The sequence below is a fragment of the Carcharhinus amblyrhynchos genome, chromosome 1 (assembly GCF_965287045.1).
Source record: "Carcharhinus amblyrhynchos chromosome 1, sCarAmb.v2.hapA, whole genome shotgun sequence".
Classification (NCBI taxonomy): Eukaryota; Metazoa; Chordata; class Chondrichthyes; order Carcharhiniformes; family Carcharhinidae; genus Carcharhinus; species Carcharhinus amblyrhynchos.
Window position 1 is genome coordinate 60,978,272 of NC_137324.1, and position 253,250 is coordinate 61,231,521.

General features: G+C 41.7%; 3 protein-coding genes across 4 annotated transcripts; 1 reads left to right on the forward strand and 2 right to left on the reverse strand.

Annotated features, from left to right (window-relative positions):
• The first annotated feature begins 295 nt into the window (after window positions 1-295).
• itga2.2 (integrin, alpha 2 (CD49B, alpha 2 subunit of VLA-2 receptor), tandem duplicate 2) lies at window positions 296-132,144 on the forward strand. The gene is made up of 30 exons (XM_080185564.1): window positions 296-427; window positions 45,445-45,571; window positions 68,419-68,528; window positions 73,122-73,213; window positions 74,801-74,915; window positions 78,124-78,251; window positions 81,111-81,259; window positions 82,298-82,448; window positions 85,425-85,590; window positions 86,086-86,165; window positions 87,408-87,546; window positions 89,374-89,519; window positions 91,997-92,140; window positions 92,671-92,877; window positions 93,253-93,383; window positions 97,129-97,292; window positions 100,130-100,281; window positions 100,516-100,626; window positions 100,713-100,798; window positions 105,444-105,567; window positions 107,638-107,721; window positions 108,793-108,869; window positions 108,968-109,057; window positions 116,004-116,100; window positions 116,573-116,677; window positions 120,433-120,537; window positions 123,639-123,752; window positions 126,116-126,202; window positions 128,422-128,538; window positions 129,671-132,144. The coding sequence occupies exons 1-30, from the start codon at window positions 379-381 to the stop codon at window positions 129,758-129,760; spliced, it is 3,537 nt and encodes a 1,178-aa protein (XP_080041690.1). The 5' UTR covers window positions 296-378; the 3' UTR covers window positions 129,761-132,144.
• A 6,471-nt stretch (window positions 132,145-138,615) lies between these two features.
• LOC145340960 (molybdopterin synthase catalytic subunit) lies at window positions 138,616-181,952 on the reverse strand. Its single transcript, XM_080185576.1, has 4 exons — window positions 181,832-181,952; window positions 149,081-149,234; window positions 142,811-142,934; window positions 138,616-140,076 (listed from the first exon to the last, which is right to left on the reverse strand). Exons 1-4 carry the CDS (start codon window positions 181,950-181,952, stop codon window positions 140,011-140,013), a joined length of 465 nt encoding a protein of 154 aa, XP_080041702.1. The 3' UTR covers window positions 138,616-140,010.
• Window positions 181,953-186,257: 4,305 nt separating this feature from the next.
• Window positions 186,258-192,744, reverse strand: mocs2 (molybdenum cofactor synthesis 2). 2 transcript variants are annotated; one of them, XM_080185598.1, is made up of 3 exons: window positions 192,694-192,744; window positions 190,569-190,690; window positions 186,258-186,384 (listed from the first exon to the last, which is right to left on the reverse strand). In XM_080185598.1, the coding sequence occupies exons 1-3, from the start codon at window positions 192,703-192,705 to the stop codon at window positions 186,258-186,260; spliced, it is 261 nt and encodes an 86-aa protein (XP_080041724.1). In that variant the 5' UTR covers window positions 192,706-192,744. The 2 variants fall into 2 exon arrangements, with proteins under 2 accessions (XP_080041724.1, XP_080041716.1); XM_080185590.1 differs by lacking the exon at window positions 192,694-192,744 and adding an exon at window positions 191,627-192,251.
• Between the last annotated feature and the right edge of the window lie 60,506 nt (window positions 192,745-253,250).

The following is a 253,250-nucleotide window of genomic DNA, read 5'->3' on the forward strand; positions in this document are numbered from 1 at the left end:
GTGTTTGTCAACTGAAAGAACTGAAGGCGTGACCCAAACAGAACCTTAACCAAGCTGTGGTTTGCATAAATTTATACTTATCTTCAAAGGACACTACCAGCAACAGAGCAGGTAATTCTGAGTGGGAGAGTAATGTTTATTTCTCTAGTTTAATAAATGGAAACATTTCCTATGTTTGCAGGAGACTTTAAAAGTTTAACAAACTTTATTTTTTGAAGGTGTGGAAATAACGTCACAGTCTGATAATAAGTACTGACTTAATCAGAGCAGAGCTATTTGACGTCGACAGACAGAGGGGGAGAGTAGCTGGGAACTGCAATTAGAGAGAGTGCTGGAGCCAGAGAAGCTGTTTGAATTTGAGTGAACTCACATCCAGCTATGGGTTCCAGCAGACAAGGGCTTATTTCTTTTTTACTCCTTGTCCAAGGTAGGAACATCATGAGCCTTTGTCTGTGATGACTTTTCTCAAAGGTTTGGATTGTGCAAATGACTGAGAAAGTATTTTGAGCCTTGCTTCATTGTTTTAACGAAAGTATTTGTGTATATTCTGTACAAAAATTAATAATTGTGGTTGTTAAAATCTATTCCTGTTAATGTGTTCACTTTATCTCAGTCCAAACTTCTGCCAGGCATTTTTTTTCACTTTTAAGCAGAAGGTGTTCTTCATTATCACAATGTTTGTTGAGAACATTATGTCTGCCTTTGCTATTAATTGTGAGTCAACTTCAGTGATTGCTGATAGCTCCAGTGCTGCATTGGTAAAAGTGACTAAAATTATTAAAAGCACATGGCTACAATTCAGGCTGTTTAAACTACCTTTAATCCTGTGGAAGTTAAGGTTCTGTTGCTCCAGGCTGATAGTCTAAGTAGTTTTAGCTAAAATAAAAGGTCTGTAGACCGGAGAATGAAGTGTTCTGAAAAGCTAATATCAATTCTTTTGGTAGCATGTGAACTATCTTGTAAATTCCAGCAGAATGAACTGATAGTTCAGAGCTCCAAAACAGATACATGTTTTACTTTGACTCCTTTGTTGATTTCTTTCAAGGTCCACCAATGATAAGTGCAGCACGTGGAAGCAAAAAAGACAACTATCCTGTTGTTTTTTGTGGAATTGTTTCTCAGCGTGCAATTATCCACAAGCTTTGAACATAGATTATCATTTTGAAATACTCTTTTATTAAAATTACCTGATGCTGCATGTGCACCATTGTAGAGTCCTGCACTGCAAGCTAATCCTGCAAGTTTACCAACGAACAGTCCTTTTGCATTTGTTAACCCAACCTGAATTAATAGGAGGCACACAGGGTATGACAAAGTCACTGGTTTGTAGCTCAAAGTCATGTTTGTTCATGTTTCAAATAGGCGTGATACTAGAAATTTCAGCGATTGTTTGCCTTCAGGCAACATGAATATATTTTTTAATGATAAGATGTTTGGCACAGTTATACTTTGAGTTTGAAACTGTACTGTCGTGCAGTGATTATTGTACATGAATCTGTAGTAATCCATATAGCTGGACTAATAACTCAGAGAGCATGGCCAGGACTTTACCAGCCCCATGGTAGCTGGAAGGGTCTCAGAAGGTGTTGGGAGGGAGGCCCAACTTCTTTCTGCTGCTACCTGGTATTCCCAAAAGCAGAATGGCAGTTGTGCAGGCACCTACCAATTGGAGGCAAATGGAAGATTAGCCGAATTAATTGACCAATTAACTACCATTTTATAACCTGGTTGACTTTTTATTGGCAGTTGAATGGTCTCATGTCTTGTGGGGAGATCAGAGAATACAACAAAGCTACCCAGTAGCTCCCCACAGTGGAGGAACTTCCTTTCTGGAGGCTCCATGTCCCATGGAGGAGCCCATCTCCATCCCCACCCCCAGCAACTCCAACACCACAGTTCACCCCCTCCGATTACCAGGGCCCACTTGCCAGCTGGCCCTTACATACTGAAAATATTTCTTATCCACCCTTTGAGCATGCTTCAACATGGCGGCACCCTTCCTTTCACCCTGCAAACTCAACAGTAGCTACCTCTAAATGTGACACTGATGAGATTACCGAGCTGCCCGCTAATTCCAGACAGAGACCGAACAAATTCTGGCCAGTTCTGAGTCTGAGCCAGACCAATCTTCTAGGAGAGTGGAATGGTGGAGGGGAGCAAACCTGGACCAGCAGTATTTCCCTGTACTTTCATGGAGTCAACAAGAACACTTCTAGCATGGATCCATTCAAATATAATTCATAAAAGGGTTTATTGGCCCTTTCTTGAGTGGCTTCCAGCTGTCACTCTGCTGGAGAAGCTGCTCAACATAAGAACATAAGAACATAAGAAATAGGAGCAGGAGTAGGCCATCTAGCCCTTCGAGCCTGCCCTGCCATTCAATAAGATCATGGCTGATCTGAAGTGGATCAGTTCCACTTTCCCGCTTTCTCCCCATAACCCTTAATTCCCTTGTCTGTCAAAAACCTATCTACACGTGACTTAAATATATTTAGCGAAGTAGCCTCCACCACTTCAGTGGGCAGAGAATTCCAGAGATTCACCACCCTTTGAGTGAAGAAGTTCCTCTTCAACTCCATTCTAAACTGCGTCCCCCCCCCTTATCTTGAGGCTGTGCCCTCTAGTCCTGCTATCCTTTCTAAGTGGGAAGAATCTCTCTACCTCTACCCTATCCAACCCTTTCATTATCTTATATGTCTCAATAAGATCCCCCCTCATCCTTCTAAACTCCAACGAATACAGACCCAGTCTATTTAGTCTCTCTTCATAGTCCAACCCCCTCATCTCCGGTATCAGCCTAGTGAACCTCCTCTGCACTCCCTCCAAGGCCAATATATCCTTGCACAAGTACGGCGACCAAAACTGCACACAGTACTCCAGCTGCAGCCTCACCAGTGCCCTGTACAGTTGCAGCAAGACCTCCCTACTTTTATATTCTATCCCCCTCGCTATAAAGGCCAGCATCCCATTCGCCTTCTTGATCATCTGCTGCACCTGCAGACTGGGTTTTTGCAACTCATGCACAAGGACCCCCAGGTCCCTCTGCACCGTAGCATGCTGCAGCTTTTCGCCCTTTAAATAGTAATCCCTCCTACTACTATTCCTGCCAAAGTGGATAACCTCACACTTGCTAACATACTCCATCTGCCAGGTCCTCGCCCACTCGCTCAGCCTATCCAGATCCCTCTGCAGACTTTCCACACCCTCCGCACAATTTGCTTTTCCACTCATCTTTGTGTCATCAGCAAATTTCGTCACCCTACACTCAGCCCCCTCCTCCAGATCATCTATATAAATGGTAAATAGTTGAGGCCCCAGCACCGATCCCTGCGGCACTCCACTAGTCACCAACCGCCAAACAGAATAGCACCCATTGATACCAACTCTCTGCCTCCTATTAGACAACCAATCCTCTATCCACGCTAACACCCTACCCCCAACACCATGCACCCTAACCTTCTGAAGCAACCTTTTGTGCGGCACCTTATCAAACGCCTTTTGAAAATCGAGAAACACCACATCCACCGGTTCCCCTCTGTCTACCGCACTAGTCACATCCTCATAGAAATCCAATAAATTCGTCAAACATCTGACACAACAGAGCTTGCAGATCACAAACTCCACCCAGCTGTATACAACCCTGAACAGGAGTCCTGGCCTCAGGACCCTGACTTGTATGCACCAATAGGATTTCCTGGACACCAAAGAGGAACTCAATCCCGATGTGGGTACAGTTTTATTGCAGGGCAGCTCAAGTGCCAGAAACTAAAATTTGCACAACTGGGTAAAGCTAAAATCAAATCTCCCCTTCATTTGTTCACATTTTTCAGGAAACATGCCCTTTCACATAACCTCATTTCTTCCACTCCACACCAGCCTCACCACTATCCCATCTCTGTGGCCTCACATAGACTGTAACGCCATAAGGTATAGCAGCAGAATTAGGCCGTTCAGCCCATTGAGTCTACTCTGCTATTTGATCATGTCTGATATGTTTCTCAACCCCACTCTTCTGCCTTTTCTTTGTAACCTTTGATCCCCTTATCAATCATGAACCTATCTGTCTCTGTTTTCAATATACTCAATGACTTACCTCCACAGCCTTCCGTGGCAATGATTGCTCTTGGTTCACCATCCTCTGGCTGAAGAAATTTTTCCTCATCTCGGTTCTAAAGGATCATCCCTTTAATCTATAGCTGTGCCCTTGGATCCTAGTCTCTCCTACTAATGGAAACATCTTATCCATGTCCACTCTATCCAGATCTTTCAGTATTCTGTAAATTTCAATGAGACGCCCCCTCATACTTCTAAACTCCATTGTGTACAGAGCCAGAGTCCTCAAACGCTCCTCATACATCAAGCTTTTCATTCCAGGATCATTCTTGTGAACCTCCTCTGGACCCTCTCCAAGGCCAGCACAACCTTCCTTAGATACAGTGACGAAAATTGCTCACAATATTCCAAACGTGGTCTGACCAGAGCCTTAGAAAGCCTCAGCAGTACATCCCTGCTTTTGTACTCTAGTCCTCTCAAAGTGAATGCTAACATTGCATTTGCCTTCCTTACTACCAACTCAAACTGCAAGTTAATCTTACAAGAATCCTGAACTTGGGTGCAAACTTGTAGTGCATTGACATTTACTTCCTGCGGTGCCCTGCTTCTGTGTAAAATGCTTCATCGTAAATTTTCTGGTACAAAACCCAATGATAGTTTATCTTGTCTGCTAGGAATAGTGCTGCCGGAACTTTATAAGTGTATGCTTTGAAAGATAAGCAGCATGTATTCAAGATTGGTGTGTGAGTTTTTAAGTTTTTAATGCTTATTGCACTGTTCATGGAAACAAAGAATTTTTTGTGCTGTCATTTCTGAGCTTCCCCATTCATACCGGCAAGCATATAAATGTCTGTAAATGCACAATAGTCATTTATCAATGTCCCCTGTCTGTCAGGATAAAGTTTCCTTTGTCACCCTTGAGTTACCATCTTGAATGTGGATGATTACAGACTCACTGTCTTACAGGAATAGTCTAAAGAAAGTGACATTAGAAAAGGGAATCAAACAAAGAAGGTTTATTGTTTGCTGTTCCACTGCAAAAAAAAGGCTTTCTTTCCTGTAGTCATTAATGATTGATCAAGAACAGAGTGCCCGTGCAGTGGTATCGTAAAACAAATTTGAGCACTGCTTTCTTTACACTTAATTCATTGCAACAATCCAAATCATTTGGAGCTTGAAGGCTGTATTTTTTTCCTCCTGTGGACTAATCATTTGTATTTAGTAATTGTGTTTGCAGAATAATGTTCAATGACTTCATCCCACCCATTGCTGACTCTCAATGGAGTACACCGTCCATGTAGGAGGATTCCAGTTAATTGTTGGCTGGATTGCTCAATGGAATGTCTGATGGAGGCACAATGTCTCAAGGGAAAATCCAAAATCTCTCATCAGACTTTTGCCGTATCATATCTTTACTGTTCAAATGCGTAAGAGCAGTGACCTGATCATCACAGTGAAACCCTTGATTTTCTCTCTCATCTGTCAGAGTAAAGGAAAAAGAGTCATAAAAGGATAAGTAGAATGATTCAAATTTAAAGAAACATTGGGAGAAAATGTATCTAGATTTAAATAGACTGACAGAAATGAATTGAATTTATGCAACGACTTTCACAACCTCAAAACATCCCATAGCATTATACAACCAATTAAGTGTTTTTGAAGTATAGTTACTCTTGTAATTACTGGAAAGACTGAAGCCATTGTATTTGCTCCCTGTCACAAGCTGAGTTCCCTAGGCAATGTCTAACGCCAAACTAGGCTGTTTGCAAGCTTGGCATTCTAGCTGAGCCAAGATGACTTACTGACCTTATGTCTGTTCCATCATGAAGCCTGCCTACCTTTATCTCCGTAATATAACCTTCCTCCTTCAGTCCTACAATTCTCCAAGTTCTTTGTGTTCCTCCAATTCTGGCCTTTTGTACATGCAGAATTTTAATTATGCCACATTGGTAGACATGCTTTCAATTACCTGTGCCGTATGCTGTGGCATTCCCTCCATAAACCACTCTTCACCTCCTTTTCCTGTTCTATTATCTCCTTCTATGGCCCGGTGTCATAGAATCATAGAATCTCTTCGGTGAAGAAAAGGCCATTCAACACATTGGGAGGGATTTTATAGCTGCCCTCATCACAAAACCGTAAAATCCCAGCTGAGGTCAATGGAACTTTCCATACCCCACCCCTCACCTACCCCGATTCTTGTGGTGAGTGGAACGGTAAAATTGTGGCCATTGAAACTGCACTGAATTTCTGAAAGAACATCTTACCCAGGTCCTCTTCCCACCTTACCTCTGTAATTCCACACATTTACCATGACAAATCCAACTAACTCACAGCCTTAGGACACTAAGGCCGGAATTTTACCAGCACACCTGCCCCGATTCGGGGGGAGAGTGAGGCTCGGAGAACAGCATTCTCCGTTGACCTCGGGCAGAATTGTACAAACCTCAGACAGGCCTGCTGGTAACATTCCACTTTAAGGGGCAATTTAGCATAGACCAATCCATCGAACCTGCACATCTTTGGACTGTGAGAGGAAACCGGAGCACCCAGAGAAAATCCACACTGACATGGGGAGAATATATAAACTCCACACAGTCACCCAAGGCCAGAATTAAACCCAGGTCCCTGGTGTAGTGAGGCAGCAGTCTAACCACTGTGCTACTGTGTCGCCCTGTCTACAGGCAGAAATTTGTCTTCAACTGTATTGCTAAGCAAGTGGTATCACATCAAGATTCTCCAATGAAAAGCCACTCTTAAACTCAGTAGAATTAAATATTAGGCTGGCCACTTAATGGGCCACAGTCTCCAATTATTTGTTTTACATACCTTCCCGCAGTTTTGGCAGTTACGTGGAGAACTCCCCTGCATTTCTTCAAAATAATACCATGGATTCTTTAATGCCCACCTGAGGGGCTGGCACAGTGGTTAGCACTGCTGCCTCACAGCGCTAGGGACCCCAATTCAATTCCCAGCTTGGGTCACTGTCTGTGCGGAGTCTGCGCCTTCTCCTCATGTCTACATGCATTTCCTCCAGCTGCTCCAGTTTCCCCCCACAGTCTGAAAGACATACTGCTTAGGTGCATTGGCCATACTAAATTTTCCCTCTATTCCTGAACAGGCACCAGACTGTGGTGACTAGGGGATTTTCACAGTATTCATTGTCGTGTTAATGTAAGCCTACTTGTGACTGATAAATAAAACTTACTCTAAAGAATACAGAGACTCAGTGTGACACCTCATCTGACAGACAGCGCTTCTAACAGCACACCCCGAGTAATCCTCTTAAGGGTCATTATGAGCAAGTCTTTTGGTCTCTGGATCATTGGAGATCAGACATACGCCTTTAGTCCTTTAGTGAACCTACATTGATACTGTCCAGGAAGTTCCAACTTCCAATGGGCAATTCCCCTGCTCCCTTGGACCCTCTGCAAATGTCTCTGACTCTAAGTAACAGTCGGAGACTTCAGACAGTTCTGATTTACTTATCTGGATAATTACCCAAAAAATACTACACAGATTAAAACTTGGGTCTAACAGCTGAGTAACAATTGACCGCACCTATCACCCACTCCTGATCCTCCAACTACCCCCCTCAACCACCCAACCACTCTCAGGAATGCTATCCAACCACCCACCTAGCTCTTACCCATATATCCGCCACCTACCTATCCATATAACCATCTCACCCACATACTTACCCTACCCATTTATTCCTTACCCCTTTCACCCACTTACCCATGATATCCATTGGCCTACCTCACTTACTCATCCATTCATAAATATTAAAATTGGGCCTTTAAATTTACTGTATAGCAGCTATTGCCACTAAAAGTGCTGTGTGTCTTCTGCGCTGATACTCTTCAAAGACCTCTACATGTGTTGCTATGCTGAATGAGTTCTTCAAGATGCTGCATGGGAAGTCAGATCCTTTTAAATGTAACCAGCTAAGTGCCTAGTTTGCTGACTGATCAGAAGGTCTGATACTGATTGGAAGATTTGGGCCCACGTGTCCATGTGTCTAGAGTGGGATTTGGATTCATGATTTTCTGAATCTGAAACAAGGATATTCACAACTGAGCCACTGCTGACAGATGTTACCTAGTAAGTAACTATTGAATTGTTTTAGCATTGCAGTTTTAGTTAAAGGAGCTGAATGCTCTATTATTTTAAGCTTAATCCCATAACATTTCTGAGATTTCTTTAATCTCTATAATAGGCTGGGAATTATATATTACTGTTTCATTGAAGGAACAAGTTTGAAATTAACTTGGTATGGTGATGGGAACCAGAATGTAACATTAAAAAGGGAAAACAAAAGGCATAATGGACTAGGAGCTCTAGAGTAAGAAATTGCAGGGTGTTAAGTGAGTAGAGTAAGAGGGAATGCAGTAAGGTATAATTTAGGCTTCCATTGCAATGTGAGCACACAAAGTGTGGTAATAGTAGTGAGCCGCAGCACAGATGGACATGGAGGACAATGATATTGTGACAATAAGGGAGATTTGGCTCAAAGATATTCCTGATACAGAATCCTAAGGAAAGGTGATGGGCGGCAGTATGAGTAATCAGATAATTTTTAATATTGCCCTTAGAATGTGAGCATTATTAGCAAGACCAGCATTGATTGTCCATCCCTAATTGCGCCTTGAGGAGGTGATAGTGGGCTATTTTCTTGAACCACTGCAGTCCAAGTGATGTCGATACACTCAAAGTGCTTTTTTCTGTAGCCGTTTTGATACAACATGTGGCTTCCTAGGCCCTTTCAGAGGATGGTTAAAAGTAAACCACATTGCTGTGGATCTGTAGTTGCATGTAAACCAGAGCAAGTAAGGATGGTTCACCAAGGCTCCGAAGAAAATCCAGTAGTTTAATAACATAAGATGTTCATTCCAGATTTATCAGTTAATTAAACACAAATTCCTGACCTATCAAGTGGGCACAACTTTCCCATCTTGCCTACCATGAGAATCGTAGTGAACAGGACAGAAAATTCGACAGACCACTTAGAGGTCCATTAACCTTGGGCTGGAATTTAGAGTCTTGGGGCATGCGCAGTCAGAAAATCCAGCCCAATGTTTAGACTCAGGTCTCCTGATTATTAATCCAGGCTTCAGGATTACTATTCTAGTTAAATTGCCACAGTGCCACCATTCTGCTAAGGGAGCAAATATGTCAAACAACAAAGAAAATTACAGCACAAGAACAGGCCCTTCAACCCTCTAAACCTGCACCGACCGTGCTACCCAACTTATCAAAAACTCCTAACCTTCTAGGCGCCATATCCCTCTATTCCCATTCTATTCATGTATTTGTCAAGATGCCCTTTAAAAGTCACTACCATATCCGCTTCTACTATCGCCCCCGGCAACGAGTTCCAGACACCCACCACTCTCTGTGTAAAAAATTTGCCCCGTACATCTCCTTTAAATCTTGCTCTCGTATCTTAACCTTACGCCCCCTTGTGGTTGACACTTCCATCCTGGGAGAAACCTTCTAACTATCCACTCTATCCATGCCTCTCATAATCTTGTAGACTTCTATCAGGTCACCCCTCAACCTCCATCATTCCAGTGAGAATAAACCAAGTTTCTCCAACCTCTCTTCATAGCTAATGCCCTCCATATTAGACAATACCCTGGTAAATCTTTTCTGTACCCTCTCCAAAGCCTCCACATCCTTCTGGTGGTGTGGCGACCAGAATTGAATATTATGTTCCGAATGCGGCCTAACTAAGGTTCTTTAAGCTGCAACATGACTTGCAAATTTTTAAACTTAATGCCCCAGCCAATGAAGGCAAGCAGGCTATATGCCTTCTTGATATCTTCTCCACTGCATTGCCACTTTCAGTGACCTGTGTACCTGTACACCCAGATCCCTTTGCCTATCAATACTCTTAAAGGTTCTGCCATTTACTGTATATTTCCTATCTGTATTAGATCTTCCAAAATGCATTACCTCACATTTGTCCAAATTAAACTCCATCTGCCATCTCTCCACCCAAGTCTCCAACTGATCTATATCTTGCTGTATCCTCTGATCCTCATTGCTAAGGGCAAATCCACCAACCTTTGTGTCGTCTGCAAACCTACTAATCAATCCAGTTACATTTTCGTCCAAACCATTTATATATATTACAAACAGCAAATGTCCCAGCACTGATCCCTGAGGAACGCCACTTGTTACAGCCCTCCATTCAGAAATACGCTCTTCCACTGCTACCCTCTGTCTTCTTTGACCGTGCCAGATTTGTATCCACCTTGCCAGTTCACCTCTGATCCCATGTGACTTCACCTTCTGCACCAGTCTGTCATGAGGGACCTTGGATCAATCATCTTTGTCACTTCCTCAAAAATCTCAATCAAGTTCACGACCTCCCCTTCACAAAACCATGTTGCCTCCCTGTAATATGTCCACTTATTTCCAAGCAGGAGTAAATTCTGTCTCGAAGGATCCTCTCCAAGAATTTCCCTACCATGATGTAAGGCTCACCGGCCTGTAATTACTTGGATCATTCTTGCTATCCTTCTGAAACAAAGGAATAACATTGGCTATTCTCCAATCCTCTGGGACCTCCCCTGATTGGAGATGCCTGCATTGAACTGGGGTAAACATAACAACAGGTTAAAGTCCACAGGTTTATTTGGTAGCACAAGACACAAGCTTTCGGAGCACTGCCTCTTCATCCTATTGAAAGATGTTCCACTATCCTGATGAAGTGCTGCTCTTTCATCCTGGATGGAGGAGCAGCGCTCTGAAAGCGAGTGGCTTGTACTGCCAAATAAACCTGTTCAACTTTAACCTGGTGTTGTGAGACTTTTTACTGTGTATAAATCCCCTGTAGCCAGTGAGGATACAAAGATTTCTCTCAAGGTCCCAGCAATTTTCTCCCTTGCCTCTCTCAGTATCCTGAGGTATATCCCATCAGGCCCTGGGGACTTGTCTACTTTAATATTTCTCAAGAACCCCAATACCTCTTCCTGTTTGATCTCAACATGACTCAAACTATCTACATGCTCTTTGCCAGATTCATCATGCACTAAGTCCTTTTCCTTGGTGAATACTCATGCAAAGTATTCATTTAATACCTCGCCCATTTCCTCTGGCTCCATGCATAGATTCCCTCCCTTGTCCTTGAGTGGGCCAAATCTCTCCCTGGCTATCCTCTTGCTCTTTATATTTGTATAAAAAGCCTTGGGAATTTTCTTAATCCTGCTGGCCAATGCTTTTTCGTGACCCCATTTGGCTCTCCTTACTCCTTGCTTTAGTAAATTTCTACTTTCCTTATATTCCACACTTGCTTCGTGTGTTCCCAGCCTCCTAACTTTGATAAATGCTTCCTTTTTCTCTTTGACTAAGTTCACAATATCTCTCGTTATCCAAAGTTCCCAAAACTTGCCATACATTCCCTTCATCCTTACAGGAATGTGCTCGTCCTGAATCCTTATCAACTCACACTTGAAAGCCTCCCACATACCAGATGCTGATTTGCCCTCAAACACCTGCCCTCAATCTAAATTCTTCAGTTCCTCCCTAATATTGTTGTAATTGAAAAGTTAGCACCTTAACTTGAGGATTAGACTTATCTTTCTCAATCAGTACCTTAAAACATACTGAATTGTGGTCACTGTTTCTGAACAGCTTCCCTACTGAAACATCGACCACCTGTCTCATTCCCCAATACCAGATCCAGTGTTGTCCCTTCCCTTGTTGGACTATCTACATATTGTTTCAAGAAGCCCTCCTGGATGCTCCTTACAAACTCTGCCCCATCCACACCCCTGTCATTAAGTGAGTCCAAGTCAATATAAAGGAAGTTAAAATCTCCGACCACAACAACTCAGTTACTTTTACAGCTTGTCAAAATCTGCCTACATGTCTGTTCCTCTATTTCCCAATAGCAACTGTGTGGCCTTTGGTAAACCCCCAACACTGTGACCACAGCCTTCCTATTCCTGAGCTCGATCCATGTTGTCTCATTGTATGAGCCCTCCGAGGTGTCCTCCCACAGTACAGCTGTGATATTGTCCTTAGTAGGAAGTCTCACAACACCAGGTTTAAACCCAACAGGTTTATTTGATAGTAAATGCCACTAGCTTTCGGAGTGCTGCTCCTTTGTCAGGTGAGTGGAGAGTTCTGATCACAAACAGGGCATATAAAGGCACATACAGTTTACAGAATACTGATTAGAATGTAAGTCTTTACAGCTAATCTGCTATTCAAGTCTTAAAGGTGCAGACAATGTGAGTGCAGATAGCATTAAGCATAGGTTAAAGAGATGTGTATTGTCTCCAGACAGGACAGTAAATGAGATGTTGCAAGTTCAGGCAAGTCATGGGAGTCATAGATAGTGTGACATGAACCCAAGATCCGTCCTCATGTGTGTAGAACTTGGCTATCAGTTTCTGCTCAGCAGCTCTGCTCTGTCGTATGCTGTGAAGGCCGCCTTGGAGAACGTTTACCCGAAGATCAGAGGCCGAATGCCCGCGATCGCTGAAGTGTTCACCAACAGGGAGGGAACAGTCTTGTCTGGTGATTATCGAGCGGTGTTCATTCATCCATTGTCGTAGTGTTTGCATGGTCTCCCCAATGTACCATGCCTTGGGACATCCTTTTCTGCAGCGTATCAGATAGATAACATTGGTCGAGTTGCAAGAGTATGTACCGTGTACCTGGTGGATGGTGTTCTCACTTGAGATGATGGCATCTGTGTCGATGATCTGGCATGTCACGCAGAGGTAGCTGTGGCAGGGTTGTGTGGTGTCGTGGTCACTGTTCTCCTGAAGGCTGGGTAGTTTCTCCCACCCCTTTTACATCCACCTCTATCCCACCTAAAACACCTGCATCCTGGAAAGTTAAGCAGCCAATCCTGTCCTTCCCTTAACCAGGTCTCTGTAATGACAACATCATAGTTCCTAGTACTAATCCAAGCTCTAAGTTCATCTGCCTTACTTGTTATACTTCTCGCATTGAAACAAATGCACTTCAGTCCACCAGACCTTTTCTGATTAGCAATCCTATCTGCCTGCTGCTTCTCTGAGTCTTACTGTCTCTAATCTCTGGTTCCCCTTCAGCTAATTCATCTTTGCTTTGGCTCCCACACCCCCTAAACTAGGGAGGACTAGTTTAAACCCTCCCATGTGACACTAGCAAACCTCCCAGCCAGAATATTTATGCCCTTCCAGTTTAGATGCAACCCATCCTCCTTGTACAGGTCTCACCTGCCCATGGAAGAGACCTTAATGATCCAGACATCTGAAACCTTCCATCCTACAGCAGCTGTTTAGCCACGTGTGGGGCTGCACTATCTTCCTATTCCTAGCCTCACTACCATGTGGCACAGGGAGTAATCGGAAATTACAACCTTAGAGGTCCTGCTTTTTAACTTTCTACCTAACTCCCTAAACTCTGCTACAGAACCTCATCACTCTTCCTGCCTATGTCATCAGTACCAATACATACCACAACCTTTGGCTGTTCACCCTCTCTCTTCAGAATGCTTTCTGTCCATTCAGAGACATCCTGGACCCTGGCACCAGGGAGGCAACATGCCATCCTGGAATCTCTTTCACGTCCACAGAAGCGTCTATCTGCACCCCTAACAATAGAGTCCCCTATAACTATTGCTCTGGCCCTCTTTGTCCCTCCCTGCTTAATAACAGAGCCAGCTGTGGTGCCACTGCTTTGGCTGCTGCTGCTGTTATCCCGTGATAGGCCATCTCCCCCAACAGTATCCAAAATGGTATACTTGTTAGAGAGGAGGATGACCACAGGGGATTCCTGAATTGACTGTCTGCTCCTCTTAGCGGTCACCCATCTATCTGCCTACACTTTGGGTGTGACCACGTCTCTAAAGCTTCTATCGATACTTTCCGCCTCCTTCATGCTCCTAAGTGCATCCAACTGCTGCTCCAACCTATCCATGTGTTTTGTAAGTCCATGCAATTGGGTGCACTTCCTACAGACATAGTTGTCCAAGATACTGGAAGCATCATGGATCTCCCACATCTCACGCGTGCAGCACTTAACTCTGATATTTCAGGCACCAAATAGATTATTTGAGGAAATGTATAAAACTCTTACCTTCACTTTTACCTTCTCACAGTGGCCTTTTTTTTCGGTCAGAGGAGGAGGGAGGGAGGGAAACACTAGAGGATAAGTGCAGAATTTTGGTTAAAGGTAAGAAACAATAGAGGAACTATACTGACTATACCCTACAGGCTGCCAACTAATGCAGAAAAAACAGAGGAACAAATTTGTCAAGAAATTACAGAGCTGCAAGAAGCATAGATTAGTAAGAATGGAGGATTTTAATTGTCCTAACTTAGACTTGGATAATAATGGTGTAAAGGATGGAGATGTGAGACAGGTTTTTGAAGTGCATTCAGGGGAATTTTCTTGGTCAAAATGCCTACATCCCAATTAGGAAGTAGGTATTGTTGGATCTAGGACTAGGGAATGAAGTAGTTCAAGTGGGTAAAGTGTCAGTAGAGAAACATTTAAGACACAGTGATCATTGTATCATGAGGTTTAGGTTAGCTTTGGAAAGGACAAGAAGTATTAATTGTGGGAGGGACGAGTTTAATGGGGTGCGAACAGATCTAGCCCAGATAAATTAGAATCAAAGATTTATAGGCAGAGCTTCATGGAACAATGACTGCCTTTAAAGAAGAGATATTTTGAGTGTCATCATGTTCAAAAGGAGAAAAGCAGGACAAAGAAAAGCCAGAGCTTGCTGAGTGACAAAAGAGATAGAATTTAACATGAAGAAGACAACTGATGCTTGTTGCAAATGTCAGGCAGATAATACAAAACCAGGCTAAACATACAGAGTTCAGAGGAAAGGTGAAAAAATTAATAGGAGAAACAAAGAGAGAGCATAAGAAGACACTGGCAGCTAATGCAGAAGGAAATCCAAGTTTCCTCTTAGTATATAAATAGTAAAAGGATAACGTAGGGAGGGATGATACCGATTAGGGACCAAAAGACAATTTATGTATGGAGGCAAAGGGCATGGACGAGGTACTTAATGAATACATACATTTATCTTTACCAAGGAAGAAGATGCTGTTAAAGTCTTGCTGAAAAGAGGAAGTAGTTTGGATGGGCTAAAAATTAATGATGAAGAGGTTGCTTAAAGTTAATATGTCACCAAGGCCAGATGATTTGCATCCAAAAATACTGAAAGAAGTTTGAGTGGAAATTGCAGAGATATTGACCATTTTAACCCTCCTTAATTGCACGGGAAAGTAGAACATAGAACATTACAGTGCAGAACAGGCCCTTCGGCCCACGATGTTGCGCCGACCAATTAAAAAAGCAATGACCGTCTAACCTTAAACCAATCCCTTTCCATCCATAAACCTATCCACGGATCTCTTAAACGCCCCTAAACTAGGGAAGGTGCAAGAGAATTGGAGAACTACCTCACAAGAGGTTATTGCAGAAGGTCAAGGGACATGGAGTTGGGGGTAGGGTGTTAGCGTGGATAGAGGATTGGTTGTCAAATAGGAGGCAGAGAGTGGGGGTCAACGGGTGCTATTCGGATTGGCGGATGGTGACTAGTGGAGTGCCCCAGGGGTCGGTGCTGGGGCCTCAGCTTTTTACCATTTATATAGATGATCTGGAGGAGGGAACCGAGTGTAGGGTGTCGAAATTTGCTGATGACACCAAGATAGGGGGAACGGCAAATTGTGCGGAGGGTGTGGAGAGTCTGCAGAAGGATCTAGATAGGCTGGGCGAATGGGCCAGGAAATGGCAAATGGAATTTAATGTTGGCAAGTGTGAGGTGGTCCACTTTGGTAGGAATAATGGTAGGAAGGACTATTACTTACGGGGCGAAAAACTGCAGCAGGCAACGGTGCAGAGGGACCTCGGGGTCCTTGTGCATGAGTCGCAAAAACCCAGCCTGCAGGTGCAGCATGTGGTCAGGAAGGCGAATGGGATGCTGGCCTTCATAGCGAGGGGGATTGAACATAAAAGTAGGGAGGTCTTGCTGCGGCTGTATAGGGCATTGGTGAGGCCGCAGCTGGAGTACTGTGTGCAGTTTTGAGCATCGCACCTGCGCAAAGATATTTTGGCCTTGGAGGGAGTGCAGAGGAGGTTTACTGGGCTGATACCGGAGTTGAGGGGGTTGGGCTATGAGGAGAGGCTGAATAAACTGGGCTTGTACTCGTTGGAGTTTAGAAGAATGAGGGGAGATCTCATTGAGACATATAAGATGATGAATGGGATGGATAGGATAGAGGTGGAGAGACTCTTCCCGCTCAAAAAAGACAGTAGAACTAGGGGGCACAGCCTCAAGATAAAAGGGGGGCGGTTTCGAACGGAGTTGAGGAGGAACTTCTTCACTCAAAGGGTGGTGAATCTCTGGAATTCTCTGCCCGTTGAAGTGGTGGAGGCTGCCTCGCTAAATATTTTTAAGACGCGGGTTGATGGGTTTTTGATAAGAGAGGGGATTAAGGGTTATGGGGAGAAAGCGGGAAAGTGGAACTGAGCAGCGACAGATCAGCCATGATCTTATTGAATGGCGGGGCAGGCTCGAAGGGCTGGATGGCCTACTCCTGCTCCTATTTCTTATGTTCTTATGTTCTTATGTAACTGCAAATATTACACCCTTGTTCAAAAGAAAAACTGAATGAATAAACCCAGTAACTACAAGCCAACCAATTTAATCCTTGGTGATGGGAAGACTTCTAGAAATAATAATCTGGGACAAAAATTAATAGTCACTTGGATGAAAGTTGATTAATTCAGGAAAGCCAGCACTGATTTGTTAAAAAGAAACTATGTTTAGCTAACATGGTTGAGTTTTTTTGAAAAGGTAACAGACAAGATTGATGAGGGCAATAGGGTTGAGGTGCTGTACATATATTTCAAAGGCGTTTGATACAGTGACACTTAACAGACTTATCAACAAAGTAAAGACCATGGAATAAAATGGGCAGTGGCAGCATGGTTACAAGGTTCCTGAGTGACAGGGAACTAAGTGTTAGTGAACTGATGCTTTTCAGCCAAGAAAAATATAGACCGGAATTTTACTGTCCCATCCTCCATGGGAATCAGAGTGGGCAACGGGTGAATCACGGAAAGTCTGTTGTCCTTGGGGGAGATTTTACATTTTCGGGATGAGTGAAGCTATAAAATCCCACCCATACAGTGAAGTTCCTCAGGAACTGGTAATCAGATCACTGCTTTTCATGATAAATGATTATGAATATTACAGAACTGTCATAAGAATCCAACATTTCACTAATATTTAGGGAAGTCACCAGCATCTCTACCCAGTCTGGTCTATACATGGTTCTAATTCCACAAATTTTCAAACATTCTCTGAGCACACCCCTTCCCCATCTCCGCCACCTCCAATGCTGCCTCACTTGGCTTGATAAAATTTCACCCAATATTTCGGGTTGGTGGTGTTCCATCAGATAGCCTATCACCAAAGAGCTTGCTGGGATTTTACAGCATTATTTTTCATTTCCGTTTTCTAGCATATGCAGTAGTTCACTTCTGTTGAACATGTGAAATTGTCCATTTTCTCAAGAAGAATAAAAGAGTTTATTAACTAAATGGTGAGAGATTGCAAAGCCCTGAGGTGCCAAGGGATCTGTGTGCCTCACTGCATAATATCAAGTCACTAATATGCAGTACAGCAAGTAATTAGGAAAGCTAATCAAATGTTTTGTCTCTTGTGAGGGGAATTCAATGCAAAAGTAGGCTCTGCTTCAGTTATACAGGACACCAGTAAGACCACAACATACATTATTTAAGAAAAAATGTAAATGAATTGAAAGTTGCTCAGAGAGGCTTACCAGTCTAATAGCTGATTTGTCTTATGAGTAAGCATTGGATAGCCTCGGCTTATATTTGCTGGAGATTTGAAGACTAAGAGGAGGCTTGATTGAAACATAAAGGATACTGAGGGGTCTTGATAGGGTGTATGTGGAGCGGATGCTTCCTATTGTGGGAGAATAGAACATAGAACAGTACAGCACAGTACAGGCCCATCAGCCCTCAATGTTGTGCCGAGCTGTGTCCAAACCCAAGATCAAGCTATCCCACTCCCTATCATTGTGGTGTGCTCTATGCGCCTATCCAATAACCACTTGAAAGTTCCTAAAGTGTCCGACTCCACTATCACAGCAGGCAGTGCATTCCACACCCCTACCACTCTGAGTAAAGAATCTACCTCAGACATCCCTCCTATATCTCCCACCATGAACCTTATAGTTATGCCCCCTAGTAACAGCTACATCCACCCGAGGAAATAGTCTCTGCACGTCCACTCTATCTATCCCCCTCATCATCTTATAAACCTCTATTAAGTCACTTCTCATCCTCCTCCATTCTAAAGAGCAAAGCCCCAGCTCCCTCAACCTTTCCTCATAAGTCGTACCCTCCAAACCAGGCAGCATCCTGGTAAATCTCCTCTGCACTCTCTCCAGTGCCTCCACATCCCTCTTATAATGAGGTAACCAGAACTGAACACAATATTCCAAATGTGGTCTCACTAATGTCTGGTATAGTTGCAGCATAACCCCACGACTCTTAAACTCAAACCCTCTGTTAATAAACGCTAACACATTATAAGCCTTCTTTGAGGCTCTATCCACTTGAGTGGTGGATATGAACCCCACATTCCTCAGAACCCTGCCGTTGACCCTGTAATCCACATTTAAGTTTGTCCGATCAAAATGAATCACCTCACGCTTATCAGGGTTAAACTCCATCTGCCACTTTTTGGCCCAACTCTGCATCCTATCAATGTCTCTTTGCAGCCTGCAAGAGCCTTCCACCTCATCCACTACTCCACCAATCTTGGTGTCATCAGCAAATTTACTAACCCACCCTTCAGCTCCCTCTTCCAAGTCATTGATAAAAATCACAAATAGCAGAAGACCCAACACTGACTCATAAGAACATAAGAACATAAGAAATAGGAGCAGGAGTAGGCCATCTAGCCCTTCGAGCCTGCCCCGCCATTCAATAAGATCATGGCTGATCTGTCGTGGCTCAGTTCCACTTTCCCGCCCTCTCCCCATAACCCTTAATCCCTTCTCTTATCAAAAACCCATCAACCCGCTTCTTAAAAATATTTAGCGAGGCAGCCTCCACCACTTCAACGGGCAGAGAATTCCAGAGATTCACCACCGTTTGAGTGAAGAAGTTCCTCCTCAACTCCGTTCTAAACCGTCTCCCCTTTATCTTGAGGCTGTGCCCCCTAGTCCTACTGTCTTTTTTGAGCGGGAAGAGTCTCTCCACCTCTATCCTATCCATCCCATTCATCATCTTATACGTCTCAATGAGATCTCCCCTCATTCTTCTAAACTCTAACGAGTACAAGCCTAGTTTATTCAGCCTCTCCTCATAGCTCAATCCCCTCAACTCCGGTATCAGCCTAGTAAACCTCCTCTGCACTCCCTCCAGGGCCAAAATATCCTTACCACTCCTGTGGTACACTGCTGGTAACTAGCCTCCAATCTGAAAATTTTCCTTCCACCACCACCCCCTGTCTTCTATGAGACAACCAGTTAATTATCCAATCAGCCAAATCTCCTTATCTTCTTCATGAGCCTACCATGGGGAACCTTATCAAATGCCATACTAAAATCCATGTATACAACATCAACTGCTCTACCTTCATCCAAACACTTAGTTACCTCCTCAAAGAATTCAATCAAATTTGTGAGGCGGGACTGACCCCTCACGAAACTGTGCTGACTATCCCGGATTAAACTGAATCTTTCCAAATGGTCATGAATCCTATCTCTCAGGACCCTTTCCACTGACTTACCGACCACCGAAGTAAGACTAACTGGCCTCTAATTACCAGGGTCATTCCTATTTCCTTTCTTGAAGAGAGGAACAACATTCACCACTCTCCAGCCCTCTGGCACAATCCCCATGGATAGAGAGGACCCAAAGATCAAAGCTAAAGGCTCCGCAATCTCATCCCTTGCCTCCCAAAGTATCCTAGGATGTATCCCATCTGGCCCAGGGGACTTATCAACCCTCAGGTTTTTCAAAATTGCTAATACATCTTCCCTCAGAACGTCTACCTCCTCCATCCTATCAGCCTGTATCACACACTCATCCTCAAAAACATGGCCCCTCTCCTTAGTGAACACTGAAGGAAAGTATTCATTCAACGCCTCACCTATCTCTTCTGACTCCATGCACAAGTTCCCACTACTATCCTTGACTGGCCCTAACCTCACCCTGATCATTCTTTTATTTCTCACGTAAGAGTAAAAAGCCTTGGGGTTTTCCTTTATCCGACCTGCCAAGGACCTCTCATGCCCCCTCCTAGCTCTCCTAAGTCCTTTCTTTAACTCATTCCTAGCTACCTTGTAACACCCAAATGACCCAACTGAACATTGTTTTTTCCTCTTAACAAGACATTCAACCTCCTTTGTGAACCATGGTTCCCTCACTCGGCCACTTCCTCCCTGCCTGCCAGGGACATACCTATCAAGGACACGCAGTATTTGTTCCTTGAAAAAGCTCCACTTTTCGTTTGTGCCCATACCTGACAGTTTCTGCTCCCATCTTATACTCCCTAATTCTTGCCTAATCACATCATAAATACCCCTGCCCCAATTATAAGCCTTGCCCTGCCGTGTGACCCTTTCACTCTCCATTGCAATAATGAAGGACACTGAACTGTGGTCACTATCTCCAAAGTGCTCTCCCAACAAATCTAACACTTTGCCCGGTTCATTATCCAGCACCTCCTGTCGGCTTATCCACGTATTGTGTCAGGAAACTCCCCTGCACACGCTGTACAAAAAGTGTCCCATCCAAACTATTCAACCTATAAAGGTTCCAATCAATATTTGGAAAGTTAAAGTCGCCCATGATAACTACCCTGTGACCTCTACACCTATCCATAATCCACTTTGCCATTTCCTCCTCCACATCTCTATTACTATTTGAGGGCCTATAGAAAACTCCTAACAACGTGACTGATCCTCTCCTAATTCTAACTTCAGCCCATATTACCTCAGTAGGCAGACTGCCCTCGAAATGCCTTTCAGCAGCCGTTAAACTATCCTTGATTAACAATGCTACTCCTCCACCTCTTTTAATTGCCTTCCCTACTCTTACTGAAACATCTATACCCCGGAACTGCCGACAACCATTCTTGTCCCTGTTCTAACCATATCTCCGTAATGGCCACAACATCATAGTCCCAAGTACCAATCCACGCTCCAAGTTCACCTACCTTATTCCTGATGCTCCTTGCATTGAAGTAGATACACTTCAACCCACCAACCTGTCTACCTCTACACTCCTGTGACCTTGGTACTTTCCTCAGTACCTCACGACCCTCAACACTGGCTTTTGGACTACATCTCATTTTCCCATCCCCCTGACAAATTAGTTTAAACCCACCCCTGCCAAAGACCCGACGCAAATTTCCTTCCCAGGATATTAGTGACCCTCTGGTTCGGGTGCAAACTGTCCTGTCTGTACAGGTCTCACCTTCCCCAGAATGTGCTCCAATTATCCAAGTAAATGAAATCCCCTCTCTTACACCATCCCTGTAGCCACATGTTAATCTGCACTCTCTCCCTGTTCCTCAACTCACTAGCACGTGGCACCGGCAATAAACCGGAGACGACAATACGCTTTGTCCTAGCTTTCAGCTTCCAGCCTAGCTCCCTAAATTCCTGTTTTAAATCCCCATCCCTCTTTCTACCTATATCGTTGGTACCAATGTGCACCACGACCTGCTGATCCTCCTCCCCCTTAAGGATCTTGAAAACACGGTCCGAGACATCATGGACTCTTGCACCCGGGAGGCAACATACCATCCGTGAGTCTCTTTTGCTGCCACAGAACCTCCTATCTGTCCCTCTAACCATCGTGTCCCCAATTACTATTGCTCTCCTCCCTTCCCTTCTGAGGCACAGGGACAGACTCAGTGCTCGAAGTCCAGTCACTCTGGCTTACCACTGGTAGGTCATCCTCCTCAACAGAATCCAACACAGAATACTTGTTGCTGAGGGGAACAACCACAGGGGATGTCCGCACTGGCTACTTCCTCCAAGCCCCTCTCACTGTCACCCATCTATTTTCATTTTTTGGAGTCTCCAAATCCCTGAAGCTCTTATCTATGATCACCTCTGCCTCCTGAATGATCTGAAGTTCATCCAGCTCCAGTTCCCGAACGTGGTTTTTGAGGAGCTGGAGATGGGTGCACTTCCCGTTGGTGAAATCAGCAAGGACACTAACGGCATCCCTCACCTCAAACATCCTGCAGGAGGAACATTGCACTGCTTTCACTGCCATTCCCTCCAGATAAAAAGAAAGATCTTGCCTGATATTCCCTCAGTCCTTAGGTTTGAGGAATAAACGAAAAAAAAGAAAAAAGAAGAAAGCTTACCTGCTCTCACTCCAAGTCTTTTTTTTTGGTTAGAGGAGGGGGGAGAATGGGAGACTCTATAAGAGTAGAGTCTCAGGCTTCCTCCCCATTCAAATTTATTGTGGGGGGGGAACCTTCCCACGTCTCACTAGGGCCTACTTCCAGTTTTACACTCATGGTTTAGAAAAAAGAACTCCGAAAAAAGTAAGGTAAAAATCCCCCTTAACTACAAGCTCTCTTTACTGAATCACCACTCCAACTGCTCCTGTGGAAACAATGAGGTTGAACCCTGTAAGGTAAGTATCTTTTAAAGGTAAAAAAAGAACCTTCCCAGGTCTCACTGGAATCTAGACCAGGGAGTCATTGTTAAAAAATAAGGCGTTGCATATTAAAACAGAGGTGAGGTGAAATATTTTCTCTCAGAGTCGAGAGTCTTTAGAATTCAAAGCAGTCTTTGAATATTTTTAGGTCAGAGATGGATAGATTCTTGGTAAGCAAGGGGGTACTCGGGGGTAGGAGGGATGCAGATTTGATGTTACTATCAAATCAGCCATTCACATATTAAATGGCGGAGCAGGTTCAAGGGGCTAAATGGCCTACTCCTATTCCTTATTCATACATTTGTAAGACGGAGGAAGGGGATCTGACTGAAAAAATTGATCACTTTTGCTAAATATCAGTTGTTAGTTTCAACTGATAAAACTGATAACTCTGTTTTCACCTAGCAAATTATTTGTTTTAACTGTGTGTCCAAAGTTTTGCTCCACACCCATTGTTAATGATTACTGGAGAATTGTGTTCTGCAGCTCCCACCATTTCAATTAAGTTTTGTCTTTGTTGGACTTACCATTAACTCTGACTGGAATTCACATTTCCATGGTTACCATAACCAGCCTGCAAACCAAGCACAAGCTGAATTCCAAGTAGTATGTTGCCTGCAGTTACGTTCCAGCATGTGTGAGAGGGTGATCTCTATAAATAAAACAACAATTCAACAGCAAACAGTTTCATTGTCTAATAAATCAAATCCTACTCAAAAAGCAACTTTTAATTCAATTTAACTAAAGAGATCCAGATGCTTTAAGCATTGTAATTATCACTGAACTAGTTATAGTAACATGCCTTAAATTTTGTTTAACGTTAAATAATTGAAGCTATAAAATTTAAGTAATGGTCACTTTTGGGTACATTTTGATTCCATGACTTTTGGAGGTTTTAAAACCATTTCTGAAAGACTATACACTTTTCTCCAAGAAGTTTGTAATAAAGACAAATATATCAACATGATATCCATATTAGAAATAAATTATTAGTCGTACAAGCTATGAATTTTAGAGCTAACGTTATCTCACTGGTAGCACTATCGCCTCAATTAATTGATTACAGAATCAAACTGAACTTCAGGATTTGAGTAAATGATCTCGGCTGATACTTCACTGGAATGACTGAGAGACACTGCTGCAGAGTGCTGTTCTGCAGAGAAGACGTTAAACTGAGATCCCATTTTCCAATTCTGACTAATGCACAACTTGATCAGGGAAGATATCCCATTGTTCTCGATATCAGCATATTCCTCCAGAACCAGCCTGATAAACAAATAGACTTGCTGGTCCATCCATTTGCTGCTTGTAGATTCTTCTGTATACACTAAAATATATTTATTAGTGTCACAAATAGGCTTACCTTACCACTGCAAAGAGGTTACTGTGAAAATCACCGTGTTGCCATATTCCAGCGTCTGTTCAGATACACTGAGGGAGAATTTAGCATGGCCAATGTACCTAACCAGCACATTTTTCAGAATGTGGGAGGAAACCCGTTCAGCCTGCAAACAGACAGTGACCCAAGCCGGGAATCTAACTGGGGTCCCTGGCTCTGTGCTGTGGCAGTGCTAACCACTGTGCCATCTCTAGCTGCTGTGTTTGCTTTTAAATGCAGTGAGGAACTTCCAAAAAAAATTGCAAAGCATGTTAAGCTTTGCTGAATATGTGAAATACATGTTCATAATATGTCTGAACTTTTGGAATAATCATCAATCGCGTATAAATTTAGTACCTGAGAAATCTAGTTTTTTTTTCAGAAATGAAAATCAGGAGCACATAGATTAATTTGGATTAATTTGAAGCGTTGGGATAAGTTATTCTTCCTTACAATTCATTATATTATGTACAAATGGCTGCCCTATTTTAGATCTGTTATTTACCGAGCATGTCACTTCATGACTGGCAGACATGTTGCAGCTTAGCTTTCAAGAATTACAGTAGATTCAAAGACAAGCTTATTCATTCCAGAGGGACTTAAAGAAAGCTTGAAGAGGTAGCCAACCTTAGCCTAATCTCTGATTCTTTCAGCTGTTCATCAGCTTAGATAAGATTTTTTTTAAACTCATAAAATTGAGTTATAAGATCATTTACAGCACAGAGTAAGGCCATTTGACCCATCAAACCTATCCCAGCTCTCCATAGAGCAACCCAGTTAGTTCCATTATCTCCAATTGCCCACAAAATTCTCTTTGTAATCAATGGTTGGCTCCTCTCTCACCACCCGTTAGGCAGTGATTTGTAGATCATTAACATTGCTGCATAAAAAATGTTCTTCCTCAATTTTGTGCTCCCCCTCACCCACCCAATCTTTGTACCATCAACCATGGAAATAAGTTTTCCTTGGCTTCCTTATCCAAACCTGTCAGAATCTTGTACACCTTTACAAAATCACGCCCCCCTCCCCGCCGCCCCACCCAATCTCCTTTGCTCCTGATTTATCAGGCCAATGCCAGGACTATTAAATTATAGGCGTGAAGAGAGCCTAAGGGCATGCTACAGCTATTTCCAATGGAGCTGAGAGCAAAGGGAGAATTAACATTAAACAATGCTTTTCACTGTTTGCTAATACATCTGACAATAATAAATCAAATCAAACTTTATGAAGGATTTTGCTAGAATGGATAGGAAAAGACTACACCCAGAATTTTACACATCCTCCCCAAACAGATTCTGAGGCTGTGGAGAGAGCGTAAAAATGCCTGGATGGAATTCCCTCTGGGATCTTGTCTGCCCCAAACTGTTCTTAATTTACTACATTGAGGTGTGCAGGGTCTCAGAGAGGAAGCTCACCCTTACCCTAATTTAGGTCATTAAATGGCCGGCTAATGACTACTAATGGCCTCTTCCCAGTTTTTAGGCTGGCAGGCAGATGATGGATCACAGAGGAAAACCCAAAATTGGGCAGGAAATGAAGGGGGCTGCCTCTAAAGTCCCCTTCTGACCGGGGTTACCCTCCCCTTTGGGCCTGGTGATCTCCAGACATCCCACCCTCATCCCAACCTATCCGCCAAGTCCCCAGTTTCCCCTTTCCCAACCCCCTAGGTCTTCTCTATCCAGCATTACTGCTTTATCTCTGCCATATTGAGTTCCCAACACTTAGTTCCAGACAGCTAGCTGCAGTGCCTCTTCTGGCCACTGCAGTGCTGTTTCTGGAATGACTGGAAAACTGCTGGCCAATCAGACTGGCTGGCAGCTTTACAAGGCAGGTGGATTCCCAACCCCAGTGACAGGTGTAGGTCCCACATTCTGTCAGTCAATGCTTATGAGTGTGTGAAATGGCATTGGGCCAGCCAAAATTATTGGTGATGCATTCTCCATTGATTCTTCTGGGGGGAGGAGGGGGGCTCATCTGAAAAACTTGGCTTTTATCTTCTGACTGGGGAGTCCCAAATTTCCCTGATATGATTTCTGCTGCTGCTGATCTGTAAAACAAGTATTGTGTTCACTGCTGGCCTTGGGAGAGATACAGTTTCTTGTGTGTCATTTATGTATACATTTGTACAAAACAATAGTGCAATAATGCTATAATCAGCTAAACCAGCGGAAAACTTTACTGCAGCTTTTCATTAGTAATTTTTTTAACACACTTAGACTGAATTATGAATGTCCAAGTGCCATCTGTGCCCAGAATGCAGTGGAAAATGTCATCAAGCCCAATGATGCACTGGGGAATCCCTTTGGTAGATTCCCAGGTGAGGGTTTACTCAAAAGTTGTCCAGAAGCACTAACTTTCCCTGGAGAACCTCATTGGGCTGGGAACTATCCGACTAAGTGATTTCAAAACCTTAATTCAACTGATTCATCCAATTTTACACTCATAGTTACTCTGAAAGAGTTAGACGGAAAAGGGGTCTTCTATATTCAGCATAACTATTTTAAACATCCTTTCCGAGCTCTGCACGGAGCACCCCGAACACATCTAACCCTTCACATGCCCCCTGGACCTGCCACAGGACCCCTCTACCCGACCCTAGTCAGTCACCCCAACCCCCAGCCCACCACCAGCCCCACCCCATTACCACCCAACCCCCAACTCCTCCACCCAACCTGGCACCTGGCCCAACCAGTCTCAACCCCACACCAGCCAGAATAGTACCCACCCTGATTCAATCAATACTCCCCTTCCTCCTCCCCAGCTGCCTTCCTACCCCACCCACCCTCGCCATTCCGGACCTGACTAGCTCCCAAACCCCTCACCCTACCCCCTGCATTTTCCACCCTGACACCCCGCCGCCCAGACCTAAAATGCTCCTTTGGACCCAACACACCGCACCTCCTGGGAGAGCGGATACCATCCCATCCCCCAAAGGCCGACATCCAGATCCACCCAGCTTATGCCTGGACCACTCCACTCCCTCTGGCGGATGTTGGGATCTCCCCCATAATTGATGGGTGAAATCCATGCCCTCTTCGGTCAGTGAATAGACCACCTCCTCCCCTCCACCTCCCTGCACTCCCCCCCTCCCCCCCCCCCCCCAATACGTCCCTCTGTTTAGTGGTTAGTGCCACAAAAGGGTGGCTGTGGTTGGGGGCAGGGAGGGGGGTGTTGTGTCCTCCTTTGTTTTGCTCCCTTTGCACTTCACCGCTGGAACCATTGACCTGCTTCACTTCTGAAGTCTCACGCGGCCTGAGTCTGGATGGTCAGGCAAGACAGGCGAATTCAAGCATGGGTGAGTCAGTACGGAGTGGCTCTCTGCCACTGATTGCCACTCCAAGGAGATTATGGGCCAGAGAAAACAGACCAGGTCGGGCTAGATGGGTCCAATGGCCCGTTTCTGTCCTGTATTCACTGTATTAGTATATGTAATATACAAGAGCAATACCACTGAGTGAAGGAGGCATTCTGTCAGCCATGCTGCATTTATATCACAGTTTCACCCCCTCCATTAGTCCCATCGTGCACAGAGTATCAAGACCAGCACAGAACAGTTGGGCTGAATGGCCTGTTTTTGTGTGACACGCTCAGCAGAATTTTGTGTCACTTTGGCTGCAGTGCGAAAATGCAATTTGGACAGTGCCACAAGCTGACAGCTATAAATCTTTCCCCATTGTTTTCCCTTGGCGAATCTCCACCAGCAGCAAACATAAACTGTTACAGCTGTGGGGGGGTGATCAACGCAGCAAGGCTGCATTTGTTTTCCTAGACTCAAGCTGGGTCAACGGCAGGGCTCTGAGGAATGTGGAGGAGCAGAGAGATCTTGGGGTTCATATCCACAGATCTCTGATGGTTGCCACTCAAGCGGATAGAGCAGTGAAGAAGGCTTACAGTGTGTTAGCGTTTATTAACAGGGGGAAGAGCCGTGGGGTTATGCTGCAACTACACCTGACGTTGGTGAGACCACATTTGGAATATTGTGTTCAGTTCCGGCCGCCTCATTATAAGAGGGATGTGGAAGCATTGGAGACAGTGCAGAGGAGATTTACCAGGATGCTGCCTGGTTTGGAGGGTCCATCTTATGAGGAAAGGTTGAGGGAGCTGGGGCTCCTCTCTTTAGAGTGGAGGAGGATGAGAGGCGACTTAATAGAAGTTCATAAGATGATGAGGGGGATAGATAGAGTGGGTGTGCAGAGACTATTTCCTCGGATGGATGTAACTGTTACTAGGGGGCATAACTATAAGGTTCATGGTGGGAGATATAGGAGGGATGTCCGGTGTAGATTCTTTACTCAGAGAGTGGTTGGGGTGTGGAATAGACTGCCGCTGTGATAGTGGAGTGGGACATTTTAGGAATTTTCAAGCGGTTATTGGATAGGCACATGGAGCACACCAGAATTATAGGGAATGGGATAGCTTGATCTTGGGTTTGGACATAGCTCGGCGCAACATTGAGGGCCAAAGGGCCTTTACTGTGCTGTACTGTTCTATGGATTAGCAGTGCATCCAGATTTTCATAACCCTCATTCTCGCTGTCATCAGAAAAGTATTGTGTGAAGATGAACAGTGATGATTGCAGCTTCCACAGCCGACTATATATGCACAGTTGTTTTGTGTTGCTTCTTGCCCTCTGGAATATGGAGAGCATTTCAAGGAACCAAAAGCCAAGATAAACAAATACTTGCTTCTGAAATGACTTTCTGTACTATAACTGATAGCGGGCATTAGCCAACATCTATATTCATGACCAATCTGTTTTGCTGTCAACCTCGCTGAACATGCAAAACTGGTTTTGCGCTATAAATGTAATAGAATAGAAAAAAGTACTAAATAGAGGGTGATATCAGTGTGAGGGAGTACCGAGTACGAATGTCGCAGGACTCCTTCTGCTGAGTCACAGGCTAATATCTGTAGTCTGCTAACACTAATATGGGTCACACTAGTTAAAGAAACGCATGGCCTGCTGAGATAATAGCTGGAATTCTCCCAAAAAAGTTCTTAAGTGTTGAAGTCGCATGAAAATTGGAGTAATTCACGCTGTTATTTTCAGTGGGAGCTCAGATTCGAATCTCCCACACTATACACTGCAGAGGCCACCAGTGTGAATACCATTACATTTCAGGAGGTAAAGCCCATTCTTGCTGGAGAGGCTGAAATCAGCTCGCTGAGCGGGCTATTGCGCGTACGCCAATCTGTCAGTGCCTAGATCGGTGCATGTACAGTTGCCCCGCACTGCCAGCCTCCCGATTGCTTGCCAGCTCGATGGCTGGCCAGGCCCACGAGTCCCACAATGTCAGCTCTCTGCAACCCCGCGCAGCCCAATCGTCGGCCCTGACCATTGCCAGGCCTGCCCCCTCCCAGCCTGCCACAATCTCCAGTCCCTTCTCCCCCCCATCCCACAGTAACACCGCCCCCCAGCCAGCTGATTTCCTAACCAGCCCCCCACCAATCGCCCCTAGGCCCTGCATCATCAGGCCCTCTCCCCCCACCACCCCGCACCATGTGCCTCAACCCCTGGGCACAGCCCCATGCCTGGTGGGCAGTGTCAAGTGCCCCCTGGGCATTGGCACTTTGCCTCTTGGGTAGCGCCAGGAGGCCTAGGCTGGCAGGGCTTTCTCTCTCTGTGTCTCTCTCCCTTTCTCAGAAATGGCTCCATCTATAGCTCTCTATATATATCAGCTTTTTAAAGTATTGTCTTTTTTCAAAAAAAAACAGTTAATGTATTATATGAGAAAACCCAGGGTGCCAATGGCCAAGAAGTACCCCCTGTGCCCGACTCTGTGGAGAGCTCCAATTGCCCCACCTTCACTTCAGTGAGGTTGGGCTGCTAGCTCCTCAAAAGTGGTGAACTACTGTAAACCCCGTTGTAGTGAAATACTCCTGGTGTGGAAGGACGGCGGGGGAGAGGCTAACAGGCCTGGAGAATTCAGTCCTGGGCCCGCTAATGTATTTAAAATATATTTAAATGACTGTGCGCATGCATTATGCACCAGAAATAGGCATGGAGCAAACGGCGCTGGAAATCCAACGTTGGGAGATGTGCTCGGGGCCGGACGCCCAGCACGGATCCCATGAATCGGGCGCCACCTAAATCTCCTGACCCATTGTGCTAAACAATCAGCACAGCGGGATGGGAGAATTGCCCCGGTAACCCTGGCATTGAAAACTTTTAAATAGAAATCATCTCTAGATGGTTCTTGAAGATTTCCAGTGATATGGCTTTGACTATTTCCTTTGGCAGCTTTGCTCCGCTGTGGGATTGTCTTTGGGATGAAAGGTTGTTGATACCTATTGGGGTTACTGTTATTTTTAAATTGCATAAATGATTTGGATTTCTTAACTCAGTGCAAAGGGGAACATTTGCAGGTGATAGTAAAAGTGCATGGCTGGTGTGGTTGGAAGGTACAGCTCAGAAATGATAGGATGAGTCGAACAAAGTAAGTGAGGTGGCTGAATAATTTATGTGCGGAAATATTAAGTATTGCAGATAGGAAGAGAAAGAAAGCACAAATACACTAGTAGTGCTAAAATAGCTGAGGACAAAGATGAAAAAGATCTAGGAATCTTAGTTGACTCAATACTTAGTAGGCTATTTTGCCGAGAAAAACAAATACAGCCTCGCTGCACCCATCACCAACAACTGTAACACAAAGTCATAGAATTTTACAACATAGAAAGAGGCCCTTCAACCCATCATGTCTGTGCCAGCCAGCAAGTACCTATTTATTTCTAATCCCATTTTACAGCACTTGATTGGTAGCCATGTGTGCTGTGGCATTTCAAGTGCTCATCTAAATGCTTATTAAATGTTGTGAGGGTGCCCGCCTCCACCACCTTCCAAGCAGTGAGTTCCCGATTCCTACCACTCTCTGGGTGAACAAATTTTTCCTCAAATTCCTTCTAATTTTTCTACTATTAGCCATAAATCTATGCCCCCTGGTCATTAACCCCTCTACTAAGGAAATTATTTTCCTCAGTGCCATATCTATGTCCTTCATAATTTTGTACATCTCAATTGAGATTCCCTCCTCTGTCTTCTCTACTCTAAGAAAAACAACCCCAACCTGTCTTCATAGCTGAAATACTCCAGCCCAGGCAACATATTGGTGAATCTCATCTGCACCTTTCATCCTCCCTATAATGTGGTGACTAGAACTGCACACAACACTTTAGTTGTGGCCTAATGAGTGTTTTATACATGTCCATCAAAACCACCCTGTCTTATATTCTATGCCTCAGTTAATGAAGGTAAGTATTCTATATGTCTTCTTGAGCACCTTGTCTGCCTGTCCTGCTGCCTTCAAGGATCTATGGACATGCACCCCAAGGTCCCTCTGCTCTTCTGTACTTCCCAGCGTCCTATCATTCATTGTGTAAACCTTTGCCTTGTTAATCTTCCCAACATGCGTCACCTCAGACTTTTCAGGGTTAATTCCCATTTGCCACTGTCCTTCTAATCTGACCAGCCCATCTATATTGCTCTGTAATCTAAGATTTTTCTTCTTGCTAGTTACAACGCCAACAATTTTAGTCTCAGGTTATCTGTGTTCAGTTTATCTTTGCTGTGGTGGGGAAAGAAGTGAGGTGCAGAATATGACACTGTTCTTGTTGTCCTACAAGTGTAGCACAGCAATAAAAAGAAGTAGAATATTGAACGAAATAGTGAATTATACGTCAGACTAATTCACGATCAAACTTTACAGTGCTCTGGCTAGACTACAGCTCAAACAATGCATTCAGTTCTGGTCAAGACATGAGTAAGGTATTCAAGCACTGGGGGCAGGGAGAGAAAAGATATGAAGGCTGATCCCTGTGTCAGGTTAATGATACATTTCTTTGGAATGTGCAAGAGCCAAGTTATAAAGCATTTCTCTGACGGCAATCTAGTTGTAACTTGCTCCTCATGCAGTGAAACCATCAACAAATTTACTTTACCAAACTCACTCAGCAAGCTTCCTGTACAAATAAGGTTCAAAAATCTCCATCTGCAATTTTATATACAAAGTCTTTTCATCTACAATTAGAAAAAAAAAACTGTTCTATACTCATTATCATGACTATTCAATGCTATGTATCATGATTAAATTGATAGCCAAACTAACATTTAATAAGGGCAATAATTCTAACTCAACTCAGTTCTATTATTGTTGTTGCTTTCTTCCTGTTATAAACCTTATCCTTCAACAATTATCTATGCCCTCAGCTATAGATCTTTTTATTCTTCAATCATTTTATGTCTGTCTCTGCCTTAGGCAGTCCCTCGGAGTCAGGGATGACTTGCTCTAAACTAAAAATGACTTCTCAGGTGACAGAGGAGTCTAATGCATGATGTACAGTCTCTGTCAGAGGTGGGGCAGATGGTTGTTGGAGTGCCTGTATTGCCACAAGCTCTTTTTGGTTCAAAGCTTAGTTTCTGCTTGCTCTCAGTGAAACTTGAGGTGTTCAGCTCCTTCCCAAATGCTTTTCCTTCACTATTGGTAGTGTTGGGCCCAGAATCCCCATGCGCCATTGGGAATGTTTCACTTTTTCGAGGAGGCTTTGAGGGTGCCCGTGAAGTGTTTCCTCTGCCCTGCTGTACTCGCTTGCCATGTTGAAGCTCTGGGCAGAGCACTTGCTTTGTTCTATGTTCCCCTTAGTGGGTGGAATCTGCATTGCATCCCTGAGGTGAACTCTTCAGCCACAGGGAGAAGCCAATTAAGGAGGACTCTTGCAATGGCCTTCCCTATGTGCTGACACAATTTGTTTTTGTGACTTTCCCTGGTAATTTATTTGCATTCCATTGGTAATGGGTTTGCCAGAAACAATTTAGTAACCCTCCTCCAGAATTTCATATATTTTAAAAATGTCACCTTTATGGGTTTTTCCAAAGGAATGGATACCCAATATCCTTAATTCATTCTGATAAGATCTCCAAATGTGGATAATAATTATTGGTTATTCTGAACTTGCACAATCAGTTGAGAAGGTTCATAGCCAGCAAATAAAAGCCACTTACGCAACCCAAACAAACAGGCGGGTTCCAGAGCACTTGACAAGAGTAAGACAAAATAATGGCTCCAAACTGCAATAGTTTTGTTAAATAGCAACCAGCAACTAGAGGACCTGTGAAAGAAAACAGAGATTGATTTCCATATTAATATAATAGCATTACTCATAATTATGTTCAATAAATTAATTATTAGCAGGAGTATTGAATCGTTAATGAAATTCCTGAATAATATTTGGATTTTTGATGGAGTTGATACAGTGAAAAGTTTTGGAAAAATTACATTAAACAGTTATTCAAAGTTATCAGTATTTTTATGCTATTTTCATACCAAGATTATGATTTTGAAAAAAGAATCAGACTTTTTGTTATGTCTATGACTTTTTTTTTAAATTGACAACATTGTACTTAGTCTACGAAGAAAATATCAAATGAAAATATACCATTGAGGAATATTGACATAATTTATTGTTCTTTTCTAACACAAAATATCACTGCACCATCTGTGTACGAAACAATAATGTGAGCAGGGCGTTGTAGGAATGGGCAAAAATCCAGAGCCACATTTCAGGCCCGTCATAGCTCAGCTGACTCTTTTACCTTCAGCTGACAGCAAAGCAAATGTTGCCCATGGGCACATGGAAACATAATGACTTAGCCTCACCTCATTTTACTGTCTGTGGTGTTTGGTTTAAATGCTGTTTTTGAATCTTAATTTTTACATGGTTTTGGTATTTCTAGTTTGGATGCTAGTTAGAAAATGAGATCTATCTCTAGAACGTAGCTGAGGATATGTGGTGAGAGGGGCTTTAAGCTGGGTTGGGAAGGTGAACAAATAACACTTCTAGTTCTGATTCATGGAAAAACAAAGGGTACAGATTTTTCAATAGATACCACCATGAATGCTCAAAAGAAGAACAAAAAAGAAATACTGGAAACCCACAGCAGGCTAGGCAGAAATGAAAAGATGAAAACTCTTGCTATAGAAGAGGCTCAAGCCCCAAAAACATAACAAGTATGTTTGGTCCATCTATCATTTGATAAAACTATTGTGCATTCTCTTGTTGAATGAGGTGAAGTGGACATCAGTACTACTATTATTTTCTTATCACATGTAGAATAGTCCATCAAGTCAAATCAGAGAGCATAGAAAGACCTCAAGTCCATATGACATTGCTAGACGTTATGATGTTCATTGCAAGAACATTATTACATAGAAATTAGAACATGGAAACAGACCATTCAGCCCACCTGGTCCATTTTAGTGTTTATCCACAGTAGGAGGAGTAATCGTAATTGTATATGCCTTTCCCGATCCCATATCAACTTATCCTGTTTGTTTACAAACCTAATAGTCAATTGAAGAATTAAAATGTTTACTCTCTTTGCATTTTTGGTCCCATACTGAGTTTGAATTCTGCATTTTCTAAGATGGTTTCAAAAAAAATTCTATATTTCTACTGCTGTTGCATGTCTCCTGGTTACTGCATATAGTGCGTACTGTGTGAGTGCCTATGGAGGATGCATGGAGTCATCAAGGTGGCATGTGTATGGGATGGCAATGGAAATGTGAGAGGAGATGGAGTCGCATTAGGCGGGCAGAGTGTTTAGGAGCTTTTTAAACGATATTTAGAGCTGGGCTGTTGTGCTGGAGCACCTACCCGACTGCTTTCCTCACAAATTCCTTTGTAACCCGCAAAATGCACTGCAAAACTGGCTCCTGTGTGAAAAGACCAAAATCCCTCAAAGTCACATGGATCAAGTGGACATTTTGTAAGCTGCAAAAGTCATAGGCCAGGCTTTCCCTAGCCCAGAGGAAAGTTCTAGGTATATATGATAATTCACTACTACTAACTGGACACTAATTGGCTTTCTTCATAGGAATAAGCAGTTTGTAGTTGTAATGTGCCAAGATATTGGCAGGGATTCTCTGGTCTCACATGTCCCGCTACTGCTGCTAGTGAGAACAGAGAATATGGTGCTCAGCCAAATTCCCATTCATAGCAATGGGACTGGAGAATCCCAGCCACAGGCCAGGTTTGAGAATTCTAGTCATTGTCCTTGTTATTCTTCGATGGAAGCTTCTAGGGGGAAAGGGGTGGGTCAGAAAATAGAAGCAGTGACTTACTAAGGGACTAACAGTGTTTATTTACACCAAATGGCAAAGGGTACGATGGGAAAAACATTATAAAAAAGATTAAACGTGCAGTATTTTTGTTCCATGTCACCTGAAATGCTTTCTATCAGATCTACAAATTCAGAAAATTGAGAAGTGGTGGAGCTGGAGTGCAAATGTAAAAAGATTTTGTTTGTTACTTGAAGCAAATTAACTTGCAACAGAAGCGCAAAAGGGAGCAATTATGCTCACCATCTGTTAATCTGCAATAAATATTTTGATTGAGATTCTGATTCCTCCTGTCCAGCTTAAAGACAGAATCTAAGAGGCATTAATCCAAATGGTGAAAGAATATCTGAGCCTGAATACACTCATTATTGTGGAACAGTTTGAGATTAACCATGAAAGACAAAAGGAGATGAAAATGTTTCCCAGTCTATGGCAAAACTGGGGAACTACAGAAACATTCGCCAGCTATGGCTTTCTTGAGAAGACAGTACTTTGAAGAAAACATTAACACAGAAAAAAATCTTGGTAGAAAGCAGACTCATGTCTCAAAATAGCAATTACTAGTATGAATCATAAAGTTCAACAGCTGTGGATTGAATAGAGTTGCGAAACCATTCTGGAGAAGCGGTAATTATCATTACATTAAACTAAGCGAGGTAGCTGAGTAGTTGCTCTGAACGAGTAGGTGCTCCTGGATTGACAGGAAGGAACAAAAATAAGTCAACAAATCATTTTGCAGTACTGTGAGGAGAAGACAAAAATCCGGCCTTCATTATGGCAATTCTAACAAGGAACCTGAGGAAGAAACTGGTAGAACAGGGTTGGAGGAATGAAGAGAGAAATTTCCCATCTGGTCCGTTACAGGAAATAATGCAATGTGAGGTTGTGGTTTCAAATCAGGTTTTGATGAAACTGAATTGGACACTACAGTTCCAGTGTCCATTATGTTTGCATAAGCATACCATGAAAACTTTCAGAAAGTTGTCCGACAAAAGTCATTTGATTCAAAAGTTATTGTGAGCACTTTTTCCTGATCCTTGGGAAAATTAAACATAAAAATCAAAACAAACAATTGTCTTTAATTGCAGTAAATTGCAGAAGTCCCTCATTAATGAACCAAGATTAGTTTTATTGTCTGAAGCTAAACTCAACCAGTATCATAAAAATCACTACTCAAAAATTGTCAGCCTATTCATGGATGAAGCCCAATCTCAGCCCAAACCTTTTTACAGAAAAGGACATCCTGGTAAATCTTAATGGCCCAGAAATTTATTGAGCAGTGTACCTCATTGTCAATGGCCTCAATTAGACATTTTTCTTCAGCTTTCAAATTGTCCTAGCTTTTCATGCAAATTGATGAAACTGTAAAACAATAATAGAGCAAAGATGTGATCTGTCGGCCTCGTGAATGTTGTGCCTGTTGATCAACCTACTGAACTGAAATTGAAGAACAGAAAAAGAAACAGTTCATGGTGGAGATGGAAACAGGAAGGCTTGGAGTCTCTAGACATAAAGAGAGGGATAGCAAGAGAATAGATTAAGAAAAAAGCGTTACAGCCATATGAGGAGGCCTAAAGATGATTCCGACATACTATCACTCTAAGTCTGACTGGGTTTTTTCATGAAGTTAGCAATGATGCACTTTGTCAACATGGCAGAAGTCCTACTATGTACACCTCCTGATTATAAAGAGTTAGTCAGGCGGGTTTCAAAGTTTAAACATAGAACAAGATATATTTATTGACCTTATTTAAAATAAGACTAGGTAAATCACAGTCGCCAATCATACATCACATATTCCCTGGGCACACTGGTGCAGATGGTAGGATAAGTGAATAGCTTAAGGGTTTCTTTCACAGTTCACAAAGAAAATAAACAAAGAAAGGTGTGGTTAACTGTCCTTGTCTGGTCTCGATGAAGTGATTCCATTCCATGGTGCAGCCACTTTATTCCATTGTCTTCCTGGGTGTAGTTGCTTGGAGCAGATTTCCATGTTACATTCCCAAAAGTTCTTGGTTTTCAGTAGATTTCTCTTCGGTTTTGTTTTGTAAATCCTGATGCAATATTTTTGAGAGAAAAAGAGAGAGAGAGAGAAATAGCATCCTTGCGGCTTTTCAATGTAGCATTCTGTTCTGTCTGGCTTGGTAAAATAGGCTATATCTCCAGAGAAATTTGATTTTCACTTATGTGGTTGTCATTATTTAGTAGAACGAATAATTGCATTTTCATGTCTCACTCAGACATTTTTGCAAAGATTCAAAATAAAATGAAATCCAACAGGAGATGTGGTATTTCACACTCCTCTGGGAGATACCTGTTCCCTTTTCATCCCACATGGGAGGAATGAAAGTTGCATATTCCGATTGGTTAGCAAACCTCCATTGTCTTAATAGAATTATAGTTCATTGTTTGTTTTTTTAAATTCAGGAGAATTAGAAATTGCCAGCCCGATTCTCCAACCTCTTCAGATGGCTGGTGGGAATCCTAATGCCCTGGTGAATGGGGCATCAGCCACAAATCAACATTCCCAACCAGCATGAGGGCTCTCAGGATTCACCCCCTCTACCTCCCTCAGATCCCTACTCAGCCTCCCTTCAGGTCACATGCCTCGGCAGTACCAACATGGAGCTACTCCCAGGCCCCCTGGCACTAACACTCTGGCCTGGCATCTTGTGCCCCAAGGTGGCTCAAGGAGTTAGGTCCAGAGCCATTTGCCCCATTGCCCCTTTGCGGCTGCCAAGCGGCAGAAAATGAGCCCTTCAAGAGTTCTTGGGGTTGGGTGGGCTCGGCCTGGGACGCTGCCATTCTCGGCCAGGACAGGATGTCATGCTTGACTGCCCCTTCCAGCCCTGGCAGACACCTGGCATGCTGATTTCAGGCAGCTCTGTGACCAATATCTGCATTTCTGCCTGACAGCTGTGAGATTTAGAATGCATAGATGTGGAAAGAAACTGCAGGGGATGGGCATAATTAAAATATGGAGCTTGTTCAAGGAACAGCTACTGTGTATTCTTGATAAGTATGTACCTGTCGGGCAGGGAGGAGGTGATCAAGCGAGGGAACCATGGTTTACTAAAGAAGTTGAATCTCTTGTGAAGAGGAAGAAGGAGACTTATGTAAAGATGAGACGTGAAGGCTCAGTTAGGGCACTTGAGAGTTACAAATTAGCCAGAAAGGACCTAAAGAGAGAGCCAAGAAGAGCCAGGAGGGGACATGAAAAGTCTTTGGCAGGTAGGATCAAGGAAAACCCTAAAGCTTTCTACACGTATGCCAGGAATAAAAGAATGACTAGGGTAAGATTAGGGCCAGTCAAAGACAGTAATGGGAAGTTGTGTGTGGAGTCCAAGGAGATAGGAGCAGTGCTAAATGAATATTTTTTGTCAGTATTCACGCAGGAAAAAGACAATGTTGTTGAGAAGAATACTGAGATAAAGGCTATTAGACTAGATGGGATTGACGTTCATAAGGAGGAGGTGTTAGCAGTGAAAATAGATAAGCCCCTGGGCTGGATGGGATTTATCCTAGGATTCTCTAGGAAGCTAGGGAGGAGATTGCAGAGCCTTTGGCTTTGATCATTTTGTCGTCATTGTCTACAGGAATAGTGCCAAAAGACTGGAGGATAGCAAATGTTGTCCCCCTGTTCAAGAAGGAGAGTGGAGACAACCCTGGTAATTATAGACCAGTGAGCCTTACTTCTGCTGTGGGCAAATTTTGGAAAGGATTATAAGAGATAGGATTTATAATCATCTAGAAAGGAATATTGTGATTAGGGATAGTCAACACGGTTTTGTGAAGGGCAGGTCGTGTCTCACAAACCTTATTGAGTTCTTTGAGAAGGTGACCAAAGAGGTGGATGAGGGTAAAGCGTCGATGTGGTGTGCATGGATTTCAGTAAAGCGTTTGATAAGGTTCCCCGTGGTAGGCTATTGCAGAAAATTTGGAGGCATGGGATTGAGGGTGATTAAGCAGTTTGGATCAGAAATTGGCTAGCTGTAAGAAGACAGAGGGTGGTGGTTAATGGGAAATGTTCATCCTGGAATTCAGTTAGTAGTCGTGTACCGCAAGGGTCTGTTTTGGGGCCACTGCTGTTTGTCATTTTTATAAATGACCTAGGTGAGGACATAGAAGGGTGGGTTAGTAAATTTGCAGATGACACTAAAGTCAGAGGAGTTGTCGACAGTGCGGAAGGATGTTGGAGGTTACAGAGGGACATAGATAAGCTGCAGAGCTGGGCTGAGAGGTCGCAAATGGAGTTTAATGCAAAGAAGTGTGAGGTGATTCACTTTTGAAGGCGTAACAGGAATACAGAGTACTGGGCTAGCGGTAAGTTACTTGGTAGTATGGATGAGCAGAGAGATCTCAGTATCCATGTGCATAGACCCCTGAATGTTGGCACCCAGGTTGATAAGGTTGTTAAGAAGGCATATGGTGTGTTAGCTTTTATTGGTAGAGGGATTGAGTTTCAGAACCATGAGGTCATGTTGCAATTGTATAAAATTCTGACACAGCCGCATTTGGAGTATTGCATACAGTTCTGGTTGCCACATTTTAGGAAGGATTGGAAAGGGTGCAGAGGAGATTTACCAGGATGTTGCCTGGTATGGTGGGCAGGTCTTATGAGGAAAGGTGAGGGACTTGAGGCTGTTTTCATTGGAATGAACATAAGAACATAAGAAATAGGAGCAGGAGTAGGCCATCTAGCCCCTCGAGCCTTCCCCGCCATTCAATAAGATCATGGCTGATCTGTCGTGGCTCAGTTCCACATTCCCACCCTCTCCCCATAACCCTTAATCCCCTTGCCTATCAAAAACCTATCAACCCGCGTCTTAAAAATATTGAGCGAGGCAGCCTCCACCACTTCAACGGGCAGAGAATTCCAGAGATTCACCACCCTTTGAGTGAAGAAGTTACTCCTCAACTCCGTTCTAAACCACCCCCCCTTTATCCTGAGGCTGTGCCCTCTAGTCCTACTGTCCTTTCTGAGCGGGAAGAGCCTCTCCACCTCTATCCTATCCATCCCATTCAACATCTTATACGTCTCAATGAGATCTCCCCTCATTCTTCTAAACTCTAACGAGTACAAGCCTAGTTTGTTCAGCCTCTCCTCATAGTTCAACCCCCTCAACTCCAGAATCAGCCTAGTAAACCTCCTCTGCACTCCCTCCAAGGCCAAAATATCCTTGCGTAAGTGCGGCGACCAAAACTGCACACAGTACTCCAGTTGCGGCCTCACCAGTGCCCTATACAGCTGCAGCAAGACCTCCCTACTTTTATATTCAATCCCCTTCGCTATGAAGGCCAGCATCCCATTAGCCTTCCTGACCACCTGCTGCACCTGCAAGCTGGGTTTTTGCGACTCATGCACAAGGACCCCGAGGTCCCTCTGCACCGTCGCATGCTGCAGTTTTTCGCCCCGTGAGCAATAGTCCTTCCTACTATTATTCCTACCAAAGTGGACAACCTCACATTTGCCAACATTAAATTCCATTTGCCAGTTCCTGGCCCATTCGCCCAGCCTATCTAGATCCTTCTGCAGACTCTCCACACCCTCTGCACAATTTGCCGTTCCACCAATCTTGGTGTCATCAGCAAATTTCGACACCATACGCTCGGTTCTCACCTCCAGATCATCTATATAAATGGTAAATAGCTGAGGCCCCAGCACCGACCCCTGGGGCACTCCACTAGTCACCAACCGCCAATCCGAATAGCACCCATTGACCCCCACTCTCTGCCTCCTATTTGACAGCCAATCCTCTATCCACGCTAACACCCTACCCCCAACTCCATGCCCCCTGACCTTCTGCAATAAAGTGGCTTAATAGAGACATACAAGATGATCAGAGGATTAGATAGGATGGACAGTGAGAGCTTTTTTCCTCGGATGGTGATGGCTAGCATGAGGGGACATAGCTTTAAATTGAGGGGTGATAGATATAGGACAGATATCAGAGGTAGGTTGTTTACTCAGAGTAGTAAGGACAGCGTGGAATGCCCTGCCTACATTAGAAGTGGACTTGCCATCATTAAGGGCATTTAAATGGTCATTGGATAAACATATAGATGATATTGGAATAGTGTAGGTTAGGTGGGCTTTAGATTGGTTTCACAGGTCGGCACAACATCTAAGGCCGAAGAGCCTGTACTGTGCTATAATGTTCTATATTCTAAGTGTTAACATCAGAAGCCTTGATGATGAAGTAATGTGATGATGCATGCCTCAGTAACAGAGATCAGGAGGGAAGTGATGTTCCAACCTTAAGCAAAATTCCTAAAACGTAAATAGAAGATGTAAATAAACAATCGTAATTTTAACAAACTACAATCTTAAGCAGCTTGCTTTGGGAAATTGGCCAAGCCCCAAAATACATCATCTAGCTTCTAGCACGCAAAGAAACACTAACCAATATTCTCTCTATGTTGTGCAGCCTCACAGCAACCTGAAAGTTCTTACGCAGGCTGCGTGCAAATCGAAGCCATCAAGCCAGCATGCAAAAGGCTCTAAAGGAGCCATGCACGTAAGAGGCCATGTAGTACCCATGCACTCCAATTGAAAAAATCAGAGGACATGTTAGATCTAACACTTCCTTATTGATCTCAGAATTTCTTACTGTTTTAATTGTTTATTTAAGTAACTCTTTAACGGGGGAACATTTAGAATGGCTTGGAGGAGTTGAGGTTAACAACAATGATGAATTTAATAGAAAGCCAGATAAGTAAATGAGGAGGAAAGGAAATAGAAGGATGCAGTTAGATAAAGTAGGGTGGTAGGAGGCTCATATGGAACATAAACATTGATGTGGACATGTTGATAAGAATGGATTGTTTCTTTGGGGTAAATGCAATGTATTTTGATGTAATTTCAGAATATTTATTATTATTTGGAAAAGTGATTTGACCTGGAAAAAATGCTTGTGGGGTTATTTTCCTTGCAGCTTGAGAGTGGAGAGACTTATTGTAACATTTGCTTATACAGCTGGCATGCGTGCAAATTCATCCTGCTCATCTGCACTACTTGGAATAAATACTTGAATGAAGGTCATGGTCGGGACAGCTAAGCATCATCTTTTCCTGAAATTTTCCTCACTCCTTTATAAGTTGAAGGAGACACAACCTGATCAATTTTCCACATATTACTGATGAAGATTGAATTGCTGGCAAAGCGGCATAGAGGAAACTGTGCTGAAATTAGCACAGTTCTTCATAATATATTGGCCAGCGTTTCCTCAGGTGTTGCAACCAGCCATTTGCACCAGAATTTCTTTATGAATATCGTTACTATTCCCCAAAACGGAAAGGCAGGTGTATAATAACCAGAAATCCGCGTAAACAATCAGGACCTGAAAAAGCACAGATCTTAACACTGTATTCTTTTTTGCGTATCTGGCAGACATGTTTCAGAAAATGCAAGTGTTGAGGCATTATAACTTTTAATTTAACCAAGTAATACCAGAAAAATCCATTCAAAGATCCAGAACATGCAATACAAGTTGCAGTGAATCATAGATCCATCGACTCCTTAGAGTGCAGGAGGAGGCCATTTGGATCATCGTGTCTGCACTGATCACAATCCACCCAGGCCCTATCCCCGAACTCCATGTGTTTGAAAACCTTCCTCACTGTCCACTACACCTCCAATGTATCATCAGCAAATTTGCTGATCCAATTTACCACACTATCATCCAGATCATTGATATAGATGATAAACAACAATGGACCCAACACTGATCCCTGTGGCACACCACTAGTCATGATGTGGGTATGCCGGCGTTGGACTGGCGTAAACACAGTAAAAAGTCTGACAACACCAGGTTTTAGTCCAACAGATTTATTTGATAATAGACTCACAAGCTTTCGAGGTTTCCCTCTTCGTCAGGTGAATGGAGAGTTCTGGCCTCAGACAGAGCATATAAAGCACAGACAGTTTAGAGATTACTGATTAGAATGCGAATCCTTACACCTAACCTGCTGTTCAAGTCCTGAAGTGGCTGACAATGTGAGTGGAAGGAGCACTGATCACAGGTTACAGAGATGTGTATTGTCTCCAGACAGTACAGTAAGTGAGGTTTTGCAAACCCAGGCAAGTCACGGGGGTTACAGATAGTGCGACATGAACCCAAGATCCCTGTTGAGACCGTCCTCACGGACGGTCAGTAATCTCTAAACTGTCTGTGCTTTATATGCTCTGTCTGAGGCCAGAACTCTCCATTCACCTGACGAAGAGGGAAACCTCGAAAACTTGTGAGTCTATTATCAAATAAATCGGTTGGACTAAAACCTGGTGTTGTCAGACTTTTTACTGTGCACACCACTAGTCACAGGCCCCCACTCAGAGAAGCAATCCTCCACAACCACTCTCTGGCTTCTTCCATTGAAAAGTCTGACAACACCAGGTTTTAGTCCAACCTATTTATTTGATAATATACTCGCAAGCTTTCGGGTTAGCCCCTTCACCTGACGAAGGGGCTAACCCGAAAGCTTGCGAGTATATTATCAAATAAATAGGTTGGACTAAAACCTGGTGTTGTCAGACTTTTTACTGTGTTTACGCCAGTCCAACGCCGGCATACCCACATCATTCTTCCATTGAACCAGTGTCTAGTCCAATTTACTATCTCCCCATGTATACCTAGCGGCTGAATCTTCCTAACTAACCTCCCATGAGGGACCTTATCAAAGGCCTTGCTAAAATCCAACTAGGCAACATCCACCGCCTTCCCTTCATCCACTTCCATGGTGACCTTCTCGAAAAACTCTGATAGGTTGGTCAAATATGACCTACAACGCACAAAGCCATGTTGACTGTCCCTAATAAGTCCCTATCTATCCAACTATTTGTAGATCCTATCCCTTATCATATCTTCAAATAACTTGCCCACCACCGACGTCAAACTTACTGGCCTATAATTTCCCAGATTTCTTTTGGAACCTTTTTTAAACAACAGAACAACATGATCACCCTCCAATTATCCGGCACCTCCCCCGTGAATTTTAACACATTTTACATATGTCTGCTGGGGCCCCTGCAAGTTCAACACTAGCCTCCCTCAAGGTCCGTGGGAATACCATGTCAGGTCCTGGGGATTTATCCACTCTGATTTGCCTCAAGACAGCCAGCACCTCCTCCCCTGTAATCTATAAATGTTCCATGACCTCCCTACCTATTTGCCCTAAACTTAAACCTTTTCAGAATTACTGTCAACGCAGGAAGCCCGCTGGTCTGTGCATTTGGGAACTGAACTCTGTCGATGAGTGGCTGAGAGTTTCAGTGGAAGTTTCGCCAACAGAGAAAATTGAGATATTGAGGCATAGTATAAAAATGGTTCTATTTCACTCCCATGTGGATTCCCGCAATTTGCTATGTTTTAAAACTGCCGGAGGCTGCCGACCTTCCTCCAAAGACTTTAGGGATGCTTCCAACGGTCTATCCAGTTGAAATGGAAGAGCATCAGAGTTGGATAGCTGTTGTGAACTTACCACTCTGTTCTCATTTCATTGCCATATTTACTCAGCCTTCCATTGGGTGACCCAGGAGGCCACCAAAAGCAGGCAAGCATCTTACTACTGTGGGTAAACCTGGTTGAAATGTCATATAAAGAAGTCAATGCAATTTTTAGAGGCAACTGTGGAAGATGTGCTTGCACACTCTGCCTATTTATAGCAGATGACATAAAGGAAGAGAACAGAAAAAGGTTAGTGAGCTCTAATTTTGTGAGGCTAGGAGGAGCAGTGATGTTAGCTTCAGGGTCAGCACTGTTTCTCTGGGATCTCCTCTTCCGCAAACACATCCCTTCCTCCTCCACTCGTCAGGCCTCCCATCATTCTGGCCAAGCATGCTTGACGACCAGAGTAGAATACACTCATTTGGGACAGCTGGCTTTCTAAAGGCATGGTTATAAAGTATGGTTCTCTTAAACAATTGGACCTCTCAATTGGACCTAGTAGTAGGCTCACATGCTCCGCCAGCTGTTCACCCAGGACAAAAACAACTAACATAAAAAGAACTCTCCAACGTTGCAATTGTTCATCAGCACTCACGTTTCTGAAGTAAAAACACTGAAAGTTAAAATAATTTATAAAATGTATGGAATATCAGTACTCAATTAGGCTTGAAAAATTAAATGCAAAGCTAGTTAACATTATAACAATCATTCTGAAATATTAACTTCCTTCTGATTCATTAATTGATTTTGTTTCTGTCCTTTAATTCAGGTGGTCTTCTTCTGCAACCATCCCAAGCTTTTAATGTTGACGTGTTGGGAGCCAAAACATTGTCAGGCCCTCCAAATATTCAGTTTGGAACCACCATTCAGCAGTTTTCAAATGCTGATGGACAATGGTAAGGTAGACTTTATTCGGACTTTCATTTTGGGAGCATCATAATGGAGCATGGTCCACCTATAATTATGTTTACTGCATGTTATCGAGTGATGAAGTAAATTAAAAGAAAAGACAGATACAATGGTCAATTTGGGTACTGTAAAAAGAGCAGAAGAATGAGTGACTTCTTCAGCACTTTTTCAAAGAGAATGGACAGCTAAGTATCTGAAATGTAACTCAGAAATGGCAATTTTCTGTGTTATTGCTGTTGTACTTGCTGTCTCTTCTTTAAGGAAAATTGAGCTTCAGTTTTCACGTCCATAGTAATGTGTGACGTCTTGAGCAAACACGTTGATAAAGACAGGTTTAGGAAAAGCGTTTCTGAAGAAGATCCACAATGGACAGAGAATGAAAAACAACCTGACCTACCTGAAAAAGATAATGATGGGAGCTGAAGGGTAAAGAAAAATTGCAGTGATTGAATGGTTACTTCCTATCTATCTTTGTCTAGGAATCGGAAGGGAAGTTATTTAAATCAGGCATTTAAACAATTAATCTATAATACATTGAAAGTCACACTCATCTATAATACATTGAAATTCTTAAATGTGCACACACCTAGGGCAGGGTTTTCTAGTCACGTTTGCCCCAAAACGGAAAATCCCACCCGAGGTCAGCGACCTTGGCAAGGTCTGTTCCCTGCCCACTATGATTCCCGTAGTGGGCGGAATGGGAAAATTCCATCCCTACAGTATAATCTGTACTTCTTGTAACAATCATACACTTCTGCCAGTCATATTTATCACACACAATTCCATCAAATATGCCCCGCCTGCTTTTCTGTCAAACATCCCACTGTTTCTGTTGACATTGCTTAATATTTTCCCAATGGCAACAGTTATTTTTAATTTACTCATTGGTGAGATGGTGGCTTTGCTGGCTGGACAGAATTTATTGCCCTTGAGAAGGTGGTGGTGAGTTACCTCCTTGAACTGCTACAGTCCATGTGGTGTAGGTACACCCACAGTGCTGTTAGGAATTAAGTTCCAGGATTTTGACCCAATGATAGTGAAAGAGCAGTGATATAGTTCCAAGACAGGATGGTAAGTGGCTTGGAGAGCAACTTACAGGTAGTTGTGCTCCCATGCATCTCCTATCCTTGTCTTCCTAGCGGCTAAAGGCCCTGGGTTTGGAAGGTGCTGTCGAAGGAGCTTTGATGAGTTTCTGCCGTGCATCTTGTAGATGGTGCACACTGTTGCCACTGCACATCGGTGATGCTTGGACTGAATGTTTAAGCTGCTTCATCCTGAATAATGTCAAACTTCTTGAATGTTATTGGAGCAGCTCTCATCAGGGCAAATGGAAAGTATTCCATCACAGTCCTGACTTGTTTCCTATAGATGGTTTAAAGGAATCAGAAGGTGGGTTACTCTCCACAGAATTCCCAGCTTCTAACCATGTTTTGTAGCCATCACATTTATATGGCTAATCCAGTTCAGTTTCTGGTTAATGGCAACCTCCATGATGTTGATAGTGGGGGATTCAGTGATAGTAATGCTATCTAAGTTTGATTCTCTGTCATTGAAGATGGTCATAGCCTGGCATTCCTGTGGCATGAATGTGGCCACTTATCAGCCCAAACTTGGAAGCTGACCACGTCTTGCTGCATATGGATACAGACTTCTTCATAGAACATAGAACACTACAGCACAAACAGGCCCTTCGGCCCACAAGTTGCGCCGATCACATCATCACCTACCAACCTACAGACCTATCTATAACCCTCAATCTCATTAAACCCCATATACTCATCCAGAAGTCTTTTAAAAGACCCCAGCGAGTTCGCCTCCACCACCACTGACGGCAGCCGATTCCATTCACTCACCACCCTCTGAGTGAAAAACTTACCCCTAACATCACTTCTGAACCTCCCTCCCCGCACCTTAAATCTGTGTCCTCTCGTAGCGACCATTTCAAACCGGGGAAATAGCCTCTGAGAGTCCACCCTATCTATTCCTCTCAACATTTTGTAAACTTCTATCAGGTCGCCTCTCAACCTTCGTCTCTCCAGGGAAAAGAGTCCCAGCTCCCTCAACCTAACTTCATAAGGCATGCCTCCCAGTCCAGGCAACATCCTTGTAAATCTCCTCTGCACCCTTTCAATAGCTTCTACATCCTTCCTATAGTGAGGCGACCAGAACTGCGCACAGTACTCCAAATGAGGCCTGACAAGGGTCTTATAAAGTTCCAGCATTACCTCCCGACTCCTAAACTCAATCCCTCGATTTATGAAGGCCAGTACACCATACGCCTTCTTGACCACATCCTCCACCTGCGAGGCCGATTTAAGAGTCTGAAGAGTATCTTAAGAGTATCTGAAGAGTCACAAATTGTGCCGAATGTTGTGCAGTCATCAGCAAATATCCCTACTTCTGACTTTGTGACGGAGAGGAAGTCATCGATGAAACAGCTGAAGATAGTTGGGCCTCGGACACTCCCCAGGAGGGACTCCTGCAGTGGTGTCCCTGAACTGAAATGATTGATCTCCAGCAACCACAGCCATCTTTCTTTGTGCCAAGCATGACTCCCAACTAGCAGATCATTGTTCCTCTGATTTCCATTGACTCTAGTTTTGCTAGGGCTCCTTGATGCCATATTTGGTCAAGTACCACCTTGACATCAAGGGCAGTCACTCTGACTTCACCCCTCGAGTTCTTCTACAATAACAAAAATCACAGAAGAGGCCTTTCAGCCCATCGAGTCTGCACCAATGCATGAAAAGCCCTGATCTGCCCACTTGAGCCCATAGCCTTGAATGTTATGGTGTGCCAAGTACTCATTCAGGTACTATTTTTATCCATTACATTTCAAATTACTTCACTGACTCGAAAACATTTTGCGATAATCTGACGTTATGAAAGAAAGAAAGCAAGATTTACATTTATATAACATTGTGTACAGCCTCAGGCTGGCTCAAAGTGTGTTATAGGCATGGAAGTACTTTTCAATTATAGCCACTTGTGTAATATAGGAAACACAGCAGCCAATCTGTATTCAGCAAGCATCCACAAACAATATTGTAATAGTGATCAACTAATCTATTTCTGTGATGTTGATTGAGGAATAAATATTGGCCAAAACATTGAGAATAATTGCCATGCTCCTATTTGAAATATGTAACGGGAGGGTTTGAACCTGCCCCAGAGGGCAGACCTGTCCTCTAAAAGATGATAGCTCCAGTAGTGTAGCACCCCTTCAGAATGTCAGCTGAGAATTTTGCACCTAAGCCTTCAGTTCAATACTTTGATTCAGAAGTGAACATTTTTCCTGCTCTGTTTAATGTTTTGATTGATCTGTGTTTGATTGTGTTAATCTGTTCTTATTTATGTCAGTGTATCTGATTTGTTAAATTTGTGGATATAGTCAGAGCGATAATTAAAAAGAGAAGGCCTGCATCCTGGATGGTGTCATGGGTGGAATCTTACCAATTGTTTTCAAAGTGTCAGGCTCAGACTGAAAATTGGCATGAAGCTGTCCAGCTATGCAGACCAGTTTTCACTCCAGTTCCTGAGCCTCTCTGAGAGAAAATAGATGAGTGGCTGGGACTTACTCTGTCACTCTGGTGGGGTAGGGCTTCATAGAATGAGACAGACCAAGAACACAGATATCAGGGTGCCACCTTTAAAGAGTGCATTGATCAGAATTAAAAATAAACTCCCCCCCCCCCCCCAACCCACCATTGCCATGATGGTACTGGGGGCTCCGCCCCCTCCCTCCATAGACAATCATCTGGGGTTGTCCCCAACCTCTCCCCCAGACAATTATCCAATCATCAGGGTTCTCCTCTGACCTGTTCAGAAGCCACCGAGCACACTGGGAGAGGAGGAAGTGCTGGAGCAGAGCCTGGGGCTATCCAACAGGGAGTACCTGGCAAACTCCCACCCCACTCCTGACACCAAAGAAAGTGAAAGACAAACAAAGTGATACAGTGTCACCAGGGACACCCAAAAGTCAGCTGGCCCCTCCAGGTTAAGGCCCTCCAGAGGCTGCCAGCCAAGGGCATAGGGCATGAAATGCTGTTGGAGTAAGATTCAGAAGCCCCACCACCTTCTGGCACTAACATTTGTGGATTCCCACCAGTGCCTGCACCAAGCAGTCAAACCTTGCACCATGAAGCTCATATGCTGAGTTATGGTGTGAACATCTGCCACGTCCAGTGCAGACGTCAACCTCTCAATGCCCTGCAGTGACAGCACTGTAGATTTCTATGATCTATGATCTATGAACTTAAGATCCAAACCTAGTAGGCCTTAATTTAAGAGGATCCCCTTTGAAATGAATTACAGTTTATGGGTCAGTTGGTTTTCAGTTGAATTGTTGTTTGGCCAAATTTACTTATAAAAATAAAATTGAATAAATCTCAACATCCCTAGCTGTTTGTTCAGTGTTTGTAATGTAACCAGATGTGCATGCCTTCTGCTGATCCCGCCAGAAGTTATTAATGTTTCCATGGAATTTTAAATTTTTTTTATTGTTTTTTGTTTGGGTTCCTTAGTTAAGTTTTCAGTCACGCTCTCAAGTAGTTTTTTGATCCAGAACTACAATAGTTGCTTTTTACATAGCCCCTATTAAGTTATGCCATATCATACATTTAACTCCTCATTTACTTATTGATAAGACACACTCTCTTCAATACAAGAAGACACGCTGAAGTAAAACTGCTGAGTATTTTAATGATGTTAAAGAGTGGAATAGATATACAAAATAAAGACAGAGGGACAGATGTTCGCAGGTAACCTTCATCAGGAAATTTACTGATGTTCTAGGCCTGCCTCCGTAAAAAGGGGTATGGGAGAGAGAAAGACTCATGCCCATCAACTCTATAACCGAAGCCACAGGAGTGAACAAGTGCCAATTTTGACTGGTTAGAAGTCCCACCTCAGTTCTCTGGGACTTCACCCCAGTTATTTTACAAGCTTCTAGACTCTCTGGCACTCATCCTTCAGACCTCTTAAATCCTTACCACCCTTACCTGGTCTCCCATACCTTCCATGACAATTCAATGCCAACTCATTACCCCTAACTACCTCTATGTTGTTTCATAGTCCCATGCCAAGTCAATGCCAGTGAAACCCCCACGCTACCTCATAGCTCCCTTCAAAATTCAATGCCAATTCTTGCTCTCCCATACGTATGCCCCCTACATGCCAATTCAATGGCAACTCATTCTTTACACCACCATGCTTGCTGATAGCCCCCAAGCAATTTCCACAGACACTTAAGCAGTATCTAACATGGACAAATATGAAGGAGTGGATGTGGAGTGAAATAAAAACTTCTAACAATCCAATACACATTTCATTCATACACATTTGTTGGTGAATCAGTGGCAGGATTGGACAGAGTCAGCATGGATTTATGAAATGGAAATCATGCTTGATAAATCTACAGAATTCTTTGAGAATGTAACTAGTAAAGTTGATGAGGGAGAGTCAGTGGATGTGGTTTATTTCGACTTTCAGAAGGCTTTAGACAAAGTCCCAAAGAAGAGATTAATGTGTAAAATTAAAGCACATCGAATTGGGGGTAGTGCATTGAGATGGATGGAAAACTGGCTAGCAGACGAAATGCAAAGAGTTGGAATAAACAGGTCTTTTTTCCAAATGGCAAGCAGTGACTATATTGCAGTGCTGGAACTATTCACTATCCAGCTATTCACAAATGTATATTAATGATTTATATGACGGAATTAGATGTAATATCTCAAAATTTGCAGATGACCCAAAGTTGGGTGGGATAGTGAGTGTGAGGAGGATGCAGAGATGTTTCAGTGTGAGATGGACAAGCTGGATGAGTGGGCAAATAATTGGCTATTGCAGTGTAATATGGATAAATGTGAGATTATCCATTTTAGCAGAAAAACAGGAAACATAGAAACAGAGAAAATAGGTGCAGGAATAGGCCATTTGGCCCTTCGAGTCTGCACCACCATTCAATGTGATCATGGTCGATCATGCATTTTCAGTATCCTACCCCCTCTTTCTCTCCATACCTCTTGAACCATATAGCCACAGGAAAAGCAGATTACAATATGAATGACCATAAATTAAGGAAGGAGACATGCAATGAAACCTGAGTGTCCTCGTACACCAGTTGCTGAAGGTAAACATGCAGCAGGCAGTAAAAAAGGCAAATGGCATATTGGCTTTCATAGTGAGAAGATACAAGTGCAACAGTGGAGGTTCTTTGCTGCATTATGCAGGGCCTTGATGAGACCATACCTGAAATATTGTGAGCAGTTTTGGTCTCCTTATCTGAGGAAGGATGCTCTTGCTCTAGAGGGAATGCAGAAAAGGTTTACGGACTGATTTCTGGGATGGCAGGACTGGCATGTAAGAAGAGATTAAATTGTTTAGGATTGTATTCACTGGAGTTCAGAATAAAAAATTAAAGTTTATTTATTAGTTACAAGTAAGGCTTACATTAACACTGCAATGAAGTTACTGTGAAATTCCCCGAGTTGCCACACTCTAGCGCCTGTTCGGGTCAGTGTACCTAACCAGGTACAGGAATGAGGAGGGATCTCATAGAAACTTATAAAATTCTAAGAGGGTGGATGAAATAAGGATGTTCCTGATGGTTGGGGTGTCCAGAACCAGAGGGGTTCACAGTCTGAAGATACCGGGTAGATGGTTTAGGGCAGAGCTGAGGAGAAACTTCTTCACCCAGAGAGTAGTCAGCTTATGGAATTCATTACCACAGAGAGAAGTTGAGACCAAAATGGGCAGTATGGTAACACAGTGGTTAGCACTGCTGCCGCAGAGCACCAGGGATCCGGGTTCAATTCTGACCTCAAGTCGCTGTCTGTGTGGGGTTTGCACATTCTCTCTGTGTCTGCACCGGTTCCTCTAGGTGCTTCAGTTTCCTCCCACACTCCAAAGATCTCCGATTAGATTGATTGGCCATGTAAGCTGCCCCTTAGTGTCAGGGGGTTAGCAGGGTAAACACATGGGGTTGCAGGGACAGGGTCTGGGTGTGATTTTGGTATCGATGATCAAATGGCCTCCTCCTACACTATAGAGATTCTATGATTCTAATGTTGAATGTTTTCAAGATGTATTTAGATAGCACTTGAGGCAAAGATAATCAAAGGATATGGGAAAGGCAGGATCAGACTATTGAATTGGATGATCAGCCATGATCATAATGAATGGTGAAGCAGGCTTGAAAGGCCAAATAGCCACCCTCCTGCTCCTACTCATGTTTCTATGCTTAAAATTCCAATTCATGAAATTCATTCAAAGCTTTCAAACCTCTTCAAATGGTGAATCTTTTATAAAAACAAACAAACTGAAGACCCTTTATTAAAGACAGTTATAATTTAATAGACTCTTCAAACTGTCAATCAAACTGTGAATTGGGAACCTCTCATCAGATGATTGTAGCATTAGAAACTCAGCCAAGCATTCATCGCAACATAATACTAGCCCTTGGGAAAATGTCAAAAAACACTATTGAAACTGTATGACTGGATATTATTTTCTTTCTAACCTGATGGCCTATCAGTCAAAGGATTTCAACAGATTTTTTTTGAACTCCCAGTGACAGCTTTGCCCCTTTTTTTATTTAAAGAGCAGAAATTTTAAAACCTAAGATAAGCATATGTTATCCACCCTTTGAGTGTTAGCACCTAGTCCCACAATTTATAATTCACATATTACAGGGTAAGGCCCTTGCAATAGCCAAAATGAGGTCTGTTTGAACTTAGCACTAAGAGAAAATATTTTCCTCCTGCAAGAATTATGTCCTCACCCAAAACTGCTCCCCTCCTTCCCACTTTTCCCTACTAGCAAAAATTGAACCTTTCATTATTAGTGAGAATTCTGCATTAAAAAATGTGAAAATAAGGAAATAGGTCACTTCTTTACACAGTCCCCAATGTCATTTTTGAAACTTTATAGACCTGATGGATTCTCTCTTAGTTTATTTAAGACAACGAACATTGAAAATTGCTGATTTTTAAAAATCAAAGATGTAGGTTGACCCTCTGTAGTCAAGAAATATAATTCTGCAGGTAAAATGATTAAGTCCCAATTCTCTGTCTACGCTGACTTTTAAGGCTGGGTGAGAGATGTTTTTGTTCTAGTCTGTATACCCAGATCAACCTGCAGAGGTTGAGCCTTGTTGATGAATCAGGTATTGACCATCTGCAGCCAATTTCAGTCATGAAACAGCAGTATTAATGTATTTATTTGTCCACACATGTTGATGGTGGATGTAATTGATGCAGAATAGGGAGTGAATGATATCTTATCAAAGTTCGAGCTATGCTGAAATGTCTTCATTTGAAATTCCATCTTCACATGGCAGGTCAGTCCATTAGCTATTGTAAGTTTCTTCTATTGAAATGGTGAGGGGGTAGTCGATCAGCACCTGCAAAGACCACTGGCATTCTAACAATTTGCCAGAGATCTGTGCAGACATGTCAGTATAGCAATCATAAAATAAGTCACCTGATCCTTTAGAGTTCATTCTGTGAAGTAGAGTGTCCATATCCCACATTCCTTTTTAAAAGTAACGAGTACACCTCCCAATATGCTTTCTGGCATAGGATATGACTGCAACACTGATTTAAACCCAAATTGGGAAGGGCCATATTGGGTCCCCAACCTGTGCCACTTTTTGGAGATTAAACGCTATGCACCAATTCTACTCCCTTAACCTGCATCAAACTGAATCCACCACCCTTTGGCAGCTGAAGGTTTGCCCTTGGGGTGTGAACAGTCACTAATATATAATGGGTATATTTCTATCTATATTTAAGAAGGTTATTTAGTGTATTATCTCACACCAATGGGAGTTCAGCAGTGCTCATTCTACTTCCATCCTGGACTATTATCATGATACGATACCCTGGCAATGCTAATGCTCATGTTGAGCTAAGCCACAAGCCTCTCCACAACCCAAATTGCTATTCAAACTAACGTTATGAAATCATGATTATTTTGGAGTAGTGAGCAGCTTTGTTGTTAGAGAAACTGAGCTCTTCTTACTCTGGAAGATGATCAACAACATTCTAATGGAGTGTCTGGTAAATGGTGAACAGTAGTTCAAATATTAGCCAAGCTAAGTGCTGTGTTATTTTCATTATGCTTGTCCAAATATAAAAATCTTTTCAAAGCAACAAAATACCTTTGTGATGTGATACACGTTCTCGCCTTCAGTTTCATGTGGTAGAGACTTTCACATCATTAAATAAATATTACCCTGAGGAAAAGAAAATTGCTCTTGAAATCAATTCAGCTGAATTATATCCCACTTCCAAACACCAAACAAACTCAAACCTTGGTCAGTTTCACCCTAAATGTAACCCTCGGCTCAATGCTAAACCAAACTCTAAATCTAATCTCAATGCTAATAGTAAACCCAAATCTAGCTCCAAAATCAAGGTTTAATTTTCAGTGATGTCCAAGGATGTACATCTTCTCAGGAGTGACAGGAAATTACAATAGTTTCATACTTTGTGGAGTAGGCTTCAAAATTTGGGTTCAAATCCATGGCAGATGACTTGGAAAGTAAATGGGCCATTGCGTACATAGCAAATCCCAAGATTAAAGCATGAATTGCATAAAGTTCGTGTGACTTGGTGACATGCTGAGGCCACAGCCTTTGGTTAGCAATCCAAAGAATTCGTAACTATTTCCTGCCTCGTTGTTTTCACAATGACAAAGATTAATGTATTTTTTTTAATCACCCTGGCATTATCAGCCTTCCCCTCCTAAACCTCTCCTTATTGTGGTACATCCTGTTCTCCCATTAAGTACTGCTGGCAGCTTTTCACTTGCAATCAATGGAAAGCAAATGTCAAATGGCAGCTTCTACAAGGAAGCCTCTTCCTACTGTGTAATATGTGCACGATGCACAATCCATATACCAAAGTTTATTTGCATTTAATGCTTCCTGTATTCCCATTTTCTGTAAAGTGTACAGTATTCAGGTGTATGTATAAACTATATACTGTATATAAATATAATGCACTCTTTTTGGAACATCATACACAACATTGTAAATTAAAATAAAAGCAAAATACTGTAGGTGCTGGAAATGTGAAATAACAACAGAAATGTTGAAAAAGATCAGCAGGTGTGATATCTTGTGTGGCGAGATAAACCGAGTTAATATTTAATATTAACTCTATTTCCCTCACTGTAGATGCTGCCAGACTTGTTGAGTTTTTCCAGCATCTTCTGTTGTTATTATTGTAAATTAACAATCGGCAGAATAGAACCAAATTCATCAAATCACTCAAGTTATATTATTTGTTGCTATTGTCTGTCAGCTGTATTAGAAACTAGAAATACCACAATATGAATTCACTAATAAGAAATGACAGCTCAGGGTTTATTGCTTTGCAGAACAGTCATTCATTAGTACAAAAACCAAGGAACTTTCATTGTTATATTGGAACAACACAATTCCATTTCCATTAGAATATTAAACTGTGAAATCCTCTAACAAGGATCCTGCAGAACTTTCACCATTGAATTCAAAGTCTGATTTAGCGTCATCTGTGCATCTCTAATGCTTGCTGCATTCCCCAATCCCTTGATCCAGACTGCAGTCCCCATACATTGTGAGCTTTTTAACTCTACAATTTTGGAAAGTATTCAAGTCTTGAGCCATGTAGATTTTCCCCATTATCTTAACAACTTTGTATGGTCTATTATCTGGTATTTCTATTATCTGAAGAAGCTTAGTTAGGTTGCAAAGTATTGTAGTTTGTATTAAATATTTTTTTGATGTATAAGTCTTCTAAAAGTATTTGGTGCACCCAAGGGAATTTGAGAGCAAATCTCCCTCCTTGGTACTAACACAAGACTTTATCATAGAACCACAGAATCTCACAGCACAGAACGAGGCGATTTGGCCTATAGTGCTTGTACCACCCATTTGAAAGAACTATCCAATTCATCCCTGTTCTTTTCCCATAGTCCTGGGAGTTCACCCAATTCCCTTTGGAAAGTTATTCTTGAATCTGCTTCATCACCCCTGCAGGCAATTAATTCTAGATCATTATAACTCAATGCATAAAAAAAATTCTCCCTTTTTCCCCCTATTGGTCTTTAGCTAATTACTTTAAATGTATATCCTTGGTTAATGACTCTTCTGCCAGTGTGAACAATTTCTCTTTTATTCATTCTATAAAACACTTCATAATTTTCAACAGCTCTATTAAATTTCTCCTCAACCTTCTAAGAAAAACCAACCAAACTTTGGCCTTTCCATTTAACTGAAGTTTTTTTTATCCCTGGTACTATTCTGTCAAATTTCTTCAGTACCAAGGCTTCTATTGACTCCAGAATAAGATCCTCACACATTTGTCCTGATCAATGTTGGAGAACAATTTTATCATAATGAAGTCTTCCACTTAACAACAATAATTTTCATGTGTTTAACACTTCAAACAGAGAAAGGACAACATTTTCCCATCCTGCTCGCCATGGGGATTGTAGTGGGCAGGACAGGACCAATGCAAAGCACCATTGACCTTGGGCAAGATTTTCCGGTCTTGGAGCAGGTGCGGCTGGAAAATCCCACCAAAATGTCTCAAAGTGCTTCTCAGATGTGTAATCAAAAGAATTGGCTAACTCAGGAGGGAATTTTAGAAAAGTTAACTAGGATTAGTGAAGCTTACATCCACAGCCTCAGCAGCAAGAGTGACATTAATGACATTTTGTGCCAACTAGAGAGCTGTCACAAATAAAGAGGTTTGATCTTGTCTCAATACAATCACAGTTTAAATCATTTTATTACCAACTGTTTAAAATGCAACTTTCATTCTTATCGATTTCACGTCATAAGCAGAAGAAAGACAATCAATCAATCAATTACTTTGAAGAAGGGATCTCACCACATTTTAAAAATATATTATCAGATTTCCACTATCCACTGAATATATCTTTCCAACGAGAAAATGAAAGAGAGAACTAACAAAATTACAGCTATCTGAATCTATGGGTTGTTGAATGTCTTTATGTCTAATTTAGCAAAAGGACTGTGATTTATTTATGTGGGAATTTCCATTTATTACTTAGATCAATTTTATTTTGGTCAATCAGTCAATGGAGGGGCAATTTCACCCTCTAATTCCCTAAAAGATCCAATTGAAAACAACATTTCTTGGCTGACCCTGTATTTATTGTTAACTTCACTTAACACATTCAGCCATTGAAGGAGCTGTTAGTGCAGATTAATTGGTTGATTATGAAACCTGAAGGCTTATTTCCTCTTGCCATGCTTTTAACAAAGACATAAGAAATTTATTGAGAAACAAAAGAGCCACATTCCAGTAGATAATGCGGACTGAAATGTTACATTCAAGTCTAAATTTAGAATGCCCTTTGATCTCTTTTCTCAAATATTCTTATGTGCCTGCATTCTGGAGATTTGGAAGTGGTTTTCACAAGAAAAACTCTGATCATGATGGTATTTTCATCCTCAGGAGACTGGACTGTTTGATCTCCTGGAGACTGTTCAAAGTTAAACTTTACAAACCCAACAACCAAAATTTCAGATCCTGAATCACCTACGAGAAAACATGCCTGGACCTGTTGAGTTTTGTCTCATTTCACAGATCCATGACTATTAGGCCATCAAATATAAATTTTCTGTAACAATAGTTTTCAAATCTAATAATCTGACAAGTCAATTTCCCACTAAAACTGAGCATTCCTATAGAACAAACTGTTCCCTCCATGCAAACATGTTACTGCACTGCAATGAAAAGGTCATTCCAAAGTGACCTGGCTGTTGTACTGCTGTGATTACATTAAGGAAAAAAACACTCAGGTATGGATCACTAGATGACACTCACCATCCAGAGAAACACAGGGCAAGTAGTCTCGGATGAGGTCCATTTGCCTAACCTCATCCTTCTACTTGCTTGGGGAAAACGTGCCCACTTTCAATTCTTTATGAAGGGTAACATCCCAGATTACTAAACTTCTTCCTTTACCCAGAGAAAATGGTTACAGCACAGAAGGCTGCTACTGTCAAGGTACAATGCACCAACTGCCACTCCTTTGCCGTTTCACCATGGCCCTACAAATTTTCAGAGAATGACTCCATTCTCTTTTGAAAGCCTCAATGGAATCTGCCTCCATCACACTCTCAGATGATGCATTTCAGATCTTAACCCTGGCGGGGCTGGTGAGCCATTGAAACTTCCTTTCACATCGGTGGGCTCAAAAAATCCTGCTTAAGTGCAGGGCTGGAAAACTTTGTGAAGAAGTTTTTTTCTCGAGTACCCGTCACTTCCCTAAACAAACTTCACACTTTTTCATTCCATGCTACTTTTTTGTTCGTCTCTGTAAACAAGTTTTTGGTACCTCACTAAACGCCCAGGGGAAATGTCTTTGAAGCAGCTCAGATCCAGAGAAGTGTCATAACATTTATTATGTTATTCAGGATGCAGGAAGAGGAAATGATTAACATCAGCGGTGAGCTGTTGCTGACGGGTTTGTCAGCTCACCTCCTTCGTGCCTTGCAGTGCAAACTCTTACGCAATTGTGAGTCACAGCTAGTGGGTTTCGTTCACTTTTTGAAACTCAGCCTGTTTCAGCTTTTCAAGGCCCCATCATTAGGTCCTGGATTTTTTTTGTCTATAATGAAATTGGTTAATCACCTGTCATTGTAATGCAGGAAAGAGCACACTGACTACATGTATTTCTGCATCTTCTTCAAGTGCTGGTATAGGTCTCATTGCCCTAGGTTCACCCTCTATATTCAGGGTACACAGATTGTCCCAGGTTTCATAGAACATTACAGCGCGGAACAGGCCCTTCGGCCCACAATGTTGCGCTGACCAGTCTTATTTTTAAAAAAAAACATTGACCCACTAATCTAAACCAATCCCTTTTCGTCCATAAACCTATCCACCAATCTCTTAAACGCCCCCAAACTAGGCGCATTTACAACTGCAGCAGGCAGGGCATTCCAGTCCCTCACCACCCTCTGGGTAAAGAACCTGCCCCTGACATCCGTCCTATAACTACCCCCCCTTAATTTAAAGCCATGCCCCCTCGTGCTAGCTTTCTCCATCCGAGGAAACAGGCTATCACCATCCACCCTATCTAAACCTCTAATCATCTTATATGTTTCTATAAGATCCCCTCTTAGCCGCCTTCTTTCCAGTGAAAACAACCCCAAATCCCTCAGTCTCTCCTCATAGGACCTCCCCTGCATACCAGGCAACATCCTGGTAAACCTCCTCTGCACCCTCTCCAAAGCCTCCACATCCTTCCTGTAATGTGGGGACCAGAACTGCACACAGTACTCCAAGTGCGGCCGCACCAGAGTTGTGTACAGTTGCAACATGACGCTGCGACTCCTAAATTCAATCCCCCTACCAATAAACGCCAAGACACCGTACGCCTTCTTAACAACCTTATCTACTTGATTCCCAACTTTCAGGGATCTATGTACACATACACCTAGATCCCTCTGCTCCTCCACTCTATTCAAAGTCCTCCCGTTAGCCCTATACTCAACACATCTGTTATTCCTACCGAAATGGATTACCTCACACTTCTCCGCATTAAACTCCGCCACCTCGCGGCCCAGCTCTGCAACCTGTCCAAGTCACCCTGCAAACTTCGACACCCTTCCTCACAATCTACCACACCTCCGACTTTGGTGTCATCAGCAAACTTACTAATCCACCCAACTATACCCTCATCCAGATCATTAATAAAGATTACAAACAGCAGGTTTCAGTGTCACTGTCTGATTCTTTATCACTTGAGTCACTGCCAGCTGGCTTTCAGGTTTGGTGACATCATTGAGGGTGTTGCTTGTTCTAGTCCACGATTGGGTTGTTCATTTTGCTGTTCCCTGTAGAATACACATCGACCAAGAATGCTACTTTGAGAGCAAGATCATTTTATTTGTTTATTAATTATTCATTCTTTGGTTGTGGACATTGCTGGCTAGGCCAGTATTTAGTGCCCATCCCTAACTGCCCTTGAGAACGATGATGATGAGCCAGGGGAGTTTGCAGCGTATGGTATTGTCAAGAGTCACTTTACCCGCTACCATGCATGGGGTAATGGACATGGAAAATAATACAACCAGATCCTTTTTTACAGATGTGTCCCCTACATGCTGAGGGCAAACAAAAGTGGCTTGAGTATCTTACAGAACTAGATTCTGCTGATAACAGAACGTCACATTGTTCAGCAGAATTCATCGTTCTCAAGGGCAGTTAGGGATGGGCACTAAATACTGGCCTAGTCAGCAATGTCCACATCCAAAGAATGAATAATTAATAAATAAATAAAATTATCTTGCTCTCAGAGTAGCATCCTTGGTCAATGTGTGTTCTACAGGAAACAGCAAAATGAACAACCCAGTTGCCCATTAGAACACAAGCTGCAAGTTGAGGCCCTCTGATGATATCTGGGACTTGTTGGTGAAGATACCTGTTTGTCTGAGAAGGTGCTTTCTCCCATTGTTGCTGGCATCAACAATTGTGGTATCCATAGCGAGGACTTCTAATGTCCCAGGAAAAGCTAGGGAAACTGGGGTGAAGCTGCTTCCTCCATTGGCCCAAGTATACCTCTCACAGTTCTGACAGTCAGTGGTAATATTGACAGCTATCCCTGGTCAGTAACACTGCCTTCTTGTCAGGGCAGTTGTGTTTTCTGATGGTTAGCATCCTGCTTGATTATGAACTACCTTCAACACTTGAACCTTCAGACTGCCATGGAGGATGAGTTGCTTCATTGCCTCCCATTGTAATGATAGAGAACATGATTTTCCCCCTTGTCCTTCTCCAACACCTCAACAGTTTACATGCCATTTTGGATTCCTTCATAAGGTAGAGTAAAGCAGGTGGATATCTTGTTTTCCAGTAGAACTGAAGACTAATTGTGTCTTCGTCAAGAGGCTGAAGCTGCCTGACATCTTCCTTTGAGATAGATGGCAAAAGTGAGAGTGCACATGGCTCAACCCTGCTGGATTTGGTTTGGATTTCATTAAAAGCACATTGGTGACATTTGACAAATTCCTGTCCATATTTCACGAGGGATTGGTATGAAAGCTGTCCTTTGCTTGAAGCATGGACATAGCACCAGCTGTTTTCTCCTTTTCACTTGGCAGTGGTGGATTCCATTGCATGGTCAGTCTTCTTGATGTAAGCATCAGCATTTCCATTACTTATGCTGGACCTCTATCTTATCTGACATCTGACAGAGACAGATCAGTTGTCCATCTGGTTTCTGCTTCTCTGAACCTGGTGGATGTCTGGAAGCAGCTGAGCAGCTCGCTCTCGGTAAACACTTCAAAATGATTTATAATGTCTCTGGACCTTTGAGAAATAGCCCACCTCAAAACTAACAGTTTGAGTTTTATGCTAGAATAATTCTGCTCATCTGACCTGAGACTCTGATTGGCGTAGGAGATAAACACTTTTCCCTGTCTCTGAATCTGTGATGGTACAGCTCCTAGGCTAAGAAAATTGGCATCAGTTTCCAGTATGACAGGGAGGTGGAAATCAGGTAACCAAGGGTGAGGAAAGGGAGGAGCTTCTGCTTGAGCGTGCAAAAGGAGGCTTCACATGTTTGAATCCAGCCTCCTGTGACCCTCTGAGAGGTATCACACTTCTTTTGCCCTTTTTCACCAGCTCCTTTAATACTTTCTGTTTGCCTTAGTAACACTGGTGAGGGGCACAGCCTTACACAAACCTCCTCCCGTGGCCAGCTAGATCCAGGAAACCATATAGTCCTCTTTCAGTGTTAGGCTACGACCATTCTCACATAGAGTGGATCTTTTCATTGGGAATAATGTAGGAAAATGGTTTTGAGGTGGAAGACCAGCCATGATCCAGTTGAATGTCAGAGCAGGCTCGAAGGGCAAATGGCCAAGTTCTGCTCTTATTTTCTATGTTCTTATGTTTGTATGTAGGTGTGCTGCTGCGGACTCTGCGGCACTACTGTGAGCCATGTTTGACCTCCTCCTGCTGCACTCTTACAAGGCAGTTAGCTGGGGGTCACTGCTGGCTAGACAAATGACCTATTATTAGTTTTTGGAAACAGACGAGCTGGAGCAGGCACCAGAAACTCACCATTGTTTTTGCATTTTGGTAGATTGAACCAAGGCAGGACTTACTCAGTTCATGGTAGGGCATTGGAGAGAGTTACAGAACAAAGAGATCAAGGGGTACATGTTTATAGCTCATTGAAAGTAGAGTCTCAGGTGGACAGAGTGGTGAAGAAGGCATTCAGCATGCTTTATTTCATTGGTCAGAACATTGAAAACAGGAGCTGGGACATCTTGTCCAGCTCTGACAAAGGGTCATCCTGACTCAAAACACAGCTCTATTCTCTCTCCTCAGATCCTTTTAAGTTTAGTTATTAGTGTCACAAGTAGACTTACATTGACACTGCAATGAGGTTACTGTGAAATTCTCCTAGTCGCCAGACTCCAGCGCCTGTTCGGATACACTGATGGACAATTTAGCATGGCCAGTGCACATAAACAGTGGGTCTTTAGGACTGTGGGAGGAAACAGGAGCACCTGGAGGAAATGCACGCAGACACGGGGTGAATGTGCAGATTCCACACGGTCAGTGACCTAAGCTGGGAATCAAATCCGGGGCCCTGGCGCTATGAGGTAGCAGTGCTAACCACTGTGCCACCATGCTGCCCATTGTCAGATCTGCCGAGTTTCTCCAGCATTTTCTGTTTTTGTCCCTTCTTTTAAATTGCGTATTGCTGTTATGCCCTGAATAGTTTTTCCAAGCTTGGCCGAATTTCTTCCTCGAGAGCAAAGGCTGGGCAAATTTCTGTTCCGTGGTCAAATTTTCTGAATTCTTTCAATTCTTCCTGCCAAGCATGAGAGGGGATGATTGATTGGCACTTTTCCGTTCTGCTCTGGTACATTCAGCTCACTGGTCTGGTTGGCACGGTGTTTTACTTGCTTTACGGGAACAGTAACAAAGCAGTTAGGCAGTGAAAACTCCCAGGCTAGTTTCTATTTGTTTTCTGCTCATTGTCAGCACAGACATTTGTATGTTGACTTTCCTCACAGCTGCTCTTACAAAGCACTGCTGTATGGGTCATTGTTTTGATTAGAGATTTATACTCTTGAGAAAACTTGACTATTCATTCACAATTCCTGGACACTACCAGGAACTGTCTCTTATGGACAGGATTTTTTCAAAACCGCATTCATTTATGGTTGCTGACATCAGTTAATAAGATTTTCTGTAGGTTATCTCTTAACTAATAAAGATCCGAGCCATTATTTTCATTGTTGTATATGGGATCGCCCTATACAATATATACAGGTTGGCTGCTGTATTCCCTACATTACCACAGTGAAAATATATCAAAAGTATTTCATTGATTAGGAAGTGCTTTTGCTTTTCCTGGGTGTCTGTATAAATAAATATAATACAAGTCTTCTTTCAACATCTGCCATTCTCCAAGAAAAGGATTTGTCTGGCACCACCCAATGGACAAAGCTGGATATCACATCACCACTTGACAATAAAAGTGAGTTGTGTTGACTATCGCTCACTGAAGGGGACAATTATCCAACCTCGCCTCACCTAGTGCAGATCGCGCTAATCCCAGAAAATAGCATGCGGGCCTAAAAATTGGTTTCACCCCTGGCACCACTATCATTCTGCTATCTTTCTAATACCGCAAACTGGACCACACCCAGAAAAGGGTAACGCCTTTACACCCCAACCTCCAAGATTATTTAGCCACAGGATTGGTTTGCTTCTGAATTACATACATTCTAGGACACAAATACGGAGGAAATCCAAGGCTTCGATATTCAAATCATTACAAGAGCACAGTTATCCATTTAGTCCTTGTGTCCTGTCTGCTATTACTGGGTTAAATGGTCAAAATGACATTATTCAGCACTAATTTGTGGCAATTTCATGTCTAGATTTAAAAAGGAACTACATTAAGTGCCTGGCAAAATTTAGAAGGCAAAATCCACGTACTGTGACTAGATTCAGTACAGGAGTGAGAAGAATCAAGCTGCAGAGAGATACATTCTAACATGCTAACATTTCTTAAAGAAAATCATCATTAGAAGGAAGTGCTTTCAGATAAAAGGACTCATGCTTAAGTTGTGGGAGACTGTTGCTCCAAACCGCTGACTGCAAACAGCTAGACAGACTGCTGTTACATAGTGAGCAGAGAGCTTCCTAAGAGTGGATGAACTCAGCTGTCGCCACTCTAGTCCTGTCAGGATCATCTCTATGAGAAACAATGAAACTCAGCTGTTCTCCAGCAGTGATGGTCTTGTTCAAGGTATATAAGGCAATATGCCAGGGGCAGCTGTCTGGAACATGATTGTCATTCACAGCCTCCACTGTGGAAAAAATGTTTGTCGGAGATGTAAGGGATTAAGGACTTCAAACTGAGAACATCTCTGCAACCTTCCTCATAGTGAAAAGCCTGCTCATAATAATTCATCAAAACCAATTACCATGTCCTGCCCAGTAGGCCAATTTGATCTATAGCAATATAATGTGACAGAAATCAACATTAGTTTCCTGACAGTTTGTTAAATGTTGTCAATTTGCTTTTGTTAATGCTGAAGCCCATTCAATATTTACTGCAATTTTCCTTCCGGAATATGATAACTCAGTTGAATTACTTCTTTTCATTAGAAGATTCCTGTTTGAAATAGGTCCTCTCAAAATGTTTCCACTCGTGCTATGATTTCTGATGATAATTTTGCATCACATCTGCTTGAATCTGATAAAGAATTGACAACAAAAGGTTCAAGCCTTAATCTACGCAGCATTTGCCCTCCTATGCAAAGCACTTTGGGGTATCTTTCTAAAGTCACAATAAAAGTAAAGTTGTTGTTTTTAAACTCTTACATCACAAAAACAGGTTTTTCTGAAGAAAAAGGATTTAATCTTCCTTCCTTCCAGTGCTCTGAAGGGCCAGCATGGTGACACAGTGGTTAGCACTGCTGCCTTACAGCACCGGAGATCCAGGTTTGAATCTGGCCTCAGGTGACTGTGTGGAGTTTGCACATTCTCCCTGTGTCTACATGGGTTGCCTCTGGGTGCTTTGGTTTCCTCCCACACTCCAAATATATGGTTACATGGATTAGCCATGTTAAATTGCCCCTTAGCACATCAGTGTGAGTGTGGCTATACTTGATGTGGTATGTCCCTAGAGCTATAAGCCCCTAGGGACAGAATTGCAACCTGTTCCAGGAATAATTAGCTACAGAAACGGACAGAAGTCTGATCTTTGCACCATCAGGGTGTTGGAAGTTTGAGAGAAAGAGTGATTACAGATGATCAAGAGGCCCAATTTTAGCCCCCAAACATATGAGACAGGATGGCATAGGGTTAAAGTTCAAGCAGCACACAGACGGTGATCTGAGGCTACAATTGAACCTAGCTCCCTGGTACTGAAAGGCAGCAGTGCTAACCATTTATTATTAAATGCTGATGTCATTTAGGTCATCTTCTCCCATCATCAGCAACCAATGAGGTCTTTGTCTCAGGTAAGCCAGGAACTCAGTGACATTCAAAAATTGAAGTTCAGTGATATAATTCAGATCCTGAGAATGTTCAGTGAGCAGCTAAGTTCAAAGGTGGCTCAAGGTTTTGAATGAATTGCTGAGTTTAGATCTTTGAACTCTTATTCTTTGTATGCCTGTTGGGTCCATTCATACATTTGAACAGATGAGGGGACAGCACTGATAAGAGATTTAAAATGGTTTTCTTTTATTGATGTGGAGATGCCGCCGTTGAACTGGGGTAAACACGGTAAGAAGTCTCACAATACCAGGTTAAAGTCCAACAAGTTTATTTGATAGTGAACCCACAAATCTTAATTAGCTTTGATGTTCCTGGTCAGTAGTTGGTAAAACTTATTCAGGATTCCTACCCTTGATCATTCTCTATAGATTAAGAATGCACGCATCTGTGTATAGATGTTTGTGTGTGCATTCGCGTGTTTGTGCATTTGATTGTATTTTTGTGCATGCATGTGCATTTGTGCATGTTTAGATGTGTGTGCTCTGTGACAGCAAGTTCCACATCATTGATTAGCCATGATAAATCAGAAAAAATTATCTAGATAAGTAAACACATACTGTGTCCAGATATTTACTTGTGTTAACATCTGCATTAAAAAAGGAATGAATGAGTTTTTTTAAATTTTTTTTTATTCATTTGTGGGACATTGGTATTGCTGACTGGCCAGCATTTAGTGCCTATCCCTAGCTGTCCTTGAGAAAGTAATAGTGAGCTGCCTTCTTGAATCATTGCAGGTCACTGCGAATGAAGAATCTAGATTTGGGAGCTGCAATGAGGTAGAATCATATGACTTTGACAGACATGGAGTTGGAGGCTGGAGCAGAAGGCATATCAGAAAGGTTCACATTGGATTGGCAGGTCGACATATGCCTGCCTCTGGGTGACCTTGCCTGAGGGGAGTGGACAATGGAAGTGGCTACCAGCATAGAAGCAGTGGCTAGTCAATAATGATCAATGAAGAGTATATTTAGAGGGATGGGGCATTTACATCAGGATCTCCCTGGCAACAGAGTTGCCCCCTGCTGAATGGCAACCTGAGCAGCTCACTGAAGGGGCCCCAAAGACCTTGGGCAGGAAAGGCCACCATCCAGAGCCAGAGAAATTTAGCCAGGGGTGCTTCTCTTCTGCTTTGAGAAGTCTACTGGCTTCAGGCTTGATCAGTGTTAACTTTGTTGGACTCCTCTAAGTGGGCCTGCATTCTCAGGAGTCCACTCACCGTGCTTAATTGGCCAGACTACCTGGAGGCTGCTAATTAATTGGCATCACTATTCCAGATTTCCAGCATTTGCAGTTTTTGCTTTCATTTGGGTGTTAAATTCACTGCCATTTCTCTTCTAGGAATGCCTACCTTGAAGAACGATACCACCGCTGGGTGGCACAGTGGTTAACACTGTTGCTTCACAGTGCCAGGGACCCAGCTTCAATTTCGGCCTTGGGTCACTATCTGTGTAGAGTTTGCACTTCCTCCCCTGTCTGTGTGGGTTTTCTCTGGGTGCTCTGGTTTCCTCCCACAGTCCAAAGCTGTGTAGGTTACATTGATTGGCCATGCTAAATAGACCCTAGTGTCAGGGGGATTAGCAGGATAAATGGGTTACGGGAATAGGGCCTGGGTGGGATGTGGCTGGTACAGAATCAATAGGCTGAACGGCTTCCTTCTGTACTGTAGGAATTCTATGGTTCTATGAAATACTGCCCTTCTCTCCAGCAGGATTTTCATCTGTCTCTTTTACCAGGTTTATCTTCATTGTTTTCTCTCACCTATCACTGACTCCCTACTCTGCTCTAATTGCTCTGCCCCTTCTTGAAGCAGAGTGAAAAGTCTGACAACACCAGGTTTTAGTCCAACCTATTTATTTGACAATATACTCACAAGCTTTCGGGGTTAGCCCCTTCGTCAGGTGAATGGAGAGTTCTGGCCTCAGACAGAGCATATAAAGCACAGACAGTTTAGAGATTACTGATTACTAAACTGTATATTATCAAATAAATAGGTTGGACTAAAACCTGGTGTTGTCAGACTTTTCACTCTGTTTACGCCAGTCCAACGCCGGCATACCCACATCATGCCTTCTTGAAGCAGCATAATAGAATCCACCCATAGGGAGCTGTCAGCACAAGTGGAACTCTGTAATCACCTTGGGATCGGGCCCAGGGAGGGCAGGGTAAAAATGTGTTAAGTTCTGCTTGTGTTGATTCAAATGAAGAAGTGATGCTGTGTAACTATGTTCTGAATCTCATGCTATATTCAATTCAGTCACATTGTGGATTCCATACTACAGGTTGCTGGTCGGATCACCATGGAGTGATTTTCCAAAAAATCGCATGGGAGATGTGTACAAATGTCGTGTGCCAGACAACACTGGAAATTGTGAGAAACTCAATGTAGCAGGTAAGCACATGTGTAATATGTCCAATTTAATGGTGACATATCCAAAAATTATGGGCTAAGTCCTCTTGCTGTCCCCAGCACAGTTCTGTGCTACATAGGAGCAAGGTTTCATTGAATGCTGCCCATATCACCTCTCTCTCAATCTGTTTCTCAGTGCTTCCAGCAGTAGATAGTATTAAGGCCCATAGCACTTTCCAAATATATGCCAATTAGAGAACTACCTCCTCTGAAATCCTTTCAAAGATTTAGGTTCTTTTAACAGTGGACACACAGGTGCTGCTTGCTAGATCCTAAAGTCCAAGGCACTCCTGATGGTGCTAAAAGTCCTTAGTTTGTTTTTTTCCTGGACCTTTGGAAATGCTCTAAGACTGTGGCCTTTCACTGGTTGGTGAGGAGGCACCATTATTTACCAAACAATTTAGCTTTGCTGTTGCTGCTTCCCATCACCCAAAGTCTCAGTTTTGTTGCAGTTAAGCTATATCCCCAGGCAAACATTAAGTATTCCATTTCAGTTTTCTGGTCCCACCTGAGCTCAACAGACCTTTCAATTGTCAGCCAAGTTGTCCACCCTGCCCCTAACAATTTCTACGGTCAGCGGGATCGGAAGTCTTGGAGAATACATTTTTAGTTTCCATGAGACTTACAGAATTAAATAAGGAATCAGAAGAGGTACAATTTGTTATTCATCTTTGGTTCATTTGTGGGTGAATTACTCCATAGTCAGGCTATAGATCAACATTCAACTACTTTTAATGAGATATTTGAAGATATTAACATATATTTTAAACTCTTAAGTTGTGGAAAGTACAGGCCATGGAATAAAATCTAGCAAAACATCTAAAAAGTGCTTTGATAGCACAAAAGGCACCAGAGAAGACAATGGAATATTCAAGAGTGACAGAGACAGAAGACTCCCGAAGAAGGGAGGCATTACTCAAGTAAACCACAAGATTGCTGCCAACCATGTCAATGCAATGAAATCCAAAAGCCAAAGACTTTAGTGCAAAATAAATGTTTGAATAGCTTAAAAATAAATGTTCTTGAAAATGCTGACATGGTACCCAAACTGCAAAGCGGATGGCAGTGTGAGTGAGCAGAGAGTTATGAATGATGGAAAGCTACCCAAGGAAACTCAAAGAAAAAAAATGTGAAAAAAGGAAATTAAACGGTTCTGCAAGAAAATGTTCACATCAGAGCTGAACTGGAAGATTTGAAGAGCAAGATTCAAGCTGAGTATATACCCCTGAAAATTCACGATAAACTGAAGACTTCAATGAACCAAGCTGTTTGAGGCCTGAACAAACCAATTTCAGAGACAACACAAAGGTATCAGCAGGAGGGAGATTCCCGTCAATTCCATAGTTGGTTAATGAAAGCAAGAGTTGGGAAAACACAACCAGCCGTACAGACAGACAAAACAGCAAGTGGAAAAGGCACGCAAAAAAGTTGTAACTCTAAAAGCCCCTTTGAAGAATCAATATGTAGCTATGTAAAAAAGATGTTGAATATTATTTCTGGAAAATCTGCATTGGAACATCAGTGGCAATGAAATGACGCACTGAAGATCAGAGTAGGTTGCAAGAAGTCAACAAGAAAATCAACAATTGAAAGAATGGTTGATTGTCCTTTAAGATCAACCTGAAGGAATATTTTAAACTGTCCTTTACTTTAAAAGGAAGAACAATAGAAAAAATGCAAGGACTGAATTATAGGAAAGTTCAAGATGAAGTGAGAAACTTTGCAAAGGAAAAGAAAACCTGCTGACGAATCTTCATTCCAACAAGAATCCCTCAGGACAAGGTTTGTTTGTCTGGAACATTTCAAAGATAAGCAAAATTAATTTAACATCACTATGAACAAGGTGAAGAACTATTTGGCAGAGAAGATTCAACGATGTTCCATATTTTAGAAGGACTGAAGAGCTAAAGACACAATTGAATTAAAATGAGAAGGCATTGAAAAGAAAAGCCACAGAACTTTCCAAGCTGCAAGAGGATAATGAAGTCATGCATAGCACAATTATAGAACTGAAACAAGTTCAGACCTCCTTGGAAACAGAGTTGGCCAACCGTGAAACCAAAGTGAAAGACAAACTCAAATCTGTAGCAAACAGTAAGAAAATACAGAAATTAGATCAGAAATTATAAATCCAACATCCAATTATAAATCCTCGTTGAATATATTTAAGTCATGGGTAGATAAGTTTATGATAGACAAGGGAATTAAGGGTTATGGGGAGAAAGCGGGAAAGTAGAACTGATCCACTTCAGATCAGTCATGATCTTATTGAATGGCGGGGCAGGCTCGAAGGGCGAGATGGCCTACTCCTGCTCCTATTTCTTATGTTCTTATGTAACACTGAAGTGCAAGGAACTAGGTGAAGAGGGAGCACTGGATGTCACAGACATTCGGATAACCATTGAGCTATTGAAATGATAGAAATTGTGAAAGAAGTGGAACTGAAGATTCCATTTGCAAACTGTCCAAGTCTAGCAAGAGCATGGCAGACACAATGGGAAAAGAAAATTTAGGTCCACTCTAGGAATGAATGAAATGCATGTTTCCTTTGAAAATCCAAAACAACAAGCAAATTTTTAACTAAGAAAACCACAACTCAAAGGAATAATCAAAAGCATTTATTTTTAAACAGCCAGATCTACAAATCCAATTAAATCAGTGAACAGGAACATGGCATTTTTTCACATTTTTAATAAATAGAATATTTTCTCCATTGGGAAAGTACTGTAATGCATGTGAAAAATTGAACATAAGAACATAAGAACATAAGAAATAGGAGCAGGAGTAGGCCATCTAGCCCTTCGAGCCTGCCCCGCCATTCAATAAGATCATGGCTGATCTGTCGTGGCTCAGTTCCACTTTCCCGCCCTCTCCCCATAACCCTTAATCCCCTCTCTTATCAAGAACCCATCAACCTGCTTCTTAAAAATATTTAGCGAGGCAGCCTCCACCACTTCAACGGGCAGAGAATTCCAGAGATTCACCACCCTTTGAGTGAAGAAGTTCCTCCTCAACTCCGTTCTAAACCGCCTCCCCTTTATCTTGAGGCTGTGCCCCCTAGTCCTACTGTCTTTTTTGAGCGGGAAGAGTCTCTCCACCTCTATCCTATCCATCCCATTCATCATCTTATACGTCTCAATGAGATCTCCCCTCATTCTTCTAAACTCTAACGAGTACAAGCCTAGTTTATTCAGCCTCTCCTCATAGCTCAATCCCCTCAACTCCGGTATCAGCCTAGTAAACCTCCTTTGCACTCCCTCCAGGGCCAAAATATCCTTGCGTAAGTACGGCGCCCAAAACTGCACACAGTACTCCAGCTGCGGCCTCACCAATGCCCTATACAGCTGCAGCAAGACCTCCCTACTTTTATATTCAATCCCCCTCGCTATGAAGGCCAGCATCCCATTCGCCTTCCTGACCACCTGCTGCACCTGCAAGCTGGGTTTTTGCGACTCATGCACAAGGACCCCGAGGTCCCTCTGCACCGTCGCCTGCTGCAGTTTTTCGCCACGTAAGTAATAGTCCTTCCTACCATTCTTCCTACCAAAGTGGACCACCTCACACTTGCCAACATTAAATTCCATTTGCCATTTCCTGGCCCATTCGCCCAGCCTATCTAGATCCTTCTGCAGACTCTCCACACCCTCCGCACAATTTGCCTTTCCCCCAATCTTGGTGTCATCAGCAAATTTCGACACCCTGCACTCGGTTCCCTCCTCCAGATCATCTATATAAATGGTAAATAGCTGAGGCCCCAGCACCGACCCCTGGGGCACCCCACTAGTCACCAACCGCCAATCCGAATAGCACCCATTGACCCCCACTCTCTGCCTCCTATTTGACAACCAATCCTCTATCCACGCTAACACCCTACCCCCAACTCCATGTCCCCTGACCTTCTGCAATAACCTCTTGTGAGGTACCTTGTCAAACGCCTTCTGAAAATGAACCGTGCTGATCAATATAAAAGTCAACTTACCTTTGCAAGACAGTTCCCTCTAATGAATCATTGCATTAAAAACACATCTCCATTACAGTACAGCACCTAAGAGTGACAAGCAACTCTCAAACCTGGCAAAATTCTAATGAAATTCGAAAACCCCTCACCGACTTATGAAAATGGTGTTCGGGAGCAAATATGAATCTTTTAAAGTGGGAAAGCCAGCCTCAGTGGGGATGGATGTGCCTTTTGCACATTTGATATTCCCAACCCATAAAAAGGCCAGAACAAAAATGGCACTGGGCCAAGGATGCAGAGCAAAATTGAATTTCTTGCAAAGGAAATTGGAAAGTGTGGCCATTGGGGTACTGAAACACATCCCTACATTCAGATGGAAATTCGACACAAACAGTTCTAAAATAATCAGCATAACTTTTCATTGTTAAATGTATTGTTGATAAAGGTATTTAATACATTCAGCAATTCAAGTACGGTTCTATCAAGCATCATTTAATTAACTGAACAGAAAAGATTTGTGTTGGCTCTCAAACTGAATTATCACTTTAGTTATGCCAATTGAACTCGGCATTGAATACCTAAATCTGGTATTTCATTAGTTCTGGTTGATCTTTCAGATATAATGACTTTTCCAAATGTGACAGATGTGAAGCAGAACATGAGTGCTGGTGCAACACTTATCAGGAATGATAAAACTGGTGGATTTTTGGTAAATATGACTTTTCAAACAAAATATTTCTTTAAAGAAGGTTACAGTTGTGATATTGAACCCAGGAGCACTCAACTTTAAATCTTTATGCAATTTCCTCTGAGTGTGAGTACTCTTGATTAATAGTAACAAGTAGACAAGATCATTTTTCAAACACAGGTTAAAAAAAACAGATTGAATAAAACTGTTTTAATTCAGTTAATTTCATGGTAAGTTTATAAGATGATTAGCTTTTTAAATGCTATTTGTTTCTCTGGGTATATTACTAATAATATCTTTAATTACCTTTCTATACAGTGGGATGATTTCCTTTGGGTACTATGTAGTGAAGTAGTTGACTTATCTTTGAAGCACAATTTTACTGTCTGCTAAAATAATGGACAGAGTTTCCTGCAGTTGCTGGTTCTTAATCCAAAAGGTTGCTAATCATAAATGTTGCACACTGTCAGTCCATTTTCCTTTAAATACATTTGGAATTAGAAAGTATACTTTATGATTTAACAGTTGGGTTAATCATTTTTATTAAATAAGAAAATCTCTTTCCTTTGATTTGTGTCCTGCACTATTCTCTTTCTGGGGTTTAGGCAGGCAGTCTGTTAAAACTGCTCTGCTAATGTAACCTTTAAACTTAGCTAAAAGGACCAGTTTCTTCACTCCCAAAATGAGTAGCACAATTTGGGAAATTTACAGATTCAACAGACTCACCTGACAACAACTGTCCCATCATTCTGGATTACATCTGACTGGGATGGAATCAGGTGCACTGCCCCATGAAGCAGATTAGGCAGCTGCAGTGGTGGCTCAGTGTCGAGGAGAACTGGTGAAAAGGTCCACCTCAGTTCTCTGGGAATTTGACAAGCAGGCTTGAAGGGCTAGATGGCCTACTCCTGCTCCTATTTCTTATGTTCTTATGTTTGCTTATATTTCAGGCCTTCTAGCCCTCAACCCCTTCCAGTTCCCATCTCCCCTCCATGTCAATTCCTTCCTCCCACACACCCTCACAGTCTAAAAACAGTTTATTTGCCCGCATGCTAACTCAATTCCAATTCATGCCTCTACACCCGAATGGCCCTACGTACCCTTCGTGACAATTTATAACCCCCCATTCCCATTAACCCAATACATACTCTATACAGAACCAATAAATCCTATTGTAAAACTGGCATGTGTTAAACTGCTTAAAAAGCACCCGTTCACAATGTTCAGAAAAAAACTGTTGCTGCTTTCATCTGATCCGAAGATTTGGAAAGCTTGAAAAATATGAAGAATGGCAATCAATTAGAAGCTTTTGGAATACAAAAACCAGACAAAAGTTGCCAAGCTGATTGTTAAATTGCAGCAATTTGTGCATTTATTCTTATATTCATCCAGTCCTGGGGAATGATTTTGTTCTTGTATTGTCACATATCTACCAGGAATCTCTTCAGTTAAATGCTGAGGGAATTCCTTTAGGAAATGAACCTAGGAATTTTTTCAAACTTCACTTTAAATAATATTATTACTTAATTATTTTAAGCTTGCAAATTACTTCCTATATATTTCACAATATTGCTATCAATAGAATTCATGAATTTTGCTTCTTTTCAGACATGTGCTCCATTGTGGGCACAGAAGTGTGGCCAGCAGTATTTCCCAAGAGGATTGTGTGCTGATATGGATTCAAACTTCCAATTATCAAATATCTTTTCACCAGCTGTTGACAGTAAGCTATTTACATAGAACATTGAACATAGAACATTACAGCACAGTGCAGGCCCTTTGGCCCTCAATGTTGTACCGAGCTATGTCCAATCCCAAGATCAAGCTATTCCAGTCCCTATCATTCTGGTGTGCTCCATATACCTATCCAATAACCGCTTGAAAGTTCCTAAAGTGTCCGACTCCACTATCACAGCAGGCAGTCCATTCCACACCCCAACCACTCTCTGAGTAAAGAATCTACCTCGGACATCACTCCTATATCTCCCACCATGAACCTTATAGTTACGCCTATTTCATTGCCGATGTTATGGACATAATATTAGAAAATGTCAGAAGTTCAAAAAAGAACACTGTTATATTCTCAGAGCTTTTCAAGACACACTTTTTCCACAATTTCCCCTAGCGAGACCTCGATGCTTCCATATCCCTTCCTGATTCTCCTTTGCTAATTCTCACTCGGGCGAGTTTATGGGTCAGTCTCAATGTAATGATGGACTTTTCCTTTTAGCTTCCACGTACTCCTCTTTTCCCTTTTATCACCTCTGCCAGGGTTATCAATGGAAGACACTTTCTAAAAGTGATCAGAAAAAGACACTTGAGTCAACCAGCCCAGCTACACTACAGCCAATTACCTAAGGCAAGGGCCTCCCAATTTATGTGCTGCTCCCCAGGTTTCTACAGACTTTCAAGACTTCTAGTTTCAAGTTTCTATACTTGCAGGCTGGACCATTAATCCTCAGCACTTCACACAGAAGGTGCACTAGAGAACTTCAATAGCTGTTAAATTAAACTGCCCCAGCTATAAATGATGGGGTTTGTTCTATAGAGGATCAGTGGATACAAGTCCCAGGACACAGATGCAAAACTGACCCACTTTAAAATATCATTATCTTTTACTACGCATTCAGTAGCACTTTCTTTCTCATCTGTCTCAGTCTTTCCTTTTGCTAAAATGTCAACTTTATGTAGCTCACTCTTATTATTATCCCTGTCGACTCTGAGTGTCTCATTGCTATTTCATATTTGAATGAGCATTAAGTTGCTGCAGGTAGGATGTCCATCTATCACACAGGAGTCTGTCCTGCCTTAGAGAGCCAATCAGATTTTCTGGCAGTTCTCCAATGTAAGTGAGAAGAGCTGTAGTGGACTGAACCTGGGCACCAGAGGTGAAGTAAAATACAATTGGTCCCAGGGTAGGGAGGGTAGAGAAGGCCTTGTTGGGGGATGCAAAAGGGGTGATAGATGTCTTGGGGGAGAGGCCGGGAAGGAGGGATGTCTGCAGGCCACCAGACCTTAAAGGCAGGAGAGGCGCCTAACTTCAGAAGGGGGCTTTTGTTGGAGTCACCAACCCCCCTCCCCACCACCTCTCACCCCTTATCCTTTCCTGCCCAAGGTCTAAGTTTGTTGATTTTTGGGCTTCCTCTGCAAGGCCAGTTTTTCTACCAGCCCAAACATTGGGGCTGAGTGGGAAATGGTGTCTTACGTTCCTCAATTGTGGCAAGGATGAGCTTCCTGTCTAAGGCCTTGCCCACCCCAGCATAAAATCTCTGCATGGCTAGGGTGAGCAGGAACCCTGAGGGAATCGCTTTCCTTCAATTACACACTCCCCTGCCTGAACACGCACCAGTTTGCGGTGTTAATGGTAGTCATGATGTGGAGATGCTGGCGTTGGACTGGGGTAAACATAGTAAGAAGTCTCACAACACAGGTTAAAGTCCAACAGATTTATTTGGTAGCAAACGCCACTAGATTTCGGAGCACTGCTCCTTCATCAGGTGAGTCTGGCCATGAATTCTTTTATTCTCCCTCCTAGCTTCCCTCTGCTGGTATATGGGTTTGGCAGCAATAAGTTCTGATAGACAAGGGAATTAAGGGTTATGGGGAGAAAACGGGAAAGTGGAACTGATTCACTTCAGATCAGTCATGATCTTATTGAATGGTGGGGCAGGCTTGAAGGGCTAGATGGCCTACTCCTGCTCCTATTTCTTATGTTCTTACGTTCTTATGTTCTTAAGTGGACCAAGTGCACAATGCAATTTTCAATGCAGTTCATCCCTCCCTTTCTAAGTAAATGAGAGGTATTCTGTGTTCTAATGAGAGGTATACCGTGTTCCAGTGAGAGGTGTATCACGTTCCAGTGAGAGATATACCATGTTCCAATGAGAGGTATATCATGTTCCAATGAGATTTATACATTGTTCCAGTGAGAGGTATACCGTATTCCAATGAGAGGTATACCTTGTTCCAATGAGAGGTATACCTTGTTCCAATGAGAGGTATACCTTGTTCCAATGAGAGGTATACCTTGTTCCAATGAGAGGTATACCTTGTTCCAATGAGAGGTATACCTTGTTCCAATGAGAGGTATATCTTGCTCCAATGAGAGGTATATCTTGTTCCAATGAAAGATATGCCATGTTCCAGTGGTTTGTTTCCAAAAGTGTAAATGATAACTTGAAAATTCAACTTTATCAGTAACGTTACTGTATACTCTAACTTGTATATTAATTTAACAATGCACTCAGTCATGTGCAATGAGATAAGCATTTGCTAACTGACAATCAGTTGTTTTATAACGTCATCACTTACGTATGGCTAATATTGATGCAATTTAGCACAATCAATGCACCTAACCTGCACATCTTTGGACTATCTTCTTCACAGTTCGTAAGACTTTGAAGCTGCACATCTTCCACTTATTTTGAAACTGTGCTCTGTACACTGTGGTCTGTGCCATTTATATTTAACAAAAGCAAGGGTTCAAAAACACTGACCCCTAGGAAACCCCATTATAAATCTTTCTCCAGTACTGTTTATTGCTGCTGTGTTTCCTGTCACTCAGACAATTTTGGCTCCATGTTGCTGCTATCCCTTCTATGCCAAGAAGCAAGTCTAACTTTGCTGACTAATTTGTTATGCAGCACTTTATCAAATGTCTTTTGGAAGTTCATATGCACCACATTAACTGAATTGCCCTCTGTTACTCTCTCCAGTACCTCATCAAAAAGCTATGCACACATCTCTTATCAGCTCCCACTCCCTCCACACAACCTCCATCCTTATACCTTAATTTTTTCAGATACTCAAGGACTGGTCATGCTTTGGAAGAGTAGGGTTATGATATTTAGCCACCACAGTTCTACTGAGTGGGTGCTGCACAGTAATAGGACATCATATAATTAGAACTATTATGTTTATTCTGCTTACAGAATGTGGAACCTACATGGATCTTGTGATAGTGCTGGATGGATCCAATAGTATCTGGCCTTGGGAGCCAGTCCAAAATTTCCTGAAAAAACTAACAGGAAGTTTAGACATTGGCCCTCATGAAACTCAGGTAACTATATTTTTTTTTAATTTCTGGCATTTCTTTGATTTTCTGAAGTGTTCTTTTATGGATATGGATTTCTTTTCAATTATATTTGTTGTTTGTGACAGTATTTATCATATTAAAATAAGGACACAAAGTATACAATGTTACAAAAGGGACTTGATGATATCTACCTGCCTTTTATCACCCCCGCTCCTGGATACTTCACTAAAACTGCTTGAACTTGGTTTTCTGTGTATAATGGCCCAGGTGACAGTGGATGTTTTGTGTTGTTGTGCAAGTTAAGTTGTAGAAATGTCCTCACTTTCATCCATTCCATAGATGTCATGTTTCTCTCTTTTCCTTTGAACTGTTGTCCATAATTTCCATTTTCTCTTGCGTGGGAGGCCAAGTAATAGAGCGCAGAAAGGAGTTACCTAACTAGAAGTTACATTTCTGTTGAAGGCAGTGGAGAAACTGTGGCCTTATTGATTGCATTCCTCTTATCCTTCACCCTGCTACTTCACGTCCTTTTTGGAACCTGGGTTTGAATCTCTGCTCAACAGATGGTGAAATTTGAATTCAATACGTTAAAAAAATCCTAGAATTAAAAGTCTGACCATAAAACCTCTGGCAATTGTTGGGACAACCCATCTGGTTCGCTGGTGTCCTTTAGGGAAGGAAATCTGTCAATCCTCATGTGATCAGGCCTAGATTTCAGTCCAGATCCACAACAATGTCTTAAATGCCCCGAACAAGGCCAATTAGAGGTGGGCAATAAATGCGAGCCTAATCATGAACAAATATAAAAAAATTGTTTTCTCAGTAACGCCCTCCACTTCCTACCACTGCTCACTCACCTTACTGCCCCTATCACTCTGATGGCTACCCTTAGCTTTTTCCCTTTGAACTACCTGATTCAGCTCTTTATCTTTCTTTTCTCACCCAGCTTCTTGGCACTGCTACACACTGCCTCCCTCCCTGCACTGGTATTCACTGCCTCCTTCCTGTACTGGTATTCACTGCCTCCTCCTCCCCATACTGCTATTCACTTCCTACTCCCTGCCGCCGGCCGCGGAGTCGCAGTCGGCCACCGGCCGTGGAGTCGCAGTCGGCCACCGGCCGCGGAGTCGCAGTCTGCTACCTCCTGCAGTCCTGCCTTAGCACAAATCGCAAGCGCCCCCATTGCATAACAGAGATGAGCACCCATACCATTTCCAGCGCCATTAGATTATCCATCCTGCACAGACACAGAAGTTTGCAGAGGCATCTAACCTCTTTGTGCTGAAGCAACAGACCAATGCAGCTTAAGATCTTCAGGCTGATGTGTTTTGTTATTTTGTCATTTTTGTGTCTTATGGATAAGATTCTCTGGCCTCCCCTCAGCCTTTTTCTTGGTAGTGGGAGGCGGCACACCATTTGCTGGCAGCAGGATCCTCTGATCCCCATAGGAGTTCCCATTGAAGCCGGAAAACCCACCAGAGTCGGAGCGCCACCAGTGAGGCTAGAGAATCCCACCAGTGTGAGCAGTGGGAGAATTTGGCCTACATCTTTGCTCATGGCCAGTCATCTGTCCGAGACTAATTGTAATTTGGGCTCTCACTTGCAGTCTTTGTATGGCAAGTAGTTCTGCCTTATCAGGACACAAATACTGTTGTCTGGTGCACATGATGAATGGGTGAGATTCCCTGTGGAGCCCAGTGCTCCGTTAGTCCTGCCATCTACTGCTAAAATAAGAGGCAGGATGAAAAGGCAACTTCAATGTAACCATCGTCATTCGCTTTATCACTTAAAATGGATGTCAATTCTACGCTATCATAGTAATTGTATCCCTTTGTTCCTTTCCTTGTCCTTGCTGAAACACTAGGGCATCTCTAACTTTTTCCAGTTTTTACCAAAGATAGTCAAGTTGAAACATTAATGGGCAGAAGTTTACCAGCACATCCACCCAGGGTTGATACAATCCTGCCCAAGGCCAACGGAGGATGCCGTTCTCTGATCCTCACCCACTCCCAGAATTGAGCTGGACATGCCAGTAAAATTCCAGCCGTTAACTCTGTTTCTCTTTCCACAGTTGCTACCAGACACGCTCAGCATTTCCTGCATTTTCTGTTTTTACTTTCGACGCGACCATTTTATGCAGAACGCAGTGAATGTATGGAATGGACTGCCGAAGGGGGCACCAGGGGCAGATTGGATCAGTAAATTCAAGAAAGGGTTAGAAAAGTTGGTGAAAATTTGTCAGAAGGATATAAGGAACATTTTGGGGTATAAAACGGCAGAACATCCTGTCTGCCCCACTACCAATATACATCCTACTTCAGTTGACTCGGACACCCCTGTGCTTTTAGTAATAATTCTACCCACTCCAATATGCCCCCTGGCAAAATGTTAGCCAAAGCTAAGAGCCAGTAGTGCTGTCATTTTATTAAAAAAAAAATGTCTTTATGTACTGCTGTGAAATGTGATAATTTTTTTAAATTATTGCAATGGATGTGTGCATCACTGACAAGGCCAGTATTTGTTGCCCTTGAACTGAGTGGCTTGCTGGACCATCTTGCAGATCAGTTATAAGTCAAAAGCAGTGTTGAGGTTCTGGAGTTACATGTAGGCCAGAGCAGGTAGGGTTGGCAGATTTCCTTCCCGAAAGGATATTAATGAATGGTTTAATGTTAGTTGTCATAGTTACCACTGATAAAAATGTTATGTTCCAGATTTATTAAGTGAATTTAAATTCCACCAGCTTTCTTATTGGGATTTGAAAATATGTCCCCAGAGCATTAGCCTGGGACCTCACCTTCCCAGCCTTAGCCTGGGAATCACTAGCTCAGTGAGATTATCACAGCATTACCATCTCCCCTAATCTCACCTATTTGATCCAAATAGGTGTCTATTATACAGTATGGTGAAGATGCAAAATTTCAATTCAAGCTGAACTCTTACAATTCAACAGCCGAAGTTGAGAAGATTGCAGCAAGCCTCGAACAAAAGATGGGAACATCAACAAACACAGCTGATGCGATTGACTTTGCAAGGTAATTTGTGCTTTAAAATAGCTAATTGTAATCGTTTATAAAAAATATTGCTGGAGTAACTGCTTGGAATATTTCTTCTTCCTAATAAAAATCATTTATGCAGGAAATTCAGAACAAGTCAGCCCATACCTAAAAAGAGAAAGGACAAATTCAGAACAGAGATGGGAACATTGATTTACTATCCTCATTCAGATGTGACTATGATGAAGTATGAGAGGCTACTACAGTGCACATATTGTCCCTTGTGCCCAGATTGAACATCTCCCTCATTGTCTTCACAGAATCATAACATCTCTACTATGGAGAGGGAGGCCATTTGGCCAATTGAGTCTGCACCAACCACAATCCCACCCAGGCTCTATCCCCATAACCCCACCTATTTATCTTGTTAATTTCTCTGATATTAAGGGTCAGTTTATCGTGGCCCTTCAGCCTAACCCGCACATCTTTGGACGGTGGGAGGAAATCGGAGCACCCAGAGGAAACCTGCGCAGACATGGAGAGAACGTGCAACCTCCACACAGACAGTGACCCAAGCCAGGAATTGAACCCAGATCTCTGGTGCTGTGAGGCAACAGTGCTAACCACTGTGCTACCGTGCAACTCATGTTTGCAAGAAATGCTTTGGTTTAAATTTCATAACTGACCTCTTGTCAAATCCATGATCATTTATTTGTTTTCATTTGTAATTTTATTTCTTTGACTGGGATTTTATATAAAGAATCATAGAATCCCAACAGTGCAAAAGAGGCCATTCAGCCCATCAAGTCTGACAGAGTAGCTTACACAGGCTCCTGCTCCATATATTTACCCCACCAATCCATCTAACCTACACATTTTGAGACACTCGGGGGCAATTTAGCATGGCCAGTACATTAACATGGCCAAACTAATTAACATGATGTTTCAAATGTATGAAAGACTTTAAGTTGTCTTACTAATTTATAGAATTCACTGAGGAAAGTGACTTTCACTAAGATGGCAGCTGTTTGCTGAATCAGGTTCTGTGATGTGCTATGCCGTTTTGTCATGTTTCAGAAAAAATGCCTTCTTACCTGACAATGGTGGAAGACCAAAAGCAACAAAGGTAATGGTTGTTGTAACTGATGGTGAATCTCACGACAAACAGAGGTTACCAGGTGTGATAGAGGATTGTAAACAACAAAACATAATCCGATTTGGAATTGCTGTAAGTAAATGTCAACATATTTGTCAGAAAATTAGATACCTCTTGTTTAACAGATGTTGCAAAATATTTAACCATGTTATACACTGAGAAATAGAATCTTTTCAAAGTACACTCTTTTAGAATTTTGTAGTTTGTTGCACCAATCAAAGGAAAACATTAGCTGAGAAATTACTGCTGCCTCTGTCTACAAACAAATGTTTGTCATGTGTTGGGTGTGCCACTGTATGAGTTGAGAGTGATTGGAGGAGTGACTTACCCTAGCAGAACAGAAGAGATTATTCACCCTTTTGTGATACTGGATGCTTCCCATATTGGTTTAGTGTCCCTGTTGGTCTCCTTCCTCTGCCAGGGTACAGAATGTCATGTCACTTCTCCACGCCATCTAGCAGTCTGGCAAGGGAAGCTTGTAAGAGCCTGGGAGCGGACTTGAATATCTGTGGATGAAGAGGTGACTGGGGAGCGCTGGGGTAGCCTTTAAATAGAGTTCCCCATGATTAAGGTACCTGGTTTCACCCAATATGGAGCCAGTGTGAATCCATGGAGAATTCTTTTTTCCTAACTGGCAAACAATACGGCTTGAAAATTAGCCATTGCCACCTGTCATCGCACTATGCCAAATGTAGGGGAAGTCCCATCCACCTTGAAGTATTTTCTGGCATTGTTCTCACATTTTCCTTAGATCTATCTGGCAACAAAGACCAGGTTCCTCTGAAATGGCTGAAGTCATGCTCTATCTCTGTCCCTGGGAGGATTTCCTCAGCCACAGGAAGATTCAAGAAAATGCATATCCAGAGTTTCCCTGCTATGGATGAAAGGAAAAAACTGCAATAGTTTCCACAGCATGATTTATCTCCCTTCTTGAAGATAGCTACAATTGTTACATTCCTGAAGTTGGGTTGTGGAGAGGGGTTGGGGGGGTGGGTTCTTTTTCCTCCTGAACCCATTGGATGAAGACATAGTACCTCGATGTGAGCAAAAGCTTCTGAATATCTCAGCTGGGATACCATCGGGACTGTAGTCCTTTTTGTCATTCATCTGTCTGATTGTTTCATAGAATCATAGAAACTGTACAGTGCAGAAAGAGGCCACTTGGCCCATCAGGTCTGCACTGACCACAATCCCATCCAGACCTTACCCCCATATCCCCACATATTTACCTGCTAATCCCTCCAACCTACGCATCTCAGAGGCAATCTTTAGCATGGCCAATCAACCTGACCTGCACATCTTTGGACTGTGGGAGGAAACTGGAGCACCCAGAGGAAACCCACACAGACATGAGGAGAATGTGCACACAGACAGTGACCCAAGCCAGGAATCAAACCCAGGTCCCTGGAGCTGTGAAGCAGCAGTGCTAACCACTGTGCTACCATGCCGCAGCTCTCCTATCACTGGTGGTTTGACAAAATCCTAGAGAATCAGCCTCCACTTGGAGTCACAGTTGAGGAATTGTAGAAATGTTCTTTCCAGCATTGATGGAAGGGATTGTCATCCTTAAGAAGAGAGACACCATCCTGTGAATGAAGGGAATTTTGTCCATCTGATCTTAGTCCATAGATGGTCCTGGTGCCTTCAAAACAGCTCTACCTGTCATGACAGTAGTTATATTCCTGGATCTCTCAGGCTTTCTCCTCCCATCTCTTGTTCTTTATCTTGTGGATTTGTCTCAGTGCATCAGCATTGATTTATTGGAATGCCGCCCTATTGACCTACAACCTTGAGTTGTTTTACCAGGCAATGAAGGCTGATTCAGCTCTCTATGTCTAATACAATGAACAAGCTACAAATATGCAGTGCTCATTGGGGGCTATACTGAAGTGTCAGCCAACATATGCCTGGTGATTCACCACATTCAGGTGTGAGGTTGGTTGTGAAGCAGCTTTGTACATTATATCAGATTGCGGGATAAGGGTGAAGTGGGATTTCGTCAAGTTCATAAGGTAGGAACATATCAAAATCCTGGATGGCTTCAGTGATTGGTCTCAGTGATGGCTGTACCAACAATGCCAAACACTAACACCTCTGATAGAGTGAGGAGATGTAGCAAAGTTGCTGCTTTGCTGCTCAGACCTATTATGTGCCACTTTGTCCTGAAAGAGGAAGGAAAGAATGCCAATCAGTGTGTTGCAATTTTTTTTGGTTATGGGCCTTGCTGAAGAGTTGTGGATGAGAAATTTACATCAGTGAGGTAGAGCATCTGAATGTTAAGCATAAATTCAGGTTGCTAAATACTATTTATGGGTGAGTGATGCAGATATATTGCATTGAACAGTACACTGATGTTGGCTGCGTAGTTGGCAGGTGGTGGCATTTGAAGATTAATTCACTGACATTGACCAATTGTGTGAGATCATTGAGTTCTTGCAGGACTACATTCAGGCTCAAATTCCTGGCATGGACCCTTGTAGCTATCTGCTCCCAGTGCCTTTGCAGTGTCTGTCTGAAGGACTTCCAGGCCTCCTGCAGATAGGACACCTCTCTCTGCCCCTCTCTCCCTCTTCTTCTGTGTTCAGTCTCCAGGGCTGCTTTGAAGTACCTAGGAACTCTCTCTCTGGCCGTTTGAGCCTCTATCAAATGTTTTCCTGTTCAACAAAGGTTTCCATCCAGGTGAATGAGCTTCCAGAGCCAGAATGCACCTCACTTTTAAGGATCATGGATTAGTTTTAACTGGTTCCAGTGTTACACAAATACAGGCTCCTAGCTGCGAGCATAGACAATGACAGTGCCTGCTACTTGGGATATTTTCAATGGGCATGGTTCAATTGCACATCACAATCCCTGCACCCATTAATAGGACTGATCCAATTTATAGCCCATCTCTTAACTCAGATATGAGGGCATTAGCAGTGAATCCAATTCCAGACACATTGAATTTGTGAATGTAACAATTAAAAAATCTACTAAAAATTGGAACAGCTGACAAAGGTGTCCAGTCTACTTCCATGTAATAGAACTCAATTTTGTTTTATTCCATAGGTTCTTGGATATTACGTAAGAAACAACATAAACCCAGACAATTTAATCAATGAAATCAAATCCATTGCAAGTGACCCAACAGAGAAGCATTTTTTCAATGTATCTTCAGAGGCTGCTTTGATAGAAATAGCTAGTGCTCTCAGGGAACGTATCTTTAGCATTGAAGGTAAAGCTTTCTCTCTGTTTTCTTCAAAGTATTCTGCCTCCTTATATTTTGATTTCACCTATTTAAAGTCACTTACTGGTGAATTTCAATTAATCTGTCTAAAGGGCTGCTCTAATGATATGTGGTGTTTTGAAACTATAGGAAGGCAGTTGAGACAGTGCAGATTCTACAAGATACTGCCTGCTGTGAGGAAATAACTATGAAAAAGGCTTGTAAATTTGGATATTTTTGCGTGGTGTGTGGGCCAAAATTGGGGTTGTTTTCACTGAAACAGAAAACGTTGTGGTCTGTTACCTTAAGCACAAATCCACATTTTCTATGCGTCATCTATGATTTCATCCTCAGGCAATATTATGGTCCCAGTATTATTTCAAGGGCCAGGGAATCGGTCTAGTTGGCTTCTAGCTGATCAAATTACTTAAAGATGTGATAGAAATAACATATTAGATTTCCATAAAATAAAATATTTTTTCGTTGTATATCTGATCCTTCCAGGGACAAGCAATAAAAATGAAGATACTTTCTTATTGGAAATGGCAGAAGTTGGATTCAGTGCACACTTTGTACCCAGCCAGGTATTAACTTTCTCTGTGTGATGGTAATGGAATTTCTTGTAGTGATTTCTAGCCATTTACAATGTAGATCATAAACAGCAAGCAAAAACATTGATACCTACAGACTACTTGCATTCCTCCAAAAATATCCACAAGGAGATCATGCCTTGTTTTGTTGACCGTGGGGTTAATTGTCGAGATGTAGGACAGTGGAAGGGATTTTATGGCCCCGCTCACCCTGAAAGCAGAATATCCCGCCCGAAGTCAGCGGACCTTTCCATGCTCCGACGCTCACCTGCTCCGATTCCCGTGGCAGGTGGAACAGTAAAATTCCGGCCATGGTTTGACAGACTTTCCACTGAGGTTATGTACTATACCTTTTTATCTCTGTTAGACAGTGGGACAATTTTTATAGGACAGGTCACCTGATCTTCGATGGCCACCTTTGCAGCACATTGCTCACTTCTCAGAGGAGTCTGAATTCAATTACATTGTTACGATTTTCATAAATCCGCGAATGACTAGAGAGACTGGCATGTGTGCTGGCTTGGAACAGTGATTTTCATTTTATTTGGACTGAATTTAACTCAAATACCAGACTGAAGTTGAGCAGTGAAATGCGTTTCAACAGTCTCAATAGCATGTATATATGTATGTATATGCAATATGTACATACATATACACATGGACTGCAGCGTTTCAAGAAGGCAGATCCTCAAGGACAACTTAGGAATGGGCAATAAATGCTGGCAATGCCCATGCCGCATGAATAAATAAAAACTACTAATTAAAAATCTTTGGCATTAACTGCCAATCCCACTCAGAAAGGTGAAAGTTTGGTTAAAGACTGGAAAACATTGGTGCAGTGAGAGGTCTTCTTCTGAAGTTGGCTCTGCAGTACCTATCCTGGGAGAGTCAGGTGAAATCACCAGAAGTACAAAATGGAACAGTGCTCTATTTTGCAGCTGTAATATCCCACAGCTCGATTAGAACAAAACTTTAAAATTAAATAAATCCAATAGAACATTTTTAGAAAAATGATGTGGAGATGCTGGCATTGAACTGGGGTAGGCATAGTGATTAAGAAACAGCGCTCCAAAAGTTCATGATACTAACTAAACCTGATGGGACTTTAACCTAGTATTGTGAAATTTCTTACTTTCTTTAGAAGAGTGTTGTGATAATGTATTGCCACCCAGTGTTCAATGCATCAAATAGTTCTCAAGCATGCATTTTATTCAAGATATAACTCCTTTTTTTCAGGACTTGTTGATGTTGGGAGCTGTAGGAGCTTATGACTGGACAGGCACAACTGTCCACAAATCATCTAACAAGGTCACTATTTTTCCCAAGAAAACCTTTCAAGATATTTTGCAAGATAGAAATGACAGTTCATATCTGGGTAAGCTTTAACTTTATTCCCACTCATTATAACAACACAGTTGTACATTTACCTTCTGAATCATTAATTTGACTTTAGGGCAAATAAAGTGGTATGGACAATTTCCATACTATTACAAACAATGAGCAAAGTTTCCTATCAAGTCTTAGAAGTAGCAGAGGCACTGCCAGACATAAATAGGGTGATATTAAACATCAACGTACTGCACTGTAAGCTGAAATATTACACTTGCAAAATCATAGATACTGGCCAGAATTCTCCAGCCATTCATGCCAGCAGAATTATCCAATCCCACTGCAATGAACAGAGATGTGGCTGAGCACCAAGTTCTTCATCCTCACTTGTGACAGTGGGGCATGAACGGACAGAGAGTTCTAGCCACTGATTTTTTTTCTCTCAAACAAGATGCCATGATTGTTGTTATGCTAAATCCAGATACTTCCCAGAGAAAGTGGGGAGAGGCAGTTTGTTTTATTGCACCTTCATTTGGTTTGATTTGAAATTACAGTGACCCACACTTCGTTCATTTGAGTAATTGCTTAGAACTTAACTCTTTTTACATAATGGAGCAATATCTTTCTCCGGTGAACCAGGAGAATGGTTGGTTCCAGTGCACAGAAGAAAAGTGGGCAGATAGCCTGATTCTCCTATGAATTTCTGGGGTTACCTCCGAGGTCTGGAGTGTTTGAGGTTGTATATTAATGAGAAAAGCGGGGGCTATCAGCCCTTCTGCTAACTTCACTGGCCACCCATGTTATCAGCTCATCTGAGAATGTTTATTTTGTACAGTTTCCAGAACAATCTTTGATTCAGAATCTTGAATCAGAGAGGTTGCATGAATTATATTGAGATACACTCATATGGCTCACAGACTCAGAAAGTAAAGACGAGAGAGGATAAGTCTTTCTTTTCACACTGAGACAGTAGGACAGAAGCTCTGTGCTACAGTCTTCCAGAAGGCTGGTTTTTGTACAGCAGCCAGAAGATCTTTTGGCAAACAACTACTATTATCTATCCAGGCCTCTCAGGCTTCAGCCACTTTACATCCATGCCCATTTCCATGTGCAAAGTCCTGACAAGACTCATAATGTAAGTCCACAATTATAGGTGAATTCTGACCAGGGCAGATTAAGCAAGTTTCCAGTAAACATATTCTAACCAGTATCAAAGTTCAGAGAGGCAAATGAAGGAAATCTTAATAAATTACAAGTACCCACCTCCCAACTTCCAATTTTGCTTACTGGCTACCCTCTTATGGGCAATTAGGGATGGGCAATGAATGCTGGCCTGACTCATAGAAACATATAAATCTCTTAGAAACTTATAAAATTCTACAGGATTAGACAGGGTAGACTCAGAAAGAATGTTCCCAATGGTGGGGAAATCCAGAACTGGGATCATAGTTTCAGGACTGAGGCCTTTAGAACTGAGGCTTTAGAACAGAGGGTGGTGAATGTGTGGAACTCACTACCACAGAAAGTAGTTGAGGCCAAAACGTTGTCTGATTTCAAAAATAAGTTAGATATATCTCTTGGGGCTAAAGAGGTCAAGGATATGGGAGGAAGAAGGAATGAGGACATTGAATCTGATGATCAGCCATGATCAAAATGAAGCACAGAGCAGGCTTGAAGGGCCTGCTTCTATTTTCTATGTTAGACAGTGAGGCCCACATCCTTAAATGAATAGTATAAAAAGGTTTTATAATGATGGATAAATTAAACAATTAAAGCTCAATTAAAAAATAATGTACAGATATATACTTTAGAAATTTTTGACTCTGCAACAATATTTTCACTAACGATGTATGACTTGTATTTTCTTTCCAAGGTTACTCTGTGACATCCTTGGTTACACCAAATTCTGTGCTCTATGTTGCCGGTGCACCACGCTTCCACCACACTGGCCAGATAGTCATTTACACTGTTGGGTTAAATGATGAAGTGACAATTAAGCAGACGGAAAAAGGAGAACAGGCATGTACTGTGCTAACCCATCTTTTTCTTTAGCTGCTACACAATTGCATTGCTTTCTGCTTCAGTTGGAAAGAACAAGGGCAATGATACTGCAACATGATTGGGGGAAGGATATTAAACTAATTTATTGGAAAGCCGAGCACTGTGCTGTGTTACATTTAATGGGAAGTATTGCTTTAATTTGATCTGCAGTCTGTGACGCCATAGCTATCAATTCTAACCAGCAAAAGCAACATTGCCGCAGAGGTGGAGTGGGAACCTGGTCTTGGCTTAGAGTTATTCCCTTGGCTGAAGAAGAGCAGGTCTATTGGACTTTTGCCAGGTTCCATCTATTTTCCTTTCTCCAGACCATTTACAAACACTGGACAAAGTTCAGACACCTAACTTCCCTCCTGACTGGGCTGTTTGCTTGAAGAAAATAAGGAAAAATGAGATGCTGTCTGACATCCTGTGCATTTCTATCATTTACTATGTTTAAAGCACAATCAGATCCCTGGGGAGGAAAAATCAAATAACAATTCTTTTTATGCCCATGACACGTATAAGATGATGAATGGGATGGATAGAATAGAGGTGGAGAGGCTCTTCCCGCTCAGAAAGGACAGTAGGACTAGGGGGCACAGCCTCAAGATAAAGGGGGGGTGGTTTAGAACGGAGTTGAGGAGGAACTTCTTCACTCAAAGGGTGGTGAATCTCTGGAATTCTCTGCCCGTTGAGGTGGTGGAGGCTGCCTCGCTAAATATTTTTAAGACGCGGGTTGATGGGTTTTTGATAAGCGAGGGGATTAAGGGTTATGGGGAAAGGGCGGGAATGTGGAACTGAGACGCGGCGGATCAGCCATGATCTTGTTGGGTGGCGGGGCAGGCTCAAGGGGCTGGATGGCCTACGCCTGCTCCTATTCCTTATGTTCTTATGTTATGTCTTTTTCTGCCCATGTGGAAAATCCAGTCAGTCAGAATCCGCAACAAATCAGAGTATCAATTTTTGGCTGGTGCCACTTCATTGAGTTGCCCAATAAGCAGATTCAGAATAAAATAAGTCAGGAAATGTACCTCGCAATTAAAAATAATTCAGAGGGAAATGGCCTCCTCTGTAATAGAGGATGTCTCTTCACCCACTCTTCCCATACCCACCCTCGTCTCCCCCCCATCCCTCACACCTTATTACAATGCAGTCAAGAAATGCACCTCTCACATCATTATGGTACATGCATTGGGCCTGCTCCTATTATCATGAAAATACCTCAGGAAGTGTAAGAATAGCATAACGATTGTGGTTACTTGATCCCAACAGTCTATGCTCCTTTCTGCTCTGCGCTGTAATCAGTGCAAGGCAGAAGAAAATGTAATGTAGTCAACATTTGCTGAAAAGAAAGACATGTTTCCAAAGTCTTTCATTAGGACAAATAGAAGAATGCCAAATTTCAAATGATCACAACAATTTGAAAAGATGCTGATTGATTGACAAGTCAACTCTGATTGGGCAAGGCACTGCCATGGCATAAAGGTAAAGCCACCATAGTCCCAGGTGACAATAGCCCCTGGGGAATCAGTGCAAGTTTGGCAGCACTCTCCTCTATAACCTAATTGTGTATGATTAGAGTTTTAAAATGAATGACCACTCTGCTTTCCCTTTGAATGGGAGAGTAGGCTGGTGGTGATTTTAAACTGAACCTTCTGGATAATTCAAAAAGGTGCAAGGCTTTTGATTGCAGAGAAAATATCCTTTCATATGTCATTTCTAGCCAGAGTAAATGAACTTTGTGATGAACATGACTGGTTGTTAGTGTAGTTGTTAGCACACTCTGGATTGTTTGGCAAGTGCTAGTCTGTTATAGAGTTACATCTAACAGTCTGTTTGGTTTTGTCAGTGTGAGCTGGCTGAGTATTCTGCCTATTATGAGCAACCAAAAGGGACAAGCTGTTTGAATCAATCAGTCAATCCCTGGGATAGACAACCTATGCAGCTGCTATAATATCAGCACTGCTTTCTCAATGGCAATGCCTCGGCCAATCAGAGTCAATTTTCAAACCAGTCAACCTTTTCTCCTGTAGTATAAATTGTGATTGTTTGAAATTTGGCATTCTTGTGTTAGTCCTGATGAAGGTGAGATGAAAGCTTGGGCACCATGACTACCTTTGCAGCAATATTCAAGTTCTATAAGTGACTATAGAGAGTCCCAACTATTGAGTTAATGGAGAAAATTGTGGACAAGCGGAAATGTGCCAAATGCACAATAGGAATCTAGTAAGTCAAAACTAAAATATTTAAGGGAGAGATTAGTTTGCTTGGCACTACTTCTAGCAATGGAGACTTTTCTTGATTCAGTGGGGGCAGGCAACACCACTCTTCAGTTGTGATAATGAAGAAGTCCCTGTGGATGTCTGCCCCTAGGGAGTCAGTGCAAGTTTGGCTCTGTAATCTAGTTGAATATGATTGGAGTTTTAAAATGAATGACCACTCTGTTGTCTTTTCAGCTTGGATCCTATTTTGGCGGTGTTTTGTGTGCTATAGATGTTAACCAAGATTCACTAACGGACGTACTATTGGTTGGGTCACCTATGTTTATGGGTCAAAACAAGAATGAGGAAGGAAGAGTGTATGTGTTCTCTGTCAATAAGGTAAAAAGATTTTTTCTACAAAAGATTAACTTGACCAGTTGAGCAGAAGCTTCATCGCAGAAACATGTTTTGTGTCAACAAAACTCCTTAACCCAATTTCTCTTAATAAAAAAAAATTTTGAGCTCATAAATACTGCCCAAATCTTTACACAAATTTTTCATTTGTACTTGCATGTCTCAAGCATAGTGGCAAAATATTAGTTGATAATGGTGGAGAACCACTTCTACTTAGTGAATAAATATACAACAGTTCAATATATGTTATTCAAAATCTCTGAGTACTAGAAGTAATATTACCTGAGTGCTTATTTAGCCCACGCTGTATTGACAGAGTAAAGGGCATTAATTCAAACTGAAATATAAAATCTGGATTAAATGATGTGTATACTGTAATGGAAATCCCTACTGGTGCAGTTTGTTTCAGCTGAAGCAATGAAATGGAATAGATACTGGACTAATATTTTGCAGCTAACATTATCCTTGAAAAGTGCATCAACATCAATCTAACAGTTAATAATTGTGTTATGCAGCAGGGTAGCCTAGAAGAGCAGGGCATGTTAGAAGGACCGGCTAATGGCAAGAACACTCGATTTGGAGCTGCTATTGCTGCTATCTCTGACATCAACCTGGATGGTTATAACGATGTTGCAGTTGGAGCCCCCATAGAAGATGAACAACATGGAGTAGTATACATTTATAATGGATATCAGACAACAATCCAACCAAAACCTACACAAGTAAGAACTTCCTGAGAATTCTAAAAGGGTTGCATGCTAGACATTTAAGCTGACGATTTGGCAGCAAAATTCAGTGCCATAGTAGGAAATATTGAAAATGGCAAGTGCACCAGTTGCACTACTTCCTGTTGATGCACCATGTTTGTGAACACACAGGCACATGGGGTCAAACAGCCTCACCGGGTGATTTGTTGAGTGTTCCATCAGTTTGGATCATGGGACCCAGTTAACATCCTCACTTGGGCTGTTCTTCACCCCATTCTCTGTGTTATTTAAAAGGCCAGCCATCCAATTTACAAGGGGGGTGCTTTTGACCTGTTTTTATTCTTGCAAGAACGGAATGAATATTCGAAGCATAATTGATCTGCTTTCCAGAAAATACAAGCTTCAAAGATCAACTCGCAACTGCAATATTTTGGACTGTCCATTGATGGGCAGAAGGACTTAAATGGTGATACTATCACAGATCTGTCAGTTGGATCCATTGGGAGTGTTGTGCAACTCTGGTAGGAGACTTTATGCTTCTTTTCCATTTCTAATATATTACTCTTAGAGCTTCCATAGCATTGCCCATGGGTAGTCAAGGATTGGGCGTGTAGTTTCTGATGTTTCTAGAGCTACAGCTACCCAAATGGCAAAATGGTTTTTATAGTACTGAATGATTTAAAGAGGCGGTTATGTAATTTGAGCATGTTCTCTCTCTCTTCTCAGGCCCCAGAATTCATCAAACTCCTTCAACCTTGTCCTCCACAATCTTCCCCTGATCTCCATGATCTCCCCCTCAAGCTACTTCTGAAGAGTCCAACCCCAATCTCATCTCTGCCCCTTAAGATTTCCTTCCATCTTCCCTACTCTCCATTCCCTCAATGCACCTTTGTACCACAGACTTTCCCTCCCACCAGGAGAGTCAGTTTATCAATCACTGGAAGATAGAAACCAGTGATCCTTGAGTGCGTACCACCATTCAATGGAATCACATTGATCTGTGACCCAACTCTTTGTCCCTGATCCATTAATACCCATTAAAAATCAATGAATTTCAGTTTTAAATCAAATGGTTTTAAAATGAAATGGAGTACAGTGGAGTAGTGGAATTGTCACTGAATTAGTTATCCAAAGACCCAGGGTAATGCTGTGGGAACCTGGGTTTGAATCCCACCACGACAGATGATGAAATTTGAATTCAGTAAACATTTGGAATTCAAAGCTTAATGATGGTTATGAAACCATTGTGAATTGTTTTAAAATCCCATCCGGTTCACTAGTGTCCATTTGGGAAGGAAATCTGCCATCCTTACCTGTTCTGACCCACATCCAGACCCACAGCAATGTGGTTGCCTCTTAATTGTCCCTTCAAGCGCATTTAGAGATGGACAGTAAATGTTGGCCCACTGGCAATAGCCATGTCCCATAAAAGAATAATAAAAAAAATGTTCTTACATCAATTGCCGAAGTGGTAGTGAATTCCTGAATTCTGCTACTATTTGTGTGCATAAGTGTTTCTAAATTTTACTCCTGAATTGTCCAGCTTCAATTGCCACCTGCCCTTAGAGGGCTAGCACAATACCTGCTGAAGAATAAAATATCTATTCTGCTCATAATTTCAGCTCATAGAATCATAGAATCCCTACAGTGCAGAGGGAGGCCATTTGGCCCATCGAGCCTGCACCAACCACAATCCCATCCAGGTCCTATTCTCGTAACCTCACATATTTGCTCTAATCCCCCTGACACTAAGGGGTAATTTAGCATGGCCAATCAGCCTAACCTGCACATCTTTGCAATGTGGGAGGAAACCAGAGCACCCAAAGGAAACCCATGCAGACCCAGGGAGGATATGCAAACTCCACACAGTCACCTGAGGCCATAGTTGAACCCAGTTCCCTGGCTCTGTGAGGCAGCAGTGCTAACCACTGTGCCACCGTGCCCCCCCTTAGTTGGATAGCTAGGAAAGCCCTACTTGAGAATTTTTGATCTACTCATTTCATGGCCAGGAGTAAGTAACAGAGCCAAATTTTCAGTGAGTGGGCGGTCATTCTACGTATCAGCCTTCCTATAGGTGAAAGTGGATAGTATTGATTGATTGATTCAAATGCAAATTACAAAGATCCCTATATGAAAATAACATGGAGGGGGCGAATATATGCCCATGTTAGCCATGAGTGCAAATGATGAAAAAAGACAAAGGATACAAATCTGGCTCGGTCAAAGAAGACAGAGGGTAGCAATGGAAGGGTGCGTTTTGTGAATGGAGGGCTGTGAAAGTGGTGTTCATGATGTGGGTATGCTGGCGTTGGACTGGCGTAAACACAGTGAAAAGTCTGACAACACCAGGTTTTAGTCCAACCTATTTATTTGATAATATACTCGCAAGCTTTCGGGGTTAGCCCCTTCATCAGGTGAATGGAGAGTTCTGGCCAGAACTGGCCATTCACCTGACGAAGGGGCTAACCCCGAAAGCTTGTGAGTATATTATCAAATAAATAGGTTGGACTAAAACCTGGTGTTGTCAGACTTTTCAAAGTGGTGTTCCTCAGGGATCAGTGCTGGGACCTTTCCTGTTTATAATATGTATAAATGATTCAGAAGAAAATGTAACTGGATTGATTAGTAAATTTGCGGATGGCAGAAAGATTGGTGGATTTGCAGATAGCGATGAGAACCATCAGTGGATAAAGCAGGATATAGATCAGTCGGAGACTTGGGCGGAGAGATGGCAGGTGGAATTTAATCCAGACAAATGTGAGGTAATGCATTTTGGAAGGTCTAATACAGATAGGAAATATACAGTAAATGGCAGAACGCTTAAGAGTATTGATAGGCGAAGGGATCTGGGTGTACAGTACACAGGTCATTGAAAGTGGCATTGCAGATGGAGAAGGTAGTCAAGAAGGCATACGGCATGCTTGCCTTCCTCGGCCAGGATATTGAGTTTAAAAATTTGGCAAGTCATGTTGCAGACTTATAGAGCCTTAGTTAGGCCACACTTGGAATATAGTGTTCAATTCTGGTCGCCACGCTATCAGAAGGATGTGGAGGCTTTGGTGAGGGTACAGAAAAGATTTACTAGGATGTTGCCTGGTATGGAGGGCATTAGCTGTGAGGAGAGGTTGGAGAAACTTGGTTTGTTCTCACTGGAGTGACGGAGGTTGAGGAGAGACCTGATAGAAGTCTACAAGATTATGAGAGGCATGGACAGAATGAATAGTCAGAAGCTTTTTCCCAGGGTGGATGAGTCAATTACTAGGGGGCACAGGTTTAAGATGTGAGGGGCAAGGTTTAAAGGAGATGTACAAGGCAGATTTTTCACACAGAGAAGTGGGCGCCCGGAACTCATTGCCAGGGGAGGTAATGGAAGAGGATACGGTAGTGACGTTTAAGGGGCATCTTGCCAAGTACATGAATAGAATGGGAATAGAGGGATATGGTCCCCAGAAGGGTAGGGGGTTTTAGTTAAGTCAGGCAGAATGGTCAATGCAGGCTTGGATGGCCGAAGGAATTGTTCCTGTGCTGTAATTTTCTTCGTTCTTTGTTCTTTGGTAGTGAGGGAACCAACACAAGGAAAGGATGTACTTGATCTCATTCTTGCCAACTGAGCTGGCTGGATATGTCTGCCTGCAATAGCATTATTGGAAGTGCCCCTTATGCAATCCTTGTGAAGGCAAACTTAGGTTTACAGGATGCGCTGTGGCAACTGATGAAGTTTATTTTGACACTTCTTTCTCATGCATCTTGGGAAGTAAAAGAGTGAATAAGTCATGGGAAACCATCACCTATAAGTTTCTGAACAAGTCACATAATATTCTGATGCTGATATATGTTGCAACTCTTTCATTGTCAGTGGATCAATATTTTGATAGTTCCCACATAACATCATTGTGCATGCAGCATTGTTACATGGCCTTCAGCTTTTCAAGGAGAAAGCCTACTATCTCCATTTAAAGCAACTAAGAATGAGCAATAATTCTGACCTTGTCGATGCTGCCCAAAATAAGAAAATGAATTTGTACATGGCACAGAGACAAAATCTCATTACCCTTCAACCATCATGTATTGTTGTAGCTTTTGAGTATGATTACATTTAATGCTATGGTACATGGACTATAAATTCAGTTTCTGAGGAAACCCATCCACTTGGTTGATTCTTAAACTTTCTTCATGCTGCACTTTTGGTTACTCTAATTTAATTAGAACTTCATAATCATTTTAAGTCTCAATAAACACAGTGTGAAACAGAGGTTCTTTTTTCAGGTCACGAAGCATTGCAAATGTAAGTCTTACAGTGAACTTTGTGCCAACCAAACTGTCCATTATGAACAAAACTTGTCTGGTCAATGGAAATATGCTAACCTGTGGTCAAGTTAAAATATGTTTCCAAGCTAAAATTCTACCTGAAAAGCATGGATCATCAATCAGTAAGAATCATTACATTTTGTTTTTCTTTTATTAGATAAAATGTCACATGCTAGGTGAACATCAGTTATTTTGCTTTATATGACTATCAGACAAAAGCAATTTGGCTCTGAAATTCTACTCGGGTTGTCGCCATGTCACATCATAACTCCAGTTGGTTTTCTACTATTTTTTGCAGGGTTGTTCCAGTTTCCTGCCAGAGCTTTTGTGAGAACCTGGAACAACACTGGTGGAATTTCAACATTTCTACATTTATTGATTTTTTTTGTTTTTGTTTCATTCTTACTTATATACAAATTTTAGTTCAGCAAGAACTCACAATGTTTCTGGATGCACAATGAAAGGCTGGGGATGGTTTCAATGCCAGCTTTTTTTCATATTATGCTTTTCTCCCCAGTGCCACTCTCTATCCAATTCTCACATTTTTCTTTCAAATAGTGCTTCTGGACAATCGCTGAGTAAACCCTTACCTGGAACTTCCAAAAGGGATAACCCAGTGCATCTTTGCGGACTCCCCCCACACCCCCTTCCCAAATCCAATGCTGGGGAACCAGCGAGTTATGGCCCAACTTTTTAAGACACTGACCTTTCCTCTGAACTGAAAGAAGTTCAGTTTTAAAGGCAGGGAATATGGGGGGAGGGGGCAAAAGAACAAAAGGGAAGGTCTGCAGAAGGCAGAAGTATTGATAGGACAAGGAAAAGGGGGGAGGGGATGTTAATGAAACAAATACAGAAACAAAAGAATTGAAAATGGTAATAAACGGAATCAATACCAACTATTTCCATCCAGGCAAATGATAGAACTAGTAATGATTTGAATTATGAATTGAATTGAATTATGGACTTTATATTAGACCAATGGACCAGGGTGACACACCGTTAGCACTGCTGCCTCACAGCATCAGAACCTGAGTTCAATTCCAGCCTTGGGGACTCTCTCTGTGAAATATTTACATTCTCCCTGTGTCTGCATGGGTTTCTATCCACAGTCCAAGGATGTACTGGTTAGGTGGATTGGTCATGCTAAGTTGTCCCCTGGTATCACAAGATGTGTAAGTTAGGAGGGTTAGTGGGCTCAATGCGTGGGGTTAAGAAAGTGGAGAAGGGGGTGAGCTTGGGTACGATGCTCTGTCAGAGAGTTGGTGCAGGCTCAATGGGCCAAATGGCCTCCTGCGCTGTAGGGATTCTGTGATAAACCCTCTCATAGTTCTAGGAGGAAGGAAAAGAGGTGAGAGCAGAATTGTGAGAAATGAGATAAGCAAGGGCCCTATGAACAAAGGTGATGGAGAACTCTTGCTCAAGAAAAAAGAAAAACATGTCAGAAGCAAGGCGAAGTAAAACAGATGTGACTTTCAACTATAAAGAATCATTCTGCACCATTTCTTGCCACCTCCATTATGCCACCAACAATAAACACATCTGCCCTCCACTTTTCTGAAGTGTTCCAAAAGCACCATTTTCACTACTATGTCCTGGTCCATTGCTGATCCAATACCTCTTCCTCTTCCTGTGCCAGCTCCTATGCAGGCACAGGAAATGCAACATCTGTCCTGTTAAATGTTCATTCCAAACAACAGGTAGAGAAATCTGACCATATTTCATTGATTGAACCTACTAGCCCACTTATTCAATACAGCTTTTGTTGAGAAACAAAATATCCTAATTTATATTTGATAAAATCAACACATTTTTTTCCATGCATTTGTTAGTGTTGAGGCTCCCTTATTGCTCAATCCTAAGCACTCCAAGCATTTCAGGGATGGTTTCCCTCAAAATGTTATGTTGTCTTTAATTCTCCTTTCTCACCATTTAGGGCCACAAACATTCCTTCCAGGTGAAACTGTGATTTAATTGTCGAGGTGATGATCTGCACACACCCCCCCCCCCCCCCCCAATTGGTGGCTGCTTTTACTCCATACCTTGGGATCTTGCACTTTCCTTTTCCATTGTTCATAAGAGCATCCCATTCTCAGCTTCAGTGAGCAATATGGCTGGGGAAAAGAATACATGAGGTGGTTTCCAGTGGCTTTCCTTTACAGGGAAGACCAATCCTCTTCCTGCCGTTAAGCAGCTGTTGTCCTTCAAGGTTCTAGCTTTCCTGCCATCAGCACCAAAAATTCCCTGGTTCTACCTTTGGCCTTGGCTTGTAATTCTGAGCATGGAACCCTGGCCTGGGCCTTGTACTTCTTTCAATTCAGTATACTGTGTTTGCTGTTCACAAAACAGCCTCCTCTGCATTGGGGAGGCCGACAACAGATTGCATGACCACTTTGCCAAATGTCTCTATTAAGTCCACAGACATTTCTGATGGCTTGTCATATTAGTACTCTCCTCAACTCCCACTCACCTCTCCTGCTTTCCACCCTAGCATATACCTTCCATTTTGTTCTTTCCTGTCTTCCCCACTTTTCCCACCTCTGTACATGTTTAAAACTGGTTATATCTCTAATATCTTACTCAGTTTCTCTCCCTACTGCTGAGCAACCAATGGAGTATTTCCATCTTTTTCTATTTTTATTACATATTTTTACTGTTCATTTTATTAAAATTTCCTGTGCCATTGGGCAAACCAGCAAGAAGTAGAGCTAGCCAACCAAAGTTTAATTTCTCTATCACACAATACAGTCATAATAATTAATCGTGTTTAGTCTTTTTCAATCAATTAGGATAATATCAATTCATTCAATATCGATGTGAAGTATCAATTCCTAATGATCTACAATTTTTACTAGCTATTCTCTCATTAGATTACCTTTTATTAGATTATATGTGTCACAGAGAAATGTCTTTTTAAAATCCTTATTCTTAGCTCTCACCTCATCCTTTTCAAATTCTACAGACATTAAGTACAATGCAACATTCGATATGAGCCTCAAGTCATCTCATGCTACTTCACGGGCATTGTTTCAAACAAACCATATGCGAGAAATGCAAAAGGATATTAAAGTTGATAGCACACTAAATTGCAATGAATTTACCTTTTATGTCAATGTAAGTATGATGCCAGGTTAGTTGTTTTTAATTGGAGAATATTTCATATTATTATCATTGGCTTGATAGTTTACACAAAGTTTAAGTAATATCTTCAAACAACTTTAATGTAATGTACTTTTTTGTAATTATAATTCCATGTGAATCAAGCATGTATATTTCCACAATTTCACATTCTCCATCTAATTCTAGATGTTGGTGTTCTAATGACAATTGTGATTCTTTCCTAATCAGGACAAAACAGATATTGTCAGCCCACTTAGTCTACGTTTAGACTTTGCTCCAAAAGATACTGAAGCTGGTCCTAGTCTCAATAGCCAGACAGTGACATCCAGGGAGTTTTTTGTAAGTTCAAGGAAATGCCACAGATATGTTCTATTCACAACTGAATTCCTTATGTGCAATTTAATTTTCCATTTCAACTCTTTTAGATTCCATTCTCCAAAGACTGTGGTGATGATGAACAATGCATAACAGATCTTGCTATTAAAGTTCAATCAAATATTCCAAGCAACAGGTGGGAAAATTTAACTATTTTTGATTAGTTGAACTTATTAAGGAATAAAATATCCTAATTTTCATTTGAAAGAAGAATCGACACATTCTTTTTCACTATCAATGTTGAGTCTCCCTTATTGCTCTTAAATTACTCAATGCTAAGTATTTCACGGATAATTTTCTTTTAGATGCTAGTCAGGCACAATGTACCTGAAGGGCATCAAGACTGTGTAACTTGAATCTTTTTGCATTTGGAGATTGCATGGCCTATATGTACTTGCAAAGCACAGGATTAATACTGCCCAATTACCCTTCATTGTTTCTGTCTGATGCACCCACAGTAGCAACAGTGACATTCTCTAACATGGAAGACGATGGAAGAGAATGTGTCCAGGGTGCATGGGATCCTTGCTTATGCTGGCTGATTTTCCAAGAGAGCAGGAAGTGTAGACTGAGTCAATGGGTGGGAGGCTGGTTTGTGTGATGCACTGGGCTTCATTCACGACTCTATGTAGTTTTTTTTGTGGTCTTCGTCAGAGCAGGAGCCATACCAAGCTGCGAAACATTCAGAAAGAATGCTTTCTATAGTGCATCGGTAAAAGTTGGTGAGAGTCATAGAAATATAGAAACTAGAAGCAGGTGTAGGCCATTCAGCCTTGTCATAGCTGACATGCCAAATTTCCTCAGCCCTCCTGAGAAAGTAGAGGTGTTAGTAGGTTTTCTTAACTATAGCATTGGCGTGGAGGGATCAGGACAGGTTGTCGGTGACCTGGGCACCTAGAAACCTGACGTTCTCAACCATTTCTACTTCATCCCCATTGATGTCGACAGGGGCGTGTCCTCCACTATGCTCGCTGAAGTCGATGACTATCTCCTTCGTCTTTACTGATATTGAGGGAGAGATTATTGTTATCGCATCAATTCACCAATTCAATAATATCATCCCTCATTATCCTGAACTCCAAAGAGTGTAGACTCATCTTTTCCTCATCAGACAGCCTTCATCACAGGAATCAACATAGACAACATCCTTTGAACTGCTTCCAATGCAAGTCAATCCCTCATTAAATAACAAGTCCAAAACTGTACACAGTATCCAAGGCTCAGTCTGACCGATGTCTTGTGCACTTTTCAGAAAGTTTTCCAACTTTTTTATCCATCCTCTTGCCATAAAGGCCGACATTCCACTTGCCTTCCTTGTTATTAGCTATACCTGTTTGCTAACTTTTTGTAATTCATGTATATGGATAGCCAGGTCACTCTGTACTGAAGTATTTCTGAAGTCCGATGTATCTCATGGCAACATCATCTATTTGGGCATACATGGTGTCTTTAAAGCTGAACTCAATTGTGCAAGTTGCTAACTTCATAAGTTCAGTGAATACAGCTTCAAACAATAACAGCATGTCTAAATTGCTAAGATATAGTGACAGGACGCAAGTATCTATGACTTTCTAGAGCAGCACATTAGTGAATAGGTTAGTGATGTTGAATGAGCACACGGACTGAAATTGCTACTGATGTGCAGAACATACACCAATGGTGTTCCCGTGGACCAGCTTTCACTAACATTTTCGACAAGAAACACATTTTCGATAAAATGACTCCTACCCTTGCTTATTTCCAATACGTAGATGATACATTTTCTATATTTGAATCTGCAGCTGCATGTAAGTATTTCCTTGCTCACATTGCTGGGCTCCATTCTGCACTCAAATTCATCTCTGAAATAGAGCACTCTAATGAATGCCCTTCCCACAATGTGCTAGACGAGAAACCCACTAATAGGCTCCCAACCGCGATTTAACACAAGACTACCTTTACAGGTCAATATATGCATTGGGTGTTCCATAGTTTCTTATCAGCAACCCTGTAAAAGGGGCCCAAGCTATTCTACTTACACACTTTACTAGCCACTTTATAAGTGAGCATTTAAAACAAAATGACTTCTGAGGAAGTGTTAACAGATTTGAGAAAAGTATCTTTATTTATAAAATAATGTTTGATACATATAGAGTGAGGCTCTAGCCTAAGCTTCTCAGTTCTGCTCAAGTTTGCTGTAGAAATGGAGTGCAGCAAAGCTATCCTGAGTGGTAATGGCTACACCGATCAGATCATTGCTCATTTGATATGGCGCCAATTCATAAAAGGACCTAAAGCTGACACTTTCAGCACTGAAAAGTGCCCAGTCTAGCTCAGATTACCCTGGAAGGATAAGCTGTCTCAAACGTTTGAGCAACCAGTGAAGCTAGCTAGCTGTTTCACACTGCTGCTCCTACGCAGTAGCAACAGGATTCTCAACTACTGTCAAACCAAAAACATTCTATCACGCAAATGAGTAGTGTGATATATGAATCTCAGTGCTGGTTTGATGCCAATTATGTTGCCCATAAATCCTGACAACTGGTGGAGCATATCAAACAGCATGTCCCTTCACAACAGGCAAAGTTTGTGCAGCATTTACTGAACAATACCAAAATTGCACTAACATATAGTAGTACCTCAATAGTAGTATCTCAACTACGCTTCTAGAATTAGAAACTACATAAATACATATGAAGGGCCTGGCCCTCTGCAGGCATAAGAAATTTGTCTGGCAACTTGAACAATCAGAGTCCATTTGCCAACCAGTCAGCACTCTATTTCTCATGCAGTATAAATTGTTCTTGCCTTTGGAACTTGATATCTGTCCATTCTGATGAGTGCAAAATTAAAAGCTTCAGTAACATGTCTCCTCTTTCAGCAATCATCAAATTTTGTAATACCAAATGACTGTTACATTTATGGTTTCCCAATCCCCTGGTATCTTTCCAGAATTCCCGAAGATTACAACCAATGCATCTGCTATCACTGACACCACTTCCTTTTAAGAACCAAGGATGCAGGCCATTAGGTCCAACGATTGCATAGCCTTTAGTCCCATTAATTTTTGCTTGTATATTTTCTCCAATTCCCCCCTCCCTTTTGCCTCTTGATTTTCTGTTATTCTTGGGATACATATTGTGTTTTTTACTATGAGAGCAAAGAAAAAATACTTGCTCTAAGTCTCTGCCATGTTTTTCATTATTAGTTCCCCAGTCTCAATCTCTCAGACCAGAAGACATCGGAGCAGAATTAGGCCACTTGATCCATCGAGTCTGCTCCGCCATTCAATCATGTCTGATTTTTTTCTCATGCCCATTCTCCTGCCTTTTCCCCGTAACCCCAATCCCCTTATTAATCAAGAAGGGGCCAACACTCACATTAGCTACTCTCTGTTTTTATTTACTTGTTTTATATGCTGTCTGTTTTTTATTTCTTTCTAGTTTTCTCTCATATTCCAATTTCTTCCTCTTTATTTTTTAATCATCCTTTGCTGATTTCTAACATTTTCCCATTCTGTGGAACTACTCCTACTCATTGCAGTGTTATACACCTTTTCTATCAATCTCATACTATCTTTAACCTCCGCTGGGTAGGGGCATTTGGCCATGCCGAATTCTCCCTCAGGGTATCCGTTCAAGCACCAGAGTGTGGCGACTCGGGGATTTTCACAGTAACTTCATTGCAGTGTTAACGTATGCCTACTTGTGACAATAATAAATTAATTAAACTGCAGCCAGCTATAGATGGTGCATCTTTTTCATAGACTCTTTCTTTCTTAAACTAATAACACCTATTCAAAAGTGAACAGGGTGCAACATTATCCAGGTAATGGACACGTATTTTCTTTACATATAAAGGGTGGGATTTTCCAGCAGGCTCCGCCAGTGCAGTGCTGACCCCCACCATGGGTTCCCCCGGAGTGTGAACAATGGGAAAGTTCGTTGCCAGCAATGGAATTGGAAGATCCTACTGCTGACCAATGGCGCTGCAAAACACGCCAGGAGTGGGTGGGGGGGCAAAAAAACCCACCACAATTGCATTTCAGTCTTTGAAAAGATTTGGTGCAAGGCATTCAGATACAAGGTTAAAAAAAATCTAACCACTTTCAGTGAACAGGGGCTAATGTGACGGTCGTAGCTCAGTTGATGCCACTCTCACATCCAAGTCATAGGGTGGGATTTTCTGGCCATGCTTGCTCCAAGACCGGGAAATCCCATCCAAGTCAATGGACCTTTTGCATGGTCCTGACCAACCCGCTACAATTCCCGTGGGACAGGAAAATTCCACCCATAAGATTCCAGGTTCAAGTCCAAATTAATAGCACAAAAATCAATACTAACACCCCAGTTCTGTACTGAGGAAGTGCTGCCTGTCTTTCAGCTAACATCTTAAACCGAGATCCCCCCGTCTGCTCAGGTGAATGTAGGAGATGGCATGGGGATATTTCAAAGAAGATCATAGGTGTTATTCTTGGTCCTGGCCAATGTTTATTCCTCAATTATCATCAGCAGTACAGATTGTCTGGACAACAATATATTGCGGTTTGTGTGAGTTTATTTTATGCAGATTGGCTGCCAGATTCCCCACTTTCCAACAGTCCCTACATTTCAAAAGTGCTCCACTGGCTGTAAAGTGCACTAAAATGCCAGACGGTTATGAAATGCATTATTTAAAATTCAAGTCCTTCTACAATAGTAATTCTCCTTTGTGTATTTACTTGCCTACAATTTATCACACTTCACTAATTTTTTTCAAATGTATATCTTAAATTAATCAATTTCTCTTATTTCTATCAACAGTAACTATATTGTTAGTAGCAAGCAAAAGCAAATAACCATTCACGTCGAGACAGAGAACAAGAGAGAAAATGCATTTAATGCTAAAGTCATGGTCCAGTTTTCTGATAACATCTTTTTTGCATCAGTAAGTAGAACATTTTACTTACATGTTATTTTACAGGATAACAAAAATATAGGGCAAAATATTATGACACACCCATTTTGTGGCGGGAAAATGTCGTAAAATCAGACATGATGTGACTCGCAGGAATGGAGCCCATTTTTGTGCCCATTCCCATTTCAGCAATAAAAGAAATCGTCAAAATCGGCAGCCTGCCCAAAAAGGGCAATACATCAATTTGCATTTCTTTGCGTTCATCACAATGTAATTAGTGGGTTTCACTCCCAATCGTCCCAGCTCACCTACCTTAACCACCTCGTTTGTTGCAGCCAGGTCAGTCAGGAAAACACCTCATGTGTAAAAGTTGCATTCAGGCTCTTGATCAGTGAGGGTGAGGGAGGAAGTAAATCTTCATGTTCAAACTGCTCCGTCCTGCTCAGAGGTGGGGTTTGTACGTGGTGGCCATGTTGTGTTTCAGGTCGGCGGGATGTGGGGATGTGGGGGGGGGGGGGGGGGTCCCGTGAGCGTATGGGGGGGGAGGGGTAGAGGGGCTGTTGTTGCTCACGGGGTCCAACCTCAGCATGGACCCAGGTCAGAATACTGGCCTTGGATCTTAACACTGATTCTGGTCCTAGTGCTGGCAGCAACAGGTGGGGGATGGGCTGGAAACTCTTTGAAATGGCAGTGCTGCAGCCTCAGGACTTGTCAAGCAGCACTGTCTGTGGCCACTATTACACAGGTTTGGGGTATGTGTTTGTGCATGGAGTGTGGGGTGGGACCTGTGGGGAAAGGTATGGGGAGTGTGCATTGCTGGGGGCCTGCGGGAGGGTATGGGGTGCAGGTGTTGCTGAGCTGTGGTGAGCAGAATTCTTTGACCTTTCCATCTGTCTCCCCCCTTCCCCAAATTCCCACCTGTTCAGATTAATCATATGGCATTTGCAATGCGATCCATTGATCTTTCTGTTCTTTTATTTGCTACTGGAGCTGAGGAGGATGAATTGGGGGAGAAGAGGCCCAGACCCTGCCACTTGCATGGGTAGAGGCAGGACGTGGCCACCATTTGTCCTGGGCGGGGAGTGGGGGGGGGAGGCAGGAGAAGGAGGGAGCAGAGACCCCAGCAGTGCAAGTGTCACATGCAAGTGTCCTTCGAGCAATTGTCGGGCATCACGTGTCGCGCAATGGCTCTGGCTCTGAAAGGTGACAGAACAGTGCCTGTCCATTTATTGCAGGACTTGGCACCATGGGGGCACAGGGGTCACCCACTCTCAGTGGCTATGAAAATGATAGCCACCTTAAACTTTTATGCCACCAGCTTCTTCCAGTGGAGACCTTTATGGCATTTCCCAAATATCTGTCCACAAGTGTGTTAAAAAGGTCACGGATCCCCTGTATGCCCGGACTGGCCAGTATATTAAACTTGACCTGGACTAGGCCCAGCAGGAAGCCCAGGCTGTAGGATTTGTGGCCAGGGAGGAAGAGCCCAGTGTGCGGGGATGGTTGTGAAGGATATGGGGTACCCGCTTCAGGCTTGACTGATGACGCCTGTGAGGGGGCCTGAGACTGAGGCGGAGACCCGATATAAGGGGGCCTGAGACTAAGGCGGAGACCCGATATAATGAGGCCCACGTTGCCAACCGTTCAATAGACCTCCAACCCTTCAATATAAAAAGGAAATGGTTCCCACATGCCTCTATTGTGCCACGTGGACTCTTATGCCAGCACCATAAATTATGCTTCCATTGTGAGCTGAAGCCCTTTGAGAGACATTACCTGACCAGACGTTCTGCTCCCCAGCCACATGCGCATCAGGTCTAGTTGACTGGACCAGCTGGTAATATGTTGGTGGACAATTCATATCATAGCAAGAGACTCCAATTGCAAAATGTAACACAGCCCCAGTTTTTTCCAGAGTATTAAAATTGTGTAGTAATCTCTTTAAGTCATTGTGCAAGAAAATTATTAATGTAAACAAATGAATAGATTATAGATATTACACATATATCAATATTTTATCCTATTATAAAGTTTTTGGAGAGGGAGAGATATCTGTATATTTAAATTCTCTGATGGGTGTTTATCCTTGTATTTTAACAGGTTAAGGACACCGACTGTAGTGAAGAAAATGCAAACTTGGTGTCCTGTGAAATTGGGTTACCATTTTTAAAAGCAGGAGCTAAGGTGATTTTTTTATAGCTTTTGTTAAGAACACTTCGGTGAATTTGTTAGTAATACATAATTGGAATAGCGATGCCAGCAAATTATTGATGGAGGGTAAGAGGGTTGAATTACCAAGCTTATACTGAAATCAATGGATACAAGGCTGGTCACAAGGGACAAAAAACACTCAGTGGAGAATGCCTACACTGGAATCCCTTTCTTCCATTCTTAACTTTCAAAATCCCTTACTGAGGTACCAAAAATGGTCAATATTCATCATGAAGATCATCAAGGAAACAGAAAACAGTGAGCGATAAGGCAAGGTAGATAAGGAAGTAATCACCAGATGATCGTAAGTGAGATGGATGGTCCCTGAGAGATCTGGCTTATCTAATACAATCCTGGCTACAAATATCTCCATAGTCCTCAAACTCCTAGCTGAATCAACTATAATTGGCTACCCAGGAAGATGATGAAAATCAATTTAGTCCAGAAAGAGTTTTTAAAATATGAAGAGGTATGACGTGCTCCATATTTGCCCCAGAAATGGGCAAAATGGTCTCCCAGCCACATGCTTCCCTCCGGTGGCAAGTGGCATGTTGTTTGCTAGCAGTGGGATTCTCTGGTCCTACCACTGTCAATGGGAATTCACACTGACGTCATCCCATGCCAGCGGGAAACCTTCGGGCAGGGGTACATTGCCAGCAGGACTAGAAAAACCCATGGGCATGAACGGCTGGAGAACTCCAGTCGAGATTTAAACTTGAAACAGGAAGAGTATCAGAATGAACAGCAGGGTGAGGAAGCATGAGGTAACAGTCACTTAAGCAGCCAGAGTCCTTGGAGATACAGTAGGAAGGGCTCTGGTTGGAAGCATTTTCAATAACGACCATAATGTAGAATAAGGAATGAATGTACATTTATTCATGGTTTTTTCTGAAGTCTAAAGTTAGAATAATCCTGGTGTTCTCTTGCAGTTATTTTCTTCAATATAGATTTAGAAATTGCTCACCTTATGACTAAATGCTTAAGTCAGGACAAAGCTAGAAGTTAAATAAACTAAATTCAAATTTTATTTTTGTACATTGATAGAGCTCGTTTGACATCAACTTTGATTTTAATTTCAACAAACCACAGCGGGATACATATGTGAACTTCCATGCTAAAAGGTAGATACCAAGCATAATGATCAAGATAACTTATCTTAAATGTTTTTCCAATTTCTATTTGGAAGTTTGAGTTGTACCATAGCTGTTTTCTTTTACAGTGAGAGTCATGAAGATCCAAACACTCTTTTAGACAACAAAGCAAGCATCAGTTTTACCGTACAGTATGATACTGAAATTCTCTTCTCAAGGTATGGAGGAAATTGCCAATTCAACAGTATTCTCTTGTACTTTATTATTGAATTAACATTTGAGTGATCTGTGGTCATCAAAATGAAGGATGTCAGTGATCAGAACAGAATTTTTTTTGCTGTTAACTCCTTCATCCTTTGTAAACTACAATCCTGTCCCCGAACCTCCTGTCCATTTCCAATATCAGGGTGGCATTGCGGCACACTGGTTAGCACTGCTGCCTCACAGCGCCAGGGACCCAGGTTTGATTCCCAGCTTGGGTCATTGTCTGTGTGGAGTTTGCATGTTCTCCCCGTGTTGTGGGAATTTCCTCCAGTTTCCTCCCACAACCTGAAGGACATGCTAATTAGGTGCATTAACCCGAACAGGCACCAGAGTGTGGCGACTAGGGGAATTTCACAGTAACTTCATTGCAGTGTTAATGTAAGCCTTACTTGTGACTAATAAATAAACTTTTAAAAAATCCTTGAGCGCAGGGTCTGGGAGAGGGAGGCCCAAAACACCAGGGCCCATACTCTAGGTGGGCCCATGCTCTTTGGTCCAACAGCCTGTCAATTGAGATGATCTATTCACCAGAATGGCTGCTTTGCAAATATAGAAATGTAGAGCCATTGGAAAAAGGAGCAGGAGGAGACCAATTGGCCCTTCGAGCCTGCTCCGCCATTCATTATGATCATGGCTGATCATTCAACTCAATAGCCTGATCCCATAGAAACATAGAAAACTCTGGCCTGTGATTGCTGTCGTTTTAATAACAACAATCATTGGCCAAGGTGGACACTATGATTCCCCAGTCTTTCCTTTTTTTGCTTACCTCATGAATGCTTTTTTTTTGGGGCATTGGTGGGTGCTTCAGTCTTCACTTTAGACCTGGCTGGAGGCTGCTATTGCGTGAGATAAGATAAAGCACCTAATGTATGGGTGCCCAGACGTTTGTGACTTGAAATCTTTTTTGACAGTCTTTCTATCACAACCTCCTAGTGCAGTTTGCCCAACCTCCCTGACAGGGATATTCAACATATAGTGCAATATAGGCTTTATACTGCCTGACAATGGATAAAATGAAGAAAAATACATCATGAACATTCTCACATGCTATCATGTAGAGAGTTTCTCTGCTTAAGGGCATTTGTAAAGCAGGTGTTTTTCTTACAACAATCTAGTACTTTACACAGAATCGTAGAATTGTTACAGTGCAGGAGGAGGCCATTTGGCCCATCTTGTCAACACCGACTCTCCAAACGAGCATCATGACTTAGTGCCATTCCCTTGCCTTTTCCCTGTCCCCCTGCGCATTATTCCCATTCAAATAATCATCTAATATCTCCTCAAATGCCTCCCTTGAACCTGCCTCCACCATACATCCAGCCAGTGCATTCCAGACCCAAAGCATTCATTGTGTGGAAAGTTTTATCTCACATCACATCTTAGATCATTCCTGCTCTCCTCCCCATTCATGGTGAGCAGGACTTGGAGTCTATAATCTGTCTCTCTTTCACTCTGCTTCTTAAGCAAAAAAGGCAATAAGGTTTTATTAGCTACTTCTGCTGCTTGGCATTTTTTTAATGGTCATTTTTATCAATCGCTAATCTTTAAAATTATCAACTTATTGCTCCGATTTTGTTTTCGCTCAGTGAGTTTTGTCTTTTCTTCATGCCTTAACTTTTTTGCTTGAAGTTATGCCAGATTGCTTTTTGGAGGATTGGCTAAAGCAGGTTATCTTTGCTCCAGTAGAAATGGGAAGTGTTGGAAATGCTCAGCACATCTGGCAGCAGCTGTGCAGAGGGAAACAGAGTTCAGTGACCCTTCATCAGAACTAATACAGAGCATGAACATGAAACATTGCTGAGTGTTTCTAGTATTTTCTGTTTACATTTCAGATTTTGAGCATCTGCAATATTTTGCTCTCGATGATGAGCATTTGTAACTGTTGTTAATCTCAAATTAAAGTGGGACAACATTTATTATTCATGCAAAGTATGTTTCCTATTAACTAAGCCCACTTGTATAATTAGAAATAACTCATTATTACAGGTGAATTGCCATTTTTAAACCCAGAAATTAGGTGTCATGGGCAAATTGAGTATTTCTCTGTTAGATTAAGATACTCCCATTTGGATTTGGGATTATTGTTGGTGGTGCTTGTGAGGTTCAGGTCTTGGATGCATCAACCATCCGATGGCTTTGAATGTATTAATGAGCAGTTCCTTTGATTTAATCCCAAGATTTGGGAAAACATGCCTCAGCCTATTTCAAAAATTAAAACATCTCCTTATTACGGACCAATGGTGCGAAAGTTTGTCTCTCTCCCCAGCTCTGACAAACAGTGGTTTAGTGTTTGAATGCAATAAGTTGAAATAAGTGTTCAAAAGGAAATTGGATAAATGCTTGGAGAAGAAAGGGCAGGCGGGGGATGTGATTTCTGTTTGAAAGAACTGGCACAGGTTCAACGGGTTCAATGGTCTCCTTCTGGGTTGCAGTATTTCCATAGGAGCCAAAGTACATTGCAAAGGTGGGGTGGTGAGAGTGGAGAATAAGGGGGCTGGAAACAAGGGAAGTCATGATTTCTCTCCCTGACCCGGCTTGAGCATGTTGATAATTTCTAAATCTGTACCCATCTTTTTGTTTATATCTCCCTAACTGAATTTCTGCTGCTAACATACCACCAGAGTGGCCCTAACCAGCTGACATATCTAAAGCTGTGACTGCAACACAATATCCACCACACTATCCTCCTCAAGCACTTCTACTCTGTTGTCCAGTTCAGGTGGACTGTCCTCATCCAATCCCACTCCTTTTTACCTGATTGCATTCAGAACTTCTGTACTGATAGCTTGTTTTCCGAACTCCAAACCAGTACTCTGAGAATCCAACTATCTGTCTTTAGTCATGCCCTGTTCCTAATTTACATCTTGTCCTTGGCAGTATTATCCACAGACATGAGAAAAGCTTCTTTGTGTATGTTGCTGACACCCAGCTTTCTTTCTGCATCACCTCTCTCAAGTCTGCCACAAACTATGTGCACTCACACTTAAAAATGAGCTCAAACTTTCTCTGGCCATGCATAGGGAACAACAAATTCATCATCTCCTGCTCTTCCTGCAAACTCCAAACATCAGCATTATCCCAGGGATAAAGGTGCTCTGTGGTCTTGTTCATGTAAACCTGGCTGACTCTCTAAACACATCATGCCTAATTAACTTGACTACAGTAGGATCATAAGATTCCTACAGTGCAGAAAGAGGCCATTCGGCCCATCGAGTCAACACCGACCACAATCCCACCCAGGCCCTATTCCCGTAACCCCACACATTTACCCTGCTAATCGCCCTGACAATAGTGTCAATTTTAGCATAGCCAATCAACCTAACATGCACATGTTGGCAGCACAGTGGTTAGCCCTGACCATGCAAAGGTTTGTTGATCTCAGGTGGGATTTTCTGGCTGGTGAGCAAGAAAATGCAATAGATCTTTCATATATCAACCTTCAGAAGGAATTCAACAAGGTGTCACACAAGAGGTTGGTTGAGAAAATGGAAGCATGTGGAATTAAGGGGAAAGTGACTGTATCGGTATGGAATTGTGTCAGTGACAGGAAGCCAAAGATGATGCTGATTGAATGTTTTTCCAGGCAGAGAGGTGGTTTGCAGGGCTGTTCCCTGAGAATCAGTTTTCGGAAATTTAGACTCTAACGTTTTGACCCACTGGGCTGACCATATCTATACCGGTGAAGGGTGCAGGTGATGCCATAATGATACGTCCTCTGTGGATTCTGAGGTATCATCCTTAGAGTTGGGTTTGGGACTGTGGCTCTGGCTGTTTGGGATTGCTGGCTTCCTCCCGTTTCCTGTTGGTACCTGGGATAGAGAGCAAAAAAATAGTGACTGATTAAGTAGGTTCCTTAAATAAATACATCTCTCACCCAGTGCAACTGCCAACTGGAGGCTTCATCATATGCTTGCTGAAGGAGTTCCACTTTTATTGCCCATCCCTAATCACTCTTGAGAAGGCAGTGGTGAGCCTTCTTGGACTGCTGCAGTCAATGTGGTCTAAATACACCCATAGTGCTGTTAGGAAGAGAGTTCCAGGGTTTTGGCCCAGTAAAGTGAAGGAACGTGATATATTTCCAAGAAAGGATGGCGTGTGGCTTGGAGGGAAATTTGAAGGTGGTGGTGTTTTCATCCATCCAATGCCCTTGTCCTTCTGGATGTAGTGGTCATGGATTTAGAAGGTGCTGCCAAAAGAGCTTTGGTGAATTGCTGCAGAGCATCTTGTAGATGGTACACACTGTTGCCACAGTTCGTTGAAGGTGGAGAGAATTGAAGTCTGAGGAAAGGGAGCAATCAAGTGGGCTGCTTTGGCCTGGATGGTGTTGAGCTTCTTGAATGTTGTCAGAGGTGCACTCACCCAGGCAAGGAATCACACTCCTGAATTGTACCTTGTAGGTTGTGGACAGACTTTGGGGAGTCAGAAGGTGAGCTACTCACCACAGAATTCCCAGCCTCTGATGTGGATGAAATTCCTATTATGTCTATGACAGCTGTTGAGCATTCCCCAGTAAATTATTCAAAAACCATTTGTCTTGCAAAGGATATGTGATTGAGAGCAAGAAGTAGCTGGCAGATGTCCCATTCGCTGGTGAGTTCAGCAACCCAAACATCAGTCTGACATTCTGTGTATCCATGCACTTAAAAGTGCCTGATATCCTCTCAGAATAATAGAATCATAGAATTACTGTGCAGAAGAGGCCCTTTGGCCCATCTAGTCCACACTGACACATTAGAAACACTGAATTCCCACCTAATCCCATCTGCCAGCGCTTGGCCCATAGCCCTGAATGTAATGTCGTGCCAAATGCTCATCCAGATACTTTTTAAAGAATGTGAGGCAACCCGCCTCCACCACCCTCCCAAGCAGCACATTCCAGGCCATTTCTGAGTAAAAAAGTTTTTCTTCACATCACCCCCAAACCTCTTGCCCCTCACTTTGAACAACTGTCCCCTCGAGACTGACCCTTCAACTAGGGGGAGTAGTTGTTCCTTATCCATTCTGTCCATGCCTCTCATAATCTTGTACACTGCGATCAAGTTGGCCCTCAGTCTTCTCTACTCCAGCAAAAACAACCCAATCCTACCCCACCTCTCTTCATAATCTAAATGTTCCATCCCAGGGAGCATCCTGGTGAACTTACCCTCCAGTGCAACCACATCATTCCAATAATGTGGCGACCAGAACTGCACACAGTGCTCCAGCTGTGGCCCCATCAAAGTTCCATACAGCTTCAGCATGACTTTCCTGCTTTTGTAATCAATTCCTCAATTGGTAAAGACAAGTGTCCTATATGCCTTTTTCACTACCCCACTAACATGCCCTGCTGCTTTCAGAGATCTGTGGACAAACACACACAAGGTTCCATTGTTCCACAGAATGTCCTAGTATCATGCCACTCATTGAATACTTTCTTGTCAAATTACTCCTTCCAAAGTGTACCACTTCACACTTTTCAGGGTTAAATTCCACCTGCCCATTTGACCATTCTGTCTCTATCTTCTTGCAGCTCAAGACATTCTGCTTAACTGTTAACCACCTGCCCAATCTTTGTGTCATCCACAAACTTACTAATCCTACCTCCCAGTCAACAATGTCATTTATATAAATGATGAATAATAAGGGGCCCAACACAGATCCCTGTGGTACACCACTGGACATTGGCTTCCAGTCACTAAAACAGCCTTTTGTCATTACCCTCTGTCTCCTACACCTGAGCCAATTTTGAATTCACTTTATCAAATTACCCTGTATCCCATGTGAATTTACCTTCTTTACAAGTTTCCCATGTGGGATCTTTTCAAAGGATTTGCTGAAATCCATATAAACTTCATCAACTGCACTTCCCTCATCTACACAGCTGGTCACCTCCTCAAAAAATTCAATCAAATCTTGAGTGTTGGTTTACATTTAATAAACAAGGCATTAACCCTGAGGGGAGAGCAACTTCTCATTATTTCTGCAGCATTCACTACCTCTGCATCCTTCACTATCTCTGCAATATCCACTATTTCTGCAATATCCACTATCTCTACAGCATTCAGTATCCATCGAAAGCTTTAACATGTCAGTTTTATCAGCACTACTCCCATTTTGTACCACCAAATAATGACAAGAATTTATCATTAATCAATAGCTCAGTCTCAGGTGGTGTATCATAACCTATTCTGAGCACCACAACTTTGAAAAGATGTGAAAGTATTTAAAAAGTTGCCCAAAGATTGAGAAATATGGATCCAAAAATGAGGGACTTCAGCCATGTGAATGGGATTGTGCTTCATTGAGGAGATTTAATAGTGACATTCAAAATCATGCGGAATCCAGACAGAGAAGAATAAAATAAAGTTTCTTTTGGCAGAATGAATACTAGGCAATATAGATTTAAGGCAATTGGCAAAGGAACCAAAGCTGGCATGAGGAAAAATGTTTTATGTAGCAAGTTGTTATGAGCAGGGATGCGCTGCCAGACAGGGTGGTGGAAGTGGATTCAATCTTGTCTTTGAAAAGGTTATTGGTTAAACACCTGGAGCAGAAAACATTGTATAATGACAGAAAATATGGAGATAGAAAAACTAGCCAAATTCCTTCTACAGGGATCCGCATGATCTTGAAAGGACAAATAGCCTCATTTTTTGCTGGAGCTATTTTGTGGCCCTTTACCTCCTTTATCTTCGGAGCGTAATAAAATATTGGTCCTAATACCATTCTGTTGAAAAATTTTAGATAAATAATTGATAAGGGATTCCACATATGTTATATGATGCTCTATAAAATAATGGCTAACACAACAAACTACAAATTTAAATAATGAAGTTGTGAAATGTTATATTTTGTATTTGTGATTGTTTATTCCAATTCTTAGCCACAGCTTTGATTCTTCTTTCTTCGATGTTACAGAGTTACGAACATAAATTACTATGAAATTTCTCCTGACAAACTGGTTCCTAAAATAGTACAGAAATTGGATGATCCAGAATACATTATTACACTCAGAGTACGTATGTTTTGTTGTTGCAGCCAAGTGCACACTATTGGGCATTTCCTCTATCATCTTTCATAAAGGACAACAAACCAGGTGAAATTATCCAATGTGATGTTAGTGTTTGTATGAAAAACATTAATGTGAAATTAAAACATAGAACAGTACAGCACAGAAACAGTCCCTTTGGCCCATGATGTTGTGCTGAATATGATGCCAAATTAAAGCAATCCCTTCTGCCTGCCCTTGGTCCATATCACTCTGTTCCTCGAATATTCATGTGCTTATCTAAAAATCCCTTAAACACCCCTATTGTATCTGCCTGCATCACCACCACCACTGGCAGTGTACTCCAGATACCTATCACTTTCTGTGCAGTAATTTGCTATCATAGTAATGTTGCAACCCTTTTATTAATTTTGTTTTGTTTTTTGTAGGAAATAATAGCTACAGGGTACAACTAATTCATGTATATTATATTTTAAAGGTCAATACTGGGCATTTCCCTGTACAGACGGCCTATATTACTGTTAAAATACCAGTAGCCACAAAAAAGGACAATCAACTTCTGTACCTTACTGGAGTAAAGCAGGTATGTTGTGTTTATAATTAAGTAATAAGTAATTATCGCTTAGCAGTATTGCAACAGCAGTGAAGTTCACCTTGCGACAACTGCAACTTTTGTACAAAAAGCAATGTAAATCAGTTGCTTTGCACAATCACTCAAGGCCAAAGTTCCTCCCAGCTGGTTGATGCTGGATCATATGCACTCAGTAAAATAACCTTGTTGAAATACAATACATTCAAAATGCAGTATCCAGGAGCAAAATTTTGGCTTTCTTCTTCTGTCATTCCAGTATCTCTTGCTATAGGTAAACCTACATTTTATATTACGCCCAATCAACAACGTATGTCCTAGAGTAGACGCAAACAAAACTGACTGGCCCGAATCGCCAACCTCCTCAGAACCTGGCAAGAATCTCGATGCCCTAGTAAATGGCCAAAATACCCACTTCCCAACAGGTGTGAGGACTCTCAGGATTCACCCAAATCACCCTACCCGCCCTGTAATTATGCAAACCTGTTAATTTGAATGTCATTATCAGTTTGACAACCCATTCATCAGTATCTCACCATTCACCTAGCCTTGTAGCGGGAACGTCACCAGGCAGGCTTTACATGTGCTAGCCACAAGCAGAGAGATAGAACATAGAACATAGAAAAACTACAGCACAAACAGGCCCTTCAGCCCGTAAGTTGCGCCGAACATATCTCTACACACTAGGCTTACCTATAACCCTCAATCCTACTAAGTTCCATGTACTCATCCAGAAGTCTCTTAAAAGACCCTATCGAATCCGCCTCCACCGCCACCGCCGGCAGCCGATTCTACGCACCCACCACCCTCTGAGTGAAAAACTTACCCCTGACATCTCCTCTGTACCTACTCCCCAGCACCCTCAACCTGTGTCCTCTTGTGGCATCCATTTCAGCTCTGGGGAGAAGCCTCTGAGAATCCACTCGATCAATACCTCTCAACATTTTATACACCTCTATCAGGTCACCCCTCATCCTTCATCTCTCCAATGGGAAAAGACCGAGCTCTCTCAACCTATCCTCATAAGGCATGCCACCCAATCCAGGCAACATCCTTGTAAATCTCCTCTGCACCCTTTCAATGGCTTCCACATCCTTCCTGTGATGAGGTGACCAGAACTGAGCACAGTACTCCAAGTGGGTGCTGACCAGGGTCTTATAAAGCTGCAGCATTATCTCCCAACTCCTAAACTCAATTCCTTGATCGATGAAGGCCAGTACACCAGACGCCTTCTTAACCACATCCTCTACCTGTGAAGCTGATTTGAGAGTTACAAAGAACAAAGAACAAAGAACAACCCAGCACGGGAAACAGGCCCTTCGGCCCAACAAGCCCGCGCCGCCGCATCACCCTACACCTATTCTACCCTGCGTGTCTACGAATAGAACCACTGACTTAGCCAGATTCAGGGGAGAATTCTATGAACCCGGACCCCAAGATCCTTCTGATCTTCCACATGGCTAAGAGTTTTACCCTTAATACTATATTCCTTCATCCCATTGGACCTGCCAAAATGAACCACCAAGATGGTGTGCTGGATCCTGAGGGTCCAGGGGAGCACCACCAATCCTTCAGAAAAGAGGTCATGCTTTCCCCTACCAATCATGGGTCAATCCCCACCCCCCAACACACACACCACATGAGTATGAAGGTGACCCAACAAGAGCCCCTTCCCCTTCAGACTCACTACTCAGCACTCCTTCCCCCCTCAGAATCCTCTCAGCCCCATCCCCACTCAGACCCCCACTCAGTCTCCCTTTCTGCACCCCTGGCATTGACACCCTGGCTTGGCACCTTGGACCTCTAGGGGACTTGAGGAGTTGGGTCCAGTGGTCATTTGCTCCTCCGCTGCTGTCAGGTTGCAGAGGAATGTTCCCTCAAGGACCTGGGGGTGTTGGATGGGCTCAGGCTGGCAGAAAGGGATTGACCTCGCCACTCTCCACTGGGATGAGGGTCTCAAGGCTGGACTGCCCCTTCTAGTCTGGTATATCTGAAGATCACCCCTGGCATGGTGATTTTGGGCAGCTATATGATCAACATCTGCATTCCTGCCGTCAGCTGTGAAAATTGTTAAGTGGCCAGGTGGCTTTAATCTCCATGCTCCATGATTTACTCAGAATGATTGTGGTTTGCAAGAGAGCAAGTGAAACCACAGGCTGTCAATTAGGCTTTGACTCTGCCAACATTGCAGTCAGGAGCAATGGGGTGCTTAAGATCCATTCAAGTATGAAGGGAAATGAGAATAAACACATGTGGCTGGAGGATGGTAGAAATCCATTAAGCTGTCAATAGAAGTTTTTTTCAAGGCATTGCACATTGAATTTGTTAGAATTCCAAGATTTCCATTGGAATGGAGAGAGTTTCAAAGAGTTCAGTTTGCTAGAAGTTTCAGAAAATTGAAATCAAAGTTGTGTGCAGACACGGGGGCTGAGTGCACAGCTGTGCAGACTAGAACCACCTCGTGCCCCCCACCTCAGGTGAAATTGACATCTCTTTATCAGAAGACTACAAAGGGATCTGCTCACACATGCAGCTTCTGACAGGAAGAAAGAAAAATCTCTGCTGCAAAATGGAGTTCTGCAGTAATTTAAAATGATGCCAGCTGTCCAGTGGCCTGCCAGCACCACGAACCCCTCTCCAAAGAGTCATCCAATGGAATCCTTAGAATTCGAACAAATTCAATGTGCAGCACGTTAAGCAGAGTCATAAAGGTTTACAGCATGGAAACAGGCCCTTCGGCCCCACTGGAGCAAGATTCCATTGACAGCTCAATGGATTTATATCATCCTCCAGCCACCTCAGGTTCAAGAGGGAGGGGTGTGGCTGACTGCGGGCCCTGAGGAAAGGGCAGGCTGAGGGAGGGGAGCTGAGGCGGGGGGGGCCTGAGTGGGGACAGGGGTCAGGTCAGGTCGGGTCACCCTCAGGAGGGTGGTTACAATTTATTTGTGGGTGGGGCAAAGATGCCTCTTTTCAGTTAAGGGTTTTGGTAGCCCTTCCCTGGTGGGAGCTGGTGGGGGGACCATTTCATTTTATGGGAGGGGGGTCTGTCTGAGTGTGGAGATAGGAATGCCCTTCAAAATTGGCAGCTGCAGTCCCGGAACAGCCAGGCTGGCTAGTGGGTTGCTCGAAATGAGCTTATTAACATCTCTCAGGTGGATGAATCCTAACACTAGTGGAAAACTCTCCCATTTTCCCAACAGCATGGGCACTTTGCCTCAAAAGGGGAAAAGCAGGCCCAATATAAACACAATTATTGTTTTTATTCATGAGATTTTCATGAATAGAGTGCAGTATACCTACTGCACTTGGTGGTTTCTGTCATTCAAGCCATGTATTTCTAATCCTGTATTTGAGCTTGTGGTGGTCACCTGTATCAATTCTGTGGTCAAAAGCAATTTCCCTGATTGGTATGCTGATTGTTCTAAGGAAGGTCGGAATGATCCTTGAATCTCTTTTATTGAGCAGGATCAGGTAAGGAGATGTACTTCTAACAGGAACGGCTCTAAGCTGTGGGTAGAAATTCATAAGTTTACCTCTTCAGAAAGTTTAACAATCAATAGTGCCATTACTGCAGCAAAGAAGAAACTGGCCTATGCGCATCAATCATAATCCATCACTGCTTCTTTATTCAATGGGCTACCTTCAACATTTGGGACTGATATTCAGGAGCAGTGGAGTAATGAAGGACAATTTATATTTTGTACTTGGTCATTTGATACAGTGATTCTGTTTTTCTAAAATAATTGCAGGAAAACAACATAATTTGTGACGCAAAACTTAATACTCAGAATATTGAACAGAAGAAACGTTCCACAGCTTTTAACAAGGAGAGTCTCCGGGATGTAAATGATTTGGTAAGGCAGAATGTTATTACTTAATATTTTAGTACTTGGACCTGGCATTTACTTAGAGTTTAGTCACTTAAAATAATGTTTGGCAATTTATGTAAATAACTTAACCTATTTTCACTACACAACCATCCAGTATGTCCCTGCATCTGATTGCCATGGCAGCCAACTATATGTCACCAAAGCCAACTGATCAGATATCTTGGTCGGTGTTGGGTATTTTGGCACTTAGGCAGTAATGTAAAGAGAACCTGGCCACGTGTTGGAAAGTTGTGTTAATGCTCAGGATTCAACTGGGAAATTGTTCTCGAATCAGCTACTAATTATCAGCTACAAATAGCTGGACCATTGCAGATTCCTTCATTTGATTGGAATCCACCCTTACAAAAATGACAGCCTTCCTCCAATGCTGGCTCCCTGTCAAGTGCTTGCAGCATGAGCTCCCAAACTGCATTTCATGTGTGACTGACAGGGCCAGCATTTACCTATGTAAAGCACAGGACTAGTATTCTTTGTCTCTCTCAGATTCTTACAGACTGACCATATTAATGATATTTTAGAGAAACCTGCAACCTGATCCGACAATGGCTTCCAATGAACACCTCCTCTCTCAAAATCCATCTCCACAGCAATGTATATCATCACATGGACCTTGTATCCAGATAAAAGTGTGAATTAGCTATCCTTCTGGTTATCCTAATCTGTTACTATCTTGGAAGTAAATAGTTTATAGTGTAACAGTTTACAAACCTGACATTATCCTGACATTAATGATACCTCCCTGCGACTTGGAGACTGACAGTCTATCCACTGTCAGCACCTCTGCCCTGGTCATTGTTTACAGATGCAAGTACCTTATACCTTCTTCCCAGTGAAAGAACCTAGGCTCCCCTTTGACAGTTAACAACTAAGTCATCAAAGTGAGCAAAGTTCCGAACAGGTCACATTTCACCATTCATTCCTCAATTTTATCATAATTTAAAGCCTCCGTTCCAAAGCATACTTATCTAACAGACTTCGTGGGGGTAGTTTTCCCATCTATGGGAATCATAGCAGGTGGGGAAGGCAGACCATGCAAAGGTCCATTAACCTCAGGGGGGATTTTCTGGTGTTGGCGGGAGCACAGCCAGAGAATCCCATCCCTTATTTGTTACACCATTGACCAACAACCTGAACTAGACTAGCCATATAAATACTACAACCACAAAAATAGATTGGAGGCTGGGAATTTGTCAGTGATTGTCAGTAATTTATCTCCTGGCTCCCCAGAGCCTGTCTACCACCTCTAGGCCTAGTCAGGAGTGTGATGGAATACTTTGCATTTGCCTGTTTGAGTGCAGTTCCAATAACTCAAAAAGCTTGATACAATCCAGGACAGAGCAGTCCACTTGATCGGCACCCTATCAATCACTGCAAACATTCACTCTCTCCACCACCAAAGCACAGTGGTAACAGGGTGTACCACATACGTGATGCACTACAGCAACTCACCAATGCTCCAAGTAAAACTTGAGACCTCTTCCACCTAAAAGGACAAAGGTAGCAGATGAATGGGACCACCACCACCTACAAATATCCCACCAACCCACACACCATCCTGACTTGGAACTATATCACTGTCCTTTCAATATCATTGGATCAAAATCCTGGAATTCCCTCCCTAACAACACCGTGAGTGTCCCTTCATTATGGACTGCAGCAGTTTAAAAAAGGTGGCTCACCATAACTGTCTCAAGGGCAATAAGTATGGATAACAGATACTACCAACAATGCTCATATCCCATAAAAGAATGAAAAGAAACATATATACTTATCTCACTGATATTAACTGTGACAGCCTGGAAAATGCCAATGGCAAAACCATTTAGCTCTGCTGTGATGCTAACTGCAGAGCAGTATTTCCCCTATTAACATGTAGAGGTCAATTTGAAGCATGCAGTACAATGTCCTCACTGGACAAGGACAAAGATAGAGCCCTCCGAACATTGCTATGTGCTCCTTGGGCCAGTTAATTTACTTAGTCCAGAAGGTTGTCCGAGAACAGGCTTCCTTCTTTGTGTTAGCTTCCAGCAGATTTTTTTTCCCTTTCCTTGTCTTCCTCGCGTGCCACAGAAATTGAATGTTCAAGAGGAACCTGGGTCCTTTTTTTTTCAAGATTGCATAGATGATTGAAAAAGTCTCATATAATCACCTTCACAGACAAAGGATGCACTATATAAAACAGTTGCAATAAGTAAAATAATATTAATTTAAATTTGTCACTGGGATCAGCTATTGGTCCCTTTCAGTTTAGACTGACTCACAGAACAACCAGAAAATGCTGGGTACAGAAAGAACAAAAGAGGCTGTCAGCATTGCAATGAAAACATTTAGGTTTGATTTATATATATTAAGGACATTTCTACCTACAGTAAAAGTTTTAAAGTTTATTTATTACTGTCACAAATAGGCTTACATTAACACTGCAAAGAAGTTACTGTGAAAATCCCCTAGTCCCCACACTCCAGTGTCTGTTCGGATACACTGAGGGAGAATTTAGCGTGGCCAATGCACTTAACCAGCACGTCCTTCAGACTGTGGGAGGAAAACGGAACACCCGGAGGAAACAGACACAAGGAGAATGCGCAGACCCTACACAGACAGTGACCCAAGTCAAGAATCAGACCCAGGTCTCTGGTGCTGTCCGGCAGCAGTACTAACCACTGTGTCACCATACGTCCCCATCTACCATATCAGGGTCCTCAATTCACTCCCATTTATTTGTACTCAACACAACGTCAGCAAAAATCTGGGTGATTCTAAAATTTGGGCAGAAGGGAAGTAAAATAGAACAAATCCTGCTTGTTTTTCTGGCTGCTACTATTCTATATACTTCAATTAAATAAGATTATTTTTAAGTAACTTTAAACCTGTTAATACATTTATGTAGTGTGAAATCAGTGACACTTTTAAAACCATTTATTAAGTTTTACTCGTATTAGGCAAACAAAGCAGCAAACAGACCAATATTAGTTCTGTAAAGGCTAGACATTTTTTGGAAATTATTTTTACTGATTGAAGAGTCCCATTGTCAATAATATGTTTCACAATTTTATCCGTTTTTGCAGAACTGTAAAAATGCAAAGTGTGAAAGCTTTGTGTGCACTATTAACAACATTGACATGAACAAGCAATACTTGATCAACATTACTACAAGAATCTGGCTGGACACATTTATAAAAGTATGTATCAACCTTCAGATCATTCATTAAGTTGAGTGTTTCTTCAAGTTTTTTAAGTTACACTTCCCTTACTCTTTCAAAATATTATGAATAAAACTACAATGCTACCCTCAGTAAAAATCCTAAAAATGGCCATTTTAACATTTTTAGCAAAAATTATAATATCAGAAAATGTTGACAATTCATTTTATCTCATGCTTGAAGATTTTAGAAATCTGCATCTAATTTTATGATCTGTATCTATTAATTTTCCCACAAATAGATTATAATTAACAACATTGTGGTACATAAAGCTAAATTTTATATTTCATTATTTGTTCATTGTAAAATCAAATTTACAAATGTTTTATTCCTTCCTGATCTTCTTGAACTGATCATCACCTTTGGAGGTGGACAGTTCCTGTTATCTGCACTGATGCCATTAGGCACACATGAATGACATTGGGTACTGCATTGTTTTCATTCTTCACCTGCTTGCCGCAGTTGAATGCGTTTCTATCCATTGCAATCAGCGAAGGGGGTGTTGACTGGTTTTCTCCTTCCTATCCCTTGGCACTGACACCAAAAGCAGCAATATTATGACTGCCCCAGCTAAGATGATCACCACAGAATCGTTAGAGCACAGGAGTCCACTCAGCCCATTGTGACTGTGGCAGTTCTCCAAATGAGCAAATCACCCAGTGCCATTCTCTCTCCTTCTGTCAGTAACCCTGCACGTTCTTCATTTTCAGCTAATTATTCAATTCCCTCTTGAATGCCTCAATTGAATGTGCCTCCACCACACTCTCAGGCAGTGTATTCCAGACCCCAACCACTCACTGTGTGAAGAAGTCCATCATGCCCCATTGCTTCTTCTCCCAATTACCTTAAATCTGTGCCTTCTGGTCCTGGATCTTTCACCAATGGGTCTTCATGATATTGAGTATGTCTAACAAATCTCCTCATAACCTTCTCTTCTCCAACGAATACAGTCCCAACTTCTCCAAATGATTTACATCACTTAAATTCCTCATCCTTGGAATCATTCTGTGAATCTTTTCTGCACTTCTGCAATGCCTTCCAAAAGTCTGGCACCCATAACTGGATGTAATACTACAGTTAAGGCCAAATCAGTGTTTTATACAAGTTTAATATAACCTCTTTGCCGTTGTATGCTATGCTCCTATTTATAAAGCTGAAGTTACAGTTGGTTTATTAACTGTGTTCTTAACTAATCCTGCCACCTTCAATGACTTATTTACACTCAGATCCTTCTGCTCCAGTACTCTTTTTAGAATTGTACCCTACACTTTATATTGTTGTCTGCACATTCAAGTGATTAATAAAGATTCTTGTTCAAATTCATGGGAGGGAAGGGGATGACCTTAGTGGTATTATTGCTAGACTATTAATCCAGAAACTCAGCTAGGGTTCTGGGGACCTGGGTTCAAATCCCGCTATGGAAGGTGGTAGAATTTGAATTCAATAAAAAATCTGCTTGTAACAATGTCCTGATGACCATAAAAGCATTGTTGATTGTCGAAAAAACCCACTAATGTCCTTTAAACCTGCTGTCTTTACCTGGTCTGGTCTACATGTGATTCCAGAGCCATAGCGATGTGGTTGACTTTCAACTCCCCTCCGAACAAGGGAACTAGGGAAGGACAATAAATGCTGGCCAGTCAGCGATGCCCATGTCCCATGAATGAATAAAAAAATTAATGTCACCTTCATACTGCCTTTATTGTGTGTGCAAGGCTTTATGAGACATGAAGTCTAACTAGATTTTTAATAATGTTATAAATTCATAATTCCAGTTGAACAATCTCTGGAATCCTTACTCGTTTTATGTTTATGCCCATTATCATAAAAAATCAAACAATCTTAAAGTTATAAAAGAGTTAAAGTTTATTTCTTATCTTTCAATTTCTACATTCCCATGTGTATGTTCCGATCATTATTTTACTGTCAGTAAAATGAATGAAGTGAATGATAGTCAGTGGTTTTTAACTTCATGACTCCTGTCTGTGAGAATTGTTCAGTATGATTGGTTACTGTTTGACATCACGAATGCTGGTTGCTGGAGAACACTTAAGCTGCTGTGGGGACCAAAGCAAAATGGGAAATGCATGCCACAGAGATTGCTAGTGTGGACCTATGTCCATTAAAATGAAGCCTCTACACTGGAGCTGGATAAGACCCGTCATTTTATAGATAGTCAACGTAGCACTGTATATGCCAATGTCAATTAATTTACCTATGTTTATGTCTATACTTTGATTAAATAGCACAATTTTAAGTGACCTTGAACTTCTTCACATGTTTGTTTCATGTGTAAGTAGTGAAATTTTAAAAACTTGAACTAAGTTTCACTTTATTTTAAGGCTGATTTCCAAAGCGTAGCATTGACTCCATCTGCAGAGATTGATACAAGGAACCCATTACTGGTCATCAAAAGCAATATCTTAACAGTAAGTGATCTCAGAACTATCATAAAATTGTATTGCAAAGTTTCTTGTTATGTTGATACAATCGCTCAGACAGTTAAGACTTGAAATATAGTTAAATAGAGCATGGAACAAAGAGGAGAATAACTAAAGTAGAAGGTGCAGTCAGAAAATGTAATTACAAATACCTTGAAATGACATGCGACTACTATTATTTGAGCACACAATATCTTTGTATGAATGTTCTTTGCTGTTTAAACTTGGGATGTTAATTGTTTTACTTTAATGCATTAAACATTTGCATATTAATATTCATGCGGCATAATTTCAAAAACAAAAAGACTGGATAGCCTGGAGAAAAGTAAAAACTGCATTAATATTTCAGTGCAGAAACACTCAGAATGCAGTGACATTACAAAATGGGCAACAATGGTTTGCACTCTGCATGAGGAATGTGGGACATAGTGTAAAATGGGCTAACAGTTCACTGCTGCTCAATTTGTGCTACTGTCCAAGGGGAGATTCACACTCAGAAGCTCCCAGAAGCTCATAGAATATCTACAGTGCAGAAGGAGGCCATTTGACCCATCGAGTCTGCACCAACCACAATCCCACCCGCCCCATTCCCGTAAGCCCTCGTATTTACCCTGCTAATGTCCCCTGCACTAGGGTCATTTTACCATGGCCAATCACTCTAACCTGCACATCTTTGGACTGTGGGGGGAAACCTCAGCACCCAGAGGAAACCCATGCAGACATGGGGAGAACGTGCAAACTGCACACAGACAGTCACCCGGGGCTGGAATTGAACCCGGGTTCTTGGCACTGTGAGGCAGCAGTGCTACCCACTGTGCCACCCTGCAGAAACATAATTTATTTCAGTAGATTCGAAAGAATTTACGGGCAAAGATATATCACAGAATATTGAAGAAATGAGAAAACTGGAGATAAAGAGGGCATTTTAGAAATTGAAGAAGATAAATGGGTATTAAAACAGAAAAATACTGGAAAATCACAGCAGCTGAACATCTGTGGAGAGAGAACTGAGCCAACATTTTGAGTTGAGATGACCTTTCATCAGAGCTCTGACAAAGCATCAGCTAGACTCGAAACGTTGGCTCTGTTCTCTCTCCACAGATGCTGTCATACAGACATGCTGAGATTTGCAGCATTTTTCTGTTTATGTTTCAGGTTCCAGCATCTGCAATATTTTGCATTTATCTTAAGATAAATGGGTAACCCTGGAAAGAAAATGAAACACAGTGCCAAACTGACTGTCCCTTCCAGTCCTGTCAGCCCCACACCTTCACCTTTTGTTCTCCACTGAAGGCACAAGGGATGTACCAGTTAGCTGAATCCTATAGAATCCTATAAAGTCCTTCCAAATCTCTGGTTTCCCCTCCAATGCTTGAGCTAATATAGGCTTTCTCTTTGGTTCTAACCAAAGGATTCGGCCATAATACCAAACCTCAGAAGTCCACTGACAAACTTTATGACTCGAATTCCAGTTCTGCACAAGTTTATACCCTAATGCCACCAGCTTAAGGCCACCTTGTGCATTACTAAAACCTGAACTAGTTCCCATACAGCTAAACGTCACTCCTCTCATTTAGTGCTGTGAAGTGTTAATTAGTACATACTGCAAATCATCCTGCTATTTAGTCTTAGCTGTAAAACTTGTACATAAAGATTATAAGTATAAAGACCACTTATTTAATGTTGCATAAAATAATTGATTAAGCTGTGGAAATCAATCCCCAAGCCACTGATAAAAATCCCAGAATAACATTTAATGAAAATGGAAATTCCTGTGCCTGTTGAAATACCTGTATGGCATAAATACTGCTTTTGTTGCAAAACAGCATTGTGAGACAAGTAATGGCATGAGAGATTCATTAGTATTGCATAATATATTGTAATTTAAACACTTTACTGTTCTTTTATGGAACTGTATATCTACCATGAGCACTGCTATGGGAGATCCATTTATTTTATATCAAATTCACTGATCCCATGCTCCTGACAGGGAACAGTATCTTGAGGGAGCATAACTCAGAGGATGAACATCACTCTGTCACGCGTTCTCCAACCCAGTTTCCTTCAAGCATAACTCCTTGCTAGGACCAGAAGATTGGTCAATTTAGACGCAAATCTGCACTTTCCATTTTTTGTTCCAAGTTAAAAAGTTTTAGAAATTTTTGAACAGTGTTACGGTATAACAGTTTTTTCGCTTTAACTTTTAGATCCCAATTAGAATAACAAAACCAATGGAAAAGAAAGTCGTTCCTGTAGGAGTGATTGTGGGGAGTGTAATAGGTGGAATACTTGTACTTCTCGCGTTGACAGGTGCCCTGTGGAAAGTAAGTATCTTCTAAATTTTGTAAACTTAAACATTTGGTTCTGAGGGTCAGATGCCAATGAACATCACAATCTATTTCTGCTAGCTATTTGATCATCATGACATTCACAGCATTTCCCATTACCAGACAATTCTGTAATTAGCTATTCTAATCTGTAGCATGCAGTAGAAAGTTGCATGTAAATTGATAATCTATGTGACACATAATGGTCAGATGATTCCACTGATAGCATTGTAAGATTAGGGGGACACAGTAACTTTGTGGTAACTACTGGACAAGTATTGCAGAGACCCAGGGAACCTGGGTTCAAATCCCAACATGACAGCTGATGGAATTTGAAATCAGTTAATAAACCTGGAATTGAAAGCAAGTCTCACTAATGGTGACCATGAAACTAGCATCAATAGTTGTCACAAAAACCCTTCTAGTTCACTAACGTCCTTTAGAGAAGTGAATTTGTCATCCTTACCTGGTCTGGCTGACTCCAGATCCACAGCAATGTTGTTGACTCTAAACTGCCTTCTGAAATGACTAAGTGTGCCATGGTGTGGGGCCTCTCAGGAACACCATTGGGGTGGGTGGGTTGGGGGGAATCCCATTATGTGCAATGGGGAGAGGTGTGTTGGGAAGCCTGTCACCTTACTTTGAGAGATCGGGACACACTTTAAACAGGGTGCCCTATCTCAGTGGACCCAGCTTTGTCAGCTGTATCAGGCACTGCCCTGCCAGAGTGATAGTGTAAAACACACCACTTCCTTTTTTTTTAACAAAATGTCAGAAGATCTGGAGAGATCTGGGGAGAAACACACCGGTTTTCAATCAGAACCTGATCCTTTGCAATTTTTCTTGGAAAATTCCATCCAATATGTTTTGAATGAAGCACAAAATGTTACAGTTCAGAAGGAGAACATTTGGTCCATAAAGCTTGTTCCAGCGCTCTGCAGGCAGCATCTGTACATTAGTGAGTGTGGAATTTCCCTTGCACTCTTCCCAGAGCAGAAGGTCACCCAATTCTTAAGATGTAACCCTAAAATAGCAATTTGCAATTGAATAGTTCCATTAGTTTTACACAAGAGACATCATAATCTTTAAAGGCTTTTGCAATTCTCTGAATTAAATCTGTTTTTTCCAGCTGGGATTCTTTAAAAGAAAATACAACAAACTGGAAAAAGATGAAGAGGACAATGAAAACAGTGGCGACAATGATGCTGAAGAAGAATAATGAAAGATGTTTAATTTCACTGTGAATTTTATTCGTTCTGTTAACACTACTCTTTAGAGTGAACAGCCAGGTATGCTTACTCACAAATGACGTGGAACATCAACTCACTATCAAGTGAATTTAGAGAGATAGTCCAGAAAAAATATGAATGTTTGGTGTATTCAATGTTTACATCTCATGAGAATGAAATTACACTTTTAAAGAAAAGGAACGATGCTTACATTTCATTGTAATTGGCTCACTGAAAATCGTAGAAACGCATGGCTTTATAACGTGTTGTTTCTAAGAATGCAATTGAATTTGTGTTGTCAATTATGAAGAAAAACAGACTATCTTCCATATTAATTTTAAGGAATTTCATCCTTAATCATTTGGATTTCAGAATAGTTAACATCAATGACGTACATCAGACATAAAATTGGCAAATATATCAGTGCTCCAGATTTTACAATATTTTCTTGATATTTTAAAATACGCGGTGAGCAAAATTACATTGATAGTGGCTGAATTTTATTATATGGTGTCCTTACTGTAAAAGATAAAACTAAGTAACATTTACACTTCAGGATGTTTTAATTTCTACCTGCATCAACAAGCAAAAGTCAAATTTTGCTGTTATGCTATCTGATATCTTACCAATTGTCACTGAGGCACTGAGTACAAATCTCTGCACATGTGGCGTTGGCATGAAACCTTGCTCACTGGGAACAATTCTCAGAGAATTGTATGTAAGCACTTTCCAAGTTTCCAAAGTGAACCGCTGATGGACCAGGTTCACTGTTGGCGGCACATCAAAGGTTATTCCCCTTGTCTTCATATGCATAATGACCAAGAGAAACTATCGGTTCTGATCTAAAACATGATGTAATACATATCCAAAACATCATAGGGAATATTAACTCCACACTTAAAGTTGCAATGCAATTCTTAATATGCATTTTAGCATTTAATATTTTCCTATGTTGTAAACCAGGCCACCATAAAATTGTATCATGTTTTGCTTGAAGAGATGCCAATTTTACTCACTTCATACTGGGTGAGATTTTGCGCCCTCACTCATCCTGAAACTGTAAAACCCTGTCCAAGGTCAACCGATCTTCCCGTAGTCCATCCTTCGCCTGCTCTGATTCCCGTGGCACAGTAAAAAGTCTGACAACACCAGGTTTTAGTCAGGCCAGTAAAATGCCGGCCACTGTGTCTCACTATTTCAATTTTGATCAAAGCTAGAATTCATCAGCAAGTGATTTGTGTTATATTCTAAACACTGAGTGGCATTCTAACCACAGTCACAATGACAACTACCATATAATGGGTTTAACTTACATTCACCATGGTTTCAGTTTTGTAAGCTTTGGCTCAGTGGTACTTTATTATGTGAATAAAACTTTACTTTCTTCTGCATATTTGTTAAGAAATCAGGATGTTAATGTACAATTAATCTTGGGGATTAGATTAAAAGTGAAACAATTCTTTTAAGTCTGGTACTGTTTTAAATAATGTGATTATGTTTCGTTCTGCCTCCAGCATTTGAGTTTGTATTTTTATTTTTCAAGCAGTGTAAAAAGAATACTGCCAAAAAGCTGTTGTTAAAACAAGCGTGCTGAGCACACTGGTAGTTTATTTGAATCTTATGTAAAAGTCAGCTATGGTGCACTGGTTGGGACTTTGCTATTTGCACTGGTATGTTCTATATATATATATATATATACAATTGAGTTTTCCTGCATTATGTTTTAATTAATATTTATTAGGTGGTTTCTTGCCCAAACTTTACACACTGGTTTTTATGGTGAAATGAAAATGTAAAGTGTTTTCCCATTTTGCATTAACTCCTTTTTATATGAAATGCCTGTAACTTCTGTAATTCACAGACTTTATTAAAAAAATATATATAATATTGTGCTGAATCTGTATTTTATTTTACTGCCAACACTATCTTTACCATTGTAGAGCAGTTTATGAACATAGATTTCCTGGTTGTTGTTTCCACAGGGACTCTATACATCTGTTACCACGCATTTCTGGATGGGGCATGATAGAACCTTGTAAATTAATGGAGAAATTCTGTAATTTCAGTCATTCAGAAAGTAACTCTAACTTGGGAAGCATTGAAAGATGTCCTGGTATATGTGTTTGTGAGTGAGAGAGTTTGTGAACACTGCACTGGAAGTGCAGAGCAAGTTTATTGATTTTTGGTAGTGAGAATAGGAAAGTAAAGATCTGACTTTCCTAAGTGTTGATGTTCAGAGAGCCTTACTCACACAAGGAGTGCAGAAAGCATGCAGGAGTGCCTTGCAGTTAGGAAAGTCATGAGGTGTGTTGGCCTTTATTGCAAGAGGATTTGAATACAAGAATAAGGAAGGTTTTGCTGGTATTGTATAGGGCAATGTGAGATGATGGGGGCAATTTTCAGACCACGCTATGCCTGGTGCAGATTGAACCATTCCTGGAAAATAGTGCACAGACCTAAAAATTGTTTCAGGCCCAATGCCAAACAGTTTGCAATCGATTGTTGGAATTCTTTTGAAGATGTAACTAGAAGAGTTGACAAGGGGGAGCCGGTCAATGTGATATATTTGAACTTTCAGAACGCTTTTGACAAAATGCCGCGTAAGAGATTATCGTGCAATATTAAAGATTGGGGGAAGTGTATTGAGATGGATAAACCACTGGTTGGCAGAGAGGAAACAAAGAGTAGGAACTATTGGATGCTTTTCAAATTGGCAGGTAGTAACTCGTGGGGCGATTGGTGCTGGGACCCCAGCTATTCACAATATAAATGATTTGAATGAGGGAACAAAATGTAACATCTCAAAGTTTACAGATGATACCAAGTAGGGTGGGAGAGTGAACTCTGTCAAGGATGCAGAGATCCTTCAGAATGATCTGGAAAGACTGGATGTGTGGGCAAATCAGTGGCAAATGTAGTATAATTTGGATAAATGTGAGGTTATTCACTTTGGAAGCAAAAACAAGAAGGCAGATTACTATCTGAATGGATGTAAACTGGAAGAGAGAACTGTGCAGTGGGATCTGGGTGGCTTTGTGCACCAATCACTGAAGGTAAGCATGCAGGTGCAGCAGGCAATAAAGAAGACAAATGGTATGTTGGCTTCCATTGCGAGAAGTTGCGCGTACAGGAGCAGGAATGTGTTGTTCCAATTATACAGGGCCTTGGTGAGGCCACACTGAGTGTGCAGTTTTGGTCTCCTTTTATGAGGAAGATGTTCTTGCTCTCAAGGGAGTGCAGCGAAGGTTTACCAAGTTGATTCTGGGAATGGTGGGACTGATGTATGAGGAGAGATTGACTAGGTTAGGACTGTTTTCGCTGGAGTTCAGACAAATGAGGGGAATCTCATACAGACTTATAAAATTCCAACAGGCTAGACAGGGTAGATGCAGGGAGGATGTTCCTGATGTTCAGGGAATCCAGAACCATGGTCACAGTCTGAGAATTCAGGATAGACCATTTAGGATGGAGGTGAGGAGACATTTCTTCACCCAGAGAGTGGTGAGCCTGTGGAATTCATTACCACAGGAAGTAGTTGATGCCAAAACATTGATCTCATTTGCCTCGTGCTTTATCTAGCTGCTTCTTGAATACATTCAAAGGTTATGGGGAAAAAGCAGGATTAGGCTATTGAGTTGGATGATCAGTCATGATTCCAATGAATGGCGGAACAGGCACAGAGGCCAAATGGCCTCCTCCTGCTCCTATCTTCTAAGTTTCTATGCTGGTCCCTTTCCAATGGCTCAAACCGAATCGTGTCCAGAAAGGGAGCGAGGCCAACTAGCATATTTAAAGTAATACTTAATTATGCTTAACCCATTCAACAACGGATTCTCCCAGCTACCGGGAGATTGTGTCCTTCCAGCAAGGCGCAAGACTGGCCAAAATCATGACTGGTCTCCACTAGTGGAGCCAAGGTGCAAAGGCCATACCGGGGGGCTTGGAGGCCATAGATGTCCCCAAGTGGTCAGGGACATGGCTCACCTGGCAAACTGGCAATGTCCATTGGGAAGTGCCAGTGGCAGTGATAAAATGGTGGGGTCTGATTGGGGTGGGTCTCAGGTGGGGTTATGACATTGGTTCTGCAAGTGGGGTTGGGCAGAGGTGGAGCATGAAAGGAGACAGGTCAGAGGTTACGCTACAAGGGCATGTTGAGATCATGAAAGGAGACCCATTGGGAGGGCTCCAATACCAGCAATTCATGTCAGGGAGGGCGTGAGGAAATGTGCCGCAGATGAAGGATGGGGTCTCCCAGTACACTGAGATTAGGCACGCATCCAAATGCGCCTGATCACTTTGCAGCTGGGCTTACCGGTGTGTTGAGGTCCCATCCCTTCCAGAACCAGCACAAAACTCACCACTCTTCCAGAAAGAACTATATGTGGGATGATCGCAGTCCAGATCGCACCTGAGGGTCCGGCGTGGATTATTCCAATATTCTCCTCAAATAATGCTTAGTGTTTTCTAGGGGGGAAAGGCTGCTTCCTGGGTAGTGTGTGCAACCTAGGCCTCCATATTAAGGAACAATATCTCAAATTAAAATTCAATGAGATAAAGAGAGAAAAAGCCAGGATAATGTGAAAGAAAATTGACACAAAAATAAAAAATACTGGAAAATCTCAGCATGTCTAACAGCATCTGTGGGGAGAGAATAGAGCCAATATTTCAAGTCTCCATGACTTTTCATCAGAGTTGGAAAAGAAAATTGACAGCTGAGATAAAGACAAACATCAGAACAGAAAATTATTATGGGACAAACTAAATGTATTCCATTAAGAAATAAAGGCTGTTTAATTCAATACGGATTCAGGCAGAGATAATAACTATTCTTCTGGATGTGTGAAAATCTTGGTGCTCATCAGTCTTCCCACACTGATTCAAAGGTGAACAAATAAAAGATGAAAATCAAAAAGGTGTCCGGAATGCTGCATTTAAAATCTAGAGTATTAAACGTTATGATACAACTATATAAAGCCTAATCAACTACTTTTTTATTTATGGGACATGGATGTCGCTAGCTGGCCAGCACTTACTGCCTATCCCATTCTTAGCTAGATTGTTTCCTTTATGAGAAAAATCAGGATTCAATTTGCAAAACCAGTTTAACTTAGGAAATGTTACTGTGTTTAATATTAACAAACAGGATAGTATCCTGGGGCTGAAGAATTTGCAACACACCGACGATAGAGAAGATGGACTGGAAGTTGAAGAAGATGAGACATGTGAGAAGGTGCCTGCTACAACTTGCTCTGTTCCAGTTGGTTACTGCTTATAACACAAGTTTTGATCATTCCAAGACTACTTCAGACATCTGTTGCAATGTTATGAGAAAATTTCTTAGAAGACATTTCCGAAGCATTTGCAGAAGTTACAAATTAGATGATCTGCAGCTTTAAAGAATGGCTTGCTAGGACATTTCAGAGAGCAGTTGAGAGAGATTACCATGGCTCTGGAGTCACAAATAGGCCAGACCAGGTAAGGGTGGCAGAATTCTTTCCCTAAAGATCATGTATAAACCAGATAGGTTTCTCCAACAATTGTTTCATGGTTATCAGTAGATTCTTAATTCCAGATGTTTTTACTGAATTCAAATTCCACCAGCTGCCATGGCAGGATTCGAACCCAAGTCCCCAGAACATTAGTTTCTAGATTATTGGTTCTAGCAATAATACCACTAGGCCACCGCCTCCCCTCCCATTTGAAGTACACTGTTCATATCTGTGTACCAGTTTAGAAGGATACATTGGCCTTGGAGGGAGTGCAGAGTAGGCTTACAAGGAAGGCTCCAAGGGCTAAATTACTAGGGAAGAATCTGTCAGGTAGATTGAGTTTCGAAGAATATTTGGAATATTGAGCCTGTTTTTCTCTCTCAAATGCTGCTAATCCTGTTGAGTATTTCCAGCACTTTGTTTTATTGTATCAACCAGGAATTAATTCTCTGGAATGGAGCAGATCAAAACAAAATTGTTAATATAAATGGGAACCCTTAAGGTAGATAGAAATGATTTCCACTGATTGAGAATCTAGGAATGAGGCACAAAGGTCCAGATCTTCCTGTCACTAGATAATCAGAGATGGAATGCACATTGGAAGATGTATGTCAGGACCCTGCAGAAGTCCTGATGCATGGATATGCTTAGGAATTGCCCAGGAAGTTTAAACTGAGGCATGGACAGAATGGATGTCCAGGCATGGACAGAGTGGATAGTCAGAAACTTTTTCCCAAGGTGAAAGAATCAATTACTAGGGGGCACAGGTTTAAGGTGCGAGGGACAAGGTTTAAAGGAGATGTACAAGGCAGATTTTGTACACAGAGGGAGGTGGATGCCTGCAACTCATCGCCAGGGGAGGTACTGGAAGCGGATACAGTAGTGAATTTTAACAGGCACCTTGACAAGTACATGAATAGGATGGGAATAGAGGGATATGGTCCCCAAAAGGGTAGGGGGTTTTAGTTAAGTCTGGAAGCATGGTCGGTGCAGGCTTGGAGGGCCGAAGGGCCTGTTCCTGTGCTGTAATTTTCTTTGTTCTTTCTTAGTTCTAGACCGATTCCCTGCTACTTAGGACCCTCTGTGAATGTCTCAGATCCTGAGCTCAAGATGGAAACTTGGCTAGATATATAGTACTTATCTGGATATCCAACAAATGTTAGATAGTTCACCAGGGTGACACAGTGGTTAGCACTGCTGCTTCACAGCGCCAGGATCTGGGTTCAATTTCCGGCTTGGATCACTGTCTATGCACGCTCTCCCTGTATCTGTGTGGGTTCCCTCCTGATGCTCCAGTTTCCTCCCACACTCCAGAGATTAGATTAGATACATTGGCTATGCTAAATTCTGCCTCAGTGTATCCAAACAGGCGCTGAAGGGTGGCGACTAGTAATTTTCACAGTAACTTCATTGCAGTGTTAATGTAAGCCTAATTGTGACACGAATGAATAAACTTTAAATGCAGCTGAATAACTGAGCACAACACTTCCCTCCCCAGCCCAATCACCCCACCAATTCAACATGATGACCACCTGATCTGATCCACTACTCCCAGAACTAATTACCAGCCTTCCTGACCTGGCCACCCACCAACCTGACCAATCGGAATATCTCCTCATTCTCCAACTAGCCCCTGACCCAAGTACCCATATGCCATTAATGGATTTAGACCTATAAAAGCCTACCTGAATACAACAGCTACTGTTGTTACAAGGGACACGTCCTCCCCTTCCCCCAGTTCTACTGTGCTCAATGAACTTAACCTTGGAGATGCAACATTGCCAATTCCTGCATCTGCTGCGATCTGATCATCCCAGAAGAAATGGGCAGTATTGTCACGTTGGCAAAAACTTTGAGGTAGTGGCAACATGCCCAGCATTGTCACTGAACACAAGAATTCAGCCACTGACTAAAAAGTATAGATAGGGTGTTAAGGAGTGAAATGCTAAGGGTGATAAAGGTTTCTTAGACAAATGGTAATTGAAATTTGGTGTTATGACAGTTCCCATGTCTTTATAGGTGATGGATGGTGCAGGTTTGAAAGGTGCTGTCAAAGGAGCCTTGCTGATTTGCTGCAGTACATCTTGTGGGCAGAGGGAATTATGTTTAAGTAGATACGTCCTAGATGTTATCGAGCTTCCTGAGTGTTGTTGGAGCTGCACTCATCCAGGCAAGTGTGCAGCATTCAATCACACTTGCGCCTTGTAATGATGAACACATTTTGGGGAGTCAAAAAGTGAGTTACCAATCACAGAATATCCCACCGGCCTCTGACCTGCTTACATAGCCATAGCTGGTCCTGTTCAGTTTCTGGTTAATGGTAACGCCCAGGATGCGAATAGTTGGGAATTCAGCAATGGTAATGCCATTGATCATGATGGGGAGATGGTTATGGATGTTTGTGTCACATTTATGCCACCGTTTTTTAAATTCATTCGTGGGACATGGACATCGCTGGCTGGCCAGTAAGCATTTATTGCCCATCCCTAGTTGCCCTTGTACAACTGAGTGGCTTGCTAGCCATTTCAGAGGGCAGTTGAGAGTCAATGGCATTGCTGTGACTCTGCAGTCACATTTAGGCCAGACCAGGTAAGGATGATAGATTTCCTTCCCTAAAGGCCATTAGTGAACCAGATGGGTTTTTCCAGCAGATTCCCAAATCCACATTTTTTTTTTATTGAATTCAAATTCCATGATGGGATTCAAACCTAGGTCCCCACAACATTAGCTGAGTTTCTGGATTAGTGGTCTAGTGATAATACCACTAGGCCATTGCCACTTACCAGCCCAAGACTAAATGTTGCCCAGGTGTAGCTGTATTTGAAGACGATCTGTTTCAGTTTCTAAGTGATCGCTAATGGTGCTGAACATTGCAGATTGATACCCACTTCTGACCTGATGATTGGGGGGCGGGGGGGGGGGAAGAGAGGAGTTCATGAAACAGCAGTATAGAATCAATACAGTACAGGAGACCATTTGGCCCATCAAGCTTGCACTAACAACAATTCTATCCATGCCCTAGCCCCGTGACATTAACGGGCAATTTATCATGGTCAATCAACCTAACCCGCACACTGTATTAATCATGGCACCACAGAGTCAGTACATCTGACTGTATCCCTCCCATTTACCACTGTTCATCATCATTTGTTTTATCTGAATACAGAACAACTGTCAGTACATGCAATACTCAGAAGTATAGATAATACATGCAATATTGATATTAACTGATGTTACTGATTGGTGTTAATGATGATGTTAATTGCTGCATACTTTAATCAGTGCAGTGAACAAATTACGACAATTTGTAATACTGGTCTATGACAAAATCCACCAATGAGGGGAGTTAAATAAACTCTGATTAAAATTCAGTTCAAATTTATTGTAGAAAGTATTTTGAAAATTATTACTACAAAACCTGGATCAAAATAATCTCTGTTCCATTTGCAAAATAAATAATTCAATGCTTTCTTCAAGTATGCACTTGGGAACTGTACATATTGAATACAGCCACTAGAGGTCACAATTTAGCCACTTTATTAGTAGAGCCTAAATATTGGTGAGGAACTATTTTACATTAATTGCAAAAACAATAATAAGTGATCACTGAAAATAACTGGATTTCTAGCCAATTGGCATTGACTGGTGTGAACTTCAGTGAGGCTGTTGCCATTTTTCAAGGGCTTCTGCAGCTGTTCCACCAGTTACACTAGGTGCATCCCCGTTGAAATTCTTCCCCACTTACAACAAATTTCTATTTTCTCCCCACCACGAGGAGGGTTTTCCAATAGAAGCCAGAATCCTCTGAGAAGTCCACTAATATTTAAATGGTCTTTTACTTCAGAAAATCAGCCCCTTTAAAAAAGTGCACCAGAATTCTGCCTAACCCATATGTTCTGATTTAAAAGCCGTTTCAAGTAACGTTAAATTCATCATTATTTAAATGTACAACTCAAAATTTGAAGTTGATTCTCACTTCAACTTTAAAAAAGTTGTGATCCTTCTTTCATGTAATATTTTAGCTCTACATGTGTGTGTCAAATTGTTGCCCATTCAAAACAATTTCAAGCAAGTGATTGTAAATTTCATTGTTATTATGAATAGCAATGATTTTGGATGCTGGCTAGCATTATTATATACTTTCAAATCTACTTTCTATTACTGCCAGGTGATGCAGGGCATATCAGTGTAATTCATGTAGACAAACATGACTGAAAAGATCAAGCAAATGTTTCTCACCTGGGATACTGCCATATTTTCAAAAATTAATTTTCTTGCAATTCTTGACATGCACTAAGAACCCAGTATTATGCTTCTAATTCTCAAAACTGATTTCACCTTCAGAATTATCTAAACTGAGGGAGTACACAACAGCTTTCACATGTTAAAATTTAAACAAGTGTTCCCTTTGATCTGAATATGATTATTTTCAGAATTTAGCTTTAACTAACTTATTGGATATACTTGTTCAAAAATATATATTTTGACCCGCAGTATGAAATTAACTTGCATTAGCAAGAAGATTGACAAGTTCATAACATGGAAAGATTATACATATTTTCAAGTAGTGTAGAATTACAGAGTTTGTGTCATGTGCCATACTTGTTATATACTAGTAAAGTGCAAAAGCAAATCACCAATTACAATTAATACATCAATTACTTAATTTCAACTCAAAAGATTAAATGCTTTAGCAACAGACAGTGTGACAAGGCTTCTTCACGATTACATTGAGATCAAGTTATTTTGGTTTATTTTTGTGCCCATTGACATTCTTTATTTTCCTTCCAGGCATATTCTTCTGTGTCATAAATCTCCTAAATCAAGAAATATAAAATGAATTTTTAAAAATGAAAATATCCTACAGTTAACATACATATTCATGATGATCATGGCTGATCATCCAAATCAGTAACCTTTTCCCACTTTTCCATTACATCCTTTGATTACAATTTTCCCCAAGGGCTATATCTAACTCGATCTTGAAAACATACAGACAAGTATGAGGTTGTCCATTTTAGCAGTAAAACATAGAAAGGCAAATTATTACCTAAATGGAAAGCAGATTCAAAATGCATCTCAGCAGAGGGATTTGGGTGTCTATGTTCGTGATTCAAAGAAATTTGTTACGCAGGTGCAACATGTAATAAAAAAGGCAAATAGGATGTTGGCATTTATTGCAAAGGGACTGGAGTATAAAAGTAGAGAAATGTTATTGCAATTGTATAAGGTGTTGGTAAGACTTTGTCCAGTTTTGGTCTCCTTATTTGAGGAAGGATGTGGTGGCATTGGAAACAGTTCAGAGGGATGTAGAGAGAAATTTGAATTATAGACCAGTCAGCCTGAAATTGATAGTTTGTATGCTACCCTCCAACCCATAGGAACTATTCCAGAGTCCATAGAATTTTGGAAGACCACCAGTGCATTTCTAGGGCCATTTCCCTAAGTACTAGATTATTAGGCCTTGGGGATTTATTGGTCTTTAATCCCATTAATTTCCTCAACGCTATTTCCCTACTAATACTGATTTCCTTCGGTTCCTCCCTCTCATTAACCTGCGTCCGCCAATATTTCTTGTACATTATTTGTGTCCTTTGTGAAGACAGAACCAAAGTATATATTTAGCAGGTCAGTCATTTCTTTCATCCCCACTATAAATTCCCCTATTTCAGCAATTCTCTTCACATACCTTCGTAAGTTTTTACAGTCAGTTTTGGTGTTCCCTCCAAGCTTGCCGCCATACTCTATTTTCGCCTTCTTAATCAATCCCTTGGCCCTCCTTTGTTGAATTGCAAACTGCTCCCTATTCTCAGGTCCACTGCTTTTCTGGCCAATTTGCAAGCCTCTTCCTTGAATCTAATATTATTTTTAATTTCCCTTGTAAGCAATGGTTTGGCCACCTTTCCTGTTTAATTTTTGCACCAAACAGGAATAAACAATTATTGTAGTTCATCCATGCGCTCTTTGAATGCATTGTCTTCCCTTCAAGTAACTGTTATACATTTAAGTGATTGCATGATTGCTTTAACAGCCGATCACAATTTGATAGCGATGCCATTGGGGTGTTTCACAGACTCCTGCCTACATTCACCTTCTGGTCTGTACAGGCAACAGCTCTGACAATAAATTTGTTGCTGTTATTTTGAATTTACATGTGCAAACCACATTTTTCTTTTTATTTAAAACCCACAAACACTAACATAGTTATTATATTACAATAATGTTCCCCAAATAATCACAGTCAACTCATGCCTCGTACCATCATAGTTTCCTGTATTTAGATTCAGGACTGCAGTCTCAGAAACAATTATGTCACTCCCATCTTGATGAAGAACTCTATCCCGTTGTGGTTGATCATCCCCAAGGGCGTGCAAATTATTCTTTTCTCAATACTTGCTACCTAGTCTAGGATCTAGCTAGTTCATCAACATATTGGTCCAGAAAACCATGACATATACACTCCAGGAATTGTTCCACGACCATATTGTTACTAATTTGATTTGTTCAATCTATATGCAGAATAAAATCACTCATAATTACAGATGTTCCTTTATCACATACACCTTTGATCTCCTGTTAAATGTCACACCATCACCACTACAGTCTATATATAGTCCTCACTAATGTTTTTTGCCCCTTTTGCGTTTCTTAATTCTACCCATACAGATTCCAAATGGTCAGAGCTAATATCCTCCCCACCATTCCATTAAGTTTCTCTTTAACCAGCAATACAACGCCACCACCTTTTCTTTTTTGTCCATCTTAAATACTGAATACCTCTGGATGTTCAGTTCCCATCCCTGGTCACCCTGCAGCATGTCTCTGTAACCCCAACTATGTAATACCCATTTACATCTATTTGTATGATTAATTTATCCATTTTATTGTGAATGCTTCGCACTTTAAGGCACAAAGCCATAAGATTAGTATTTTTAACATTCTTAGTCCCATTCCCATAAGTTTTCATTGTTTCATTGATTCTGACCCTTGATTATTCTCCTTCTGTCTTTGTTCTTGTTTCCCTCTCCTCTGACTCCTTGCATAGGCTCCCATACCTCATGAATGACACCTGCAGCCTTCTTCACTCAGAGGGTAGTAAGGGCGTGGAATGCCCTGCCTGCAGCAGTTGTGGACTCGCCAACTTTAAGGGCGTTCGAATGGTCAGTGGATAGGCATATGGATAACATTGCAATAGTTTAGGTTAGAGGGTCATTAGATTGGTTCCACTGGTCGGCGCAACATCGAAGGCCGAAGGGCCTGTAATGTTCTATGTTCTGCCTACCCCAACCTCCAAGACAATTGGTGACAAAATTTGGAAAAATATTATGTAATGGATTATGCATTCATGGTTAGTCATACAACAGAAACAAAGTCAAATGATAAAATAAATGAAAATGAAATTCAGAAAATAACATTTAAGATGTGAGCTGAGTGAAATCGACTTTGACCCAATGTTTTTTTTTAATCCAGGACCTCTCAATTTGCTAATATCCAGTGTGCACTATCGCTATAACAAAAATATCCCCTGCCCCCAGATGCCAAAGCTCATACCTTCTTCCATATTGGTACTGTTGCTTTCAAAGTAGTAATGCAATATTTCACTGCATCAAGAGACTCATTTCTGTGTGGAGAGGAGATCGCTATGATCACACTTGCCTCAGTTATATCAACGACTCTGCAGAAAGACAAAGTGAAAAATGGAATCTGAAGCAATTTTATGGAAAATATATTAACAAATTTAAGTCCTAAAATAAATGTTAGAGACACATAAATATAACAGCTAAATCCAACAAGTCACAGGCACAACTTTTTAAGCGGCTATTTAGATGAAGATATAAATTTTCTTCATCATTCTTATTTTTCCACCAGGAGTCTTGTTTTATGCTGTATAGGACCAGAAACTCTGATGTACAGTTTTGGTCTCCTTACTTAAGGAAGGATATAACTGCATTAGAAGCAATTCACACAACATTCACTCAACTGATTTATACGACGAAGTGAGGAAAGGTTGGACAGGTTAGACTTATATTTATTAGAATTTAGAAGAACGAGAGGTGATCTTATTGAAATATACAAGATCTTGAGGAGAATGGATAGGGTAGATGCTGAGGGGATGTTTATTTCTCATGAATGAAAGACTAGAATGAGTGACATAGTTTAAAAAATAAAGGGTCTTCCATTTAAGGCAGAAATTAGGAGTTTTTTTTAACTTGAGAATCTCTATCCATGGAATTCTCTTCCCCAGGGAGCAGTGAAGGTTGGGTCAGTGAGTGTTTCTAAGACTGAGTTAGACAGATTTATAATTGTCAATGAGTATTAGGGGAAGAAAGGAAGGAAAGTGGAGTTGAAGCCACAATCAGATCACCCATGATCTTATTGATTTTTGGAGAAGTTTTGAGGGCAAACAATCTACCTTTTAAACATTCATTCATGGAGTGTGGGCATCTCTGCAAGACCAGCATTTTTTACTGCCCATCCCCAATTGCCCTCAAGAAAGTGGTGGGGAGCTGACGTCTTGAACTGCTACAGTCCATATGGTGTAGGTATACCCATAGTGCTGCTAGGGAGAGAGTTCCAGGATTTTGACCCAGTGACAGCAAAGGAACGTGATATGGTTCCAAATCAGGAATGTCCACGTGGTTTCAAATCAGGATGATGAGTGGTTTCGAGGGAAGCTTCCAGGTGGTGTGTTCCCATGTGTCTGTTGACCTTGTTGTTCTAGATGCTAGGGATTAGGGGTTTGGAAGGTGCTGTCTAAACAGCCTTGCTGGGTTTCTGCAATGCATCTTCCTGATGATACATTATGCTGCCTCTGTGCATTACTGGTGGAGGGAGTGACTGTTTGTGGATGGGGTGCCAACCAAGCTGTCTGTTTTGTCCTGGATGGCATCGAGCTTCATGAGTGTTGTTGGAACTGCATTCATCCAGTCATGTGGAGAGTATTCCATTATGCTCCTGACTTGTGCCTTGCACTGTGGTAGACTGAGGCTTTGGGGTTACTCGCCACAGAAGTCCTAGCCTACAAATTTTTATTGCTCCTAATTGCGATAATATAGTTGTAGCAGATCCAATGGAAGAACAGATAGCATCCTTTGTAAGCATGACTGAGAATCCAACATGGTATGTTGTCTACCTGGTTACAAGGTGAGGGGTATCTCAAACTAGCTTGAAAGGTTGTTGGACATGGAGAGAGAAAATCTAGTCGACAAGAACAATGTCGGGATCATTAATATTGGGAAGAGTGGACATCAGCTGTTGGGAGCACATCAGGAACTACTAGGTAAATTAGAGAGCAGAACCTCAAGCAATAATGCAAAGTCGTACCCTTGAGCCATATACAAATCTGTGTAGGGATTAAGGAGGAAACAGGTAGCTGAAGGAGTGGTGTGGGAAAGAGGGGTACTATTTCTTGGGACAATGCACCGGATACTTTCCTCTCCACAGCCTTTGACTCCTTTGTTAATCAAGAATGTGTGGAACAGGAAGGAACCTTATCGTTGGGACAGGCGCCATCTGAACTGGGCTGTGGCCAAAGCCTAAGGGAAAATGATTAATCGGGCACTCATGGGAACTTTGAACTCATAAACATAGAGGGAAGGATCGAGTATAAAAGATAGAAATAATAGTCCAAACACAACTGAAAGAGAACGGAGAGAAAAAAAACAGATACTGTGCTTTAGGCAAAGGGAAAACTAGAAATTGTAAAATAATTAATCCAGAGAGAAAGTAATAAACATACAAGTAAAACATTAGAGCTTAAGGAAAGATTAGGTGAGCCACTTAAGTGTTCTTTACACAAAGACATTTAAGATAATAAACAAACAATGTCTTGCAGATGCAAATTCATAAACGGAGTTGAGGAGGAACATCTTCACTCAAAGAACATAAGAACATAAGAAATAGGAGCAGGAGTAGGCCATCTAGCCCTTCGAGCCTGCCCCGCCATTCAATAAGATCATGGCTGATCTGTCGTGGCTCAGTTCCACATTCCCGCCCTCTCCCCATAACCCTTAATCCCCTTGCCTATCAAAAACCTATCAACCTGCATCTTAAATATATTTAGCGAGGCAGCCTCCACCACTTCAACGGGCAGAGAATTCCAGAGATTCACCACCCTTTGAGTGAAGAAGTTCCTCCTCAACTCCATTCTAAACCGCCCCCCCTTTATCTTAAGGCTGTGCCCTCTAGTCCTACTGTCCTTTCTGAGCAGGAAGAGCCTCTCCACCTCTATCCTATCCATCCCATTCATCATCTTATATGTCTCAATGAGATCTCCCCTCATTCTTCTAAACTCTAACGAGTACAAGCCTAGTTTATTCAGCCTCTCCTCATAGTTCAACCCCCTCAACTCCGGAATCAGCCTAGTAAACCTCCTCTGCACTCCCTCCAAGGCCAAAATATACTTGCGTAAGTGCGGCGACCAAAACTGCACACAGTACTCCAGCTGCGGCCTCACCAGTGCCCTGTACAGTTGCAGCAAGACCTCCCTACTTTTATATTCAATCCCCCTCGCTATGAAGGCCAGCATCCCATTCGCCTTCCTGACCACCTGCTGCACCTGCAGGCTGGGTTTTTGCGACTCATGCACAAGGACCCCGAGGTCCCTCTGCACCGTTGCATGCTGCAGTTTTTCACCATGTAAGTAATAGTCCTTCCTACCATTATTCCTACCAAAGTGGACAACCTCACATTTGCCAACATTAAATTCCATTTGCCAGTTCCTGGCCCATTCGCCCAGCCTATCTAGATCCTTCTGCAGACTTTCCACACTCTCCGCACAATTTGCCATTCCACCAATCTTGGTGTCATCAGCAAATTTCGACACCATACACTCGGTTCCCTCCTCCAGATCATCTATATAAATGGTAAATAGCTGAGGCCCTAGCACCGACCCCTGCGGCACTCCACTAATCACCAACCGCCAATCCGAATAGCACCCATTGACCCCCACTCTCTGCCTCCTATTTGACAGCCAATCCCCTATCCACGCTAACACCCTACCCCCAACTCCGTGCCCCCGACCTTCTGCAATAACCTCTTGTGCGGCACCTTATCAAACGCCTTCTGAAAATCAAGAAACACCACATCCACCGGCTCTCCTCTATCCACTGCCCTAGACACATCCTCATAGAACTCCAATAAATACGTCAGACACGACTTCCCCTTAACGAAACCGTGCTGCGTCTGCTCTATCAAACAATTCTCCTCAAGATGCCTCGCTATTTTCTCCTTGATCACGGATTCTAACATTTTACCTCCAACAGACGTTAAACTAACCGGCCTATAATTCCCTGCCTTTTGCCTGCTACCCTTCTTAAACAACAGTGTAACATTAGCCGTTTTCCAATCTTCTGGCACTTCCCCGGAATCCAGCGACGTTTGGAAAATAATCACCAAGGCATCCACTACCACCTCCACCATTTCTTTCAGAACCCTTGGATGCATTCCATCCAGTCCTGGGGACTTGTCCACAATCAGTCCCTCCAGTCTGTCGAGCACTGCCTCTCTAATAACAATAATGTCATTCAGGCCCTCCACTCCTACCATCTTTCCATCGCTAACACCCGGCAAATTATTCACGTCCTCCTCCGTGAAGACCGAAACAAAAAAGTTACTCAAGGCCTCAGCCATTTCCCCATCCCCTACCACTAAGTCCCCCCTCTCATCCTCTAAGGGTCCAACGTTCACCCTAGTCAGCCTCTTCATTTTTATATATTTATAAAAACTCTTGCTATCCTTTTTTATATTAAGCGCTAGCCCAGCTTCATAGTTTATCCTACCCTTAGAACAGAGTTGAGGAGGAACTTCTTCACTCAAAGGGTGGTGAATCTCTGGAATTCTCTACCCGTTGAAGTGGTGGAGGCTACCTCGCTAGATATTTTTAAGATGCGGGTTGATGGGTTTTTGATAAGAGAGGGGATTAAGGGTTATGCGGAGAGGGCGGGAATGTGGAACTGAGCCACGACAGATCAGCCATGATCTTATTGAATGGCGGGGCAGGCTCGAAGGGCTAGATGGCCTACTCCTGCTCCTATTTCTTATGTTCTTATGTTCTTATCAACTTCTTTGTCATTCTCTGTTGATATTTAAACCTCTCCCAATCCTCTTCTTGCCCACTACTCTTACCTACTCTAAACGCATCCGCTTTCAATTTAACACTTCCCTTTACCTCCTTCGTTATCCACGGCTGATTATCTCTCCTCCTACGATCCTTTTTAACCATCGGAATAAATTTCTGCTGAGCACCAAGAAAGATCTCCTTAAAGATCCTCCACTGTTCCTCAGCAGACCTACCTTCCAATGCGCTCCCCCAATCAACATTCGCCAATTCCTCTCTCATCCTATCGTACTCCCCTCTGTTCAAACAAAGGACACATGTTCAGGAACCCACTTTCTCCTCCTCCATCTGCATCAGAAACTCCACCATACAATGATCACTCTTCCCAAGAGGATCCTTCACCACAAGGTCCCTAATTCTACCTGCCTCATTACATAACACCAGATCCAAGATAGCTCGCTCCCTCGTCGGCTCCAACACACACTGTTCAAGGAAACTATCCCGGCAGCATTCCAAGAACTCTTCCTCAAGTCCACCGCGTCCAACATGGGTCGACCAATCAATATGTAGATTGAAATCCCCCACAATTATCGCCGTTCCATTCCTGCACGCTGCATTTATTTGCAAGTTAACAGCCCGCCCCACCTCCAGATCATTATTTGGGGGCCTATAGACGACACCCACCAGCGTCTTCCTCCCTTTGCTGTTCCTAATCTCCACCCACAACGATTCCACTTTCTGCTCTTTGGCTCCTATATCATCCCTTACTACCACCCTGATGCTACCCTTAATCAGCAGAGCTACGCCCCCCCCTTTTTCCTCCCGCCTATCCTTCCTAAACACTTGATACCCCTGTACATTCAGCTCCCAGTCCCTGTCACCTTGCAGCCACGTCTCTGTAATGGCCACCAGATCATATCCATTTGTGGTGAATCTCTGGAATTCTCTGCCCATTGAAGTGGTGGAGGCTACCTTGCTAAATATATTTAAGACACAGGTAGATAAGTTTTTGGTAGGCAAGGGAATTAAGGGTTATGGGGAGAAAGCGGGAAAGTGGAACTGAGCCACTTCGGATCAGCCATGATCTTATTGAATGGCGGGGCAGGCTCGAAGGGCTAGATGGCCTACTCCTGCTCCTATTTCTTATGTACTTATGTTCTTAAATTGGAGGTTATGATGTGGTACCACTGCTGAGACATAGATGCAAGGCAATCAGGACCCAGACAGGGGGGTGGGGGGGTGGCGGGGCGGGGGGGTTGAGTGAGGCGGGGGGGGCGGTGAGTGAGGGAGGGGGTGAGTGAGGTTGGGTGGGGTTGGAAATGGACATGGGAGGAAGCTGAAGGGAAGAAAGAAGATGGTTTTCAACAGCAATTTCTCCACCCCTTCTCAATGGTGGTCCCGCGAGTCAGCAAGCACCAAGTACATTTTAATAGAGCAAGTACACAAAATGAGACATGAAACGGCACAAGTTTTGCGCATTAGTTGCAGAACCTCAAATATTATTTTCTCATCATTCACTTTATTGAACAAATGTCTGCACAAAACGCGAAATAAACAACATATTCTCGTATTTGCTCTGCTAACTGCAAAAGTAAACAATGTTATTGAAAATCCAAATTTATCTGCTTTACACAGGATAGTACAGAAATACAACACAGCTTAATCCTTTCATATTAGGTAACCCTTTTCCTTTTACTGTCCTATGGTATTCCTCAATACCATATGCAATCTAGTGCACTACATATTCAATATCAGTATCTTACCCAAGTCTGTGATGGACACTGATGTGCTGAATCATTGGCCATTTATTCCTTATATCTCTGCAAATCTTTTTTATTTCAGCTTCAGCCATTGAAATATAAGCTTCATATTCAAGTCGAACAACTTTCTTTCCTTCAAAATTGTTCCTGGTTGTACCTAACAAGTGAGGCATATAAAGATTTGTTAAAGGAACGCACAAATGATTTGTTGAACAGTTCTGAGCATGTACGACTTGTAACAAACCCATTTTGGCTCTAAACCTACATCTCTCTCTAGTTCCTTTCGCATTAACTATTACATTATTCTAAAATAATCTCGTCCGGGAGACCTACCATGTTTCATCAAACCCATTCACACTAAACTGTTAACATCTAACTTCCCTTTCCAAATCCCATGCCAGCTGACGTTAAAAAATGATCCATTTAGAGCCATAGAGGTTTACATCATAGAAACAGGCCCTTTGGCCCAACTTATTCAATGTTCTGACCAATGAAACCAAGCATGCCAAATGCCTTCATCACCACCCTATCCACTTCTGACTCCACTTTCAAGGAGCTATGAACTTGTACCCCTAGATCTCTTTGTTCTACAATTCTCCCCACTGCCCTCCAATTAACTGAGTAAGCCCTGCTCTGGTTCACTCTACCAAAATGCATCACCTTTCTTCAAGCAATGTCCACACATTTCAAAACTGCCAACTCCCTCTCCCTCTGATTAGCGTACGGTCGCTTTCTTTCCTTGCATCCACGTCAGTGACCCTTTTCCTTGGTTCCTTCATTCCACAATCCTCTACCAAGCACAACCCCTTTTCACTGAACAATGACTACTTTTTCTTTCCCATGTACCAGTAAAATCTACCCTTCTCTTCCTACACCATCTTCTCCAGTGTCCTTTCAGGCATGGGAGACCAATAGTACCTATTACATATTTAAACTATTCATTCTTGATGCTACTGTGTATCTGTAAAAACAAAGTTGCATATTGTTGCATCTACTTACATAGCACAGAAGAACCTTATTATATTCACTATGTTCATCGTAGCAGGTCCCTACATGTGAATTGCTTTGTATCACCAGGATACAAGCTTCTGAACTAACCTAATCCCACATAAATCAAAATCGATATGTGCTCATACTTGTGTTTGGAAAATACAATATCATCTGCTTACACGCACCAGACTACAAGGACTTGTTTATTAATTTTATCTATATGTGTATACACACATTCACACACACTGCAATTAGACTATGAAGGTTATACTCTCTAGTTTTAACAATAACCTAATATATACAGTTAAACATTTAAATTTGCATTATGATCATAAAAATGCCAATTTCAATGCAAAGGTTGCACATTTTTCCTCATTGCATGATACAAAAAAGAATTCCATTCAAAAACATGAGGAGGTTTTCAGTTACAAATTTTAAAAAAGTAGTATGAATTACGTTTGTTTGATAGCTGCATGTTGGAGCCAACGTATTTAAATCAATTTATCTACCTGACTTAAGAACATAAGAAACATAAGAAATAGGAGCAGGAGTAGGCCATCTGGCCCTTCGAGCCTGCCCCGCCATTCAATAAGATCATGGCTGATCTGACTTAAAATTCACTTAAATAAAAACACAAATAAAAAGCTGGTAAAATTGAGCAAGTCAATCTGAAACGTTAACTTGGGTTCTCTCTCCACAGATGCTGTTTTACCTGTGAGTATTTGCAACAACATCTGTCTTTATTTCAGACTTCTAACATCTACATCTCTGAACTAAGAATGTTTGAAACAGAATGATCATTTAAAAATGTTTTTACACATTGTTGAAGTGCTGATAAATATGGGGATTAAATTAGAGACATTTTATTGCATAGATTATGTCCAGTCAGTGGTAGAGATCATTGATCATTAATATTAAACTGGCATTGCTGTGGTAACTGCTTAGTGTAATCAGGACAAACCCTATAGAAAGCTAATTCTGATTAGCCCCAATAATTTTGCTTTAGTGTCATTTTTAACATTCTGCGCAGAAGCTTGTGTTAAGACTAAATCTTTTAATAAGCTATATGCTCTTTATGAAATAAATATGCAATTACTCTGCTATGCACCATTTTCAGCTGTAATTATATTCCTTTCAAATAAATTGTTGACTGTGGTTACTAATTCACACCTCCTGCATGCATTAGGAAAATCAACATTTTGAAGTCTTAACACTACAAGCAAAGCAAGAGAAGGATTTCTGCTGATCAAAGTTATGACATTCAATTGGTTCTTTGGAAGCAACGCAATCTACTTGCAAGCAGCAAGTTATCCAATATTCATAATAAAATATTCATAAACAGCAACTGCTCACAATGTTGTACGGCAAACTGTTCTGTAATGCGTTCCAATAGCAAGATTTTAAGCAAATACCACTAGATCCAAAGTTTGGGCATTATTTTCATGTTGAAGAATAATTGTTAAGGTAAGAATAATTATACTGTGCTTTATAATGACAGTAGTTATACTTGTTCTTACATAATAAATTCTTTTCTTGCTAGCAACAAAAATCATTTGGTATATTAACTATATGGAATTCTTAAGCTCTTGCAGTCATTTTTTAAAGTCAAATGTTAATTTTAGGATATTCACAGCAAGGTACAATGCACATGAAGAATTAGATATCTCTAAGATTACCATTTGTAAATATACATGCAAGCTGTTGACAGTGTAAATGAAAAAGCATTTTTTGAAAACAGCCTAATAAGTAACGGACTTGAATTTAGTAGGTCTTTCTAAATTATCTTAGACTATCTTGAAGAAACAATCGGTGCTTTTGTTTGTTCACGAACTATGAAGGCTCTGACAAGGCTATAGTTACTTTCCAGCCCTAGATACCTTAAACGGGCCACATTTCTGAATTGACACAGTTCTGGTTGTTGGTGTCCCACAACAGTGTTCAGTAGGAAATTCCAGGACTTTGATCTCATGATGCTGAAAGAACAACACAATGTCAGGAGCAACTAGACTACATTGGGGATACATGGGGCAGCTATTGAATCTAGTGCTGAGACACTGATCATGTTCAAAGACCGAATCAGTCTTAGAACATGTCAGCTTTCTTAAATGCTATTGCAGTTTTACCCATCCAAATGATGGGTAAATGTATTTTATCACATTGCCGAATTGAGTCTTGAATTGAGATTGCAGAGATTTTGAGATCAAGAAGCAAATCACACATGGGATTACACAGAAGTTACAACATGGAAGCAGGATCTTTAGTGCAATTGTTTATGGAAGAAATAGCAGGTTCATCTGAATAACATCAGGTTCTAGCTTACAAGGGCAGGTTGTACCTTTTATCCCTTTGAGTTTAGAAGATTGAGGTTTTATTTAATAAAGGTGCCTAAAATAGGAAAGGGTAGATAAAGATAAAATATTTCCACTGGTAGTGTAACCTGGAACAAGGTGATATAACCTGAAAATCAGAGCTGGACTATACAGGAGTGAAATCTGGAAGCACCTTTTTTTTTAAACACAATTAGTATTAGAAATCTGGAACACTCTTTCGAATAACGTTGTGGATGCAGAGTCAATTGAAATTTTCAATACAGAATTAACGGATTTTTGTTCGGCAAGGGCGTAAAGGGTCATGAAGCAAATGCAGGTAAATCAAGTTTAAGGTACAGATCCGCCACATTCTAATTGGCAGTGCAGTGCCCCACATATCTCCAAGTAGTTTTCGCCCAGTCTCTGAATCTAAGTTTGAATGTATGGCCGTTCTTTCTTGGATCATCCCTCAATTATTACATTTCAGAAAACTCAGCCTCTGTGCTGATCTTAAACCAGTGCTAGCATAGATGAACAGCAACTCATCTCTCCTACGCAATTCAGCTAGTCATATTTGAATAATGACTATAATAATCTCTGTAGCTGACTGGTTCTGACAGAATTCAAACAATGTCAAGGAGTAGCTTATTTGTGAACAGATGTAACTTGTCACATCAGATAAGTGCAGCATGGTGGCACAGTGGTTAGCACTACTGCCTCACAGTGCTAGGAACTCAGGTTCAATTCCAGCCTGAGTGACTGTGTGGAGTTTGCACATTCTCCCTGTGTCTGTATGGGTTTGCTCCAGGTGCTCCAGTTTCCTCCCACACTCTAAAGATGTGTGGGTTAGGTTGATTGGTATGCTAAAATTGCCCTTTAGTATTAGGGGGATTAACAGGGTAAATCCCTGGGATTCAGGGAATAGGGCCTGGGTGGAATTGTTGTTGGTGCATGCTTGATGGGACGAATGGTCTCTTTCTGCACCGTAGGGATTCTATAACTCATTCCATAACGCTGTACGAAACTGGACTGGCCAGGTAATTTTGTCCTTTTTTGGAAGTAGAACATACCCAGGTAATTTACATCATTGTTGCCAGTTTTATCCTTATTAAATCAAAGAATCATAGCATTACAGCAAAGAATAATGCCATTCTGCAGAACTAGTTTAGCTAGTCTCCAACGCTTTCCCTGCAACCCTGCAATTTTCCTTTCCCATTCAGATGCTTATTCAATTGCCTTTTGAAAAGCCATATCTAAATCTGCTCCACTACCCAGATTATAACCACTCATTACAAAAACTAAAACACAAACTTGACTGAAATAAAAACTTGGTTGAAACCACTTGACTGCAGGAGGGAGTTAGTTCTTCTGCAAAGTCCTTCAGCACTACAGCAGGAATGTATCAGGACAGATCATCTAGCTGTGTGCAGTGAATTCAGATACTGTTTGATGTCACATGGAGTTGGCATTGGTGCTGGAAAAATCCATGTTACATTGTATGGCTCGACTTCAAGAAGGTCTTTCAAGATTGCTATACAAACTAAGGTCAACAAATGTCAAGGGTAAGACATAGATATGAAATTTGTAACTAATTAAAGGGATAGAAGCAGAGATGTCGTAAGGGGAGCTAGATTGCAAAGGGGCAGGTAAAATATTGAAAGGGCATCATTCATGCTGGTACAAAACCAAATGGAGATAATCACTAGCTTATTTTCCTACTGCATATCAATCCTTCTTTCACCAGTACCTTCTCTATGGCAATTAGGAATGGGCAATAAATGCCAGTGATGCCTAGATCTCATAAATTAGTTTTTAAAAAAATCCTCCATCCCTACCTCCAATAATAAGTGCAAGCAGCTGATCCTTAGTTTAAGACCATCTGATCTGTTGGTTCCGACATATCACTCCTACCTCAACCCACAAGACCAATCTTCTTCTGAAGTTATCTCCTGTCCTAGCCCAAACTTTTCTAGCTTTACTCCTATGCACCTTATGCCCTTTCAGAGTTCATCTTGTTCATGCCACCCATCTCCTGCTCCCTTGACTCAATTCTCAATAAACTGATGACTACCCAACATCCCTTCCTGACCCCCATTACAAATAAAATGCTAGGTGACTGTGATGTTAACCATACCTCCTCAACATGCCTGCAGCCTTTGGCATGGTTGACCACATTACCTTCTTCCAATGCCACTCCACCAGTGTTCAGCTAAGTAGGAGTATTCTCACCTGGTTCCATTTTGAACTAGCTAATCATAGGCAAGAGCGACCTGGAATGACTTCTTTTTCTGGTCCCACAGTTACCTCTATGTACTCCCAAGGATCATTCCTTTGCCCTCTCTTATTTCTTAACTATATGCTACTCCTCAGTGATAATCACCTGAAAATACAGCATCGGTTCTCACATGTTCACTGACAAAACTGTACCTTTTTAAAAAAATATATTTGTTCAGGGATGTAGACATTGCTGACAAAGCCTGCATTCTTGCCCACCTTTAATTACCTTCAAGAAAGAGAGTACCTTCTAGAATCGCTGCAGTACATTTGATGTAGATGCATGCACAATGTTATCAGGAAGGGAGTTCCAGGACGTTGACCCAGGGAGCATGAAGGAAAAGAGTTTTGGTCCCAATTCAGAATCATGTACAACTTGGAGTGGGGCCTGCAGGTGTGGCTTTCCCACCTGTCTATTACCTTTGTCCGTCTGGATGTAGATGTTGCAGGTTTGGAAAGTGCTACTGAAGAAGGTTTTGATGATTAGTTGGGCTCCCTAGCCATCTGTTCATGGCAGAACAAAACCACTCACAACTGTGTGGTCATATCAGGTGCTGTTTTGCGCTTCCTACTGCATATCCACACCAATACAAGGACTGCCAAGTTCCACTTCTGTAACATCACCCTGCCACAGCTCACCTGTTGTTGAAACCTTCATCATGCCTTCATTATCTGTTGGCAGTCACTTCATTCCACTACATTCCTGGTCAGTCTCCTACATTCAGTCTTCTGTAAATGAGTTGATCCAAACTCTGCTGTCCCGGTCTTAACTCACAACAAATACCCATTCACCCAACACCCCTGAGCTTCTCATTTTGCTCCCACTTAAGGAACTTCTTGATTTTAAAATTCTCATCCTTGTTTTCAAATTCCTTCATGGCCTTGTACCCACTTCAGCTGCATTCAGTTAATTTTGATGCCACCGTTGGTGGCCATGCTTCACTTTCACTGTCTGGGCCCTAAGCTTGGAAATTCCCTCCTTGAACTTCTCCACTCTCCACTTGTCTTTCCTCCTTTATGGCACTTATTAAAACCTACCTCTTTGACCAAACTTTTGGCCACCTGCCCTAAGATCACCTGACGTGATTCAGTGTCAAATTCTTATTTATAATGTTCCTGTTTAGCGTCCTGGGGTGTTTTGTTATATTTAAGGTCATATATAAACACACATTTACGATGTTGGGATCCTCCAAGGATTAGTGCCATGATTTCTCTAATTCTGGAATTAGAATCTCATTTCAATGCAATTAAATTATAGATTTTACCAAGTTAAAGAACAATGTGGATTCCAAGTAATCAGGAAAATCTTATAAAAAGACCCCAGAGCTTGCAGCTGGGCTCACAAAGGAAGGAAGTTTCAACTTAAGATTAGTTATTAAATATTTCCATGACACCTATATCATGTTATCGTACTGAATAATGGAGAAAAAATAAGAGGTACAGATATCTAATTATTGGATAGAATTTACATTCCATCAGTAAGAGAAAAGTTGCTGAGGGATAACATAGAACACTACAGCACAAACAGGCCCTTCGGCCCACAAGTTGCACCGATCACATCTATACCCACCAAGCCATAGAACTATCTGTAACCCCCAATCCCATTATATTCCATATACTCATCCAGGAGTCTTTTAAAAGACCCCAGCGAGTTTGCCTCTACCACCACCAACAGCAGCCGATTCCACTTACTCACCACCCTCTGAGTGAAAAACTTACCCCTAACATCTCCTCTGTACTTGCTCCCCAGCACCTTAAACCTGTGTCCTCTCGTAGCAACCATTTCAGCCCTGGGAAATAGCCTCTGAGAATCCACCCTATCTATTCCTCTCAACATTTTATAAATCTCTATCAGGTCGCCTCTCAACCTTCGTCTCTCCAGGGAGAAGAGCCTAGCTCCCTCAACCTATCTTCATAAGGCATGCCTCCCAATCCAGGCAACATCCTTGTAAATCTCCTCTGCACCCTCTCAATAGGTTCCATATCCTTCCTGTAGTGAGGCGACCAGAACTGCACACAGTACTCCAAGTGGAGTCTGACAAGGGTCTTATAAAGTTGCAGCATTACCTCCTGACACCTAAACTCAATCCCCCGATTAATGAAGGCCAGTACACCATAGGCCTTCTTGACCACATCCTCCACCTAATTTGAAAGATTGCAAAAATATTAGCTAATTTGCCACCAAATCAACATGCACATCTCTCTCCGGCATAACATTTGGCAACCTTCCAGCCCCTAATTGGAATGCAGATAATGAGCCTTAATACCAGGAATCAGAGGAATAACTCAATAAATTGGGGATTTTCAGCCCCGAAAAGATGCATCTCAGGAGGTAAGCAAGGAACAAAACAGAATAGTGAAGGTAAACATCAAACAATATACTCAGATATAATGATATGCAGTTCACCATCCTGAATAACAAGTTTAAGAAAAATATCAGGCAGTATTTCTTAAAAAGACCTAGATTCTCTGATCAGCTTTAACGCTCATGTTAATGCAGAGTTTTGCAAGTTTTCAAATTTAATCAGTGAAAATATACAACTACAGTATAATCAATAGCTGGAATAGGTACCAGGACACCAATACTTTGTACTTGTTTCAAGAAAGAACTGAATGCTGTAATGGGAATACTGCAGTGGCAGCATTGTGTACCATCCACAAGATGCATTGCAGTGCAGATTTGACAGCACCTTCTGAATTTGCAAACTCAACCATCTAAAAGGATAAAGGCAGCAGACACATGGCAACACCACCATTTGCAAATTCTCCTCAAAGTCACACACCATCCTAATCTGGAATTATTTTGCTGTTCCTTCACTGTTACTGGATTAAAAACCTGGAATTCCCTTCTTACCAGCACCCTTGAGTGTACCTACCCACACTGACTGCAGTTGTTCAAGGTGACAGCTTACTGCCATCTTCCCAAGCAAGATTGAAAAACACAGAGATGATGGACACATTCACCCGCAAACCTCACAAATCAAAGATCTGGGTAAAGAAATTCAAAATATTGTAAGACATATTATCCCTGTGCATTTTGATTAGAGCAGGAGGCATAGGAGAGGCAGAATCTGTAAGAAGCTGCTCCTCCAATCACAGATTCTGTCTCTCCCACGCTAACTGCTCTAGTTGCTCCAATCAGTTTTGCTCCCTTCCATTCTTGCTTCTCCTCCACGACAGAAGCCAGCAGCAAAGGCAGGAGGAAGCGAGCCTGTGTGTGGAGGTCCAGTAGCAATTATTCTGGCTGGTTTCACTGCTACTCTGCAGGAGATTTTCAGCTGCACCATGACCAATAGCTTTGAGCAGCTGCTGGGCAATGAGAGGGATGAAGCAACAACTAGTGGCCCAGTAATGAGTACACCAAAGCAGATCAGGTCAGGTTACATTTTCAGACCTGTGGGTCATGACCCATCGATCGAAAGCTCCTTGGAAAATGCAATGCTTACTCTCCATCTCCACTGAGCAACTAAAGCTTCCAACGATTGACTTTGCAATTATTAGCTGAAGAGCAATTTCCCAAAGAAAATTTCTAATTCTGTTCAATGTAAGTGGACAGTGTTGTGGGAATGACACCTTTTCTCATTTCAGGCTGGCATCCAAGCCAGGTGTGTAATAGACAGTTAAACACCATTCACCTTGTCCCAAGTGATGATTATAATGACTTTTCCATTTTGCGCATCAGCCATGTGCATGGCCCGTCAGATCCAAGTTGGAAATCTGGGGCTGCATTTGCAGGCTTGGTCAGTGCCAAGCCCAAAAAGAACTTGTTTAAGGCTATACAAATATTGTTCCCATGCAGTATCCTTCAAGCCAGCAGAGAAAAATGTAAGGATCTCTTCAATAAACCAAGGCTAGGTTTAAACACAGGTCATGAGGTAAAAGCACAATGGCATCACCAGGTGTGCCCCCCCACCCAGCATTCCACACACATGCACACACATTTGCTCCCCTTTTCCATCTCCTATTCATTATCCTAATTGGTGGCACAACATCCCAAAAACAGAATGCTTCATCAATTTTCTATTTCTGAGAGCTTACTATGTCTAAGTTGGTTGCTGTGTTACAACAGTGATTGCAATTCAAACGTAGTGTGTGGCTTTAAAGTACTTTGTGACTTCCTAAAGTTGTGACATGACAGGTGCTTTATAAATGCAGGTTTTTGCTTATTTTAGCATTTCCTTTGCTCTGCGCTGAAAATTGCTTTTTTGAGCAACATTTGCATGTGATCATTTTATACACAGAATCTTTCCTTTTAGTATTTATAATATCTACCTAAAGAAGAAAGCCCTAACAATCATTCACAAATACAGAAGGCAATGTCACTATGTCACCTAATTAAGGAGTTTCTGAAAATGAAAAAAGCAATGAAAATGTGAGAATAGTGGGAATGAAGAAGCCCTATAAAACAGGCCCCAAAAATCAAAACAAAGTCCTCAAAATAAATAAAGCTAGCAGTTTATTTTCTAAAATTAGCTCTCAAAAATATATTTTTACTACTGTTCAAGAAATATTAGGGATGGGCAACAAATGCTGATCTTGCCAGTGATATTCAGATTCAATGAAACAATAAAACAGTTAAACACCATTCACTTTGTCCCAAGTGATGATTATAATGACTTTTCCATTTTGCGCATCAGCCATGTGCATGGCCCGTCGGATCCAAGTTGGAAATCTGGGGCAATAATATCCTTGAGAAGTTATTCAGCCATATTGTATTTAATTTTTATTCAAGTCCAATCAACCTTTCTATTGTATCCAAATCAGATGCATTTTGTAAAGTAATATCTGCAAATACAAATTTCCTTGGTTATTGGAGGGGGTCATTTTTGAAGATACCAGTCCATCTCCTATTGCATTATTTAAAGATTGCCGTAAAGGGAAATTGTCAAGCTTGCATGCACTGAAGGTGGTCAGGGCCCACTGTAAGGCAAATTCATGTGGGATAAAGTTTGGGGCGGAAACCAATCCGCAGGCAAGGAACATGTGTGAGTGCCAAAAAGACCAACAATAAGATACTGTAATCTCATAGAGCTAGAGATATAGTTTTCATAATATTAGGTCAAAATTATACATATTTTAAGGATGTGTTATATTCTTTTTCAGCTACATTTCAGAAATAAAGATGGCAGCTTGCACGATATTGAAAAATAAACACAACAGCACAACCAATTGAAATGGAAGCCTTTGAAATGGAAGCACTTGCTTTTCAGTGGGACCTTTGATGATCTTTGACCTTTCAGTGATCTGGTATGTTTAATTTGCTTATTTGAGCTACTGAGAAAAGCATAAGTCTTTTTGACTGCAAAATGGATTGCGTGTGTAAGATGTCACGTAGCTTTTTATGGTAAAGGTTATGTGCAAATGGATATTTTTAGAAGGCTTCCATAGATTAAAAAAGATGTAATCATTTTCTTCTCTTTATACTTTTTTTTAAAAACATCCTCACCTAAGGCAACAAACCCAAATTAATACTTTGAAGTTTGTTGGATACACCAATTCCACAAAACCTATTTGCATAACAATACTTTTGTTTTTGGATAAAGCTTCTCTCACACAAAGTAATCTGCATGACGTGGAAGACACAAAGTCTGCAGAGAGATCTGGATAGGCTAAGTGAGTGGGCAAGGATCTGGCAGATGGAGTATAATGTTGGCAAGTGTGAGACTATCCACTTTGGAAGGAATAATAGTAAAATGGACTATTATTTAAATGGTGAAAAATTACAACATGCTACTGTGCAGAGGGACCTGGGGGTCCTTGTGCATGAATCACAAAAACTCAGTTTTCAGGTACAGCAGGTGATCAAGGAGGCAAATGGAATGTTGGCCTTTATCGCAAGAGGGATGGAGTATAAAAGCAGGGAGGTCGTGCTGCAATTATTCAAGGTACTGGTGAGGCCGCACCTAGGGTACTGTGTTCAATTTTGGTCCCCTTATTTAAAAAAGGATATATTAACTTTGGAGGGGGTGCAGAGAAGATTCACCAGGTTGATTCTGGGGATGAGGGGGTTAGCTTATGAGGAGAGATTGAGTAGACTGGGCCTGTACTCACTGGAGTTTAGAAGGCTGAGGGGAGATCTTATAGAGATACATAAGATAATGAAGGGGCTAGATAGGGTAGAAACAGCAAGATCATTTTCACTTAGAATGGAAACAAGAACGAGACGGCACAGCTTCAAAATACGAGGGAGTCAATTTAGAACAGAGTTGAGAAGGAACTTCTTCTCCCAGAGGGTAGTGAATCTTTGGAACTCTCTGCCCATTGAAGCAGTGGAGGCTACCTTGTTAAATGTGTTAAGTCACAGATAGATTTCTGACCAATAAGGGAATTAAGGGTTATGGGGAACAGGCAGGTAAGTGGAACTGAACCTCTACCAGATCAGCCATGATCTTATTGAATGATGGGACAGGCTTGAGGGGTTAGATGGCCTACTCCTGCTCCTATTTCTTATGTTCTTTTACCTGTGTATCAGCAGTCGTGTGTCTATTTCCTTTTTAGGAAGGTGATGTTAGGAAGTCTGTGACAACAATAGGATTATGTTTAGTTGTATAAAATATATTCACATGTTCCTCAGAACATGCCTCAGAAAGAATTAATAAGTGATTGGTATGCAGCTTGGTCAGACAAACACTAAGTAAGATCAATGGCCAGTTAATTTATTTTTCATAGTTCAGGTTGAGGAACGATTATTGGCCAGGAAACTGTAGAAGTTGCCCACTTTTATAATAAGGAATCATTTACATCCACCTGAACAAGCTGATGCAGCTCAGTTCAATGTCCTATCTTTGGTAATGTGGCACCACATTAGTACTATACTAAAACAGAAACCTAGTCATCTGCTCAAGTCTAAGAATTGGACTCAAATCCATAAAGCCTTCGCCCAATTGAACCAAACTGACCACTCCAAAGATCCATGCACCTGGAAATCAAAATTTATGCTGAATTCTAAGAAGCTACGTCCTAAGAAAATTATACCATGTTAGCTACTATAAAATGTAAATACCTGTTCTTCACGAGTTCTCCGCCTGAAGACAGGTCTTTGTCCATTATTTATGGCACTACAACAAAATTTTCACAGGACATTACTGTCAATGGCTAGGGCCAGCAATGTTATTACCTATCTCTAATTGCTCTTGAGAAAGTGGTAACGAACTACCTTCTTTTCTTGCACTTATAGTTAGGGTGAGCAAGCAGGCCCCATGTGTACCTCAACAAGAACAAGGATTGAACATAACGTTGTTGCCAATAATCATATCCACACACTAACCTTCTAGCCAACTGAGCTAAAAGGCACTCCATAAATATAAAAACAAAAATAATTAAAGATCAATTCTCCCCAGAGATTGCAAACATAAGAACAGCAGAGTTTAATTTGCTTATTTGAGCTAATGAGAACAAAGAACAGTACAACACAGGAACAGTCCTTCGGCCCTCCAAGCCTGCGCCGATCACGTTTACCTAACCAACCGCTTACACCCTCTGCTCCCTATTTGTTCATATGCCTATCAAGATAAGTCTTAAGCATGGCTAATATAACTGCCTCAACCACCTCACTTGGCAGTGCATTCCAGGTACCCACCATTCTCGCGTAAAGACTTACCCTGCACATCTCTACTGAGCCTCTTCCCCTTTATCTTGAACTTGTGCTCCCTTGTAATTGTCATTTCTGCCCTGGGAAAAAGCTTCTATCTGTTCACCCTATCTATACCTCTATATCCATCTTCCCAGGGAGAACAATCCCAGTTTATTCTATCTCTCCTCATAGCTAATTACCCTCCATACCAGGCAACATCCTAGTAAACCTTTTCTGCACTCTCTCCAAAGCCTCCACGTCCTTCTGGTAGTGTGGTGACCAGAATTGGACACAGTATTCCAAATGTGGCCTACCCAACGTTTTATACAACTGTAACATAATTTGCCAACTTTTATACTCGATGCCATATTCGATGAAGGCAAGCAAGCTTTCTTCACACCTTTTCCACCTGTGCTGCCACTTTTAAGGGTCTGTGGACCTGTACTCCCAGATCTCTCTGTGTGTCTACACTCCTGATTGTTCTGCCATTTATTTTATTGCTCCCACCTAAATTGAATCTATTAAAATGCATGGCCCCACATTTGTCCGGATTAAATTCCATGTCATTTCTCCGTTCAATTTTCGAATCTATCCATATTCTGCTGTATTTTCTGACAATCTACATCACTATCCACAACTTTGCCAATCTTAGTATCATCTAAAATTTGGTAATCAGACCAGCTACCTTTCCTTCCAAGTAATTTCTTTATATTACAAACAGCAGAGGTGCTAGCACTGATCCCTGCGGAACACCAGTAGTTACAGACCTCCATTTAGTTAAACACCCTACGACCGCTACCCTCTGTCTTCAATGGCTGGTTCACCCTGATCCCGTGGGATTTAATTTTTTGCACCAGCCTGCCATGTCAAATGATTTATTAACGTCCATGCAGACAACATCCACAGCCCTTCTCTCATCAATTCTTTTTTATCACCTCCTCAAAAAACTCAATTCAACTCAAAACTGTAAGACTTTTATGAATGCAAAATGGATTGTGTGTGTAAGATGTCAGTTATTTGCGGCAAATAGATATTTCGATATATGCTTTTCATATATTTAAAAAAATCATGTAATCACTTTACTCTCTATCATTTTTTAAAAACTTGCTTAATTAAGGTATCAAATCCGAATTAATACTCCAATGACTGCAGAAAACCACTTCCACAGAACTTGTTTGCATAAACAAGTAGGAGAGGGCCATTTGTCCTCTCGGACCTGCTCTGCCAATCACAGCTGTTCTGATTGGACCTCAACTCCACAATCCTGTCTGGCCCCTATAACCCTGGTCGACCTTGAATACACAACAATGCACCCTCCATTGCTCCAAGGAAGAGAATTCCACAGCGTAACAACCCTCTGAGAGACTATAAGACATAGAAGCAGAAGTAGCCCATTCAGTCCATCAAGTCTGCTCCATCATTTAATGAGATCATGACTGATCTGATATGATAATGCACAACCTCACTTTCCTGTCTTATCAACATAATCTTTGATTCCCTTACTGATTAAGAATCTCTCTCTCTCAGCTTGGACATACTTAACAACGCAGCCTCTACAGCTCTCTGCAATAAAGAAATTATCCAATTTTATCCCAATTTTAAATGGTAGATCTCTAGTTTTTAAACTGTGTCCTCCAGTTCTAGACTGCCCCACAAAGGGAGACATTCTTTCAGCGTTCATCCAATCAAGTCCTCTCCAGATCTTATATGTATCAATAAGATCACCTCTCATTCTTCTAAACTCCAATGAGTCAGTCCAGTCTAATCAATCTTTCCTCTAAGCCAACACCTTCATCCCATTAACATTCTTTTAATAGTTTCTAATACAATTTTATCTCTCTTAAGCAAGGAGACCAAACCAAAAGTGGCAGTACATGTTTATAGAAACATTTCAAAAAGCATGGATGTACAAAATATGTCAGATGCAAAGAACTCAGTTGAACATTCTTGTTACTGTTATTTTTATTCCAGACAGAAGAAATCCACTTCGGTGTACTTTGAAAGCATTTAGTTAAAATAAATGAGCTACCATTCATCCCGGCACCAATTTTAATCTCCTGAGTGCTAGACTGATATGTTCCCAAAGGAAAGTTAAAGGATGGCCACTCTATTTAGTACAAGTAGCATTAAAAATAAGGATAGATACACTTTCCAGCCCTGCTGTGAGGTTTTACATGCCCAAATAAGCATGGCAATTTGTTACACTGGTTACTGTAAAGAACTGGGAACTCAGCATATGTCTGCTCTCCGATCCACAGACAATCAAGGCAGATGCCAAGAAAGGGGATTATTACGTGTGCCAATCCTGTTGTTCATCATGCACACAATCAGTTTTTTGGCTAACTTTGTGCCCTTTCCAAGTAATCAAGCACTGTCAGCTTCTATGAGATTATCTTCTCTAATGTGTTGCCAGGCTTTTGTTGGCCTTTCAACACTTTCCTATTCTACTGGGTTTTCATTTCAGTGCTTAGCTTGATATTCTGGAATTTGCGTTCAGAGCACATAATCCAGTTAACTGACGTGGCTTTGCTTCACATGTTGGCTTACTGGCAGCTGCTTTGTTCTTAACTCCAATTATCTTGTTCCTCAATTTATCTGTTCAGTTAATACTGAATATCTTGGAAAGACATTTGAGTGCTGAAATTATGTCCGCTATTTTCAGTCTACTGGTAACAAATTTGCATTGAATTTCTACATGCAGTATTTTGCTGGTCATTAACCCATTGCTATTGGGCATCAAGTATCAGCTCAGTGTCAGCCTCACCATCTCTGAAGTTTGAGTTCAAGTCACACATCAAGCACTTGAGTACATAATCAAGGCTGACATTTCAGTAGAATATTGAGAGAGTGCTGACTTCAGATGAGAAGGCTTGCTGATCTTTCAATTGACGTAAATGATCCTGTGGCCCTACTTGTCATCCAATAATTTTGCTTCAACCAAAACAAATAAAAACAGATTGGGACTTTGCTATTTACAATATTACAACAGCAACTGCACTACAAAAGTACTCCTTTGACTGTTGGAAGTGTTTTGGGACATCTTGAAATCATAAAAAGCCCCATGCAGTTAGTCAAGTATATTTTCTATTTAATTTCAGATTTTCAGCAATTGCATATTATTTTATTCCCATCTGACTTATCTTTGATCACATGCATCATCAACTCTACTACTTGTTCATCTATCTTTATTTTGAGTCATCCCACCGAATTAGCCTCCACTTTAACATAACAAATCATCCATCCTGATGTTATGATCAGCAATTTCCCCCAAGCTGCCACCAATACTGCAACAGATGTGCAGCATTAACTACATTTATGGGCATAAGAGCATATCAATCAACCTTAGACAAATTGGAAGAAAAATCCAAGGAAATTCCTAGCTTAAATATTGGAGGATGATAAAATTGCACAATTTTAGAATTAAAATTGATCGAAGCTGGCAAAATACCTTTCCAAACTTCTTGAAGTTTAAAGGTGCAACTGCCATTTATAACTTTCTCTACAATTTTGCCAACTGCAAATGTCTGTTTTTAACCTGTGGCTGCTTACCACACTTTCTTGGCATTAGTAATCCATAATGTTAAATATATTTCCCAAGGTGGATTACAAAGTCACCCTGAATTTTTGTTATTACAATTATATCTTCCAAGTTTGACAATTTTATGTCTTCCTTTCACTCCATGGGATTCTTTTCTTATACCAATATCAAGTTTCATAGATGCACCCTTTCAGATATTATTCACCACCATTGAATCACTTTTGTGATTCAGCTGGCTTTCCAGGTTCCAGCTTGTTTAATTCATTTTTGACTTTGAATTCAAATGTTCTTATTTTTAATTTCAAAACTCTTTAGATCTTCTGTTCATTAATTCTTGGAATTGTTCAAGTTAATTGTTTAATTTTGCCATCTTCTGTAGCCAAATTCAAAGCTTTTATTTTGCCTTTTTCTTCCCAATGAAGACTTTATCTCAAGTCTTCGTTATTGGCTGCCTACACTGCTTAATTTACTAGCTATCCTTTCCTCCAAGTACTCTGAACACACTTGTTTGAGTACCTTATTCTTCATTTTTTTTCCTTTCTACAAATCTTCATCTTTAGTATTTCATTCTGCACTACCAGATACTTAAACTTGACAACCTTTGCAGATAGATTCACAAAGTTCAGCCTCAAGTCTGATTGTTAAGTATTTCCATTGCAAAACTAATGTTGTGTACTTTGATTTGATTTATTGTCACATGCATTAGCATACAGTGAAAAATATTGTTTCTTGTGCCCTGTACAGACACAGCATGCCATTCATAGAAAAGATAACGAGAAAGTGCAGAATGCAGTAAAAGAGTTAGAATGAAGTTTCAGGACAATAGAATGAGAGTAAAAGATAGAATTAGAAGATATGCTCAGCACAGTCTGCAAGAAGTCGCCTCAGTCTAGCGCCATCTTGGAAAATGAGACTTTAAATCTCTTATTAGCAAATTTCCATCTATTTATTCAATTCAAATTTAATTCCATTTTGCAAATTACTAGGTAGCAGTTCGTTCTTCTATCTGCAACCCTGTATGATGCAATCACAATTCTCACTCATTCCACATTTTTCCAATACGTTCAATCTGTTCTTGATGGTACCATTGTGGATCTCCACATTTCTCCCCAGTTTTGATGTAGAACTGTGAAAAGTGCATTTTATTTTCATTCACGGTAAAATGTTCATGTGTATTGATTTGATATATAAACAAAAGTAAATAGTCTGAAAATTGCATAATTCATATTTGCAGATTCACTCAAAGGGTGGTGAATCTCTGGAATTCTCTGCCCGTTGAAGTGGTGGAGGCTGCCTCGCTAAATATTTTTAAGAAGCGGGTTGATGGGTTCTTGATAAGAGAGGGGATTAAGGGTTATGGGGAGAGGGCGGGAAAGTGGAACTGAGCCACAACAGATCAGCCATGATCTTATTGAATGGCGGGGCAGGCTCGAAGGGCTAGATGGCCTACTCCTGCTCCTATTTCTTATGTTCTTATGTTCTTATGTTCTTATGAAACAATCCAAGAGACACAAGTATAGACCACTACATAGCTTCCCAATAACTCTTCCCCAAACTTTCTAAAATTGCACATAAAGCGAAAAGGACATATATTTAAAGTTTATTTTTTTATTAGTCACAAGTAAAGTTTACATTAACACTGCAATGAAGTTACCGTGAAAGGCATTTATAAATGCCTTTCATGACTTTGAGATCTTCCAAAAGGCTAGAAAGTCAATAAAGGACTTCTGAAGTGTCATATGTGTAATGCAGGAAATATGGCAGCCAATTTCTGCACAAGATCCCACAAAAAGCAATGTGACAATAATCAAAAAATCTGTTTTCATAATTTCTGAGGGGTATATACTGGACAGCTCCTGAAGAATGCCACTGTTAAGTGCTGAGAAATCTTATACATCCACCAAAAAGGGGAGATGGCACGTTAGTTTAATGCTTCATCCAAAAGTGGTATCTCCAACAACGCAGCATTCCCTCAATATTGAATTGAAGTCGTCAGATTAGGTTATGTGGTTAAACCTCTGAATTTAGACTGAAATCCACAATCTTTTGACTCTGAGGTAAGAGTGCTACTACTAAGCCACTGCTGACACCCATTTTGATAAAATCAATTCAGACAAAATGAGAGCCCACACAAATGTTGAATTATGCAAAAATATTTGATAAAATCCCAAGCAAAAACTACACGAGCTTAAGGTAGTAGGCATCCTTCATAAAATTTGGAAGGTAGTAAGGATTTTGCTTAAGGAGAGGGTGCAGCAGAAACTGGTAACATTAGGCTGGACAGATGTACTGGAATTAAATGCCCCAAGGACCAGTTCTGGATCTGGTAATGTTTCTAGTTAATCGTGTGAAATTCAATAAAATTAACAGGTAATACTAAGGTGAAGAAAGGGAGGTGGTTGGGTAAATGAATAATATTTTAATCAAGAAACTGCCTTATACAAGTGGAATGAAGTGTGGCAAATTAAAATTTCATATGAATAAAATAAATCATAGAATAGAACATAAAAAGTATCAATGGCATTGAATTAGTTCAGCGACATCTGTAGTTTTGAAAAGGAGGTGAACTAGTGAGGACTTTAGAGATAGATGGAGGTTCTAATATACTAAGTGATGCAGCAAATGGTTAATTCAAACAAAATCCTGACTGTTTAGTCTTGTGCCACCCTAGGCTAACTACTCTTCTTTCCTTTCTGTTCAATCTCCTCCATGAGGCATCTCCCTGACCACCAACCCCCCAACATCTAACTCGACAGATTACCTTTGTGTGCTCAATGTTAAACACTTCTTCAACTTCCATGCACAGGCCTGTTCCCCTCTGCTGGAAAACCACCATCACCCAACTCCTTCAAGTTCAACATCAGTGATTACTGGCCATTCAACAAGGAGCATTCATAACACAGTTCAATGGAGTGATAATTAGCTTGGGAATTCATCCACCACGTCTCCACTATTCCCCAAAGGGAAAAAAAATGCTTTTAAGAAATGCTTAAAAAATGCAACTCCTTAAAAAGCTCACTCACAACTCACCTGCCTTTCCAACTATTGCCCTATTGTCATATTTATTTTTTCTCACCATGATGAGGATCAACATGGCACCTGGCTACTTTTGCATCAAATCCCGACAGTCTGATGTCTATCCCATCAATAAACATGGAGATCTCTTGGGTCAAAGTTGTCATCATCCTTCATAACTGAAGTCATGTCAGACTTTCCCCCCTTAACTCTGACACACCATTCAAACACTTGTTATTCGCTTTGTGATCCATATCAGAGGGACTGACTGCCCTTGCCCATTTCTACTCTTTCTGGCTGTGTTGGGGCAGAAAGATCTATAATTCCCTTGCAGTTGCTTCTGTAGTGGCCATGATTTCATCTTTGCTCTCTTCTTTTCCGCATTTACATATTACAACATTATCTGAAGCCATGAGTTTCCACTCTGATGATTTCTAGCAGAATTTCTATACCATCTTCGGTGACTCAAAATGACATCTTTCATTTGGAAAATCAAAACCATTTTATTCATTTCTGCCCTAAACTCCATAACCCTTGAAATTAAATTCATTCAATTTCCCCATTGTGGACTGAATCAGGTAATGCAGTGCCTCCTTTGCGTTCTTCATTAGTTCTAACGATACTGGTTTGCTGGCAAGATCATCTTTTTATTCTTCTTGCTTAGTTGAGTAAAAAAAGTGGCAGTGGGCCATATTCTTCAGCCATTTAGTCCTTGTAATGAAGGTGCTCCCATAATGCTATTTGGTCAATAGCTCCTGAATATTGACCTAGTAATAATGAGGGGACAGTCCTATATTGCCAAGTCAGGATGGTGGTGAACTTGGAGCTGATGATGTTCTTGGGCACATACTGCTCATCCCTCTAGGTGCTGGAGGTCACAGATTTGGAAATATTGCCAAGGTGTGTTCCTTCAATGCATCTGATAGATAGAAAACATGGTAACCATAGTATGTCACTGGTGGAGACAGTGGATATTTAGGCTGGTGGATAAAGTGGACTTCTTTAGGGCTGTTGCAGCTGCATGCTTCCAGGATAGTGGCAATTATTTCAGCAGAGTGCTGACTTGCATGTTGTGCAGAGTTTTAAGTGGTCAGGAGGTGAACAGGTCATGAAGTCACAACGGAGAAAAAGATCATTCAGCTCAATCTATCCATATTGGTGTTTATCCTACAAAAGGTAAAGGCACCATAGGCCCAGGTAACCAAAGGCTGATCTCCCCTTTGAGAGGAGGCAAGTAGATGGGTGGTAATTTAACCTGATGATCACCACACCTCTGGCGAAGGGCAAGGTTGAATAATTACAGTGGGGACAGCAATTAAACCCACATTGTTGGCATCATTTTGCATCACTAACCAGCTGTCCAGCCAATTTTTACATGAACGTTGTAGCCCAGAGCTATGGAGCCCCTGTCATCACTATTCAATGTTCTTTCCATCGTATAGCTGACTAGGAATCTCTCCCACTCTTATCAGTTGCCTGGCATATTTTAGAAACAGGTTTATTTGGCAGCACTAACTTTCGGAGACCCAAGCTCCTGCTTTGACGTCTGTGTCAATATGCGCTATCTTCTTGGAGATCCTCTCCATTTGGAGCCGGCAGTTTGCAGTGTCGATGGTAGCCATGACGTGGTGATGCCATCTTGAGGTTCTGAAAGCTAGTGCTGCCAAATAAACCTGTTGGACTTTAACCAGGTGTTGTGAGACTTCTTATTATGCTTACCCCAATCCAACGCTGGCATCTCCACATCATATTTTAGAAAGATTCACAAGTTGACATTCACCCTGTTTGTTCACATTATGAATGCACCTTCTTCGGCCATCACGTTCTGGAGTGTGAATTGAACCAGGAGCTTCTGGCTTGGATGTAGAGGTGCTGCTAATGCCACAGACTCCCAGGACTACCATATAACCTTGTTACATAGATTAATAACTGGTTGCAAGGTAGGAGACAGAAAGCAAAGATGAAGGGTTAACCCTGATTTGCAGGATACAATACGTAGCATTTCCCACCATGATGGGCATTCCATTACACTCCTGACTTGTGCTTTATAGATGGTGGGTAGATGAGCCACAAGCTGCAGCATACTATGCATGTCCTCCTTTCTTTTCCATTATCCTCTCCCCTGTGTTCTATTCTACTTTAAATGCTGCTCATTTGTAATATTTTCTAATCCTTAAGAAAGGTCTGAGACTTTGTTTCCCACAGATGCTGCCTTATTGGTCAAACATCTGTGCTTTTTCTGTTGTTGTTGTAATATAGTTCCAATATCTATTTTATTGAAAAACCGTATTCAAGAAACAGTCTTTTCTTATTTTATGTATAATATTTATCTTTAGAAACACAATTCTTTTGGACTGCAACCAAATAAAAGAGATTCTAATAAACAAATTTATTTTGTAAATTCATCCAAACTAGTGGCTCTTTCAGCATTGAAATACACTATTCTCTTGTGCAGCACTGATTTTCATGATTCCACCTTCAGCTATCTAGGCGTGAAGTTCTCTCCCTAAATCTCACTAACCCTCTCTTCCCCAAGACACTCCTTAGAGCCGACCTCTGACCAAGTTTCTTCTCACAAAGAATCATACAGTGCATAAGAGGCCCTTCAGCCTATTGAGTCTAATGTGTCACCGACATATTAGAAACACCTGAACTCCCACCTTATCCTATCTACCAGCACTTTGCCCATAGTCTTGAATATTATGATGTGCCAAGTGCTCATCCAGGTAATTTTTACAGGATGTGAGGTAACTTGTCCTAATATTACCTTGAGCAGCTTGGTGCCAAATTTCATTTGATACCAAATTTTATTTGATACCATTCCTCTAAATGCCTTGAGATGGTTTACCATGCCCAGGATGCTATTTAAATGCACCTTAAACTTAAATCCTATGTAAGGCAACTGTGCTTCTTTAACATCAATTTTCTCTCAAGTAATTTTATCAGTTTCATTTACTGCTGTCACTCAAATGGTGGCTACAATTCATATATCAAGGTATGGCTGCCATGTTTGCCTATTAGGTTTTGATCTGACTAGCTTTAAAGGGCGGCCTCACATGACAGGAAGAGAAGATGAGGTCATTCTTTTGAAGCACATATCACATACCAGTAGAAATGTCCTACTTTTCCAGTATATCACAGTGATAATTTGGAAGTCCTCTCCAGTTATACTGCATATAAATCTACATTTAAAATTACCATATGAATTTGCATTGCACTGAAACTAAAATTAGAATGACTTAAAGGCTTGCTTGATATGTGAACATAAACAAAAATTAGCTACACGTGTCATCTTGTTAATAATTCAAACCCGGTCCAAACTGTGAATGAAATTTTATATTTTGGAGCAGAAACATGACCTGAGAAAGCATTCAGTGGAAATTTGTAAATTATTAATGGATACTGTACTAGCACATTCTGAAAAGAAAGCCAATTGTTACAAGACCGGATTTAAACAATAATTAAACATTAAGGTTCAAAGCACAAGTTTTCAATTACTACTGTAGTTACTATTGGTAAATTGTCTTTGTTAGCATACAATACTCAGAGGGGACACTAACTAGCTAAATCATGTTACTTTTTATCTTGGACAGACTGGAAAGCAAAAACAATTTCTTAACTATTAAGTAGCGATTTGTTTCCTAATATTTCACTGGAGACCCCATTTTTACTAAAACCTACAAATAAATAGGTAGTGTAGATTTAGTTCAATCTGTTTTGAAGTCATGAATACTTGAGAATCCACAATTATGATTGTGCTTAATTTGATGTTCAAGATTCAAAAGTTCCTTCCAATTTCTCAGAGAAAGATGTTCACAAAAGTACTGAATTCACAAAGCCAACTATTAGATACAGAGAATGACTCAAAAAGACTATTCGCTCCAATTCTGTAAATGTATGAGTGGGATAATTACATCAAGCAATCTAGGATAACAGCCAGCCTTACAAAAAATACCTTGGTGAACATTTCTACAGCATGTCTTTCCAATCTCATTTATATTTAATAGGACCCACCAAGCTTGAGACAAATATCAAAGTGACCTAGTTCTATTTATGTTCTATTTATTCGCAATCAGACTCATGGTTTTACCTTAAAAAATTTCAAGCTGGTCAAGTCCGAAAGGTCATGAAAGTCAGGTCAGGCCTGGAGTTGATCATGAGAACACCAAGAAGGGAAAAATCTACCTAACCTCATCCTCACCAATTTACCTGTCACAGATGCATCCATCCATAGGCAGTGATTGTGCAAAAATGAACATTTTTTTCTAATACAGTATCACTATGGTATACTGTGAAGTAGGCTTGTGGAGGGGGGTGTGTGTGTATGCATGCCTGCGTGTGAATGACTAATTTAGTTAAACTGAAGGCAGTTTAAATTATATTAAACTGCAAGGTTTAAACCATCAAACGGCCAGGTATAAAAGCAGGTGTTCGGAAGTGAAGATAAGCAAAGCTGAGATGGGCTAGAAATAAAAACATGGATGGAAATTTGCATGCAGAGATAAAGTTGTGTTTGTGTTTACTTGTTGAATTTCAAAGAGAAATAAAGGGAAGGTTTAAAACCAGCGAAGATCATAAATGATTAAAGCAATGTTAAGTTTATTTTCTCTAAAGTAGGGACCATAAAAACATGAAAGGATTTTTATATTCTGGGAAAGATAACTTCTAAAGAAAGTTCAGATCAATTGGTATAAAGATGAAAGAATAAAAACATATTTAAGACTGAAATTGCATGAGGAGAGACCATGTGATACCCTGAAAAAAGTGCTACATGAGGACAGACCTGTGAAGTAAGCAGCTTTCACCACCTTGGAGAAGCATCTGCTTGTTCCAAAAAAGCAAGGTTTTGTAACAAGCCTGTGATTTCTCTCGTTGAGTGAGAGGGAGAGAGAGAAACCTTGTGAAGCACCTCCCCAAAGCAACATGGATACCTGTGATAATATTACTGGAACTTATAAAGATTAAGATTGTATAGAGACTGTTGTCTGGAAAAGGGTGTTATTTGTGAGTCCAGCTAGGAGAAATGTTTTGGGATGTGTTGCAAGACTACCTGTAATCTTGTGTGTTTAAGGTTTCTTTTGTTAATAAATGCTTTAATTTAATATTAAAATCTTCAGAAGTGATATTCACTTCTGGTTTCAGTACATATATCTTCTCATAATAAAATACAAATTGCAAATCACTGTGGTAGCTTGATCAAGTATCCCTTTGGGATTTGGTCAGTCCAGCAATTACCAGCTGCCATATCATAACAGACTAAAATACAGCCTTGTGGAGATTAAGTCCCATCTTCACAGCAAGGATGCACTCCATTATGTTGTGTGGCCTGATCGTTGTGCTAAACAAATTAGATTCAGGATGGATCTATCAGCTCAAAGATGTACATACATGAGGCACTGTAGGCCATTAGCAGCAGAACTATATTCCATCACAATATGTCATCTCATGGTCCAAAGCATCCGGCACTCTATTGTTATCGTCAAGCAGAGGGAGAAACCCTGATTCAAAGGAGTGCATAGAAGATATGTCAGGAGCCAAACCAGACATATCTACAAATGACGTGCTGACCTGGTGAAGTCAGGACTACATGCATTCTAAAAAGTGAACCCAGCATGGTAATGACAGGGGTAAGCAATCCCACAACCAGTGGATCAGATCAAAATTTCGCAACCCTGCACACCCAGTCATGAATGGTGCTAGGCAATTAAACAATTAAATGGGAAGAAGAAGAGGTGGTTCCATGAACATCCCCAGCCTCAAAGATGGTGGATTCAGCACATGAATATAAAAAACATGGCTGAAACATTTATAGTCATCTTCATCCAGAACTGCTGAGTGGATGACCCACCCTGGTCTTCTTTTGGGGCCCCCAGCAGATCAGAAGCCAGCATTTAATCAATTTGTTTCCCACCACGTGATAAGCAAAACAGCTGAGCGCCTTGTTAACAGCAAAGTCTGTGGGTCCTGGCAAAGTAAAAAGTCTGACAACACCAGGTTTTAGTCCAACCGATTTATTTGATAATAGACTCACGAGCTTTTGGGGTTAGCCCCTTCGTCAGGTGAATGGAGAGTTCTGGCCTCAGACAGAGCATATAAAGCTCTGTCTGAGGCCAGAACTCTCCATTCACCTGACGAAGGGGCTAACCCCGAAAGCTTGTGAGTCTATTATCAAATAAATCGGTTGGACTAAAACCTGGTGTTGTCAGACTTTTTACTGTGTTTACGCCAGTCCAACGCCGGCATACCCACATCACGGTCCTGGCAAATCCAGTGCTGAAGACCAGTTTTCCAGAACTAACTATGATTCTAGATAGCCGTTCTAGTAAGAACAAACAAAGAACAAACAAAGAACAACGCAGCACGGGAAACAGGCCCTTCGGCCCAACGAGCCCGCACCACCGCATCCTCCTTTACCTACCCTGCCCTGCGTGTATGCGAGTGAAACCCCTAACTTAGCCAGATTCGGGGAGAATAGTGTCAATTTGGTATACCAATCAGCCTAAGAGCACATCTTTGGGGTGTGGGAGGAAACCGGAGCGCCCGGAGGAAACCCACGCAACCACAGGGAGAATGCGCAAACTCCCACAGACACAGGCCCAAATCCATGTATCTGCACAGCTAGCAGTGCTAGTCACTGAGCTGTTGCGGCACCCATCTACCGGTCCAGGATCAAGCACACACACCGACACGAAGTACTAGGCCACTCCTGGAACCTCCAAGAGCAGCCCACGCACGACCCACCGTGTGCATGCCCCTTGTTTGACAACAAGGTGGACCTCCACCTGCGGAATAAAAAGATAAAAACGTTAACATATAAGTCTGCATTTCCGGTGTCTCCCGAGGCTCTGACCCTATTTAATACCCCCTACTATAACCCTCCATCCTTGTTTCGCTCATGTGTCTAAGTAAACCTTAAACAAGTCCAAAGTGCCTGCCTCCACCACCCTACTCGGTAGTGCGTTCCATACCCCCACGACCCTCTGCGTGAAGAACCTTCCTCTCACATCCAAATTATACTTCTCCCCCCTCACCCTTAGATCATGACCTCTCGTAATTGTACCCAATCTAGGGAGCAGCCTATCACTATTGACTCTATCTATTCCCTTCAGTATCTTATATACCTCTATCATGTCTCCCCTTAATCTCCGTCTTTCCAAGGAGAAAAGTCCCAGTTTCTCCAACCTTTCCTCATAACTCAGTCCTTCCATGCCAGGCAACATCCTGGTAAACCTCCTCTGCACCCTCTCCAGAGTCTCCACGTCCTTCCGGTAGTAAGGTGACCAGAACTGGACGCAGTATTCCAAATGCGGTCTAACCAACGTTCTGTACAACTGAAGCATTAGACGGCAGCTCCTGTACTCTATACCCCTTCCTATAAAGGCTAGCATTCCATAAGCTTTCCTCACAACCTTCTCCACTTGTGTCGCAACCTTCATAGACTTGTGAACCTGCACTCCCAGGTCCCTCTGTATTTCTATACTCCTAATCGGTCTACCTTTTATCATGTAGCTCCTCTCTGCATTATTCCTTCCAAAATGCATCACCTCACATTTGTCAGGATTAAATTCCATCTGCCACCTATCTGCCCAATATACCAACCTATCTATATCCTGCTGTATCACCTGACATTCCACCTCAGTATCCGCCAATCCTGCCATCTTGGTGTCATCCGCAAACTTGCTGATCACACCACGTACGCTCTCTTCCAAGTCGTTTATGTATACTACAAAGAGGAGAGGTCCCAGTACTGAGCCCTGCGGCACACCACTGGTCACTGGCCTCCAGCCCGAAAAGGTCCCCTCAACGACTACCCTCTGCCTTAACCTTAACAACATTTCTACTCACCTAACAAAATTCCCCAGGTATGTCCTATCCTCAAAGCATTACAAACCCAATCCAACCAATTAACAATCCATCAGTAGTCGACACTTAAATCAAAAGTAAAGTGATGAAAGGTATCATAAGTGGCATTTATGAACCAATAATCTGGCTATCAATGCTCAGTTTGGGTTCTGAGAAACATTTGATTCTAGACCTCATCACAGCCTTAGTCTAAACACAAAAAAAAGGGAGCTTAAGTCCAGACATGTGGTGAGAGTGGCTGCCCTTGTTATGAAGGCAGCATTTGACTAAGTGCGGCATCAGAAAACCCAAGTAAAATTGGAGTTAATGGGAACGGTGGTAAGACAATCCACTGATGGGAGTCATGCCGAGCATAAAGTAAGATGGTTGTGGTGTTGGAGACTGAGCCTTTCAGCCTCAGAACATCACTGCAGGTGTTCCCCTCAAGGCAATATCCTAGGCCCAAACATCTTCAGTTGCCTCATCAATTACTTTCCCTCCATTATAAGAAAGGACGTAGTGATGTTTACTGAAGATTGCAGTGTGTTCAGTTCCATTTGCAACTTTTTGCATAAATCCCATGCCCACACAGAGCAAGACTGGACAACATTCTAGTTTGGGTTGCTAAGTGGCAACTAATATTCATTCCACACATGACCCCATCTCAAATAAAGAGAAATTGTAACCAGCCCATCTTGACTTTCCATTATTATTGTTGAATGCCCCAACATCAACATCCTGTGGTTATCAGAACACTGAACTCGATCAACCACATAAAAATACCGTACAAGAGCAGGTCAGAGACCGGGTATTGTGTGGCAGGTCACCCACACCATCTGCAAAGCCTATGAGGCAAGTCAGAAGTCTGATAGAATATTCTCCACTTGCCTGAATGCAGTGGCAATAAGACTCAAGGAGCTCAAGATAATTCAGGGAAAAACAGCCAGCTTGATTTTCAACCTATCCTTCACCTGAACCATTCTTCACTAGTTCATTGTGTATCATCCACAAGACACACTGCAGCAACATGCCAACGTTGCTTTGACAACACATCCCAAACTTGTGACCTCTTGTCACCTAGATAAACAATGACATCAAACACCACCTGCTAGTTCCTCTCCAAGTCACACATCATTCTAACTTAAAAGGATATTGGCTTTCCTTTGCTATTGCTGATTCAAAATCATGGAGTGCCCTCCCAAACAACACTGTGGGATGATGCTCTACACATTACTTATAGAGCTTCAAGATGGTGGCTCATCATCAGTTTCTCAAGGATAATACAACAATTGGCCTTGCCAGCCATACCTAAATTCTGTAACTGAAAAGAAAAACATGTAAAATAGTAGGGCAAAGTTAGAGTGGCCAAGTGTATAGATCTTAGCCTTGGTATTATCAACATCTTGTGTAGGGGGCATGCACTTTACAAAAAAATGGAGGGAAATAAAGTAACTATCCAATTATATCTTAGAAGTGGCAGAAGCCAGAGCTGGGCCACAGGTTACTAGCCATTGTCTAAACTACAGATTGTACCAGATGTGAAAATATCAAGAAGGTGTAATGGGAGAAGATCAAAGAATAGGATGATTGCCAATTCTCACTTATAACAAAAGCAGAAAATGCTGGAAACACTCAACATCTTAGGCAACATATGTGGAGTGTGAAGGCAGAGTTAATGTCTCAGATCTATAAAATTGGTTTGTTATAAAGAAATCAAAAGTATTGAAAGTAAAATGGATCCTAGAACCCAAAAGACTAAAGACTAAATCTCTTATTAATTTGAATTACTGTTCAGATTTATTACAAATAGAAATGATTTACAGAAGCAAAAAAAAGCACGAGTAAAATACTAAATACAAAAATAAAGCAATACCTCAAATCAAAAACTGGAAGTTGTCTGCATTTAGTATTTTAAAGTTACAAAAGAATGGAACAGTTTCTTTGATGAACTCATGTCCCCTTTCTAGGGAAAGATAAAGGAAGTGGAATGAATTGGAGCTCTTTCAGCTGATAGGCATAATGGGCCAAAGACCTCTTCATATACTGTGTCATTCTATGATTCCAGAAAACAAGAGTGGTCTTTGTTTTTATTGTTGATCAAAAGAGATTGGGATATTTCTGGCCATGAGATTCTGATCCCAAACAATTTTGATACTGCTGCGAATGGCCCACACTATCTCACAGTTGTCCACTTTTGGGATACTAAATCTGTCACTAGTCTGCCACACATAATAAGAGTGCCACACTACTTTGAATGGAAATGCCATTGTGGAGAGAAAGCGTTATCCTAATATGAATTTACAGTAACTCCTACTAATTATGATAGATATAGTAATGCCAGGTAGGCTGTTAAGATAAGATCATACAAGTTACTTCTTTATATTAGTTCCTCACTACCTGACACAGACTAAGTTTAGCAGCTACTCAGGAGTCAACCAGCTCTATTAATGGTACCGCTGAACAACCAGGGGGTTTGCTGATTGATCAGCTTGTGAAAAGATTTTCTGCATTTGGTGCTAAAATCTAGGTCTGGTAAGAACTTGCCATGATTTTGAAGCAATACTTGAAGATTGTAGACCTGGATCAATCTGATGTCTTTGGTAATGGTTTTTTACAACTTACTGGTTTTCTACAATTTCAAGAGTCACATGACAGAAGACAAAAGGTGGTCATGGAGAGTTGTTTTCAAACTGGAGGCCTGTGACCAGCATGTGTCTCAGGGATTGGTGCTGGGTCCACTGTTATTTGTCATTTATGATAATGATTTGAATGAGGATTTAGGAGGCATGGTTAATAAGTTTACAGTTGGCACATAGTGATGGTGGACAATGAAGGTTATCAAGGATTGCAACAGGATCGTGGAGAGTGAAGAAAGTTATCTAGGATTGCAGTGGGATCTTGATCAATTGGGCCATAGGGCAGATGGAGTTTTAGATGAATGCAAGTTGATACATTTTAGTACATCAAACCAGGCCAAGATTTACTTGTTAATGGTAGGACGCTGGGAAGAGTTATTGAACAAGGAGATCAAGGGATACAGGTTCATAGCTTCTTGAAAGTAGACAGGTGGATAGAGTGGTGAAGGCAGCATTCAGGATGCTTGGTTTCATTGGTCAAAAAATTGAATACAGGAGTTGGGACGTCTTGTTGAAGTTGTACAAGACATTGGAAGGCCACACTTGCAAAACTCTGTTTAGTTTTGGTCACCCTATCATAGGAAGATGAATATTCAACTAGAAAGAGTGCAGAAAAGACACTACAGGGACTTATAGTTTGAGTTATAAGGAGACGCTGGATAGACTGGGACTTCTTTCCCTGGAGCATATGAGACTTAGAAGTGGTCTTACAGAGGTCTACAAAATAATAAGGGGGAATAGATAAGGTAGACAGTCAACATCTTTTTCCAAAGATAGGGAGTCTAATTACTGGAGGGCATAGGTTTTAGCTGAGAGGGGAGAGATACAAAAGGGTCCAGAGAGGCAATTTTTTCATTCAGAGGGTGGTGAGTGTCTGGAACAAGCTGCCAGAGGAAGTAATAGAGGTGGGTACAATTCTGTCTTTTAAAAGGTATTTAAACAGTTTCATAGATAAGAATGGTATAGAAGGAAATGGGCCAAACGGGAGTAATTGGGACTAGCTTAATGGTAAAAATTAGGCGGCGTGGACAAGTTGGGCCAAAGGGCCTGTTTCCATGCAGTAAACCTCTGACTCTATGTAGGTGAGCTCCATCTCTGCCGGGTATTACAACTATCTGGCAGTTTTTGCAATTATTTTTCTCATACCAACCCACAAATCATATTAATTCAATTCAATTTCACAACTTAATACACTGGGGTTTGAAATTGTCTCTTGTTTTCTGGTTCAATATTATAACCAGTAGGTTACTTTACTCAGGTATGTTATGAACTAAAATACTGACTGAAAATTTAAGCCTTCAATCCAGCATCTCCATTCAGTAAAAATTTTTAATTATGGATTTCAACTGGTGCCTAGAAAAAGTGTCTGCCCTTTACTATATTGGGGGCAAATCTCCCAGCCTGCTGCACTATTCTAGCAATGCCGTGGGCCTACAGACATAAGTGGAGGCCGTGTAAAAGACTTCCCGTTGGATGCCATGACCTCCATGCGTCTCTGGCCGCTGTATTTCCAGCATCGTCAGCTCTGCACCAGAATTCAGCGCAGAGCTGATTAAAATATTAAAATCAACATTTGAATATGATTAGCTGGCCTGGAAGTGAAGCCTCTGGGCCCACTAGCCTCTCTCTCTCTCCCCCTCCCCCCCCCCACTGGCCCTCGAGCAAGGTTTACAACAGCTCCCCACTAACATGGAGCTGGCAGCCCAACCCCACTGGAGTGAAGGGAGGCCATGGAAGCCTACAAGGAAGTCAGGGGAAAAGGGGGGTTGCCCTCTGGGCATTGACATCCTGGCATTGCCAACGTGAACCCCTGACACTGCCCAAGGGACAAAGAGGCAATGCCAGAGGACACCTTGGCACTGACGATCAGTCATCAGGCAGTGCCAATGGGTTGGCTGGGTCCCACTGCCACTCTGCGTTTGGGATCAGTGACAGGAGGAAACTGGACTGTTTATCCAGCAGAAGGAATTCTTCAGTTGCAAGCAATAAAATGAGGTTACTTCAGAAAGTAAATAAAGAATAAAGAAATTTCATTACTCATTTGAAGCTGCACCCTGGGCTACACAAGCTCCCCACAATTCTCAAACTGCTTATTTATACTGGGTCAGCTGACCATCACATTATTTTGTCATTCGTTAATTGTCTACTAGGATCAGCTGACCCTCACGGCATGTTACCATTGGTTATATTACAACAGATCCAACTTGTCACGTCCAGGAGCCCAGCAATCAGGGCTTTGGTTGTGTTGGGGGTCGCGGGTTGGGGGTTGCAGGTTGGGGGGCAGGGTCGGCCAGCAAACGAAGTGGTCAGCCATCAGGAAACCAGCAGTGTGGTTACTGCACATGCGCTGATCTCAGCGCTGACAGGTCGGTGCATGCACAATGGCCCCGCCCCCAGCTTTTCACCAACTCATGCTAAAGCACTCTGTGATACAGAGCGTGGAAGATTCATTTTAAAAACGCCATTGAAAGAAAAGCAGGATTTACTCCAGTATTTACACAAATGTGGCACTTAGAATTTTTAAGGAGAATTCCATCCATTTTGTTTGAATGCTAGTTTGACAATTTAACAGCTTACCAATAAACAAAGACACTGCTCCACAAGATGGAGATTTTACTGATTCTGCAACTTCATCTGTAGAAAGCTTCTCATATGTCACTTTTATCAAATCCTTTGGTGTGTCTTCCAATTCATTCATGGTAACTGGAGAAAGGAAGCCAGAAGTATTTACCAGTGATAAATATCTGTCAGACCACTGGGTGGTCTCTATAAATCTACTGCTTTCTTTTGCGACATTTTTGAACCAGACTATTTCAGCAAATCAAAATAATCCAAAAGGTTCTCTTTTTATGTTATTTTGGCATCTAACTTGTTGTGAAAGAAGGAAAAAACACACAAGAAATAATTAGAGGATACATTAAATATAAATGGAAAATACTTTCCTACGTAAATTATATCCTATATCTAAGTTAAAAGAGGGAATTCCAGAACTTAGGCCTTGACAACTAAAGGCACAGCCAGCAGAAGTGGGCAGATGATAATTAGGGGTGTGCAAGATGCCACAATTGGGGAAACATTGAAATCTTGAAGACTGTAGAGCTGCAGGAAGTTACAAAAATGAGAGAGGGCAAAGATATGGAATGTTTCAAAAGCAAGGATGAAAACTTTCAAACTGAGATGCTGCAGATTGGGAACAAATGCATTAGGTCAATAAGCATGAGGGAGATAGATGAATGGAATTTGGTAAGAGTTAGGATATGGATGGATGGCAGAGCTTTAGAGGCCACAACTTGGCAGGCCTGTGAGGAAAGCACTGGAATTTTCAAACCCAAGTAATTTTCAGAAGGTAGCAGTGACCTTAAAGTATTCAGATATAAAAGCCTTATCTTGCCTTCACCAACTGCATGAGTAAGCAATTCTTAGTTTTATGAGACAGAAGTTAGCTCTTCACATTCTCTACTTTTCAAAGAGGAAGGAAACTGTGCTACAATTATATAGAAGAGAGAAGACTTACCTTGTAATCCATAAGAAATAGGAACACGAGAGGCTGTTCTGCCCCTCAAGCCTGCTCTGCCATTCAATACAATCATGGCTGATCTGATATTCCTCACGCCCATTTGCCTGACTTTTCTGCTAACATTTGATTCCTGACCAATCTCAGCCTTAAATATACATAAGGACCAGAATTTTTCTGTTCTGCCCACCACAGGAATTGTAGCAGGCAGAGGGTGGACCATGCAAAGGTCCGTTGATCTTGGGTGGAACTTTTCGGTTTTGGGGCAAGCACAATCAGAAGATCCTGCCCATGGACTCTGCCCCCACAGTTCTCTAAGGCAAGGAATTCCAAAGACTCTCAACCCTCAGAACAAATTCTTCCTCATCTCAGTCTTAAATTGGTGTCCCTTTTTCTGACACTATGCCCTCTGATCCTAGACTCACCCATGAGGGCAAACATCCTCTCAGCATTTACCCTATCAAGCCCCTAAGAATCCTACAAGTTTCAAAGAGATCACCTCACATTCTTCGAAGTTCCGATGAGGAGAGTCCAACCTGTTTAATCTTTCCTCGTAAGACAATCGCTCCATACTGGGGTATCATCCTACTGAATCTTCACTGAACTGCCTCCAATGAAATAAGGTATTTCCTTTAATAAGGGGACCAAAACTGCTCACAATGCTCCAGATGTGGTCTCACCAGTACCTTGTACAATTGCAGCAAGACTTCCCTACTTTTATACTCCATCCCCTTGAAATAAGGGCCAACGTTATACTAGCCTTCCTGATTATCTGCTGCATCTTTTTTAAGCTTATTTATTAGCGTCAGAAGTAGGCTGCAATGAAGTTATTGTGAAAATCTGCCAATCACCACATTCTGCCGCTGCCTGTTCGGGTACACTGAGGGAGAATTTAGCATGGCCAATGCACCTAACTACCATGTCTTTCAGAGTACCCGGAAGAAACCCACGCAGATGGGGAGAGCATGCAGACTCCACACAGACAGGAGCCCAAGATGAGAATCAAACCTAGGTCCTGGCACTATGAGGCAGCATTGCTAACCACTGTGCCGCTAGCTTTCAGTATTTCATGCACAAGTACCCCAAAGTCCCTTTGAGTTGCAGTATTGAATAAAATTCTATTCTTATGTTCTCCCTCCCAAAATTAACTTCATATTTTCCCAAATTATGTTCATTTGCCAATTTTTTGTCCTCTTACTTAACCTATAATATCCCTTTGTAAACAGTTTATATCCCTCTCACAACTTGCCTTTCCATTTATGTTTGTGGCATCTGCAAATTTAGCTACAGTACATTTGTTTCCTTCCTCCACAACATTAATATTTACTATAAACTATGGTTCCAGCATTGATCCCTGTGAAACTCCACTGGTTACAGGTTGCCAACCTGTAAAATGATCTCTTATCCCCAGTCACTGTTTCTGCCCATTAGCCAATTCTCCATCCTTGCCAATATAGTACCTCCAACACCACGGGTTCTTTTCTTAAGACTTAACTTTTTGTGAGATACCAGTATAGGTCAGAAAACCTGTGTGCCAAGAAAAAGAATTAACAATTCAAATTCAATGCCTAATCTGATGTATAATTTTTCAGAAATTACATTTATAACCATTTCTTACACCTCACTCAGTAACAAGAGTGCACAAATGTGAATTAATCTAAGGAAGTGGGATATTTGTCTCTCCATTCTTAAAAAAATCTAGAGAGCTTTACTGTGTAACCAACACAGTAGCTATAATCTTACAGCATTTAATATAAGGAGTGAAAAACATGAGAAAATGCTCCCTGTATAACTCCCCCCACTCCACCCTGCCCCCTCCTTTCCTGTAGTCACTGTATCACTTGGTCCAACTTAGTTTCTAAGTTTCTTATAACGTTCATTCTTGGAATAAATCCTAATAGTCACAGAATCAGTATTGGTCAGTCAAAAGCAGAGGAAAAGGGTTTTTATAAAATGCTTGGAGGCTTCAAAGATTTCAATTCAATACTTATGCACATGAACAAAAGGATTAAATGATGCAGAAATACTATAAATTTCAAATACATCCAATGAAGTTACTTAAACTGAATTATTAATTTGCTTCATGTTGAACTTAGAGGTTTAAGCTAATTAGAGCCGAGAGTCTCTCAGAAATAACAATGGCTTTATAGGATGTTGGCATGCAAATTCATTATTTTACTTACCTTAACAAACCATTGTGAGTTTTGAAGCTTGCAAAAGAAAAAAGGTTTCTTACAACTATAGTATTAAAATAGTGAAAAGTCACAATTCAAAGGCAACATTCCACAGTGAACAATTTGGGAGCACACTCAAGTAATACCACATTTCCACTTATAATGCCAAAGGATATCCAGCAAGTCTCTTTTGCTGATGCCACATCACTAAACTGAGTATGATTAAGCACCAGATTTGGAATCACAGCATTAAAGTCATTTCAATTTCATTGGAAGCAATTATCTGCAAGATTCTAGTGTCTCTCAGTTGGTCACACTGCTAGACTGGCACAGTCTCCAGAACGAAAGTAATGGCCACGGTTCATGTACCTCTGTAAATTTTGAATGAGCAATTAAATGTTTCAACGGCGTACATTAAGCCCCAAAGTAACCAGGCATGAAGAGTATCTAACAAACAGCCACCAACATGCTTCCTTTGCTAACTCCTTCAAGGCGGCAGCTCACCACCTTCTCAAGGGCAATTACGGATGGGCAATAGACCATACAACATAGGAGCAGAATTAGGCCACTTGGCCCATCGAGTCTGCTCCACCATTCAATCGTGACTGATTTTTTTTCTCATCCCCATTCTCCTGCCTTTTCCCCATAACCCCTTATTAATCAAGAACCCATCTATCTCTGTCTTAAAGACACTCAATGATCCAGCCTAATAAATGCTGGCCTAACCAGCAACATCTACATCTCATGAATGGACTCTTTTTAAAAGACTAGAGGGAAACTTTACCAAGTATCAAGTCACAAAAGCCAGCAGCCTTTGGCTATTAATACTAAAACAGTGTTGAATTATGACTGGAGAAGCACGCCTAGGTCATTGACAAAACTTTACAGGTTTTTAGTTATAATCATTATTGTAATAGTGCAGATGCAACTTGAAGCCAGATGTAATACGGCAGTACTTCATTTTGAGAGAGTGTAAAATGTTCATTTCTTAGAAATAACATGTGCCAGATCCATTCCCCCCTCCCAACAACTAACCTCTAATATAGTTGATACTATTCTTTGTCTTACAAATACACACTCATTTTGGTCATGTTTTATTACAGTGAAACTACAAAAAAAAAGCATGGCTCCATATAATAAAGATACAAAGCCAAATGTGAACAAACGAAAAGGAAAAGTCAAAAGGCAGTCATCAAATGAATCAGTGGACCTGGCTAAAATTAAGGATTCCATCAGGAATTTTAATGTGCGCCCTCCCGCACCTGAAGTAATATTTGAGGAGAAACTGGAAATACCTGCATATGTATGCCAGGAGCTAGCCCCCGCTGATAGGGGGGATGACTGCGATCTCGTCGCCTGGATGGAGGAACAAAAGCTGATCACCCAAGATGATGTATTCCTGACGAACAGCAAAAATGACGTAATCCCGTATGGTACCAAGCCTGTGGATCAGGTAAGAAAGGAAAAATGTACTACACGTGATATTTAACAATTAGGACTAAAAATGTCATTGCATTTAACTGGACTTTCCCTCCACTTCCTATTAATGATCAATAATACCCTCCAAAGATGGTTCCAGGCCTCCCAACTAAAGCAGTTCCAAATCACTGCAATCTACCACTTCACCTGGTAAATTTAATCAGTTCTTGACAAGGCAGTTAAATGAAATACTTTCTGTATTTCATCAACTGGAGTGGCAACAGGTAAGCTATTTAGCCAATATGTGCTGCACACCCAAAACGTGGTACCAAGATAAAACAAAAACAAACGTGGCTTCTTGTGTGAGAATATGTGCTGAGCATTCTGTAGAAAGGAATGACTATGGAGAAAAAACATGCAATGTTTTGAACAATGGTTTTTAGTAATCAAAAAAGTAACACTGTTCATAGCAATACATACAATATTAAAACTTTCTTTTAACCATGTATCAACTCTCCAAACAGATTAAGCAGATACTCTAAACTATTCCACAGATATTTTAGTTTGCAGCTTACTGCACCACAGTTTTCATATCAACAAGGCTCCTACAATCTTCACTGCCAAATCTGTACTTGTATAAACACAAACGCTTCTATCTTTCCTCTTCTCATGTCTCATTCAGCTTAGCATGGTCTATCTGCTACCCAGCATCATAGAATTGTCCTCTACACTTGTACATACAAATTAGGAGCAGGAATAGGCCACTGGGCCCATTAAGCCTGCTCCATCATTTGATAAAATCACGGCTAATCTGACGATGGACAACCCTACTTTCCTGTCTCCCCATTATACCCTTTGATCTGGGCTGGATTTCCCTGAAATTTTGCCTCCAGTTCTTATGAGAAAACACAGCAAAGGCAAGTTACTCTTTCCCATGACACATGGTTGAAAGTAAAGCTAGCCACAGAAAGCAGCACAAATCCATTCACCACTCCATCAGTCTATTCTCAATTATCAGGTAAGACTCCATCAACAACACCTTCAAAACCCCTGACATTTATTACCTAGACGGGCAAGGGCAGTGGATGCATGGGAACACCACCACCACCTGCAAGTTCCCTTCCAAGCCACATACCACCTTGACTGTCATTGGGTCAAAATCCTGGAACTCCCCACCCCGGCCCCACCCTTTCCTACAAAACCATAGATGCACCTACACCAGATGGACTGCTGTAGTTCAAGAAACCAGCTCACCATTTTCTCAAGGGCAACAACGGGTGGGAAAAGAATGCTGAATTTTCCAATGACGCTCAAAACTAATGAAAAAATAAAAACACACTCCTTGAAGATTAAAAACAGATGATGAAACAGGAGCAGGATATTTGACCCTCTGAGCCTACTCAATAAGCTCAGGACTGAACAAAGTACTGAAGTGTTCAAAAGAGCTAGCAAGACAAGCATCCACACCATATAGAGATAGTCAGGCTGGTCACATAAACAGAATGCCTGACACGCAGTTATCAAAGTGAAACTCTTGTGGAGAGGTTGAGTCTGGGGTGTACTTTCATGGCAGTCAATGGAGGATACATTCAAGGCTTTGCTTGCGAGTTTTGATTTTACATCCTGTCAGAAGCTTGCCCAGGGTCACTGTGCTTAACACAACCAAAAAACACTATAGCCCCCTTCTAAAGCAAATGCATTTCTGAGGTAGAGAGAAAATGCAAGGAGAGGAAATCCCAGTCAGCAATTCATCCAAAACTCAATCACGCGCAGCAACCAATCCTACTTGCAGCAAAGCCTTTCAGGCACAGATCAACCTTAACTGTCACTTATGTATGAAGAAGTACCATACCATGTGTATTCAGGTGATGAACATGGTCATCCTCACCTTCTAGAATGAACAAGGTTAATGTTCTCCTCAACTCCACCTCCCTATACTATCTTCATATCCCTTAATTTCTTCGATATCCAAACATTTTATCAATCTCCCTTTTGAACATATTCTGGAGTGGAGAATTCCAAAAATTGAGACTTTGAGTGAAGAAATTTCTCCTCACCTCAATCCAGATCAACCCCTTATTTTCAGCCTGTGATTCCTTATTCTAGACTTTCAAGCCAGAGGCAACATCCTCACAAAATCTATGCTGACATAAGAACATAAGAAATAGGAGCAGGAATAGGCCATCTAGCCCTTCGAGCCTGCCCCACCATTCAATAAGATCATGGCTGATCTGTCGTGGCTCAGTTCCACATTCCCGCCCTCTCCCCATAACCCTTAATCCCCTCACTTATCAAAAACCCATCAACCCGCGTCTTAAAAATATTTAGCGAGGGAGCCTCCACCACCTCAACGGGCAGAGAATTCCAGAGATTCACCACCCTTTGAGTGAAGAAGTTCCTCAACTCCGTTCTAAACCGCCCCCCCTTTATCTTGAGGCTGTGCCCCCTAGTCCTACTGTCCTTTCTGAGCGGGAAGAGTCTCTCCACCTCTATCCTATCCATCCCATTCATCATCTTATACGTCTCAATGAGATCTCCCCTCATTCTTCTAAACGCTAACAAGTACAAGCCTAGTTTATTCAGCCTCTCCTCATAGCTCAACCCCCTCAACTCTGGTATCAGCCTAGTAAACTGACAAGTTCCCAAAGAAATATATGTTTTACTAAGATCATCTCCAATTCTTCTAAACTTGAGAGAATATAGAGCCAAGTTTGATAATTTCTTTCTTGTTCTGCTACTCTATCACAGTCCTATAAATTAGTACAGCTTGAAGGACGCGAGTAAAAAGTTTACTGCCTGGAAACCAGGTCAGAGGGAATAAAGACTCTCAGGCCACAAAGATACACAAGAAGAACATAGTCCCAATGAATTCAGTTGTTTTGGGGTCATGTGATAGCATATACAATTCAGAAAAAATGGATCAAGATGAGGAATTGAAAATTATAGTAATAACACATTTCCTCAGGAAAGATAGTGGAATGTTCTTTAACATAAGGATCCTTAAGTATTGAGAAGAGGGAACGAGGGAAAAGCTCAAAGAATAAACACACAAAGAAAGGTAAACTGCCCTTTTCTCGTACCTGCCCTTAATTATCTATGATATAGTACACAAAGGTTTTAAAACCAGCTTCACGAAATACAAACGCAAATATAGATAGTCATTCAGTTCAGATACAACTTGTGCGTTCTTTTCCACATGTATATTTGACTAGAAATTCTTGTGAATTTAAACAAATGTTTAAGTATATTAAGTCCTGATTGTTTACTGAAATTATTTGTTAGTCTGCCTGAAGCCTTTGTTGAATGGTAATCAAGCTAGGCAACTTATGATTAAAAACAAAAGCAAAGAACCATCACATAGGAATGTGCGATTTAGTGCAGTAGATACACAAATGGATATTTTATTTACTTGAAACAATAACCAACTTTAATAACTATTGTAAAATCTACATTGTCATTACTACTGTTCATTTGTACTTTTACCATCTAATAAATGTGTTTGGCCATTAAACTGTAAGAAATGTCAAGTGATGTAAGAAATGCTACCTTCCAAAGTTAAGAAAAATCAGGTGAAAGCATGTGATAAAACCGGTAAACCATAACAACATGAATTAGCTTCTCTGTTCAATTCCATGGAGTCTACAAATTTTCTTCTATGCTTGCAAACAAAGCTTCAACTATCGAAGTAAATGACATGATATTGAAGTCTAGAAATAAAAACCACCCAAGTGTTAAACATCACTGTTAGGTCGTTATCCAGAGGGGAGTGCTAAATGTTAGAAGCATTTCTTTTCGTAAAGAAACACCATTGTCTTGAGTACTGAAGTTTATAGAATTAATTCCACGCATTTAAGGAGTTTCTAAAGAATATATTCAACAACTTGATTTATATAGTACCTTCACAAAAAAATCCCCAGGTGTTCTACAGGAGCATATTCAGAGAAAAATTGACACTGAGCCAAAGGAGGTCATATTAGAAAATTGCAAAGGTTGGTAAATAGTTTCAAAGAATCAGAGATGCAAAAACAGCTGAGATCTTTATTTTAATTTGGCAGGTCATCTCTGTAAAACAAATATTAATCTTCTTAATTGCTACCATTATCTTCATAAAGTAATCAGCACATACATACTGCATGCTGAAGAAAAATTATCCAGATCAAATAAGTAATATTGCTGAAAAAAATTCAGTTTTTCTATCATGCTGTACCTTGGATGTCTCTTAACAATTTCCTGCCACAGTTGCAAAGAAGTTAGTTGCTGTGGTATAGAAATTGTCTCAGAACGAACACCTGACAATTCAGCGCTCCTGGCAAAATACAGCACTGAAACCTATATAAAAGAGAGAAATATTAACTGTTGCAAAAGCATATACAGCTCATGATGCCACAATGATTTGCCTATTTTCTAGTGAAAAGAATTCTGTGAAATGAACTCAATCCATATTTCATATTGTCAAAGTTTCAGTTCAAAAAGTTTTAATGCAAGGCTTCAATTATAGTATACCTACGAGGCTACTGATTCTATTATACAATACTACTAATCTACTGGTATGTGTAAATTGTAATACACTCCTCACATGCTGTTACGCTGGGGCCACACAGCATTGTATTTTTTGCTGAACCAGGAAAATTCTCTGTTTGAATGCTTAATTCATATATAAGCGTCAAATATTTGAATGAGTTAGTAGTTCATACCCAAAATGCTAGTTTGCTTTATATAAATAATATTTGCTGGGAGTAATTCAACTAACAATTGTGATAACATTGAAAGTAAAGTCCAAGTGGTTTCTAAATAATTAAAATGACTTCCCTAACTTTCTACCTCCACTATCCCTACATTACTCTTATCACTGGTGACAATGAATGCAGCTGTCTAAAGCACAAAGCTCTGGAATGTTCCCTCTGAACACTATTCCCTCTATCCCTCCTTGAAAAAGCTTTTTTTTGTATTTATTCAGGAATGCGGGCTACAGTGGCTTGGCCAGCATTTATTGTCCATCACCAAGTGCCGAGGAGAAGCTGGTGCTGGGCTGTCTTCTTGAACAGCTGCAATCCATCTGGTGTAGGTACACTCACTATTGCTATTAGGGAACAGGTTCCAAGATTTTGACACAGCAACATCAAAGGAAGAGCGATATACTTCCAAATCAGAATGATGAATTTGCTTGGAGGATACTTTTTAGGTGGTGCTGTTCCCATGTATCTGCTGCTCTGGCCCTTCTAGATGGTAGTGGTTGTGGGCTTGGAAGGTGCTGTAGAAACCTACCTTTTGATTAAGCATTTGGTTGTTTGTCCAAATGTCTTGTGCTCAATATCCAATCTTGTTTGGCAACATTCCTGTGAAATGCCTTGGGAAGTTTTACTATGATAAAAGGTGCTGTATAAATGCAAGGTTTAATACTGGTTAAGGAAAAATTAGTATCTACATATTTCTTACAGGGTATCCAGTACCATGAAGCTGACAGTTTGATTTCTTCTTTATTTTTGACGGGTTAATAATGGGGTGAGAGCGTTCTACATTGTTAATGTCTCAGCACCAAGTTGGGAAACTGCCTAACTACATTATTCAAAGTGCAATCCAGCCCTTATTTAAGATGCATTTGTTGCCATTCAAAAGTCAGGATCATTACTTCCATCAACAGTTTGTATGTCCACATTGAAAACCGACTAAATCTGATTTCCCAATCTAGGAAAACATTAATTATTAATTGGTCAACAATAGTCAACAATCTGTAGTAATATAGTATCTTAACAAAATAAACCCTTCCCCATCACTGGTGACTACATCGAAAAACAAAATTCGACAGCAAGTTAAAACCTGTTATTTCACGATAGGATTAAAAGCTGTCAGCGCCTGAACATTTCTGCTAATCTGTTTCAGTAACGCAACTGACACTCCAGCTCAACCCTAACGATATTCTTACACGTTAGCATTAAGACCAAGGAAGAACATCTCTTAACTTCCTCAGTCAAACACCCAGAACGGACAGTCAGCTCACTCTAGCCTCCTCCCTCAAAAGATGCACTGAGATCACCGAGAAGACTTTACAGAAAACATTTGAATTTATAAAATAATGAGCGGAGGAAGGGGGGGGGGGTGAGGCAGATCGAGGCTGAGCTGTCTTCCCCAGGACTCAGGCCCTGGAGAGTTAGAGCCATTGGACCCAGCACTCCTACAGCTGCCGCCAGTCAGGCACTGCAGCCAGGGTGCTGCCCCGTGTCTTTGACAGGGTCCGAACCAGGGAGAGGGGGAGGCTGAGGGAAGGAAGTTGGGGAAGGGGAGGCTGGGGGGAGGGAGCTGGGGGAAAGGGAGGCTGGGGGGGGGAGCTGTACCTCGGCCACCATCTCAGCGCCGTGCCGGACGGTAAAGCGGCTGCACCGGTGTCACCGACACTCGAGTCCGGGTGGTTGCATCTCCCTGTGCTGGGAGTGTAACCGCGGGCAGGCTGCAGGAGGGACAAGTCACCGCTCATTGACCCAACAAACAGTCCAATTCTGTTACCTCTTTGTGTTAATCCGTCCATAGAGATCAACAACAGAAAGTTAACAATATTCTTCTTTAAAAAAAACTCACAGAAAATGTTAGAAATACTCAGCAGGTCTGGTAGTGTTGGGGAGAAAGAGTTAACATTTTAGGTCGATGATCTTGAGTATTTCCAGCATTTTCTGTGTATATTTCAGATTTCCAGTATTCTGCTTTAAAGACAGTTGACGTGGGCACAGCGTTCAATTAGGGGAAGAAGGGGTATGTGAGGAGATGGGATAAGTATAAGGGTCGAGAAGTTTTACGTCAGTTGCAAGGACCAGAGAGGTCAGACCTGGAGATTTCAGTTTTCATCTTAAGTACGTGAATATCTTGAACTCCTTCTAGTACAGTGTTTGAGTGTAGAATGTTCTTGTTTGATTATGAACAGCGACTAGGAAGCTATTCTCTCTCACAAGGGATCATCATGCCGGATTTTTTATGTTACACTGTAATGTCTAAACACCACCACAGTGCTCTAATGTGGCTAGAGGAATTAAAGGGAAAGAGTATTATGGAAAGAAATACGAGTTAGAAGTAAAACCAATTAATAAGAATTTTGGAAAATGATTTTAAAAAGAGAATGCGAAATGAAGCAGAAGAGGGGAGGGTTTAAACTAGATTTGCAGGGGGATCGGAACCAGAGTGCCAGAGCAGATAGTGGCGCGGGGGTGAAAATAAATGATGTTAATAGTTCATGCAAAACCACAAATAGAAGGGTTGTGTGTGGTGGTAATAATCTTCTGAGATGTGTCTATTTCAATGCCAGGAGTATTGTGGGGAAGGCAGACGAGCTGAGGTGTGGATTAACACACGGAATTATGACATTATAGCCATTAGTGAAACTTGGCTACAGGAGGGGCAAGACTGGCAGCTCAATGTTCCAGGGTTCCGATGTTTCAGATGTGATAGAGGCAGAGGGATGAAGGATGGGGGATGGCATTGCTAGTCAGGGAGAAGGTTACAGCAGTGCTCAGGCAGGACAGACTAGAGGGCTTGTCTACCGAGGCCATATGGGTGGAGCTGAGAAACAGGAAAGGTATGACCACATTAATGCGGTTGTATTATAGACCACCCAGTAGTCAGCGAGAATTGGAGGAGCAAATCTGCAGAGAGATAACAGACAACTGCAGGAAACCTAAAGTTGTGATAGTAGGGGATTTAAATTTCCAAATATAGATTGGGACTCCCGTACTGTTAAAGTCTAGACGGGTTATCAAGGAGGAAATAGCGAGGCATCTTGAGGGGAATTGCTTGATAGAGCAGACGCAGCACGGTTTCATTAAGGGGAAGTCGTGTCTGACAAATTTACTGGAGTTCTATGAGGATGCGTCTAGGGCGGTGGATAGAGGAGAGCCGGTGGATGTGGTCTTTCTTGATTTTCAGAAGGCGTTTGACAAGGTACCTCACGAGAGATTATTGCAGAAGGTCAGGGGACATGGAGTTGGGGGTAGGGTGTTAGCGTGGATAGAGGACTGGTTGTCAAATAGGAGGCAGAGAGTCGGGGTCAATGGGTGCTATTCGGATTGGCGGTTGGTGACTAGTGGAGTGCCGCAGGGGTCAGTGCTGGGGCCCCAGCTATTTACCATTTATATAGATGATCTGGAGGAGGGAACCGAGTGTATGGTGTCGAAATTTGCTGATGACACCAAGGTTGGTGGAACGGCAAATTGCGCGGAGGGTGTGGAGAGTCTGCAGAAGGATCTAGATAGGCTGGGCGAATGGGCCAGGAACTGGCAAATGGAATTTAATGTTGGCAAGTGCGAGGTGGTCCACTTTGGTAGGAATAATGGTAGGAAGGATTATTACTTACGGGAGAAAAACTGCAGCAGGCGACGGTGCAGAGGGACCTCGGGGTCCTTGTGCATGAGTCGCAAAAACCCAGCTTGCAGGTGCAGCAGGTGATCAGGAAGGCAAATGGGATGCTGGCCTTCATAGCGAGGGGGATTGAATATAAAAGTAGGGAGGTCTTGCTGCGGCTATATAGGGCATTGGTGAGGCCGCAGCTGGAGTACTGTGTGCAGTTTTGGGCGCCATACTTACGCAAGGATATTTTGGCCTTGGAGGGAGTGCAGAGAAGGTTTACTCGGCTGATGCCGGAGTTGAGGGGGTTGAACTATGAGGAGAGGCTGAATAAACTAGGCTTGTACTCGTTAGAGTTTAGAAGAATGAGGGTAGATCTCATTGAGACGTATAAGATGATGAATGGGATGGATAGGATAGAGGTGGAGAGACTCTTCCCGCTCAGAAAGGACAGTAGGACTAGGGGGCACAGCCTCAAGATAAATGGGGGGGCGGTTTAGAACAGAGTTGAGGAAGAACATCTTCACTCAAAGGGTGGTGAATCTCTGGAATTCTCTGCCCGTTGAAGTGGTGGAGGCTACCTCGCTAAATAATTTTAAGACGCGGGTTGATGGGTTTTTGATAAGAGAGGGGATTAAGGGTTTTGGGGAGAGGGTGGGAATGTGGAACTGAGCCACGACAGATCAGCCATGATCTTATTGAATGGCGGGGCAGGCTCGAAGGGCCAGATGGCCTACTCCTGCTCCTATTTCTTACGTTCTAATGTTCTTATGTTAGAATTTGTAAAATGTGTTCAGAAAAATTTTCTAAATCAATATATAGAGGTGCCAACTAGAGAGGATGCCATATTAAATCTCCTATTAGGAAATGAGTTAGGACAAGTGACAGAAGTGTGTGTAGGGGAACACTTTGGTTCCAGTGATCATAACGCCATTAGTTTCAACTTGATCATGGATGAAAATAGATCTAGGCCTCGGGTTGAGGTTCTAAACTGAAAAAAGGCCAAATTTGAAGAAATGAGAAAGGATCTAAAAAGCGTGGATTGGGACAGGCTGTTCTCTGGCAAGGATGTGATTGGTAAGTCGGAGGCGTTCACAGGAGAAGTTGTAAGAGTGCCGAGTTTGTATGTTCCTGTCAGGATTAAAGGCAAAGTGAATAAGGAACATTGGTTCTTGATGGATATTGGAACTCTGATAAAGAAGAAGAGAGAGATGTTTGAAATGTTTAGGGAACAGGGAGCAAATAAGATGCTTGAGGAGTACAAAAAGTGCAAGAAACTACTTAGGAAAGAAATCAGGAGGGCTAAACGAAGACATGAGGTTGCTTTGGCAGGCAAAGTGAAGGATAATCCTAAGAGCTTTTACAGATATATTAAGAGCAAAAGGACAGTAAGGGATAAAATTGGTTCTCTTGAAGATCAGAGTGGTTGGCTATGTATGGAACCAGAAGAAATGGGGGAGATATTAAATGGGTTTTTTGCATCTGTATTTACTAAGGAAACTGGCGTGGAGTCTGTGGAAATAAGACAGACAAGTAGGGAGGTCATGGAACTATATAAAGGGGAGGAGGTGCTTGCTGTCTTGAGGCAAATCAGAGTAGGTAAATCCCCAGGACTGAACAGGGTATTCCCTCGGACCTTGCAGAAGACTAGTCTTGAAATTGCAGGGGCCCTTATGGAAATATTTAAAATGTCGGTATCCACAGGTGAGGTGCCGGGTGTTGGAGGATAGCTCATGTTGTTTCATTGTTTAAAAAAGGCTCAAAAAGTAATCCAGGAAATTATAGGTCAGTAAGTTTGACATCAGTAATAGGTAAATTATTGGAAGGAGTACTAAGAGATAGGATCTACAAATATTTGGACGGACAGGGGCTTATTAGGGAGAGCCAACATGGCTTTGTGCGTGGTAGGTTATGTTTAATCAATCTATTAGAGTTCTTCGAGGAGCTTACCAGGGAAGTGGATGAAGAGAAGGCAGTGGATGTTGTCTGCATGGATTTCTGTAAGGCCTTTGATAAGGTCCTGCAAGGGAGGTTAGTTAGGAAGGTTCAGTCACTAGGTATACATGGAGAGGTAGTAAATTGGATTAGACATTGGCTCAATGGAAGAAGCCAGAGAGTGATAGTGGAGGATTTCTTCTCTGAGTGGAGGGCTGTGACGAGTGGTGTGCCACAGGGATCAGTGCTGGGTTCATTGTTGTTTGTCATCTACATCAATGATCTGGATGATAATGTGGTAAATTGGTTCAGCAAATTTTGCTGATGGTACAAAGATTGGAGGTGTAGTGGACCGTGAAGAAGGTTTTCAAAGCTTGCAGAGGGATCTGGACCAGCTTGAAAAATGGGCTGAAAAATGGCAGATGGAGTTTAATGCAGACAACTGTGAGGTATTGCACTTTGGAAAGACAAACCAAGGTAGAAAATACAAGGTAAATGGTAGGACACTGAAGAATGCAGTAGAACAGAGGGATCTGGGAATATAGATACATAATTCCCTAAAAGTGGCGTCACAGGTAGATAAGGTCGTAAAGAGTGCTTTTGGTACATTGGCCTTTATAAATCAAAGTATTGAGTATAAGAGTATATGGTGAGGTTGTATAAGACATTGGTGAGGCCAAATTTAGAGTATTGTTTGCAGTTTTGGTCACCTAATTACAGGAAGGATATTAATAAGGTTGAAAGAGTGCAGAGAAGGTTCACAAAGATGTTGCCAGGACTTGAGAAACTGAGTTACAAAGGAAGGTTGAATAGGTTAGGACTTTATTCTCTGGAGCATAGAAGAATGAGGGGAGATTTGACAGAGGTGTATAAAATTATGATGGGTATAGATGGAGTGAATGCAAGCAAGCTTTTTCCACTGAGGCTAAGGGAGAATAAAACTAGAGGACTTGGTTCATTGCCACTTTCTCAAAGGCAATTGAGGATGAACAATAAATATTGGCCTTGTTAATGACATTCACATCTCATGAATGATTGTTTTAAAATAATGTCCAACAATTCTTCGGGGCTACTTTTCTGATCCTTAAATATTGGATTCATGAGAGCTCCCTCCCCACCCGTCCATTTGAAAATAGGCCCTCCTTTCAGGAGCTACTAAATACGTGAACTACCTCTCCTATTTGCTTGAGTCCACATGGGATAAATGCCAGTCAGTCCACCATCACTTTTTTGGATAAATCAATTGAACTAAAGTAAACAAACCAAGGGATAAAACAAGAAGGGCACTCCCCCCAAAACAAGGGGACTGCCAAAAAGAATAACAAAGCAGAAAGGAAAGTTCAGAACATTAAATCAAAATGTGATTAAAGGGATGGATAATACACCCCAGCCCCTGTGGTGCCAATGAGTACAGAAGGCCTCCGTAAGAGTCCTCAGGCACTGCATGCTCCCTCTCTTGGGACACTGAGGCATGCATTTAACTGTGGTAGAGGGGAAGAAAGTCGAGTTAGATGACCCCCTTGCCCTCCACCTGGACCTGTTAATAGCGCTTTTGGCTAGGCCCAGGAGTAGTTTCGTAAGGAGTTTCTCCACACCAGGTGCCGATATATCAGGAGCAGTTGGGGCTGAAGTGCCAACAAAACATTAATGAAAGATTTTTTCAATGACTAAAAGAGGAGTGCAGCATAGATGTGATCCACAGACTCCACGAGATTGCAAGCTATTCAGTCCAACAGCCCACACAATTTTAACCTTAACTTTAATCCTAATTAAGATCACTTCAACATTTATTTCTTTTGAATTAATGGGTTAGATATTACATACCCTAGCCAGTTATGATTTGGCAGGAAGGGAATGTTAAATAGGTCAGGTGTCAATTGTACCACCTTCCCATTCACCTCTGAGTTCTCCCTATTATACTGGTGGGGTATTGAGTGGGCACAAGATCAACAACATATCCACCATATTTAAATAAATAAGACAAGATTTAATTGAACTTGTTAACAAGCCAATAGACCCTGATAATATGCTGCCCAGTATTAGGAGTGCCCTTATCTCATATACCTTAGCATCACTTTCAGCCCTGGATACAGATACAAAGTTATATGATGATCAAACTTAACCTGCCCTGTAAAATATCTAGGATATAAAAAGTGGCCTTCAATTATTAAATGTAGCTGAGAAATGCAACAATATGAGTCAGAAAAGAGGAGGAGACAGTGAAAGAGAAATAAATGAAATGAGAAAAACAAATTCATTGGCCCAAAAATCAACTCAGTACATGGTGCATTACACAAAGGGAGAAAAAATATCTTACTAATGGAAAGAAGTATAAAAAAATGCTGAACTAAACAACAGTTGGATGCAACCTCCCTTGCAAACAATAGGGCAGGTGAAAAATTGCACTTACTCGTTTTACCTACAATTGCGCTTGAATCTTTCCTTTATAAAAACTTTGTGACCTTATATCAGTTCAAAATACTTTCCAAAAGCACCTTTTTATTATTCATTTATGGGATGTGGGCGGCACTGGCTGGGCCAGCATTTATTGCTGATCCCTAGTTGCCTTTCTGAGGTTGGTGATGAGCTGCCTTCTTGAACCACTACAATCCTCAAGGTGTAGGTACACCCACAGTACTGTTAGGAAGAGAATTCCTGGGTTTTGACCAGTGACAGTGAAAGAAAGGTATTATATTTCCAAGTCAGGAAGGTGAGTGACTTGGAGGGGAACCTCCAGGTGGTGATGTTCCCAGGTTTCTCCTGGTCTTGTGCTTCTAAATTGGCAGGTGCTGCCTAAGGAATCTTGGTGAGTTCCTGCAATGCATTTTGTAGATGGTACACATAGCTGCCATTGTTGGCTGATGGTGGAGGGATTGAATGTTTGTGCAAGGGTAGCAATCAAGCATGGCTGCTTTATCCTGAATGGTGTCAAGCCTATTGGATGTTGTTAGAGCACTCACCCAGGTAAGTATTCCATCACACCCCTGACTAGTGCCTTGTAGATTGTGGACAGGCTTCGGGGGTTGGGGGGTTGGGGGTTGGGGGGTGGGGGGGGGGGGGGGCGGGTGTGGTGGTGCGGGGGGCAGGAGGTGAATTACCCACTGCAGGATTTCTAACCTTTGACTCACTCTGGTAGCTACAGTATTTTTATGGCTAGTTCAGTTCACTTTTTGGTGAATGGTAACCCTCAGGATGTTTGAATGTTGTATTGGATTTTCTTCTCTCTAGTTAGGACAAAGTAGTAAGCTGAGTTGAAAAGGCAAAAATTTGAGGGTGTGGTAATAAAATTGTTACTTTTAAGTTTGAAAGGAGGAATGAACCAATAATAATGACAATTAGCTCAATTGTGGTGAAAGTGTTTGAGATTTTGGTTAGGATGTCACAAGGGATCACAAGAGGTCAATCAGGCAAAGTGACCATGGTAACATTGAGTACATATTCTGTGTTGTCATTTGACATGTTGGGAGTTTGAGACAGCTAGTGTCTTTGTATTTGAATGACCCATTCAATTTGAAGTTATCCTTTTGAATTAGTTTCAGGAAAAGGCATTGATTCCCTATCAGTCTAGAAGGTGTCCTTCCTTCTCACTTGAGACAGGGGAATGATTTTATTCCACAAAAAAGTCAGGCAGCCATCTTTTGCAGATTTTTGTGGTCAGTTTAAAAATATAAAAATTAGTTTGAAGTTCAGAATATGCTGGGACATGACATTAAAAAGGATGCCAATTGTCTGTTGCTCATAACTTTACAGTGGCTTACAATCATAATCGTTCCTATAACATGTTTATGACTATCCTTTCTTCCTGCCTCACAAATGGATGTGGACCAATAATGAGCAAATCTAGAAATAGATTTTCTACATGAAGCATAAAGAAGAGGGTGGGGGGAATGGAGGAGGGTATTTCTGTTTCTCAAGGAAGGTTAATGCATGAGAAAAAGGAAATGGAGACTTTGCAAAAAGTCTCTTTGTGTCTAGAAAATAATGCTAGACATTGTAGTAAATAAAACAAGTACATAGTACTGCTTTGAAAGTCTTTAAAACAGTGTCAGTGCTCCAGCTGGAATCCTAGGGAGTTACATTTGTGGTAATTCATCCAATTTTATGTAAGAGTTTACTTAAATATTTGAAACATATTTTCTTTAATAGTGGGGAGTGCACCAACAAAGCCAATGCTGTACAGGAATTTCTTCTGTCTAATTAGGATGAAGTAATAAGCTAAGTTGAAAAACAAACATTTGATGATCTAGTAATCATAAAATTGTTGCTTTTAATGTTGTAAGGAAGAATATAAAGACTTAGCTCAATTATGAAGAAAGTGTTAGAGATGTTAGTGACGATACCAAGAGACCACTTGGAAGGTTGTAAGGTTGATCAGAGAAAGTCAGCAGTGATTCAGAAGGAGCAAATAATTTTTGACTAGTTTACTGAAATTTTTAAGGAGAATTAGAGTGGGATATTGCCCGTTATCCACCTAGATTTCAAGAAGGTTTTTGAAATTGTCCTACATAACAGACTAATTCATGATATGTATGCCAGTTGAATAGATGATGGTGATAGACTGGAATGGTGCATGGAAAGGATCAACTGGAAACTGGCAGAGTTCCAGTGTTCAGGCTGCTGTTATTCGTAATTTTTGTAAATGACTTTGAGCACAGTATGTTCTGCAAAGTATGTACATGTGTGGATGATGAATTGTGTGCTGAGCAATTTGGACAGGCTATATAAACGGGTAAGGTGGGAGTAAATGAAATTCAGTTTTAATAAGTGTAAAGTACTAAATAGAAGTAAAATAAACAAAACTGTGAAGTGCATATGAAATGGTAATTTGCTTGGCATCCTATTTGACTCTGAACAGAACTTATGATCTCAAATACTCTCCAAAAACAAGCTATCCTTAACATGGTCTCTTAACCTGCCTTAGTTCATTTGCTATGGAACCCATCACCCATACACTTGACTACTCTGATGCTCCCTTCTCTAATAGACTGCTAACAAAAAGGGAACTGCAATGATTTGGATGCAACCTATTTACATAAATAGGGAATTAGTTAGAAATTAGAAGATAGAGAAAGGGCTAATGAGTATATAGAACATAGAACATAGAACACTACAGCACAAACAGGCCCTTCGGCTCACGAGTTGTGCCGATCACATCAACACCTACCAACCTACAGACCTATCTATAACCCTCAATCTCATTAAACCCCATATACTCATCCAGAAGTCTTTTAAAAGACCCCAGCGAGTTCGCCTCCACCACCACTGACGGCAGCCGATTCCATTCACTCACCACCCTCTGAGTGAAAAACTTACCCCTAACATCACTTCTGAACTTCCCTCCCCGCACCTTAAATCTGTGTCCTCTCGTAGCAACCATTTCAACCTGGGGAAATAGCCTCTGAGAGTCCACCCTATCTATTCCTCTCAACATTTTGTAAACTTCTATCAGGTCGCCTCTCAACCTTCGTCTCTCCAGGGAAAAGAGTCCCAGCTCCCTCAACCTAACTTCATAAGGCATGCCTCCCAGTCCAGGCAACATCCTTGTAAATCTCCTCTGTACCCTCTCAATAGCTTCTACATCTTTCGTATAGTGAGGCGACCAGAACTGCGCACAATACTCTAAATGATGCCTGACAAGGGTCTTATAAAGTTGCAGCATTACCTCCCGACTCCTAAACTCAATCCCTCGATTAATGCAGGCCAGTACACCATACGCCTTCTTGACCACCTCCTCCACCTGCGAGGCCGATTTAAGAGTCCTGTGGACCCGGACCCCAAGATCCTTCTGCTCTTCAACACTACTCAGACTTCTGCCCTTGATAGTGTACTCGTTCATCCCGTTGGTTCTGCCAAAATGGACGACTACACATTTATCTGCGTTGAAGTCCATCTGCCACTTCTCCGCCCAGTCCTGCATCCTATCTATGTCCTGCTGCAACTTTTGCCATCCTTCCAGACCATCCACAACACGACCAACCTTCGTGTCATCAGCGAACTTACTTACCCATCCCTCCACTTCCTCATCCAGGTCATTTATGAAAATGACAAACAACAAGGGTCCCAGAACAGATCCTTGAGGCACTCCGCTGGTGACTGACCTCCATTCAGAAAAAGCCCCATCCACAACCACTCTCTGCCTTCTGCAGGCAAGCCAGTTCTGGATCCACAAGGCCAAAGGCCCTTGGATCCCATGGCCTCTCACCTTCTCAAGAAGTCTTGCATGGGGGACCTTATCAAACGCCTTGCTGAAGTCCATGTACACTACGTCCACGGCACTTCCTTCGTCAATGTGTTCAGTCACATTATCGAAGAACTCAACTAGGCTTGTAAGGCACGACCTGCCCTTGACAAATCCATGCTGACTATTCCTGATCATGTCAAACCTCTCCAAATGTTCGTAAATCTTGTCCCTCAGAAGCCTCTCCATCAGCTTACCAACCACTGAGGTTAGACTCACCGGTCGGTAATTTCCCGGGCTATCTCTGTTCCCTTTCTTGAAAATAGGAACTACATCCGCAATCCTCCAATCCTCCGGAACCTCTCCTGTCTCCATTGACGACGCAAAGATCATCGCCAGGGGCTCTGCAATCTCTTCCCTCGCCTCCCGCAGTATCCTGGGGTACATCCCATCTGGTCCCGGCGACTTATCTATCTTGATGGAATTCAAAAGTTCCAACACATCCTCCTCCTTAATATTCACGTACTCAATCCTTTCCATCTGCTGCAAATCCATAACAAAATCTCCCAGATCGGCTTCCACTGTGAATACTGAGGCGAAGTACTCGTTAAGCACCTCTGCCATTTCTTCTGGTTCCACACAAACCTTTCCCCCCTCACCTTTTATAGGTCCTATCCCTTCTCTTCTTATCCTTTTACCTTTCACATATTTATAGAAGGCCTTGGGATTCTCCTTAATCTTACCCGCCAAGGTCTTCTCATGACCCCTTCTGGATCTCCTAATTTCCCTTTTAAGTTCCTCAAATGTAACTAGTGACATCCCCAAAGAACTATGCTAGAGCCTCAACTTTTTACTCTAATTATAAATAACTTAGATGGTGGATTAGACATATATCTATTTCTGCATAAAACATCAAGTCAGATGGCATAGTAAATAGTGCAGATGAGAACAGTAAATTTCAGAAGGACCTTGATGGATTAATTGAGTAGGTAAAACCTTTTGATGGAGTTCAATGCAGAAATGTGTAAGAACATTGAATTTAAGCTTAAAAAGGGTAGATTAAACTATTTTGCAATAATGAATGAGCAAAGAGAAACAATGAAATGTAGGGATGTAAGTATTGAAAACTAGTGAGCGTGTAGAAGAGGTTCGTGGAAAATAGTGTCTATCAGGTAGAGGAATTGAGGGGATCTGGGAAAAGTAAAAAGAGTGATGCAATTATAAAGATTTTATCTTAAAAGAAAGCAAACAAAGCATCCTGTTCATCTTGGCAGGGATAAAATACCAGCTTTACAGTATAATTTAAATGAGGCCCAGAGCCCAATTTCAATTTCTTTAGGGTTCTGCAGTGTCTTGTCACAACTCCAGTTATGAAGCCATGTGGGTTCAATATGAACATTAAGACTGCCAACCCTCCAAGATTGTCAGACAGTTTCCAGGAATTGCGAATCTATTTCCTGGTATTTGCTGCATTTACATCCACAGGAAAATACAGAAGTAGAATTTGTCATCTCAATGTGTGGGACATCTCACACAACAGCTTCAAGTACTGGTGCCAATTCTTTCCTGGCCCCTTGCCGTGAAGGAGAACAGTCAGTAGTGCAGAGCAGTCAACATTGAGCAAGTAATGGTCACTAAGTTTGGATTGAAGTGGTGGAGGCTGCCTCGCTAAATATTTTTAAGAAGCGGGTTGATGGGTTCTTGATAAGAGAGGGGATTAAGGGTTATGGGGAGAGGGCGGGAAAGTGGAACTGAGCCACGACAGATCAGCCATGATCTTATTGAATGGCGGGGCAGGCTCGAAGGGCTAGATGGCCTACTCCTGCTCCTATTTCTTATGTTCTTATGTTCTTATCAAGTCCAAAGCCAGGCAAAAGGTGTGATGGATTTACAAAATATATACAGCCACAAATAAAGAATTAGTTTGAATAAATGTTAGGAACAGAATTAACTTCAAACTGTGTTTCATAACAAAGATAATACAAAACTAGTGGTTATTTTGTTGAAGCTGCTACCTCAAGAAGTAAGTGAGGCATACAGCATAGATACATTTAAGATGAAGCTAAATAAGCAGATGAGGGAGAAATGTGCTGAGAGAGATAGAAGAGGTGAAGTGGGAGGAGGCTGAAGTGCAGCATAAATACCAACATGGGTCAGTCAAGCTAAATGCCCTGTTTTTGTGCATTGTTAAAGAGGATACATGAATAACCGCTGAGCTGCATGACTCTACTTTTTTCAAATGTGAGAAATTTATAATTGTGATACATTAGAAAAGTAACCATTTCACCTCTGTAACATCATCAGTCTTTATCCCTGCATTGGCTCACCTACTGCTGAAACTCATTCCTTTTGCTGCTTCTAAACTTAACTACCATAACTCTACTGAATAGTCTCCTACTTTCAACCTTCTATAAACCTGACTTCACAGCAGTCTGTGTCCCAACTCACACCAAATTCAATTCACCGTCACCCCTGTTCTTATTGACTTACACTGGCTCCCAGTTAAAACTCATCCTTTGTCCGGATTTTTGCCATGACTATGAACCTCTCCATTGTAATGAAAATGATACCCTGATATCCTAAGCCATGTCCCCTAAAATGGCATTTCCTATTTTCGCGGGGACGGGATTAGAATCACAACAGAATTCATACATGCATTGATTACGGAGGCAGCAAACCATGTAAATCATCAGCTACCTCGGCTGAAGTGGGATTTTTGTAGGCCAGGAGTATAAACGCAACGTGTACAAATTACACCAGGTAAGAGCTGGCCTAAGCTTGATGAATTCACTTGGATAGTCAAGATATTCCTTTGGAGAGGCATGGTACCATATCTTTGGATATGGTCCCAGACATATTTAGAGAGTAGTAAGGCACCTTTTAGGGTGGTATGGCACCTTTGGGATTGTTTAAAGAAAAGTCATGATTGTCCATAAAAAGTGTGTAAACTCATTGGACCTGTCAAAGCTGTCAAAGAACTGGCGCAATGTCAAATAACTGTCAAGCTATCAAAGAATAGTCAACGCTGTCGAACAACTGTCAAGCTGTCAAAGAACAGTCAAAGCTATCAAAAATCTTTCAAAACTCATTGGAACTTTTTACACTCAATGGAAATGTGAAGGTTGCCAATGGAATTAACTCTGCTTACAAAAAACAATCTGGAGTTCAAAATAAATCAATACTTGATATTTCATTTTGTCTGTTAACATGAGCCTTAGGACTATCTTTATAGGACTTGTGTTACATACACTGATTTTACAAACTAACATCATGACAGTGTAGTACCTGTTACATGAGAGCAGAAATATTTGCTTATAACAGCAATTTGTTGAAGGAATTTCTAAGTATTGATTTTTTTAATAATTTTTTTTAAAATAGTGATATCGTTAATAGACACAACTTTATTTCATGTCAGTATGGAGATTTGCTCATGGTGGGTACCAGGCATGGCGAGGGTATGGGTAATGGGTGGTGGGATGGGGGCATAGGGTGGCATAATTTGACACTGTTGGTATAGGAACTATAAATGGTCAAGGGGATGTACAAAGGTGGGCCTTGAGCTTCTTGTGAGGTATGAGTTGGCATAATGGGTATGAGGGACCATGGGGTCGGTAAAGGAGCATACGGGATATGAGGGACAATGGGGGTAGGTGAGGGCATGAGGTAACATAGGCTCATATGGTGTGGGTAGTGCAGGGGGTGAGGGCCGGAGGATTGTTTCTCATTTTAATCATTTTTGAAATTAAATTCAACAAAGTGGTGGAACACAAAGGCAAACCTTCCGCCTAGTCCACCTCCACATCCGGCAGCCTCGGCATTCATTCCGTGGGGTGATGGATTGACTTCTAATCCAGTCCGTCCAACTCTATGTCCAGCCCACCGCCCATCCCACCACCCTCAACCACCACCACCTGAAATGAAGATCAGAACTGCAGGCAGCCATTTTTGCTGCCTCCCAAATTCTCTCAACACTGAGCACCCAACCGGGGTGTGAAAATCTAGGCCCTTGTTTCAAATCCTTCCATGGACTCGACCTCTTTGTATTTTTTTCCAACACCTCAACTCTCTGAGATAACTGACTTTTCCAATGCTGATTTCTTGAATATTTCTACTGACAGCTGTGGGTACAACTTAGGAGAAGAAAACACATTTTCTTTTCAAAACAAAGGGGCAATTAAAATTGTTTTTGGTGTAACAAACAGATGAAAAAATCGATGTTGTTCATGTCATTGTCCCTCCATGGCCTCGTATCCTTCCTTTCTCTATAACTTGACCCAGCCCTATAACCATCCCAGACTTTTGCTCTTCTCTAATTCTCCCTTCCTTAGCAATATTAATCACACCGCTGTTGGTGGCAGGCATTAGGCAGCCTAGGCCCTAAGCTCTGGATTTAACTAGCTAAACCTCTCTGCCTTGCTTCCTACCATTCCTCCTTTAGAGCACTATTAATGTGTCCCTCTTTGATATCTTTTGTCATCCAAACACCTGCAGCAGCTGTGACTCAGTTGTTAGCACTCTCGCCTCACAGTGAGTGCTGCGCTGTCGGAAATGCCTTGCATGTGGACATAAAACATCCCATGTCACCTTTCTAAAGAAGAACAAGGAATTATCTCTGATGTCAATACTTATCCTTCAATGAATATCACTAAACATATTGGGTGAGATTCTTCCATTATCCCATTGCAGTTTTTGGGAACTTTGTGTATGCAAATTGTCTGCCACTTTTTCTACTTTACACAGCAATTACACTTCAAAACTTTGGGACGTCATGAAAGGCATTATATAAAAACAACTCTTTCTTTTTACATTTCTTTATGTGGCGCTGTGTCAAATTTTGTTTGAAAACATCTTGTAGCTCAGCTTAACATGTCTTACCACATTAAGTGTGTTGTTGTTCTTCAGCACACAGATGCATTGCCTGTGAAGTACTTTAGAACATCTTGATGCTGTAGAACACACATTATAAATACAATATATTTTTGGTTGATTTTGGGTTTATATAGAATACCCCTATTGTCTTTATGTGATGATATTATTGTGTGGCGTTATATATCCTTTACCTCTAATACAAATTTGGGGACTTGTAATCTTATTGAAACATTTGGATAACACTCTTCATTAAATCAAGTCAATGAAGCAAACCCTTTAAATGTAGTGTATATGAGATTATGTACCAATTATAACAATATAAATCACATACCTAGAACTTCTTAGGACATCAGAAGCATGTCATCCTTAACTGCTTACATTAGCTGGAGCAAGATTAAATTAAAAATCTCCAAGATGCTCTAGTATCTGTAATTTTTTTAAGTATTTAATTCAGTCTTCCTGATATAATACAATTCTGTCACCAGGTTTTAACTATATCTCGTTAATCTTTCTTCAAAGAGTCTGTAAAAAAAGCTGCTCGCTTACTTGTGAGGAATCGCAGAATTGTTACGGTGCAGAAAAAGGCCATTTTGGACGATCATGTCTGCACCAGCTCTTCAAATGAGCGTTATGACTTTGTACCATTCCCCTGCCTTTTCCCCATGCTTCTATTCAAATAGTCATTGAATCCCTCTTGAATGTTTCAATTGAATGTGTTTCCACCATATCCCCAGGCTGTGCATTCCAGACCAGAACCACTCCCTGTGGAGAATCCATAGCAGGAGGCCATTCGGCCCATTGAGTCTGCACTGATCACAATCCCACCCAGGCCACATCCCCCAAACCCACGTAGAAAAAGTTTTTCTCACATCACGTTTGCTTCTTTTAAAAATCACTCTAAGTCTGTCATTGTTGATCCTTTTATGAGTGGGAACAGTTTCTCCCAATCTAATGATTTTGAACATCCCTATCAAATCTCTTAGCCTTCTTCTCATCCAAGAAGAAAAGTCCCACCCACCCCAATCTATTCCCATAATTGAACCATTCTTGTAAACCTCTTCTGCATTCTTTCCAATCAGGTATGAGTATCAGTTACGGCCTTCCTATTTCTTTTCCCAGTGTATTCACATCACTAGCCTCTGCTACTGTTGGGTCATCTTGGAAGATGTTAGGTGTCTCACTCTTCACGAGATCTGGCTAGGGACAAATATGGTTTTTCAAAGTAATCTTTATTTACATACCCAACTGTGCACAAATTACAAAGCACTGGGACAGAGACATTGTTCACCTCTCAGCTTCTCCACATTCTCTCCTGAGTGGCATCATTATATAAAGCTCCTTAAGTGTATCTATGGTAAGAGTAGTGTTAGATATAACTATTTACTCTAGAAATCCCATTCCTTTCAAAGACCTACATATAATTTGATGGATTTACTATATATGAGTTATATTCCTTCCATTTTACTTTCCTCTGTCCCAGTCCATTCTTCTAATGTCATTGCTAAACATATGTTCACGACATCCTCTGACCTGGTTCTCCCTAATTCTGAAAGGTCCGTCCTCACTTTCATCAATAAATTCTGAGACATCTTCCATAGACCTCATCATCGTGCCCACTTCTTTGGCGTGGGATCTTCCCATCCACCCATAGTGAATTAATTCAGATGTCTTCAAAATTCTTCATCGTGTTGAACCTTTCCAGCATTTTTCCTTTTTCAGATCATTTCACTGAAAACTGCTAGAATGGCATTCTGCCACCTCATTGTTTTCTGTTCCCCTTGTCCACTTTGAAATTATTGCATTCTTAGATTCATCCTTAATATTGTTATCAACTCTGCTGACAAAGGTGGTGTTGATGTTGTTGGGCAACCTCTACCAAGCAGATGCTCCAAGCTGAATCTCTGACACTTGTTCCGACCTGCTCCTGCACTATGGCCTAGCCACTGAGCATCAAACCATCATTCCCAAGACTGTTACTGACCTGAGATCTTCCCTTCACACCTTCCAGCCCTCATTGGTGCAACCCCAGCCCACCTATTTCTATCACCTTCCCATGAATAACTATCAGGACTACCTTGGTCGACCCATCATTTCATCCTTCTACTGACCCACTGAACTGAATGTTTCTTATCATGACTCTTTTTACTCTTCCCCTGTCAAGTCTCTTTCCACTTACATCAGTGACTCTTCTAATGCTCTCCTTAAGTTTAGCATTTCCATTTTCCTTGCCTTAACTGTTTCCTCTTTTTCATGAATATCCAATCTCTCCAAACATTCATCACCTACCAGGATGTTCTGCGAGCTCTCCACTTGAACAGAGATCCAACCAGACCCCATTCACCACCATTCTCCTCTGCTCAGTCTGCAAATGCTCTTTCCAGATGAAATAGTGAACATTCATTGCACTTCTTCCATGCATGATGGAGGGAAATCCCATCAGGCCATAGGCACACCTGCCAGAGTTTACCTGGAGGCTTGGCATAGTCCTCACCCACCACTTATAGAATACCAGTAGCAGCAGGATGAGGTCCTTAAGTGGCCTCAAAGTAGACAGACAGTCCTACACCCTTTTCATTCCAGATTTAATGAAAGGGGGGGGGGTTGTCGGGGAGGTGACGAGATTTCCACCCTACAAGTTTTCTGTCCCATTTTACAGCAACCTGTCTCCCAGTTCAGAGAATTCAATTCTGCCTGTTAATTCTGTTTATCTCTTCACAGATACTGCCAGACCTGCTGAGTTTTTTCAGCATTTTCTGTCAGCATTTCAGATTTCTAGCATCACAGTATTTTGCTTCTCAATTTCTTTTTGTTTTCTTGGGGATGGTTAATGAATCAACATACCCCTTCTTTCAGGTCTGGCCTTGTATATTTATTGCAGAATGAGTATTAATATGTGGAGTTTTAGTTTAAAGACTTAACAAAGGCCTTATGCCTGATTTTTTAGGACTGATGGTGTTGCTAAAGAACAGTTATCATTTGTTCTCACTCCGATCAAAAATGTCTCTAGAAAATCCATACATTGAGTGAAATTGCTGCATTAAATTACAGGCACATCTTTCTTCATTGCTTCATTACCAAAGTTATTGGTGATGCTACATCAAAGTTAACATTGATGTTTAGTTGTACATTATCCCAAAAACATTGTAATTCTCTCATCATTATGCTTGCTGCACAGTGAGATCTTTATTGAAGATAATAAATCTTCCCCTGCACATTGGTGATGAATCTGATTAGCAGATAATTATTAATGATTACCATTTGGCTGAATAATCGATGCAAAAAGACTCTGCAGTTCCCCCATTGTGACATCTAATTATTTCTTAAATGATTATACACCCACACACCATTCTGGATATTTGCTGTAGTCCTACCGCTGCCTCAATGTAGCATAAAATAATTTCATACATTTTTTTGATCACAAAAAATACTAGAGATTACTGTATTTGCAATGCTTATATGAAAGATGGCTATAATTTTTTTATTCATTCGTAGGACATGGGTGTCACTGGCTGGCCAGCATTTATTGCCCATCCCTAGTTGTCCATGAGAAGGTGGTATAATATTTATAATGCTTTTTACCTATCACTTTATAAATTGTATTCAGGGTAAAAGTAATCCTGTTTATTTTTGCTTCTGCCTTTGCCAAAATGATCTACACAGCTATTTAAATCTGTATACTTGTGGTTGTTGGTTTTCCCACACCAAATGCTGCACAGGGCAGACTTTCATCTGTTCCCATAGTGATATTTTTCCTGGAATAGGTTGCTAGTCTGTTGCCAGAAGCTTATTGTTTGCGGGGCATCACTCTACATCAAGCATGGTTATCAGAAGTCTCTCCCACTCTTACTGCCTGCCGTCGGTGTGTTGGAAGCATTTTGCAGGTTGGTGCTGAACGATTTGGCCACATTATAGACGCATCTTCCTTGGCCGTCGTGTCCTGATGTGGGATTCGAAACCAGAGCGTCTGGTTCAAAGGCAGGGACGCTACCCACTGAGCCACAAGACCTCCAATGTCTGTATATAAAAATTCTGAAATGCAATGTTTGCACATTGGTCATTATATTACAAAAAATCCGCAAACACAGCTGAACATTCATTTGAAAAGTGTACCAAGGCAAGAACTCTAGTTGTACTTGTTATTTTTAAGATATTTGGTTCTTTTCAACTGTACAGGCAACTGCCTGACAAAAGAAATTCCAGCAGCAAAGGCAAATTAAGTTTAATTACACCCAACATAAAATAAGGTGTACATTTGCATGCACATCGAACATGCAGCAGAGTCAGGAGTTTTAATTATATATACTGCAAATGATCCAGATTTACAAACATTTGTTGAAGGAAAAATGGCCTTAATGGTGTTTCACTGATAATATAACATTGGAAATGTTTGCTTGGTCCTTTGTTCATGTGCCAATAATCCATTACAAATGCTGGACAGTTGTTGAAGTTTCTTCTCATTTTTTATTTTCTATTTTCACAGACCTTCTGTGTGCTAGCCACAAGATTCAATGCCCAGTACTTGTTTCGCTTCAGCTGCCAGAAGTCTCTCTTTTTGTTTGCACACAATCACCCAGTGCGAAAAGTGGCAGTTCATGCAATGACACATCAATATCCTTTTACCCTAAAGTGGTTTGTTTGGACGATCTTGACATTCTGTATTCTAATAGGTTATGTAATTTAAAAATGTTCACAGAAAGACTGCCACTGTACAATAAAACATCATTATAACAAAGGTAGTGTTTTTTTTAATTCATTCCTGGGCGTCACTGGACAGTCAGCATTTATTGCCCATTCCTAACTGTCCTTGAATTGTGAGGCTTGCTAGGCATTTCAGAGGGCAGTTGAGTGTCAACAACTTTGCTATGGTTCTGGAGTCACATGTAGGCCAGACCAGGTAAGGATGACAGATTTCCTTCCTTAAAGGACATTAGTGAACCAGATGGGTTTCTCCATGTTTTTCAGGTACAAAACATGTATCTGAGCACCCAATATGGCAGGTGGAGTAAGTGTCACATTCCAGAACTGCAGTATATTGATAAAGGTAGCAAAATAGACATCTGGATATTGCACCTGAAACAGTCATTCAATCCTCTGCATATGCAATTTTGAGACATCCTTTGCAAAATTGAGCCCTTGAGTGCTTGAATTTGGAGATCATTAGCCAAATGTTAAGTTTTCTGGGATATATTTACCTGAAAGCATGGCAGTGAAGGAGTGCTTCTCCCTGCTTCACTGCTGTGCTGAAAACTAGTGCTATGCACCCTCCCCCATTCAGCCCCTTTCTCTTCCATCACAATTATTCTTCACTTCTGATCATCCCAGCCTCACCTCGAAATCCTGAACACTTTCTATGCTCTCCCAGGTCCAACTAAGATAGAAATCCACTTCACCGGTGAGTTTTCTAGTGATGCCCAGGAGTTTGATGGCTTCATATAATCGAGGCCCAAGTCCCAACATCCAGTGTGCCACATGCTTAGCTATTCCCATGCTGGAAACAATGATGGTGCCCAGTTTGTGTTAGCCTGCCAGCATGAATAATTTCAAAGATTTTATCTTCTAATAGCACACACATGTTTAAGAACTGATTCTTCAAGAGTGCCGCAAGACTCCACTGGTGTGGGAAAGGCCACTTTATATTGCATTCCACAGCAGCAAGATCAGAAAAATAAACTGTGTATAATGAGTTACGACATTGGCAGTTTTAAAAATGCGATTCAGGACCTAATACACGCCAATGCATTTTTTCAAATGATCCAGAATGTACTTAATGGGCAAACAAATTCAGATGGTTTCCCTGTAAGTACAGATTATCTGACTTAGCCAGTGGTAAGAAAATATTACTATTCTTCATCTTAAGGGACCTTGTTTATACTCAAACTGCCATTACTGACAGCACCGCCTTTTGAAATGTCCATGGAAATTATCATCGTTGGAGACAGAAATGTTACATTTTTTACTTTACCATTTGGAGCTGTTGTTGTTGATTCTTTAACAATGCCATATAAAGCAGAAACATGCGGCATGATCTTACCAAAATAATTCTAAGCGCTAAATGAGTGAGAAAATGTGAAAGAATTGTTCCAATTTATTCAGCAAGCTGCAAGTCACAATCTTATGGCATTAAGTGCAAAAGAAGTGCCAGGATGCAATTCGTGGCAGCAAGGCCAGGTGTAGGGGAGAGTGGGGGGTGGTGATGGCGACACTCGCCAGAGAAGCTGGCTGCTGAGCTCTTGGGGTGCCATTGTGCAGGTGCTCCAATCTGCCAGGGAGATCTCCTGCCAGCATCCCCCCCCCCCTCACCATCCTCCACCCACCCACAGACACTGGGAACCACTTTCCCCCACTGATCGCCCCATGTGTCAGCTACCCACACCGCACCACCAATCACCCCAGTATGCAAAGTTCCCTCCCTCCCCAATCACTACCCTGCAGCATTCTCTCCTTCCCATCCCTGCCTCTTTCCTCCCCCCATCATAGCTCCATCCCCATTCAGGTCCCACCCGCACTGAAGCTCCAGCTCCTTGGCACTTTCTCTGGCACAGTTATGGTGCCTGGTGGGCAGTGCCAAGGAGCCCAATAGGTTCTGCCTAGCCCTGCCTCTGATTCCCCTGGCATGGCCATCATGTTTGGTCTCTGCTGCTGGAGACCTGCTGTAATTCTCGCCGGTGAGAAATTTGACCAGTGAGTATGTAAGTTCAAGTGAGCCCAAACGATAGCATCCAGGACTCACTAATTTCATGCATGTCATTAATATTGAAATTTGCACCTTTTCTCAGTGCAAAGATGATCTCACTGCCATAACAGTGCTGGATGATTGGGATAGGCGAGAAATCAGGCACAAACTGAAATTTTTATCCCTCACCCAATCTTACCACCTCACCTTGCCGAACAATGGGTGGATGAAATCGTAAGATTGTGCCCATTGTTCTTATAATACCTATCAATACTGTACTAAAAACACATTAGACCAAGCATTCTGTCGTCATTCGACAACTCAGGAACATTCATTTATAATAATTAAATGTTTGTCCAGGATAATTATGTGACATACTCACCAATGGATTAATTGTCTTGAATTGCTGTCAACATTTTTAAATTGTTTTTTAAATGTATATATTTGTTGAATGAACTCTGATCACTTTTCCTTAACATGTAATTACATCTTTTAATTTAATAATCATTGGAACAATATTTGTGAATATGTTACTGCTGGCAATGAATAAGAATTTTGCCATTGTTGAGTGAGTATGTGTGGTATATAGCATGTGTAATATATATCTAATGTGATGTTTACCTCTATCTAGTTCTATATTGTGTATCTTACTGCTAGTTTATTTTAGTATCTGTTCTTCATGTGATGTTGCATTAGATAGGATTACAGATCATGCAATCATAATATTACAGCCCTATCTGGGATTCATGCTGTTATGAAAATAGACTGCAAACAAAATGACCCTTTATTATAAGGAATGGTAAATATTTGACAACATCTTTATTTAGTTCATTATTTAGTGGGGCATTATACTTTTAGTAAATAGCCCTGAATTGAGATATTAACATTACTTATGCTGAAACCCTTTGAAAGATTAAGATACATGGAAGTGAATCTCATTATTCACCATGTGATCTCTACTCAGAGAATGATGAGAACGTGGAACTCACTACCACAGGGAGTGGTTGAGATTTAAGAGGAAGGAAGATAAGTTGGAAGGGACAGAAAGATATAATGATAAGATCAGATTGGGAGGAGGCTTATGTGGAGCACATACATAGGACAAGCTAGGCTGAATGACCTCTTTCCGTTCTATAAAGTTCTACATAATTCTATAAGGTCCATAACCCAGTGAAGTCAATGGGATGAGAACCAGATGCATTTTATAATATGCAAGCAATCCATTCCATTATATCATTGCCATGTGATAAAGATAAAGTTTACTTTGAAGCATTGGCATTGCCAGGTTGAATATCATCTCCATTCCATGTCAAGCTGTGTATTCATTGAAAGCATGGAAAGTAATAGTTATTTTCTTTTAATAAAGTGCAAACTTTAATCACTCAATAAATTTGTAGTGATAACAGTCATCAATGGTGATCATTGATCAGCTGCCTGAGGCAATCTGGCTGCTGATGTATGAAATGACTCTTGCTGATTCTCTCTATCCATAGTTTGAAAGAGGGGAACTATAATAGGCACCTCAGAACAATTTAGTGTCCCAGCTTCAGATAATTGTTAAAAGGCACTTCTAGGTTATGTCATTTAGCTTGCTTAGGTAGTTTTTTTTTAATGTTTCCTCTCACTCCCTTTCTCTCCCTCTCTCTATCTGTTCATCTCTATCCAGATTCTATCAACATTTTTCATGGAGTGAAGCAGGAAAACAAATCAGGCATCATGCGACAGGGAAGTTAATTGGCAAGCTCTGTGCTTTCAGCAGGAAGACACACAGGAGAATGGGCCAAAGACAGGGCTAGAAATCTGTAACAATGATTAATCACTTTGTGTTTCCTTGACATCTGGCTCTCTGCTGGAACCACAGAGTCCACAAATTTACACTATTTTAGAAAAAGAAAGAGGTGAAACCAGAAGGGGGATAATGTTAATGGTGACAGAGGAATGCTAGGAGAGAGAAGCAACAGAAGGACTAATATTGAGACAGAACAATAAGGCATATGGGTGAATCAGAAAAGCATAAGGCATAGAAGAAATATTAAATTGTTATCTAAATCCATTGTATGTACTCACTTGTGTCAGTAGTCTATTTGGTCATTCTGTATTCACCTAATAGATAAACACTTCTACATTCCACTTATCACAATCAGGAATGGGAACCCTGGTAGTTTGTTTCCTGTCTCTGCTCCAAGGTTGCTAAGACTACTGATGCAACATCAGAAGTAGACTATTCTATAACCTGAATGGTTTAGTCCCTCAATGGAGAAAATACTCACCCTTGGTAATGTAAAGTAAAGTTTTTTTTATTAGTCACAAATAAGGCTTACATTAACATTGCAATCAAATTACTATGAAATTCCCCTAGTCGCCACAGTCCAGTGCCTGTTCGGGTCAATGCACCTAACCAGCATGTCTTTCAGATTGTGGGAGGAACCTGGAACGTGCAGAGGAAACCCACACACGTAGGGAGAATGTTCAGCCCCCATGCTTCACACAGTGATCCAAGCCAGGAATCAAACCCAGGTTCCTGGCGTTGTGAAGCAGCAGTGCTAACCACTGTGCTACCATGCCGCCCATGGCGATGGTACTCGGTGATGGCTTTAGTATTAATACAGAAAATGTTCCTTTTTAGAAGTATGAGTTATTTAAGGATAAGCATTGAAGTTTTGTTTGCACTTAAACAAGATAAGCAACAAAGTTATAGATCAGATTCTTCTAAGCAACAAGTTGCATTTTTATCAATAGCTATTTCCTGAGTTCAAGTTGTCTTCCTTTTTGGCCCCTCTTTTTACATTACATTTCCATCCACAAGAGAGTTTTTCCCCATACATTTGTGTTATGATAGGAATTATTGCCGCCTTAAGTCTTTGTTATGCATCAAGTTGCCTTTCTGTTGTTCTTTCCAACAATTGCTAAGTGCTGAATGCTTCCTCCCCATAAACAGCTGAAGTTAATTGCAAACAGAACTTTAAAGATAGTAAATGAGATTTGTTTAAATGAGTAAGTTATATCAGATTAAAATGATGTGTTTATATTGTCTTAATGCTTTATTTATCTGTTTAGTCTCATCTTTACAGGAATATATACATTAGAAGTAATTATTAAGGTCCTGGCCCGAGGCTTTGCACTACATACGTTTTCATACCTTCGGAATCCCTGGAACTGGTTGGACTTTACAGTAGTTTTGTTGGCGTAAGTTAAACATTGTTATTGTTCTAAAGATAATGAGTATATTTTCTTTCTCCAAGAGCATTTCAAAGTTGTTTTGCAACAGCAGATTTTAGTTGCAAGTTTAATTGTAAGCAATTGTCCGAGGTTGATTCCTGAAGGCTGATTTTTGGCAAGGATGTTTTGCTTCAGTGACATTTAATAGGATTGCACCATTAACTTCAGAATTATTTGAAAAACAGAATGAACTTAAAAGGTATGTAGAAGCATAAAGTAGCTTAAAGAATAAAAAAGTAAAATGCCAACTTCTTTCAGTGGTATTTCCAGAAAAAAACAAATAGTATATTTGTTAAATTTGAGTATTTGGAGGAGTATTCAAGATCAACAGCATGACATTTATTGTCCAAAATGTGATTGATTTCCATCTTTGATTATTTTAATTATATGTTTCCTCTGGTATCCCACTGATGGGTAACAGTCTCAAACATTTCTATTGAAAATAATAGGGTCCATGTTTTTGGTTTGAGCTAAATAATGTAATGTATTTGTATCTCAGTGACTTTTAAGACAAACTGCTCCTACAGTTCTGCCAATGCCTATTATTTAACCGCTGGAAGTTGTGTGAGATCCATGTGAAGTGACTCACAATATAGTTTATCTTCCTCCGAGCTGAAAGAGATGTGAGTGGCAGCAAGATTTCCAAATCATGTAATGCTAAGAAAAAGTTTCAGTGGAGTATCTTTTTCTTAAATGTATTTCGACCATTATGTGGTGAAAAAATATGCTACTGGGTCAGGTCTCAAATCACACAGAAAGAGCTGCCAGATTAGCTGTCCCTCTCTGCATGTCGCCAGCAAGAGACATGATCCTCAGATAATGGAAGAGAGAACACTAAAACTGTGGAACCTAGGAGACAACACAATTAGTCAATTGTTCTGTGGTCCAGGCTATGGTATAGTTTCTGGTGGCCATTGAGCATCAGCTCAGCTCTCAGACCAAGCATGGAACCTATTGTTTCCAATGGAGACGCTTGGGACCATTAAAGGTCCCATTAAAGGCACTAAAGGTCTCCATTCAGTTCACAATCATATGGACAGATATTTAGTGCATTCTTATTTGAACATAGGTGTAAACCAGATGGATCAAAATAATATTTCCAATTCTGCAAATTCCAATGATCCTATATTCTGGGTCACTCTGGCAGTAAACAAGTTCAGGATCTCAAAGACTCCAGGAAATATTTCCTTTTACCTCTGGGAGTGCAGGAATGCAAACCCAAAGAATATCAAATTAGCAGAAAGACTGTAAAATGGTATTGATCATTAAAACAGAATTTCCTAGCTGCAGCAGTAGCTTTTTAATTGATTCTTTCACAAAAGTGTGCTTCAGTGGTTATACCAGCAGGTATTGTCCTTTATTAACTGCCCTTGAGAAGGAAGTGGTGGTGAGCTTCTTTCTTGAACCACTGAAGTCCCTGTGATGTAGGTAGACCCACAGTGCTACTAGGGAGGGAGTTCCAGGATTTGGACCCAGCGACAGTGAAGGAAATGCAATATATCTCCAAGTCAGAATGGTGTGTGACTTGGAGGGGAAATTGCTGGGGTGGTGTTCCATCTGCTGCCTTTGTGTTTCTAAGTGGTTGCAGTTGTGGGTTTGGAAGAAACCGTCAAAGCGGTGAGTTGCTGCAGAGAATCTTGTAGATGGTACGCACTGCTTACCAATGTGATCAATGGTGGAGGGAGTGACTGTTTAAGGTGTTAGATGGAGTGCCCATCAAGCCAGCTATTTTGTTCTGGATGGTGTGGATCTTCTTGAGTGTTATTGGAGCTGCACTCAACCATGTAAATGGAGAGTTTTCCATCACAAACCCTGACGTGCCTCGTAGAAGACAGACAGGTTTTTGAGAGTCAGAAGGTGAGTCACTCCCCACAGGATTCCTGACCTGCGCTGGTAACCACAGTGAACTGAACAGAAAGGTACTGTGGTTACCAGCGCAGGTCAGGAATAGTAGAAACAGATACGATAGTGACTTTTAGGGGGTGTCTGGACAAATACATGAATAGGAAGGCAATAGAGGGATATGGTCTCCGGAAGGACAGGAGGTTTTAGTGCAGATAAGCAGCATGTTCGGTGCAGACTTGGAGGGCTGAAGGGCCTGTTCCAATGCTGTAACTTTCTTTGTTCTTTGTATATCTAGGCTTGGACTGAGAAATGGCAAGTTACACATGTGCCTGGAAGTGACTATCTCTAGCAAGAGAGAATCCAACCATCTCCCCTTGACATTCATTGACATTACTATCACTGAATCCCACACTAACAACATATTATTGACCAGAAACTGAACTGAACCAGCCAGAAAGGTAGTTTCTGGTCAATAGTATGTTGATAGTATGGGCTTTAGTGATGGTAATGTCAATGAATGTCAGGGGGAGATGGTTGGATTCTCTCTTGCTAGAGATAGTCACTTCCAGGCACATGTGTAACTTGCCATTTCTCAGTCCAAGCCTAGATATATAAAGAACAAAGAAAATTCCAGCATTGGAACAGGCCCTTCAGCCCTCCAAGTCTGCATCGAACATGCTGCTTATCTGCACTAAAACCCCCTGTCCTTCGGAGACCATATCCCTCTATTGCCTTCCTATTCATGTATTTGGCCAGACACCTCTTAAAAGTCACTATCATATCTGTTTCTACTATTTCTCCCTGCAGCAAGTTTCAGGCACCCACTACCCTCTATGTAAAAGAAAAAACTTGCCTCATACATTCCTTTAAACTTTGTCCCTTGCACCTTAATTCTATGCCCCCAGCAATTAACTCTTCTACCCTGGGAAAAAGCTTCTGACTACTCTACAGGTGCATGGTTATAGCTCCTTGGAAGGGGAGTCACAGGTGGACAGAGTGGTGAAGAAGGCATTCAGCATGCTTGGTTTCATTGGTCAGAATATTGAATACCGAAGTTGGGACGTTTTGTTGAAGTTGTACAAGACATTGGTAAGGCCACACTTGTAATACTGTGTACAGTTCTGGTCACCCTATTATAGAAAGGATGTTACTAAACTAGAAAAAGTGCAGAAAAGGTTTACTAGGATGCTACTGGGAGTTGATGGTTTGAGTTATAAGGAGAGGCTGGACAGACTGGGACTTTTTTCTCTGGAGCACAGAAGGCTGAGGGGTGACCTTATAGAGGTCTATAAAGTAATGAGGGGCATAGATCAGCTACATAGTCAATATCTTTTCCCAAAGGTAGGGGAGTCTAAAGCTAGAGGGCATAGATTTAAGGTGAGAGGGGAGAGATACAAAAATGTCCAGGGGGCAATTTTTTCACACAGAGGGTGGTGAGTGTCTGGATCAAGCTGCCAGAAGTAGTAGTAGAAGCGAGTACAATTTTGTCTTTTAAAAATCATTTAGACAGTTGCATGGGTAAGATGAGTATAGAGGGATATGGGCCAAATGCAGGCAATTGGGGTTAGTTTTGAGATTTAAAAAAAAAGGTGGCATGGACAAGTTGGGCCAAAGGGCCTGTTTTCATGCTGGAAACCTCTATGATGCTACTCACTCTGTCCTTGCCCCTCATAATCTTGTAGACTTCTATTAGGTCGCCCTTCAACCTCCATCGTTCCAGTGAATTTCTCCAATCTCTCCTCATAGCTAATGCCCTCCATACCAGGCAATATCCTGGTAAATCTTTTCTGTACCCTCTCCAAAGCCTCCATATCCTTCTGGTAGTGTGGCGACCAGAATTAACATAATATTCCAAGTTGGGCCTAACTAAGCTGCAACATGACTTGTCAATTTTTAAACTTAGTGTCCCGGCCGATGAAGGCAAACATGCCATGTACCACCTGCCTTACCACTTTCAGTGACCTGTGTACCAGTACACCCAGATCGTTCTGCCTACCAATACTCTTAAGAGTTCTACCATTTATTATATATTTCCCATCTGTATTAGACCTTCCAAAATGAATTACCTTACCGACATGGTCCTGGTCTTACAACATTTGGACATGGACTGCTCGGTATCTGAGGAGTCACGAACATCGTGCAGGTATCAATGAATATCCCCACTTCAGACCTTATGATGAAAAAGGTCACTGATGAAGCAGCTGAAATGATTGGGCCTAAGACATGACCCTGAGGGACTCCTGCTGAGATGATTGACCCATCAACAACTACAACCACCTTCCTGTGTGTCAGGTATGACTCCAACCAGTGGAGGTTTTTCCCCCGATTCCCGTTGACCCAAATTTTGCTCGGGCTCACGTGATGCCACACTCAGTCAAACGCTATCTTGATGTCAAATCTTACCTCACCTCTTGAGTTATTCCCTTTTGTCTAGGTTTGGATCAAAGTTGTAATGAGATCAGGAACTGAGTGACTCTGGCAGATCCCAAACTGAGTGTCAGTGAGCAGGTTATTGCTTAGTAACTGCCACTTGATAGCACTGTCGTCAAAACACTTTCCATCAATTTGCTGCGGGTTGGGAGTAGGCTAATGGGGTGATATTTGGTTGTAACATAAGAACATAAGAAATAGGAGCAGGAGTAGGCCATCTGGCCCTTCGAGCCTGCCCCGCCATTCAATAAGATCATGGCTGATCTGTTGTGGCTCAGTCCCACATTCCCGCCCTCTCCCCATAACCCTTAATCCCCTCTCTTATCAAAAACCCATCAACCCGCTTCTTAAAAACATTTAACGAGGTAGCCTCCACCACTTCAACGGGCAGAGAATTCCAGAGATTCACCACCCTTTGAGTGAAGAAGTTCCTCCTCAACTCCGTTCTAAACCGCTCCCCCTTTATCTTGAGGCTGTGCCCCCTAGTCCTACTGTCCTTTCTGAGCGGGAAGAGTCTCTCCACCTCTATCCTATCCATCCCATTCATCATCTTATACGTCTCAATGAGATCTCCCCTCATTCTTCTAAACTCTAACGAGTACAAGCCTAGTTTATTCAGCCTCTCCTCATAGCTCAACCCCCTCAACTCCGGCATCAGCCTAGTAAACCTCCTCTGCACTCCCTCCAAGGCCAAAATATCCTTGCGTAAGTACGGCGCCCAAAACTGCACACAGTACTCCAGCTGCGGCCTCACCAATGCCCTATATAGCCACAGCAAGACCTCCCTACTTTTATATTCAATCCCCCTCGCTATGAAGGCCAGCATCCCATTCGCCTTCCTGACCACCTGCTGCACCTGCAAGCTGGGTTTTTGCGACTCATGCACAAGGACCCCGAGGTCCCTCTGCACCGTCGCCTGCTGCAGTTTTTCTCCACATAAGTAATAATCCTTCCTACCATTATTCCTACCAAAGTGGACCACCTCACACTTGCCAACATTAAATTCCATTTGCCAGTTCCTGGCCCATTCGCCCAGCCTATCTAGATCCTTCTGCAGACTCTCCCCACCCTCCGCACAATTTGCCTTTCCACCAATCTTGGTGTCATCAGCAAATTTTGACACCATACACTCAGTTCCTCCTCCAATTGTGTTGGATTCGTCCTTTTTTTTGTATTCAGGACATAACTGGGTAATTCTCCACATTGCTGTATCGATGCCAGTGTTGTAGCTGTACTGGAACAGCTTGGCTAAGTTCTGAAACACAAGTCTTCTGTACTGTTGCCAAAATGTTGTCAGGGCCCATAGCCTTTGCAATATCCAATGCTTCCAACCATTTCTAGATGTCACGTGGATTGAATTGAATTGGCTGAATATTGGCATCTGTGAAGCTAGGGACCTTTACAGCAGGCTAAGATGGGTCATTCACTCAACACTTCTGGCTAAAGGTGATTGCCAATGCTTCAGCCTTGTATATTGCAATGATGGCTCCCCCATCATTGAAGATGGGGATATTTGCAGAATGTCCTCCTCCAGTGAGTTGTGTAATTGCCAACCAACTTTCATAGCTGGATGTGACAGGGCTGCAGAGGTTAGATTTGACCTGTTGGTTGTGGGATTTCTTAGCTATCGCATACTGCTTATGCTGTTTGTATTACATGTAGTCCTGTGTTGTAACTTCACCAGGTTGATACCTCACTTTTAGGTATGCTTGATGCTGCTTCTAGTATCTTGTCTTGCACTCATCATTAAACCAGGGCTGAGTTTGTGGTAATAATAAAGTGGGAAATATATCAAGTCATAAAGTTATAGATTTTGGTTGAACACAGTTCTGCAGCTGATGATGACCTACAGCCCTTCATGCATGGCCAGATTTGAGTTGCAAGATTTGTTCAAAATCTATCCTATTTAGCGTGGCGGTAGTGCCACACAATGGCAAGTGTGAAGATGAGTCTTCATTCCGAGAGGGATTGTGCAGTACTACCAGTACTACCAGTACCAGTACTACCACTCCTACCAGTACTGTCATGGACAATTGCATCTGTGTCAGGTAGATTGGTGAGGCTGAGGTCAAGTATGTTTTATTGCCTGCGCACATGCAAAAGTTCTGAGGCCCCTTGTGAGTTGAAGTTTCTGAGCTCCACACTCTCAATGTTGAGGTAAGTACGTCTTTAATAATGTTGGATGCAAAGAGATTTATCAGAATGTTGTCAGGAATGGAGAATTTTAGCTAAGAAGAAAGATTGGGTAGGCTGGGGGTTTTTTCATTGGATCAGAGCTATACAGAACTATGAGCAGCCTCAATAGAAAGGCCTATTTCCCTTAGCAGAGAGGTCAATACCCTGGAAGAATTTATACTCAGGAAGAATATATATAATTTATACCCAGGAAGAGCTAATTGCTGGAAGAATTGGAGGAGAATTGAGGAGAGATATTTTCACACAAATGGTATTGGGAGTCTGATACACACTACCTGAAAGGGTGATAGTGAAGAAACCTTTATCACACGTAAAGAAACACTTGGATATGTATTGAGGTGTCATATGGACCAAGAGCTAGAAGGTGGGATTTAATTGGATAGCAGCTATGGGCACACTGGACTGAATGGTCTCCTCTGCTGTAATAAATCTTTCTGTATTTTTTCTAATCATTCATGGGACATGGGCATCGCTGGCTGCCCAGCATTTATTGCCCATCCCTAGTTGCCCTTGCAGCAGTTGAGAATCAACCACATTGCTGTGGCTCTGGAGTCACATGTAAACCAGACCCGATAAGGAAGGCAGATTTCCTTCCCTAAAGGCCATTAATGAACCAGATGGGTTTTTTTGACAATTGATAATGGTTTCATGGTTGTCAGTAGAATCTTAATTCCAGATATTTTATATTGAATTCAAGTTCCACCATCTGCCGTGGTGGAATTTGAACAAAGGTCCCCAGAACATTAGCTGAGTTTTGGATTAACAGTTTAGCGATAATACCACTGGGCCATCACCTCCCCGCTTTTTATTTATTGAGTATTGGTGTTAGCTTTAGTTTTGGCTCAGAGCTAGTGAACCATAAACCCTTGTTGTTGATCAGCTTTTTGACTTGGCATTCTGACAGATTGTTCCTTCACCAGTTTCATTTAGGTCAAAAGATCATTTCTATTGTTTTATCGAATGCTACAACAGATGGAAGTGGAGCATTGTTTTCTTTCTTACTTGACTACAGAGCCATCTCACATACAAAATATTTTTGAAAGTACCAACAAGCACTCATTTATAGAATCCATACAGTACAGAAAGAGGCCATTCGACCCATCGAGTCTGTACCAACCACTAATTGCTCCCATAACCCCACTCATTTACCCTGCTAATCTCCCTGACACAAGGGGCATGTTAGCATGGCCAATCAACCTAACCCACACTTCTTTGGACTGTGGGAAGAAACCAGAGCACCTGAAGGAAACCTATGCAGATACAGGGAGAATGTGCAGTCTCCGCACAGAAGTGACCGAGGCCGGAATTGAACCTGCATCCTTGGCACAGTGAGGCAGCAGTGCGAACCGCTGTGCCACCATGCCATCCATTTTGAATCATTTCTTATGATTCAACAGCTAAGCAGCAGACCACTAAATGAAAGACAGAGTGCATTCAAATGTGTTGCCATCTTCCCAGCAAAGAAGCTTGAGAGGCAGGATAAGTGACATTTTATTACTTTCTCCTTGACATTTTTCAACCAGATCCTCACTTGCAGTATATGCAATTTAGTTTCCTCAGTTCACTGAGCACTGCTGTATAGAATTGACAGCTATAAATCATGATATTTTTAGCAGGTCTATCCTGACAGTTGACATCAAGCCTTTTGTATCAGAGCCTCTCCCTCCTGACTTAGCATCGCTGATACTACCTTCACATTTTTATTCAAACAACACATATCCTCAGTGGCCACATTACCAGCGCACTCTACTGTCCTCCAGATTTTCAGATGTGTAGGTTTCTAAAGTTAATAAATCTTGTAACTAGTCCAATCTAAGTTTTATTCCAGGACAAAAGGTCTTAGGACTTCAAGGGATGTGGGAATGGCACACTACATGCACTTTGTTGCTTTTATAACAATGTTTTATATACGAGGCACCACATAGCATTCCCTAAAATTCTTTCCTTCTGAAAAGGAAAGTAGCAGCCATGTTGTAGAAAATTAATTTGCCATATATTGGTGAACTTAGGTTGACGAACACTTAAATCAAAAAGCAAATATAAGTTCTGGTCAGCCACCCTAACTTCGCTGGCAAAAACCAGGAGTCAATGTCCAAAAGTGAGTGGCTTGCTTGTCAACCTCAGAAATCAGCAAGCCCATAACTTCCCAAAATGTGCAGCCGGTGTGTGAAACTCAAAGGTTTGAATCCAGAAACCAGCTCTGTTATATTTACCAATGTTGCATTACATTCTTTATTTTCAGTTATTTGACGTTGGCATTTCCAAAAATTCCTGGATTATCAGCATTAAGGGCTTTCCGAGCACTTAAAATGATTGCAATTTTACCAGGTGAGAAAATGTGAAGTTTTGCATTGTAGAACAGAACATTAATTTGATAACATACCTTTGCTTGCCAACAGTAAATAAATTGCACATTCTTAAGTGTCTTTCATTTCTGTTGGACATGTAACTTCACTATTCTATCATCATAGAGGATAAAAAATGAGTGGTCCTGAAGTTCCAGGGTCCGCTCTTTCACCTGCCCAGTTTGAAGACAGTATCCTAAATCTTGGGATTTGGATCATTCTCATGGCTTGGGTAAGCCACTGGCACAAACAAGGGTGCCTGAGCAGTGCATAGTTCAGTCCTCTTTTTGGGAAATGAAGTGGCTCAATGATGAAGCCAATGGGCCAATCATGGCCTTACCTGTACCTCCCATCTCTACCCACCAATTATTTTGAGGTTGATCATTTCTGTAGGTTAAGAATTTGTCAAAACTTGTATCCACATACTTATTTGCTTAACTTTTAAATTCCTGCTCACAGTTGTGTTCCGATTTCGATTCTGATGCAAATGCCAATGAACCATTGGAGGAGGCTGGTGTAACTGTGCTGTGCCAAGCAGGGCATGTCTGTACTTCAACCCACCAATCATTTGACTTTACACCAAAGTTTTTTTTTGTATTTAAAGTTTATTTACTAGTGTCACAAATAGGCTTACATTAACTCTGCAATGAAGTTACTGTGAAAATCCCCTAGTTACCACACTCCAGGGTCTGTTTGGGTACACTGAGGGAGAATTTAGCATGGCCAATGCACCTAACCAGCACACCTTTCAGCCTGTGGGAGGAAACTAAAGACCTGGAGGAAACCTACGCAGGCACAGGGAGAACATGCAGGCTCTGCACAGACAGCTGGGAATTGAACCCAGGACCCTGCTGCAGTGCTAGCCATTGTGCCACCATGCCACCCAGCCCCTTCTAAGATGCTGTAAGCTCAATAGGGCTAATGAGACAAAGGAAACTTTTGAACATTCAGCTCAAATTGTTGGTGCTGAGTGTAACTGCCAAGAACCTCCACACCTGACCCCACTGAAGTTTTAATGGTCAGGGAAAGCAGACATCTTTGCAAGATCTACCACTAGGGGTACATCTAAACCACCTGCCATATTGGAGAGTCAGAATGTTTGGGCTACAGAGTAGACTGCTAGAGAATGCAAGGGGTGGATCCATGGTGGATCTCTGCTTTTGCCATTCCTTAGCCAGCTATGATGTACAAATGCTAACCTTATTCCTTCAGGTCTGGAGGTCAAAAACTTTGGAATTATGGCATTTGAAATCTCTGCTGCTTGCCACATGTTGTTTGTGCCATTGGCCTTGTGAGCAATGTCATGACTCTCTGCTCTTCCAAGCCTGAATTGGAATGCCATGCGAGGCCCCAATTCAGTGTATTCAAGTCTGAGCCAAAGAGTCAGGGCATTTTGGTAAACAGCCGCCAAAGTTACCACAAGAGTATATGACAAGGCATAGTTATTTAGGGACATGGTTTCCTCAAGAGTAGAATTCTTTTTCTCACTGGTTGGCTTAGTCTAATATAGATAATTTATTAAGAAATAATAATGGGCAGGCATACCCCTCACCAACACCCCCCCAATCCCCATGTGGCATGTTTTGCAATGGTAGAGGCAGTCCACCACTGGTCAGCGTTGACCACCACTGTTAATAGGTTTTTCCATTGCTCGCACCCTCCATTGCTAAGGAAACCATGATGAAGGGTCGGTGGGACCAGACCAGCCAGACCAGCCAGAAAACTTTGGTCAATATATAAGGGCAATAGTGCATACAATCAACACAATCATAGTTGTATGTTAACAACTAGTAACCACCAGAAATGCTTACACAATCCTAAACCTGAATTCAACTCCAACTTTTATACAACTGTGATCTAATCTTAAGGATGTTTCATTTAAAGCAAAACTTAACTGTTTCTGCAGGACTAAAGACTATCATTGGTGCTATATTCAAGTCTGCCAGGCTGCTAATGGAGGTGCTCCTTCTCATGATGTTTGTTCTCCTAATTATTGCATTGTTTGGACTTCAAATTTTCAAAGGTGTTCTGACACACAAGTGCATAAAAAATCTGCCACCTGGGATTAACATTTCTCATAACGATTGGGAGAATTATGTTCAAAACAAATGTAAGTGTTGGAGCATACATTTATAAATTCTTTATTGCTAACTAAAGATGACTGCTATCTGAATATCCTGCTAATATATCCTTTTGAAGTGGAAAACGATACCTAGCTTTTAATTAACCGTAAAACTATATGGTATATATACGGTTCTTATCGACTTGATGTTAGGTCCAGGATTCACCAAACAAATTACAAACCCAAAATCAACAAGCAGTTATTATTTATAATTTTTTTTAAAAACTGTGGAGCTAATACTTCAGAGTTAATATTTCAGCTGATTACTTTTTGACCTCACATTGTTGTAGCATCCATTATTTATTCTGCCCACTTGTAAGAAATCACCTCAGAGACTTTGTGCATGCTTCAGCCTAGAACTGAAGCAGCAGTGTGTTGTGAACATAACAGCAATGAGCACCCCAACCCCCTATCAGCACCACCAGCACTCAACAATAGCACAACATTGTATTGTGTGCAGTTCTGGAATCCACATTATAAGAGGAATGTGACAGCACTGGAAAGGGAGCAGTGGAGATTTACCAGGACAGTGCCTGGGCTGGAGAGTTTTAGCTATGAAGAGAGATTGGATAGACTGGGGTTGTTTTCCTTGAAGCAGAGGAGACTGAAGGGGTCATGATTGAGATGTTTAAAATTATGAGGGGCAAGATAGACTGGAAAGGAAGAAATGTTTCCCCTTGGTGGAGGGATCAATGCGAAGGTGCATAGAGTTAAGGCAGGAGGTTTAGAGGGGATGTGAGAAAAATCTTTTCCACCCAAAGAGTGATGGGAGTCTGCAACTCACTGCCAAAAGGGGTGATACAGGCAGAGACCCTTGTAATATTTAAGAAGTATTTAGATATGCACTCGAGATGCCAAGACATACATGGCTATGGGCCAAGTGGGATTAGAATATTTAGGTGGTTTTGGATTCCAACATCAGCAGTAATTTGCTTTTATCAGTTAGATGGTTTGCCTTTGACCAGGGTAGATTTGATAGGTCAAAGGGCCTTTTTCTGTGTTATGTATCTCTATAACTGTGACTCTATTACAAACATAGGAGAACAAGAGTTTTCTCCTTTTGTGTGTTTTGTGGCTTAACATTGCAACCAAATGTTCCATTGTTCTCACTGGAACGATGGAGTTTGAAGGGCGACCTGATAGAAGCCTACAAGATTATGAGAAACACGGACAGAATGGATAGTCAGAAGCTTTTTCCCAGGTGGAAGAGTCAATTACTAGGGGGCGCAGATTCAAGGTGCAAGGGGCAAGGTTTAAAGGAGATGTATGAGACAGATTTTTTACACAGAGAGTAGTGGGTTCCTGGAACTCGTTGGCAGGGGAGGTAAAGAAAGTGAAGCGAGATACAGTAGTGACTTTTAACGAACATCTTGACAAATACTTGAATAGGATGGGAATAGAGGGATATGGTCCCTGAAAGAGTAGGGGGTTTTAATTAAGTTGGGCAGCATGGTTGGTGCAGGCTTGGAGGGCCAAAGGGCCTACTAATTTTTTTTAATTGCTGTAATTTTCTTTGTTATTTGTTCTTTGTTTATACCTTCAAACATCATTATTCATTGATACAGTGCCCAGTATCCAAGCTCCCTGCCCTGCATTAGTAATGGTCATTACCCTTTATGGGTGAGAGAGCATAGTGATTTTGTTTTTACTCATTCAAGGGCTATGGGCTTTGCTGACTAGGTCAGCATTTATTGCCCATCCCTTGAGAAGGTGGTGGTGAGCTGCCTTCTTGAACTGCTGCAGTCCATGTTACATTGGTATACCCACAGTGCTGTTAGGGAGGGAATTCCAGGATTTTGACCCAGCGACAGTGAAGCAGCAGGGGTATATTTCCAAGTCAGAATGGTGAGTGACATGGAGAGGAACCTTATTTTTTGTGTACCTTTTGGTTCTTTATTCCTAATCAAAGAAGCATTCCACCACAGCAAAGCCGAGCTTGATTCTACCCAAACTCAAGTTCCACCTGTACAGACTTTCAATGGAGACCACTGAGTAGTGATGAAGAGCTGGCTCCCTAGCTAATGTTTCAAAACCAAACTGTTGGGGCTAGCTGTCACTCCCTGGCTGAAGTCAGCCAACTCCTTTCATTTACTGAACCTGATTTGTGAAGCTGGGTTACTCATTGCTTGAACCAAATGAACCATCAGGCTCGCCTAGAAACAGAATCCCTGACCTGACTAATTTTTATTTCCCCCCTTCCCAGCTCAGGAATATTGAAACTAATTGTAGCTTCTGTCTAATGTCAAGATCAGCCAACATAGCACAAGGCATCTTCTTGCCTGTTTGCCTCAATTACATACTAATTTTGTATAACAAAAAGAGAAGAATATGGTTCCACATAACAAAACTTTTCTCAAAAACAAACTTCATAATTATCCATTTCACTCCATGTTCCTGTTTTGAATGAAATCCTACTTTTTTTTACAGCTAACTGGCTTGTGATTGAAGATGTTGATACTATGGTTTGTGGAAATGGGACAGGAACTGGGTAAGCACATCTAGACTATTACGTTGACTTTGTTAACATTTAACAATGAAGTGAAATTATTGCAAAAGAAACGGCCCATCAATCCCTGTCAACCATCAGAGGCTGAAGCAGACCACTGGTGCCATGTTTGACCCAAGATGACCCTATCATCATATACCCATGCCATCACTAAGAACACCTAAAACTGCCTCAGCTGATCTACTGCTGAAACCCTCATTCATACCTCTGTTACTTCTAGACTTTACTGTTCCACCACATTCCTGGTCAGGCTCACATCCTCCACCCTCCATAAACTTAAGGTAATGCAAAACTTGGCTGTCCATGCCCGAACTCATCCAAAGTCCCCATCACCCATATGCTCATGAATCAAAATTGGCACCTGTTTGAACACTATCTCAACTCTAAAATTCCCTTTTTTTTTTCAAATTCCTTCATGACTTCACTCCTCCCCTTTCTCTGTAACGTCGTCTAATTCTGGCATTATGTTTGTCCCCAATTATTGGCAATTATGCCTTCAGCTGCCAAGGACCTAATCTCTGGAATTCACTTGCTAAATTTCTTCACCTCTCCATTCCTCTTTCCGCTTTTAAGCGACTCCTTAAAATCTACCGCCAAGCTTTTGGTCACCTTCCCTAACATCAGCATATGTGGCCTGATGTTAAATTGTATTTGATAATTCTCCTGTGAAAGGTCTTGGGCCATTTTACAGCATTCAAGACATTATATAAATGCAAGGGGTTGTAAACTATAATCAATAGACATTAAATTGCCTCAGCTCTTATTACTGCAGCAAGTACTTGTCCACACGTACTCTGTACATGGGTAGCGTCCTCTCCATTTCTTGAAGTGAGCAATATCTCCTCGGTCAAAGTGTTCTCTTTATCTTAATTTTACAATGAAACAGTTGCAGGTCATGTTGTCACCTATAACCCTGGCAATTTCCTTCCCTAAACAAAATTTAAAATCACTTTTACCCTGGCAGCAAGATTGTGAAATGATAATTGTTCCTAAATAAAAAGGAGGAGATTGAGAAGATTAGAGGAGAAAGGGACCTAGGAGTGCGTGTCCACAGATCCCGGAAGGTGATAGAACAGGTAATAGGGCCATTAAGAAGACATAAAAGATACAGTCCTCTTTTAGCTGAGGCCTGGAATATAGGAGAGAAGTTATCCTATAATATAATAAACAAGTTAGGCCACAACTGGAGTACCATTTACATGTCTAGTCACTGCGTTATGTAAAAGATGTGATCACAGAGATGGTCCAGAGGAAATTCATGAGGATGTTACCAACTAAGGGTCATGCTGGTGGGGGGTTGGCTATAGATTTAATGTGATTGATATTGGAGGATTAGAGAAGCATTGAGGAGAATAAGGGGGGAGGGGGCGAGGGCTGGAACACACAGACTGAAAGAGTGATACAGTCAAAAACTCTAATCATATTTAAAAAAAAACTTGATCATTGCAGATAATGTGCCGCAACATACAAGGTGATTGGCCAAATGCTAAAAAGTGGAATGAAAGCACATAACTCTCTTTCAGTCAGCACAGACATGATGGGCTGAACAAACTACTTATGTGTTGTAAACTTTCTATGGTTTCTAAAATAAGACGCCTGGTGATGGAAGGTTGGCAGCATGGTGGCACAGTGGTTAGCACTGCTGCCTCACAGCACCAGGGACCTGGTTCAATTCTGGCCTCAAGTGATCGTCTGCATGGAATTTGCACATTCTCACCATGTCTGCGTGGGTTTCCTCCAGGTGTTCCTGCTTCCTCCCACAATCCAAAGATGTGCGGATTAGGTTGATTAGCCATGCTAAATTAGCCCTTAGTGTCCCATGATGTGTAGGTTAGGGGGATTAGTAGGGTAAATACCTGGGGTTACAGGGATAGGGCCTGAGTGGGATTGTTGTCAGTGCAGGCTCGATGGGCCGAATGGTGTCCTACTGTACTGTAGGGATTCTATGATTAGAACATAAGAAATAGGAGCAGGAGTAGGCCATCTAGCCCTTCGAGCCTGCCCTGCCATTCATGGCTGATCTGAAGTGAATCAGTTCCACTTTCCCGCTTTCTCCCCATAACCCTTAATTCCCTTGTCTATCAGAAATCTACCTACCCATGACTTAAATATATTTAGCGAGGCAGCCTCCACCACTTCAATTGGCAGAGAATTCCAGAGATTCACCACCCTTTGAGTGAAGAAGTTCCTCCTCAACTCTGTTCTAAACTGCACCCCCCCACCTTATTTTGAGGCTGCGCCCTCTAGTTCTGCTATCCTTTCTAAGCGGGAAGAATCTCTCTACCTCTACCCTATCTAGGCCTTTCATTATCCTGTAAGTCTCTATAAGATCCTCCCCCCAGCCTTCTAAACTCTAACGAGTACAGACCCAGTCTATTCAATCTCTCTTCATAAGCTAACCCCGTCATCTCCGGTATCAGCCTGGTGAACCTTCTCTGTACTCTCTCCAAGGCTAATATATCCTTTCGCAAATACGGGGACCAAAACTGCACACAGTACTCCAGTTGTGGCCTCACCAGTGCCCTGTACAGTTGCAGCAAGACCTCCCTACTTTTATATTCTATCCCCCTCGCTATAAAGGCCAACATTCCATTCGCCTTCTTGATCACCTGCTGCACCTGCAGACTGGGTTTTGCGATTTGTGCACAAGGACCCCCATGTCCCTCTGCACTGTAGCATGCTGCAGCTTTTCACCCTTTAAATAATATTCCCTCCTACTATTACTTCTACCAAAATGGATAACCTCACATTTGCTAACGTTATACTCCATCTGCCAGGTCCTCACCCACTCACTCAGCCTATCCAGACCTCTCTGCAGACTTTCCGCGCCCTCCACGCAATTTGCTTTTCCACTCATCTTCGTGTCATCAGCAAATTTTGTTACCCTACACTCAGCCCGCTCCTCCAGATCGTCTATGTAAATGGTAAATAGTTGAGGCCCCAGGACCGATCCCAGAGGCACTCCACTAGTCACCAACTGCCAACCAGAAAAGCACCCATTGATTCCAACTCTCTGCTTCCTGTTAGATAACCAATCTTCAATCCACGCTAACACCTTACCCCCAACTCCGTGCACCCTAACCTTCTGCAGCAACCTTTTGTGAGGCACCTTATCGAACACCTTCTGGAAAGCTAAAAAAATCATATCCACCGGTTCCCCTCTGTCTACCGCACTAGTCACATCTTCATAGAAATCCAATAACTTCATTAAACACAACTTCCCCTTCATGAATCCATGCTGCGTCTGCTTGATCAAACCGTTCTTTTCTCGGTGTCTTGCTATTTCTTCTTTGATGATGGATTCTAGCATTTTTCCAACTACAGATGTTAAGCTAACTGATCTATGATTCCCTGCCTTTTGTCTGCTACCTTTTTTAAACAGTGGCGTAACATCAGCTGTCTTCCAATCTTCTGGCACTTCCCCGGAGTCCAGCGAATTTTGATAAATAATTACTAAGGCATCCACTATCACCTCCGCCATTTCTTTCAGAACCCTCGGATGCACTCCATCCGGTCCTGGGGACTTGTCCACAATCAGCCCCTCCAGTCTGTCGAGCACCGCCTCTTTAGTAACAGTAATGTCATTAAGACCCTCCAGTCCTACCACCTTTCCATCGCTAACACCCGGCAAATTATTCACGTCCTCCTCCGTGAAGACAGAAACAAAAAAGTTATTCAATACCTTATATATATATATAAATATATAATATATATTTATAAAAAGGAAGAGGCTGGCTAGGGTGAACGTTGGTCCTTTAGAGGATGAGAAAGGGGACCTAGTGGTAGGGGATGGGGATATGGCTAAGGTATTGAATAACTTTTTTGTTTCTGTCTTCACAGAGGAGGACGTGAATAATTTGCCGGGTGTTAGCGATGGAAAGGTGGTAGGACTGGAGGGTCTTAATGACATTACTGTTACTAAAGAGGCGGTGCTCGACAGACTGGAGGGGCTGATTGTGGACAAGTCCCCAGGACCGGATGGAATGCATCCAAGAGTTCTGAAAGAAATGGCGGAGGTGATAGTGGATGCCTTGGTGGTTATTTTCCAGACATCGCTGGATTCCGGGGAAGTGCCGGATGACTGGAAAACGGCTAATGTTACGCCGTTGTTTAAGAAGGGTGCCAGGCAAAAGGCGGGGAATTATAGGCCGGTTAGTTTAACGTCTGTGGTAGGTAAAATGTTAGAATCTGTCATTAAGGAGGAAATTGCAAGGCATCTTGAAGGGAATTGCTTGATAGAGCAGACGCAGCACGGTTTCATTAAAGGGAAGTCGTGTCTGACAAATTTACTGGAGTTCTATGAGGATGTGTCTAGGGCAGTGGATAGAGGAGAGCCGGTGGATGTGATCTTTCTAGATTTTCAGAAGGCGTTTGACAAAGTACCTCACAAGAGGTTATTGCAGAAGGTCAAGGGACATGGAGTTGGGGGTAGGGTGTTAGCGTGGATAGAGGATTGGTTGTCAAATAGGAGGCAGAGAGTGGGGGTCAACGGGTGCTATTCAGATTGGCGGATGGTGACTAGTGGAGTGCCCCAGGGGTCGGTGCTGGGGCCTCAGCTTTTTACCATTTATATAGATGATCTGGAGGAGGGAACCGAGTGTAGGGTGTCGAAATTTGCTGATGACACCAAGATTGGGGGAACGGCAAATTATGCGGAGGGTGTGGAGAGTCTGCAGAAGGATCTAGATAGGCTGGGCGAATGGGCCAGGAAATGGCAAATGGAATTTAATGTTGGCAAGTGTGAGGTGGTCCACTTTGGTAGGAATAATGGTACGAAGGACTATTACTTATGGGGCGAAAAACTGCAGCAGGCGACGGTGCAGAGGGACCTCGGGGTCCTTGTGCATGAGTCGCAAAAGCCAGCTTGCAGGTGCAGCAGGTGGTCAGGAAGGCGAATGGGATGCTGGCCTTCATAGCGAGGGGGATTGAATATAAAAGTAGGGAGGTCTTGCTGCAGCTGTATAGGGCATTGGTGAGGCCGCAGCTGGAGTACTGTGTGCAGTTTTGGGCGCCGCACCTGCGCAAAGATATTTTGGCCTTGGATGGAGTGCAGAGGAGGTTTACTAGGCTGATACCGGAGTTGAGGGGGTTGAGCTATGAGGAGAGGCTGAATAAACTAGGCTTGTACTCATTAGAGTTTAGAAGAATGAGGGGAGATCTCATTGAGACGTATAAGATGATGAATGGGATGGATAGGATAGAGGTGGAGAGACTCTTCCTGCTCAAAACAGACAGTAGGACTAGGGGGCACAGCCTCAAGATAAAGGGGGGGCGGTTTAGAACGGAGTTGAGGAGGAACTTCTTCACTCAAAGGGTGGTGAATCTCTGGAATTCTCTGCCCGTTGAAGTGGTGGAGGCTACCTCGCTAAATATTTTTAAGACGTGGGTTGATGGGTTTTTGATAGGAGAGGGGATTAAGGGTTATGGGGAGAGGGCGGGAAGGTGGAACTGAGCCGCGACAGATCAGCCATGATCTTATTGAATGGCGGGGCAGGCTCGAAGGGCTAGATGGCCTACTCCTGCTCCTATTTCTTATGTTCTTATGCATTCCATCCAGTCCTGGGGACTTGTCCACCTTCAATCCCATTAGTCTATCAAGCACTACCTCTCTAGTGACAGTAATCGCATTAAGGACCTCATCTCCTACCATCCTTCTATCTTTAATATTCGGCAAGCTATTTGTGTCTTCCTCCATGAAGACCAACACAAAAAACTTATTTAAAGTCTCAGCCATTTCCTCGTTACCCACCGCTAAATCCCCGCTCTCGTCCTCCAAGGGTCCAACATTCACTCTAGCCGGTCTCTTCTTCTTTATATATTAGAATTGAGTCACCCCTTCATAGCAGACTCTGTAAGGTGATACCTGACAAAACAGGTCCACAGTAATCCAGACCATTTGTTGATAATTTCCCAAGACGAACTGTGATTTTCCCATTCATCTTCAGCGAACACTGCAAGCCAATCCTATGACAGATAGCATAGTCCTGTCTGGTAGGGCCTTACGGTGATGGTGCTTTGAATGTTATGTAGAGATTTTTAGATTCTCTCTTGTTGGACATGGTCATTTCCTGGCACCTGCATAGCACGAATGTTACTTGTCACTTGTCAGCCCAAGGCTAAATGTTGTCCAGGTCTTGCTGTATTTGGGCACAGACTGCTTCATTGTCTGAGGAGTTTCGAATGGATCTGAACATTGTAATGGAGTAATCAGATAGGTCTCCTTCCTTGCTGTAACATTCCATCTGAGTATGTAATTAAGACTCAGTGCAGTGCTGAAAAATCACTCGATTCTCGGAGGTGCAATCTTTCTGAATAAGGCTGACCATGCTTTTAAACTCATACTTTCTTGGGATGAAAGTTGAACTGATGCACCAATGTGAAACTATTATTAATATTAATCTAAATTGCTGTTTGGCTGGATGGCAGCTTTACAGTACCTTTTCCCAGCTTAACTGACAATACCATAATGGCTACCACCGATTGTATTGGTTGTTAACTCAATTGGCACAGGCATTACATTAAAGTGAATCTACTTATTACCACTTTACAGGAGATGCCCCACAAACTTTACATGTCTCCCTGGCATAGGATTCAATCCAAACAACGGATATACAAATTTTGATAATATTGGATGGGCATTAATTACAGCCTTTCAACTCATCACACTCGATTACTGGGAAAACACCTATAACTTGGTATGTATTCTAGTGACAAAGTGACAACAGTTTATAGATGAAACAGATCAGTTGTATTTAAAAAGAGTTTTTTTCAATATATAAAAGATAAGAGAGAGGCAAAAATAGCCACTGGACCACTGGAAAATGAGAAAACAAAGCAATGGCAGAGGAACTGAATAGTTACTTTGCATCAGTCTTCACAGTGGATGACACCAGTGGGATGCCAGAGCTCCAGGAGAGTCAGGAGTGTAGTGGCCATCAATATGGGGAAGGTTCTGGGGAAAGTGAAAGGTCTGAAAATGGATAAATCGCCTGGACCAGATTGACTACACCCCAGGGTTCTAAAAGAAATAGCTGAGGAAATTGTGGAGGCATTGGTAGTGATCTTTCAGGAGGTAGGGAGGGTACCAGAGGACTGGAAAGTAGCTAATGTAACACTGCTATTTAAGAAGGGAGGAAGGCAGCAGACAGGAAATTATAGGCTGATTAGCCTGACTTCGGTCACTGGCAAGATTTTAGAGTCCATTATTAAAGATGAGATCACAGAGTACTCGGAAGTGCATGATAAAGTGAGTCAGCACGGCTTTGTCAAGGAAAGATCATGGCTGACAAATCTATTAGAGTCTTTGAGGAGGTAACAAGGAAGTTAGATAAAGGAGAACAATTGGACGTGATTTATTTAGATTTCCAGAAGGCCTTTAACAATGTGCCGCATAGGAGACTGTTAAATGAGTTAAGAGCCCATGGTGTTAAGGGTAAGATCCTGGCATGAATAAAGATTGGCTGATTGGCAGAAGGCAGAGAGTGGGGATAAAGAGGTATTTTTCAGGGTGGCCACCAATGACTAGTGGTGTGCCTCAGGGGTCAGTGCTGGGACCACAACTTTTCACAATATACATTAACAATTTGGAGGCAGGAACTGAAGGCACTGTTGCTAAGTTTGCAGATGATACAAAGATAAGTAGAGGGACACATAGTACTGAGGAAGCAGGGGGCCTGCAAAAGGGCTTGGACAAGTTATGAGAGTGGACAAAGAAGAGGCAGATGGAATGCAATGTGGAAAAGTGTGAGGTTATGCACTTTGAAAGGAAGAATGGAGGCATAGACTATTTTCTAAATGGGAAAATGTTTAGGAAATCAGAAGTACAAAGAAACTTGGGAGTCATTGTTCAAGATTGTCTTAAGGTTAACATGCAGGTTCAGTTAGCAGTTAAGAAGGCCAATGCAATGTTAACATTTATGTCGAGAGGGTTAGAATACAAGAGCAGGGATGTGCTTCTGAGGCTGTATAAGGCTCTGGTCAGACCCCATTTGGAGTATTGTGAGCAGTTTTAGATCCCATATCTAAGGAAGGATGCGCTGGCCTTGGAGAGGATCCAGAGGAAGTTCACAAGAATGATCTCTGGAATCAAGAGCTTGTTGTATGAGGAGCAGTTGAGGATTCTGTGACTGTATTCGTTGGAGTTTAGGAGGATGAGAGGGGAATCTTATTGAAACCTCCAGGATACTGTGAGGTCTAGATAGAGTGGACATGGAGAGGATGTTTCCACTGGTAGGTAAAACTAGAACCACAGGGCACAACCTCAGGCTAAAGGGATGAATGAGGAGGAATTTCTTCAGCCAGAGAGTGGTGAATCTGTGGAACTCTTTGCCGCAGAAGACTGTGGAGGCCAGGTCATTGAGTGTCTTTAAGACAGAGATAGATAGGTTCTTGATTAATAAGGGGGTCAGCAGTTATGGGGAAAAGGCAGGAAAATGGGAATGAGAAAAGTATCAGCCATGATTGTTTGGCAGAGCAGACTAAATGGGCCGAGTGGCCTAATTCTGCTCCTATGTCTTATGGTCTCATGGTCTTAATCAGTCGCAATAAATTCTGTATATTTTCTCCCACTGCCCCTTGCAGTGGTACATCCATTTGTCTTACAATTCCTGAATAATCACAACTTACTTAGCGTCTGGAATGTAAGTAATTTAGTTGAACAATAAGTGTGAACTTGATATTCTTGTTCAAGGAAGTTTAATTTGCCTATTAAACAAAATATTTTACTTGTTTCATTCTTTTTTTCCTTGTTCATTCATTCATTCATTTATTCATTCATTCATTTTGGTTGTTGTCTGCTGCTATTGGTAATTGGAATACTTGGCATCAGAGATTACAGCAATCCTACAACCAAAACAGATCTGAGACAGTGCCTCTTTCATGTCCCAGCAGTGATGCCTTTTAACAGAGTCAAGAAGTTGGGCATCCTCCTAACTGTAATCCACCTGATCATCCCCATTAGATGGTGGTTAAAAAGACTTCCTTCCTGGCATTGAATTGGATGTCACCTCACTGTTGGCTACCTAGTGTGAAGAGGGCAGTCAGTTGCTGACAATAATTTACTGCCCTGTTTGAGCTGGTGCTCCAGCTACCATCTTCAAACTGGACACATATTGGATGTTGAAGCACCACTTATTTCAGAAAGAGGGCCTCTTTAAAATGTTAATCAGGGTCCTTGTTAGAACAGAACTGAATTGAATGTGCGCCAAGCACACTCTGCCTTTTTGCAGTTGGCATTGCAGCCAAACAGAAGCTAATGGGTTGCTCAGAAATCAGCAGGCCAATTGCCATCACTGGGTTTCGCCCTGTCAAATGATGCAAATTAAGTTTGACCAACCACTGCCCCCCCCCTCCAAATTCCAATCCCACCCCCACCACCTACAAAATACCACTTTTTGGGCCCAGGGCCAGCTTCAGGCCTCACAAGACTGTGCAGGCCTCAGAATCCATTTTCTACACAGAGCCTGCAGGGGATGATAATGATGCTTGGCCTTTCGAATTGATCAGAGCACTGAATGGGCTGTTGGGCAGCCAGCTAGCTTATTAGTTCAATCAGCCGCCGAGATTTAAAATTCAGCCCACTCTGATTCAATCTGAGAAAGTCACATTGTACCTCAGGTTAAACCAGGTTGAACCTTTGAAGCCCACAGCTGGGTCAGCCAGCAAAACGCTGGACCATACACGTGGCATTTGCAATATCGTCAGCCCCAGCTAAGTGGTTTCTATCAAAGCTCTAACAGCACTGACACACCAGGCAAGCACAACAGTACATAATAACACCACTGCCATTCCGGAATCAATAGAACATAGAACATAGAACATTACAGCGCAGAACAGGCCCTTCGGCCCACGATGTTGCGCCGACCAGTTACAAAAACAATGACCCACTAGCCTATACCAATCCCTTTTCGTCCATAAACCTATCCAGAGATCTCTTAAACGCCCCCAAACTAGACGCATCTACAACTGCAGCAGGCAGGGCATTCCAATCCCTCACCACCCGCTGGGTAAAGAACCTACCCCTGACATCCGTCCTGTAGCTACCCCCCCTTAATTTAAAGTCATGCCCCCTCGTGCTAGCTTTCTCCATCCGAGGAAAAAGGCTATCACTATCCACCCTATCTAAACCTCTAATCATCTTATATGTTTCAATAAGATCCCCTCTTAGCCGCCTTCTTCCCAACGAAAACAACCCTAGATCCCTCAGTCTCTCCTCATAGGACCTCCCCACCATACCAGGCAACATCCTAGTAAACCTCCTCTGCACCCTCTCCAACGCCTCCACATCCTTCTTGTAATGCGGGGACCAGAACTGCACACAGTACTCCAAGTGCGGCCGCACTAGAGTAGTGTACAGTTGCAACATTACACTGCGACTCCTAAATTCAATCCCCCTACCAATAAACGCCAAGACACCGTACGCCTTCTTGACAACCTTATCTACTTGATTCCCAACTTTCAGGGATCTATGTACACACACACCTAGATCCCTCTGTTCATCCACACTATTCAAAGTCCTCCCGTTAGCCCTATACTCGACACATCTGTTGCTCCTACCAAAGTGAATTACCTCACACTTCTCCGCATTAAATTCCATCCGCCACCTCTCGGCCCAGCTCTGCAACCTATCTAAGTCTCCCTGCAGACTATGACACCCTTCCTCACAATCTACCACACCTCCAACTTTGGTGTCATCAGCAAATTTACTAATCCACCCAACTATACCCTCATCCAGATCATTAATAAAAATTACAAACAACAGTGGCCCCAAAACAGATCCCTGAGGCACACCACTCGTAACTGCACTCCATGATGAATATTTACCATCCACCACCACCCTCTGTCTCCTATCTGATAGCCAATTCCTGATCCAACTTCCTAGATTACCCACAATCCCATACATCTGCATTTTCTGCAGAAGCCTACCATGGTGAACCTTATCGAACGCCTTACTAAAATCCATGTATACCACGTCAACTGCCTTACCCCCATCCACCTCTTTGGTCACCTTCTCAAAAAACTCAATAAGGTTAGTAAGGCACGACCTACCTGCTACAAAACCATGCTGACTATTTCTAATCAATTCATTACACTCCAAATAACTATAAATCCTATCCCTAATAATTTTTTCTAAAACCTTGCCCACAACAGAAGTAAGACTCACCGGTCTGTAATTCCCGGCAAAGTCTCTGTTCCCCTTCTTAAACAATGGGACAACATTCGCTATCCTCCAATCCTCCGGGACTACACCAGAGACCAATGACGACCTGAAGATCTGAGCCAGAGGCTCTGCAATCACCTCTCTAGCCTCCCAGAGAATCCTAGGGTAGATCCCATCCGGACCAGGGGACTTATCTATTTTCAGCCCCTCAAGAATTTCCAGCACATCCTCTTTATCAACCGTAATACTGTCTATTTTACACCCCTGCAACCCAATGTCCTCCTCAGCTATATTCATGTCCCCCTGCGTGAACACCGAAGAGAAATATTGGTTCAATACTTCTCCAATCTCCTCCGGTTCCACACACAACTTCCCCCTGCTGTCTGTAACTGGCCCTAATCTTGCCCTGACCAACCTTCTGTTCTTGACATACTTATAGAACGCCTTAGGATTCTCCTTAATCCTATCAGCCAAAGTCTTCTCATGTCCTCTTTTAGCCCTTCTCAACTCACTCTTCAACTCCCTCCTAGCCAATCTAAAGCTTTCTAGTGCACTATCTGAGCCCTCCAATCTCATCCGAACATAAGCCTCCTTTTTCTTTTTAACCATCGACTCAACTCTTTTAGTGCACCACGGTTCCCTAGATCTACCAAATCCACCATGCCTGACAGGGACATACCTATCAAGGACTCGCAGTAGCTGCTCCTTGAAAAAATTCCACATTTCAGATGTTCCCAGTCCCTGTAATCCCCTAATCCAATCCATGCTTCCTAATTCACTCCTGATAGCCTCATAATCGCCCTTACCCCAGCTAAAATTGCTGACCCGAGGTTCACGCCTATCTCTTCCCATCACTAAGGTGAACGTAACCGAATTGTGGTCACTATCACCAAAATGCACACCAACTTCCAAGTCTAGCACCTGGTCTGGCTCATTTCCCAGCACCAAATCCAATATAGCCTCACCTCTAGTTGGCCTGTCTACATACTGAGACAAAAAACCTTCCTGCACGCTTTGTACAAACACTGACCCCTCTAGCGAGCTAGAACTATAGCAACTCCAATCAATATTCGTAAAGTTAAAGTCCCCCATAACAATTACCCTATTACTTTCACTCCTAACCAGGATTGTCTCCGCAATCCTTTCCTCAACCTCTCTAGAACTTTTAGGAGGTCTATAAAAGACTCCCAACAGGGTGACCTCTCCTCCTATTTCTAATCTCCGCCCATACTACCTCAACTGACAAGTCCTCATCAAACTTTCTCTCCGACACTGTGATACAGTCCTTGACTAGCAATGCTACCCCACCCCCCCTTCTACCTTCTTCTCTACTCCGACTAAAGCATTTGTACCCCGGAACCTGCAACATCCATTCCTGACCCTGCTCTATCCATGTCTCAGAAATGGCCACAACATCAAAGTCCCAGGTACTGATCCACGCTGCAAGTTCATCCACTTTATTGCGAATACTCCTCGCATTAAAGTACACGCATTTCAAACCCTGCTCCGCCCCACCCCCACTATGCCGTGCCTTGCATTCCCCAACTATGCCCCCCTCACTTTCACCCCCTTTCCTCACTATCCCTCCCCCCCTCCGAATCAGTTTAAACCTTCCTGCATCGCTTTTGCAAATTTACCCCCCAGGATATTGATTCCCCTCTGGTTCAGGTGTAGACCATCCCTCTTATAGAGGTCCCACCTTCCCCAGAATGAGCCCCAATTGCTCAAGTACCTGAACCCCTCCCTCCTGCACCATCCCCTCAGCCACGAGTTCAAACTTTCCCTCTCCCTATTCCTCTCTAAACTATCCCGTGGCACAGGCAAGAGTCCAGATATAACTACTCTTTCTGACTTCGCCTTTAGTTTCCACCCCAACTCCATAAATCTTTGCTTAATATCCCCTTCCCTTAATCTCCCTATGTCATGTGTCCCCACATGAACTATAACTTGGGGTTGATCTCCCTCTCCCCTAAGAGTCCTGAATACTCTGTCCGATACATCCTGGACCCCAGCCCCTGGTAGGCAACACACCAGCCCAGAGTCCCTACCCTTACCTCCAACTCTCCTATCCGTCCCCATAACTGTGGAGTCCCCAATCACGAGGCCCACTCTCTTACCCCTAACCACCTGAGGCTTGCCAATAGGCTCACCCCCAGAGACCTGCTCCCTTTGGCTATCCCCAGTTGATTTCTCCTCAACTGTAGCCTCCAGGACCGAGAACCTATTTTGGAGGGGAACAGCCCCAGGGGATTGTCCCCCCAACTGCTTTTTGCCCCTCTTCCTGGCAGTGACCCAAGACTTATTCCTAGGAGTGACTATCTCCTTATAACTCCTTTCTATGTCTGCCTCCACTTCCCGAATTATACGGAGCTCCTCTAATTCCCCTTCCAGCTCCTTTACACGCTCCTCCAGAAACTGCAATCTAACACACTTCCCACAAGTAAAATCACCTGAAACACTGTGGGAGTCCCTCACTACATACATCCCACAGGAGATGCAGCTTACAGCCTGAACTGCCATCCCTGAATCAATTACCAGCAGAAAAGTAAAAATATAAAAAAAAACTTCCCTCACACTTATAATTAGGTTAGAGGAGGTGGAAGGGTGGGATTCTCTACCAGTGTAGAGAATCGGGAATCCTCTCTGCACTAATTTATAGTGTTAGGGGCACGAGAAAAAAAAAACTACAACTACCGGTAAGCGTCCTAGTGACGACTTCCGGTTTCTAACTAATTTAAAAAAAAACCGCCGAAACTCGCGACTTAACACTAAAAATAAAAAGTTAAACGGAATAAACAGAAAAATATACCTTATTTTTGCCTCCTCGCACGCCCAAAAATCGCTGCCTCTCGACTCAGCTCCACAGGAACAATGAGCAATCTCCAGGCTTATCCACACCCCATGCCACACAAGAAAGCTGATTTACTACCACAATGTACAAGATACATCATTCACTCTGGACAACAAATATAACCTACTCCAGTACCTTAATCAACAAACAACTGCAACTAAAAAACTGTTTGTTGTAAATACTTAATTGGACTGCACAGTATGTAGAGTGATTGTGCAACAGTCGTGAGAAGCACAAATAGTAATTGCTAACAATTGTGCAGTGGTGGTGGTACGAACATCTGTGCCAAAGTTTTATTCATGCTACATGTCTTTTCTCCATTTTTATATGTTGACATTGAAGATTTCATTTTCCCCCAACTCATTTTAGGTACTGCGCGCTAGTGGAGCCTTTTACATTACATTCTTTATAGTTGTCGTCATGTTTGGTGCTCACTACATTGTAAATCTGGTGCTGGCAGTCGTGGCAGCTTCCTATGAAAAGGAAGCCAAAAGGAAACAAGAAGCAAAGGAAGAGGAGGAACGCATTCTGGAATTGCGGCGACAGAAAGCACTGCTGGTATGTCTCAGAATAAAGGAGAAATTATATTCAACAACACTTGAACTTTAACATAATGAAATGCCCCAAGGCAAGTTTCCTCCCTTAGGCTTCGTCACCCACATGGCCACAAAATGGTGGCAGTGCAGCAATGGAACCCTAACTGTAGCACCAAAAAGAAGAACAAGAGCCCTAAAGATCAGGAAATTTCCACCTTGAAACACGCAACAGAGACCCACAAACAGGGATTAGTGGGGGCCACATTGAAAGATGACGAGGCAGCAAAACCATTGGAAAACCTTGGAACCATCACTGTCACTTTCTCTGATGAGATGCCACCTCTCATATGGTGAACACTGGAAGCAGCAGGTGGATACAAAGAAATATGTGTGGACCCAGGCCTTTCCCATCCATTGCCATTTGCATGCAGTGAGCCCAAAGGGGTGATGGTCAGCATTTCTAGTGAGGTGAAGATAGACCCAATTTTGCCAACTTTCCTTGCTACAATCCTGACTGATTATCGGTAATAATCTTGATGTAGAGATGTCGGCGTTGGACTGGGGTAAACACAGTGAGAAGTCTCACAACACTGGGTTAAAGTCCACATTGTCTGTACCTGTAAGACTTGATTAGCTGTAAAGACTCGCATTCCAATCATTATTCAGTAAATTGAGTTTGTGTTTTTATATGCCCTGTTTGTGAACAGAACTCCCACTCACTGACAAAGGAGCAGTGCTCTGAAAGCTAGTGGCATTTGTTACCAAATAAACCTGTTGGACTTTAAAAAATAATTGGTTGGACTTTAACCTGGTATTATGAGACTTCTTATTGTGATTATCAATAAAACAGCAAAATGTACATTGTTCCTGCTGGCCAAAGTGTGGCCTTGATTCAAATATAGTTGTTTAGAGAAGGTGGTGAGCTTAGAATGTCAATTTCTCAGAGGGAGAAATTTTAAAAAATAACAAAAACCATTCTCATGCATTAAATGACTGGTATCCCAGTTACTGTAAATTGCGCCCACAAGATGGCAGCAGATGAGCAATTATTTTTCACTTAGTTCATTTAATGACATGACTTTGCATTCATATAGCGCCTTTAAGATTGTAAAGCACTCACAGGCTCTCCTCATGAGTAATTATCAAATAAAATGTTGACATCATGGCAACACCACTACTAATCAGAATCTGTTTGCCGACCAATCAGCACGTTCTTCTCATACAATATAAATTGTTGTTTTCCCCTTATGTTGGTATTCCTGATGAGTGGAAGACAAAAAGCTTCAACAGGTTTCTTTTTTCAGCAATTATAAAGTGGTTACCACACAGACCATTCAGCCCACTGTGTCTCTGCTGGCCCACTGAGGGAGCAATTTCCTCAGTGCCACTCCTGCACCTTTTCCCTATAGCCCTGCACATTTTACCTCTTCAGATAATGATCCAATTTTCTCTTGGAAAACCTCAATTCACCCTGTCTCCATCACACTCTCAAATAGTGCATTGCAGATCCTAACCATTCTCTACGTGAAAAAGCTTTTCCTCAGGTCTCCATTGCTTCCATTTGCCAATTCCCTTAAATCTGTGCCCCCTAGTTCTCAATCCTTCCACCACCGAAAACTTTGGATTGCACCCAGACCCCTAATGATTTTGAATAACTCGCAAATTTCCTCTCAACCTTCTCTTCTTCAGTCTTTTTTGCATACCTGAAGTTCCTCATTCCTGGAACCATTCTCCTGAATCTTTTCTGCCCGTCTCTAATGATGTCTTCACATCTTTCCTACAGTATGGTATCCAAAACTGAACGCAATACTCCAGTTGAGCCCAAACCAGCATTTTATACAAGCTTAACAAAGCTCCCTTGTATTTGTACTCTTATGACCCTATTGATAAAGCCTAAGATGCTGTGTGCTTTATCAAACATGCTCTCAACCTATCTTGCCACCAGTAATAAGTTGTGAACATAAATACCCAAACCCCTCTTCTCTTGCACCCACTTTAGAATTGTACCCCTTATTTTATATTGTTTCTTTGCATTCTTCCAAACAAAATTAATCACCTCACACTTTCTGCATTCAATTTCATCTCCCACTTGGCCACTCATTTACCAACCTGTGTATGTCGTTTTGAATTTGTACAGTATCCCTATCATAGTTCACAATTTTTCCAAGTCTTGTACCGCCTGCAAATTTTGAAAATATTCCCTGTACACCAATGTCTTGATCATTAGTATATATCAAGAAGAGCAGACGTCCTAACATCAATCCATGCAAATTTTACAATAAGCTTTCCTCCATCTGAAAAACAACAGTTCACCAGGCACTCTTCATTTCCTGTCAGTCAGTCAGTTTCATATCCATGTTACCACTGTCATCCAGTTCTATTAGAAGAGTTCTTATACCTGTCATATAAGAGTGTGGCACATGAAGGGTTAGCAGGAGACTAAGCATAATATCACCCTCACAATGATGTAAGGAAACAGATGAACAGCACCTAGGAGTCAGTGTAGTGTTGGACAGAACCATGTGTAGAAAGAAGCAAGCATGAAGACAGCACTATCTTGATCTATGTAGATAGTTTATATTGGTTAATGAATACTTACTGTTGTACTACCTATGACTTCAAAGATTTTAAAAAGATATATCAAATTACCCACAACATCTTACAACACATGCCCTCACTATACCTGCTTGGCTGAATGTAAAAACTCACAAAATAATTTGGACTTGTTTTGACAATTGGAGAACTGTTGAACTTGCTCAGTTAACATTTTTAAGTGGTTAGAATAAGTTGTTCTTTCTGCGATTTTTTTTTTGTGAATGTCTTAATGTTTAGTTGCACAATATGAAGAGATACAAAATGTTTGAAACTTCTGCTATTGATGTGATTTACTGATATGTCTGATTGACACTTTTAAAGGATTGTTGGAACAGCATTATTTCAAAAGATGATTTGTGAATGAGTGTTTTATTTTTCATAGTTCTACATATGACAGTGTTACTGTATGGCCCATTGATTCTGTACATGGTGTATACTATGTGAGTAGCTATGGAAGAGTCTGTAAGTAGTATTGGTGATGGTTGGGAGTATGAGCTGGCAGGGGGCTATAAAAGGCCATGGCATGGGTATAGAGATGAGTTGGCATGGAAGGCATGGAGGGGGCATGGGACCAGGTGGGGAAGAATGAGAGAAAGTGTGAGGGGTGATGATTAGATAGCCTAAGAGCTAATTGGGCAAAGTCCCACAGATCTGTGGCAAGCCTTCTAATCTTCTATAGCGGCCATTTGTGCTGTCTTTCAGGGTCAGTGGGCTTGACTGTATCCTGCATAAACCCATAGCCCGCACCTCCATCACCAGCATTCCACCAGCCCCCTCCCACCCCGCCACACCCCACACTTCCCCCACCCTGGAAATTTGCTGACTCAAGCTACCTGCCCTTGATATTCCTGCTGAGAATTTCTCAAATTGAGTTTATGCTGATCTGGGAGTTAATGGAGGTCAGCAAACAATTGAGTGGTGGCTGTATGGGACGTAGCACAAATTAGTAGGACATGGGGCAGCTGTGCTCTTCTTGACCCTAAGATCTCCAGTTTATGAAGGGTGTAAGATTGAAGACCAGTCAGGAGAGCATTGGATCAGGCACATCTAGAGCTAAAAGAGACACGGGTTAAGGGTCTCAGCAGCCAGCAAACTGAGACAGAGGCTGAGATGGATGGTGTTGTGGACATGGCAGTAAGTGGTGTTGATCATCATGTTCCAAGATTCAAGGGCCTTAGCCAAAGCGTGCAAATCAGTCTCCTTGATAATACCATTTGTGTAGCACCCCATTTTTCCATGTGATCTGTTGGTGTAATAGAAATGGTTTATCTAGCCTTGTCCATCACAACTTTGCTCTCCTGTCCATCATACTTCAGAAGTCACACTTGAGTTGATGTACTATATTTCAAAAAAAAATACAAAAAAGCGAATGAGACACCATGCTCTGCAGGAAGCCCTGAAGTCAGGGAATAGGCTGTGCCACACTTCTACCCACTTTCCACGTGGAGTGGTCTGGTGAATCCTGTCTAACATCGCTATAATGAGGGTACTGCCCAAGGTCACTTCAGGGGGAGGAGGAAGAGGAGAATACAGGCAGGGGACATCAGCCATACTTTTGTTGCATGTACTCAAACTTTGGTTCCCTTCGGAAGACATCTCTTTATCGCTATGGCTGCACAACTCTCACCTTCCCATCCACCTGTGGCATTGTATCATCCACTTTGAATAAAGCATTGCAATAAATGCCACCAGCAGAAACACTTTTACAATATCTTTCTCCAACAGCATATCCAATTATTCATTGATACAAAAATGTACTATTCACCATTGTGTATTCCATTAGTGCCTGTCATCCAGTTGACTTTGCTTATCACTGTGCTCCCAAGCAGTGCTACACCAGTGGCTGCAGCATGCCTGGTGGAAGGCTCTGACTTTCACTGAGGAAGCGAGTTGGTGGCCTTACAGGATGACCTCAAGCAACTTGATTGGGAGTGGGAGTGAATGGTTTAGGTGCCCAAGTTCTGCTATGTATTCCTGGCTTGAGATTCCTAAAAGGAGAACTTGAATAGACCACGAGTTACACATTTTGGTGTTGATTATGCACCATGTTATTAGTAGTATTGGTTACCATCAAGTATACTTCTGTCCTTTTAAAAAATAATTATGTTTGCTGATTTATTTTCTAGCGCGCAAGAGATAATAAACTTAATCCGAGAGAAAGGTTTCGGAAATATGGAAAAAAGCTGACACGAGGTTTCTCAATGGATTCTGTAATGTCATGGGCAACTGAAATGGCACAGCTCGGTGAGTTCCTGTTAGAATATCTATGAATCTGTTGTCTTTATTGATATTGGCATTCATCCCATTTGTACTATCGAGCACCTTAGTGCTCACATAAGCCGACAATCCTTACTTTGGCCTCTTGTTGGCAAATATTTAAATAATGTTGAGTTTCGGAATTTGAAACCAGGGCTTTATTACCGATCATACAGTTGGAAAAAACTCTCCATGCTAAGACTAGTTGGAATATAGAAACATATTTCAGTTTGAAAATATATTTCATGTGGCAGAGTAGAAAACAGACAATACAGATATTGGCATTGATTTTGGCAACAGTTTCTTACTGTGTCAACATTTCATTCTGAAATCAAGCTTGTTAAATATTGTTTAATCAAGTTAAAATAACAGCAAGCTGCTAAACTTTTTCACAAACTTCAAGGACAACAATGAAATGAGTTTGCTTTTAAGATGAGGCAATGGCTGCCAACAGTCAATATTTGACTAGCAAAAGTTTGTAACTTTAGTAGAATTCCTAGTATAGGGTTGTAATCAAGCTGTCCATGCAACAAATTATATTAAAGAATTCTCACAGACAGCTGACCAGGAAATGAAAAGCACTAAAATCAAAGTACTTTTTAAAAAAGTGAGTGTAGCTCCAACAACAATGAAGAAGCTTGACACCATCCAGGACAAAGAAAGCCACTTGATTAGCACCCCATTCACCAGCTTAAACAGTCACTCCCACCATCACCAATACATAGTGCCAGCAGTGTGTACCTTATACAAGATGCACTGCAGCAATTAAGCGAGCATCCTTCAGCAGCACTTTCCAAACCCGCAACCTCTACCTACTCAAAAGACAAGGGCGGCAGATGCTTGAGAACACCACCACAGGCAAGTTGCCACCCAGGTCAGACCCCATCTGTGTCCCCAGAACATTAGTCTGGGCCTCTGGATTACCAGGCCAGGAACATTGCCACTACACTACCATCTGTCCTGCTTTATCACTCTGTGAATGCTGCCAGGCCTACTGAATATTAGCAGCATTTTATGCTTTTATTTCAGAATTCCAGCATTCATAGTACTTTGCTTTTGTTTATTTATTAAGATTGATCTGAGTGCTGGACCAGCGCTACTGTTTTCATTATTGAATGTTTTGTGATTTACCTGCAGAGGACAATGAAGAAACTGATCATCAAAAAAAGTCTAAATGTTATACCTTCAAAAAAAGATTGAAGCGAAAGTTTTGCTCTTGGACCTGCTGTCCAACATTTTTAAGATTTCAGGAATATTTAGTGATGCTTGTTTCACACCCAATTTCTGAAGGGGTGATTACAATCTGCATTCTAATAAATACTCTTCTGCTATCAATAGACTACCATCAAGCACCTTACTCTCATGCCCTAGAAAGTGGGAACACTGTAAGTATTGAGCGTGATAAGCACATAATAAACAAAAGGTATGTGATTTATCTGCAATATTCAATGTAATAAAACTTGATAGCCACAAAAGTTCATGACAGTTCTGAGATGTTTCTGTTTCAGCATGAGTCTGCCAAAATGGTCAAAAACTAGGCGAGGACCCAGATAAACAGAATCTGCAATGATTTGATTTCATTTGATTTATTATTGTCACATGTACTGGGATGCGGTGAAAAGTTTTGTTTCTTGCGCTCTATACGGGCAGACCACATCATTCGTAGAGTACATGGAGAAGGAAAGGAGAGGGTGCAGAATATAGTGTTACTGAGGTGAAGTCTCTGCCCATTTCAAACGTGAAATTGTGTGGATGTTGGATCTTCCTACTTCAGGAGTTCCTGAATCCAGCACTCTCATTGAGATCCAATGTGTGGTTTATGGCAATACACCTGGTCAGACCCATCATACCTCATCTCTAGGAAGAGAAAAACTAGGACTTTAGGCCAAGATTAGGACTTGAAACCTCAATGAGTGAAAAAGGGGTAAAGATCTTTTCAAGTGCTGATCCTGCAGTGAAATGAGTCCGATCATGTATTCCCATCACCAACCGCTTTCAGTTCAAATTCCAGGGTTGAATATGGCTGACTTTTTAATACAAAACAGGTGTGAAGTCAGATTTCTGCTAATAGACTGAGGAAAATATAAAATTATAAATTCATTAATGGCCTGGATATGGTTGAGTTGGGCACCTGCTTCAAGCTGCATGAGACTTTTATCTGCATCTTTCACTTAAAAATCTTTCTCTCCAAACTTCCCAGAAGTTCGAGCTGTAAATGACACAGTGAGGGTAATGGAACGACATTGTATCTCCTTTATAAATAAGAGTTAAAGATTTTAAAAACAAACAGGGGAGCGGGGGGGAAGGAGGTGGTGAATTAGTCAAATCAAGTTCAGAAGAGAAATAAAAAGAAAGAAGGAAAAAAGGAAAGAAAGATTGGATTAAGTAGAGACTGAAAGGAAAAGTAAAAAAAAATTAAATATTTGGCGTTGTTAAAATCACCAAGAACAATCTAGCACCTGAAGGAATGCGACTCCCCAGTTAAGATTGTTCAATTTTTTCACCAGAGATTGATTGACACTGCATTAATCATCATTGCCTCCTTCATAAGGTACTTTCACTGTTAATTACCAGGCTTAATGTTCTGTGGTGAGTTTAATGGACTGTTAACGTGTGATTCCAGAAAGTAGTTAAAAAATAACTAGGAATCCAGAGGTGAGATGCCATTCATGTGAAACATTATGAATTGATTGGCAGGTTTTGGTGAATCACAATATATTTCTTAATCCCATTAATTAGCTGTCCAATTTGTTCATTAATGAGAGCATCTTTAATACACTTATTTAAAAAAAAACACTGTTATTTGCCCAACAAGATCCAGCCAATTAATTTTGGATGAGAGTTCACAAT

Coding starts and splice junctions, on each gene's coding strand:
- mocs2 (XM_080185590.1), bottom strand. Junction 186,385..190,568: donor ATTGTTAAGAGACATCCAAG/GTACAGCATGAT, acceptor CCTGATCCACAG/GCTTGGTACCATACGGGATT.
- itga2.2 (XM_080185564.1), top strand. CDS start 379: ATGGGTTCCAGCAGACAAGGGCTTATTTCTTTTTTACTCCTTGTCCAA. Junction 100,799..105,443: donor TCAAATATTCCAAGCAACAG/GTGGGAAAATTT, acceptor TTCTATCAACAG/TAACTATATTGTTAGTAGCA. Junction 108,870..108,967: donor GTGAACTTCCATGCTAAAAG/GTAGATACCAAG, acceptor TTTCTTTTACAG/TGAGAGTCATGAAGATCCAA.
- LOC145340960 (XM_080185576.1), bottom strand. CDS start 181,952: ATGAATGAATTGGAAGACACACCAAAGGATTTGATAAAAGTGACATAT. Junction 149,235..181,831: donor AGCAGTGTCTTTGTTTATTG/GTAAGCTGTTAA, acceptor CTCACTTGTTAG/GTACAACCAGGAACAATTTT. Junction 142,935..149,080: donor AGTGTCCATCACAGACTTGG/GTAAGATACTGA, acceptor GTCTTTCTGCAG/AGTCGTTGATATAACTGAGG.